This window comes from Cibotium barometz, chromosome 5 (genome assembly GCF_041138505.1).
Source record: "Cibotium barometz isolate CiBa-2024 chromosome 5, ASM4113850v1, whole genome shotgun sequence".
Lineage (NCBI taxonomy): Eukaryota > Viridiplantae > Streptophyta > Polypodiopsida > Cyatheales > Cibotiaceae > Cibotium > Cibotium barometz.
Genome location: NC_141050.1, coordinates 48,656,296 through 48,944,653, shown reverse-complemented (window position 1 = coordinate 48,944,653; position 288,358 = coordinate 48,656,296). Strand labels below are relative to the sequence as shown.

General features: G+C 43.1%; 2 protein-coding genes across 4 annotated transcripts; one reads left to right on the top strand and one right to left on the bottom strand.

Moving 5' to 3' along the window:
- Positions 1–57,939: 57,939 nt before the first annotated feature.
- Positions 57,940–168,337, top strand: LOC147638579 (putative protein phosphatase 2C 11). Of its 3 annotated transcripts, none has more exons than XM_086798498.1 (11): positions 57,940–58,094; positions 58,858–59,004; positions 97,882–97,945; positions 132,422–132,530; positions 142,884–143,058; positions 158,722–158,847; positions 159,024–159,147; positions 159,406–159,482; positions 159,596–159,648; positions 167,760–167,814; positions 167,956–168,337. In XM_086798498.1, exons 2-11 carry the CDS (start codon positions 58,888–58,890, stop codon positions 168,079–168,081), a joined length of 1,026 nt encoding a protein of 341 aa, XP_086654624.1. In that variant the 5' UTR covers positions 57,940–58,094; positions 58,858–58,887; the 3' UTR covers positions 168,082–168,337. The 3 variants fall into 3 exon arrangements, with proteins under 3 accessions (XP_086654624.1, XP_086654625.1, XP_086654626.1); XM_086798499.1 differs by having other exon boundaries at positions 167,760–167,840; XM_086798500.1 differs by lacking the exons at positions 167,760–167,814; positions 167,956–168,337 and having other exon boundaries at positions 159,596–159,652.
- A 23,036-nt stretch (positions 168,338–191,373) lies between these two features.
- Positions 191,374–194,990, bottom strand: LOC147638578 (uncharacterized). The gene is made up of 5 exons (XM_086796013.1): positions 194,635–194,990; positions 194,069–194,487; positions 192,746–192,969; positions 192,217–192,611; positions 191,374–192,114 (listed from the first exon to the last, which is right to left on the bottom strand). The coding sequence occupies exons 1-5, from the start codon at positions 194,749–194,751 to the stop codon at positions 191,608–191,610; spliced, it is 1,662 nt and encodes a 553-aa protein (XP_086652139.1). The 5' UTR covers positions 194,752–194,990; the 3' UTR covers positions 191,374–191,607.
- Between the last annotated feature and the right edge of the window lie 93,368 nt (positions 194,991–288,358).

The following is a 288,358-nucleotide window of genomic DNA, read 5'->3' as shown; positions in this document are numbered from 1 at the left end:
GTTGAAGACTGAATGAATGAATGAGGAATGATGCGACTGCTTTTATATGCCAAAAGGCTACTAGTCGGCCAGTTGATGCTGTCGGCTAGTTCCCTTTTGGACAAAATTTGCCAAATAATAGCATTAAATGCTAACAAATGCTGGCGACTGAATCTGACATGCTATCAGCCTGCTGGCTAATTGTGTAGGTTCACGACATGCTGCTGATGCAACCAGGGTAGCCTCTTCTGCTGGCAGATAGGGACAACAAGGTCCCATATGTTGTCAGCTGGCTCTTCTTAGGGCTTATGGCTAAACATAGCCCCCCAAATCAGGCTATCAACTGGCACACACCCATGGGCTGGCCCATAGGCATGTCATCTTGTCCTACATGCTACTACATGCTTGCCAATGCCTGACTTAATGCTAAGGATGACTCTACATGCACTATCTGATGAATTCTCCAAGTGGGTTAAGAGGACTGACTCTTGACTCACCTCTATGGCTCAGAGATTGACCTACGTAGCTCGTGCCTGACTATCCTTGGACTGAGGGCTCACAATGGGGTCACGGCGTACGACAAATATTCCTATAAAAAGGTACTACTTCTGTACAAATGTTGCAATGATGATAATGCCAGTGTGTCATTGTGTACCCCAGTGCAAGGTGCACGTGACACCCAAACTGGGAGGCAGGTTCGTCACAAAATCCATAGAGATATCCTGAAAAGGTCTTTCAGGAATAGGTAATGGTTGTAACAACCTTATCTTCTTCCTGCGCGAGAAGCTTTCACTTTTTGACAAACCAAACAATGCTGCACATGAGTGAACATGTCTCGCCTCATTTTGGGCCAATAAAACCGCCGCTCTTAACTTCTCCAAAGTCGAGTTCATGCCCCTATGACCGCTAGTAATAGCATCATGGGCATCGTGGAGAAGAGTTTCTTGGAATTGGTTCAATACACAAAGGTGACCTTTGGAGAAAAGCCAACCATCACATATCAAAAAGTGGCATGGTCTTGTGGCGTCCAATGCATGTTCCCACTGAGTACCGAATTCTACGTACTTATGCCTCATCTCATCTAGTTCTGTACCAACAAGATCCATCTGTGTGGATTTGGATGTGGGACACGGTTCCTTTCCTACTCAAGGCGTCGGCCACTGGGTTGGCCTTGCGTGGAAGGTACTCGATCATTCCACCAAACTATTGGAAAATCTGGCTCCACTGGTGTTGATGGTCACTCCAATTCACACTTGGCATCATTTGAAGCCAACGCAAAGCCTAGCTATATGTGCGAACTTCAAAGTCGTGCCCATAAAGAAAATGCTTCCAATGCTTTAGAGCCTGTATCTGTCACGTGCATCCCACACTTCGATGCCATGTAGACATATCTAAGACGTGGAGTGGAAAACTAGTCTCATGTAAGCCCAGTCCGGGACGAGTCAGCCAGGGTTCCACTTTGTGTGTCCAAGGTCAGGTGTGCATTGTCCTACACATGAACCAGTGCCAATCCGCATTGTGAGTCTCCCTCTGGAATGATATCAGTTGCTCTATGTGTTTGGTCTGCGACCAAGCGCCAGACTTTTGTGTAGAACTGGGCCAGCTCATAGGGCTAACCCAAGGATTAGGTTTACTTTCATAGAGTGGGCATGGGGGAGGTGTAGAACCACCCCCAAAGGGGCCAAGAGGGCCCCGGCTTTGCCCCCAGTCGTGTTGTGGGCTGGTAGGGGCTGTCGGCCAGCCATAAGGGGGCTGGACAGCCAGCCAGCTGGGCCCCAAGCCAACACTGGCTGCCCCCAGCCTTTTGGTCCATGCACAGGGCAGCCCAACAGCCCAATAGATAAGCGCATTATGGACAGCACAGGTAGGTGTGAAAGCGCTTGAGATTATTAGCATTAAAATCTATTGGACCTAGTCATGGGAAAATACTGCTGACCGCCTATGTTAAGTGTTGAAATTAGGGTTAGGGTTGCAGCAATGCACACACACAAGATAGAGAAGCTTGAGAGCACACAAACTCACTAGATTAGAATGAACAAATGTGTGCTAGATACAAAAGATAAGTACACACCCCAAAATGAGTAGGTAAGAGGGTGTACATACGCATGGGGGAAAAAACCTCCTAGTGAGGGAAAAAGTGCCCTGGTGATCCTAAGTGTGTTCACACACATCACTACCATATAATGCTACAAATCCCCCCTGGAGTGATAATGTGAACATGTACAGGGTATGGCTGATCAATCCTGAAAAAGCAGTAAGCCCAAAGCTTTACGAAAAGCTTTGAACTTTTCACGAGGAAGAGCCTTCATGAATAAATCTGCCATGTTGTCATGTGTAGGCACATAGACCAAGCTGATCTTTGCTGCAGAGAGTCTTTCCCTGACAAAGTGGTAGTGCATCTCAATGTGCTTAGTGCGAGCATGAAACATTGGGTTCCTCGCAACTACTAATGCACTCTGGCTGTTAGTGAAAATCATAGTGCTAGACAATTGTCCAACACCCAAATCAGCCATAAGACGTCTTAGCCACACACACTCAACTGTAACTATAAAAGCTGCCCTATACTCAGCTTCACAGTTGGAAGTGGCCACTGTAGGCTGCTTCTTGTTGAGCCATGCTATACATGAATCACCAAGGCAAAAGCAAAACCCACTAGTGGACAATCGTGTGTCATAACATCCAGCCCAATCTGAATCACTAAAAGCATGCAGCTGTGACTCACCCCCCTTTGGATAAAACAATCCAAAATACTGAGTGTCTTGCAAATAGCGGGAAACCCGCTTCACAGCCTGCCAATGCTTCGTACCTAAACTATGCATAAATCTGCTCAACTGTGAGACCGCATACTGTATATATGGCCTCGTGTTGCATACATAAAGAAGAGATCCAACAGCCTACTGATACAAACTAGCATCAAAAGAGTCTCCTGTATCTTGAAGACTAAGTCGAGTACCTGTCTCCATAGGTATAGCCACAGGTTTACAGTCTTTAAGATTAAGCCTCTTCAATAGCTTCTGTATATATTTAGACTGTAGCATAACAATGCCATCATTGAGCTGCATAAACTAAATCCCCAAATAATAATGCAAGGGCCCCAAATCTGACATCTCAAGCGATGACTGCAAATCAACCTTAAAGGTTGAAATCTGATCTATATTGGGTTCCGTGAGTAGCATGTCATCAACGTATAGAACGATGACCAAAAATGTGTCCTTACTTCTCTTCACATAGGTACTCTCTGTTGGACTGTTGCAAAAATCATTTACAACCAAGTATGCATGAATCTTCTCATACCATGCTCTAGAAGCCTGCTTAAGGTCATAAAGAGCCTTTTTCAACCTGTATACTTTAGATTCTTCTCCTTTCACATCAAAATCAGGAGGCTGCGATACATACACCTCCTCATGTAAATCACCATTCAAGAATGCAGTCTGAATGTCCAACTGATGTACATTCCACCCATGATGTGCTGCCAAAGCAATGAGACACCTAATGGTAGTCATACGAGATGTGAGTGCAAAGGTCTCATCATAATCAATGCCCTTTTGTTGGGCATACCCCTTTGCAACAAGTCTGGCCTTGTGCTACCATCTGCTTTGCGTTTTAACTTGTAAACCCACTTAGTACCAATGGCCTTCTTGCCATGAGGTAGATCTATCAAATACCAGGTGTCATTCTTGAGTATAGAGTTATACTCATCCTGCATAGCATGCATCCAATGATCATCATCCTGTGCTTCCTCAAAGGAAACAGGTTCCTCCTCATTACATAAAGTATGAGAACATGATCCACATGAGAATAATCTGCATGATGAGAACCTACATGAGTTTTGCTAAGGTAAAGGAGGTGCCAACTTGCTAATCACTCAATGTTTGCACAAGCCATTTTGGCATACGCCTACATTCTTCTATGGCTGCTCTCTCCTCATCCACTACATCCTCAATAATTGCCTCATCAAAAGGCTGATTTGCAGGCTGATTTTGCACCTGCAAAGGCTGAATTTCAGCACTTGGTTAAGCATTCAATTGCTCTACATATGGCTGTCCTCCATTAAAAAAAGATAGGAGCAAATCAAACTTGTCCTGTGAGCATACATTCTGCTATTTTTTGCATGAAAGCATGGGCTGAACTGAGTTTTCACAAAAACAACATCTCTACTTACCAAAATCCGCTTTGAGACCAGATGGTTGAGTCTATATCCCTTGCTTTCTGAACTGTATCCCACAAATATGCATTTAACTACCTTATCATCAAGCTTATTGCGTTGTTGCTCAAGCACAAGAGCATAAGCAAGACAACAAAAAACACGCAAATGAGCCACAAAAGGCTTCCTGCCATGCCAAGCTTCATAAGGAGTTTTAGACTGCAAGGCCTTGGTAGGGCATCAACACATAGTTTGTGCACATAGTTGCCTCTAACCAAAAACCATGAGGTAAATCTTGGGCTTTCACCATACATCGTGTCATCTCCATGAGAAACCTGTTCTTTCTCTCAGCCACACCATTTTGCTGAGGTGTATATAGCATTGTACATTGATGCCTTATGCCTTTTTCAGCCATATATGCATGAAATTCCTTGGAAATATACTCCCTTCCTGGATCTGAACAAAGGGTACCAACTTTACATTCACATGCATTTTCAACCATGGATACAAAGTCCCTAAAGCACATAAAAACCTCTGACTTCTGTTTTAATGGATACACCCAACTATATCTAGAGTAATCATCAATAAAAGTGACAAAGTAGAGATATCCCCCAATAGATGGGTTTACAAGTTAAAACGCACATACATCACATATGTATAAGCTGTAATTTCTTAACAGCTCTCACAGAGCCATCCTTTGGAAATGATGCCTGATGCATTTTACCAAGAATACACCCCTCACATACATGTCTAGTAGGGGTCTCAAGAGTTGGCAACTCAGACACCATATCATGCCTTTGGAGGCGTAACAAACTGCCATAATTCAGCTGACCAAATCATGCATGCCATAATTCTACATCACTCATAGCACGAGTCATTGAGACTGAGCAAGTATCATGTTACAACTTCTCAAATACATCCATCTTCTATAGGCCATGAAACAAGGTACCTGAGGCAATGATAGAATAACCATCATTTCTATCTTGAACTGTACATCTGTTATTCACAAATTTCACCGTCAAGCCTAACAAGGCTAAGGCTGAAACTGACAGCAAGTTCTTCTTAATGCCTGGCACATATAAAACTTTCAAAAGAGTAAATGCGCTCCCATTTGCAGCAGTGAGCACAACTCTATCAACTCCTTTAACAGGATATGAGGAAACATTTGCACACGTGACGGTTCTTGCACTTGGGAAAGATTCCAGAGATGAGAACAAACCTTTTTGTGAAGTGATGTGCTTACTAGCACCACTATCAAAGTACCAAGCATCCGATTCTGCCACTAACATGCATATATCATGAACAGAAGAGTCATAATTGCAATGTACAATCCATGCTCAATCATCTTGAGCAAAACTTGCAGATTCCTTCTTCTCTACACTTGGTGCAGATGCATCAACCATAGCCATGCCCGATTCTTTCTTTTTCTCCTTCTCTAGCCTTTTCTTGCACTCATGTATGTAGTGCCCTGGTTTCCTGCAATAGTGACACTTGCCCTTCTTTTTAGGCTTATCACTTTCTTTCTCTGCATCCTTACCTGAGGATTCTGATTTTGGCTTACAGCCACCATGCGAAGAAGCTTTACCTTTGCCTTTCTAATTGGTAACAAAAGCTTGGTCACCAACTCGCATATTAGATCTGTTTTGCCTAGACTGCTCTTCTTGCAAGAGTATTGAAACCAGCTCATCAAATGTAAGGGCATTTGGATTTCCCTTCATCATGAGTCTAAGGATAGAGGCAAAACTCTCATAAGAATCCGGCAATGCATTGAGAATTGTGGGCACCAATGTACTATCAGGATATATCTCATCCACACTAGCAAGCTGCTCCTTAAAATCTTTGATCTTGGTCAAGAAGCTGTCCATTGAGTCTCCCTCATTCATGTGCTCAGACTCCAACTGTTTGCGCAGATATGCAACACGTGCTTCATTGCGCACTTGGTATAATGCAGCAAGTGCATCCCATGCCTGTTTTGAAGTCTTACATGACCGAATATGAGGAATAATGCTTCGCTTCACAGAAAGTGCAAGCAATGCATGTGCCTGTGCATCTCTTCCATCCCATCTTGTTTGAGCAGCAGTGGGAGGTACTGGTGGTGCATGTGGAGGAGCCACATCTGTATCAGATTCTACTTCAGATGTACCTACAGCACCTGGTTGCACTGGTAGTTGTGAAACAGGACGAGTTTCACTACCACTCACCACATTCCAAATGCCTTTAGCAACCAATACATGCCTCATCATATAGGACCACAATGGGTAGTTGGTCCCATCAAGCTTGTCCTTAGCAGACAACATGTTGAATACATCACTACTGCCAGCCATGACTTTCTACCAAATGCAAAGTCTTTCAACACACTGCAAGTACTCAGTATTCACTGAATGCAACCTTGGATGGCTGCCAACTAATTGAATCACCTGTCTGTAAAGTATATGAAAATTAACACAGAGTAGAGAATAGAGTGTTACTGGCGAAAGTATAATGGTCGATGTTGTTGAAGACACTATAGATGCTGCTGCACACCAAATCTTTGTTGCTACACACAGTCTAAACACCCAAAATCGAGCAGATCCAATCCAAAATGACGCCTCTCCAGAACGTCTGCAGAAACCTTGCGGTGCCAAAACGTGCCCGAATCGCGACGCAGACCTCGAAAATTTTGTATACTTCGTATACAGCACACACCTTCTTGTCCTAAGAGGGTATCTCAATCGGACACAAAAAAATAGGGTCGTGAGCAGGGAGGCAGACTACTAGATCAAGTGTCAAGGAAGCTAGTTCTAATACCAATTGTTGGAATTAGGGTTAGGATTGCAACAATGCACACACACAAGATAGAGAAGCTTGAGAGCACACAAACTCACTAGGTTAGAATGAACAAATGTGTGCCAAATACAAAAGATAAGTATACACCCCAAAATCAGTAGATAAGAGGGTGTACATACGCACGAAGGAAAAAACCTCCTGGTGAGGGAAAAACTGCCCCGGGGGCGGTCCTAACTGTGTTCACACACATCACTACCATATAATGCTACATTAAGCTGGCCGACTGAAGGTTAGAGAGGGTATAAATACCCAGCCATGGACTGCGTTTCAGGCATCTGAATCTTCACAAGGTGCTAAAGCTACTCAAGGGGCCCAGATAGGCCAAGGAGAAGCTAACGCAAGGGTGAAAGCTGAAGGTCAAGGGCAGAAGTTTACCTCAGTCAAGAAGGTTCACGTTTACTCTTTTATTTTTCTGATTTGCATCATTCTAATAGAAGCAAATACACCATTCGTGGTGGGGGCCCTACAGAGAGTATTCGGGACCCAATACTCTCTCTCTCTCTCTCTCTCTCTCTCTCTCTCTCAGAGTATACGGGACCCAATACCCATTCGTGGTGGGGGCCCCCACTCCCCCTCCACTAGGAGCTAGACCGGCTAGCAGCACCTTTTTTACTATGCGAATGGTGCTAGATGCGATAGACAGGTTACAGAGAATGGAAAGGCACAGGATCATGATGGGCTAGTTGGAGAGCACTTCTCATATGCACGAGACACTTTGGCTCCGCTCATCGTACATGTGTTTAATCGTGCCATTTGTGAGGGTTTCCCGACAAGCTGGACAGAGCATATCATTGTACCACTCTTTAAGAGTGGGGACCCCATGGTGCCAGGCAACTACAGGACGATCATGATTGGTCATTACTTGGCCAAATTATATGGCTCTATATTGGAGTCGGAGCTGAGCCGATGGGCAGAGAGGCATGGTCATCGAGCACATGGACAGGCTAGCTTCAGGAGAGGATTTACTACCTTGGATCACATACTGACACTTCGGGCACTTATTGAAGAGGGTAGGGCACATAAGAGAAGGATATACTGTTGCTTTGTGGACTTCCGCAAAGCCTTTGATACCGTACCACGTGCCAGGCTTATGCATAGATTGCATGACATTGAGGTACTCGAGGATATGCAGTGGGGGATATATGCTTTGTATGAGTTTGTGACGGGCAGAGTCCGAGCTCCACGCGGACTATCTGATAGGGTGACCAGCACGATAGGGGTGAAGCAGGGATGCCCGCTATTGCCCACCCTCTTTGAACTGTACATTGATGCGGTCTCTGATTATGTAGACAGATTGGGAGGCCCAGGGGCATGCTTGGCAGGGGTGTTGATACCCATCTTGTTATATGCTGATGATATTGTTCTAATCTCAAACTCTCCAGAGGGATTACAGAGACACCTGGATGCATTACAGGCTTTCTATGCAGATAAAGATCCAACAGTGAACCTTGGGAAAACCAAGGTTATGGTGTTTAACACCACACAGGCATGGGTGATGAGATCAGAGCCTCAGTTCACTTTCCGAGGGGAGCCGGTAGAGTACGTCAGGTCATATGTCTACTTGGGAGTTACTTTCACAGGACCGCATTTCTCCCTGAAGGAGGCAGCAGCAGCTAGATTAGCTGGAGGGCATGCAGCCTTGGGGGCACTTGAGAGGCAGTGTGCACACATACAGTTTCAGGAGCCACGCACCAAATTGTGGCTATTTGATACGCTTGCCACACCGACCCTCCTGTACGGAGCTCCAATTTGGGGGGCCAGTATACATCACAGATGTCAGAGAGGGACAGATGAGGGTTGGAGGCAAATGGAGAGACCACTGATTATAATGATTGCTCATATGATTCGGAGCAAATCATCAGTACCACATAAGATTATTCGGGCTGAGCAGGGTGCCCCACCAGTAGTAACCGAGGCCCTATTCCAGGCAGTTACCTTTTTACAGCGGCTATGGGAGCTCCCTCAGCAAAGGTACTCCCGTTTGGCATTGACCTCATCCATACAGTTGGCAGAGGATGGAGATACTCATTGTTGGTACACTCAGATGAGATCATGGTTTGACCTACATGGTTTGCGGATAGAGGCACTACCACCCTTTTAGTACAGTCTGGATTGCCCATTTTTGGATCTCACCCGCTCAGAGCAAAACCGCGTGATCAGGATGGATATCATCAGAGTGGACAGAGAGAGGACATGGACTAGCCCCCTTGAGCCCTTGGGCACGAAAATGGCTCATTACAAGAGCCATTTTCTACACCTCTCACCGGATGATTTTATCACGTGCCCGGCGTACATGGATGTACACCTATCACATGGGATACGTTGTGCCATTGGACAGATCCGGACCTCATCACACCAACCACGGATTGAGACAGGGCGATATGTGCATCAGATCTTGGATGACCGCATTTGTCAGCTATGCTACCAAGAGGTAGAGACAGAGGAACACTACATTTACCGATGTACAGTCTATTATGAGATCCGAGGGAGATATCACTGCCTCTTCCGAGAGGGTTTTGGGCCGTTACGCAAGGTCATGGAGTTTGAGGATCAAAGATGCCAAGGATTGTTTCTACTTGAGCTCAGGAGACGCAGAGAGACTCTCTTGGCAAACAGGAGGTCGAGCCATGATGTACCTAGACAGAGGACCCTGACAGATTTCTTTGGCACCAACACCAGCAACCCAGCCCACACACCTCCTGATACCTCCTCCATTGGGCCATCAGGGCACCGACCACGCTCCTAGGGAGTCACCACTAATAGAGCAGTTATCTTATGTCATGCTCGTCGGCCACGCCCATCAGGATCCCGACCACGGCATCCTCACCATCGCTAGATCAGAGCCATTATTGCTCGGCATCAGAGGCTCCTACCTCGCTTCTACGACCTCTCCATTCTAGACAGCCCCCATGGCGGAGATACTTGATCTAAGGAGAGGGCAACACTTCAACTAATCAGCATACATGGATCTACCTGATATACATTTTTCAGTATTTTCTACTCAGTATCATCTCGGAGTCTTACAATTATGTTCTTATAACTGTAGGACAATCAATTTATTGTACTTTCTAGTCTCATTTAGTTGTTCTCTTTGATGAGACACGAACTTCAGATATACTCTCAGTTTAGGCCACTATAGCTCTCAGACTCTCCAGAGGGACTACAGAGACACCTGGATGCATTACAGGCTTTCTGTGCGGATAAAGATCTGACAGTGAACCTTGGGAAAACCAAGGTTATGGTGTTTAACACCACACAGGCATGGGTGACGAGATTAGAGCCTCAGTTCACTTTCCGAGGGGAGCCGGTAGAGTACGTCAGGTTATATGTCTACTTGCAAGTAACTTTCACAGGACCGCGTTTCTCCCTGAAGGGGGCAGCAACAGCTAGATTAGCTCGAGGGCATGCAGCCTTGGGGGCACTTGAGACGCAATGTGCACACATACAGTTTCAGGAGCCACGCACCAAATTGTGGCTATTTGATACGCTTGTCACACCGACTCTCCTGTACGGAGCTCCAATTTGGGGGGCCAGTATACATCACAGATGTCAGAGAGGGACAGATGAGGGTTGGAGGCAAATGGAGAGACCACTGATTATAATGATTGCTCATATGATTCGGAGCAAATCATCAGTACCACATAAGATTATTCGGGCTGAGCAGGGTGCCCCACCAGTAGTAACCGAGGCCCTATTCCAGGCAGTTACCTTTTTACAGCGGCTATGGGAGCTCCCTCAGCAAAGGTACTCCCGTTTGGCATTGACCTCATCCATACAGTTGGCAGAGGATGGAGATACTCATTGTTGGTACACTCAGATGAGATCATGGTTTGACCTACATGGTTTGCGGATAGAGGCACTACCACCCTTTTAGTACAGTCTGGATTGCCCATTTTTGGATCTCACCCGCTCAGAGCAAAACCGCGTGATCAGGATGGATATCATCAGAGTGGACAGAGAGAGGACATGGACTAGCCCCCTTGAGCCCTTGGGCACGAAAATGACTCATTACAAGAGCCATTTTCTACACCTCTCACCAGATGATTTTATCACCCGCCCGGCATACATGGATGTACACTTATCACATGGGATACGTTGTGCCATTGGACAGATCCGGACCTCATCACACCAGTTGCGGATTGAGACAGGGCGATATGTGCACTAGATCGTGGATGACCGCATTTGTCAGCGATGCTACCAGGAGGTAGAGACAGAGGAACACTACATTTGCCGATGTACAGTCTATTATGAGATCCGAGGGAGATATCACTGCCTCTTCCGAGAGGGTTTTCGGCCATTACGCAGGGTCATGGAGTTTGAGGATCAGAGATGCCTCGGATAGTTTCTACTTGAGCTCAGTAGACATAGAGAGACCCTCTTGGCAGAGAGGAGGCCGAGCCATGATGTACCTAGACAGAGGACCCTAGCAGATTTCTTTGGCACTAGCACCAGCAACCCAGCCCACACACCTCCTGATACCTCGTCCATTGGGACATCAAGGCACCGACCACGCTCCCAGGGAGTCACCACTGATAGAGCAGTTATCTTATGTCGTGCTCGTCGGCCACGCCCACCAGGATCCCGACCACAGCATCCTCACCATCGCCAGATCAGAGCCATTATTGCTCAGCATCGCAGGCGCCTACCTCGCTTCTACGACCTCTCCATTCTAGACAGCCCCATGGCAGAGATACTTGATCTAAGGAGAGGGCAACAATTCAACTGATCAGCATACATGGATCTACCTGATATACATTTTCCAGTATTTTCTACTCAGTATCATCTCGGAGTCTTGCAGTTTTGTTCTTATAACTGTAGGACAATCAGTTTATTGTACTTTTTAGTCTTGTTCTCTTTGATGAGACACCAACTTCAGATGTACTCTCAGTTTTGGTCTCATAGGCCACTATGGCCTCTTGGAGACGTTAATATATCATTTCATTTCATTTCTCTCTCTCTCTCTCTCTCTCTCTCTCTCTCTCTCTCTCTCTCTCTCTCTCTCTCTCTCTCTCTCTCTCTCTCTCTCTCTCTGTGCCTGCCTACGCCCCCCTTTGCTCTCTCTCCCGCTGCCTGCCCGCGCCCCCCCCCTCACGTTGCCTGCCCTTCGCTCTCTCTCTCTCTGCCCTTCCCCCGTCTCTCTCTCCTGCACATCTGTCCCTCCCCTCCTCCCCACCTGTGCGCCCTCTTGCCCGCCTGCACCCCGCCCTTTGTCCCCCCCCCTCTGTCTCTCTCTCTCTCTCTCTCTCTCTCTCTCTCTCTCTCTCTCTCTCTCTCTCTCTCTCTCTCTCTCGTCTTATGGGTTGTCACTTTGGTCTCATAGGTCACTTTGGCCTTTTGAAGACGTTAATATAACATTTCATTTCATTCTCTCTCTCTCTCTCTCTCTCTCTCTCTCTCTCTCTCTCTCTCTCTCTCTCTCTCTCTCTCTCTCTCTCTCTCTCTCTCTCTTTTCCTTCATCCTCATTTTTCTGCTCCCCCACCCCCCCTCCCTACCTGTGAACCCCGGTCACCATCCCTAGGGCCCTAATGGGGACTTGAACCCCCCACCCTATTTCATCTCACCATTTCTTCTCTTTCTCTCCCACATATTTACCTGCTCCTCTCAAACATTCCCTCCCTCTACAATGGGAGGGTCTGTAGATGACAAAATCAACCAGCTTGATCATATCCTTAGGGATCTTATCAAGGACCAGAAGAAGACATTGGACAGCACCATCACCGCCATCAAGAAGGACTTATTGACGCGCATGGGAAAGCTAGAGGCCGAAGCGGAAATATGGAAGACAGAGAAGCTTACCATGCAAGAGGAGTGGGAGAAGGAAAAGCTCGCCATGCAGGAGGAAATCAACCTTTTGAAGGGCGAAGTGGCATCCTTACGCGATCGTCCACGGGAGGAAGGAGAGACTCTTGAGGTGGACAAAGAGGCAATCAAAGAAGAGATCACCAAAACCCTCACCCACACAATCAAGGGAAAAATGGAGGTGGCCCGCGAAGGATGGGTAGAAGTGATGAAGAAGAACATCAAAAAGGAGGTGCAAGAAGATGTACAAGTGATGAAGAAGAACATCAAGAAGGAGGTACAAGAAGATGTACACATGATGCAGTCTACTACTCTTGATGAAGAGAAGATGCGACGGATCCGGTGCCTAAACATCCAAGTCACAGGGATACCAGAGAGCACTGCCTCCACGCCCGAGATTGATGGGCGGAACGTATGTACCAAGCTGGGACTAAAGGAGGACGAGCCGCTCCCATTCACTAGAGTATGGAGGACAACCCCAAAGGACTCCACCAAAGGCAAGGCCTTAGTGCTACAGTTCCCGGACGAGGAGAGTAAGATGAGCTTTATGAGAAGACGTGCTATCTTGAGGAGCTTGCCAGGGGACCCCATCTACTTCGATGATGACCTCACATGGATGCAGCTGGAGCACAGAAGATTATGTATGCCGAAGATCAAGGCGGCACGCAAAGAAGGGAAGAAGGCACATTATAGGGATGGTCACATCTACATTGATGGAAAGAGGGTCGAATAGCGCCATCTGGCCTATGAGACACGGAGGAAACAACATGAAGACAAAGAGATACACATAGCAGTCTGGAACTATAATGGAGCCCTATGGACACATCCAGGGAGACTTGAAGAGGTGATGGAGGGCCGGGATATCATCTTGATGACAGAGACACATGAGAGCCCGGAGAGGGGCTTACCACGGGTTGAGGGTTATCAGTGGGAGTTAGCTCACCGATAGGGGATGAGACAGGCCACCTCCCGAGGTTCAGGAGGTATTGCAGTGCTTTTCAGACATGGGTTACATGAGCATGTTCGAGTTGTAGCATGAGACTCGAAGGCGAGATACATGTGGATTAGCTTACGCCTCTCGGAGACCAGATGGATTTATATCGCCCTTTGCTACTTTCCTCCGAAGGGGTTGCGGTTTGCCACCACCGAGGAGCCGGGTGGAGGAGAGGCTAGTGAGTCTCCATACTCTGTCTTATCTGAGGAGATCTTACACTATTCGACACTAGGAGAAGTCTTCTTGATGGGGGACTTCAATGCACGGACTCAGAGCAGGCAGTGCGAGATCTATGACTTTGAGGATCCCTTGAGACTAGAGCCACTAGCTACAGAGGATTCAGGGACCACTCGGATCTTCGCTGACGGAGGAGCTGACAGCACTGGATATGGGCAACATTTGCTGGAGCTTGGGGCCCGACACCATCTCGTTATTTATAACGGAATGACTCAGTGGCCAGATTTAGGTGGGTTGACTTGCTTTCCAAGGGTGGCAGCAGTACAGTGGACTATGTGATGGGATCCTGGGAGGCAGCAGATATGGTCTCTCACTTTACCGTACCACCATGCCCCATTGGGGCGGATCATACATACCTATCCCTCACTTTTAGGAGCTTACTGGAGACCCACCCACCTATCATACAGCCACCACGCACTATTTTCCATTTCACTCAGGACCTAGCCGATGTGTATGACTATCATGTTCATGATCAGCTATTTGCCTTAGACCCATCGGCACCCATGGCTATGCTCACCTCCCAGCTCTCACATGTACTACACTCCGTAGCCGCGAGGAGTTTCCCATACCACATACAGACAGGACAGCCACCTACATCTAGGAGCATGCCCCAGAACCGATGGTATGATGATGAGTGCAGAAACCTTTACCGCAGTCTCCGAGTGCAGAGGGCTCGTGCGGAGATCACCCAGAGACAGGCAGGCAGGAGGATGCATACTCTCACCCGCTGTAAGCGGCGAGCTTATGAGGAGGCTCAGTACTGGGACACATATCACATGCTCATGAGCAGAGATGCTACTACTGCTTGGAGGAGACTCAGAGAGCCCCATCCTCCCACACCTATTACCGATCCTCAGACTTGGCAGACATATGTAGAGAGACTCTATGATGTGCCTGCACAGCCCCCTATACCACAGCCCACAGAGCCATGCCCCACAGTCTCCACCTTCTTCACCCTACCTATGGTTAGGAGGGCCATATGCCGACTCCAACAACATGGACGGGCTACAGATCATACAGGATTACAGGAGAGCATCTCATCTATGCTATTGATACATTGACACCATTTCTTGCTCATCTCTTCAACAGAGCTCTGTCAGAGGGGTTTCCGGCTGAGTGGACGATGCACACTATTGTGCCAATCCATAAAGCGGGAGATGTACTAGACCCCGAGAACTACAGGACCATCATGATTGGCCATATATTGGCCAAACTATACGAGGCAGTTTTGGAGGCAGAGCTGAGCACTCATGCAGAGGATGGGGGATTGAGAGCAACAAGCCAGGCAGGCTTCTGACGAGCCTTCTCGACCATCGACCACATTTTTACATTGAGGTGCCTGATTGATCAAGCCAAGGCACGGAGACAATGGCTCTATTGTTGCTTTGTGGATTTCCGCAAGGCATTTGATACTGTGCCCAGAGAGCGCCTCTTTCGGCGACTACAAACACTAGGCATACCCTCAGACATGATGTGGGGCATATACAGGCTATATGAGCAGGTCTTTGGGAGAGTCTGATGCCCAGGAGGCTTGTCCGACACAGTTGCTAGCACCATTGGTGTGAAGCAGGGGTGCCCGCTCTCCCCCACGCTCTTTGGGCTCTATATTGATGAGGTGGTCAACTACATCACACAGTGAGGAGGCTCTGGGGTTGAGCTATCAGGTATTACTGTCCATGTTATGCTTTATGCTGATGACATCGTCTTGGTATCCGACACGCAGGTTGGGCTTCAAAGACACCTTGTGGCTCTTGATAACTTCTGCGCACAGCAGGGTCTCACAGTGAACCTCGGGAAAACCAAGCTTATGATCTTCCACACCTCACCCGCAGTCAGGAGCCACACTACTCTCACATTAGCAGGAGGGTGGGTCGAGGTGGTGAGCTCTTATGTTTACCTTGGCATCACATTTACTAGCTCAGCTGGACGCTTCTCCATGGCTCAGGCAGTCCGAGACAGAGTGACCCGGGGGTATGCAGCTCTTGCTGGCCTTGAGCGTCAGTGTCATCAGGCACATTTTCAGGAACCCCGCACGAAGGGGTGGCTCTTTGATACATTAGTGACACCAGCCTTGATGTATGCAGCAGCGGTTTGGGCACCAGGGCTTGTAGCCTCCACATGGGTACAGCTGGAGAGACCACAGATCTTGATGCTCTCGAGGATGATACGCAGCAAACCATCCGTCCCGCACGACATTGTTCGAGCTGAGTTTGCTGCACCACCTATGGCAGTGGAGGCATTGTTCCAGACGATCTCCTTTATATACAGGATGAGGGAGATGCCCATGGAGAGATTATCCCGCCGAGCTTTTGAGGCATCCAGACAGCTGGCCGAGGCTGGACACACTGGATCTTGGTATGCACAGATGCTACAGTGGTTCTCACATCATGGTATAGACATTGAGCGGTTGCCACCTTTTCAGTATGATCAGTCTGCTCCACGGGGTTACCTCTCTCTCAATGAGAGGAACAGAGTGATGAGACAGGACATATGGCAGTACTACATACAGGAGACATGGACAGCACCAGAGAGCCCACTACCACCGAAGATGCTGTATTACAGAGACCACTTTATGAGCATCTTAGGGGATGGGTTTATACAGCGACCGCGGTATATGGATGTATACATGCCACACAGCTCTCCCGTTGCTATTGGACAGCTACGAGTCTCATCACATCAGCTAGAGATAGAGGCTGGGAGAGCGGCATGGGTTCCCAGAGCTGAGCGGATATGCAGATTGTGCCGCGAGGAGGTGGAGACTAAGGATCACTTTGTATGTAGATGTAGAGCCCACCAGGGGGTCAGAGATAGATATGCAGGATTGTCTGAGGAGCACTCTTCACTACATCATTTGATAGAGGCCTCGGACCAGCGACACCTTGGCAGACTACTACTAGAGCTTCATAGTTCTCTCCAGACACCCGCTCCCACTAGGGGTGGGAGACAGTCCCAGCTCACAGATTTCTTCCAGAGAGCTATGCCAGTGCCAACTGATGTACCACGTGGGGTGACCGCACAGAGAGCAAAGGAATTGAGAACCAGGAGGAGACCTAGACAGACTGGACACAGAGCACCCCGACTCCGTCACCGAGCGATAGCAGCTATCCGGATGAGACACCAGATGGAGACACAAGAGAGGCTAGCTCGCTTTCATTCAGACTCAGGGTACATGTTCACGCCACTCACAGCCTCAGCATCGGCGATGTATGATATCTTATATCCCTCTTATGGCACTGAATGGAGTTAGACATAGATCTGCATAGCATGCTTGTACTACCCCTTCAGCATATAGAGATGCATCTTGCCTTAGCACTCCATCCACATCCCCACCCCCCTTTATATTGTTTGTATATGGGCTCCACCGATCCATGATGATTCACAGTTGTATCCAAACACATGCACACTTTTTCTTTTCTTTCTTTTCCTTTTCTTTCTTTTTCTTTTCTTCTGATGACCGGAAGAACACAGTTGTATTATTTTTTGTTTCATAGGCCAACTTTGGCCTCTCGTAGACGTTAATATATCTTTCTTTCTTTCTCTCTCTCTACAGAGAGGGTTTTGGGCCGTTACGCAGGGTCATGGAGTTTGAGGATCAGAGATGCCTGGGATTGTTTCTACTTGAGCCCAGGAGACACAAAGAGACCCTCTTGGCAGACAGGAGGTCAAGCCATGATGTACCTAGACAGAGGACCTTGACAGATTTCTTCGGCACCAGCACCAGCAACCCAGCCCACACACCTCTTGATACCTCCTCCATTGGGCCATCAGGGCACCGACCACGCTCCCAGGGAGTCACCACTGATAGAGCACTTATCTTATGTTGTGCTCGTCGGCCACGCCCACCAAGATCCCGACCACGGCATCCTCACCATCGCCAGATCAGAGCCATTATTGCTCGGCATCGAAGGTGCCTACCTCGCTTCTACAACCTCTCCATTCTAGACAGCCCCATGGCGGAGATACTTGATCTAAGGAGAGGGCAACACTTCAACTGATCAGCATACATGGATCTACCTGATATACATTTTTCAGTATTTTCCAATATTTTCTACTCAGTATCATCTCAGAGTCCTACAGTTCTGTTCTTATAACTGTAGGACAATCAGTTGGTTGTACTTTTTAGTCTCATTTAGTTGTTCTCTTTGATGAGACACCAACTTCAGATGTACTCTCAGTTTTGGTCTCATAGGCCACTATGGCCTCTTAGAGACGTTAATATATCATTTCATTTCATTTCTATGATGACGAATGCCGAGAGACCCGAGCTCAGCTACAGAGAGATGTCGCCCTTGGGGCACGTACACACAGACAGGCAAGACGCTCTTCCGACGCTTTGTGCGAAAGAAGAAGCGGGATTACCTGGCAAAGCTCAAGGTAGAGTTGTACAAATTATTCTTGAGTCAGGACAGTAAGAGGGCTTGGAAAATGTTCCAGGAGAGGCAGCCACCTACCCCAATCACGACACCTGAGACTTGGCACGAGTATGCGATGTCCCTATATGATGTACCTAGACAGCCTCCCATTCCGCGCCCGCCATCACCTCGACCGGATCATTGCGTTTTCTTCACTTTGCGGATGGTGCTAGATGCGATTGATAGACTACACATAGGGAGGGCACAAGATCATGAAGGTCTAGCAGCTGAACATTTTTCATATGCATGGGATTCTCTGGCACCGATCCTTGTACACATGTTTAATAGAGCTACGTGTGAAGGTTTCCCAGCTAGTTGGATAGATAACACTAGTGTGCCGTTGCTTAAGAGCGGGGATCCCATGATGCCCAGTAACTATTGTACGATCGTGATTGGCCATTATCTGGCTAAGATAAACGGATCCATCTTGGAGCATGAGATGAGCTGGTAGGCAGAGAGGCAGGGACATAGAGCAACTGGACAGGCTGGTTTTAGGAGGGGATACACCACACTGGATCATATACTCACCCTCAGAGCTCTTATTGAGGAGGGACGAGCACGAGGACGGAGGATATATTGTTGTTTTGTGGACTTCGCAAAGCATTTGATACGGTACCAAATGCCAGGCTTATGAGGAGACTAATGCAGATGACATTGTGCTTATCTCAGACACTCCTGGACTACAGAGACACTTGGATGCATTGTAGTCTTTTTGTGTGGACAAAGATCTCACAGTGAACCTTGGTAAAACCAAGGTTATGACATTTAATACCACACAAGCATGGGTGACTAGAACACAGACGCAGTTTACGTTTAGAGGAGAGCCAGTTGAGTATGTCAGATCCTATGTGTACCTGCGGGTGACCTTCAGAGGGCCGCGGTTTTCTATGAGGGAGGCAGCAGAGGCTAGACTAGCACGAGGATTTGCAGCTTTGGGGCCACTTGAGAGACAGTGCGCAGACATACAGTTTCAAGAGCCACGCACGAAACTATGGCTATTTGACACTCTGGTTACATCGACACTTCTCTATGGAGCGGAGATATGGGGGCCTAGTCTTTTCCATAAGAGGAGGGAGCCATTGGCAGGACAAGACGGACCAGAGAGAGACTATTACAATGGATGGCAGCATATGGAGAGGCCATTAGTGATGATGATTGCACGCATGATTCGGAGCAAGTGATCTGTACCACGTGAGATCATCAGGGCAGAGATGGGGGCTGCCCCAGTGGGTTACTGAGGCTTTGTTCCGTGCAGTTACTTTTCTCCATAGAATATGGGAGATCCCTCAGCAGAAATACCCTTGCCTAGCACTCACTTCCTCCAAACAGTTTGCAGATGAGGGAGACACGAGTGTTGGTATGCCCAGATGCGCACATGGCTGGCCTTGCATGGCATGAGTATTGATGCACTCCCGCCTTTTGCTTACAGCCTGGACTGCCCATTCTTAGATCTCAGTCGTTCACAGCTGAATTGGGTGATCAGGATGGACATTGTGAGACTAGATACAGAGAGGACATGGGTCAAGACCCGCAGCTGTTGGGCATGAAAATGACACACACCATAGTCATTTTCTACATCTCTCTTCCGAGGGGTTTATTATACGCCATGCTTATATGGACACACACCTCTCACATGGAATTCGGAGTGCTATTGGACAGATTCGCACCTCTTCACACTGGCTGAGGATAGAGACAGGTCGATATGAGGATATATCACTAGAGGACCGCATATACCAGCTTTGCCATCAGGAGGTGGAGTCGGAGGAACACTATATATGTCCTTGTGATGTCTACTATGAGATCCAAGGGAGGTACCACTGCTTGTTCCATGAAGGCTTTGGACCTTTGCATCGGATCATGGACTTTGAGGACCAAAGGTGCTTAGGGCTCTTCATACTTGAACTTAGACGCCACAGAGAGAGCCTATTGACGGACAGGAGGGCAGTGGGACCAGAGCCGCCTAGACAGAGAGCCCTCATAGATTTTTTCAGAGCCAACACTGTAACCCCACCAGCCTCTACTCCCCCATCTACAGGCCTACTTGGCAGACCACCCTCCAGAGGAGTCACCCTGGACAGAGCCATTGCCATCTATAGAGCAAGACGCCCACGACCATGAGGATTGCATCCACGACTCCCTCACCATCGGCAGATTCGAGCCATCATTGCCCGCTGCCGGAGGAGTTTACCGCGACGATTCAGCGGTTCAGCTTTCAGCTCTTAGCTCTATTAGGATTTTACTATTTTCATTCTTTCTTTCAGATTTGTTATGATGAGACATCATCATCATCAGTTGTACCTTGTTTTGGTCTCATGGGCCATTTCGGCCTTTAGGAGACGTTAATATATCTTTCTCTCTTTCTCTCTATATTTTTTGCACATCTATTTTCAGTTTTATGCGTTATTCTCGTCGTGAATGATTGCTGATTTCTGAGCATTGAAGTTACTGATCTACCCCGAAGCTTCCGCATGTTACAGTATCACCACAAGGAGTTCCTGTTCATAGACTGAGTAGTTCTTTTCTGCAAGGATCAGCTTAGGGACATGTAAGTTGACAACTGGATGCCCAATCTGTTGCAAGACCGCACCAATAGCGATGTTACACGCATCAGTGAGATCACCTAGAATGAGTCATTCCAGGAGGCTAATGCTAAACAATTCACAGGACCCCTCATGGATTACAAGCTTTCAACCTCAAGGTTGCATTATGTAAGGCGTTGCCTCCGAGTCTTGACACCTTTAAGCACATTAGTGAGAGCTATCGAGACGACAGAAAACTTGTCGATGTGGGTGGAATATTCTTGGCAAATGCCCACAAACAACCGAATGTCATAAGCAATTTCCAAAATCTCCCAATTGAAGATTTCTACCACCTTTGCACGGTCTAATCGGATGCCTTTGGCACTAATTATATATCCAAGGTAATGAACCTCATATAGATAAAACTCTATTTTTTTCTCATTGACATAAAGCTCATTGATTTCCAGCAATTTCATCACTTTTTCTATGTCAATGTCATGCTACTCTTCTTTAGCTGGAAAAATCAATCTGTCATCCAAAAAGATGAAGACACACTTGCCTATCAAGTCCCTGAACACTTGTGCACATGGGAAAGGCTTTTAAGTGTTTTTTTTAGTGGAACACACATGGATTTGTGTTTTTTACTTAAAAAGCGCACCTAAAGCAAACTTACCTAACTCGGTGCATGACGAAACTTTGGAGACCGTCTTCGCGTGGATGCACAACAAGGTTTCCAATTCTCGTGCGTGGAGTAAAGGTAGGCAATGCTTTTCTTTGCATATTCTCTCATCTTTTCTTGCATGAACACGTCGGTTTCTCTCTTTAAATGTGAAACACTAGGACTGGTCACATAGGTTATCTTGTAGTAGCATCCTTCATTGTCCAGTTTTTATCTCTTACCCATGACAGAACGGCACCATTTTGGTGAGATTTCTACGACCATGAGGGCTACTCTCCAAGGGTGGCGGGGTGTCATTTCGTTACTTATTTCGTCTAAGCCTGAACCTGGGCCTGAACTCTCATGCGGGCTTTCGCACCCACTTCCATGTGGGCTCTCATCCGTGTCTTCACCCCTAAACTAGGGCCCGTGCTATCACCTCTGGAACTTCTATGTGGGTCTTCACTTCCGGGGCCTGACTATCCTCATGGGTCAAGGGCTCATATGGAGGTTCAGAGATAGTAAATTATAGTCTTCTTTTGCATTTTGGCTATCTATCATGCAACCTATTATATAAATATATTGCTTATGCCTTCCTTAAATTGTATGTTTGATATGTCTCCTCCTACACACTATACAACTATGTTTTAGTTTTCTAGTTGGCTTTGACGAGAAGTAATGTTAGAAAAAATATTGCACAGAGCACAAGATGGGCTTAAAGATTTTGTGAATGTTCCTGATGGTGTTGGGTCTCGGAATATTGCTCCTTGTTGACTACTATGAAAAGGTGAAGGTTGAGAAAAGCAAATACTTGTTTCCACTAGAGGTCCACGGAGAGTTAAAGGAAAAAAAGGGGTGATGAATCAAGTCTCTTAAGAAGTTTGACTTGACCCAAATATGGCGGCTCAAAGTCTATAGAAAATAACTTGTGCGGATATTTGTTTTGTAAGGTGAAGCATAGAATCTTATCGTCTTTTTGTTTACTACATTCATTAGTAAAAATTGGCACCATGGGTATGCCTTGTATATATATGCAGGTTTTTTGTTCATTTAAGAGAAAAGGGTCAAATACCCACTATTCGAGTAAAAGAAAAGTAGTGATGGTTGGTGATGTTAAATTTGCAGAATGTGATGAGCTATGGTGGATCAAATGCTAGAATCAACATCATTAACAAAAAGATTAGATGATGATTAAGATAAGATTAGTGAGCAATTAACTGATAGCTTAATGTAGGCATGGATAATCAAAAACTAGCAAATTCTCATTGGGCCAATGCCTCAATTTATAGAGTTTACATCCAAGCATCTAATCCCACTGATCTCCCCTTGATTCACTCCACCTCTTTTGCTTCTCTCCACCTCTTCCCAGAATATCTCCACACATCCTAAATCTTATCATGCTACCCTTTATTCTCTCCCAGTAGATACTTCTCACCTTTTTACATCTTCTCTCTCATTTACAGATTCTCTTTTACAACCTCTTGCTAAGGGCTTGTTCCTGCACACACCCTATTTCACTTGTATTTCAACACCCTTTATTCTCTCCCAGTAGATACTTCTCACCTTTTTACATCTTCTCTCTCATTTACATATTCTCTTTTACAACCTCTTGCTAAGGGCTTGTTCCCGCACAAACCCTATTCACTTGTATATTTCAACACCTCCCCTCCTCAAGTGAATAATCCTAGCACACCTGGACTCTATACCAAGTTTCCCTCTTACTTGTTGGTAGTCCGCAACCAGTGCCTCAAGTCCCTAAACTCGTAGTCCTTGACACTCTCTCTCTATGTGTCCAAGCTACTACAAGTGCCCATGACCTTGACTAAAGTGCTCACACATACATCTACCACATGGCCTACATCATCAGTGGCTCAAAGGTGGTTTTACTCTCTCTCTCAGAAAAGATGATCTGATTCCACTTCCTTATTAGGAGCCTCCATGAAGTTTGCCGATGTCGTTCCTTCTCCACTATACTGGGTTTGCTGTAGCAGTCTTTTGCCATGTGTCCTGGCTTCCCACAGTTGTGGCAAGTGAAGGTCCTTCCTCCTACACAACCTCTTCTTCGTCCTCATCCTCGTCCTCGTGAGAATCCTCCTCGGGTGAAGAATTTTTTTTCCTCTCCAGTTGTTGAGTCCAGCCATTTCTTCTCTTTGACCTTGGTCTCTTGCCCTAGTAGAGCTCCTTCTATCGTGCAGCTTCAATTCAAGTACATTCTTTAAGGTTGGTACAATGTTTTCATATTCACCTTTGTCCACACTCTTCAGAAGCACTACTAGTGCCTCATCATCTTCTACCTTCTTGGCCAATGGGGCTGCTTCCAGTTGTTGATGCTTTTGTATTTATTCAAGTGTGTGATTAAAGGTTCACTTTCCTTCATATCCAGTTTGTAGAATTGCATTAACAGATTTATCTTTGAATTTTTTGCTTGAGTGCCAAATAATTTATTGAGTTCATCCCATGCATCTTTTGCCCATTGTATCCCTCTGCTGATGTGATGAATGATTTCATCATTTAAATTGAGTGCGATAAGTCCTAATACTTTCTCATTCCTGCTCTTCCACTCATTTTTTCCACTCACCTCTGGGCATTCATCTCTTCCCTCAACTAGTCCCCATAGATTTTTCCTCAGAGTAGATACATGGTCTTTGTTTGCCATGTATAAAACTGCTCCCCATTAAATTTGGCTATCTCTTGTGCCCTGCTCATGATGATGTGAAGGGGGTCTTACCTCTTGATCCAATTTCAAGATTCAAGGGTAATTTCTACCCTTTTACAACTCAATCTGGTGTTTAAGTGATGGTTACAATAGATTTATCTGCATAAATTTGCCAGCAAAGGGTAACAAATCTGTACTGAATGGTTGGAGTATCAAACCATCTGCGAATTGCAATCTGAAGTTATAAGGATCTATATTAGACACCCAATGGTTAGTTTGAACCCTCAATTGTACCAAAATATAGTGATTAGTGCTGATTAATCATTGATTAGCAAAATAATCCTCTCTTTTGTGTGCAAAAAATAGAGTATGCGAGGAGTCCAGATTTGGGACCTTAGAGTTCAAATGAGCTCAACTCCTTTCAAAGCCATCAATAGAAGTTAGTCTAGTAGAGGGTTAAGCTAAAAAACACAAGATTTAACCAAACATTGAATACTTAATCTCTGTTTTACCAAAGTCACCTGTAGATTTGATGCAGAGCTTGGATCTCACTGTAGACATGATGAAATTAAAAACTGTCTTCACCAGCTTGTAGAGCACCCTTGAAAACCCCTGGAGCCAAGAGGAATTACGCAAATTGTATCTTGAGGGGATCTTAGTTTTCCTTCAGAAAAACAACGCTTGAAGAATCGCAAAAATCAGCAGAAGCACAGGGAGTGTAGCTATGTTTGGCTAAAAGGGTTTGGGCCAATGTTATGTCTAAAGCGAGAGAGAGTTCCTCCACCAATTGGGGGTACAGAGGTTAATTGAAAAAGAGCTAAAATTTTGATTTTTTTCTAATCTTAATTAATTATGTGATTAGCAAGATAATGGGCTCATAAATTTGATGGATTCTAAGCTGTGCGCTTTTGCCGCACAGGTTGTAGCTGGGGACTTGCTAGACACCGTATGCGAGCCACGAATGACTGCAAGCATACAACAAGGAAAGCAAGCTCAAACAGAATGCCAAAGGGTGTGTCACTCACCGCTCAACCGCCGCCTTGAAGGATTCCCACGTCGCAGTGAAGAAGAAGCCACCGTCTCGCCGCTCTACCGCCTCTCCGCCGCCGTGCCGCCACACAGTGCTCGATCACTCTCTCTCTCTCTCTCTCTCTCACACACACACACACACACACACGCAGGAGAAGAAAACCAAAGAGATAAGGCAAGAGCACTCTTGTATTCACAACACATGAGAATGAGGATTTTAGGGTTACATTTGACTCTTATAGGTGACTTGGCCGTTCACACTTGGGCGCCCATACATGGCCGACCGACCCTAACCCTTATCCTACTGATATCCAAGGTGCACCTCTCACGGCGATCACCCAATCCCTTCATCCTTAACATATGGTGTCGACAAGCCCGGCCCATGACTCAGAATATTTAAATTAATGACGTAAAATATAGTACGTCGCAATGTCCGCCAAAGCAAGCTCAAACAGAATGCCAAAGGGTGTGTCACTCACCGCTCAACCGTCGCCTTAAAGGATTCCCGCGTCGCAGTGAAGAAGAAGCCGCCGCCGCTCTACCGCCTCTCCGCCCGCCGTGCCGCCACACAGTGCTCGATCACTCTCTCTCTCTCTCTCTCTCTCTCTCTCTCTCACACACACACACACACACACACACACACGTAGGAGAAGGAAACCAAAGAGATAAGGCAAGAGCACTCTTGTATTCACAACACATGAGAATGAGGATTTTAGGGTTACATTTGACTCTTATAGGTGACTTGGCCGTTCACACTTGGACGCCCATACATGGCCGACCGACCCTAACCCTTATCCTACTGATATCCAAGGTGCGCCTCTCATCGGCGATCACCCAATCCCTTCATCCTTAATATATGGTGTCGACAAGCCCGGCCTATGACTCAGAATATTTAAATTAATGACGTAAAATATAGTACGTTGCAATGTCCGCCATGGGTTAACATGCCCCCCTTCCTGATGTAGATTCCGTCCTCGGAAGCTATGGTATGGTAAGCTCGAGAGGGTTGTTGTGGTAGACCGTCTGCAAAACAGGGAAGTAGAGTGAAGGTATGCTGGAATTCAAAAGATATAAAGTGTATAAATTCAAGCATGTTAGACCACAATGGATGTTGCTATGAGAACTTAGTTTAAGGGTCACATGAATGAGCTAGTATAGCAAATTAACAGGAGTTTAAAATTATTGAAAGTAAATCAAGAGTAAGCAAGGTGTCAAAGGTTAATCAAGGTTTATAATTGGCCTAAGTCAAGGAAAATAACCAAGCTTAATAAATAAACAGATGACCACACTGTGTCTACTCTAAGAACAAGTTAATACCACGCGTCTAGGGACACAAGAAACATCAGAGTTACAGGAGCCTTTTGCCTTTATTTCTTCACGCACGTGACAATTTTTATACACAATGGCCACCTTCCTAAGGCAAAACTAACATCGATCTTGGTACCATGTTTAACACAAGGCATTATCCAGGAATCTATTAGCTCACTTTAGGCAAGGCTACCCCCTACCAACCAAGGCATCAGGTCTGGAGTAGAATACTCCTCGCCTACCAAGTATCAATAAGGCGATAGGCCAACATTAAAGCACATCATAGACTTGTAATGCCATTTATTGTAGGCTTTTTTTTTATTATAAAGTTTCTTTTGATCTTCGCTCTTGAACTAAAATGTGTTCTTACATCCTTTCGACAAGGGGTAAAAGCTATGTCCTAGAGGTCAACACACACACAGCCAGGTGTTCAAACATTAAGATGGTTTGACCCTAGACCTAAGGCAATCGTATTCCAAGGTTAACTAAAGACGTCATGCTGCGTAGGAATATTTCCAATAAAGTTAAGCTCATTAATGGTTTACACTAGCACGTCAAGCAACTTCAAAAACTAAGTAGTACATTGACAATTTCCATGTGGTCATGCATTATAGTTCATGCAATTAATTGAACAGTAAAAAATTAAAGAGAGTGGGCATGGAAGAATTACACCTGAAATTGGAGATCTCCTTGATTTGACGAGATAGCTTGCAATGTGATGTAGATATATTTTGATGAACGTTGCGGCAGTCTCAAGACTTGGAAGCGAACCCACCTCAAACTTTTTAACCTGTACAATCAACTAACAAGCACTATACCTCGAGAGGCACATCAGTGTGAAAATTTCAAGACTCGTTTAAGGAATCTAAACTAGAAAAAACTTGAAAACACTAACCTACCTACCAGTCACCACACTACTGAGGATACGGTAAGAGGATGTTGTAGAGTCCTGGCTCTAGCCCTAAGGCTAAGCCTCTATCCGCATCATCCAAACAAATAAAATCAACCTCATTAGTGCCATGAGTTTCATCCGTCCATTCATCATTGTCAGATATTTCCTTTTCATTTTCCCATCCACATAGACTCATCAAGAATGTAACCATGCGAGGATAGTCATCTTGTGGAAAAGGAAAGCATTGGGCTATCGGGGATATGTCCTCTACGGAGTGGGGGTCAGTCATGGTGAATAGGCGAATTAGCCATTCTAATTCCTCAACATTTTCCTCTCTGGCTAGTACATCTATATGATCCCATTCAGTCTCAATAACAGGATAGCACATGTGAAATATCTGAGAAAGGTATAGATGATACCTCTCACCAAGGGTGGGAGTGGATGAAGTGTGATGATCGTGCATCTGCCATATCTACAAACACAGATATAACATCAGTAGGTTTATGACAGGTCAATCTAGTTCCGGATATTTCTCCTCTTTTTGTGCTCTTGCTCTTTTTACTATTTTTTGTTTTTTCTTTTCTTTGCTTTTCTATGTATGAAGCTATATATACATCCCCTTGAATTTGGCAATTTCTATATATATACATCCCCTTGAATTTGGCAATTATATGGTCAGGGGAGAAGGTTAAGGAGGAAGCAATAGAATTTCGAGCGTGAGTACATGCTCCCCCTTTCCTTGGGTAGATCATATCTTCTGCAATGATGTTGCAGCCTCTTGGAACCAATTTGTCCAGCGGGTCATAGGTTGTGATATGGGCAGATAGCTTTTTATGACCCTTGTGGCCACATCCAATTGTAGAGATGGTAGTGTACGCTCCCATTGACGAATGGAGGAAATGGTTTACGATGATACTATTACAAGGGGAGACGTAGACTCATCGGTTTTTTGTTGGGTGTTGACAAGAGTAGGTGTAGAGCATGTAGAAACTTCTATATGAGTGTGTGCCTGGCATGAGGAGCTAGAAGCTTCATGTGGCCCCCCCCTTCCTGAGCTAGGTGGTAATGATCGATATCGTTTGGGAATCCAAACTAACTCTGGAATAAGTGGTGCGGAGCACTCTATTACCTTTCCCTTACCACGGTCTTGAATTGTCATCAGGGTGGCAACAATTGGTTTGCAAGGTTTTACAGGTGATGTAGAGGGATTCAGCTTATGTTTAGGGACCCAAATCTGGTCATTTCCCTCGTAGTACCCTTGGGCTACTAATAATTTTTTAGGGATCCATCACGATGTTACATTGCCCCTTTTTCGGGTGGGTAGCTGCTTTCCTTTTACGAGGCTTCTTGGTGGCTGAACGAGATTGAGCAGGGAAAGTAGCTGTTAACGAAGCTTTTGGGACCCATTTGTATATACTCTTTGGCATAGTAAGCGGAACCTTAGAGACCACCTTGCCTGTTTCCACTCTTGGCATTGAAGCATTAGAGGGATGGCAAACAATCAAAGATGGTTTTGCCACTAGACTTTGTGAATTTTCATTATCTAATATTGGAGTGGATGACTTAGGTGCAGGATTTTGAGCGATCAGACCTAGTGTTGGTTCTTGCGTTGTGACTCGTCTAGTTGCCCAATCGATATTGCACTTGGTGGCCATCATCCATTTATGCCCTAAGTTTACAGTCCCTTCCATGGTACCCGCAGGCATAACCAAAAAGCTTTGAATTACAGTCCCCTTGTCATAGGCCACCGGAGTGCGCAGAATTCCTGAGACAGGGGTTTTCTTCTTGTTGATACCTTTAATTTGGATAGCACTCTTGGATAAAGGTGGTTTTCCAAGTTGACACTACACGCCATATGATAGCAGATTGTGTTGAGCTCCTGTATCCAATAATGCATTATAAGCACCTCCCCGTAAGGACTCTGTAACTCAATTGGGTATCTTAGAGGTGGGTCAGATTCCAGTGCATCCTCCTCTGCTTCCTCGAAAAATACTTGCGTAATTCCCAAGTTGGCTTCTCGTTGTCGCCTAGCACGTTGTTGACGTTCTTTGGCTTCGACTCTCGCTTGTATCTTTTTAAGCTCAGCTTGTTCTTTAGCTGCCTTCTTTTGATGGATTGCATGTAACTCCTCTTGGCTTAGGGAGTCATAGTATCTTTTGAATTTACTCCTATTAAGGAATCCAATGGTTTCAACTCCGTCGAGAGTCTCCACTCTGATGGTACCTTGCGGGGTAATTTCACATACTCTATACGGTCCCTTGCCAGCATATTTGAGCTTCTTCTTTTCGTTTCGCACTCCATACATTAGGACTTTATCCCCAACCTTGATGTCCTTGTCCTTTAGGTGGCGATCAAACCATTTTTTCCTTCTATCCTTCTCCACAAGGGCATTGTACACAGCCAATTGTCTTTCTTCGTTTAGCCACTCAAGGATATACAGACGCTCTGCTAAGGGATTACCATCCCAACCCTCTTGAGTAGCAACACGAAGACTAGGAATGACAAATTCCCACGGCATGACTGCTTCTTGGCCATATACCATTTTGAATGGTGTGCAATTTTAATAGCCACTTTGTACGCAGTACGATAGGCCCATAAAGCTGTCATAAACTTTAGATCCCAATCCGTGCGATGAGCTTCAACTGTCTTTGTCAAAATAGAGATTAAAGTCTTGTTGGTACTCTCGGCTTGGCCATTCGCTCTTGCGGATAGTAAGGAGTAGATTTATGATGGGATATCATGAAATTTGTTGTGAGCTCCTTAATCACTTCATTTATAAAATGCGTACCATTGTCGCTCACAAGTTCAAAAGGACAACCGAATCGTGTGATTATATTTTCAAAGAGGAACTTGGCTGTTGTTCTCGCATCTGCCTTACGTGTCGCTTTTGCTTCAGCCCATTTGGTCATATAGTCAGTGGGCCACAATAATATAGCGAGATTGTGTGTTTCGGGCCACTGGACTAATTAGACCTACAAAGTCTAAACCCCACTTTTCAAATGGTTGGTTTACTTTGATCGGATGTAGGGGCATCTGATCTTTTCGTTGGGGTTTCTTGTATCGTTGGCATTCATCGCAACCCTTCACAAAGAGTGATGCGTCTTGGAACATAGTGGGCCACCAATACCCTGATTGTAAGATCTTTCGCGCAGTTAAGTCTCCTGAGAAGTGACCACCGGCTACACCCATATGTGCCTCTTGCAAAATGTATAGATACTCATCCTCTCGGGCACAACGCCTAAGAACATCATCCTTTCCTCTTTTATAAAGAGTCCCGGCTATCAGGCAATAGGGTTCGCATTCTTTGATTAGCTTTCGAGCTAGATCTTTACGAAGCTCCTTGGGTGAAAAGCCATTAACCAAAAAGTTAACAATCTTCTCACTCCATTCAGGCATTGTCTCCACCATGAACAGGGAAGTGTCCGGTAAGTCATCATCAACCCCCGTAGGAGCCTCACCATTAGGTATGCGAGACAAATGATCAGCCATAACATGTTTTTTGCCAGGTCTCACAACAATAGTGAAATCAAACTCAAGAAGAATCAATAGCCATCGTGTGATTCTTCCTGTGGAGCATGGTTTGGTTACCAGATACAACAATGCTTGATGATCTACATAGAAAACAAACTTGGTGGCAAGGAGGTAATAACGAAATTTCCTTACTGCATATATCATTGCCAACCCTTCTCGCTCCGTAGTGGTGTAGTTCATCTCAGCATCGTTCAACTGGCGCGACTGGCAAAGCTAATGGGGTAGTCTAGCTTGTGTTCTCCAGGTTGAGTTAACACACACCCAATAGCAAAGTTTGATGCATCAATATGCACATGGAAGAGTAAATCCCAGTTAGGCATTCTCAAGATTGGAGCACTCACCAAGGCCTTCTTTAATAGCTCATAGGCACGGTCACATTCTTCGGTCCAAATAAACTTGATGAGAAGCTTATACAATGGTCGAGCTATCTCGGCAAAGAATAGAATAAACCTTTGATAATAACCAACGTGGCCCATAAAGCGTTGGACTCCCTTGTAGTTGGTGGGTGGTGCCAATTCCAGAATAACCTTGATTTTACTCTCGTCCGTGAAAATCCCATTTTTGGACACTATATGCCCTAAGATAACTCCGTGTTTAACCCAGAATTGGCATTTGAAAGGATTCAAGGAGATGCGATATAATCTACACCTTTCAAATATTTTTCGTAAACACATCAAGTGCTCATCCCAAGAGGAATGAACACAAAGATCATCTAAGAAAGCTTCACAGAAGTCCCTTAGATATTCCTTAAAGGCCGTGTTTATCAATCGTTGGAATGTTGCAGGTGCATTGGTCAAGCCAAAAGCCATGACGCGAAAGGCAAACACTCCAAACTCCGTGATGAATGCTATTTTAGCTTGGTCCTCGACTGCAATTGTGATCTGATTGTAACCCGAGTACCCATCTAAAATGCTATATGCCTCCTTGCCTGCCACTCTTTCAAGCACATGTTCAGAATATGGCAAGGGGTAATGATCCCTTCTGGTGGCTGCATTAACCTTTTTGAGATCAACGCACACTCTGAGTTTCCCATTCTTCTTTGGTACGATGACTATTGGAGAAACCCATTCTGAGTGCTCAATTGGGTATATGAATCCACATTTTACCAGCTTTTCAATTTCCTCTTGTACAATCTTTGCGTACTTAGGATTCATTGGGTAGGGACGTTGCTGGACTGGTTTAGCAATGCTAATCATTGGAATCGTGTGTTGCACCACCGAGGGTGGAACACCCTTCATATCATGATATGTCCAAGCAAATATGTCCTTGAATTCCTTAAGAAGCTTCGTAAGTGCAGCTTCTTCCGCCTTGGTGAGGTCTTGAGCAATAAAAATTGGTTTAGACTCCTCACCTGGATCTGCTAAGTCTATCTCCTTGACTACCTCAGGGCCATCGTAGACACCGCTACTCCCATTGGTAGGCGTTCGTTGGGCTTTTGTGTAGACTACTTTACGTTCCCCTGTGGTGAATGATTTGAAATGCTCGGGTGCGGGGTGTAAGTCTACTGGTTCTTGTTGTGCCCGGTTTTTTTCTTTTAATTCCGCCTCCTTTTGTTGTTGAGCCAACTCTTGGTTTTGCCGCCTTCTTGCAGTACGACTTAGTTTTGGCTTCTCTTCGATTTCTAATTGGGCGACGTCATGAGGTTGCGGAATACACCACATGACACTTTGGAGGTATTGTCCCCAATTATCCGCTATCTTCCGATGAGCGTCAATGGCTCCTACATAACTAAGCCATTCTGTAGTGGATCTCTCCTTATTTATTGCAGTTCGTACATTAGCTCGATAGCGTTGGCGCTTATGTCTCGTTTTCTTCTTACCAAGTTTTTGATTTTTGTTTCTATCCGATTCGGACTCACTTGGTCGATCTTCACTTTCGGATGAACTGCAGGAGGCCACTGTCCTAACACTATGTTTGTGACTTCGAGGTGAGGTCTTCCCATAGATTCCCAACAGTTTTTAGTGACAATACTCACGCCAGCACCACCATCAAGGATTCCCTTTAGAGTTAATCCCTTGGTAGTAATGGGGAGGGTTGCATTAGATTCGTCACCTTCAAAGTACTGTCCCAACTTGTTCACGGGTATTTCAACGACCGAGTCTTCCTCTAGGTTGGGTTGTAGATCCCAATAACGGGTCTATCCATATTTGCAAATTGTGGTAGCCCCGCCTTTAGTTCTCCATTGAGAAATGCCCGAAGAGCTAAGAATAGCTCAGGATCTCCGTATAATTTGGATATGATCGTGGTTCTGATTTCTGAGGACATGAAATCCATTAACTTGGACACATTCAACGGTACTTTTCAAGACATCGCCCCTTGACTAGGGACTGGTGAAGATGGAATCGCTTCCTCTTCGATGGGGTCAGGCATTCCCTCACTAAACATTCTTTCAAGCAAAAAGGGTGTTTGCCCACTTCCTGATGTTCTATCCTCACTTTCTTCCCGAATGATACTAGGTATAGCTAACGGTTTATGGTTCCTGTGAGGCTGAACTTGCGTAGGAAACACGGTGTCTGGAATTTTGATTTTTCTCGGGTTTGGCTCCAGTTCTCTTTGTGTTTCTTCCACCAAACCCCTTAGGTGTTGCACTTGTTCAATCTCCTCAATTGGGTTTGGGTAAGTTCTAATCTTTTTCTTGAGGGTTTTTGGCCCACGTGGTTTGTCTTGGGGAGTCTCAGTCAGTTTGGGTGGTCGAGAGGACATTAACTGACTTGGTTGTGGGGCCGAGGAAGTTTCCTTCTGTTTCCCCTTATTTATGTTCTCGCTTGATTCTCCTTCATTGAGCTCCCGAGTGGGTTCCTCCCTTAAGGTAGTGGCTTTGGTCCCCATGGTTTCTATTGAATCGGAATCATCTTCAGGATCATTCATATACACGGGGTCGTCTCCTGTCCCTATGTTAGTCTTTGAACTGGGCTTGGAGCTCGTGGCATTAAGCGATCTCTTTCGTCGTGTTTTCTTTTTCTTTGCCTGAGCGATTGATGCAGTATCCCTCTCTTCAAGAATGTAGTTTTGATTTTGAAGCATTGACCGTGTAACTACATTCACGGGTACAACGGGTGTGGTTCCTCGTGCTTGGTTGGTGACCTCAACCAAATTCAATGGCGTAATCTTAGGTGCATTAGGATTATGTGGACATTGAGCGATCAAATGATCTATGATTATATGTAAGTACCGGCATTCCCGATGTGCTCCCTTGATTTGGTTGCATTTGAGTAGCGATCTTCTGTAGCCTATTAGGGCACTCCGCTACACGATGCGGTCCACCACAATCGTAGCATTGAGAAGAGGTGGTCTCCTCGCCAAGGTATTAAGGTTTTGCCCTCTTGTGGCGAGAGCAACCGCTTGATATACAGGCTTGACTTGCCCAAAATGATCCTCCATGTAGTACTGGGGAATCATTTCAAACGTATCAATCCCGTATGAAGCAGTGGGGTCTATCTCCTCTTCATAATCCCCACACGCACTATGTGACTCACAACCCATCTGGTTTATTGGGGTAATCCTTGGATGTGGAGGTTGTGGTCCTAGCACTGGCGGTGGTAACGGCACAGACTGGACTACATTCGGATTCCTTGGAACTATGTGCTGTGACGGTTGCTCGACAGGTTGTGCAGGCATTAGCGCGGGTACTTGAGGTGTGTTTGACCAGGCTAGTGGTGCCTGATTTGCCAACATTCGCTTAAGTACTAGGCAATCTTTAGATTGATGGCCGTACTTACCATATGCATTGTAATTCCCATTGAATTTGACTCTGAATGTGGGACATTCACTCGTGCTATGTGGTCCTAAGCACACCGAACACCATTGTTGCTCTCTCCTTGGGTACATATGGCTATTCTGGGGAGCTCGATTACCCCTAAAGTATTCTTGGAGAGCCTTAGTAAGGTCGATCACACAGACATTTCAGATATCTTGGGCTCCTTGGCAGCAATAGGTTTCACCGTCATTGGCTCGTGTCCAGATACTTGCGAACTAACGGATTTTGTTTCTGAAGACACCTTTTTACCTGCAATCATCAAGTTGTCTTCTAACTGGATTGCATTGGCAGTGACTGCTTCCCACGTTGTAAGACCTCTAATGACTAGGCCATTGTAAATGTCCTCGTGGCGCAATCCTCGGATGAATCTATCGAGGAGTTGGTTGTTATTGAAGCATTCATCGAGAGTGCAGCGAGAATTTAGATGCTTCAATCGACTTATAAAGTCTCTCACTGACTCCCCTTCCTCGCGTTCAGCTTTTTGGAGTTGAGATGCTACTCCCCAAAGCACACCCTCACGTATGTATTCTTTCAAGAACAATCTCTTGAGAGTGGGGTAGTGAGTGCGCTCTTCAACCCTTAAGGTTCGATACCAATCTCCAGCCTTCCCACTCAAAGTTAAGCCTAAGGCTTTACACTTATGCAGCTCATTGTGCTCTTCCAAGGAATCACACACGTGTTCAAAGACTTCAATGTGCTTCCTAACATTCTCGTTACCACTGAAGTTTTGTGTGAACTTAGCCACTTGTACTGCCTTGCTTCTAGATTCTCGCTCGGGCATACCTCGCATGTTTTCTGCAATAGATCGTCCGATCGTCTGAGCAAACGCTGCGAGATCACCTAGGTGAGCAGGCATAGCTGGTGGAGGCACTTTCGGGATAGCCTAGCTGATAGGAGTTGGCGTTGGTCTGAGTAGGTTGGCAAATGACGTAGGATATGATATGTGACTAGGCCTAGCTCCTCTTGGATAAGGGTTGTGATAAGGCGGTCGTGGAGCATATGCCATTGGCATACCAACAGGCGTAGGAGCTACTTGAGCATGAGTAGCAATAGGTACATAAGGCCGATAGGCACTGCCACGCACTGTTGTAGGTACTGTTCCACTAGGTAGCGGTGTTGTACTAACTATAGTGGTAACAGGTGTGCTTTCTATCATGCTCATCATTGGGGTAGGCATTGTGGATTCCTTAATGGAAAGTTGAGCCAAGGTTGGAAAGCTAAAGTTACTGCTCGTGGGCTCAACCTGCATTGAGACTCCAGGCGAAACAACATACGAAGGGTCTATGGGACTCACCGAGAGGGAGTCTCCAATTGTGATAGGGTTGGTTGTTTGGCCTTGCCCGTATCCAAAAACCTCATAGGGCCAGTGGAAACTAGGTCCACTCCCCTATTTTGCCTCTCAATTTGGATAATTCTATGAATAACCTCACATATCATTTGCTGTTGCTCTTCTAGATTAGTGGCGCTAGATGTAGATCGTAGGACTTCTAACCAACCCACATGGTATGTGTAACCCGTGTATAGGTCCGTTAGAGTCTCTGTGTGTAGATCATATTCCCAATTTTCATTGAGAAATATCCCATCCAGACTTGGTGTGCCAAACGGTTCTCTTGAAATGGATGCAATGTCACTTCTTATGGATTGGCTTCTAGGGACCTCTACTTTAGGAAGAGCATCGGAATGTGGTAGCTCAGTAGGGCCCTCATTAAACGAAGTGGGTAGAATATCCACATGGACACTCTTTGGGAGGGTAGGGTCTACATAAGATGTGAATGGTGAATCTACTACCCCTCCTTCCTCATTTACTTCGCTTGTCGCATGTTCAGAGCGTGTAGCTCTACTAAAGGTCTCTATTAGACGACTAAACATGCTAGATCCGGGTTGTGGGGCCCACACTGGCATGTTTTGGCTTGTCTCCTGAGGGTTCTTGGTAGGGTGCCCTTCCATGGCTTCTGAGTCAGAGGACGAGTCACTATCCACTATTCGTGGATCTTGGGTTGCACTCCCTTGGGTTCCAGCCGAAGGCCAAGATGCCAACGTGGAGGGATGGTGTGAGCCTGCGTAAACTGAAACGCTTTCTAGTGGTTCAGGCTCTAGCACCTGACCAGAATGTAGATGCATGTGAGGTGGGTACCCTACGTGCGTTGGTAACTACCCTTGAAGTCCACACAAGTGGTTTCTTAGGTGTTTCACACCCCGTTTTTACTTGTTTTTGTATTGTTTTTAACTCGTTTTTGACCCCCTTACTCACGGTTGAACTTGGACTAGGACGTGTGATAGCTCGAAACGAGCGTATCGTTCAAAGGGTCCTAATGTGCTTTACAGCACCGTGTTCGCCTATCTAGAGCTCCTGTAGTCCTCAAAACAGTCCGTTTCCCTTGGGAGGAAGGGGCAAAAGCCTATTTGCTTGTGGAGGAAAGGGTGAGGGCTTTATCCCACATGCTCACTTTACTCCTTGGGGAGTGGGCTACATATAGGGCACAACTTCCCATAAGCTCTCACTTGAAAGAAAGCTATGGAGGCTCACTCTCCTATATATATATATCAAAAGACCGAGATGACCGGGGCCGTGGGTCGATTGGGGTTCTTTCTTTTCAAAATTTTTTTCTCCAATTAAAGAACCTTTCCTCTCCACACGTTTGGTTCTTTCTTTAAAAATAAAATTTAATTTTTTATTTTTTATTTTTTATAATTTTTTATAATTTTTTAAATTTTTATTTTTTTTGGGAGATAAGTTTTCTAGGGTTTCTTTAGGGTTCAGCCTTGGCCGCGGTGCAGTTCGCACACAGCACAGGTCTGCTCTGGGGATTCAGAAATCCCCCCTCACACGCAGAAAACCAGATAACGGATCACACGCCCACACGCAGAGCGAAAAAATAACAGCAATGCAGAAGACAAATTACAGAAACAGATTGCAAAACACAGAAACACCTCAACAACAAACACACAGTCGCTTTCCTACAGTGCAGATTAAACTTCACGCAGCAGCCGAGCTGCAAACTGGAGCTTGGTGCAGGGCAACTCCCCGGCAGCACAGCGGCGCCAAAAATGTGCGCTTTTGCCGCACAGGTAGCTGGGGACTTGCCAGACACCGTATGTGAGCCACGAATGGCTGCAAGCATATAACAAGGAAAGAAAGCTCAAACAAAATGCCAAAGGGTGTGTCACTCACCGCTCAACCGCCGCCTTGAAGGATTCCCGCGTCGCAGTGAAGAAGAAGCCGCCGTCGCCGCTCTACCGCCTCTCCGCCGCCATGCCGCCACACAGTGCTCGATCACTCTCTCTCTCTCTCTCTCTCACACACACACACACACACGCAGGAGAAGGAAACCAAAGAGATAAGGCAAGAGCACTCTTGTATGGGCGCCCAAGTGTGAACGGCCAAGTCACCTATAAGAGTCAAATGTAACCCTAAAATCCTCATTCTCGTTATCCTACTGATATCCAAGGTGCGCCTCTCATCGGCGATCACCCAATCCCTTCATCCTTAACATATGGTGTCGACAAGCCCGGCCCATAACTCAGAATATTTAAATTAATGACGTAAAATATAGTACGTCGCAATGTCCGCCATGGATTAACATAAGCTAAGCTCTAATACCATGTTAAATTTGCAGCAATGTGATGAGCTATGGTGGATCAAATGCTAGAATTAACATCATTAACAAAGAGATTAGACGATGACTAAGATGTAATTTTTTAGTGAGCAATTAACTGATAGCTTAATGTAGGCATGGATAATCAAAAACCAACAAATTCTCATTAGGCCAATGCCTCAATTTATAGAGTTTACATCCAAGCATCTAATCCCACTGATCTCTCCTTGATTCACTCCACCTCTTTTGCTTGATTCTCTCCACCTCTTCTCCCAGAATATCTCCACACATCCTAAATCTTCTCATGCTACCCTTTATTCTCTCCCAGTAGATACTTCTCACCTTTTCACATCTTCTCTCTTATTTACAGATTCTCTTTTACAGCCTCTTGCTAACGGCTTGTTCTCGCACACACCCTATTCACTTGTATATTTCAACACCTCCTCTCAAGTGAATAATCCTAGCACACCTGGACCCTATACCAAGTTCCCCTCTGGTAGTAGTCGGTGACCAGTGCCTCAAGTCCCTAAACTCGTAGTCCTTGACACTCTCTCTCTCTATGTGTCCAAGGCTACTACAAGTGCCCGTGACCTTGACTAAAGTGCTCACACATACATCTACCACATGGCCTGCATCATCAGTGGCTAAAAGGTGGTTTTACTCTGTTGAGGTGGCAGGTTACATTGGGTTGTGGGGTTTCTCTCTCTTTCTCTCTCTCAAAAAAGATGATCTGACTCCACTTTCTTATCAGGAGCCTCCATGAAGTTTGCCGATGTCGTTCCTTCTCCACTACTGGGTTTGCTGTGTAGCAGTCTCTTACCATGTGTCTTGGCTTCCCACAGTTGGCAAGTGAAGGTCCTTCCTCCTACACAGCCTCTTCTTTGTCCTCGTCCTTGTCCTCCTGAGAATCCTCCTCGGGTGAAGAATGTTTTTTCCTCTCCAGTTGTTGAGTCCAGCCATATCTTCTCTTTGACCTTGGTCTCTTGCTCTAAAAGAACTCCTTCTATCTCGTGCAGCTTCAATTCAGGTACATTCTTTAAGGTTGCCACAATGTTTTCATATTCACCTTTGTCCACACTCTTCATCAGAAGCACTTCTAGTGCCTCATCATCTTCTACCTTCTTTTGCCGATGTCGTCCCTTCTCCACTACTGGGTTTGCTGTAGCAGTCTCTTGCCATGTGTCCTGGCTTCCCACAGTTGTGGCAAGTGAAGGTCCTTCCTCCTACACAGCCTCTTCTTCGTCCTCGTCCTCGTCCTCGTCCTCGTGAGAATCCTCCTCCTTGGGTGAAGAATGTTTTTTCCTCTCCAGTTATAAACTTCTATCTCGTGCAGCTTCAATTCAGGTATATTCTTTAAGGTTGCTACAATGTTTTCATATTCACCTTTGTCCACATTCTTCATCAGAAGCACTGCTAGTGCCTCATCATCTTCTACCTTCTTGCCGATGTCGTTCCTTCTCCACTACTGGGTTTGTTGTAGTAGCAGTCTCTTGCCATGTGTCCTAGCATCCCATAGTTGTGGCAAGTGAACGTCCTTCCTCCTACACAACCTCTTCTTTGTCCTCATCCTCATCCTTGTGAGAATCCTCCTCGGGAGGAGAATGTTTTTTCCTCTCCAGTTGTTGAGTCCAGCCATTTCTTCTCTTTGACCTTGGTCTCTTGCTCTAGTAGAGCTCCTTCTATCTCGTGCAGCTTCAATTCAGGTACATTCTTTAAGGTTGCTACAATGTTTTCATATTCACCTTTGTCCACACTCTTCAGAAGCACTGCTAGTGTCTCATCATCTTCTACCTTCTTGGCCAATGGCTGCTGCCAGTTGTTTCTTGATGCTTTTGTATTTGTTCAAGTGTGTGATTAAAGGTTCACTTTCCTTGATATCCAGTTTGTAGAATTGCATTAACAAATTTATCTTTGAAGTTTTTGCTTGAGTGCCAAATAATTTATTGAGTTCATCCCATGCATCTTTTGCCCATTGTATCCCTGTGATGTGATGAATGATTTCATCATTTAAACTGAGTGCGATAAGTCCTAATACTTTCTCATTCCTACTCTTCCACTCATTTTCCCCACTCACCTCTGGGCATTCATCTCTTTCCTCAACTAGCCTCCATAGATTTTTCCTTATGAGCAGATACATGGTTTTTTTTGCCATGTATAAAACTGCTTCCCATTAAATTTGGCTATCTCTTGTGTCGTGCTCATGATGATGTGAAGGGGGTATTATCTCTTGATCCAATTTCAAGATTCAAGGGCAATGTCTATCCTTTTACAGCTCAATTTGGTGTTTAAGTGATGATTACAACAGATTTATCAGCATAAATTCACCAAAAATTACATAAAGCAAAGGGTAACAAATCTGTACTGAATGGTTGGAGTATCAAACCATTTTCAAATTGCAATCTGAAGTTATAGGGATCTGTATCAGATACCCAATGGTTGATTTGAACCCTCAATTGTACCAAAATATAGTGATTAGTATTGATGATTAATCACTGATTAGCAAAATAATGCTTTTCTTTTGTGTGCAAAAAGCAAAGTATGCTAGGAGTCCAGATCTGGGGCCTTAGAGTTCAAATGAGCTCAACTCCTTTCAAAGCCATCAATAGCAGTTAGTCTAGTAGAGGATTAAGCTAAGAAATACAAGATTTAACCAAACATTGAATGCTTAATCTCTATTTTACCAAAGTCACCTGTAGATTTGATATGTAGAGCTTGGATCTCACTGTAGGCTTGATGAAATCAAAAACTATCTTCACCAGCTTGTAGAGCACCCTTGAAAACCCCTGGAGCCAAGAGGAATTATGCAAATTGTATCTGGTGGAGAGGGGATCTCAGTTTCCCTTCAAAAAAACGACGCTTGAAGAATCGCAAAAATCAGCAACTACAGAAGGCGGTTTCGCAATTCGAGTTGATGATCGCAGGGAGTGTAGCTATGTTTGGCTAAAAGGGTTTGGACCAAAGTTATGTCTGAAGGGAGAGAGAGCTCCTCCACCAATTGGAGGTACAGAGGTTAGTTGGAAAAGAGCTAAAATTTTGATTTTTTTCTAATCCTAGTTAACTAGGTGATTAGCAAGATAATGGACTCATAAATTTAATGGATTCTAAGCTAGGCTCTAATACCATGTTAAATTTGCAGCAATGTGATGATCTATGGCGGATCAAATGCTAGAATCAACATCATTAACAAAGAGATTAGACGATGATTAAGATGCAATTTTTTAGTGAGCAATTAACTGATAGCTTAATGTAGGCATGGATAATCAAAAACCAACAAATTCTCATTAGGCCAATGCCTCAATTTATAGAGTTTACATCCAAGCATCTAATCCCACTGATCTCTCCTTAATTCACTCCACCTCTCTCGTGCAGCTTCAATTCACGTACATTCTTTAAGGTTGCTATAATGTTTTCATATTCACCTTTGTCCACACTCTTCACATCAGAAGCACTGCTGCTAGTGCCTCATCATCTTCTACCTTCTTGCCAATGTCATTCCTTCTCCACTATTGGGTTTGCTGTAGCAGTCTCTTGCCATGTGTCCTGGCTTCCCCAGTTGTGGCAAGTGAAGGTCCTTCCTCCTATTCTCTTATATAGTTTAACACCTCCCCTCAAGTAAATAACCCTAGCACACCTAGACCCTATACCAAGTTTCCCTCTTACTTGGTAGTCCGCGACCAGTGCCTCAAGTCTCTAAACTCATAATCCTTGATACTCTCTCTCTTTATGTGTCCAAGGCTACTACAAGTGCCCGTAACCTTGACTAAAGTGCTCACACATACATCTACCACATGGCCTACATCATCGGTAGCTCAAAGGTGGTTTTACTCTGTTGGGGTAGGTTACATTGGGTTGTGGGTTTCTCTCTCTCTCTCTCTCTCTCTCTAAAAAGATGATCTGACTCCACTTCCTTAGGAGCCTCCATGAAGTTTGCCGATGTCGTTCCTTCTCCACTACTAGGTTTGCTATAGTAGTCTCTTGCCATGTGTCCTGGCTTCCCACAGTTGTGGCTGGCAAGTGAAGGTCCTTCCTCCTACACAGCCTCTTCTTCGTCCTCGTCCTCGTCCTCGTCCTCGTCCTCGTGAGAATCCTCCTCGGGTGAAGAATGTTTTTTCCTCTCTAGTTGTTGCGTCCAGCCATTTCTTCTCTTTGGCCTTGGTCTCTTGCTCTGATAGAGCTCCTTCTATCTTGTGCAGCTTCAATTCAGGTACATTCTTTAAGGTTGCTACAATGTTTTCATATTCACCTTTGTCTACACTCTTCATCAGAAGCACTGCTAGTGCTTCATCATCTTCTACCTCCTTGCCCCGATGTCGTTCCTTCTCCATTACTGGGTTTGCTGTAGCAGTCTCTTGCCATGTGTCTTGGCTTCCCACAGTTTTGGCAAGTGAAGGTCCTTTCTCCTACACAACCTCTTCTTCGTCCTCGTCCTCATCCACATCCCCTCCTGAGAATCCTCCTCAGATGAAGAATGTCTTTTCTTCTCCAGTTTCTAAGTGCATCCATTTCTTCTCTTTGACCTTGGTCTCTTACTCTAGTAGAGCTTCTTCTATCTCGTACAGCTTCAATTCAGGTACATTCTTTAAGGTTGCTACAATGTTTTCATATTCACCTTTGTCCACACTCTTTAGAAGCACTGCTAGTGCCTCATCATCTTCTACCTTCTTGGCCAATGGCTGCTGCCAGGTTGTTTCTTGATGCTTTTATATTTGTTCAAGTGTGTGATTAAAGGTTCACTTTCCTTCATATCCAGTTTTTAGAATTGCATTAACAGATTTATCTTTGAAGTTTTTGCTTGAGTGCTAAATAATTTATTGAGTTCATCCCATGCATCTTTTGCCCATTGTATCCCTGTGATGTGATGAATGATTTCATCATTTAAACTGAGTGCGATAAGTCCTAATACTTTCTCATTCCTACTCTTCCACTCATTTTCCTCACTTACCTCTGGGCATTCATCTCTTCCCTCAACTAGCCTCCACAGATTTTTCCTTAAGAGCAGATACATGGTTTTTTTTTGCCATGTATAAAACTGCTCCCCATTAAATTTAGCTATCTCTTGTGCCGTGCTCATGAGTGATGATGTGAAGGGGGTCTTACCTCTTGATCCAATTTCAAGATTCAAGGGTAATGTCTACCCTTTTACAATGCAATCTGGTGTTTAAGTGATGATTACAACAGCACAAATTTACCAGAAATTACATAAAGCAAAGGGTAACAAATCTGTACTGAATGGTTGGAGTATCAAACCATCTCCGAATTACAATCTGAAGTTATAGGGATCTGTATCAAATACCCAATGGTTAATTTGAACCCTCAATTGCACAAAAATATAGTGATTAGTGATGAGTAATCATTGATTAGCAAAATAATCTTCTCTTTTGTGTGCAAAAAACAGAGTATTTGAGGAGTCCAGATTTGGGGCCTTAGAGTTCAAATGAGCTCAACTCCTTTCAAAGCCATCAATAGCAGTTAGTCTAGTAGAGGATTAAGCTAAGAAACACAAGATTTAACCAAACATTGAATGCTTATTTTCAGTTTTACCAAAGTCACCTGTAGATTTGATGCAGAGCTTGGATCTCACTGTAGACTTGACGAAATCTAAAACTGTCTTCACCAGCTTGTAGAGCACCCTTAAAAATCCTTAGGGCCAAGAGAAATTAGGCAAATTGTATCTGGTGGAAAGGGGATCTCAGTTTTCCTTCAGAAAAATGACACTTGAAGAATCGCAAAAATCAGCTACTACAGAAGGCAGTTTCGCGATTCGAGTTGATGGGCTGAAGCACAGGGAGTGTAGCTATGTTTGGCTAAAAGGGTTTGGGCCAATGTTATTGGAGAGATGGAAAACTCTCTCACTTGTAGCAAGAGTAGTATGATCCACATGTAGCTCAATCCAATGGGATTTGCATCCATTTCGCGAGCTAGGGATTCAACCCGTACCGGTGCACAAAAGCTTATCCATTTGATGGAGAGAATGCTTATGGCTACCATCACATGACACTAAACTAAGCATACACATAAGCTCAACTTGCCCTCATTCTTACACACCCATTCATTCACAAATACAAGCAAGAGGAACACATTCACTATGCACACAAGCAAAGAGAAAGACCTCACTCCACTATCTTCCTACAAGCATGCACACTCTCAAGCATCAAGCTTCCATGAAAGCTTCAAATCAATCCACATACTCAAAAATGAAATACTAAAAGCATGCATGAGAGTAAAATGATTAGAGAAGAGGATGAGAAAAAACTCATGACATTGCTATTGATTTAATGAAGAGATTTATCTCATACAAAAGATGTAGATGGGGTGAGAGAAGAGTCTTCACCTCTATGGAGAAGAGGGAGAGTAGCTCTCTCAAAGGAGCTCTAGCATGAAATTAGTCCAAAAGTGTCCATAAGCTCTCAAATGAGCCACTTTTTATACAAAAACTCTAAAATTTCCAAAAGTTCCCATGTGGGATTATTGTCAAGCCCACTCCCACACTCATCTACAACTTGGAACTCTTTACAAGAGCCCTAAATAAGAATGTCACTTGTTTTTCTGCTTGCATCTTTTTGTTGCATCCTTGCATTGATCTTCACTCGTCACGCAACACTCCCCCCTTCCTATTTTGCGCACGTCCTCAAGCAGTAGAAGCAAAAGCTGCAAAAACAATGGATACAAGTAAAGCTTTTTATTGAAGAAAAGAAAACCAGCAATGACAATTTCACACGTGAGCATACAAGTGAAAGGCTGATTAGAGTTTTAAAGAATGCTAAAAGAGGTGAGTAAAGACTAGTCAAAGTGAGAGTAAGTGGTAGATAGTGCTATGCAAAGGCAAGTGTGCTTGTACACCGCAGGTTATGATCGCAGTCTCAATGTCCTACAAGTATTTAAGTTATTCCTAAGTGGCAAACCTATAAAAGATGATAAAGAGGAAGGTTCCATCCCAATGAGACCCAAGCAATGGCCAAAAGACCTTCGCCAAGAGAATCTAAAGGCTACTATAGACCCTTTCCTTTTTTGTGACATAAGGAGTATCCCATGAAAATGAGGGCATCGATCTCGAGGGCCCATAATGTACCCCAGAGTCCTACCAACATCTATCAAGGCGATAGAGTCCTTGAAGGTTTTTTTTTGAATCCTTTAGACGTCAGTGTTCACCCCATGGAAACCAAGGCATCGACCCCAAGGTGCTAAGATAACCCCAAGTCCTACCAAGCATTCCACATGGCTGTAGACACGTCATGTCTCGATTCACTTGTATATATTTTTTAGGGCATGATTTTGTAAATTTTTTATTAATCCTAGCACCTAGCCCCCCATACCTAAGAGGTTAGCTACCAGTAGGGATAACTAATATACTTCGAGAGAATAAGATCTTGGCATACTCCGTTGGTATATATCCTACACCATCTTCAAATAGAAATATATTCTACTAAGTCCTCTAAGAATCTAGAAATCACTCACCACATTTTAACAACTAATTTAAAACTTAAACCAGCCATATGTGTGTGAACATGCAAACAATATATCCAAAAGTTAAAAGCACATAAAGAACAAAAGATTATGATTTGAATACACCTGTTGTAGTGCTCGTTGACTTGAGGACTCATCGATTATCCACATCATCTATGTTGGAGCTTCAAAAGCAGATTCTGAAAGTGGGTTGTGTAAGGTAGAAACACCACCCTTTTGACATGATAAAGCTCGTGGAGTAGCAGATCCCAATACACAATCAGAATCAATTTGCAATTTGTATTGTTTATTCTTCCAATCTAATGAACAATTGGTAGCACTTAACCACCATGATCGACCGAGAACAGCCTCTACCACTGCCTTGGACTTACTTGCCACATAAAAGGGAACTGACATTTGGTGATCCTGAATGGACATCATAATGACACATTTTCCTTCTATAGGGTTATCTTCACATGAGAAGCTTCGTAAGTCAATAGGAATGTGCATAAGTGTTGGTTGTCCCAAGACTATCCATGTGTCAAACGAGAGAACATTATAATGTGCACAAGTGTTGGTTGTCCCAAGGCTATCCATGTGTCAAACGAGAGAACATTATAATGTGCACAAGTGTTGGTTGTCCCAAGGCTATCCATGTGTCAAACGAGAGAACATTATAATCTGCACACCAGAGTCAATTTAAGGCAGAGACAAAGTAGGTAGTCTCATGAAGATGAAGACACACTTGAATATTGAAAGGATAGACATATGGTTCATCAGTAGCCAACTGTAAGGCCAACATAGAAGCTTTGCGACGCTCCTTGGCTTTTGCAACTCTAGCTTTAGCCTCTTCTTGAGCCTGACGTTTAAGTAGGTCAAGTGCTTCTTTCTGTGTGTGTGCAGCATGCATTTGTTGAAGCATGGCTTCAGTTAATGGTTCATTGTATTTCTTGAGACGACTTCCATTAATGAAGTTAGATTTGCTCACCTTCTAGGGTCTCTAAACGCACTGTACCACTTGGAGTAAGCTCATTAATCACAAACGGTCCTAGGCCATGTTTCTTGAGCTTTCTCTTATGCTTCTTAAGTGAGTACTGTGAGGTGAAAAAAAGAAGAAAGAACCTGCCTCTATAGCTCTTCCACCTCCCAAACTTGGAAAAACTACCACGAACGGGGCACCACCAGCCACCGGCTGGAACACTCTCTCAACATTCGCCACCCACCCACACCATAAGACAGCTCAGAACCATGAAGGACAGATGATCATTCAACAAAAAACATATACAGCATCAACCATGTACAACTCAGCATAATACACCAAAGACCAGGACTCTGGCCAGGATTTACTGCCAAGGGAATACACCCTTGCGTCTGACGACCAAGCCTCTGATTCCTGGTGCCTGTAATCTCCAGAGGGCGCCCACACCAGCAACCCTTCTTCACTTCCTCTGTAGCCCGGCTACTCTCTGTCTGCTGCTATTTGCCAATTGTCGTAGGCGAGCCCCACTGTCTCCAGCCCACACATCAGCACCACTTCTGCATCCAACACACACAAAAACCCAAGGCTCCCTCTCCGGTCAGCATCCACGCACTGCCTGCAATCATCGCCCACACAAGACCAGCTACTCTCACCAGAAGGCGCCCACACCAGCTAACCTTCACTCAGCAGCTCCCACTCTCTGTATGTCGTGACCAGCAGCTTCACCAACCACGAAAGCCTCGCACAATCCTCAGCACCACGAACCACTGCTCACCGCAGCATCCTCAGATATCTAGCCCAAAGCCACATCTCTCGTACCCTTCCTCACAGCAGCCCTCTCTGCTGCTCCAACCCAAGCCACAATCAACACCACTTCGATCTCGCTGCCAACAGCAGCTCCCACCTCTCTCCAGTCTCTGTCTACCTGTACACATGACAGCCACCTCTCTTCATGCTCTCCTCTCACCGTTTGCGTGGATGACGGCCATCCCTTCCGCAATCACCTCAGGTCCCACCGTGTCCACCAGCCTCTCTGCCCTTGTCATCTTTGTTGCAGCACCCGCAATCACCAGCCCCACGAGCTAACCTGCGTTCCTGGCTGCACACACACCAGAGCCTTCAGCTCTTCACACAACAAGGCGGCTACTCTCTTTTTTATGCCTGTAGCAGTTGCAGCGCCAACCCTCCTTGCGCTTTACACACGGCTCCCTCTCTTCGTTGCTACTCGTCCCAGCTGTTTCACAACACGGCGGCCTGCAGTGTCCTTCCACGCTTCACCTTCTCTGCGACAACTGGCCTTCACGCATAGAGCTGCCCCAGCAGCCCTCAGACGGCACTTCCAGCTCTCCTTCAAACCGTGCTCAACCCGACTGGGCTTACTCCTCTCTGCATAAACGGCGACCCCTGCAGCAACACAGCCCTCGCACAAGGCGGCTTCCACAGAGCCTCTCAAGCTTTCTCTTCACTCTGCCCAGCTCTGCGATCTACAATAGGCCTCCCCTTACTTTTTTTCAGAGCGCCCGTCAGTTCTCCACTACCTTCTCGAAGCAAGCTGGCCGCCACCTTGCTATTCCATGTGGCCTTTTACAAATTGGCCATGTGGATTATACTTTATTTATTTTTTTAAAAAAAAGTCTCCAACCCACAAAGTGATGGCCACCCATAAATGCTAAAAGAGCCCCTTCTCCTTGCACTTTGGATCATCACGCCGCGGCCATAATTTTCCAAAATAAGAGCGAGAGCTGTCCCCTGTCTTCATCAGCATCATTATCATCTCCAAACACAACCATTCCAGTTGTCGGTGCCCTGCATTTAGTATCCATCTGCACACCATACTGATGCAATAAAACTCCAGATCTCCAGCGTCTGCTCCCAAAAAAGCACGTGCATATTCCAGCTCACAACAAAACCACTCGGCCTGTACACTTGCCAGGGCATTCAGGGCAAAATTTATTCGCACACCACACGCACCATATGTACACGGACCAAAAAACCCTCTCAGATTTTAGCCTGACATACTTTGCCCAACCCCTAGCCTGCTGAATCATTTATGATCAGCAGAAAGCATATGACCACGTTTCCCTCCATCAATCCTCTGAGCATCATACAGTGTAACCAACACATCTCTGTTCCAAATGATCCTAGAAACACCGTCATCTTCCCCATGCATACCTAAATTATGGATTTCTTAAAGCTGCGTGTAGGATAGACTGAGCAAATATGGTCATCCCAAATGCACGCACAATCAAGCCAAAATTGAGCTAACAAGGCACACTTTAAAGACATCTATCCACATTGGTATTAAGGTTTGGCAATGCATGCTCTATTAAGATTTACACACTTTTCTTATCTTGCTCTAGTACTATATACATTTATTCCAAATCCTAATAACATTGAGGATTGGAAAACCAGAATATTATTTTAGTTTATTCTAAACCCTAATAACATTAAAGATTAGAACCCTAACAATATTATGGTTTATTCTAAGACCTACTAGGATCAACGTTTACTACTTACCCTACCTAATGATGTTAGGGTTTTGAATAAATTTTATTTTTTAATAGCTTTAGGCTTATTTAATCCGCTATCAAGGTTTAGAATAAACCCTAAATCTCTTAGGGCTTCAAATAAATTGTAAAAATATTAGGTCTTATTGCACGCCTTGATGCTAATAGGGTTTGTAATAAATTGTAAATCTATTAGGGCTTATAGCACACCTTGATGCTGGTGAGGGTAGAGGGAGTGCTCTATTCTTCCTCGATTTATTTCCTTTCAATGAGGGAGTAAATATAGCTATCACACTCTAGTGCTACAAAACTCTGTGTGTGTGTGTGTGTGCATAAAGTGTCTACTAAAGACCCAATGGGCCTATGAGACCAAAGTGATACAATAATGTCCATGGAATATCTCATCATGGAATGGAGAATAAAATAGAAACAAAAATATAGCTATCACACTCTAGTGCTACAAAACTGTCCATGGAAACTGATCATGGAATACTAGGAACATAGAAACAAGAGAGGAGCATCAACCCCTAGTAGATGGTATACCACTCTCCAAAATATCAAGCATGGGGCTAATGAGTATGGCCAAGAGGTTTCCCTTAACTACGTCACGTGGAAAGATAGCTCGATGTGGCTGCTTGTGGAGCATATCCTAGATTTGGAGCTGATGAGGGGATCGTGGTGGCCGACATCCAGGGGATGGGGTCATCGGGCATGTTAGAATGTGCAGGCCCGCCGGTACGAGGTATCTCCCCTCGAGTGAGGTGGGTACGAAGCAGTGCGAGGTGGGTCCACAAGATCCCCTATATGGTTGTCCTCCACCTCCTAGGTTTGGAAGAAACTATGATGGTTGGCTAGTGAGGGAGGGGTTGGGGTGGCTGGGGCCGAAGCTCTCTCAAGAAAGTGTCCATGTGTCTATAGAGCTCAAGAAGGAAGAGCCCTGGGCAACACTGATCGAGAAGTCAATGATACTAGAGAGTGGACCAAATCCCTCACGACAATGAAACCTCTTGCAGATCTCATAGTATATTGGGTAGCGGCATATGTAATGCTCCACTGTCTCAACCTCTATGTAGCATAATCGACAGATCCTCTCCTCTCTAGGTCTCCGTATGAGCTCCCTAGTGTTGAAGATATGCTTAGCTCTACCTGTCTCCACTCTAAAGGCAATCAAATGAACCCTGTATTTGGCCAATCACAATCTCCATGGCATGAGGGACATGTGAAGCCTCAAGTAGCTAGGCTCCTGGATGAATCCATCCTCAATGGGCATGAGGAAGTGATCTCTATATAAGTGCATCTTCGTTCCTAAAGGTGTGATTCATGAGAAATGGGTGTAGCTAGGCTCTTGGATGAATCCATCCTCAATGAGCATGAGGAAGTGATCTCTATATAACTGCATCTTCGTTCCTAAAGGTGTGATTCATGAGAAATGGGTGTAGAGGCTGAGAAGATCTAACCAGATAACATGTGGTGTAGAAAGCCAGAGAAAAGGGGAGTTCAAACTATACTGAAGGGGTGGTAGGCAGTCCATGCAGAGCCCATATACTAAGAAGCCAAGTGGAAACTAAGACATACCATACTCTAAGGTGGCCCTTAAGTGCTAGCTGTCTCAAGGACTCTAGGGAAAGCTTCCGGTACCTATGGGGATATATGTGACTGATGTGATGGAGGTATGTGACTATGTGGAAGAGTGCATTCACTACCATCGGGGCTACAACAAACTCTACTCAGATAATATGGTGTGGGACTGATGGTTTGTTGTGGATCATAGGGGATACCATCATTACCCAGAAGGCTGATCCATACATCAAGGTTGGTGTGACGAGGGTATCAAAATCCAAAACTTTGTCCTAGGCTCCTAGGAAGGTGCTTGGAAGCACTGCCGCTCAAGTAAGCTCAAGGTTGCATATCCCTGTGTCACTGTCATGTGTAGTGAGAAGCATGGTGTAGCATGGGCCACTTAAAGTCACACCAAGGTAGACATAATATGAGATAATATCCACAGGATCCCCTTTGTATGTCAAGCTCAATCTGGATGTGAAGGGATGGGAGGTATTAAAGACCATTACCTTGGTTTTACCAAGGTTAGCAGAGGTCCCATTGAGTGTAGAAGTCCTGTAAGGCATCCAACTGTCTCTGAAGCCCCTTAGCTGAATATGAGAGGAGGGCAATGTCATTTTCATAAAGAAGTATGGGGATCAATATGCATGCCAATGTGGGACCAACCCCGCCTAATCCGTTAATGAAGCTCGATCTCATCAATGTAGAGGCCAGAAAGAGTGGGTGATAGAGGATAGCCATGTTTCATCCTAATAGTGTTGGAAATCTCCTGTGATGTATCTCTTGGGGCTCTCACTCGTCCGGTGATGAACTCATAGAGGGCGGTGATGCTCCGAACCATGTCAGATGGGACTCTTATGATGGGACTCTTATCTCTTGTAGACAATGTAGGAGGTAGGCTCTCGGGGTATAGTAACAAAAGATTTATGGAAAACCACAAAGCAGTAGATCCTCCGATGGTGTGCTCTACCCTCCTCAATGATAGCAAAGGGTGAAGATGTGTTCAACGGTAGAGTAGCTCCCCCAAAAGCCTGCCTGTCTTGAGGCTCTACATCCTTGTCTCTCTATACAAATGAACTGAGCTCCACATCTAACACTGATCTATTGAGTTTGGCCAATGTGTGTGGCCAATCATGATTGTCCTGTAATTATTAAGATCAAGTGAATCTCCGACTTTGAGGATGGGGATGATGGTGTTGGTGGACCAAGAGGGTGGAAATCCTTCACAAAGGGCTCTATTGAACATGTTGGCTAGTAGGGGCATTAGGGTATCATCGGCATGCGAGATTTACTCATCAGCAAAACAATGAGTCCCTCATGATCCTGGGCTTGCCCATCATGTAGTCTAAGAATGGCCTTGAGGACCATGCCCTTTGTGAAGAAGGTGGAGGTGGTGGGGGTAGGGGTGGCTGATCGGGGGATATGATAGAGGGAGTGTGTATAGGAGTGCCATGTGTCCGGGTAGGTGATAGTCTCAGAGTTTCCTCCAGGCCTCTTTATAGTTCAGCCCTAAGAAAAGTCGGTATAACTCATCCTCTTTCCGAGCATAGAACTCCCATTTCTTGCATCGGGTGAGTCGTTGAGAAATTCGTTATGATTGGCACTTCATGATTTTCCCAATCCATACCTCATACTTAATATACACGAGCATGTGGCTCAACATTTCTCATCATACCTACAATTATGGGGCATGGAACCGCAAGGTGGCTGGGCGGTAGACCGCCACGTGTAGATGAAAGAAGTGGTGCAGATGTGTGGAGTATGCAAGGTGGTTTGGCGGTAGATGAAAGAAGTGGTGGCGGATGTGTGGAGTATGGTGGAGTGAGCTGTGATGTGAGGGAGGGTAGGGGGACAATAGATTCCACATCCTAGAGTTAGCAGTAGATGTGGTTGGAGTAAACAAGGTCAAGCTCGTGTGATCAAAATGGACCTGGGTGTAATGTGAGATGGGGGGTGGTGGTGGCACAGGGACATGTGGTGTGCAAGTAAGAGTGAAAGAGAGGTAGGCATGGTTAGCTTCAAAGGGGGGTGGCAAGGTGGAGAAGTCGGTGAGAAGGTGTGCCAAAGCCAAAGATCCCATAAGGTAGTCCACAGTGCTAGTACCTCCTGAGTGAGGTAAGGAGGTGAGGGTGTCGAAGGAGGGCCATCGCGATATCCCGTTATACATAACGAGACCATGTGCAACTCACAGCTCTAAGAAATAACGCCCATACAACGTGACCTTCTCATGGTCTTCTGATGATCTCTATAGCCCCGTGTTAGTAACTCCTGTAGTCCCTAGTTGTGAGAATTCCATAATATCCCCATATAATGGTAAGTACAGTGACTGGCCATGATGCGCAACGTAAGGGGAGTGGTGCGGTGCAAAATAACACACAACAATGTATGCTAAGTTATAGATGCACCCAAAGATACCGTGCATCCTCGTCCTTCCGGGGATGATGCTGAGAATCTGTTAGAGATAGGATCTAAAAAGGATAGCTACCCCTCTCGAGCCACGTACTCCTCCTAATGTGCAGGTCTCACCTTGGAAAGATGACTCCCACTCATACTCGACTATGTATGGTAAGCCCCTCTCAGGGCTTTGATGAATCTCTGTATAGAAAATGACATCCCTGCCTGTGAGAATATCGCTCAAACCTCCTGGATTTGACCACAAGGTGCCATTGCAATTCCATACAGCCAACCTTAGGTGTTTGGTCTCATAGATCCCGTGTCCCTATTTGGGATGGTGTTCAGTGATAATGACCCTACCATCTCTAGATAGCCCACTTGCCTGCTCTACGAGTCTCATGATCTGTCACCACCATCGCCTCACGTTTCCACCTATGTTAGGGTGAGATCATCTCCCATATACACCTGTGTGCCCTTGAAGGCAACCCATCTATCTTAGAAGGCTTGTCTGCTGCTATGTTGGTGGCATCAGAGAATCTGATGATGAGGGGATGCTCTCATGTCATATCCTTGCTTGCCTGCTGCTATGTTGGTGGCATCAGAGAATCTGATGATGAGGGGACGCTCTCATGTCATATCCTTGCTTGCTCTCCATGTATCTGCAACAAGGGGGGGCGATCACATCCACTCATATCATTTGGCAAAGCATCATGGCATCTGCCTTGGAATAATCCCCCACTTGTAGCCCTCCACTCACACATGGAGGGCCCTATCCTTCCTCCGTTTCTCCTCCCTGAGAGTCTCATGTATGATGTGCTATGTGGGGGTTTGTGCTTCTTCACCACCTCCACCCAATCTTTCTTGATGGTGGTCTGCAGTTCTTCCCCCACAACTTATCACTCACAGCCTTCAGCTATACCAAGTCTGTCTTAAGACCCTCCTGAATACTCAGTTCCCCTTCCTCCATTGTATGGTCCTTGACCATAGCCTTTAGGGCTTCCATTTTTGTGCTTAGAGTTTCCCTATCTCACTGGGGTAGCCTCTAGCATTTCCTATTATTGCATATAGGTCTCTTTAAACATCCAAATCTCCTCCTCTTGGTGGTTCACCATTCTTCAATCTTGTTATTCTTGCCTTGTATCTCTTGGAGGCCTTCTAACTCTTTTTCATGTTGGTTCAACAAGTTCCTCTTTCTTTTCCCAACGCCTTCTTGGTGATGTGCTCGATTGTCTTGATGTATGCCTTCTTGTTGTTGTCCTTGATTGTCTTGATGTATGCCTCTAGCTCTTGTAGGTTCATTGTGGCTATTTTTCCCTTAGTTGCTACCTTGGGGGTAGGAGAAAGTTGTGTGGTGGTGGGAGATTATGGCTCTAATCCTCTTGTATAGTGATGCAGGCATGGGCGGGGACCACGAGGTCAAGGGTGTTGAGCTCTGCATAGCTTAATGGCTCTGTCTAGTGTCACTCCTCTCGGTCGAGCTCCCGCATCAGCCTGAAGGTCGGGTGTAGTGGGTTTGCCCTCGTCATTCTAGTTTGGAAGAAGTCGGTGAGAGCTCTCCATACTGGTCCTCTGTAGGGTATTGCTGGTCTAAGCCGCAAAGGGACTCCCTGTGTCCACGAAGCTCTAGGAGGAAAAGTCCCAAGCATTTCTGGTCTGTGAAATCCATGATCATGGAAAGTGGTCCAAATCCATCTCGGAAGAGGCAGTGGAACCTACCCCTAATCTTATAGTATAATGGGCATCTACATACATAACGGGCATCTACATACATAACGGGCCTCTATCTCAGCCTCTATATGTGGTAGAGCTGGCATATCCTGTCCTCTAGTGTAGCTACCCTCGACCCATATCTAGTTGTCTTTGCTCTCAAAAATAGATGGGATGAGTTGCTGATCTGTCCAATTGCACATCACACCCCAAATGACAGATGTGTATCCATGTAGTGTGGGTGTGTAAAGAAGTCGTCCTCTGTCAGGCAAAGAAAATGGTCCGTGTAAAAGGCCATCTTTGTCCTAAGGGGCTGGACGGGGTGACAAGTCCTCTGAGTATCTAGTCTCATGATGATGACCCTGTTTAGCTTTATGCGACTGAGAGCAAAGGAGGGCGCCTCTATAGTATAGCATAGAGGTGTCCTCTGTCAGGCAAAGAAAATGGTCCCTGAAAAAGGCCATCTTTGTCCTAAGGGGCTGGACGGGTGGGTGACAAGTCCTCTGAGTATCTAGTCTCATGATGATGACCCTGTTTAGCTCTATGCGACTGAGAGCAAAGGAGGGCACCTCTACAGTATAGCATAGAGGCGTCCTCTGTCAGGCAAAGAAAATGGTCCCTGTAAAAGGCCATCTTTGTCCTAAGGGGCTGGATGGGTGGGTGACAAGTCCTTTGCTCTCAGCCGCATAGAGCTGAACAAGGTCATCAAGTGCCTCCATCTGCATGCCATGCAGACCAAACCAAGTGCTCACCTACGCATACCAACACTGCATGTCTCCGTGTAGTGCTAGCTATCTTGAGGATTATAGGGTGAGCCCGGAGTATCTATTTGGTGGGAGCTCCCATAGTCTGTGCCAGTATGTCACTATCTGGAAAATAGCCTCTCTATCTTCACCCGCATAATCTTGGGTGGCATGGATGGCTTACTTCTATAATCATGTGTGAGATCATCATCACTAGTGGCCTCTCCATCGGCTTCCACCCATCATATACACTCTCTGTGTCTATCTCAGCTAGCTCCTACCTCCGTCTCCTCATGTGGTATAAACTAGGACCCCATATGGGAGCTCCATATAGTAGTGCGGGTGTGACTAGTGTGTTAAATAGCCAGAGCTTCGTCCTTGGCTCTTGAAACTTTATATGTGAGCATTGCCTCTCAAGTGAGCCCAAGGCTACATAACCGCGCATCAATGTGGTTTCGGCTACCATCCGGATAGAGAAACATGGCCCGATTAAAGTGATCCCAAGGTACACATGAGAGAGAGAGAGAGAGAGAGAGAGAGAGAGAGAGAGAGAGAGAGAGAGAGAGAGAGAGAGAGAGAGAGAGATGAAAGGTATAAGAGGGTCTATGAGATAATGGTAGTTTATTAAAATATATCCATCATGAACAATTTTATGTGATAAAAAATTTGACAGTTACATACTACAAATCGTTTAGAAAAAAATGTATGGCAAAGTGTGTAAATCAAATGTGTCGAGGTTAGGGGACGAAAACAGGGTCTTAGACACGTACAATGCTGCTAGAGACCTAGAATATGCACATAAGAGGTGCCTCCTAGATAACCAACATTAGTATTTAGGATAGGATATAATGTTTTTCTAATGGTTGTAGGAAAATAATGTGTTTGTTTAATGTGATAAGGGGATGAGAGCCATGTCGCACTATGTGATAAGGGGATGAGAGCCATGTCGCACTATGTGTTAAAAGGCCTATCAATATAAGGTGATGAGAGCCATGTTGCACCATGGCTTAAAAGGCCTATCAATATAATATGCTTGGCATTGCCTAATGATTACTGAGGGGGGAATAAGTGTTCCAAGCATATGGCAGAGGAATAAGGGCTAGGGTTCCAGGATTTTCAATTGTAGGGTGTTTCTTTTTCAATATTCTAGGCTTGGTAGGAAAGTGAAACTCTATGACTGCTGCAAGCACCTTCTACACACCTACCCCTCTAGGCTCTTCATTGGGGATTTTGATAAATTATACAATCATTTTTACTTTTCACAAAAAAGTATTGAATTGTTTTCAAGTTTTGTTAACGATAGTCATTGTTCTTTGTTTGGTGTGACATATTCTTAGTAGGAAAAAATCAAAAAGTCTTTTATCCACTATTGTGATTTGGTTCTAAGAGGAGTTCAAAGCAAACTGATACACTATGAAAAAGTGGAAATGTACCATGCATTTTGAATGGCAGCAATTCTTTAATGCTTACCCCTTTCCTATCATGGTAGTTGCACTAGCATAAAATGCATCATTCACTTTGCCTGCCAATGCAATTTCGTGTATAATTTAATGTGGCTTTTTGTTCTCTCTCGTCCCATCAAGCTCATAATCTTTCCTTGCCTATCGCCATCAAGATTGGAATTTCATCACGATTGTGATGGTTATGCATATCCTTGGGTTAGCTTGTTTTTTTGAAAGGGGAGGAGCCATGTGATAAAGGGTGACTAATGGCGCCTTTTCCTACAAAAATTTGTACTTCTAGCAAAACCCATCTGATTTAAAAAGAACAACTTGCAAAAGCTAGCAATAAAATGTAAGGAAAATTCTTATAGAGATGAATTTGGTATTAGCCCTTTTCTTCAAAGCGCTTATTTAGATAGATAGAGAGAGAGAGAGAGAGAGAGAGAGAGAGAGAGAGAGAGAGAGAGAGAGAGAGAGAGAGAGAGCTTCTGTTACTATCTTTCCACTTTGGGGTCCTAAGCTAGTAGTGTTGAGTTCAAATTGGGATGGCTATCACATGATGTGCCTTGGCAAGGGAAAGAGATGTTGGGTGTGCGTAAAATCTCATTTAAAAAACTACCAATTTTTTTTTGAATTGGCTGGAATTAAAAAGAACAACATACACCCATGTGTGCCACTCCTTGGTGAGGGAAGAGTTGAACCTATGACCTCTTGACTCTTAAGTAACCACCTTAACCACTCCACTAAATTGCGGTAGGCCAAACTACCAATTCTCAAATCTTCAAACTCAAAATATGAAGATATTTTAAGCAACACGGTCAATCTTACACTTCGTTTGATGTCGAAATTTCGCCGGCCCTATTTTAGCGAGCACCACCACCTCCTCCATCACCATCATCATCAAACGAAACCCTAGTCCTTCAGACAGGCCGCTCGGTGCCCACTTTCTGTAGATGGCGTGAGGTCGCTCTTCACTTCCAGGTTAGCTTTATGCTTAATCAGGGTTTAAGCGTAAGCGGTCGCACGATCTTTCTAATTAAGTAGGGCTCGAATGAAAGCTGACTGCATGTCATTTGCGCCTTCATTTAAGCTGTAAACTGTGAGATTAGAATGAGGAAGCATCGGTTCCAGCAACAGGCTGCAATGGAACCGTAGCAGCACATAAGAGTGATTATTTCTAACCAACCATTTTCTTCATGTCCAAGTGGCTAAGGTCTTTACCGATGCCCACGCCCACTAGAGGACAAACCCCCCGCCCCCCCCCCCCCCCCCCCCCCCCGGGCCCGGACCAACAAGCTAGGGACAGGTGGCCAGGGGGGACTTTGAATTAGCAATATCCTGCCCATGACGGACAGGCGGTCCTTTTCACAAGGAGGGGGTGTTTCTGTAAAGCCCCTAAGAATTACCGCATGAAAGCATGCCTGTAACTATCACCGTTGCTTCACATGGAAGCTCAAAGTGCTATGCAAGTGTAACTTAGACATGCCAAAACATCTTCCCACATTGAAAGCCTGAAAGGTTTTGATGGAAGAAGTTTAGCGTGCCAGGGCCATTCATCCTATGTTGGAGTTGATGAAGGATGTATTAAATCCCTTTATATATTCGAGGTGTTTGATACACGTGTGAAAGGAATGCCAATTTTCTCTTAGCATTCTGCTTCATGCATGTTTCTTCCCCTCTTGGTGTCATCTTGTACAACCATCTCTATGCTGCCTACTCATTGTCACATGCATGTTTTCTACAGGTATACATCAACTAATAAAGACAATCCATCATGGGAGTCTACCTCAGCACCCCGAAGACAGACAAGTTTTCTGAAGACGGAGACAATGGAAGGCTAAAGTATGGGGTCTCAGCAATGCAAGGCTGGCGCAGCAACATGGAAGATGCAGTAAAGACTTGCTTTTATTTTTAGTTAGTCAAGGATTGTCAGTTTTCTTAGGAACTAAGATGATGAATTCATACTTTTCTTAGTGCTGTCTACGCTGAATGGAAATTTGAATGCATTTGATTGGCTTTGATTTTAATCTTTAGTGCTAGTATTCATCCTGGCTTAGTGTGCCCTTTGCCTGAAGAAATTCTTCATACTTTGGGTTGTGATGATGTGAGTGGGGGCACTTAAGGTAGCTTCTCAAAGGGAAACCCAGTCTTGGCCCAAAGCTCAATCGGTTGTCTATGTGAGGCTGCCCTCCTTTGTGGACAGGCTGTTACCTGTACAATTGTGTGAGTAAAAGGGAGTATGATGTGATTACGACCCTTAGTCACATAATCATCACGTTTATTTTTGTTTCCTAAATTGTGCACGCAATTGTTTGCATGGAGTTATTGACACAGTTTTCGTTTTTCATCACATCATTCCTTTTGCTTCCTAAACTTTGTTCTTACTTGTCTGTATTGAGTTGTTGTGATGATTTGGAGCTTTGTGAGTAGTCTTTCGTGTATTCAAGATCACTTCCACTTCGAACTCACTTGGGACTCTTAGTGCCACTTGGGCACAAAGACAGAGGAGGTCGGGATGATCTTAGGTTGAAAGTGTGAGCCAAAGGGCAAGATGTGTGCCATCCTTCTCCCGTAGAGTCAAGCCACACCCCATAGTTGCATGCAATGAGAACGGATGTAATAGAAATGATGAAAAATGTTGAGAGAAATCGAAAACGGAGAGTGTTTGTTAAGTCTCCACATGATGAAATGGAGAGTGTTTGTAAAGTCTCCAACTCTAGTCACACGTGGTTAGCCCTAATCAAAGGAACATAAGAAAATAGGCACCTAGCTTGTTGCCTAACCATAGAGTCCTTCTAGCTCACTCTCGAGCTAGAGGCTAGAAGCATCCATAGATGTCACCATTGGGCTACCCAAATGGTCTTACTTACCCAAATAGTCTTCTCCAATTTTGCGCCAAGTTATGGGGGCAAGGCAATCTTTGTGCCGCTTGTATTGAGGCTAGTGTGTGGATTTGATTGTCGGGGATCCCAATTCTGCTCTTTTGTTGTGCTAGATTTGTGTCCGGAAATGCCAGTGCTGTACATGTTCCATGATTGAGAGATTGTTCATAACAAAATGCACATGCACACATGTTTGCATGTTTGAAACTCTTTTCGCGTGAACTGTTTTTGTGTGACTGGCTCCTATGAATGTTGAGTTCATGGGCCTGGGGACCTCTACCGTGAACCGTGTGAATGCCTTTTATTCTGATGTGTTTTGTGGCATGTGAATAGGTGGTAAGTGCACTCTAAACCTTTATTTTAATCTATTCGTGTGAATAGGTGGTAAGTGCACTCTAAACCTTTATTTTAATCTATTCATGTGTGAACCTTTGTAGGTCCACACATAAAAGTTTGAGTGGACACCTTATTAAAGTGCCTAGGTTCCAACCTCGTGGGCACCCCATTTGTTCACCCTGGTGTGTGGACGGTGCACGCCATAAGTGAGGGGTGACCACCCATGTGGCAAGAGTTGGTGTAGGAAACCAAAAATCACATGCACGATTTATTCTCCTTTCTCTTTGGAAGCTTCATCGTTATCTTCCTGCACTCCATCCCTCTATCGTTTTTTCTTATAGAGGAGGCTCCACCCATTTGCGACCGGGCGATTGTTGCAGGAATCGCACGGTAGGATCAAGAATCGGCAATTAGTCCAATTGGATGATTGGAGCACTTGGATCGGGCCAATTTCATGAAGAATTGGACGATTGTTCACATGAATCGTTGATTCAAGAAAGAATCGGACGATTGGAGTGACAAATTGGTAATCGTCGAGATCGCCTGTTTGAATCGTATGATTGTTTAACCAAACAGACGATTTGATTGAAGAATCACGCAATTGTTGGAGCAATTGACGATTGGACTCTCCAGTTGGATTGGACATAAATTTTGTGCAATCGGTGTAGTCCGCAATTGGGCGGAGCAGTCGGATGATTGAAGGTGCAGTCGGGCGATTGGAGTTTCCAATTTTAGCAAGGATTTGTAGATTTGACCAAATCTGGATGTTTTCTTGATGAAACTCCCTGAGAATTGAACCATAGCAAGCTTAAAGCATGAATTGAAAGGTGCTATGATCAATTTTACCAAATATGAGCTATTCGACGCAACATTCTTCTCTGTGTTGGATTCGCGCTGCCTAGAGTTATTTGGTTTTCTGCCTGAATTGAGTCAGATGTGGAGCTTGTTGAGGTTGCTTGGAGTGTTGACAAGCTGAGAGAAGTATTTGCCTTTAGTAGAATGGTCCATTGTTGTAGATCTGAGCTGAATGAGTTGAAGGGGCAGAACTATTTGAGCTGCAGAGCGGAGAGATTGGAGTGGATTGGACAGCTAGAGTTGGACTTGCTCTGATACCATGTTGGAGCTCATTGGTTTTTTTTTAAAAATTTCCAGAGAAGAGACTTCTATTAAGTATGAAAAAATATACAAAAGGGAGATTTCAAACCAAACTAGGTGGAGATCTCAACCAATCGGTTGTCTTGTGTTGCCAACAAGGTCCCATATGAGTGGAAATGAAGAATAGACCATGATCCCACTCTCTCATAAACTGGCTGCGCTTTCTATCTGCGGCCCTCGAAGATCCTTGGATTTTGGCCTAGGTTGCCATAAGGTTATGGATAATATCACTCCAAATCCTGTAAAGGCACTGTGTGTCGTCCAAGACAATAGTGCCCTCTATGGCCTTAGTGCATCTAGCCTTCCAGATGTGCCAGGCTGTAATACTAGCAATAATCTCTCCCATGCATTGTCCAATCTCTGTGCCGGCGGGGCATATCCTGAATCTGGCAAATCTTGAAGGCAACCCTGCTGCGCAAATCCTTACCTTATTAAAATGACGTCACTCCTGTCGTCCCCCTCATACCTAAGCCGGAGCCCTACTGAGTCAACCAAATGATAGCACCACAAGATATGTAGGCATCCTTACTAATCTTGCCAAATAGGTGTGCTATCATGGTCTAAATCCTTTGTGCTTCCCTGTCTCTGAAGCTCCTGCACATCTCGGGCAAGTTGGGCTAACACCAACAACTGATCTCCACTTGTTGGTGGCTAGTCCACCATGTAGTGAAATCTAAAAGAATGAGGAGATTTGTGCCTTCTTGTAAGAGTGCCACAGCCTCCGCCAGAAAATCCTCCGAATGTTAAGAGGTAATACCATAGGGCTCCCAATGAGGTCTAAGGGTAGGGACTCTCTAAATCTATCCCAAGACAAGCTGCCTGGCATTCCTCGCAGTGTAGCTATAGAAAGGCAAACTTTTCATCGGATTGGTGGCATCCATCCATTCCCACTCACCGGGATCCCAAGGCAAATGTCTGATAGGGCATCCACCAAACAACCAAAAGCAAGAAGCATCTGTGATCATTTGGGAGGGGGGGGGGTTCAATATAAAAGTGCTTCCTTGCTCTGACAATAACTCTCACGGGCCGAACCATCGGGCCCTCAACCATATCCTGCACCACACATTTCTCCAACTGCCACCCATCGTGAACAGAAAAGAAAAATGGTACCTCACCCTTCCTTGGCGAGGGGAGACCCATAATCTGCAGAGGAACCATGGTCCTTGTAAAAATCCAAAACCACAAGTGAGGAGATCCATCCAGAAAAGCCCATGTAACCTGATGGTTGGGTATGGCTATATCAATTTGCATAATCCTCCGACTAGCTCCCCTCAAGTGCTGAGTATGGCCAACCCTCTGATCCTCCGTGAGGCTCTTAAACCTCTTCCAGTCCAGGATAGAAGGAAAAAACATCTCCCAAGCAGCCCAATGGATATGTGTGGCAGCGCCAAGAGATCTACCATGCTCATCCACGATCAAATCATTCCACAAAATGGGCTGTCTGTAAGCCTCCCCAATTGACCGAGGAGGTATATGAACTAGAAAACTTCTCATGCACTCCTAGGCCCGAAGAAGGGACCTAACCAGAGGGGAGGAGGGCGGGGATCTGCCTCAAAAAAGATGAACCGTGAGCTGTAGAGCCAGTCGCCACCCTTGATTGGAGTGCATCTCATAACTTGTTGCATGAGAAAGCCCTTCGGAGGCTTAGTGCCAGGAAGAAATCCTCGGACAATCAACTTGCAAAGCAACGCCTTACACTGCACCTTTGGGTCAACGATATTCAATCCCCCCTCATGGTTGGGTTTGATGATGGTTTCCCAGGCAACTCTAGCCTGGGTGTGTGCAGTGCCATCCAACCCTGACCCACAAAAAGTTCCTAATGAGGCGGCGAAGTTGGCCAATGCATCCTCTATGAAAAACCCAACACGAGGTGATGAACCAGGTCGTGGCCAGCAGCACTTGGTTAACCACCAACACTCTGGATGCCAGATATCAAGCTTCTTGCTACTCCAACGTTGAAGTTTGCACTTAATGCTCATGAGTACATATGCGCTGGGGAAATGTCAATGCCAACCTGACAGCCAAGGTACCTGGCAGTACATCCTCTCTCAATCCAAGTAAACCCCACATCTAAGCCCCAATCTCTATTTGTGGGGAGTCACTGACCCAAAATCTGACAGACTTGTGCTAGTTAATGTTGGCACGTGCAGCCTGAAAACGGAAGGGGCAACTGAACATGGAAAATCTAATCAATCATGAAATCTGAAAATACACATATGCATACCATATAAAACAAGATGACAAAGCTGCACAGTACACCACACTAGGGGCCAGAAGATGGGCTGACACCCCCCTCCCCCGCCCCCTTTTATGGTTAGATTACCAAAAAGGAGTCTGCTTCCAATACAACTTTGCGGGTGCCCAGGGTTCACCACACTGGCTGCACCTATTTCTTCCAATACAATATGAAAACAAGAAAAAACATCACAATATCTGAATTTGCTGACAATTGCAGCACAAGTGAGCATTCCCGGCATCAAGCACATGCAGGACAACTATGGACAGCCCATAGCACTCCCACATCAGCCCAGGACAACTCAACATCATCATCTTCCTCCTGTTTGGCTCATAAAGCAAGTCGACCAGCCCTCAAAGGCTGTTTTCAGCAGTCCACCAGTCCTCAGTAGCCACAAAAGAAAGCAACCAGCAGTTGTGCACAAGCGTGCAAACCTTCGGTCAGAAGGAAAATTGTCTAGAAGTCCACGACCAGCTCTTCCTCCCTGTTTTTAACCTCTGTCCAGCCTCTATTCAAGCTGTAAATCCCCCGGCCATCAGTGGAGAACATGCAGAAAGAGTCGGCCAGCTTCTCCCATGCATCCGGTGAACTTCAGTCGCGATGGATAGCTGTAGAAAGTTGCCAACAGGCTGAAAACCAGCCGACCAGCCCTCATGCACTCCTAAAAAGCATGCGCCCCACTCCAATCTAGAGTTTTGTCAATAATAGAGGCTTCCCCGCAGAAAATAGCCCACACGTGTGCTTTTTTTTTTTTGGGTCCAGAAAGGGGCGCCTACATGAAGGGAGTCCCACGTGTATTAAATAAGTCATGCTCAATGTGTACTCACTTATAAGTTGTCCGGTTACTTGTAAGTGAGTGTGAACCTGCATCCATAATTATTAACATGTGAACTCATAAAGCTATGAATTGAGTTTTTTTTTGGGAATACTTACCACTTGCAAAACACATGTAAACCACTTGTCAGTCCCAAACAGGTGTGTACATACACGTCCACAGGACAAGTCATCCAAAGATAAAATCAAAGTCATGCACACACATGAGTGCAATTATATTGGAAGAAACACCCATCTACTCAGTTGTATGCGATAAAACGTCCAGGGCTCATGATCCTTCCGGAACCTTCCTAAAACATAAATACACAATATCTCCAAGATAGCTAGTCGCAGAGACTTTCGTCATGTCAGGCTCCATGGCCATACATGTACACCATGTCAGGCCCCACAAGCCACACATGTACTATCATGTCAGGCTACACTAGCCATACATGTACTGTCATGTCAGGCTCCATATGCCACACAGACACACCATGTCAGGCTACACTAGCCATACATGTATGTCATGTCAGGCTCCACATGCCACACATGAATAGTAGAAAAATAGAAGCTGTAAGGAATTTTGTGACACAGTCAAACAAAACATATTTAGGGCTGTCCGAAAAGCACAAAAACAAGCATGTGAAGCCTCTAGAAACATCGTGGTGTCATCTGCTAACTTTGAATCCACAAGCTCATCCTCTCTGCATAAGGCAATTTGAGACCCGTGACCTCGGGGTGGCCCGAGGAAGTCTGCTCATGGCCTTTGCCACAATGAAAAAAGTAGGGGAGCAAGGGGACAACCCTGCCGCACCGAGTGAGAAATCTGAACACCCCGTCCCCCACAGGCCAAAACCGTGCCATGGGCCTCTCTATAAATGCAAGAGACCCCTTTGATCCAATACTGGGAGAATCCCATATGAAACTCGCGGCGGCGGGTGCCCGGGGGACTAGGGCCTTTGACACACTTGTTGATATCATCAATGCATATTAAAACATTTAAACATCCTGGAGTCCACCAGACCCCTTTCAGACTAGGAAATGTCCAGGTTGGTGACATCCTCCCCAACTTCTTAAAAGTTGTCTGCAACTTTAAGCTTCAAGCCATATATTCAAGATATAATCATGTCCCATCGATTGGGCGAGACGAGACAGTCTCAAAAAATCCAATATAGCTGAAGAATCCATGTCCCAAAGAAATGGGCGAGACTAAATAAGTCTCCATAATACCAATATCAAAATCATGTCCCAAGATAAATGGGTGAGACAAAACAGTCCCATAAGTCCAGATATCATAATCATGTCCCAAGATAAATGGGCGAGACAAATCAGTCCCATAAATCTAGATATCATAATCCATGTCCCAAGTAAATGGGCGAGACAAAACAGTCCCATAAGTCCAGATATCATAATCCATGTCCCAAGTAAATGGGCGAGACAAAACAGTCCCATAAGTCCAGATATCATAATCCATGTAGATCACCAAGGAGCTGCCTTGACGCCCGGCCCGACTTCAGTGCCCATATTCTCTACCATTGGCTCTATGTTCTACCAAGCAAGGTAGCAACATCTTGAAGAGCACTTAGGACAAGAGAAATACTACACAGGGCGGCTAAACAAGGAGTCCTGAAAACAATCACTCGCAGGCATAGATAACCTGGTGTTCCATACGCATTTCTGCTACACATAGTTTATAGGCATTTCGGCCACCAATAGTTTGTAGGCATTTCGGCTACCAACTCACACTACCCTCTCAAGTGCCCATGTTCCCTTCCATCTGCTCTCTATTGTTCCACCCACACATGGTAGAAACAATCTTCAAGAGAGCACGTAGGACAAGAGAACACTACACAGGGTATGTTGTGCTCGACACTACCCTTTGAAGTGTCCATGTTCCCTTCCATCTGCTCTCTATTGTTCCACCCTCACATGCTAGAAACAATCTTCAAGAGAGCACGTAGGACAAGAGAACACTACACAGGGTATGTGAATCATGAGTTTCATAAGTCCAATGCATCCCAAATAAAGGGAGCCAAAAAGAATAATCCATCCCAGTAAAAGGGAGCCATAAACATAATCCATAAACCTGAGGATGGATCCAAATCCCTAGAAAAGAAGTCCAGGAATCCATAGACCTGTATACCATAATCTTTGTATACCATAACTCTTACCACATACTCCGTGCTATCCACACACCTTGGAGTAGAGGTGGACTTTATCCATAAAAGCATCATATCCATGAGATATCCAAAGATTTCTTCTCTATAAACTCGGACAGATTCGTCCATAAAAATTGCTTGTGAAGCCCAATATCTATATAAATCTCGTCCAAGAAAGAAATCTCCATAGATATAATCCATCCCAATAAAGAGAGCCATGAAAAGAATTCCTCCCATTAAAGGGAGCCATAAACAATGTTTCCCTGAAACCATCTCAAGGCAAACAACAACACCTTTCTCCTTGCATAGTTATACAAGGGTTAGTGAACATCAAAAACACTTCATAGTAAATAGCCAAAGCACCAACTTTGCAAACTCAAAGTATACTTAGCTTTTCTTTGCGAGGTTGGTCATAAAGCCAAAAGAAATATCTCGTCACCATATCCTTAAGATATCCTAAGATATATCTCCATATAGCTTGCCTGTAAGCTTGATAATATAATCCACAATATCCATATGGAAAGAGTGCTAAACGTGTGCACATAAAGCCAACTCCATACTTCCAAGATAAATTTTGTGAATTCATAAATCCTTAGACCAAGCTGTCTATTGCTCATGCTCTTGCTTCATAGGCTCTGAAGTGGCTGAATAGCAATGATGGTAAGTGTGGTCCCCACTCGAGATCTTTTCTCTTCCTTATTGATAGAAGGAAACCTCCGCTTCCAAGAAAGCCTATGCTCTGATACCAATGAAACTCGCGGCGGCGGGTGCCCGGGGGACTAGGGCCTTTGACACACTTGTTGATACCATCAATGCATATTAAAACATTTAAACATCCTGGAGTCCACCAGACCCCTTTCAGACTAGGAAATGTCCAGGCTGGTGACACCATATGTGCCATTGTGCCTTCCAAAAAACCTCAATCCACTATGTCGTATGTTTTTTCAAAATCCAACAGAAGGATGGCAAGGGGTTGGTGTCTAGCTTTAGCCCACTCAACAGCTTCCCAAAATGAAAAAATGTCATAAAAAATAATCCTTCCTTGGAGAAAGCCATTCTTTGTGTCATGAATGATCCTTTGGAGGACCGGTTGCAGCCTCATGCTCCGAGCCTTAGCTAGGATTTTATATGCAGAACCTAATAACGTAATCGGCCTCCATTGCCTGAGGTTGGTCTTATCCCTACCTTTTGGGATAAGGTGGATAATGCCCTCCGTAAGATGGGGTGGCATCATACCTGTACACCACATCTCTGCAAGGCAAGAGTGATCTCATCCCCAATGTGATCCCAAAACTGAATAAAGAGAGATGGGGAGAGACCATCATCCAGCCAGCCTCAACTCATCCTTCGAGAAAGGAGCATCTAGAGAGGAACACATATCATCTGTAATGAGTTTGGGCATGCACTCCCAAACTTTCTGCTATGCAATATCTCTGTGCGGAGACAACAAAATCCGATAAAAATATGAGGCAATACTCCTCACCGTATCTGGTTCAGTCACTCCCACCAAGTCCTACAAACACCTGACAGATTCCCTGCTTCTATGGGTGGGTCTATGTGAGGAGAAGAATTGTGTGTTGCATCTGCCATCCATCTGTACCCAGAATGCCTTCGTAGCATGAGACAAGAACTCAGAACGCCTATCCAAGACCACCTGCAGCTCTGACTGTAGATAAAAGATCTGAAATCCAAGGAGAATAGGATACTTCTCATGTTCCCTCTGAAGCGCCGCAATCCTCCGTCTGATAGCTCTCTCCTTTTCCAAGATCTCGGGTTTCTTGGCCAACACAACAGACTGATAGTTTTGGCTGGTCCTTTCCAGAGCCATGGTAACCCTGTGGCGAGGGTCAGGATTGTCACATGACCTCCGAATCTCTTTGATCACAAGTGAGGTCTCTGCATCCAGATAAAGAGAATCAGGGATTCTCTTTATCTGGATGCAGAGAATGCCTCCCCTCCGAACACGAGGGGAGGCATTCTGAGTCCCAGGCTCCCTGAGACAAAGAACAACTGGGTAGTGATCTGATCTGGTGGTGCCAGGCATAATAGCGATAGTGCCCCCCCTATTGAGGGCCCAATCATCCACATAGAATCTATCGAGCCGTACAAAAATGCACTCATTACCCCTCTTGCGATTATGCCAAGAGCCTTGGAAGAGAGAGAATTAGGCCTCCTCTGGAAGTTAGGTGCATAGATATTCAGGATGCCTAATTTTTGACCCTCATGCATGATCATAATCCATTGAGCCCTAGCAGGTATAATAACACCAGATCCAACAACATGAGGCAAGAGGGAAGCTGCAACAGAAGTGCAAACAGCTCCTTTGGTTCCAACTGCCCCAGACCAAAAACTAAAGCCCGAAAGAAACTTGCCAGTTTTGCAGCATTGGAGCCTATCCAATTTGTGCTCGTGCATCAAAATTATATCCATATTTCCTCCTGTGATTGCTTGATGGAGCTGGTCCTTCACAAGGTGCTTCCTACTACGGGTGGGAGGCCCCCCTAGGCCTTGCACATTCCATGAGACAATCCTCATGGACAAGATGAAGTTTTGACCTGTGACCGAAGCAAACGCTGGGCTGTGGTCAGAGCCCTCCTCTCATAATGCTGAAGGAGGGGGTAATCTTTGGGACAAAGTCCACTGTCATTCCCATGTATGGGACGCTGCACAGTGGCTGCATAAGTGCGAGACATGATTGCCATGCAAGGCACCGTGACCTGATACATCTTGTTGTGCATTTTGTTGTTTATCTGCATAATCTTTCAAACCCTGTACATCCTGCAAACTGCCCTACCCAAGCAGGGAGGACTCAACAAACTTACAAAGTCATCCTGGCCTGATGCACCATCCTGCTGCACGGATGATCCAGCGGTCTCACCACTGTGATCCAAAGCATCACCATCCTGCTGTGCATGACCTGAGGGAGGGGTCCCGGCATCCCCATGCGGAGGATGGGCACGTGACACGACCCGCCACACTTGGCACGTGACACAACCACTGGACGGGCTGGTGAAACCGATCCCGTCAAGTGGGAAGGACTCCGTTGGACACCCACACGCTTAATAGCACAACTTTAAAACCTCAAATTTGAAATGGACAACTTTAAAACAACTTGAATTTAAATGAACAGAAATGGAAAGATGGACACCAGCACTGGGGCCGGAACGGGCCGACCCCCCCCTCAATATATGATATATTTATTGGGAGTATTTAATGAATACAATGCTCCATGGGTTCTGAGAACCAGATAATGTCCATGTACATATGAAAACAATACCAAACAAATAGGCTCGGATTTCGATGTAGCAAACTCGAAGCAGAATGACCACTAGCGTGGTCCAATCGCTACGGTCCTGTGCTTTCACTGGACTCCGCGGAGAGCGCCACACTGGTGTTCCGAGACCACGCACAGACAGGCGCTCTCGTACTAACGCCTGGCTCTCCCGATCTCAGCACCTTTGGACCGAGGTTCGCCCATATAGCTTGGACAACCCGGCACCGAACGGGTGTAGGCCGAGCGGGACGAATCTTTTACCAGATTTAAACATATAATACTTTACTCAAATCTGAAAATCACTTACTTGAATATGGTTGATAGGAAACCAATACTTGTGGTTTGCTGAGGATGAAACCACCCTTGTTGAAGAAAGAGTAGCCTCGTGAAGACTCACCACGATAAATTCCACCACAAAGGGCACAGCCACCTACTGTGAGAGAGAAACTTCCACTTGCAGGTGGTGGACAATGTCCAAGAAGCAAGAGACCACTCGTTGACGATGCACACGCAGCCTGTAAGGACTGGACCACACAGCCAGTTGCTTTGAAGGGCTGCGTAGAAAGGGAGAAGATGTAGTTGCCTTGTGAAGGTAGCCCACGTCCAAGAGCAGCCACAGCAATTCCTTGTGAAGGGGCAGTTTCAGCAGTCGCCTAGGGTAGTAGGCGCATGCAGGGAAGGTGGAGATGGAAGTCAGCCGCCTGCAGATGGAAGACAGCCGCCTGTGAGCAGTTCGCAGCCACCTGCAGCAGCATGTGTAGAAAGGAAGCGACCGGCTGTAGAGGTGCACTCAGCCGCCTGGTTGCTGTAGGAGCAGCCTGTAGGAGATGACTACGTGGAGTAAGCAGCCAGCCTGTAGCAGGGTTCAGCCGCCTGTAGAGGGGTATGCGCAGCCAGCAACCAAGGATTCTGAAGCAATCGCCTTCATGAAGAGTATGCGCCAAAGGAAGAGATGGTCGCTGGTTGATGATTTCCACGCCAGCGGCCAGATACCATCGTTTGAGAGAGAGAGCCCTTTGTTATTAATAAAATTCATGTGGAGTTTAACTCCACGCTTGCATGAAGGTGGGGGAGTTTGGGTAGGTGCCCTTGCCCACCCCCACACTCACTTAAAGTGGGGCTCCCCACCTTGGCCCCAAAGTGGGTGCCCAAAGGGGGTGCCCACTTTTAAATGAGTGTGAACCCCTAACCTTATAAAGCAAAGGGGTTAGAATTAAATAACATTTAACAACATGTACCATATACTTACCACCTGTTCACATGCACTGAAACTCGTCAGAATACAGAGCACACTTCACGACTCACTGGCAGGCGTCCCCGCTCAGTAAGTAACACGTCAGGCAGGCAAACACACGAATACATGTCATGCGAAAACAGTTTCAAACATGCAAAATATGTGTGCATGTGCAAATAGTAACATGGACATATCTCCCGTTCATGGAACATGTACAAAATATCTGTCGGCACAAAACTGGCTCGACATAAAACATAAAAACCTGGTCTTCCTATGGAGTGACAGTCCCATAGGTAAGACACAGTTCCAGGCACGAGTTTCCCTAGGTGTGACAGTCCCATAGGTAAAACACGGCACGAATACTGGCTCTTCCATGGCGTGACAGTCCCATGGATCGAACACAGTCCAGGTCATACACGGGTGGCACTGATCTGGCTCCCGTCCATACGACACCATCCTGCTAACACACGGGTGGCACCAGTCTGGCTCCCGTCCATGTCAGCAAAAATACTGGCCTCTTCACACGAGACACTGGCCTGGCCTCAAGTGAACGAGACGCAAAAACTAGGAATGGACCAAATGGTCGGCCAATTGGTGACATCCCCCCGGGCTTCTAAAGAGTTGACCTCAACTTAAAAGCCTCAAGATATGCCTGCAACAATTGCGGATAATCTGCAAAATAATCCTCATTTACCCATTTGGCATCAATAGGCAAATAATTCTTAAACTTCACAAGGTATCTCCTGGAAAGCTTTCCTGCAGGTAGCTTTCTCTCCTTGTGAAAAACAATCTGTTCTGGCTGGAGGATCTCCTCAAGCTCGTCAATTTCTGGCGGATCTTCTGTGTCCGTACGGCGCACACCTTCCGGTAAGGGCCTCTACAGTCGCACTCTCTCTCTCTCTCTCTCTCTCTCTCTCTCTCTCTCTCTCTCTCTCTCTCTCTTCGCTACTGTTGCCTCTTTCCCGTCGCCGCCGCCTTCCTTTCGCTTCGCCTCTTTCCCGGTGCGTTCCCCACCTACCCTTGCTCAGGCCCCCAAGGCAGCAACATAACTCTCTCTCTCTCTCTCTCTCTCTCTCTCTCTCATAGCCTTAGCCCACCCTCTGTGGACCGTGCATAGAGCTCTCAGCCTCTCTCTCCTTCAAGTCTCTCTCTCTCTCTCTCTCTCTCTCTCAGAGCTGAGCTGCCCACTAAATATTATGCATTGCATGATTGCTGAATCCTGATTGAAATTGTATGGCATTGTGCATTGAATTTGTCAGAGTAATCATGCATTGACTTGTGATTCTAATTTCTCACTTTTGAATTAGTAGGTTTTTGACCTTGTTGTGTCTCTATTTCGAAAGTTTTATATGTCAATGTGGACATGGATTGAAATTTTATGTAGGTGGCTGAAATTTCTGAGATTTTATGTATTTTTACCAATGGTACGTACTTTTACGTACCTTAAAATTTTTTTCCGTACCAAACAACGTACAGTACGTACGGATCCGTACAGTACATAACGTTTGGAACCACCTTGATGTGAATGACCAGCCATCAAATCAGTCCATATATGGCAAAAATCAGCATCCAAATGATACAAATCTCTCATAGCAGATAGATCTCCATGAGAGGCCACTGAGACTGCAGCAATATAAGGCCTCCTAGATAGTGCATCGGCCACTACATTTTTCTTTCCGGGAGTATGCACAATCTGAAAATGAAACATGGAAAGAAAATTCGCCATTCTCATTTGCTTCTCTGAAAGCTTGGTTTGAGATAGAAAGTATCTCAAGCTTTGATGATCTGTCTTGACTACAAATTCAGCCCCAAGAAGATAGTGTTTCCAAATCTTTAAGGCGTGAATTACAGCCAAGAGCTCTTTCTCATAGATATCCATATGAAGCTCAGCATCATGCAAACGACGGCTCTCGTATGCAACTGCATGCCCTTCTTGATTTAGGACAGCTCCTATGCAATCACCACAAGCATCACATTCAACCACGAATGACTTGTGCAAGTCAGGAACAATCAATACTGGACCACATATGATCGCATGCTTGAGCTGCAAGAAAGCATCCTGTTCCTTTGAAGTCCATTTGAAAACAGTTTTCTTCTTCGTGAGATCATGTAGAGGAGTGGCAATCATAGCAAAATGCCTTATGAAACGCCTGTAATACGAACATAATCCCAGAAAACTACGTACTTGATGTACGTTTTGCAATTCGGGCCAATTCCGAATAGTCTCTATCTTTGCAGGATCCATTGTAACTCCATCCTTGGATACAATATGTCCCAGATAATGAATCTCTGAAAGGAAAAACTCACTTTTCTTGGCATTGACGAAAAGTTTATGCTTCCGCAACTCTTCGAACACTGTGACCAAATGAGTTCTGTGTTCCTGCTCATTCTTGGAGAAAACCAAGATATCATCAAAGAAGACTCCTGTAAACTTGCGATGGGGTCGGAATATCCTATCCATCATACGATTAAAAGTAGCAGGAGCATTGGTGAGACCAAAAGGCATTACCAAGAATTCATATAATCCGAAGGCTGTCCTGAATGCAGTCTTATGGACATCTTGTGGCACCACGCGTATCTGGTGATAACCACTCTTCAAATCAAGTCTGCTAAAGCAAGCTGAACCATCAAGCTTATCCAAGATATCATCAATACGTGGAATTGGGAATCTGTTCTTGATGGTAAGCTTGTTCAAAGCTCTATAGTCTACACACATACGGAATGATCCGTCCTTCTTTTGAACAAGAAGCACAGGAGAGCAGTAAGGTGAGGAACTGGGCTGAACCAAACCTTTCTCTAAAAGCTCGTTTACCTGCTTCATAATTTCTTCTTGTTGTGCAGCATTCACTCGGTATGCGGGTTTGTTAGGTGGAGAACTACCTGGCACAAGATCTATACGGTGATCTTCGGGCCTTTGGGGAGGTAATTCACCTGGCAATGAGTCAGCAAAACAGTCTTTGAATGTATTAAGAAAATTCAGCCTATCATTAGACATAGCATCCACACTTTGATGATTTGGCACAAGACTATCACGCACAAAAATCAAGTACGCTGAAAGACTCTTTTTCATTGCTTTATTAATTTGGATGTGTGATACAACTGGGATGGAATCCCCTTCTTTGCCAGCATCAATAAAGTGCATGCGGCCTTTATGCATAAAAGAAATCATATTGGACTTGTAGTCTTTGCGGGGCTCAAGCCTATGATGCCACGGCTTGCCCAACAATACATCACATCCATTCAGAGGAGCAACTAAGAAATGCTCATTGTCAAGGTAGCCCTGTATATGAATATGCAACTTCCCAATCAAAGGGGTAACCTGCACCTCTTTACCAATAAATGCAGCTTCGGCTTCAATCTGAGGTCCCATGCTTTCAACCTCAATACCCAATGCAGCTGCCATTTGCATAGAGATGAAATTGTTAGTTGCACAGTCATCAAACATGAAAAGTGCGGGCTGATCCTTGATTTGCCCCCAAGCCTTGCAAACCATACGCTCTTTAGCATCATGACCTGTATTACCTTGCACATCAGGAACTGCCTGAACATTTGCTTTGGTGTGCTTGTCCTCGTGCTTTGGTTTGCGATCTGGGCATTGCCGAAACATGTGGTCTTTGCTACCACAAGAAAAGCATTTTCCATCCTTAGCATATTGCTCTCTTTGCTCCGGGGTTAATCCAAATTTGTTCTTTCTTGGGCCCTGTTCTTTATTTTCAGCTTTACTACCCTTGTAAGGCTCCCGGAAGCTCTTTTTAGGTGGCTGTCCACCCTTTTGCTGATTTGGGACAGCCTTGTCCTTCGCCTTGGAACCTCCTTGATCCTGCTTGATCTTGAGCACCAATTGCTCTGTAGCAAGGGCAGAAGCTGTGAGTTGTTGCAACGTATGTTTTGGGTGCAATTCAATACCCGATCTATAAGCAGGTTGCAATCCAGAACGAAATTTCCTCTTTCTTTCATCCTCTGTGATTAGCATAAAGGGAGTCACTTCCAGCAACACTTTCCAAAATTTGTTCACATACTGTTGCACACTCTCATTATCTTTTTGTTCCAGCCTGTCCCACTTTTGAGTGAGAGTTTGCTCTGCATTGGGTGGCAAGAACTGAGCATAAAATCTATCTTTGAATTCCTTCCAAGTAGAGATGGGATCCTTGGTGATCTTTTCGGTGATCCACCAATGGGCAGCAGTGCCTTTCAGAAACATGCTAGCATGGCGCACCTTCGATTTTTCTGTAAAGTCCTCATCGCTAAAAGCAATGTCGAACTGTGCCACAAACGCTAACACCTTAGAAGCATCATGTTCACCATGAAAGACATCAAATTTGACAGATTTATCACCTGCTTTGAACTCCTTGAGCTTCCTGGCATGAGGCTCATGGTCCTCTCTTTTTCTTTTCCCCTTATCCAACGGGGTAGCCCTGTCTGCATGGGCTCCATGGGCCGTCATAGAAGCTTCATGGGGCACGGTGGCATGTGCTCCACGAACTCGAAGCTCAGATGCATGTGACTTACCTGCATATGGCATAGTCTCTCCATGAGACAACTCAGAAGGCAAAATTTTTCTGGAAGCAGACCTGTCACCATGAGATACATATCTTGCATGCATGTGACTTTCGTGCCCTCCATGAGCACTGGCATACATAAATCTGTCAGGCTTAGTGCCTTGGGGAGAGGATGCATGACGAGAGGTGACAGTCACCTCTTCCTTTTGCATAAAAGATTTCAGCCTCTGGGATGCAGGATCTCCATGCTTCAAACGAGGTGGATTTCTGAATTTTAGCTCTCCGTCATCCCCCTCTTTGATATCACCTTTGCGAAGGAGATAGGCAAGTGCCAACTCCCTTGGTTTCTTGCCCACTTCACGAGCCATTGATTCAAAGGTTACATCAACCATAGCATCAGCCTTCCTGGCTTCAATAGCACTTTGCAGATGAGGATCTTCATGCAAAAACTTCAATTCTTGCTCTTGAGCCTGCAAAAGTTTTCTCATATGTTCCATTTCAGCTTTCATAGCATCAGGGTCTTGTTCAAGCATAACTGTCTTCCCTGGAGACAGTTGACCTTTGGATTCACTATCCATAACCCTTTCAAGGGGCTTGTGTCTACCTCGCAGGGCATCAGACCCACGAGAAGCACTAGAGGGACCCCTCGAATTTGGTACTTCCAAAGGGTTGCCTTGGCTGTCCATTGTGTTCAAAGTTTGCTAAAAGCGGGATGTCCAGTACACAGGTTCGTTTCCCCACTAGGAAGAGGGAAACAACCGTGCTCTGATACCAATGAAACCGATCCCGTCAAGTGGGAAGGACTCCGTTGGACACCCACACGCTTAATAGCACAACTTTAAAACCACAAATTTGAAATGGACAACTTTAAAACAACTTGAATTTAAATGAACAGAAATGGAAAGATGGACACCAGCACTGGGGCCGGAACGGGCCGACCCCCCCCTCAATATATGATATATTTATTGGGAGTATTTAATGAATACAATGCTCCATGGGTTTTGAGAACCAGATAATGTCCATGTACATATGAAAACAATACCAAACAAATAGGCTCGGATTTCGATGTAGCAAACTCGAAGCAGAATGACCACTAGCGTGGTCCAATCGCTACGGTCTTGTGCTTTCACTGGACTCCGCGGAGAGCGCCACACTGGTGTTCCGAGACCACGCACAGACAGGCGCTCTCGTACTAACGCCTGGCTCTCCCGATCTCAGCACCTTTGGACCGAGGTTCGCCCATATAGCTTGGACAACCCGGCACCGAACGGGTGTAGGCCGAGCGGGACGAATCTTTTACCAGATTTAAACATATAATACTTTACTCAAATCTGAAAATCACTTACTTGAATATGGTTGATAGGAAACCAATACTTGTGGTTTGCTGAGGATGAAACCACCCTTGTTGAAGAAAGAGTAGCCTCGTGAAGACTCACCACGATAAATTCCACCACAAAGGGCACAGCCACCTACTGTGAGAGAGAAACTTCCACTTGCAGGTGGTGGACAATGTCCAAGAAGCAAGAGACCACTCGTTGACGATGCACACGCAGCCTGTAAGGACTGGACCACACAGCCAGTTGCTTTGAAGGGCTGCGTAGAAAGGGAGAAGATGTAGTTGCCTTGTGAAGGTAGCCCACGTCCAAGAGCAGCCACAGCAATTCCTTGTGAAGGGGCAGTTTCAGCAGTCGCCTAGGGTAGTAGGCGCATGCAGGGAAGGTGGAGATGGAAGTCAGCCGCCTGCAGATGGAAGACAGCCGCCTGTGAGCAGTTCGCAGCCACCTGCAGCAGCATGTGTAGAAAGGAAGCGACCGGCTGTAGAGGTGCACTCAGCCGCCTGGTTGCTGTAGGAGCAGCCTGTAGGAGATGACTACGTGGAGTAAGCAGCCAGCCTGTAGCAGGGTTCAGCCGCCTGTAGAGGGGTATGCGCAGCCAGCAACCAAGGATTCTGAAGCAATCGCCTTCATGAAGAGTATGCGCCAAAGGAAGAGATGGTCGCTGGTTGATGATTTCCACGCCAGCGGCCAGATACCATCGTTTGAGAGAGAGAGCCCTTTGTTATTAATAAAATTCATGTGGAGTTTAACTCCACGCTTGCATGAAGGTGGGGGAGTTTGGGTAGGTGCCCTTGCCCACCCCCACACTCACTTAAAGTGGGGCTCCCCACCTTGGCCCCAAAGTGGGTGCCCAAAGGGGGTGCCCACTTTTAAATGAGTGTGAACCCCTAACCTTATAAAGCAAAGGGGTTAGAATTAAATAACATTTAACAACATGTACCATATACTTACCACCTGTTCACATGCACTGAAACTCGTCAGAATACAGAGCACACTTCACGACTCACTGGCAGGCGTCCCCGCTCAGTAAGTAACACGTCAGGCAGGCAAACACACGAATACATGTCATGCGAAAACAGTTTCAAACATGCAAAATATGTGTGCATGTGCAAATAGTAACATGGACATATCTCCCGTTCATGGAACATGTACAAAATATCTGTCGGCACAAAACTGGCTCGACATAAAACATAAAAACCTGGTCTTCCTATGGAGTGACAGTCCCATAGGTAAGACACAGTTCCAGGCACGAGTTTCCCTAGGTGTGACAGTCCCATAGGTAAAACACGGCACGAATACTGGCTCTTCCATGGCGTGACAGTCCCATGGATCGAACACAGTCCAGGTCATACACGGGTGGCACTGATCTGGCTCCCGTCCATACGACACCATCCTGCTAACACACGGGTGGCACCAGTCTGGCTCCCGTCCATGTCAGCAAAAATACTGGCCTCTTCACACGAGACACTGGCCTGGCCTCAAGTGAACGAGACGCAAAAACTAGGAATGGACCAAATGGTCGGCCAATTGGTGACAGCTGGGGCCACAGGCTGTGTCGAGGGGGAGGCATGTTTGTGCTTCTTATGGCCCCTAGCTCTAGGGCAATCCTGGGCAAAGTGTGTCAAATCCCCATGGATCTTCCCTCGTGATCAATCTTGGTTCGAAACTCGAATCTTGCAAACAAACGAACAACAAACAAGCAAGGGGGTGCAGGCTTAACTCACCTCCCAACCATGACAGCCGTGGGCGAGCCCTTAGTCTTGGCTGTCCCCACCGAGCCACGAGCTGAGCTAACTAGGTTGACGTACCGACCAATCTCCTCCTCGCGACGTCCCATACCGCCACGAAGCTGCCCTCGCGGGCCTCGAGACTGCTGCCGGCCTCGGCTGCATAAAGCAGGTGCACGTCTGCACTAGATCCAGGCTCCAAGACTATAGAGCTCTCACAAACTCGCGAGACTCTCTATATTCCAATAACTAACCTTGGCCACCCTTTTATAGGCTCTTGGCCGGTCATCGGGCGTCCACACTTGGGTGCCCGCCCGTCCATACTTGGGTGCCCGCCCGTTAGTTTATCCCTAACTCAGCTCGTCAATCAGCCTGCCTATTTCCAAGCTTCCCCAAGCCTCGAAACTAGTCTTGCATGCGTATAGCACACGGTAGATACCCACTGTGCACATGACATACTCCCCTTCCTCTAAGAGCTCACTCTTGAGCTCACTAAAAAGCCAGGGCAATCTCTCTGAAGAGTAGTCAATGTCTCCCATGTAGCGTCCTCCTCAACACGATCCTTCCACTTGATCTTGTATTCTGTGATAAGCGTACTACGCAATCTTCGTTCATGAAATCCAAGAATCTTTTCAGGTTCGTGCGGAACAAATGTCATGTCCTTGACATCTATGATTTCTTGAGGAGTAACTAACTGATCTGCTCCACCCAGTACTTCCTTAAGTCTACTGACATGAAATACAGGATGAACTTTCACATGAGAAACCAAATCCAATTCATATGGAACTGACCAATCCGTCGTGTAACACGAAATGGTCCACAGTATCTAGGGGATAATTTCGGAGATCTACCTGTCCGTAAAGTCTCGAAATCTTTCGGAACTCGCAAATACACTATCGTTCCTTCAGAGAACTCTCTAGGTGAACGATGTCTATTAGAATAAAACTTGTCTCGGTCTTGAGCACTTCTAATAGATTCCTTTGCAACTTGTAACGTTTCCTGCATATCTTGCAAAAAATTACGTGTTGCATCATGCTGAAGTCTTGAGAATCCTACTGTAACAGGTGATCTTGGTTGAAAACCATACATAAGCATGAAAGGACTGAAACCGTGTACTCGTATGCTTAGTACTGTTATATGCAAATTCTAACATAGGAAGATAATCCTCCCATGAACTCTGTCTTTTGGATACATATGCTCGAAGCATATCCTCCAAAATCTGATTCACTCTTTCAGTCTGGCCATCAGATTAAGGATGATCTGAGGAACTCAAATTCAAAGTTGTTTCCAACTTCTCCAAAACAAGTTTCCAAAAATCACTCGTAAACTTAGAGTCCCTATCATCACTGACTATGTTTTGCGGTAACCTGTACAGTCTAAACAATTGCTCGATAAACTGCCGAGCTAATTGAGTAGCTGTAATAGTCTTCCGGGTCGGTAAAAATCTAGCCATTTTTTGTCAAGCGATCTACCACAACCCAAACAGAATCGTGGCCTTGATGTGTTCTTGGCAATCCGGTAATAAAATCCATGGAAATACTTTCCCATTTATTACCTGGGATTTGCAAAGGATGCAACAACCCAGCCTGTCTAAAGCATTCAGCTTTATTTGCCTGACAAATCTGACACTTGAGAACATAATCTTCTACATATCCTTTCATCTTCGGCTAATAAAAAGTGTGTTTCACTAAGGATAGCGTCCTATGTACCCCAGGGTGTCCAGCAGAAGGGGCGTCGTGACACTCCTTAAGAATCTTGGACCTAATGTCCGGGATCTGTGGTACACAAATTTTGCCATTACGGAATAGCAAACCATTCCGAATCATCCAGTGGCCTCCTGTAGCCTGAATAGTAGACTGCTCAGTCACCGAGTCTTGGTCAATCAATAAGCTCCCGTCTTGGATCTTCTGTCAAAATGGACCAAAATAACTATCAGTCCTGCAAAGGCCTCTCAATGACTGAAATAAGTCAGTAGAAATCTCGGTGAACGACAAAGTATTCACCTCTCTAATGCGACTAAGCGCATCTGCAATACTATTCATGGACCCTTTCTGATAACGGATCTCAAAATCAAATTCTTGTATTAACTCTGCCCAACGAGCTTTCCTTCCTCTCAAATCATCGGCATCACACACATACTTGATTGACTGATGATCAGTCAATACCACAAACTTGGAGCCATATAAATAATGTCTCTAAACCTTGAGAGCATGAATCACAGCATAAAGCTCCTTCTCAAGGGTTGGCCAACGAGATTGAGTGTCGTCTAGCTTTTTACTTTCAAAAGCAACCGGTCTACAATCTTGAAATAAAGCAGTCCCAATAGCATAGTCACTGGCATCAGTTTCAAGAACATAAGGCCGACTAGGATCAGGCAATGCTAAGATAGGTGCTTCCTTGACTTTATCTTTCAAAAGTCTGAAGGCCATATCCAAATCGTTATTCCAAGTGATAGGCTGTTTTGACTTACGTCCACGACCTTTCAATAAGTCGGTCATCGGTAGTGTGAGCTGAGAGTACTCACGTACAGATTTCCGAAGAAAAACAACAAAACCGAGAAAAGAACGAAGTTGTTTCACTGTTCGTGGTATAGGCCAGTCTAAAACCTTCTGAACTCGGTCATAGTCAATGCTCAATCCATCTCTAGTGATCTTGTGTCCCAAGTAAATGATGTCGGTCATAAAGAACTCACATTTACTCAATTTGGCATATAGTCGATTCTGTCTTAAAATAGATAAGATAATCGTGAGGTGTCTGACATGATCCTCAAGAGTACGACTATAAATCAAAATATCATCGAGGAACACCACCACAAATTTTCCCAAATGTTCACGAAAAAGATCGTTCATCATTTGCTGGAAAGTGGCTGGAGCATTGGTTAACCCAAAAGGTAATACGAGAAACTCGTAATGGCCATACCTAGTCCGAAAGGCGGTTCTTTTGACATGCCTCTCATGAATACGTATCTGGTGATAGCGAGATACGTAAATCTATCTTCGTGAAATATTTCACTCCTGCTAACCGGTCAATCAAGACATCTGATCTAGGGAGAGGATAACGGTTCTTAATGGTCTGCTTGTTCAATCTCTTGTAATCTATACACATTCTCCAAGTATTGTCCTTCTTTCTCCTAAGCAACACAGGTGCACCCAAGGTGTTTACTTGGACGGATCTGGCCCATCCTCAAATAATCTTCGAGTTGTTTAGCCAACTCATCTTCCTCAGCTTGGCTCATCCTATAAGGTGGAATACTCACAGGAAGAGCACCAGGGATCAAGTCAATACGATGATCTACTGCCCGTTCAGGTGGTAAACTTGATGGCAATTCCTTAGGAAATACATCTTGAAACGAATCAAGTATCTTCTGTAATTTTTTGCTTTCAAACACACTTAATTCATTCACATCCATGGAAGGGATGAGAAAAGAAGAAAGTGGAATCAATACACAATGGAAAGCGGTGTACAAAGAAGAATCCATTATATTTCCAAAATCAATTGTATTTACAAGAGGTCCCTGAGAGGGATGGATACAATCACCTAAAATACTATACTTGGTGTCCCTATGCTGAAAAGAAAAAATATGACTAGACCAATCTATCTGGACGTCAAGAGTCTTAAACCACTCAATCCCTAATAATAAGTCTATCTGGACGTCAAGAGTCTTAAACCACTCAATCTCTAATAACAAGTCTACATTTTCCAGATGCATAACATAGCATTCTAGAGTGTCTTTGTAGTCCTGAATCTGGATTGGAAGCATCTCCACCTTGCGATCCCAAACTTATCTTCCCGCAGGTAGACGTACCTCATAGGTATGGTTGCTAAGTGTCGTATCAAGACTCAATTTCTGCACAAGTTTGTAGTTAACAAAGTTATGCGAACTGCCAGGGTCTAAAAGAATGTGAACCTTATGGCCATTCACTTCTCCATAAACTCGGAGAAGATCATGTATGCCAAATACCTTAGAATTGAACAGACAATCAGAACAAGTACTAGGGCGAGAAAGTATAGTAATTGACGTACCTGTCAAAGACAACTGGTTAGCTGCCTTTGGCTTGGGTCCTGTGTTTGACTTGGTACCCTTTTGCTTCGGGCACTCATTACGCATGTGTCCTTTTTCTTCGCAGATAAAACAACGTCCTTCCTTCTTGAGCTTCAAAGCCCGAAGGAGTCATTTCTTCTTCGCTGGTGTCGAACTGGAATTCTTCGAAGGTTGGTCCGAAGACTTGCCTTCAGTCGTGTTAGCCATAGGTGCGGAGAACTTTCTTTTATGCTTGTTCCCCTGCTCGGTAACGGGTTTCGACTTGGAAGAGACCATCGTATCATCATAGATACGAGCTGAATGAATGGCCTCGTCCAAAGTTTTACATTTGTTATTTTTAACCTGTAATCGGTACGACTCGGGTAAACCAGCTACGAAAAACCCCAAAAGAGTAGTGGGATCCATCTTTGTAGCTTTCATCTGCAAGTCACGAAACTTCTGGAGGTAGATCTCATAAGTGAGGTGCTGCGAGGTCATGGTCAAAGCTGAAAACCGGGCAACATCATAATCATCCTCTTTCTTGAGGAATTCTTTCTGGAAGATATCTTCAAATTGTGCCCAAGTCGTTGGCTTAGGGTTCAGTTCCTTCCACCAAAGCAAAGCTTTGCCGGACAGGAAACCTGCTCCTAACTGTATCTTCATTCCATCATCATATGGGTGAAACTGAAAGTGAACTTGCCACTTGTGTAACCACGTGTCCATGATCTCCTTGGTTCGCTGCTTTTGCTCGCCCCCGAACGGTTCCGGAGTAATATTGGGGCCTAAAGCAGAAGCTAAGGTATCCATACCCGAGAAAGTAGAGAGAGTAGTGGTCAATAGAGCGATGGAGTTCTGTAAAGCGTGCATCTGGGCTGCGATTTGTCAGCTCCTCTCTCGCTCTCTCTCTCATGCGCCAAAAAACAACGAAAACTGTTTCTCTCCCTGCTGCAGGTTATGCAACTACACAACAAAACATGCCTCTTCTTTGCAAAAGCAATCAACCCTTACGACACTACCATCTCCCATCAACATGGAGTTCTTTGATGAAGAAAAAACACATACCAAATCTGAAAACTGCAGTATGCACAGAAAAAACGGCAAGCTTTTTTAACACATACCATACTTCGACCTCTTCTTCTCTACCTACTGACTTGCTCGTTCATGAGGTATGCTCTGATACCACTGTCAAATCCCCACGGATCTTCCCTCGTGATCGATCTTGGTTCGAAACTCAAATCCTGCAAACAAACGAACAACAAACAAGCAAGGGGGTGCAGGCTTGACTCACCTCCCAACCATGATAGCCGTGGGCGAGCCCATAGTCTTGGCTGTCCCCACCGAGCCACGAGCTGAGCTAACTAGGTTGACGTACCGACCAATCTCCTCCTTGCGATGTCCCATACCGCCACGAAGCTGCCCTCGCGGGCCTCGAGACTGCTGTCCGCCTCGGCTGCATAAAGCAGGTGTACGTCTGCACTAGATCCAGGCTCCAAGACTATAGAGCTCTCACAAACTCGCGAGACTCTCTATATTCCAATAACTAACCTTGGCCACCCTTTTATAGGCTCTTGGCCGGTCATCGGGCGTCCACACTTGGGTGCCCGCCCGTCCATACTTGGGTGCCCGCCCGTTAGTTTATCCCTAACTCAGCTCGTCAATCAGCCTGCCTAGTTCCAAGCTTCCCCAAGCCTCGAAACTAGTCTTGCATGCGTATAGCACACGGTAGATACCCACTGTGCACATGACAAAGTGCCCCTGCTGGTGACAAACTTGGCACTGGTCAGGTTTACCAGCAACCTCCATACGTTGCTTCAGGAGACCTTTACGTCCGGGAAGCAACACAAAATCATCAAGAGGCTCATCACAACCAGCGAGCACCATAACCTTGGGGACAGCATCCGCTGAGGCAATGACCACGTGGGCTGATGAAGTCGGTAAGGTAGGGTATGGCGGCACCTGAAGGACCTGTCCAAACGATGACCCAATGGCCTCCAGCATAGGCCAATATGCACGAGGAAGACCTGGGAATCTGAGAGTGATGGGGACATTGTTCCGGTCTTCTGCCACCCACGGGATCGAAGTAGCTGGAATAAGGTTGGAAGAACATCTTCCTCGGGCCCAGAGAGAACGGGCTGCCCTCTAGTACCAAAGAGGCTGAATCCTCATCATCAAAGTTGACTTGGAAGAAGCCTCTCCCAAGTAATCTGACATCCTTGAAGTGCAAAGTAAGGTTGGAGGGCAACGCCGCGAGGACCCAGTCTTGGGCTTGGAGATGGGAGGGATGAGACCCAAACACTCTAGCAATTAGGGTCGTCTTTGTGTCTTCTTTAATTTCGGCAAAAAGGGTCACAAGCTCAGCTTCCGAGAAAGTAATGGTTCGCCTGGTTAATGATTATTACAAGGAGGGCATGGAGCACTGTTGCACGTCCAAAGCTCATGGTTTAGAGCTTGAGCAAGAGCAAAGGCTAAAGCTGTGGTGGATCAAGGTAGCACATAAGCTTGATTTGAGACATGATTAATGAGGATTAAAAAGGGATTAAGAGAAGGCTAATCACATACTGATTACACACGAGTAGCATTAAGGAGAATCAAGTGTGTCATTATTCATAAAGCAGATCCCAATTTATAAGTTGAGTACGATAAAAAAGGAAGTCAACTTCTCAATTAGCTCCTAGATTCTCTCCCAAAATCACTCCACACTCCACTATTCACTTTCCCTGATTCTAGCTCCATAAATTATGGTGGGCTGATTGGCATCTTCCTTGCCACTTGCATTTGTAGAGATTTCCAGTGATTTCCATTCTACTGAGCCAGTTACTCTTTGGTGAATACAAATAACCTTCTAGACCTTATGCCTGATTATCCTCTAAGGCTAATACACGAGTATTTTGGTGCATATTTTAACAAAATATACTTGGTTTTGAGGGGGGAGGGGGGGTCGGCCCGGTTCCGGCCCAGTGTGGTATCATTGTGCAAAGCTTCATTTTCCGCATTGTCTTTGTCTTATGCTGTTTCCATTTCATAAGTGTTTTAAGTGTTAACTATTTATCAGATGGTGCCCAATTAGTGCTTACACCCCACTAGGTGAGTTACATTGGTATCAAAGCAAGGTTGTTTCCCTCAAAACGATCTTGTGGGCTTGGACATTGCGTAAATATTGCACCTGACATTATGAACAAGCCAAGCAAGGAGTGGTGGAGTGCCAAATTCAAGAGGAAATTCAAGTCATACACATGCCTCAGAATCTATGCATGACATATATGCATCCACATCATGTGCTTTGGACAGTTGTCCAAAGGCAAAGCGATCATGCAAGAAGATGAGCCTAGTGCCTTAAAGGCTGAAATTCAGCATGTGAGAAGGCAATTGCAGGCAAAAGAAGAGGAATTGAGGCTTCTACATAAGAGTCCTCAGGTTCACAAGCTCATTGGAGTCACGAGCAACAACGGTGACCACAAATCTGCCAACAATCCCTCTCATAAAGAGCTTTCTTGTCATTATTGTGGTCTCAAAAGTTGCACTGTATCATGTGCAGATCATACCACATATCCAGTAAAGGGAATTGGTAATGTCATACTTATTGCAGCCAATGGTGCCAATATATGTATGAAAAATGTATTGTATGTTCCAGGAATAAAGAAAAATCTGCTCTCCGTCTCAGCCATAAACGACCAAGGTTTAAAGGTTGAATTTGAAGATGGGAAGTGTTTGGTGAAAGACCCATCAAAGGGTTATGAAATAGTCACTTCTGGAACACGATACAAAGGCTTGTATAAGCTGGACAGCTATGACAAGCGCACTTATGATGCAAATACAGTGGTTGCCCACACTCCTGCTATGCATGATGCAGAGCTATGGCATGCTCGTTTTGGGCATGTAAATTTTCAGAGTTTGATGCTTTTGCAGAAGCATCATATGGTTGATAATATGCCGCCTCTTGAGTCTCCACCAAGACATGTATGTGAGGGGTGTATTTTGGGAAAGATGCAATGAAAACCATTCCCCAAAGATGGAGCTGTTAGAGCTGAAAGTAAATTACAGCTCATACATAGTGATGTATGTGGTCCAATGCGGACACCATCCATAGGGGGGCATCTTTACTTTGTCACATTCATTGATGACTACTCCAGGTTTGCTTGGGCATACCCTTTGAAAGCAAAAGCAGATGTGTTTACATGCTTTCGACACTTTGTAGCAATGGCTGAAAATATGTGTGCATGTAAAGTCCAAACACTCCGCTCAGATAGAGGTGGAGAATACATGTCAAATGCATTCAAGGATTATATGCTTCAAAAGGGCATCAAACACCAATGTACTGTGCCTTATACACCGCAGCAGAATGGTGTAGCCGAAAGGAAAAATAGATCTCTCATGGAAATGGCAAGATGCATGGTGAAAGCACAAAAGTTGCCTCACAAATTTTGGATGGAAGCTATAATGTGTGCAACTCATGTGTTGAACAGGTGTCCAACAAAAGCTTTGAAAACCATAACACCATTTGAGGCTTGGTATAGCCGAAAGCCAACAGTGGATTATATGCGTACATTTGGGTGTTTGGCATATGCACATGTGCCAGAACAACTCCGAACAAAGCTTGATGACAAAGCAATTAAATGCATTTTTGTGGGCTACAGCAATGAAAGCAAAGGATACCGTCTTTATAATCCAACTACACGAAAGATTTTTGTAAGTAGAGATGTGGTATTTGCTGAAAATTCAAAACAGCCCATGGTCAGCTTGTATAAAAGCAATGATACAGGCTTACAGGACATGTTTGATGGACTTTTACCCATTGCAATTAGGGGGGATTCAGATCAGCCAGCCCCTACACAAGAAAATCCACATGTAGAACATGTGGACCAGCCAACTATTCAGCCCCCTTCTATGGAAGAAGTGGAAGATCTTGTCAGGGAAGAGCAAACAGCCATAGACACAACCAAGATGGTTGCTGAAAACTTTGCAAGAAAGCAAACTTGCAGCTCCACTCACAGGTAGAACAAGGGCTAGTTCCAGCCATGCTTTGAATGTACATCGTGGGGAGTTTGCATTCGCAATGGGTAGTCTCTTTGATTCAGAAGAGCCTTCTTCTTATGAAGAAGCACATGAGAATGAGCATTGGTTGCAAGCTATGCAAGCTGAAATTTCTTCTATCATGAAGAATAATACATGGGATCTTGTGGAATTGCCTAAAGGCAAGCATGTAATTGGCACAAAGTGGGTGTACAAAGTCAAAAGAAAGTCTGATGGTGCTATTGACAGGTACAAAGCAAGACTTGTGGCTAAAGGCTACTCCCAGAAAAGGGAATAGATTATGAAGAGACTTTTGCTCCTACTTCGAGAATGACCACAATAAGATCTATGATTGCATTGGCTGCCCATAAAGGATGGAAAGTGCATCAATTGGATATCAAAACTGCATTCTTAAATGGGGATTTACAGGTGGAAGTATATGTAAATCAGCCCATTCGTTTTGTAGTTCTTGGTGAGGAACATAAAGTATGCAGGTTGCACAAAGCATTGTATGGGTTAAAGCAAGCTCCAAGAGCTTGGTATGATAAGATACATGCTCATCTAACTAGCCAAGGTTATGAGAATAGTCCAGCTGAAAGCACATTGTATGTGAAGAAAACCGATGCCGATATTCTCATAGTCATCTTGTATGTAGATGACATGCTCGTTGTACAAGCAAAGCACAAATTTCAGATTTCAAAGCTGATTTGAAAGCTGAATTTGATATGTCAGATTTGGGGCCTTTACACTACTATCTCGGCATACAATTTATGCATACAGATGATGGCATTGTTATGCAACAAACTAAGTACATAAAAAGTTTGCTAAAAAGGTTTCACATGGATGAATGTAAGCCCATTTCTACTCCGGTAGAACCAGGTGTACGGCTTACTATGCATGATATTGGAGAGCCTTTTGAGGCCGGCATTTACAGCCAGGCAGTGGGATGCCTCATTTACTTGTGTAACACGAGGCCAGACATATCTTTTGGGGTGTCTTTGTTGAGCAAATTCATGCACAGCCTAGGCACAAAGCATTGGCAAGCAGTCAAATGCATTTTTCGATATCTTAAGGGTACCCTGGATCTTGGTTTGTTCTATCCCAGGGGGGCAGCTTGCAGCTTTATGCATTTTGTGATTCAGATTGGGTTGGTGATTATGATACCAGGCAATCCACCAGTGGGAATTGTTTTTTTCTTGGCAGCTCATGCATATCTTGGTTGAGTAAAAAGCAACCCACTGTTGCTACATCTACTTATGAGGCTGAGTACAGGGCAGTCTTTACAGCTACAGTAGATTGTGTATGGTTGAGGAGACTATTGGTTGATCTTCGTGAGTGTGAGCAGACACCCAACACCATTCTCACTGATAGCCAGAGTGCTATGGCCGTGGCACGAAATCCAGTATTTCATGCACGTACCAAGCACATAGAGATTCATTAGCCTTTACACTACTATCTCGGCATACAGTTTATGCATGCAGACGATGGCATTGTTATGCAGCAAACTAAGTACATAAAAAGTTTGCTAAAAAGGTTTCACATGGATGAATGTAAGCCCATTTCTACTCCGGTAGAACCAGGTGTACGGCTTACTATGCATGATATTGGAGAGCCTTTTGAGGCCGGCATTTACAGCCAGGCAGTGGGATGCCTCATTTACTTGTGTAACACGAGGCCAGATATATCTTTTGGGGTGTCTTTGTTGAGCAAATTCATGCACAGCCCAGGCACAAAGCATTGGCAAGCAGTCAAACGCATTTTTCGATATCTTAAGGGTACCCTGGATCTTGGTTTGTTCTATCCCGGGGGGGCAGCTTGCAGCTTTATGCATAGAGTGATTCAGATTGGGCTGGTGATTATGATACTAGGCAATCCACCAGTGGGAATTGTTTTTTTCTTGGCAGCTCATGCATATCTTGGTTGAGTAAAAAGCAACCCACTGTTGCTACATCTACTTGTGAGGCTGAGTACAGGGCAGCCTTTACAGCTACAGTAGATTGTGTATGGTTGAGGAGACTATTGGTTGATCTTCGTGAGTGTCAGCAGACACCCACCACCATTCTCACTGATAGCCAGAGTGCTATGGCCGTGGCACGAAATCCAGTATTTCATGCACGTACCAAGCACATAGAGATTCATTATCACTATGTCAGAGAGAGGCTACATGCAGGGGAGATCACTTTATCTTATTGCCCTACACAGGATAATGTTGCAGATCTATTCACAAAGGCTTTACCTCGAGAAAAGTTTGAAGCTTTCCGCAAAGCTTTGGGCTTACTCTCATACAGAGAGTGATCTGCTACCCTTGTACAGGTTCACACTTCCACTACAGGGGGGATTTGTAGGCATATGCTCACTTATGGTAGTGCTATGTGTGAACAGGGCTTAACCAAGGGCACTTTTTTCCATGTGGTTTTTCCCCTTGGACATCAAGTGTGAAAGGACACTCTAACATATAATATTTTGTACTTTTATATTATATGGATGTGGCACACATGCAAGGGTTGACTTGCATTTTGTGGATACCACACTTTTGGCTGTCTCTCTCTCTCTCTCTCTCTCATTTTCTGTGTGTGAGCTTCTCTACCTTGCACCTAACCCTAATGTGCAGGTTTGTGTGTGTGAGTGTGTGAGTCCAACACCCAACAAGGAGCTGGTAGAGGTTGAGGACTACTGCCGCACGGTCTTCCATTTGTCGAATCTCCAATGCACGCATTTGCACCTCCAGCAAAGAACTTTTGGCTGCGGTCGTGACCCTTCAAAAGGGTCATTTTGTAGAGGATCTGGAATCTGGGAAATGGAAGGAGAGGGAGGAGGAGATGGAAAAAGAGGAGTTGGAGATGGGTGTGCTCTTCCAGGGCCAAGATCTGTGCCTTCTGCTCTTCCAATTTGGTACCTTGTTCTGTGATTGCTCGCATCATTTGTTGGAACATCTTTGCTACGCTCATGCCTGAAGCCCTAGATGGATTGCCTGGTGCACTTTGGTCCCAAGGTTGTCGTTCTCTCTCTTCGTCGTAGCTCAACTCCAGGTGTATGGTCCCACAGACTCCGCGTCCCTATTTGGGACGCCACTCTGTGATGATGATTCGCTCATCCCTGTATACTACCCATTTCCTTGCCTTTCGGGCCTCATGCACCTTGGGCATGTTTGCCCGTTTGTGCTCTACTTGGGTTTTCGTGAGATCGTCCCCTAGGTATATCTTCTCCCCTCGGGGAGCTGTCTGTGTGTCCATGAAGGCATCTTGGCTAACAAGGTCCGAGAATTTCAAGATGAGGGGGTGCTCCTCTGAGGTGTCTCGTCCCCCACACCATGTGTCCACATAAGGGGGTCCCTTCCACTTTGAGTTTCTTGGATAAGTGTAAGCCCAGCGGGGCGTGCTGGGTGATAGATTCAACCACGTGTCGAAAATATAATGATAGAGAGAGAGAGGGCAGAGAGAGAAGAAAATAGGAATCTTGCATAGTTCACCACATTGAACGGGGAACAGGTCCCACCCCCTTTAGGAATTTATTCAGGAACAATCCACGAGCATGCTGGCCAGGATCAATACAATCAATGAATACAAAAGCAAACAAATATGCCGATGTAGAATCCCTAAGTCGCAGTCGGTGTCTAGGTACGAGATCTTTGATGCGAAGCACACCACGGGGATGATCCACAAGAATCTCTCTTCGGGCTAGTACCAGATCCAATATCCAAATCCAGATCCAAATCTAGATTCAAGTCTAAGTTCCAATCCAAAGTCCAAGTCCAGATCCAAGTCCAAGTCCAAGTCCAAGTCCAAGTCCAAGTCCATGTACAGATCCAAGTCCAAGTCCAAGTTCCAGGTCCAAATCCAAATCCAAGTCCAGAATGCTAGTCCAAGTTCAAGTCCAAGAATCACTCGCTCATCCCATGAGTAATCTCCGCAACTCCTACAGCCTTGTCGATGAAGAAAACCATGGAAAAGCTCTTTCTGGCAAGAAAACTAATATAAAACTTGGTTTAATGGTTTTCATGCGATAAAAACCTCCAAAAAGCAGTTTTTAGGGTTTTTAGAGTAGTTTTAGGGTTTTTTGAAATTTTCAGTCCGCTCCGCACATCTCCATACAGCCCAATACACGCGTTCATATTGCCCTTGCATATGGCCATACAAGTCTAGGGCTGACCGTACATCTGAAAAGCAAGTTGGAGAAGGTATTGATGGCGAAGAAGCAGCTCTCCATGATCATAATGATGCCCACACACACACTCCTCAATCTCCTCGATGTTGCTACAAGAGAGGTTCAAGCCTTTTTATACTTGAAGAGGGCTCTTCTTTTTGCCAAAATTTTAACCAAGCTTTTGCTTTTCACTTTATAATAAAATATTACTCACTTTTGTCAAAGTTCTTTAACTTTGCTTTTCTAAATTCAAGGCATTGCTTTTCGGCCCTGGAGTTGCATTTTGAAAAAGCGGCTTTTAGCATTTTGGTCCGGCTCAGTCTTCTCTTGCCAGTGGTGTCCTTGGCTCCCGGTCAACCTAGTTTGACTTTTTGCTTTTTCTTGCTTTTTGATCAAGATTGGTGCTTTTTCTTGAGCAAACCTTACAGTCCTTGTCCCTATACCTTCTTCCACCTGTTTGGTGTCCGGGCAAGGGTTCTATCATATGAAATAGAGCTAGGAGGGCCAAATAGGGCTAGAGTGTCAGCCTTGGGAGATTCCCCCTCCTTTAGGCTTGTCACTCTCACATGAAGAGCGTGGACCTTCCTCCTCTTCTCCTCTTCCAGCATATCATGTATGATGGGTGTGGGCATGGGGTGTTTTCTCACCACTTATGTCCATTCTTTCTCTACTTCTTGCTTAACCGCTGCGGCCCACCCTTTGTCCCTCTCCTTCTTTGTGGCTACTAAACCTTCGTGCACTTTGTTTTTTAGGCTTTCAACCTCCGAGGCAAGGGAGGGATTAATTTCCCCTTCTTCTTTCATCTGTGCTTTGCATACATGTAGCTCCTCCTTGAGATCTTCAACCTGTGCCTTCCACTCTTCCACTTCGGTCGCATGGGCTTCCTTGAGCTCTTTAATTTCCCTATCCTGTGTTTCTTCTTGGCATATCAGGATGTCCCTGATAACTCTCAGCCCATCTTTTGCCCATCTGCCTAAGGGGTGCTTCTCTGGCTTCTCTGAGCTCGTGAGCACGTGTTTCTCCATCTGGTCAATGATTGCATTCAGTTCTGAATGCAGGGCCTCCCATTTCTTCATCTTGGTGCAAGGGAAAGAGAGAAAGAGAGAGAGAGAGAAGATTATGTTGCTGCCTCCTTGGGGGCCTGAGAAGAAAATTATGTTGTTGCCTTGGGGGCCTGAGGAAGGCTGGGTGGGATATCTGAGAAGAGGACACAATATTGGGTTCCGAATACCGTCTGTAGGGCTCCCACCAGGAATGGTGTATTTGCTTTATTAGAATGATGTAAATCTGCAAATAAAGACTGGTTCTTGACCTGCACTCTTCACCTTGGCTGGCTGTCTTGGCCCTTGGAACGCACTAGCCCTTTGTGAATCACGAGATGAGTGAACTGATTTATTGCTGGGGTATCTATAACCCTTTCTGGTCGGTTGGTGAAACAAGGGTGGGCCACGACTTGGTCTTCAAGCAATAAACGCTTTTTATTCATGCGTTTCACACTGTGTGCTGGCTAGCCCTCATGCGCATGCTCCTGACTTCTGTCCAGGCCTGCGCAGGCTGCTGGGCAGCCCCTGGGCTCTGGCCAACTGGCTGGGCAAGGCTCCTAAGCCTATCGGCCAAGCCTCTTGGGCTGGCTCTGACAGCCTGCCCAGCCCCTCCATAGGCTGGTGGGCAAGGCCTAGGGTCTTCTTGGCCCTTTTTGGGTGGCCAAAGCCTACCCAATGCCCATGTCAAAAGTATAATACTCTCTTCTGGGGTAGCCCTGAAACTAGGTGGGGACCCGGAACAATATACAGTCACCTCATATGCCAAACAGAGATGTGAAAACACAACGGAAATAACCATAAACAAAACATATCACTGAGCCGGAACGGCCTGCCCCCCATAGGAATTGCTTTATGCCAATGAATAAACGGGTTACAACCAAACCAAGGTGTGGGTGCAATAGTGCACCGGATTTTCCACGAAGCTTCCTCAGCAAACTCCTGCACAGGAATCAAAGCACAAACCGCACCAGGAACCAATACGAATCATCAGCCCGGTGCAGTTTTAAATCCAACGCCGAACTCTGTGCCAAAACAGCCCCATAAAGGCTCTCAAAAATAGTCCGTGAGCAAGCCTCAATCTCAGCCCGACTGTTCTGTCAGATCTGTGGAGAACTCCAGAAAACAGCTATAGTACGGTTGCATAGGTGGATGAGAGAAGAAGAGTTGCTCTTAGATGCTGTGTACGACCAGCCCAAAGGATACCCGCAGCTGTACCTGCTGTATGACCAGATCATAGAAGAGGGTCTGCTGTTGTACGGCCAGTCAGTCAAGAGGGGAAAAGCAGGGCAAGTCTGGCTGCTGATGCAATCAGCCAGTAGAGAGAGGAAAGGGTTGCTGTACATGTACGGCATCACAAGAGAGAGGATGACTGCATGGCTGTTGTACCTGCTGTACGGCGTTGCTGTACCTGCTGCATGGCCTGTACCATCGCAAGAGAGAGGAGATGAGCTGCTTGGCCTGTTGTCCTCAGTACGACCAGCGCAAGAGAAGGGGAAGTAGCTGCCTGGCCTACTGTTGAGGGACTGTACAGTCAGCGAACAGAAGAGAGAGAGAGAGAGAGAAACTGCCGCCTGCTAACTCCCTTTTTATGCGCCTCCTTCCTCTACATTTTAAAGAAAATGACTAATCAAATATAGTTGTGCTTTATCCCCTTTTCGGCCAAATATAATTGATGTGCCAAAAATATTGGTTTTATGCTTTTCACAAGCTTGTTAGCCAAGTTTTGCTTTAGGCGCATCCTTCTGTCTGCATATGCATGCCCGAAATAATAATAAGCCCGGTCACACTTAGGTGATGTGTGAACCCATTGACTCATAAACCCTTTAAGTCACTTTATAGGGTAAAAATCCCATATTACTCAGGTTCTGTAGCCATCTTTTTAGGCAAAACTTTGCCAGTAAATGTTTCAGCTTTGTTATGTGGAAAATCCCCGTTCACACCTTGGTTCCCAACAGAGTGTCAAACAGTGTTCAAGACGGGTGAGAGGACCAAATTGGTGACAAGCCCTAGGGCTGGTCCCCATCTACATGCAATCCTACATGCTGCTATAGACGCCTGGTGTCCGGTTGCAAACCCAACACTCAGATCATCTGACATCATTCCAGAGGGAGACTCACAGTACGGACTGGCACTGCTTCATGGCACTGCTACATGCTGCTATAGACGCCTGGTGTCCGGTTGCAAACCCAACACTCAGATCATCTGACATCATTCCAGAGGGAGACTCACAGTACGGACTGGCACTGCTTCATGTGCAGGACAATGCACATGTGACCTTGGACGCTTAGAGTGGAACCCTGGCTGGCTCTTCTTGGACCGGGCTCACATGGGACCGGTTTCCACTCCAAGTCCTGTACTTTTTTGTTCAGATATGTCCACGTGGCATCCAAGTGCGGGATGCACGTGACAAGTTTCCAACCCATCATCAAGTTTAGCAAGAGGGAATCATGGAATGTCACGTGCACATGTGGACATGGCTAATCCCTGATTAGGCAACAATTTTCCATGCCCTTTGACATCTTTTATATAGGATAGGATGGAAAGTCGTGTTCAGGTCAATTTTTCCATTTTGACCTACATAATAATATCCCAAAAGTCATATTTAGCCTCCAAATCATGCCTAGAAGTTGTCCCATTCATGGCTGCATGCTTCGTGCACTTTTGGGTGCTTGTAGGGAGGATTAACACATGCACATGACATCCTTGCTTGCTAAGCTTGGAGCAGTAGTGTACTCACATTGTAACTCCTATTTCAAAGCATCGTTGCTCTCCTTTGCGGTGAGGTTTGGTGGAGGGAGTATTAGAAAGAAGTCTTGTCCTACTCAGGTTAGACCTATTCTAAGACTTGGGCATGGAGAATTGGGTTGGAACCCCTAAAAACGAAAACCCTAATTTGTTTTTTCCCATTTCCACATTGAATCCATGGTTGAAAACACTAATGCTAGGATTGAACTCTTGCAAAATACAAAAACCCTAATTTTGGTGTGCAAACCCTAAAACGAAAACCCTAATTTTAGATATTTTAGCGTGAAAAAATGCAACCTAAGGACTATCCTAGGACAACCTAAGCTTTGATGCCAATGGGACTTGCGATGTAGGAGTGTGTCTATGATTAACGCTAAGCACAGAGAAGACAAGGTAGACCTAATCTAGTGTATATTCCAAACATGAATATGTACAATGGTCTTGTATCTTTACCTAGATCCAATTCGTGCATGCTAGTCTATGTGCATACAAAAGCTTGCTGATTCCAGAGCTTGACTGTGCTCTCCTGACGCTTGCCTTGTTGCCTAGAGCTGCCTCGGGTTGCCTCTATGCGGGGGTTCTTGCCAAGACCTGTGAGATGCCTGAGAGATCTATCTAATTTCTGCATTTCCATGCTCTTTGATGTCTTTTATATAGGGTTAGGATGCAAAGTCGTGTTTAGGTTAGTTTACCTTTTTGACCTACATAATAATGTCCAAAAAAGTAATATTTGGCCTCCAAATTGTGCCCAAAAGGTGTCCCATACATGGTTGCATGCTCCGGGCACTTTTGGGCACTTGTAGGGCCTCAAAATCAAGTCCAAATCTGCCTCTAAATTTACCCATATACTTGCTAGGAAAGATAATCATGTCCATGAGCATCAGGATTAACGGATGCAGGTGACCACTGACACCTATAAATAGCAATTCATAATTAATCATTAGATCATTTGACTCCCACTCTTGGGGCAGGTCAAAGTGGGTGGATTCGAGTGCTTGGGATCCTATTTTTCGTGCCCATTTCCACTTGTGGCTAGTGTGTGGATCCGCATGTCGGAGTTCCTAGTTTTGCGCTTCTCGATGTGCTAGACTCGTGCCTAGAAATGCCAGTGCTGAACGTGTTCTGTGACCAGGAGATTTGTTCATAATGAAGTCGTATGTACACATGTTTGCATGCCTACTCGTGAACCGTGTGAATGCCTTGTATTCTGATGTGTTTTGTCGCATATAAACAGGTGGTAAGTGCACTCTAAACCTTTATTTTAATCTATTAAAATGCTTTGTAAGGTTACAATCTTTGCAGGTTCATACTCATTAAAATTTGAGTGGACAACTTATTAAAGTGCCTGGGACCCACCCTGTTTGGGCACCCCGTTTGGGCACTGTGGTGGTCATAGTGTGTGGACTGGGCACCCCATAGGTGAAGGGAGACCACCCATGTGGCAAGAGTTGGTGTAGACAACTAAAAACCACATGTTGGATTCATTCTCCTCTCTCTGTAAGCTTCATTCTCATCTTCCTGCTCCATCGTTTTTGCTCATAGAGGCATCTCCACCCATCCATTTCCAAAACCGAGCACATATCAGACATCTTAGTATATTAGTATTTATAAGACATGATTAGAGATATAACATTGAAAGCGGAAAGCTGTGTGTTGTTGCATTGAGACACAAGGCCTTACTAAATAGGGCCTGAAGAGGTACAAGTGAAGAGTCACATTGCGAATGCAAGGGTGTGGCTCTTGAAAAGAGTAGTGTTAGCCTGGGGTTTAGAAGACACGTGGATGCATGTGCACGAGAAAAGCCTCCTTTGTCTTGATTCTCCTTGTCAAATTGGAAACTAGTAATTTTATCTTTGTTTAAAGGCATTTGCCCTTGCTATCACATGGCCAATAGGAACAAGTGCCTACCCAAAGTATACACACTCATCTATTGAAATGTATAGGATTTTGAGTGGGATGATTTTTGTTAGTGTGTCCAATATAAAGTATTTTAGAGGTGAGAAGCACCATGTTTGTTGCATTTAACGTGTCAAATATAAAGTGTTTTAGAGGTGAGAAGCACCATGCTTGTTGCATTTAACGGTGCCATATTAAATAAAAAATCATTTTGCCATGGTACTGTTTAAAAGTTTTTGCATGCTTGTGTTCTTGCAGCATGCTGCAATTTTGGATCTTGACAAGAATACCTCTTTCTTTGGTGTGTATGATGGTCACGGAGGTGAGCTTAGTCTTTGTGTATGTCTTACTTTTAATTGTCAAACACATGTTTAATTATCTATGGCATTTTTGTAACCTGTGTTATGAGGTGTTTATTTTTGCTCTGAAGAACGGCATACATAGGATTTAAGAGCTCTTACAAGAGCAGTTTGTGTACCGTGGTCAGTACCCGGGGGATTTTAGCTCAAATGAGTCAAGTAAATTACAAGTTTTCATAGTTAATGGCAGAAATAGAAATTCTATTTTTAATCCTGTCATACTTGCGTTTTGGGCAAACTGGATACTATTATACATTCTTTTTGTTACGTACCTAACACTAATCCTTGGGATTAGGAACTAATACAACAGGGTTAGGGGAGCCCTGGGATTAGGAAAAACAGGCGGATTTTGGTGGCTAAGGTTTACATTTAATAAATCCAAGGTTATTGCCTATTTTTTGCCGGGAAAAACGAGAGTCAAGATGTGCAAAAGGGGGAGGATGCTCTTCTCCTCCAACTGGTTGCTCTAGGAGGAGAAGGCTATCTCATACAATGGGGGGAGGGGGAAGCAACGACATAGGTGGTCTATAATGCCAAGTGGGCTGGCCACACCTATCTCTAAGAAAGGGACCGTGCTACTAGATCCTCAGGAAGGCCTCCCAGCACTTCCGCATGCAGTTTGAGCCACCCTGAAGGTGCCCCCATTGACCATGGAGGGTATGAATGATATTGCACCAGATGCTCTGAATAGACGTTGCTGGCGGGGTGAGGATGCCTTCGATGCCTTCGCTGCATCGAGCTCTGCATATATGCCACATTGCTATACTGTTGCAATTATCCCATCTTTCGCTAGAACTTGGCGTTCAGCTGTAGGAGGAGCTAGAACTAGCATTGTAGAAATACGAAGGTGAGAGACCTCAAGGGCTAGTTCCCCACGTGTCTCCTCACATGGCATGATGATCGCGGCCTCAATGGCCCAAGCAATTGTGCCCCAAGTAACAATACGGGCGGGGGTCTTGATTCATAGTGAAAATGCGTAGGATCCTTTGCCAAACCTTTGAGCCTTTGGGCAATCCCAAAGACAATGGCGTTGAAACTCCTCGGGATGGCCACACCTTTGACATAATGCTAGTCTACCCCCAATGGCCAACCAAGTGCGCGAACTACCAAGCTCCTATGTGCTAGTTGCCACAGGAAAAGAGTGATCTTTTGCAGCTGAACCCTATCCCAAAGCCGCCTCCAGAAATTTAAAAGAAAGTGCGGCGAGAGGCTCTGGGACTGCCAATGTCCTGTTGCTTGCTGGAGTGTTCTCCATCTTTGACATCTAAATCCTACGGCCATGCAATGTAAGCAAAAAAGGGGGTGCTCGGCGTCTCCTCATTGTCCTTTGGATCTTGCCATCTCCACTCTCGTGGGTCCCACTGGAGACTCGTGAAAGGCCAGCTCTCCCAAATCCATAACTGCAAGAGTCTCTCTCTGGCCACCTTGGCGGGTGGAGGGTCGATGTGCCACTCATGTGCATGAAAACCAATCACCTTCACACTCTTTAAGGTGCATCCCCTAAAGTCCTCTAAGGGAGTCTTTGCTCTCTCCAATCTGCCATGAAGCCCAATAGAGACGACGAGTAAGGCGGAGCTCTCATCCGCACCAAGAACTGCCAGGGGAATATCGTGCTTGGTGAATACTCCCAGCCTCCACTGTGGGGGGGGAGGGTCCAGTATTGGGGCTAGCCACCACTCCGGAGGGATGGAGAAGACGATGTCGAGGCTAGGTCTATCTCTGCCCTGGATCCCACTAAGGCCCTTTGTGGGTAGATGTATGAATGTAAGCCAATCTCCAACAAGTGACCTAGTGGGGCCGGTGCTCAAAGCTCCCCACGATATGTGCAGGTGAGCGCATGTGACCACTAGGCAGACGGACCATGGGATTCCAGTTCAGGAGTTATTGGAGTTGCTTCTCGGAGGCTATTGGGGCTGCTTGTTGATGGGCCGGTGTAACTTGGTTGAACACAATGCTAATCAATACACTTAAATACACTAAGATTTGATGGACACTTGCTCAAATACAAGAAGTAAATTGCTGAATTGACAAGAGACAGACAATGAGCTGGAACGGCTGACCCCTCCCTCAAATAAAGTATATTGATCTTGGGAGAATCAAGTGCATAGTGTCATGGGCATTTCTGACCAGATTTCCATACCAATGCATATGAATATAGTATTGCAAACAAGTGGTTGTCGATGTAGACTTGTAATCTGCAAGAGAACACTACACAGGGTATGTGATCTTGTAATCCGGATCCTCCCTCTTGCTACTTGCTTCCATATTTAAGGGTAAAAGCTTACCAATAGCAAGTAGAGTTGATGACAGCAAAAGTCTACTTGCTATTGGTAAGCGTAAAAGCTTACCAATAGCAAGTAGAGTAGAGTCGATGGGTGACAGCAAAAGTCTTCGCGATGGAAGTCCTTGGAGTGTTGAGATCTTCGATTTGTCGCCTTTCTTCGCGACAAAAGTCTTCTAGAGGATGAAGGGAACCTTGGGAAAGCTTCCCCTATGGTTCAACTTGACAGAGGAGGGCTGAAATTAGGGTTTTTCAGCAAAAAGACCAGAAATTACAGCAATAAAGAGAGCTGTTTTGCTGAATTCAGTCATTGGGAGTGTGTAGGAGAGTAGTTAGCATCCGGAAACACTCTTGGAAGCTTGAGAAACACCTTAGCAAGCTTGGAAATGGAGTTGGGAAGGAGAAAGTGCAGAAAATGCAGCCCAACAGCCCAGGCGCCAATCTCTAGAGAGAGGAGGAGGAGTGAGGTGGTGAGTTGTCCAGTGTAGGTGGCAGGCAGGTTGTGGAGCAAGCTAGAGTGGACACATGGCTGGTTACTCCCTTTGTACAAAGGGGATAAGGTCTGGGCGGTGGACATTGGGTTATATCCACCTCGGGACATTAGTGTGTGTGAACACCGAACTGGTCATAATTTATAAGTGAGTTTTGGTCGCCCAAAACTTAATGAAGTGTGTACACACTCACTTATAAATTAGTGCTAACTCCTAAGGCTAGGTTTATGACCAATACTTACCACTTGTCACTTGCCACATAACCATGTCAGCAGACAATTTCACACGCACGGTTCACGGGCGGGCGTCTCCTTACCCGGAACTACACATTGGTCAAGCAAGCATGAAAACATCATGCAATTTCAACAAGCACATAAAGATGGTATGCAATGCAGCATTGGTATGGACAATCCCTGTTCACGAGACTATACCAAAGTAGACGTGCTCCAGGCAAGCACACGAGGTACTAGACCCAATGGAACACCAATCCACCAAGCATTTCCGGGCATGTACACGGAGGCAAAAGTCCCAACGGAAAGCCAAGTCCACAGTATAACATGAGTGGCATCAATCCCCGGCATATACAACTGCCATGGACATTGGACTGGTGTCCATGTATGTACATTGGATACCAGTCCAATGTACATACATGATAAGAAAGCACGGGTGGACCAATTGGGTGGCCAAATGGTGACATCCCTCGGCTTCTAAACAGCTGTCCGCAACTGAAAAGCGTCCAAATATGTTTGAAGCACATGCGGGTAATTCAAGGTAACGCCTCATAACTTTGCCTGCAGCACCTCAAGCTCATTCACTTCTGGTGGATCCTCAAAATGACCGTCTCACTGGGCTCTGGCCCTACATACTTGCGAAGGAGACTCACATGAAAAGCATTGTGTATGTGCCAATGACTAGGTAATGCCAATCTAAAAGCCACTTCATTGATCTTGTCGATCACTCGAAATGGCCCATAGTACTTGGGTGCAAGCTGCGGATATGCACCCTCGTTGCCAGGCCTCTTTGCAAGTCTTGCTTTCTCAAATTTGAGCAATAATCAATCATTCTCTTTAACATCCAATTGCCTTCTATGCTTGTCGGCAGCCTTTTTATGCTTGTCTTGTGACCTTGCAATGGCTGTCCGCACTTGAGCAAAAGCAATATCCAAGTCTCTTACATACTCATCAGTTTCAAATATCTTATCCTTTGTGCGAAGGATGGGTGGCAAAACCACCTTACCATAAACAATCTCAAACAAGGCCTTTCCCGCAGATGCATGCACTGTGTTATTGTATGCAAATTCCACAAGCGGTAAGTACTTGTCCCAAGAAGACTTTTGATCCGCCACATAACATTTCAAGAGATCCAACACGGCTGAATTTGCAGCCTCACTTTGCCCATCCGTTTGAGGGTGATAAGCTGATGAAAAGTCCAATTTGGTGCCCATATTATCAAATAAGGCCCACCAAAAGAGACTTGTAGTCTTGGGATCTCTATCCCCCACAATGGACTTCGGCATTCCATGATGCTTGAACACTTGTGCAAGATATATTTTAACCATATACTCAGCTTTGATGGTCTTTTTGACCGGCAAGAAATGAGCTTGCTTGCTAAACCTATCCACAATTGTCCAAATTGCATCATTACCCTGTTGGGTGCGCGGCAAGTCCATAATGAAATCCATTGTAATACTTTCCCGTGGTTGCGTGGGAATAGGCAATGGTTGAAGCAAACCTGGTGCCTTTTGCCTATCAAATTTCACCTTTTGACAGGTGATATATGCACGTATATGTGTCTCTATGTCCTTCCGCATACCTGGCCAAAAGAAATACCGCTCAATCATGTGCGTAGTAGGCATTATGCCTCTATGACCAGCATATGGAAGAGCATGGCACTCATCCAAAACCTTTTGCCTCATGTCAGACACCACACATAATAGGCAATTATCTTTCATGAGATAACCCTCTTTGATCACATATGAGGCATGTGCATGACCAGCCATCAAATCAGCCCAAATAGTGACGAAATCAGCGTCCGTATGATACACATCATGCATGGCAAACAAGTCCCTATGAGAGGCAACCGAGATAGTTGCTACATACGGCTTTCGTGACAATGCATCGGCCACTACATTCTTCTTTCCTAGGATGTGCAAGATCTGAAAATGAAACATAGAGAGGAAATTGGCCATCCTCATATGCTTCTCTGACAACTTAGTTTGGATAAGAAAATACCTCAAACTCTGGTGATCTGTCTTCACAGTGAAATCAGCCCCAAGAAGGTAATGTTTCCAAATAGTACGTGCATGAATTATAGCCAAGAGCTCTTTCTCATAAATGCCAAGAGATAGCTCTCCATCATGCAATCTACGGCTCTCATAAGCCACGGCATGACCCTCTTGATTAAGGATAGCTTCTATGCAATTTCCAGATGCATCACATTCCACACTAAAAAGCTTTTGCAAATCCGGAATGATCAACACTGGACCATGAGTAGTTGCATCTTTCAATTTGAGGAATGCATCCCTCTCTACATTAATCCATTTGAACACGGCCTTCTTCTTTGTCAAATCATGCAAAGGAGAACCAATCCATGCAAAGTGCCGAATGAACCTGCGATAGTAAGAGCATAATCCAAGAAAACTACGATCTCATGCATAGAACTCAATTCGGGCCAATTCCGAATTGCATCAATCTTTGCAGAATCCATCCGCACTCCATCATTGGACACAATATGCCCAAGATAGTGTATCTCTGACAAGAAGAACTCACTATTCTTTGCATTTATGAAGAGTTTATACTTACGGAGTTCTTCAAAAACAATGACCAAATGAGCTTTATACTCTTCTTTGGTCTTTAAGAAGACTAGGATGTCATCAAGGAAGACACCTGCAATCCATCATTCTATTGAATGTTGCCAGGGCATTTGTTAGACCAAAAGGCATAACAAGATACTCATAAAGCCCAAATGCTGTCCTGAAAGCAGTTTTGTGTACATCCTCAGGCACTAAACGCACTAGATGATACCCACTCTTGAGATCAATTCGGCTAAAGCATGCCGATCCATCCAACTTGTCAAGGATGTCATCTATGCGTGGAATCGAAAACCGATTCTTGATGGTAAGCTTATTCAAAGTTCTAAAGGATCCATCTTTCTTTTGAACCAAGAGGACGGGTGAACAATATGGGGAAGAGCTTGGCTGAACCAAACCCTTCTCAAGAAGCTCATTCACCTGCTTCATGATCTCCTCTTTTTGGGATGCACTTACACGATAGGCTGGCCTATTAGGTGGTGAGCTACTCGGCACAAGATCAATGCGATGATTTTTCGTTCGTACAGGCGGCAACTGATTTGGTAACTCATCAGCAAAACAATCATTGTACTCTTGCAAAAATTTCAGTCTATCATTACTAAGAATGTTTACATGTATATTATTTTTCTCAACATGATCTCGTATAAAAATCAAGTACGCAAAAACACTCTTTTTCATTACTTTCATAATTTGTACATGAGATACAAGGGGAATGGTATCACCCCAACAGGCTGCCTTACCTTGCTTGCTCTGTCCACCCTCTGTGGTCCGTTTGGCCCTCCTTGCCCTATGGCTGAGCATCCCTTGCACACACGAGCTATATGATTCAAAATTTTGAAAACGCAACCTTGATATAGAAAATGGAAACCTGAGGTGAAAATGCTGATGATGATGGGGTTCTTCGTGATGGATCTCCACGCCCTTAGATTACCTAACCTTCTAATGTATTCATATGCATGACTTATTTACAGATACTCAATGGTAGCACAACTTCTTAAATCTCAATGACTCAATAATGAATGACCCTCACCCACCATAGCCCTCTATTTTTATTGACTTTTGGGCTAGTTGACTGGAATAGTAATCTAGCGTGCTCACATAATAATAATAATAATAATAATGTTTTCCACACTTGGCTACTCATTGGGTGCCTGGACAAGAATACAATGACTTGGCACAAATGCCCTCACATACACATGAATCTGGCCACACATTCAATCTCTGAGTTGGCCAATGGGTAGAAGCATGTCCACGTCACACCTAGGAAGAGTGCACGTGACATTCGGATGGACTTGTTGAGACTCTACAGGATGCTTCCTCCATCAAACAGAGCTTGCAATGTGAGTAAACAAATTGTGATAAATCTGAAGATTAACACCATGGCATACTAAATTGCTCTTACATTGAGGATTTACACCAATTTATTAGCATGTGTAAAAGTATCAGACATGTCCCTCTAAACAACTCACATCTAAAAAAAAAACTATGTCAAAATCATAGAAAAACCTTAAAAATGCATCTCAAGGCTTTGTGATAGGTCGCCTTGACTACATGCCTCATTGTGCAAAACTTGAGCATGAAGTTGTCTTGCACAGAACCTTCAAGAGTACCCATATATACAATCATATTTATCGCAGTTTGTGTGCTGCCATTGCAACCTCTGTTTGATGGAGCAAACGAGGCATCTCGGAGAGCCTTAATACAAGTCAATTCAGATGTCACATGCACACTGTTTCAAGGTGTGAGGTGGACATGCTTCTTCCCATTGGCCAACTCAGAGGTCGAGTACATTTCCGAATTCATGTGTATGTTAGGGTATTTGTGCCAAGTCGTTGTATTCTTGTCGAGATGCTCATTGAGCAGCCAAGTGTGGATACCATTATTAACCAACTAGGCCAAAAATCACTATAAATAGAGGGCTATGGCTAAGGGTCATTCATTCATCATTGAATCATCGAGAGGAGTTGTGCTACCATTGAGTATCTCTATTCCATTGTAAATAAGTCATGCATGAAACATTGCTATTTGCCATGGATCTTGGATGATGCAGTCTAGGGCTTGGGCCATATTTTGTGTTTACAGTTTTATGTACTTATATGGTGTTTTACCCTGAATTCAGTGCAGGACTTTTAAACATATTTTCATGTTGGTATGCATAGAAAGTGCATTTTTTTGTATATACGAGGCTAAATCATGCATTTTTTGACCCCTTAATTGTATGAAACGTTTTTGAAAGATAAAAAACGTATGAAATGTTTCTGATATGTGTCTCCTACAAGGTGTTTCTGAAACACTTGGCAATACTGGGTGCCACAGATGCAAGCACCAAAGATAGATTTTAGATCTCTCCTCTGGGACAAAAGACCGCCTATGATTTCATGCCATCCAATAACCCTCAGGCCCTCCTGAAGATTAGGTCCTCCTACGTTTTTGTTATTGTGTCGTCGGACACTTGAATGTAACACCACCATTGGCTGTTGATGATCAAGGTTGACAGTTGTTGTATTTTCCACTCCATTTTGTTACGTTTCTTTCAGGATACATGAGCGTTTTGTATCGTCATTGGTCTCATCGGCCATTTTGAAACACACAAACACCCTCCCCCCCCCCCCCCCCCCCCAAAAAAAAAAAAAATGTTTATAGATCTTTTGGAGTGAGGGGTGCGATTGGCCAAATCCGTACATCCTCCCATCAGCTGCGGATAGAGATAGCCAAATATAGACCAGTGAGGATTGCGCCAGCAGATCGGATATGTGAGCTGTGTCACACAGAGGTTGAGACATAGGAGCATTACATATGTAGGTGCCCGGTGTAAGAGGTGCCCAAGGCTCAAAACAAAGGTGGAGTGTGGAAAAAAAAAACAAATGATGATGTGTAATGAATCTTAGGTGGCAGGGACAACATGGCAGCGGGAAGGATAAGAACAGGTGCTGGAGAACCAAAATAGAAGGTGTATGGAGAAGAAAGGGAACCGGTGTGTTTGTTCCAGAAAGGCGGTGAAGCGGCAATGGACAAAAGGAGGAATCGAGACAATTTACATAAGAGAAGATAGACGAGTGGAAAAAAAGAGACAAGAGAGAAGCAAGTGTGAGTAAAGAGGGAGAAGGATCCATAGTGAATAAAACTGTAGCAGACGGGAGGGCTTCCAGTTCTCAAGGGTTACAGAGATTGAAGCGCAATCCAATTGAGGAGGATTTGGGAAAAACAGAGCAGAGGAGGTGTCTTGGTCCAGAGAATCAAACAGGAGATGTGTCCCTAGTTACCTCTGAAAGGCGACTTTGTTGGAGACGTGGTTTAGCCCAAATTATGCTCAATTGTTACTGTTGTAGGTCAGCCGTGTGTTGAATCGAGTCTGTCTAGGAGAAGCTTGCAGTATGAGTCAGTGTATTCACTGTAGTTAGGATAGTTGCAAGAGCATACCTATAAAAACTCTTAAGTTTTCAATATGTTGTCTCAGGGGTGTTGAGACAATTTCTCTTTGTCTTGTGAACAGAGCAATGAGTTTGAAGCTTATACCTATGGCATGGTCAATGTGTGTTTTGTGTTTTGGAGTTAGTTTCAGTTCATCTGTTTGTTCTAGTTGATGTAGAGCACCTGTGAAGAAGTGTCTGACAATCTGGGGAGTCTGAGTTGTCCTTTAATGGAAAAAGTCATCTTTTGTTGAGAGAATGACCTCAGAATAGGATCAAAAGGGTGATAGCTTCAAACAGTTATGTGTCTAGGGGATCAGCTAATGAAGCCAAGATCCACTCTGTCATCCCCAAAGAAACCAAGACTGGAAGAGACCCCTTAAACCACCACATAGGAGGGCCTGTTGTTGGAGCCAAGATTTGAAAGTGAGGAGAGTAGACCTTGTCATGATCTCATAATCTAATACTGACTCAAAGATAACCCTCTCACATCAGGACCACAAAAGGGAAAGTTAAGGAGAAACCACAAATAGAAAAATCACTTAAGCCTGGTAGCAACAAATCACCATGAGCCATCATGAGACAGAGGCAATTGCTGCCATAGAGAATGACCCTCAAACATGATGAAACATGTACTAGTTACAAAGAATTTGTGGGTCTATGTATCAGGGGCTGATGTCAGGCCTATTGTACTTGCACGAGCAGCAAGTACTTCAGAGACTATTGATGCAGGTGATGATGCATCTTCAGGTGGTGCTACATCTTTTGCACCTTTGCCACCCACTCGAGAACAGCTAAGATGGGATGCCAAGGATGCTTAGCCACATGCTTTGATTGCCCTTTCATGCAAAAGGTAGGTTATACCGCACACTCGTTCATGCACTTCTGTGAAGGGTGCATGGGATGTACTTGCTTCTTTGTATTAGGTTCGCAATGAGGCTTGTGTTGCCTATCTTCGCAAGAAGATTGAGTCTTAGCATATGGATGAGGGTGATTCAATGGTTAAGTTTCCTACCCGCATCAAGGATTTGCGAGAGCAGCTCATCAACATTGATGAGGTGAGATGGCTCACTTGTATCTACAGTGCTTTAGGGTTTGCTAGAATTCTATCAGGGTTTTGCTACTACTCTTCGTCTACTCATCATTAAGCATGCATGCACAGAGCTTAATGCATGCATATATTAAGCTCTATGCATGCATTAATCTTTATGCATAGAGCTCTATGCATGCATTAAGCTCCATGCATAGAGCTTAATCTATGCATATATCTCTATGCATTATGAATGCATGCATAGAGCTTAATCTATGCATTAAGGTATATGAATAGAGCTTAATGCATAGATTAAGCTCTATGATTAGAGCTCTATACATGTGCATTAAGCTCTACGCAGAGGACCTACAAAATAAAACTCCTCATTTTGGTAGAGGAAAGAGAGAAAGGAATTTACCTCTTTTTGGTGAAGTTGAAAGAGAGGATTAGAAGACCTACAAAAAAAACAAAAAGTTGAGAAAAGAATTAGTTATACAAAACCCCAAAAGTGTGAATAGCATGGATACATAAGGAGGTTTATCCTTCAACGGTAATCCAAACTTGTATACCTTTGATGAGTTGGTGGCTCTCTTATTGCAAGAAGAGCAGTCTCGTTCTAACAGGACTACTATGCTTTTTGCTGATCAGGCATTTGGTGGTTTTGATCGAAACAAAGGTAAATCTCGGGCTGCATCTAGTGGTAAGCCTAAGGGGAAACCACATGGCCATTCAGATTCCACCTCGTCTGAAGAGGGTGAAACCAAGAAAAAGAAGAGATGCAACTATTGCAAAAAACCTGGCCATCTCATTGAGGAATGCAGGAAGCGCATTGAGAGTGAAAAGAAAAAGAAGCAGTAAGGTTTGGCTGCTACAGTGGACACTAAAGAAGAGGCTAACTTTGCTCATGAGGGCTATGCATTAGTGGTTACATGCAGTTTGCCTGCTTCTTATATGTCATCTCAGCTGGAGATTGGTACTTTGATAGTGGTGCTTCTAAGCACATCACTTCTTGCAGGGATCTATTTGCCACTTTGTAGGATTCACCTCCAAGTGGCATAGTTATGTGTGCCAATGATGCCTCTTACTACATGAAAGACATTGGCAAGGTGGAGCTAACAGCATGTAATGGGGACAGTTTTACTCTTTGTGACACTTTATATGTACCAGGCATTAAGAAGAATCTCATTTCTGTTTCAGCCCTTGCATTATCTGGGTTTAAGGTTCAGTTTTTTGACCATTGTTTCTTAGTGTATGACAGCTGAGATTAGATTCTCGTATGCTTTCTGGGACATTATGTAGTGGCTTGTACAAGCTCGACATGTATGACATGAGTACTCATTCTCATGATGCTATGATTGCATCCACCTCCCGTGTGTTGAGTGACACTGAGTTATGGCATGCTTGGTTTGGTCACTTGAATTTCCCATCTTTTGTACGCTTGTAGAAGCAAGGTAGGGTGCATGAGCTTCCTCCTATGCAGGTTCCATTCAAGCATGTATGTGAGGGATGCATTCTTGGAAAGATGCACATGAATTCCTTTTCTAAAGATGGTGCTATGAGGGCTGTCCGTCCATTACAGCTCATTCATAGTGATCTTTGTGGCCCCATGAGGGCTCCATCTTTTGGAGGACACTTGTACTTCATCACGTTCATTATCATAGAGTACTTTTCCAGCAGCAAGCTCTCCCATGTCTTTGTTCGAGCTCACTGTTTGTGTGCGTGTGTGGTGGTGGTGTACATGCAAGCTCTCCCCAACCCCAACACTAGCAATGAGACGTCAGATTGGACAATAGTAGTTGGTTGTTGACAACAAAATGTCTTTGAAGTCATATCTTCATGAAACTAGGGCAGACCAAGGGCTAGGAGGATACAACGGACATAAAAGAGAGAGTTATTGATCTAGATTGGGATTTTGAGTCGGTTTTTTTTTTGGCCTCCGAGAGCAGAATTGGTAGCAATTAAGACCAGTTAGATCAGTGTCAGTTGGAGACCAGCAAAACATAGGGGGATGTCTAGTATGGCTCTAGAGATGATAGATTGATGCTTGTTGATCGGGAAGGACAATAAGAGATCCAAGAGGATGAATATTGGGTTGAATTTTGCGTCAGGTATTCGAATCAGTTTACTGGCATCTAGGGCAGAATAGAGTCGACATGACGTCAGTAGAAGGGAGCTGATAGGTTTTAAGAAGACTGGGATCAAGTGTTTGTAGTTAGCTGCCATTGAAGGACACTTTGGAGGACTGACAGACGTGTATCTGTCTATAGTCACCTGTTTTAAATATTCTATCAGAATTTGTTCATTTTTGCGACAGACATCTGAGGCAGATTTCTGTCAGTTTTTCTATCAGCTAGGTGTAGCTGGTGTCACCAGAGTGGTAACAAGGCCAGATCCTAGCGTGGTTTGAATGTCTGGTTGGTTTAGAGGTGTGCTGACCCAGAGGAGAGAGTATTTGCATCAGCTAGGTAAGTTTAGCAAGCCTTAAAGAAGACAGACTATTTGGGTAGTTGTGCATCAGCTGTTGTCAGCTGAGAGCTTGTAAAGTGATAACCCTTCAAGTTTGGAGATGCCTGAGGTCTTGTGAATGTTAGAGGACACTTGAGAAAAGTTTCTATTTTAGTGAAGGCTTCTGAGTCAGAATTCTGCGTTAGATTTCTGAGACAGAACTCAGTTTACTCTAGACAGCTGGGGGGTCAGAAGGTGACCAGGCTTCAGCAAAGGATCTGGAGAGGTCTTGGGGATGTAGATGTGAGATCAGCTGAGCTTAGAGGACGTTCTGATATCGGTCAGCTTAGAGTCTCATCACATCGATTGGAGATCGAGACTGGTAGAGCAGCACGGATTCCCCGAGAGGAGAGGGTATGCAGATTGTGCAGAGAGGAGGTGGAGAGTGAGGAGCATTATGTATGCAGATGTAGAGCATATACAGCCATCAGAGAGAGATATCCCATTTTATTCAGAGAGCCACTTTCCCTACCCCAAATCTTTGAGGCAGGAGACCAGCGCATACTGGGGAGATTCATTCTAGATATACAGCATCACAGAGAGAGATCGTTACAGGCTCAGACAGCTCGAGAGGGGGGACGACAGACACAGATCACTACATTTTTTCAGAGATCCATCCCACTCCCATTCCCTACACAGTAGGGAATTACTCTCTAGAGAGCAGAGACACTCAGAGCCTGCAGGAGACAGAGGACACCTGGCTTTCGGACACCACGCCTATTCCAGAGAGAGGTGACAGAGATCAGAGCTCAGTTTCACAGAGAGGGTGTGGAGCGACTGACTCGCTTCAGAGCAAACCCAGGCATGTTCTTCAGGGAGCTGTGGACACCCCCTTCATTGATGTATACCATTTAAAACCCCTAGTATGGTACAGGATGGAGCTAGCTAGGTTGCATATCATGATTGTATACTCTATGCATATAGCTTTGCATTCTCCTAGTAGTAGAGCTCCATCCCCTCCCCCACTCATTGTACTTATTGCACACCCAGATTCAGCTTTTTAGTTCAGTACTTTTTCATTTTGTTGGGATGACAGAGGATACCCCACACAGGTACACTGATTTGTCTCATAGGCCGAGTTCGGTCTTTTGGAAGACGTTAATAAAATCTTGCTCTCTCTCTCTCATCGCTGTTCTGTTCCTCTGCCCGCCTGTTCGCTATCTCTCTCTCATCGTTGTTCCTGCCCGCCTCCCCTTTCCCCCTTTTCGCCCCTGCCTTCCTGTTTCGCTCGCATTGCTCTCTCATCGTTGTTCTGTTCCTCTGCCCGCCTGTTTGCTATCTCTCTCTCATCGCTGTTCCTGTCCGCCTCCCCTTGGGGCCTGAGGAAGGGTGGGTGGGGAAAGGGGGGCAGAGGAACAGAACAAAACGACCCTTTTCCCCTTTTCGCCCCTGCCCGCCTGTTTCGCTCTCATCGCTCTCTCATCGCTGTTCTGTTCCTCTGCCCGCGTGTTTGCTATCTCTCTCTCATCGCTGTTCCTGTCCGCCTCCCCTTTTCGTTCGTTTTGTTCTGTTCCTCTGCCCCCCTTTCCCCACCCACCCTTCCTCAGGCCCCCAAGGCAGCAACATAACTCTCGGCTTGAACCCCTCTCTCTCCCTGCTGCTGCTGTTGTTTCGCGCTTGTGTCATGGATTAATTTTGAATCCATTGGCTGTGAGAAGTTTTGCAAAAAGTCATGGCCAAGACCGGGTTTAAAGAGGAGCTTGTGAAAGTGGAGGACAAGCTCGGCACAATTATCAAAGAAAACAAGAAGATGGTCGACTCTTCCATTACCGCCATCATAAACCGCCTCTCCAAACTCGAGAAGGGATTTGACAAAATCCAAGAGCTCGAGTCGAGAACATCCAAGCAAGAGGCTGAGATTTCCTCCTTAAAGGAGGAACTAGTGGAGGCCAAACTGCATGCTAAAAGTCAAGCGGCTGAAATCTCAGCCCTCAAAAAGGAGTTGGAAGCCACTTCAAAAAGCAAGCTTGAGGATGGAGAATTTCAGCCCTCCTTTATTGAAGAGCTGAATACCATCAAGGAACAAATGAGAATCATTTGAGAGGAGGAGCAACATAAAGAGAAGACATCTTCATGGGTGGAGGTGATCACAAAGACACAAAAGAAGATGGACGAGGCCAAGAAATTGATCGAGGTTGCCAAGAAAGGGAAAGGTAAAGAATCGCCACCCATCCCCACTCCCACCATCATCAACATGACCCTTGAAGAGGAGCAAAGGAGGAAGACCCAGGCCTTACATGTACGAGTATCCGGTCTAAAAGATCGTGATGATGCGGAAGGGGAAACCAAGGAGCTCTTCTCTATGATGGGCATTGAAGCCACGCACACAAAGGCATGGAGAGTGGGAAAGAAGAGAGAAGGTAGTGGTGAATCTTCTTCTAAGGAGAGAGCACTTATCATTCGTTTCCCCTCCATGGAAGCGAAGAAGGACTTCTTGAAGAGACGTCCTACACTCAAGCAAACGGGAATATTTCTTGGAGATGACCTCACACTCTCGCAACTTGCCCACATGAAAGAAGTTATGCCCGAGATGAGGGCAGCCCGAGAGAAAGGGAAAGTGGCCTTCTATAGAGATGGTAGAGTGGTGATTATGGAGAGGCACTCTTCATGACGGCGCGAGACCTATGGGACTACACTCAAAGTTGCTACTTGGAATTGTAATGGATCTCTACGCCTTGATGTAGGGGCTTTTGAGGATAGTTTCATTGGGAGGGACATCATCTTCTACTGTGAGATGCATCAGGCTCCTGGACAGTCCATGCCACATGTTAGTGGATACCGATGGGAGACAGCTTGTAGACAGGAGACTCGTTCAGAGCATAGAGGACGGGGCTCAAGAGGAGTGGCAATATTGTTTAGAGAGGAGCTACAGCCACTGATACATATAGTCCGCAGAGATGAGCATGCTAGGTACATGTAGGTTAGACTGAGGGTAGAGATTGGCAGATATCTCTACATTGCTATATGCTATTTTGCTCCTAGTATATCAGTGTATGCATCACCTAGTGGGCAGTCTCCCTTTTCTATTTTGGATGATGACATTTGGGAGTTCTCCAGGGATGGTGACATCATTCTCTTGGGGGACTTCAATGCTAGGACCGCCCATAACCAGACAATATTTTATGATACCTCAGAGGAGATGTTGAGGGAGCTTGATGTTAGGGATATGGGCCTATCTAGACTCTCACAGGATGAGGAACATAGAGTGTATGGGCGGTATTTGATAGACATGGGGACTGCACATGGATTGGCCATCCTGAATGGCCTACAGAGATTCTCGACATCGGGCGGTTTCACTAGCTTTCCACATCGGCATGGTGCTAGTACACTGGACTATGTTATGGCTCAGCCCAGTCTCATTCCCTCTTTTCAAGATTTTATGGTAGGCACTAGGCCGATTGGAATAGCAGTGGATCATGCTATCTTGTCCTTCACTCTCACATTTCAGTTCAGCACCGCTTTATTGGGACAGGTCTCCACACACACTCGTTATACCTTTACGAGGGAGACTGACACCGTATACACGGATGAGATATACAGTCGCCTATGTGCCGAGGAGCCGGGACGGCCATTAGATGAGCTCACTCAGATATTGATAGAGACGCTTCATGCTGCAGCATCAGAGGCATATCCCCATAGTCAGCCTACACGGAGACGATCTGGGAACATGCCCCAGAACGGTTGGTATGATGAGTGCAGAGAGATAAGGATCAGATTACAGAGAGAGGTGCTCATGGGTGTTACCACTCACAGACAGTCATGGATTACCTTCCGGCACCTAGTGCGACGGAAGAAGAGGGCTTATCTTGCTCAGTTAGAGAGGGATTTGTACCAGTTATTTATGAGTCAGGACTCAGGCGAGGCATGGAGACTATTCCATGAGCATTCACCATCACCAGCCATTACCTGCACAGAGATTTGGGGTGAGTATGCAGCATCCCTGTACACAGCACCAGGACAGCCGCCCCTGCCAGACCCATCGGAGCCATGCCTAGAGACATGTGCTTTCTTTACTGCTGAGATGGTAAGGAAAGCTATTGACAGGATGAGGACTGGGAGAGCATATGATCATGATGGTTTGGTAGCAGAGCACTTTATTCATGCCAGAGATATGCTTGCAGAGCTTATTGCTATGATGTTTAACCGAGCCATGTGTGAGGGTTTTCCTGAGACTTGGAATATGTCCACGATTGTGCCTATCTTCAAGTTAGGGGATCCCATGCTTCTTGGGAATTATCGTACCATCATGATTGGTCACACATTGGCTAGATTATATGCATCTATTCTTGAGCAGGAGTTGAGTAGATGGGCAGAGAGAGAGGGCATACGTGCATCAGGGCAGGCAGGGTTCAGGAGAGGTTTCTCCACTCTTGACCATATCTTGACACTCAGAGCTATTATTGAGGAGGGCAGATTATATGGCAGGAGGATTTATTGTTGCTTTGTGGATTCCCGCAAAGCTTTTGACACAGTACCGAGAGCCAGGCTGATGCACAGACTACAAGAGATGGGAGTGCCCACAGAGCTGATTTGGGGAATCATGGCTTTGTACAGGACAGTTGTGGGGCAGGTACGTACTACCCAGGGTATATCTGAGATGGTTCACTCCACTATTGGGGTGAAACAGGGCTGCCCCCTTTCCCCCACCTTATTTGGGATGTATGTGGATGAGGTTTCGGACTATGTAGAGCGGGAGGGTGACAGAGGAGCACAGCTAGCAGGGACATGGATTCTGCTGTTATTGTATGCTGATGATATTGTGCTGATCTCAGATTCTCCAGAGGGGATGCAGCGTCATTTGGATGCATTGCACATGTTTGCAGAGGACAGTGGATTGTCTGTTAACCCTGGTAAAACCAAGGTGATGGTGTTTAACACCACAGCACAGTGGGTTAGGAGGTCAATGCCCACCTTTACATATGGTCAGGAGACAGTGGAGTATACAGATGCATATACTTACCTTGGTGTGGTTTTTAGTGGCCCACTATTTTCCTTGAGGAGAGCAACCGAGACCAGATTGACCAGAGCTTATGCAGCATTGGGGAGACTAGAGAGGATGTGTTCGCAGGTTCAGTTTCAGGAACCTCGAACAAAGCTGTGGCTCTTTGACACTTTGGTCACTTCAGCCATGCTGTATGGAGTGGAGATATGGGGACCCTCAGTGGATCACCATAGCCGAGCTAGTAGCACTGATGGATGGAGACGTATGGAGAGGTCCTTGGTTTCTATGATTTCCCGGATGATTATGGCCAAGGCCTCCGTACCACATGATATTATCCGTGCAGAGATGGCTGCCTCCTCATTGGTAGTAGAGGCACTCACTCGATCAGTCTCCTTTATACATAGCACTTGGCCTCTCCCTAGAGACAGATATGCTCGCTTAGCCCTGAAGTCTTCACGACAGTTGGCATCACAGGGAGACGGATCATGTTGTTATGCACAGATGACAGCTTGGTTCCAACTGCATGGCTTTAGTATGGACAGGCTAGCTCCATTTCAGTACTCCCTGGATGCACCCTCCCTCTCTCTCTCACGGGCAGAGATTACCAGACTTATCAGGCAGGACTTGACTCAGCTGGACACTAGGAGGACATGGATACAGCCGACACACGAGCTTGGTACGAAGATGGCTTTCTATAGAGATCATCTTCTCCAGCTCACGGAGGATGGGTTTGTGATTAGACCCAGCTACATGGATACTCATCTTTCTCATGGGGTACGGTGTGCTATTGGTCAGATGCGCACATCCTCACACCAGCTAGAGATTGAGACTGGCAGATTCAGAGGAGTACCAGCTGAGGCCAGGATTTGTCAGCTGTGCCAGATGGAGCCAGAGACAGAGTTACATTACATATGTCACTGTCCAGTATATTATGAGATACGAGGCCGTTTTCACTGCCTGTTCAGAGAGGGCTTTGGACCACTTTCTAGAGTCATGAGATACCAGGATCAGAGATGCCTTGGATTGTACTTGCTGGAGCTGCGTAGACATAGAGAGGGTCTCCTGAGAGGGAGGGGATCAGAGAGGGAGAGACACCTACAGAGGCAGATTACAGACTTCTTTCGACCAAAGATTGAGCAGTCAGGTCAGCAGGCATTGCAGCTAGCCCCAGAGTACAGCCGCACCAGAGGTACACTGATTGATCGGGCTATAGAGCTGGGGCGGTCCAGGCGCCCCAAGATGAGAGGCCAATCTCGACACCGGCGGAGACTACAACAGAGGATCAGGACCATACTAGCACGGCATGGGAGACGTCCAGTCAGAGTACTCACCATGGAGGACATTGAGGATATCCGCCATTGACCGATGAGAGACATCTTTGGATAGTGATGTGTATGATGCTTACCTTTGTTGCTGGAGTTTTCTTCCCAGATGTTATCCATTAGGAGCTCCTAGTACCGTACTTTTACTCATAGTTGTTTCAGTTTCAGTTAGTTGTTTAGTTATTTTTAGCTTTCCTTACACAGACATTGTATCAGATCCACCAATTGTTGTAACCTTTTTGGTCTCATAGGTCATTTTGGCCTTTTGAAGACGTTAATATATCATTTCATTTCTCTCTCTTTCTCTCTCTCTCTCTCTCTCTCTACATTGGGTTAGTCTGAGGGCAGAGACCAGGAGATATCTCTACATTGCTATATGCTATTTTGCTCCTAGTACATGAGTGTATGCATCACCTAGCGGGCAGTCTCCCTTTTCTATTTTGGATGATGACATTTGGGAGTTCTCCAAGGATGGTGACATCATTCTCTTGGGAGACTTCAATGCCAGGACCGCTCATAGCCAGACAGTATTTTATGATACCTTAGAGGAGATGTTGAGGGAGCTTGATGTTAGGGATATGGGCCTATCTAGACTCTCACAGGATGAGGAACATAGAGTGTATGGGCGGTATTTGATAGACATGGGGACTGCACATGATTGGCCATCCTGAATGGCCGACAGAGATTCCCGACATCGGGCGGTTTCACTAGCTTTCCACATCGGCATGGTGCTAGTACAGTGGACTATGTTATGGCTCAGCCCAGTCTCATTCCCTCTTTTCAGGATTTTATGGTAGGCACTAGGCCGGTTGGAATAGCAGTGGATCATGCTATCTTGTCCTTCACTCTCACATTTCAGTTCAGCACCGCTCCATTGGGACAGGTCTCCACACACACTCGTTATACCTTTACGAGGGAGACTGACACCGTATACACGGATGAGATATACAGACGCCTATGTGCCGAGGAGCCGGGACGGCCATTAGATCAGCTCACTCAGATATTGATAGAGACGCTTCATGCTGCAGCATCAGAGGCATATCCCCATAGTCAGCCTACACGGAGACGATCTGGGAACATGCCCCAGAACAGTTGGTATGATGAGGAGTGCAGAGAGATGAGGATCAGATTACAGAGAGAGGTGCTCATGGGTGTTACCGCTCACAGACAGTCACGGATAACCTTCCGGCACCTAGTGCGACGGAAGAAGAGGGCTTATCTTGCTCAGTTAGAGAGGGATTTGTACCAGTTGTTTATATGAGTCAGGACTCAGGCGAGGCATGGAGACTGTTCCATGAGCATTCACCATCACCAGCCATTACCTCCACAGAGATTTGGGGTGAGTATGCAGCATCCCTGTACACAGCACCAGGACAGCCGCCCCTGCCAGACCCATCGGAGCCATGCCCAGAGACGTGTGCTTTCTTTACTGCTGAGATGGTAAGGAAAGCTATTGACAGGATGAGGACTGGGAGAGCATATGATCATGATGGTTTGGTAGCAGAGCACTTTTCTCATGCCAGAAATATGCTTGCAGAGCTTATTGCTATGATGTTTAACCGAGCCATGTGTGAGGGTTTTCCTGAGACTTGGAATATGTCCACGATTGTGCCTATCTTCAAGTCAGGGGATTCCATGCTTCCTGGGAATTATCGTACCATCATGATTGGTCACACATTGGCTAGATTATGTGCATCTATTTTTGAGCAGGAGCTGAGTAGATGGGCAGAGAGAGAGGGCATACGTGCATCAGGGCAGGCAGGGTTCAGGAGAGGTTTCTCCACTCTTGACTATTTCTTGACAGTCAGAGCTATTATTGAGGAGGGCAGATTATGTGGCTGGAGGATTTATTGTTGCTTTGTGGATTTCCGCGAAGCTTTTGACACAGTATCGAGAGCCAGACTGATGCGCAGACTACAGGAGATGGGAGTGCCCACAGAGCTGATTTGGGGAATCATGGTTTTATACAGGACAGTTGTGGGGCAGGTACGTACTACCCAGGGTATATCTGAGATGGTTCACTCCACTATTGGGGTGAAACAGGGCTGCCCCCTTTCCCCCACCTTATTTGGGATGTATGTGGATGAGGTTACGGACTCTGTGGAGCGGGAGGGTGACAGAGGAGCACAGCTAGCAGGGACATGGATTCCGCTGTTATTGTATGTTGATGATATTGTGCTGATCTCAGATTCTCCAGAGGGGATGCAGCGTCATTTGGATGCATTGCACATGTTTGCAGAGGACAGTGGATTGTCTGTTAACCTTGGTAAAACCAAGGTGATGGTGTTTAACACCATAGCACAGTGGGTTAGGAGGTCAATGCCCACCTTTACATATGGTCAGGAGACAGTGGAGTATACAGATGCATATACTTACCTTGGTGTGGTTTTTAGTGGCCCACTATTTTCCTTGAGGAGAGCAGCCGAGACCAGATTGACCAGAGCTTATGCAGCATTGGGGAGACTAGAGAGGATGTGTTCGCAGGTTCAGTATCAGGAACCTCGAACAAAGCTGTGGCTCTTTGACACTTTGGTCACTTCAGCCATGCTGTATGGAGTGGAGATATGGGGACCCTCAGTGGATCACCACAGCCGAGCTGGTAGCACTGATGGATGGAGACGTATGGAGAGGTCCTTGGTTTCTATGATTTCTTGGATGATTAGGGCCAAGGCCTCCGTACCACATGATATTATCCGTGCAGAGATGGCTGCCCCCCCATTGGTAGTAGAGGCACTCACTCGATCAGTCTCCTTTATACATAGCACTTGGGCTCTCCCTAGAGACAGATATGCTCGCTTAGCCCTGGAGTCTTCACGACAGGTGGCATCACAGGGAGACGGATCATGTTGTTATGCACAGATGACAGCTTGGTTCCAACTGCATGGCTTTAGTATGGACAGGCTAGCTCCATTTCAGTACTTCCTGGATGCACCCTCCCTCTCTCTCACACGGGCAGAGATTACCAGACTTATCAGGCAAGACTTGACTCAGCTGGACACTAGGAGGACATGGATACAGCCGACACACGAGCTTGGTACGAAGATGGCTTTCTATAGAGATCATCTTCTCCAGCTCACGGAGGATGGGTTTGTGATTAGACCCAGCTACATGGATACTCATCTTTCTCATGGGGTACGGTGTGCTATTGGTCAGATGCGCACATCCTCACACCAGCTAGAGATTGAGACTGGCAGATTCAGAGGAGTACCAGCTGAGGCCAGGATTTGTCAGCTGTGCCAGATGGAGCCAGAGACAGAGTTACATTACATATGTCACTGTCCAGTATATTATGAGATACGAGGCCGTTTTCACTGCCTGTTCAGAGAGGGCTTTGGACCACTTTCTAGAGTCATGAGATACCAGGATCAGAGATGCCTTGGATTGTACTTGCTGGAGCTGCGTAGACATAGAGAGGGTCTCCTGAGAGGGAGGGGATCAGAGAGGGAGAGACACCTACAGAGGCAGATTACAGACTTCTTTCGACCAGAGATTGAGCAGTCAGGTCAGCAGGCATTGCAGCTAGCCCCAGAGTACAGCCGCACCAGAGGTACACTGATTGATCGGGCTATAGAGTTGGGGCGGTCCAGGCGCCCCAAGATGAGAGGCCCATCTCGACACCGGCGGAGACTACAACAGAGGATCAGGACCATACTAGCACGGCATGGGAGACGTCCAGTGAGAGTACTCACCATGGAGGACATTGAGGATATCCGCCATCTAGATGTTTTCCATTAGGAGTTCTTGGTACCGTACTTTTTCTCATAGTTGTTTCAGTTTCAGTTAGTTGTTTAGTTGTTTTTAGCTTTCCTTACACAGACATTGTATCAGATCCACCAATTGTTGTAACCTTTTTGGTCTCATAGGTCATTTTGGCCTTTTAAAGACGTTACTGTGAACCTTGGGAAAACCAAGGTTATGGTCTTTCATACATCGAGACAGGGCAAGAGTCAGCTGACATTCACTCTCGCAGGATGCCAGGGGGAGGTGGTGACATCATACGTGTACCTAGGGGTTACCTTCTCTGCAGCAGCCACACTCTTTACCATGGGTTCAGCAGCCAGAGCTAGATTGACACGGGGATATGCAGCATTGGCTATGCTAGAGAGACAGTGCCACCAGGCGCATTTTCAGGAGCCCCGGACGAAGGGGTGGCTATTTGACACATTAGTCACACCGGCATTGATGTATGGAGCAGCAGTATGGGCGCCAGGCCTTGCTACTCATTGGTGGACACAGATAGAGAGACCACAGGCCCTCATGATGGCACGCATGATACGCAGCAAACCGTCAGTACCTCATGACATTATGCGAGCAGAGTTTGCTGCGCCTCCTATGATGGTAGAGGCCATATTCCAGACTATATGCCTGCTAGACAGATTCAGAGAGATGCCACATGACTGATTATCATACAGAGCTTTTCAGGCATCTAGACAGTTGGCTGAGGCAGGAGACAGAGGATCATGGTATGCACAGGTCACACATTGGTTCTCACAGCATGGCCTAGACATGGATCATCTACCACCATTCCAGTATGACAGGGATGCACCACATATCCGTCTCTCTCATAGTGAGAGGAACAGAGTATTGAGACAGGATCTATGGCAGCTCTATACACGAGAGACATGGATATCGCCTACACAGCCTTTTCCACCGAAGATGCTATACTACAGAGATCACTTCATGAGTATCACTGATGATGGATTTATAGAGAGGCCTAGATACATGGAGGGCTTTTTACCACACGGCTCCCGAGTGGCTATTGGTCAGCTCAGAGTTTCATCACACCGATTGGAGATTGAGACTGGCAGAGCAGCACGGATTCCCCGAGAGGAGAGGGTATGCAGATTGTGCAGAGAGGAGGTGGAGAGTGAGGAGCATTATGTATGCAGATGCAGAGCATATACAGCCATCAGAGAGAGATATCCCATTTTATTCAGAGAGCCACATTCCCTACGCCAGATCTTTGAGACAGCAGACCAGCGCATACTAGGGAGATAAATTCTAGACATACAGCGCCACAGAGAGACATTATTACAGGCTCAGACAGCTCCAGAGGGGGGGCGACAGACACAGATTACTACATTTTTCCAGAGATCCATACCCCTCCCAGCCCCTACACGGCAGGGGATTACTCTCCAGAGAGCAGAGACACTTAGAGCCTGCAGGAGACAGAGGACACCTGGCTTTCGGACACCACGCCTATACCAGAGAGAGATGACAGAGATCAGAGCTCAGTTTCACAGAGAGGGTGCGGAGCGACTGGCTCGCTTCAGAGCACACCCAGGCATGTTCTTCAGGGAGCTGTGGACACCCCCTTCACTGATGTATACCATTTTATACCCCCAGTATGGTACAGGATGGAGCTAGCTAGGTTGCATATCATGATTGTATACTCCATGCATATAGCTTTGCATTCTCCTAGTAATAGAGCTCCATCCCCTGCACACCCAGATTCAGCTTTTTTATTCAGTACTTTTTCATTTTGTTGGGATGACAGAGGATACCCCATACAGGTACTCCGATTTGTCTCATAGGCCGAGTTCGGTCTTTTGGAAGACGTTAATAAAATCTTTCTTTCTTTCTTTCTTTCTCTCTCTCTCTCTCTCTCTCTCTCTCTCTCTCTCTCTCTCTCTCTCTCTCTTCCCCCCCCCCTCTGCGCCCTCTCGCGCCAGCCCCTCGCCCCCCTCTACCGCCCCCTCCTGCCAACAACCCCCTTTGTGCCAGCCCCCTTTGCGGCAACGCTCCCCCCTGCCCTCTCTCCCGCCAGCCCCCCTGCCCTCTCTCTCTCTCTCTCTCTCTCTCTCTCTCTCTCCCACCTCGCTCTCTCCCCACTGCCCACCTCTCTTTCTCTCTCTATCTCTCCTGTCGCCTTCGCATCTCTCTCCCCGTCGCGTCTCTCTCTTTGTCTCCCCGTCGCCCATCGCCTGTGCTTTCCCTCTCCCCGTCGCCTACGCATCCCCTCCCCGTCGCTTCGTTTTGGTCACCGCCTGTGCTGCTCTGCTGCTGCCATGTGAAGCCCCCAGCCCAATCCAGGTTATGTTCGCTACCCTTTCCTCATCCACCCTTGCTCAGGCCTCCAACGCAGCAGCATAAGTGTTAGGGTTCTATCTCTTCGAGGTACATCGACATGGCCAAGGGTGCAAGCAAAGAGGAGATAGTCAAAATGGAGGATAAGCTGAACATCTCCATCAGAGAAAACAAGAAGACGGCGGACTCCGCCATCAACATCATCATCAACTGACTTTCCAAAGTCGAGAAGGAGATCGAAGCTTTACAAAAAGAGAAGGAAGCTTGGAAAAGGGAGAAGGAGACTTGGGAGGAGAGGGAGAAAGAGAAGGAAGGAGGGAAGAAGGAGAAAGAAGCATGGAAAGAGGAGAAAGAAGGATGGAAGAAGGAATGAGACACTATTAAGGAGGAAATCGACATCCTCAAAGTGGAGGTGATCTGTCTACGGGACCGACCACCACGGGAGGAGGGGGAGATTGTGGAAGTTGACAAAGAGGCCATCAAAGAGGAACTCACCTAGGCAATCACCAAGAGCCTAGAAGGTAAGATGGAGGCAACAAGGGAGGGTTGGGTAGAAGTGGTGAAGAGGAACATAAAAAAGGAAGTGAAAGAGGATGTCCAAAAAGAAGGGCTCCAAATCGTCGAGACCACCATTGAGGAGCAGCGGATGCGACATGCTCGTAGACTCAATGCGAGTCACGGGGATTCCCGAGGTAGCCGACTCTACCCCCGAGGGGGGTGGGCGGACACTATGCACACGACTTGGATACTCACATGAGGGAAACCCCCCTTTCTCAAAGCTTGAAGTGTCATGAAGAGAGCTCTCATCATACAGTTTCGGGATGTGGAGGCACGCACCATCTTCATGAGGAAGAGGGTCATACTACGAGGCTTAGAGGGAGCTCCTATTTTCTTGGATGATGATCTCACGAGGATGTAGCTAGAGCATAGGAGAGCTTGCATGCCACGAGTCTTACACGCGAGCACCATCTTCATGAGGAAGAGGGTCATACTACGAGGCTTAGAGGGAGCTCCTATTTTCTTGGATGATGATCTCACGAGGATGTAGCTAGAGCATAGGAGAGCTTGCATGCCACGAGTCTTACACGCGAGGAGAGAAGGCAAGAAGGCCTTCTATCGAGATGGTCGGGTCATCATTGATGCCCGGCCCATGGATTAGCGGTTTGGGGCCTATGGGACACAGACCAGGCCACTGACAGAGCTACACATGGCAGTATGGAACTGTAATGGTTCACTATGGGTGCAGCCTGGAGGACTGGAGCATGTTATGGTGAGGAGAGACATCATACTTCTGACAGAGACACATTAGAGCCCAAAGAGAGGGCTACCTTGAGTAGAGGGATTCCAGTGGGAGTCAGCATATAGGAGGACCACACGCCAGGGTACCTGGAGAGGGTCGGGGGCAGTAGCAGTTCTACTCAGACGGGAGCATGTTATGGTGAGAAGAGACATCATACTTCTGACAGAGACACATCAGAGCCCAAAGAGAGGGCTACCTCGAGTAGAGGGATTCCAGTGGGAGTCAGCATACAGGAGGACCACACGCCAGGGTACCTCGAGAGGGTCGGGGGGAGTAGCAGTTCTATTCAGACGAGAGCTACAGGGGAGACTGAGAGTGGTAGCACAGGATCCAGAGGGGCCAGATACATGTGGATCAGCTTACAACTCTCACAGGACAGGGTTATATACATAGCCCTATGCTACTTTCCTCCATCAGGATCCTCCTATGTCATTACAGAGGACATGCCACAGGAGGAGGAGACAGGAGCCTCGCCATACACTTGTCTGTCAGAGGAGATTATGCATTATTCTACACTAGGGGAGGTATTTCTTACGGGTGACTTCAATGCCCACACACAGAGCAGACAGTGTGAGGTGTATGACTATGATGACATGGAGATCCTCCACTCTGTGGATCCAGAGGAGATAGGGGCTAGTCGGGCATCAGAGGACACTGGACCAGACAGAGGACATTATGGGGACCACTTACTAGAGTTGGGAGCCAGGCATCGTCTCGTTGTTTATAACGAAATGCTACAGTGGCCGGGATTAGGAGGGCTGACATGCTTCCCACATGGGGGTCATACACGGACCGGAGGCACGGTGGTAGACTACATTATGGGGTCTTTGGAGGCATCACAGCTTGTCACCTCATTCTCCATCCCACCTCGTCCTATTGGGGCAGATCATACATACTTGGCATTTTCACTAGCCGGATCACCAGTATCACCAGCCCCCCACATACTGATGCCACACACTACCATCTACTTCACACATGACATGGCAGACATATACACTGGCAGAGTAGAGGATGGGCTCCTACTCATGGATCCCCTGGCACCTATGGATACCATTACAGCCTAGCTGGCATCACTCCTACACACGGCTGCATTACAAAAGTTCCCACATCGTGTCCACTTAGGAGAGCCTGCGAGATATGGGACTATGCCCCAGAACAGATGGTCGAGAGGAGAGATGAGGAGACTTACTCGCCGCAAAAGACGGGCCTTCGTAGAGATACAGGAGCTAGAGATCTTCCATTTCTTCATGAGTAGAGATAGCCCTCTCTCATGGCGGCACTTCATAGAGCTCCGAACACCTACACCCATTGCAGATCCACAGACATGGCACACGTATGAAGAGGGCCTATACCACGCCCCACAGCAGCCACCTATACCTCAACCACAGGAGCCTTGACCTACCACAGCTAGCTTCTTTACCCACTCGATGGTAAAGGAAGCTATCTCCTGCCTACAGCATGGACGGGCCGCCGACCATATGGGCCTATAGGGTGAGCATCTCATATATGCAGTAGATTCTTTGGCTCCTTTTCTTGCAGACTTGTTTAACAGGGCACTAGTAGAGGGTTTGCCTGCGGAGTGGACGATGCACACCATTGTGCCGATCCACAAAACAGGGGATATGCTCGATCAGAGCAACTACAGGACGGTTATGGTTGGCCATGTGTTGGCCAAACTCTATGGTGCAGTGTTTGAGCAAGAGCTTAGCTTATATGCTGAGCGAGTAGGTTTACGCTCATCAAGGCAGGCAGGCTTCAGGAGAGAGCCTGCGAGATATGGGACTATGCCCCAGAACAGATGGTCGAGGAGAGAGATGAGGAGACTTACTCGCCGCAAAAGGCGGGCCTCCGCAGAGATACAGGAGCTAGAGATCTTCCATTTCTTCATGAGTAGAGATAGCCCTCTCTCATGGCGGCACTTCATAGAGCGCCGAACACCTACACCCATTGCAGATCCACAGACATGGCACACGTATGAAGAGGGCCTATACCACGCCCCACAGCAGCCACCTATACCTCAACCACAGGAGCCTTGACCTACCACAGCTAGCTTCTTTACCCACTCGATGGTAAAGGAAGCTATCTCCTGCCTACAGCATGGACGGGCCGCCGACCATATGGGCCTATAGGGTGAGCATCTCATATATGCAGTAGATTCTTTGGCTCCTTTTCTTGCAGACTTGTTTAACAGGGCACTAGTAGAGGGTTTGCCTGCGGAGTGGACGATGCACACCATTGTGCCGATCCACAAAACAGGGGATATGCTCGATCAGAGCAACTACAGGACGGTTATGGTTGGCCATGTGTTGGCCAAACTCTATGGTGCAGTGTTTGAGCAAGAGCTTAGCTTATATGCTGAGCGAGTAGGTTTACGCTCATCAAGGCAGGCAGGCTTCAGGAGAGAGCCTGCGAGATATGGGACTATGCCCCAGAACAGATGGTCGAGGAGAGAGATGAGGAGACTTACTCGCCGCAAAAGGCGGGCCTCCGCAGAGATACAGGAGCTAGAGATCTTCCATTTCTTCATGAGTAGAGATAGCCCTCTCTCATGGCGGCACTTCATAGAGCTCCGAACACCTACACCCATTGCAGATCCACAGACATGGCACACGTATGAAGAGGGCCTATACCACGCCCCACAGCAGCCACCTATACCTCAACCACAAGAGCCTCGACCTACCACAGCTAGCTTCTTTACCCACTCGATGGTAAAGGAAGCTATCTCCTGCCTACAGCATGGACGGGCCGCCGACCATATGGGCCTATAGGGTGAGCATCTCATATATGCAGTAGATTCTTTGGCTCCTTTTCTTGCAGACCTGTTTAACAGGGCACTAGTAGAGGGTTTGCCTGCGGAGTGGACGATGCACACCATTGTGCCGATCCACAAAACAGGGGATATGCTCGATCAGAGCAACTACAGGATGGTTATGGTTGGCCATGTGTTGGCCAAACTCTATGGTGCAGTGTTTGAGCAAGAGCTTAGCTTATATGCTGAGCGAGCAGGTTTACGCTCATCAGGGCAGGTAGGCTTCAGGAGAGGGCCTGCGAGATCTGGGACTATGCTCCAGAACAGATGGTCGAGGAGAGCCTGCGAGATATGGGACTATGCCCCAGAACAGATGGTCGAGGAGAGAGATGAGGAGACTTACTCGCCGCAAAAGGCGGGCCTTCGCAGAGATACATGAGCTAGAGATCTTCCATTTCTTCATGAGTAGAGATAGCCCTCTCTCATGGCGGCACTTCATAGAGCTCCGAACACCTACACCCATTGCAGATCCACAGACATGGCACACGTATGAAGAGGGCCTATACCACGCCCCACAGCAGCCACCTATACCTCAACCACAGGAGCGTCGACCTACCACAGCTAGCTTCTTTACCCACTCGATGGTAAAGGAAGCTATCTCTTGCCTACAGCATGGACGGGCTCCCGACCATATGGGCCTATAGGGTGAGCATCTCATATATGCAGTAGATTCTTTGGCTCCTTTTCTTGCAGACCTGTTTAACAGGGCACTAGTAGAGGGTTTGCCTGCGGAGTGGACGATGCACACCATTGTGCCGATCTACAAAACAGGGGATATGCTCGATCAGAGCAAGTACAGGACGGTTATGGTTGGCCATGTGTTGGCCAAACTCTATGGTGCAGTGTTTGAGCAAGAGCTTAGCTTATATGTTGAGCGAGCAGGTTTACGCTCATCAGGGCAGGCAGGCTTCAGGAGAGCTTTCTCTACCACTGACCATGTATTCACTTTGAGATGTATTATTGATCAGGCTAGAGTGAGGAAGAGAGAGCTCTATTGCTGCTTTGTGGATTTCTGCAAGGCATTTGACACAGTACCACGAGAGAGGCTCTTTCAGTGCCTGCAGTCTCTTGGCATACCAGCAGATATGACATGGGGCATCTATGCATTATATGAGCAGGTTTTTGGGCGAGTCAGATCCCCATGCTATTTGGGTTATACATTGATGAGGTGGCTGACTTCATTACACGGGGAGGCGGAGATGGAGTTGATCTAGCAGGTAGCTCAATACATATTATGCTTTATGTTGATGATATTGTATTAGTGTCTGAGTCTCCAGGAGGTCTACAGTAGCATCTACATGCACTCGATGATTTCTGCACACAGAGGCGTCTTACTGTGAACCTTGGGAAAACCAAGGTTATGGTCTTTCATACATTGAGACAAGGCAAGAGTCAGCTGACATTCGCTCTCGCAGGACGCCAAGTGGAGGTGGTGACATTATACGTGTACCTAGGGGTTACGGTTCAGCAGCCAGAGCTAGATTGACATGGGGATATGCAGCATTGGCTATGCTAGAGAGACAGTGCCACTAGGCACATTTTTAGGAGCCCCGGACGAAGGGGTGGCTATTTGTCACATTAGTCAAACCGGCATTGATGTATGGAGCAGCGGTATGGGCGCCAGGCCTTGCTACCCATTGGTGGACACAGATAGAGAGACCACAGGCCCTCATGATGGCGCACATGATACGCAGCAAACCGTCAGTACCTCATGACATTATCCGAGCAAAGTTTGCTGCGCCTCCTATGATGGTAGAGGCCATATTCTAGACTATATGCTTGCTAGACAGATTCAGAGAGATGCCATAGGACAGATTGTTGTACAGAGCTTTTGAGGCATCTAGATAGCTGGCTGAGGCAGGAGACAGAGGATCATGGTATGCACAGGTCACACATTGGTTCTCACAGCATGGCCTAGACCTGGATCATCTACTACCATTCCAGTATGATAGGGATGCACCACATATCCGTCTCTCTCATAGTGAGAGGAACAGAGTATTGAGACAGGACCTATGGCAGCTCTATACACGAGAGACATGGATATCGCCTACACAGCCTCTTCCACACCGAAGATGCTGTACTACAGAAATCACTTCATGAGTATCATTGATGATGGATTTATAGAGAGGCCTAGATACATGGAGGGCTTTTTACCACACGGCTCCCGAGTAGCTATTGGTTAGCTTAGAGTCTCATCACATCGATTGGAGATCGAGACTCGCAGAGCAGCACGGATCCCCCGAGAGGTGAGGGTATGCAGATTGTGCAGAGAGGAGGTGGAGAGTGAGGAGCATTATGTATGCAGATGCATAGCATATACAGCCATCAAAGAGAGAGATCCCATTTTATTCAGAGAGCCACATTCCCTATGCCAGCTCTTTGAGGCAGCAGACCAGGGCATACTGGGGAGATTCATTCTAGACATACAGCGTCACAGAGAGACATCATTACAGGCTTAGACAGCTCTAGAGGGGGGACCACAGATACAGATTACTACATTTTTTCAGAGATCCACCCCTCCCTGCCCCTACACGGCAGGGAATTACTCTCTAGAGAGCAGAGACACTCAGAGCCCGCAGGAGACAGAGGACACGTGGTTTTCGGACACCACGCCTCTACCAAAGAGAGATGACAGAGATCAAAGCTCAGTTTCACAGAGGATGCGGAGCGACTGGCTCGCTTCAGAGCAGACCTAGGCATGTTCTTCAGGGAGCTGTGGACACCCCCTTCATTGATGTATACCATTTTATACCCCCAGTATGGTACAGGATGGAGCTAGCTAGGTTGCATATCATGACTGTATACTCATGCATATAGCTTTGCATTCTCCTAGTAGTAGAGCTCCATTCCCTCCCCCACTCATTGTACTTATTGCACACCCAGATTCAGCTTTTTAGTTCAGTACTTTTTCATTTTGTTGGGATGACAGAGGATACCCCACACAGGTACACTGATTTGTCTCATAGGCCGAGTTTGGTCTTTTGAAAGACGTTAATAAAATCTTTCTTTGTTTCTTTCTTCTCTCTCTCTCTCTCTCTCTCTCTCTCTCTCTCTCTCTCGCTCTCATGTTCCTATGTTCTTAGTATTCCATGATGAGTTTCCATGGACAGTTTTGTATCACCCCAGTGAGATAGCTATGTTCATGTTTTCTTTTTCTTTTATTTTCTATTCCATGATGAGATATGCCATGGACATTATTGTATCACTTTGGTCTTATAGGCCCATTGGGTCTTTAGTAGACGCTTAATCTCTCTCTCTCTCTATGCTTTATGGAGTGCAGATATGGGGACCTTCAGTGGGCCATCACAGCGCAGGTATGCTTTATGGAGTGCAGATATGGGGACCTTCAGTGGGCCATCACAGCGCAGGCGGGTGGAGAGGTATGGAGAGGCCTTTGGTATCTATGATTGCTAGGATTATTAGAGCCAAGGCCGTGGTACCTCATGAGATTATTCGAGCAGAGCTGGCGGCTGCCCCTCTGGTGATTGAGGCTCTTACGAGATCAGTCTCCTACATACATGGCTTGTGGGATCTCCCCCGAGACAGATATGCACGCCTCGCCCTGGAGTCCTCCCGACAGTTAGCTTTACAGGGAGACACGGCTTGTTGGTATGGACAGATGACATCTTGGTTCCAGGCACATGGTTTTAGCATGGACAGATTGCCTCCCTTCCAGTATTCTCTGGAGGCACCCTCTCTCACTCTCACACGGACAGAGATTACCAGACTCATCCGTCAGGATTTAGTTTAGCTGGACATTAGGAGGACATGGATACAGCCGACTGATAGGCGCGGAAAAACTGCTCAGGTATTCATTTAGCATTTTCGCGAGAGGATGATTTTTGAAGGTAAAAAGATATCTATTATATACAGTACCTGTGCGAGTAGTAGTGGTCTCATGGTCAATAATAGCCTCAGGTTGAAGTTCTTCTACTTGGTCAACAAGACTCATATACAGGATGTGTAGGAATTGGTCCCCTATAAGGCCTCAAATGACTAATATGAAAAGAATTATAAATTCTCCAATGAGAAGGAAGTGAGAGCCTATATACTAGGTCATTAATCTTATGAGTAATTTTAAAAGGACCATAAAAACAAGGAGCTAACTTAACAAACAAGGTTAGTCTCAACACTTTTAAGACATCTCTTTTCAATATACGAAGCAAAACATATTGACTTTCTTGAACTCTCTCTCTCTCTCTCTTAGAATAACGGACCCCGACGCAACTCAAGAAGCCGCCTGCAAAAGTCAAAGTTCGACCAGCTCGCAAAGACGGAAAGTGGGCAGTCTACCACGAGGGTAGAGCCATCATTGAAGATTTTTGCAAAACCAAACCCAAAATGAGTTTGAGTTGAAATCAATGTATTTGATGAGTGGCATCGTAGCTTTATTAGATGATTAGGACTTTTCTTTCTTTTGGAGTTTTTCTCTTGTTGGATCAGATATTCGAGTTAAGACCTTGATGGTCTTAATATTGTGTATTTGGTCTGTGAGGCCCTTTGGGTCTTTTGTAGACATTAATATAATTTCTTTCTTTTAGAAGACATTAATATAATCTTTCTTTCTTTCTGTGTATTTGTTTTCTTTTTTGTTCTTCCCAAGTCACAAGTGGTATATATGATCTTGTGTATGTGTGCTATCACAAGTTATGCTCTGTCACATATTCTTGGAGAGAGTAGTTTTCTTGTACTTGTTTACTTTTACATGACCCTCAACAACTTGGCCTGCTAATGCTTATTTGGGGATGCATATACAGTGTACAATTGTTTGTTTACTGTCCTGCTTTCTCGTGGCTATAAATGTTTTCTAGAAAGGATTTGTGTTTGAAAGTTGGTCCATCTAGTGCCTCTCGTGGGTCCGATGCTCTGCGAGGAAGGCACAAGCCCCTTGAAAGGGTTAATGATAGTGAATTAAAGGATCAACTGTCTCGAGGAAAGACATTCATGCTTGAACAAGAGCCTGATGCAATGAGGGCTGAAATGGAACATATGAGAAAACTTTTGCAGGCACAAGAGCAAGAGTTAAATTTTTTGCATGAAGATCCCCATGTGCAAAGTGCCATTGAAGCTAGAAAAGCTGATGCAATGGTAGATATAACTTTTGAGTCTATGGCACGGGAAGTGGGCAAGAAGCCAAGGGAGTTGGCACTTTCCTACCTCCTTTGCGCATCATTCCAATAATTACTTTGATAGATTGGAACTCATTGCATGGCTTGCAAAATCAGAATGTTGCAAATTTATAACTTAGAATTTTTGTTGGCGAGAATTTCGCCGGTTTAGATGCTTCTAGATAGGATCAAGTTTAAAAACCACATCTATTCATAGCATTTTAGGATCTTTCCAGCTTTGTAAGATTTATTATTATTTTGGAGTTCTCCTTATGGTGTTCTATTGTTTTCAAACATTTATGCACTTAGTCAATCCTTTGGATATCTTGTTGAGCTTTGGTTAACAGTCAACTAGTTTTATGATTGTATATATTTGACACTTCTGTGGTGCTTTTGCTCATGCAGGGAAGGCAGTATCAAGGTTTTGTGCAAAACATCTTCATGCTCAAGTTTTGCGCAATGAGGCATATAGTAAAGGCGACCTATCACAGAGTCTTCAAGATACATTTTTAAGGTTTTTCTATGCCTTGACATACTTTATTTTTAGATGTGAGCTGTTTAGAGGGACATGTCTGATACTTTTACACATGCTGATAAATTGCTGATAAATGTTAGAGCAATTTATTATGCCGTGGTGTTACCTTTTTTCATGCCCTCTTCCTTGCCAAGGTTTTTGATAAGGTTTTTTTTTTGGGACTATGTGTATTCAAGCAAAGCTATTTTTTTTTGAATTTCAATGCCTTGAAAGAGATATGAACCTTTAAAGAATGTCGACTTTCTTTTATCCCCTTGTATGAAAAATGGTTGCACTTCAGAGCTGGATCTAGTTTGGTGCTTGAGCTGGAGCTCCCTCCCCCTGCGAACCTGTGTGCTGCCTGCACCCCTCCCTCCCTTCGCTTCCTCTTCTTGCCTTCTCCCATCCCTCCCCCCGACTTGCGCCGCCCCATCCCCCCCCCCCCCTCCCCCCCTCTGCAAGAAGTGGACCTCTAGCTCCTCACCGCAACAGTTGCCTCCTAGAGGCTTCCATGCTGGTTTGCAAGATTGTTGGTAGCCGCTCGGCGTGCAGACAACTCAGAGATCTTTTACAGTCTACCCTCCTTGGAGCGCTTGCACAAATCACAAACATTCATCCTTTGAGACGCGGCTGCCGGCTACTACCAGGTAGAGTTTGACTCGCCCAGCGGCGTTAGATAGTGTCATGCAGCTGTGCCCCGTCGCACTGCGGATGACCCAGGCCTTCTTTGCGAGGTGGTAGCATAGCTTCGACCCCGCATCCGACCCACTAGCGAGCGTTTTAGGCTTTCTTGTGACATTCTACTTCCCAAGCATAAGGAGGGTATACCTTCCTCTTCTCTCGGTGATTGGTGGAGCCATTGGGATTCCATCCTCTCACATCATATCCCTTCATTGCCTCCGGGGAGACCCCATCGTGCAGAGAGTGGAGTACTTAGGCCTCCTAGGCCAATGTTTCATTTGTAGGCAGATAGTCCCCCCCCGCCCCGCCCTCTTCTTTTGAGCCTGCACTCTGCTCTCCCTCGCCTCGCTTGAGCATTCCCGCAATGCCCGATCCGGAGCGGAGGCAATGGGCGAGCTCCGTCCACCGTTTGATTCGTCGATTCTCGGAGTCGGTAGAGATGACCATCGTTGCCTCCCCAGTGAGGGCTCTCCTGCCAGAGTTGCCAAGTGCTGCCAACCCCCCCACAACCACCCCCCCCCCCCCCCCTCACCCCACAAGATCTTGGGGCTGCTAGCGGATTACAGTTTCTTCGGATGCCTTCGGGTGGAAGGATCTGATATGTTTGAGGATACAGTGGCTCCCATCTGGATCTGTGTGGTGTTTCATTATTCCAAGCCATGCACGCTAGAGAGTGGCGCAATGATCTTCTTTTTCCCTTGAGTGCAGTCCCAAGGACGGAGTGGGATTCGGAGTCGGTGGCTGTCGCCATCCAGGGGGGGCAGGCAATAGAGCTCTCGCACCATCTTCATGATATGCGCATCACCAACATACTCTTCTATATGTGGCTCGTGGCTGGGATGGAGCTAGGAGGCGCATGCTATAGAGACCAAGACGAGGAGGTGGTGTCCTCCAGCCTGGAGGGGTGGTGTTTTTTGTGTTCCTTCATATCTCAGTTGCAGTATCCCTTTCCCCCTCCTACAACTATCTTCATTGTGATCGATGGAGTTCAGAGTATGCACACTCTCGTGCTCGGAGAGAGTGAGAGACATGGAGGATAGGATCCGTGCCCACCTGGTGCACCTTTACTCCAGGACTGACTGTGACTACTTCCCGTCAAAACCCACGCCCAAGACTCTTCTAGTGGAAGGCAGTTTCGATACTTCTGCCTCCCATAGAGATTGATATGCGGATAGCCTCATGGAACATTTAGGGTTTGGAGGGGCCTCAATGCTTTTAGAGGCGAGGCGTCCTAAGAGGAGGGCTCCATAGAGCTACAGTTGGGGGACCTATTGACATTCTCTTTCTCCAGGAGCACCATATTTTGGAGGGGCGTACCCGCCGTGTTAAACCTAACATACTACCTTGCACACAAGAGGGAGAGAGAAGAGAAGAGAGACAACATGCAAGGGTCGAGTCTAGAGAGTTGCACTTAGCCAACCCTAATGAGGGTTAACTCCTCGATGTAAAATCGCTAGGGGCTCACTCCACCTCTTCTTGTGTCACCCAAGTAGAGATTCAATGGCTAGGTAGAGAGCAACGAGGAGGGAGCTATGGAAAACTCAACCTTCACCTCTTGCCACTTGCATGCAAGAGGGATTTGGTAGAGAGCAAAGTGAGGGGAGAGAAGGAGAGAAGCTAGAGCATCACCATCCCTGCAAGCACACACCAACAATCAAGCATGCAAGCACAAGAAGCAAGCATACAACCACAAGGTCATGAGAGAGAGAAAGAAAGAAAGAAAGTTATAGTAACGTCTACAGAAGACCCCAAGGGCCTATGAGACCAAAAGTAATACAATGGTACCATGGATATACTGAGCCATGGAAAATTGAAAGAAAAAGTAAAATGAAAACATTTGACAGTACATGTGATCAGCAGATGATCCTGTGTAGAGTGAGATATGCTGTGATCAGCTAATGATGATACCCGCCTCGTCTAGAACCGATTTGATGGTGGAGTGAATGTCAGGCCTCTGTGATGGGAGCGTGACATGTCGGCTTAGAACCTCACGAATCCGTCTCTGTGTGGTGGAGGGTCTTAATGCTCTGGGTCGGGGACGTCTGGCTCGTGGAATGGATCAAGCTCTCTCACTAAGAACTCCTTTGGGGCGTGGGTACAGGTGGTGGGCTCTGATGTCATAGTAGAGGAATTGTTGTGGGCAGTGGATTCTAATGTGGATGTATGTACCACAGAGAAATTTGGGATGGCTCTCTGTGAGGTGTCCTGTTGGACCTGGGGCTATCTCTCAGCATGTTGCCTCAACACTACATCCCTGTGTCGTCTGAGCTCCATCAAGTACATGTCCAAGCACCTCTGATCCTCAAATTGTATCACCTGTGTGAGTGGTCCGAATCCCTCTCGGAAGAGGCAGTGAAATCTCCCGTGTATCTCATAGTAAACCGGAAACATGAGCATATAATGGGCCTCATTCTCTACTGCTCCTGTGATGCATACTATTCATGTCCTCCCCTAATGTGGGATATCCTCAGCTCTGCCAGTCTCTACTCTGAGGCGGTGGAAGGATACCCTGAGCTTTTTGATCGTGATACGCATGGCATGTGACGTGTATCTGTATGTATCCCAAGATCTCAAAGAATCCATCCTCTGAGAGTCTCAAGAAGTGATCTATGTAGAACTAACACTTCTTACCAATCTTTGACGGCGGAGACACCCATGTCTGGTGTATGTGTAGCCCGAGTAGATCCAACCGGATGATCCGGTTGATCTCCTGATGTGAGAGATCAAGGTATGGGGAATCCAAGCTATATTGAAACACGAGGAGACGGTCCATTTGGATGCTATGTGCATGAAACCTCTCGACTACCTCAGAGTACCATGCATGTGTTGGTAATGGTGGTGGCCGTGTCGCTGAGGAGGAGGGCATCCAGCTCGTCTCAATCGCTCCCTCTCCCTCTCCCTCTCCCTCTCGCCGTATAATTGCATAGAGGACTCTAGTGCTAGTTGTGGAAGTCGATCTCCGTCAAGCGTGTATACTACCCATATCATGTACCAGGACAGACGTGTGGATGTAGTGACTTCATATGTATATTTGGGTGTCACCTTTACTAGCTTGGCGGGAGGTTCTCCATGAAAAAAAAGTTCAGGACAGGGTAGCCAGAGGGTATGCAGCTTTAGCTTTACTTGAGAGGCAATGCCACTAGGCACATTTTCAGGAACCCCGTACAAAGGGATGGCTTTTTGATACCATGGTCAGACCAGCCTTGATGTATGCATCCCCCACCTGGGCTCCAGGACTATCAGCGAGACGATGGCGAGGTTTAGAGCGCCCACACAGATACTTATGTTCTCACGGATGATTCATAGTAAAACCTCGACGCCACATGAGATAGTTTTGGCAGAGTTTGTGTCTGCGCCGATGCTAGTGGAGGCACTCTTTCAGACAGTGATATTTATTCAGCGGGTTAGGCACATGCCCCCAGATAGATTACCGAGACAGGCCCTAGAGTCATCAGAGCGAGTAGAAGCATCATGGCGACAGTCATGGTATCCAGAGTTTTTACAGTGGTTTTCACTACATAGGATGAGTATGGACAGGCTCCCTCCGTTTCAGTACGATGAGGACCATCCAACCATGAGACTCTCTCGTGTGGAGAGGAACCGATTGATATAGATATACACACGTCATACATGAATTGATCCTCCACAGCCTCTTCCTATAAAGAGGCAGCACTACATGGATCCCACTATTGTTATATGCTGATGATATTGTGTTGATCTCTGACTCCCCTGAGGGTATGCAGTGTCATCTGGATGCTTTACATGAGTTTGCACATGATAGTGGATTGTCTGTCAACATTGGCAAAACCAAGGTTATGGTGTTTAACACGACGCCACAGTGGGTTAGGAGATCAGCTCCCACATTTACATATGGGCTGGAGATTGTGGAGTATACAGATGCATATACATATCTTGGGGTAGTATTCAGTGGGCGAGTGTTTTCGATGAGGAGAGCAGTAGAGACTAGATTGACTAGAGCACATGCCACCCTGGGTGGTTTGGAGATGATGTGTTCGTAGGTTCAGTTTTAGGAAACCTCGAACGAAACTTTGGCTTTTTGACACTAATGTGACATCAGCTATGCTTTATGGAGTGCAGATATGGGGACCTTCAGTGGGCCATCACAGCGCAGGCGGGTGGAGAGGTATGGAGAGGCCTTTGGTATCTATGATTGCTAGGATTATTAGAGCCAAGGCCTTGGTACCTCATGAGATTATTCGAGCAGAGCTGGCGGTTGCCCCTCTGGTGATTGAGGCTCTTACGAGATCAGTCTCCTACATACATGGCTTGTGGGATCTCCCCCGAGACAGATATGCACGCCTCGCCCTTGAGTCCTCCCGACAGTTAGCTTTACAGGGAGACACGGCTTGTTGGTATGGACAGATAACATCTTGGTTCCAGGCACATGGTTTTAGCATGGACAGATTGCCTCCCTTCCAGTATTCTCTGGAGGCACCCTCTCTCACTCTCACACAGACAGAGATTACCAGACTCATCCGTCAGGTTTAGTTCCGCTGGACATTAGGAGGACATGGATACAGCCGACTGAGGAGCTGGGCACGAAGATGGCTTTCTACAGAGAGCATTTTCTTCAGCTCACAGCAGATGGTTTTGTGATCAGACCCAGTTACATGGATGTACACTTGTCTCATGCAGTACGATGTGCTATTGGTCAGATTCGCACATCCTCACACCAGCTTGAGATTGAGATTGGCCGATATAGAGGTATACCAGTTGAGGCCAGGATATGTCGAGTATGCCATGGGGAGCCAGAGACAGAGTTGCATTATATATGCCATTGTACTGCATACTATGAGATACGTGGTTGATTCCACTGTTTATTCAGAGAGGGTTTTGGACCACTTTCTAGAGTCATGGGGTACTAGGACCAGAGGCGTTTGGGATTGTTCTTGCTTGAGCTGCGGAGATATAGAGATAGCCTGCTTAGGCGCATAGAGAGCCAGACTCAGAGGCACATTACAAACTTCTTTAGTCCAGCCATCACTGCGCCAGATGGACCACAGCAGCAGCAAGACATGGATACCGCCCACACTAGCTGTACACTAATTGATCGTGCGATTGAGCTTGGGTGGTCCCGATGCCCACGACTATGGAGGAGGGCATCCCAGCATAGACGGAGGTTGCAGCGGCGGATTCGGATTATTCTTGCGAGACATGCGGGACACCCCGTCAGGGTGCTAACCACAGAGGATATTGAGGAGATCCGCCAGCGTCCGATGCGGCACATATTATGAGATGGAGGCACCTCCATAGTGTACCCCCCCGTCCCACATGATATTGTATCCCCTCACTGTACTCCACTCACCTCCATAGCGTACACCCCCCCCCCCCCCCCCCCCCCTTCACTATATTCACACCCTATAAGGGTTTTTGTTTACCTTCCAGTTCCAGTTTCATTTTCTAGGTGCCAGTAGTATCATCTTTATTTTTCATTTTTTGGTTTTATATCCAGACATTGTATCAGATCCACCATGATGTAACTTTTTGGTCTCATAGGTCATTATGGCCTTTTGAAGACGTTAATATAACATTTCATTTCATTTCATTTCTCTCTCTCTTGCACGGACTCATGTTACTCCTCTGCAATTCATGCCATTATGCCCAGGTAGCACCCTTTATACCACATGTTTCCCTTGGTGTACACAAATTTCCCAATATTCCCAATTCCCTAAATTCTCAATTGCCCAATTTCTCATAAATCCCCAATTTCTCACGAGTCACAATTCCGCAACTCCCCAATTGCCCAATTGTGACTACAATTGCTTAAGCTTTTACCATATTTTAGGTGCCTAGCTAGCACTAGGTAGGCCTACAAATAATTCTATGAACTACAAGTTCTAAACCATTTTATTGTATTTATATAAAAGAAATTACGAAACCTGTGCGTTTCTTAGCCGAAAGACCAAACGTTTTGTCCCGAAACCTCAAAAAACCCAAAACGTCGAAAATCCTGAAATGTTTCTGGTGACAATGGGAGATCGGGCTCCAAGGATTGCGTCTCCCCATCCGTACTCAAGAGGAGCTGCTAGACTCAGAGTTTGCAGCATACTTATCCGAAGATGTGGGGAATCTCCAGAGATTTGCGGAGGCGATTGTGATCTTTTGTCGTCCATTAAGAGCGCAGATCAATTTGCACAAGTCCTGTGGTTTTTGGGTAGGTTCCATACCTGCCCCGACTTGCCGTCCGATTGAGGGTTTTCAGTGGATCCCGAGGGGCACTCCATTCCGCTATCTTGGATGCCTGGTGGGCATCGATATCTCCCTGGAGTAGCAGCTCGCCCCTCTTCTTCTGATCATTCGGAAGAAGCTTTTGTACTCTGGAGTTCTGCGAGGCTGTTCCTAGCTCACTACCGAGGACCTCTTGGTCCTAGGCAAACACCTTCACGACTTGAGCTATCATCTCATTGGCTTATGGTGGCCTTTCTTACCAAGAGATGATAATGCAAATCAAGTATATTTAATCCACCATGCATTTTAGGAGTGCAGACCAAAGATCATCTTAGAAGACGTAGCGCTCTTGTATGATGCTTGGTTTTCCACAACAATTCCAAGGAATCAGACATAAAAGTATCCATATCAGTTTTACGCCAAATCCAACAACGGCAAATAAAATTGCACATAGGCCATAATGATCAATTGAACAATTCTTAACATGTAAAGGCCATGTAGAAAGCTTCCAATATGCTAGCTTGGCCTTCAATTTGTTGAATACCCAATGAATGCCCCCCCCTCTCTCTCTCTCTCTCTCTCTCTCTCTCAGGGGATGGGTTTATACATTGACCGCGGTACATGGATGTATACATGCCACACAGCTCTCGCGTTGCTATTGGACAGCTACGTGTCTCATCACATCAGCTAGAGATAGAGGCTGGGAGAGCGGCACGGGTTCCCAGAGCTGAGCGGATATGCAGATTGTGCCGCGAGGAGGTGGAGACTGAGGATCATTTTGTATGTAGATGTAGAGCCCACCAGGGGGTCAGAGATAGATATGCAGGATTGTTTGAGGAGCACTCTTCACTACATCAGTTGATGGAGGCCTCGGACCAGCGACAGCTTGGCAGACTACTACTAGAGCTTCATAGTTCTCGAGAGAGACTCCTCCAGACACCCGCTCCCACTAGGGGTGGGAGACAGTCCCAACTCAGATTTCTTCCGGAGAGCTATGCCAGTGCCAGCTGATGTACCACGTGGGGTGACCGCACAGAGAGCAGAGGAATTGAGAGCCAGGAGGAGACCTAGACAGACTGGACATAGAGCACCCCGACTCCGTCACCGACAGATAGCAGCTATCCGAATGAGACACCAGATGGAGACACAGGAGAGGCTAGCTCGCTTTCATTCAGACTCAGGGTACATGTTCATGCCATTCATAGCCTCAGCATCGGCGATGTATGATATCTTATATCCCTCTTATGGCACTGGATGGAGTTAGACATAGATCAGCATAGCATGCTTGTACTACCCCTTCAGCATATAGAGATGCATCTTGCCTTAGCACTCCATCCACATCCCCACCCCCCTTATATTGTTTGTATATGGGCTCCACCGATTCATGATGATTCACAGTTGTATCCAGACACATGCACACTTTTTCTTTTGTTTCTTTTCTTCCGATGACCGGAAGAACACAGTTGTATTATTTTTTGTCTCATAGGCCGACTTTGGCCTCTCATAGACGTTAATATATCTTTCTATCTTTCTTTCTTTCTCTGTCACACACACACACGTGCGCGCACGCACACACACACACACACACACGTGCGCGCACGCACACACACAGTAGGGACGAAGAGGTAGCGGGAAACAAGACACACACACACACACACACACACACACACACACACATGCAAATGGTGGACTATTGGCGACGGCAGGACATAGGGAATGGTGGATTGAGAGTAGTGCTGAGCTTGGTGAGGGTGCGTGAACAGGTGTAGATAGGGGACAATAGAAAGCAGTGCTTTTTGACGAGGGTGCACGAACAAGTGTAGACAGGGGACTTCTCCACGCAAAGACACGCAACACACGCATGCGTGTGATCGCACAGCGCGCGGCACGGAGGTCTCTCATGCAGTCACTCGACAGGTTCTCTCTCGTTATATCACCCTGGCATATAGTTGTGCATTTACCCCAGTAATGCTCCATCCTTATATATGTACATACATCCTGACCTCACAGTAGCAGTTTTCTTTTAGTTTTCTTCCGGGTGTTGTATTGTGCACTGAGCACCATCTGATATTTAGAGATACCACATACATTGTACGTTGTTTTGTCTCATAGGCCAGTTCTCTTTGGCCTGAGAGAGACGTTAATACAATCTTTCTTTCTTTCTCTCTCTCGACAAGTTCCTCACCTCCCCCCCCCCCCCCCCCTCGCGCGCGACCCACCCACACCTCTACACACACAACAACAACAACAACAACAACAACTCACCCGTTGGCCCACATGGCTCTTGCCTTCCCTCTTGCTTACGGCCACATACACCTCTCCATCTTTTCCTTGTTTTTTTCTAAATTTCTTTGGAAATAAAACAAAATCAGATAGAGAAGTTTCAATTAGAGTTCCAAAGCCTAGTAGGCATGGAGTTGTCCTTTTAGGCCTAGTACCTTCTGTTCCTTATTTTGTGTTCGTCTTTTTCTTTCTTTCTTTTCAATGTGTGTGCTTGATGATTCACCTCCTTGTGTTGTTATGATTGGAGCATAACGACTGATGTTGGCACATGCTGGTCTACCGGCGGTGGGCAGTTCGCTAGTGCAGATGGGCATTCCTGGCACATGCTCAATTTGCTTAGGTGGGATCCTGGGGATTCCTCATCATTGTATTTGGTCTTGCCAATCCTCTCAGATGGTGTGGACAGGTGTTTTTGGGCTTCTCCAATGGCTTTCTCCGGATCTTGGTTACATTACTCGGGGTGCATTTTGCTGGTTGCAGCCAAGTTATCTTGGATACGAGGCTGCTCCGGATGATGTAGATTTCCACGTCGAGCATGCGATCTTTGCTCGCATGCTTTTTTGTGATATCCCGTGTCTTGTTCAGCATTCTCAGGAATCATCTAATAGCTCAGAGACCTTTAGTATCATAGGCGCTAGTATTGGCTGGTGCATTTGGAGGGCCAAATGTCACCACACTCTTGGAGGAGAATCTTCTTCCACTCATCAGATTTTGGCAGATATTTGGTTGGGACTATTTGATGACTCTCTCCTCTCGGTGTGGTGAGTTGTGGAGAGAACATTTCTTGGAGACTTGGAGTCATCACCAGATTTTCTTCCACTTACAGGGCGGTGCCCCACGGTGGAAGTACATTCCTCCACAGTGGTTTGTCACACATCTCTTATCTCCCTCCTTGAGATTTCCTGTAGGTTTTGTTTTTTGGCATAAATTTTGCCTTTGAGTGTGGTTGGTCGCACTTGTATCTTTTGGCGCTTTAGCATGTGTTTGTACGAGATTTTGTGGTAATCTAATCAGCCCTGTTTTACTCGCGAAAAAAAATGGGCTCTGTCATGGAAACACTTTTCTTTTACTGCTAGAGTAATCATCCCTGGGCAGGTTTTCTCTTTTTTTCGACCAACAAATCTGAATTTGTATCTTCTGATCTGCAACAATCAATTGAATATCTTTTTCACATTGCTAAAAACAGTAATGGTTGTGTAGGATGGATGACATGATGCGGGGCCATCGAGGCTGGAGAGAGCTATCAATGCTGAACGGAGATAAGCTTACCAAAATAAACCATTTCATTGAAGGTCTCATGTCTCCAAGGGGCTCTGAGAACAAAGGCTTCACAGAGGCAAAATATGCCAATGATGACCAGTGGGCATTTGAACAGGTGCAATCGCTGAAAGCTTCTTCTTCCTTCTGTTCTCCCAATCACATGGCTGAACTGTTGAACCTCCATGCACAGCTTGGATGTCCACTGAGTTTACTTTTACATTCATGGCAAACTGATGAAGTGTACATAACAATAACAGGCTTTCTCTATGATGATGAAGAAGTTAAGTGATAAGGACACAACATTGGTTTTGCATTACTAGAGGACAATTAAGTAGGGGACTGCCTGTTGAAATAGGAAAACACACGCACTATATTGCTAGTGTGAAGGCTTCATGTATTGGACACAAGAACACACCTTATCCCACTTAGTCTCAATGTAAAAGCATCCTTACCCCACGTGGTTCTCCATAGGTAAAAGTGTCAAATCAATCATTCATTGAGTGTGTGAAAGGGAACCTATCCACAGCTTACATCATAGATGATGTCATGGACACAATGTACCTTTAGCCTATAAAGAGGCATTCTACTCATGAATAAAAGATATCTTCTTTTTCCCTTATCTTGTACGCACTCTCTCTCTTGTTCAACTCGACTTAATCTTAATCATGTCTCTTAAGCTTGTGATTAACTATGAGCCACCATAGCTCATTGCACTCCTACAGTGCACTCTCACACAGTTTGTGTCGATTTCTCTACTTTATCAACATGGTATCAATACAGGCTGCTGAATTCTGAAGGAGCCTTTCTCTGTCGCGACTGATGGCCTGAACCTCCACGTGGATGGACTGCACGTGGGCTGGACAGAGGGACAGAGTTGAGCAGCAGGCAGGCGGACTGTTTACAGGTGGCATATGGGGGCTGAACAGCATGTGGAGGTTCTCCCTCTCTAGCTACAAGTCAGGCCAGCAGGCGGGGGTGCTTCTTCTTTGACGGCTGGTCACCAAGGAGCACAGGTGGGCAGATTGCAGGGCAGCGCACAGCTCAGCAAGCTCACCCACTCTTTATCCCCCTTTTTGGGAAGCTGGCAGACTGCAGCGCTTTCTCTCTCTCTCTCTCTCTCTCTCTTTCTCTCTCTAGCTCTTGGAGGATGTGTTTTCTTTCTCTCTCATCATTCGAGAGGAGGAGGAGCAACATAAACAGAAGACATCTTCATGGGTGGAGGTGATCACAAAGACACAAAAGAAGATGGATGAGGCCGAGAAATGGATCGAGGTCGCCAAGAAAGGGAAAGGTAAAGAATCGCCACCCATCCCACTCCCACCATCATCAACATGACCCTTGAAGAGGAGCAAAGGAGGAAGACCCGGGCCTTACATGTACGAGTGTCCGGTCTAAAAGACCGTGATGACGCGGAAGGGGAAACCAAGGAGCTCTTCTCTATGATGGGCATTGAAGCCACGCACACAAAGGCATGGAGAGTGGGAAAGAAGAGAGAAGGTAGTGGCGAATCTTCTTCTAAGGAGAGAGCACTTATCATTCGTTTGCCCTCCATGGAAGCGAAGGAGGACTTCTTGAAGAGACGTCCTACACTCAAGCAAACGGGAATATTTCTTGGAGATGACCTCACACTCTCGCAACTTGCCCACATGAAAGAAGTTATGCCCGAGATAAGGGCAGCCCGAGAGAAAGGGAAAGTGGCCTTCTATAGAGATGGTAGAGTGGTGATTATGGAGAGGCGCTCTTCATGACGGTGCGAGACCTATGGGACTACACTCAAAGTTGCTACTTGGAATTGTAATGGATCTCTACGCCTTGATGTAGGGGCTTTTGAGGATAGTTTCACTGGGAGGGATATCATCTTCTACTGTGAGACGCATCAGGCTCCTGGACAGTCCATGCCACATGTTAGTGGATACCGATGGGAGACAGCTTGTAGACAGGAGACTCGTTCAGAGCATAGAGGACGGGGCTCAGGAGGAGTGGCAGTATTGTTTAGAGAGGAGCTACAGCCACTGATACATATAGTCCGCAGAGATGAGCAGGCTAGGTACATGTGGGTTAGATTGAGGGCAGAGACCGGCAGATATCTCTACATTGCTATATGCTATTTTGCTCCTAGTACATCAGTGTATGCATCACCTAGCGGGCAGTCTCCCTTTTCTATTTTGGATGATGACATTTGGGAGTTCTCCAGGGATGGTGACATCATTCTCCTGGGGGACTTCAATGCTAGGACCGCCCATAACCAGACAGTATTTTATGATACCTCAGAGGAGATGTTGAGGGAGCTTGATGTTAGGGATATGGGCCTATCTAGACTCTCACAGGATGAGGAACATAGAGTGTATGGGCGGTATTTGATAGACATGGGGACTGCACATGGATTGGCCATCCTGAATGGCCTACAGAGATTCTCGACATCGGGCGGTTTCACTAGCTTTCCACATCGGCATGGTGCTAGTACAGTGGACTATGTTATGGCTCAGCCCAGTCTCATTCCCTCTTTTCAGGATTTTATGGTAGGCACTAGGCCGGTTGGAATAGCAGTGGATCATGCTATCTTGTCCTTCACTCTCACATTTCAGTTCAGCACCGCTACATTGGGACAGGTCTCCACACACACTCGTTATACCTTTACGAGGGAGACGGACACCGTATACACGGATGAGATATACAGACGCCTATGTGCCGAGGAGCCGGGACGGCCATTAGATGAGCTCACTCAGATATTGATAGAGACGCTTCATGCTGCAGCATCAGAGGCATATCCCCATAGTCAGCCTACACGGAGACGATCTGGGAACATGCCCCAGAACAGTTGGTATGATGAGGAGTGCAGAGAGATGAGGATCAGATTACAGAGAGAGGTGCTCATGGGTGTTACCACTCACAGACAGTCACGGATTACCTTCCGGCACCTAGTGCGACGGAAGAAGAGAGCTTATCTTGCTCAGTTAGAGAGGGATTTGTACCAGTTATTTATGAGTCAGGACTCAGGCGAGGCATGGAGACTATTCCATGAGCATTCACCATCACCAGCCATTACCTCCACAGAGATTTGGGGTGAGTATGCAGCATCCCTGTACACAGCACCAGGACAGCCGCCCCTGCCAGACCCATCGGAGCCATGCCCAGAGACATGTGCTTTCTTTACTGCTGAGATGGTAAGGAAAGCTATTGACAGGATGAGGATTGGGAGAGCATATGATCATGATGGTTTGGTAGCAAAGCACTTTATTGATGCCAGAGATATGCTTGCAGAGCTTATTGCTATGATGTTTAATCGAGCCATGTGTGAGGGTTTTCCTGAGACTTGGAATATGTCCACGATTGTGCCTATCTTCAAGTCAGGGGATCCCATGCTTCCTGGGAATTATCGTACCATCATGATTGGTCACACATTGGCTAGATTATATGCATCTGTTCTTGAGCAAGAGTTGAGTAGATGGGCAGAGAGAGAGGGCATACGTGCATCAGGGCAGGCAGGGTTCAGGAGAGGTTTCTCCACTCTTGACCATATCTTGACACTCAGAGCTATTATTGAGGAGGGCAGATTATAGGCAGGAGGATTTATTGTTGCTTTGTGGATTTCTGCAAAGCTTTTGACACAGTACCGAGAGCCAGGCTGATGCGCAGACTACAGGAGATGGGAGTGCCCACAGAGCTGATTTGGGGAATCATGGCTTTATACAGGACAATTGTGGGGCAGGTACGTACTACCCAGGGTATATCTGAGATGGTTCAGTCCACTGTTGGGGTGAAACAAGGCTGCCCCCTTTCCCCCACCTTATTTGGGATGTATGTGGATGAGGTTTCGGACTATGTAGAGCGGGAGGGTGACAAAGGAGCACAGCTAGCAGGGACATGGATTCCGCTGTTATTGTATGCTGATGATATTGTGCTGATTTCAGATTCTCCAGAGGGGATGCAGCGTCATTTGGATGCATTGCACATGTTTGCAGAGGATAGTGGATTGTCTGTTAACCTTGGTAAAACCAAGGTGATGGTGTTTAACACCACAGCACAGTGGGTTAGGAGGTCAATGCCCACCTTTACATATGGTCAGGAGACAGTGGAGTATACAGATGCATATACTTACCTTGGTGTGGTTTTTAGTGGCCCACTATTTTCCTTGAGGAGAGCAGCGGAGACCAGATTGACCAGAGCTTATGCAGCATTGGGGAGACTAGAGAGGATGTGTTCGCAGGTTCAGTTTCAGGAACCTCGAACAAAGCTCTGGCTCTTTGACACTTTGGTCACTTCAGCCATGCTGTATGGAGTGGAGATATGGGGACCCTCAGTGGATCACCACAGCCGAGCTGGTAGCACTGATGGATGGAGACGTATGGAGAGGCCCTTGGTTTCTACGATTTCCCGGATGATTAGGGCCAAGGCCTCCGTACCACATGATATTATCCGTGCAGAGATGGCTGCCCCCCCATTGGTAGTAGAGGCACTCACTCGATCAGTCTCCTTTATACATAGCACTTGGGCTCTCCCTAGAGACAGATATGCTCGCTTAGCCCTGGAGTCTTCACGACAGTTGGCATCACAGGGAGACGGATCATGTTGGTATGCACAGATGACAGATTGGTTCCAACTGCATGGCTTTAGTATGGACAGGCTACCTCCATTTCAGTACTCCCTGGATGCACCCTCCCTCTCTCTCACACGGGCAGAGATTACCAGGCTTATCAGGCAGGACTTGACTCAGCTGGACACTAGGAGGACATGGATACAGCCGACACACGAGCTTGGTACGAAGATGGCTTTCTATAGAGATCATCTTCTCCAGCTCACGGAGGATGGGTTTTTTGATTAGACCCAGCTACATGGATACTCATCTTTCTCATGGGGTACGGTGTGCTATTGGTCAGATGCGCACATCCTCACACCAGCTAGAGATTGAGACTGGCAGATTCAGAGGAGTACCAGCTGAGGCCAAGATTTGTCAGCTGTGCCAGATGGAGCCAGAGACAGAGTTACATTACATATGTCACTGTCCAGTATATTATGAGATACGAGGCCGTTTTCACTGCCTGTTCAGAGAGGGCTTTGGACCACTTTCTAGAGTCATGAGATACCAGGATCAGAGATGCCTTGGATTGTACTTGCTGGAGCTGCGTAGACATAGAGAGGGTCTCCTGAGAGGGAGGGGATCAGAGAGGGAGAGACACCTACAGAGGCAGATTACAGACTTCTTTCGACCAGAGATTGAGCAGTCAGGTCAGCAGGCATTGCAGCTAGCCCCAGAGCACAGCCGCACCAGAGGTACACTGATTGATCGGGCTATAGAGCTGGGGCGGTCCAGGCGCCCCAAGATGAGAGGCCCATCTCGACACTGGCGGAGACTACAACAGAGGATCAGGACCATACTAGCACGGCATGGGAGACGTCCAGTCAGAGTACTCACCATGGAGGATATTGAGGAGATCCGCCAGCGTCCGATGCGGCACATATTATGAGATGGAGGCACCTCCATAGTGTACCCCTCCGTCCCACATGATATTGTATCCCCTCACTATATTCCACTCACCTCCATAGCGTACCCCCCCCCCCCCCCCCCTCACTATATTCACACCCTATAAGGGTTTCTGTTTACCTTCCATTTGGAGTTTTATTTTCTTGGTGCCTGTAGTATCATCTTTATTTTTCATTTTCTGGGTTTTTTTATCCAGACATTGTATCAGATCCACCATGATGTAACTTTTGGTCTCATAGGTCATTATGGCCTTTTGAAGACGTTAATATAACATTTCATTTCATTTCATTTCTCCAGGCGGCTGGCTGGTCTGCAGAAAAGTACAGCCTTGGATTCCATGTGGTCAGTACTGTTGGCCGACAAGATCTCTTCCGGAGGGTGGCAAGTTGCAGGAGAAATAGTAGAAGGGCTGAAGCTGCGGCACATGCTCTCTTTTCTCTCTCTCTCTCCCTCTGCTGAAGAGTAGACAAGGGTTGGTTTCTCTTGATACAAAGGTGGACAGAGACTGGATTTCCATGAACATAGACATCATGTTGATGGCGTTCATCTGATGGAACTTTCAGTTTCTCTTTGCTTTGGATTCGGGACTGTTTTGGGACAGTTTATGGGCTGTTTTTGCTTGGCTGCAAATTCAGTTATGTGTGCTTGGGTTTTTGGCTACAGGCACAAGTCTTTTGGTTATGTTTCTTGGCATGGGAGCGATGCAAGCTCGCATGGCTGCGTGCTCATGGAGCAGATTGTTTTCTTCCTGCTAGAAAGGAACAGTGGGACCTACAGTACGGGAATCTCTATGTTGCCAGATGTTTCATGTGGGAACAGGTAACTAGATGTATGGAAACAGGACATAAGTTTCAAAGGGAAACAGGCCTAAGGGTTTCATGTGGAAACAGGTCGTAGGTTTTCTCGAAGAGACATGTTTTTGGGTTTCTCCAGGAGATAGGTCACATGCAGGCAGAAGGTACAGGAGTGGACACATGTATGGTATAGCCTTGCTACTGATTAGACAGGGGACAGGGAATCCATGACAGAGATGGATAGTACCCTTGGATGGTAGAGAGGGTTTGTACAGGTGTGTCAACTGTATGGTATGCTGTGCTGTGATACTCTCTTGAGAGACAGTTTGGGAGTCTGTGTTGTGATGCAGGAGCACTGGATGTGTCAGGGTGTGATGCTGTTCATAGTGTGAGAGGCTATGGATGGTTGTGGCAGCCTTGATCTTGGGAGAAAGCTTCTGTATGCAGACTCAATGTGAGAAGAGTCTTTCGATGTGAACAATGGCTGGACTTGTTTGTGGATGCCGTGTGGATTAGAAGCCAGATGCAGGTTCTTTGCAGGCTTCAGGAGTTCTACTGGGACGGCTGAGTTGCCAGCCTTATATTGTAATAAAAGCTCTTATAATCAATTAAAGAAATACCGCAAGGGGCGCCACTGCGATTTGGGGCCAATCGGTGTCCGTGTACTATTTGCAGGAGCACTCTAGCTCCCCCTGTTTGTTTTCCTTTTCTAGGTCCTCAATGGTGTTGAAGTGTTTTATGTGCGAGTGTTTGTTCCACCGCCCTTTGCTTTCTGAAGGCCGGTTTACAAGGTTCCGTTGGCCGGGACACATCGTCGACTTTCTCAAGGAGGCGAGTCCGTGGTTGCTTTGGTCGGGACAATCGCCAACTTTCCTAAGGGGACGAGGTCGTGGTTGTCTCATGAGAGTCACATCAAAAGCTTCAACATGAGGAAAGTGAAAAGGAAGTGCAGGACACAGTACAGGATTTTGTGTCTTTGCCTATATGAGGTGAAGAGCAAGAGCTGAAGATGAAGCTCAGGAGAAAAGACACCAAGGACAAGAAGTAGTCGGCCAGGAACAAGAAGCAGTTGAAGTGTTATGGTGCAGGAGATGCGTTGAAGACTATGGCTTTCGACAGTTTGTCACCGGTGGTATCTTCATAGAGGCTTCATGGGTTCGGAAGACATTTTCTTTCTATGTTAGTGGTGATCTACTATGCTTCATCGAGGACTTGTGCTTACCACTTGGGTGGAGTGCAAGCAGGTTTTGGGTGCCTGAGGATGTATCAGATGAGGCTCAGATGGAAGTGGAGGAACTTGACGAGATTCTTATTCGTGAGCATATACTGGCACATAAGGAAAGAAAGGTACAGGGTAAAGTTTCCCGTTGCTATCCTGTGAAGTTCAAGAGCTGTTCACTGATGGATACGAAGTGGATGGAGGAGTTTCACTGATGGATGCGAAGTGGATGGAGGAGGGTGACTTAGCAGATTCACCTCAGGAGTTGCAGCTTTATCTTGATGCCTATGAGTTGGAGTCGACTCTTGTTACGGCTCATTCAGGTTCAGCAGAGCATAGGTCTGGAGCATTGCCTGATGCTCAAGAGGGGGGTAGCACCTCCGCTCCCTTGTTACAGACAGGCTCATTTGTTATCTAGGAGTCGCTTGGTGACATCTTTGTATTCACCCGAAGGTACTGAGGCTGACAGTACATCTGCTTATGGGACTTCTATGATCTTGTGTTCTAGACACATGAGATGGTAAAGTTGGGTTTGGTTCACAGTCGCGCGCACCTGGAACTATAACTGCAACTATGGATAACTCTATGGAGGACATAAGTCTTGCGAGCAGTCCTAGAATTGGTTTGGTTCATGGAAATATGGATCGAACTCTGTTTGTGCATGTATGCATACACTTTTTGACGTAGAGGTATAGAATGGCCATGGGGCTTCCAAGAACGGCCCTTGGGCCATTCTTTTCATATACAACAGGTGGTAGACCCCAGTTTGTATTCTGGTGCCATTGGATCCTGGTACCATTGAGAATACATTGGGAAATACTCTGCATTGTGTCATGTGCTGCATGTATGTTGGTATGATTCATCAAGTGCTTTATTATGTTCATGGGTGTAACTCCTGCGGGATGGCCATGAGACATATGTGGGAAAGTACTTGGTAGATGTAGTGTTTGGATGCATTGAGTGCTTTCATATGCTCATGTTTTACCTTCAGTCATGGGTCCTGCGGGATGCCCATGGGCATAAGGCTTGCGAGCAGCCCGTAGACTGTTACTTTGGAGTAGGTAGAGCATTTTGAGGAGCATATTGTTTGCGAATGCATATATGTGTCATGCATATGTTTTTCATATGTAGAATGATGCATGGTTTTGTTAACACAGTTAACGTGTTTCCATTTGGTTTTAGACTTTTGCTGTAGGTTCGGAAGGAACAAGCAAGAGGACAGTGTGGCTTATTGTGCAGGATGATTGTTTTTATCACCCAGATGCATTGGAAGGCCATTGTTTTTGCCATATGGGGTGTCTTAGCTCATAAGATGCTTTACTGTGCCATTGAGTGCAATCGAGGACGCTTGCCATTTTTCAAGAGGGGGGTATGTCATGACCCTGTGTTTTTCTCTGGACAAGATGCAGATGTGCACGGGGACATGGTAGACAGTGTGAATGGCATCAGGTGGGAGTGAAGATGGAAGCCCATGTGTGGATAACCCCATGTGTGAAAGGGGGCAAAGGAATTTTAACTTAAAAGGTTTTAAAAACCTTTAAAGTAATTTTTAATCCCATTTATGAAGAAAACGTGGCCCATAAGCTATTTTGGGGCCACCTGTGCTTTTTGGGGAAAGAGGAAGGCTGGCAGGCAGCGCATGAGAGAGGAGAGCTTTTCTGGAAACAGGGCGCATACAGGCTGCTGAATTCTGAAGGAGCCTTTCTCTGTCGCGACTGATGGCCTGAACCTCCACGTGGATGGACTGCACGTGGGCTGGACAGAGGGACAGAGTTGAGCAGCAGGCAGGCGGACTGTTTACAGGTGGCATATGGGGGCTGAACAGCATGTGGAGGTTCTCCCTCTCTAGCTACAAGTCGGGCCAGCAGACGGGGGTGCTTCTTCTTTGACGGCTGGTCACCAAGGAGCACAGGTGGGCAGATTGCAGGGCAGCGCACAGCTCAGCAAGCTCACCCACTCTTTATCCCCCTTTTTGGGAAGCTGGCAGACTGCAGCGCTTTCTCTCTCTCTCTCTCTCTTTCTCTCTCTAGCTCTTGGAGGATGTGTTTTCTTTCTCTCTCCAGGCGGCTGGCTGGTCTGCAGAAAAGTACAGCCTTGGATTCCATGTGGTCAGTACTGTTGGCCGACAAGATCTCTTCCGGAGGGTGGCAAGTTGCAGGAGAAATAGTAGAAGGGCTGAAGCTGCGGCACATGCTCTCTTTTCTCTCTCTCTCCCTCTGCTGAAGAGTAGACAAGGGTTGGTTTCTCTTGATACAAAGGTGGACAGAGACTGGATTTCCATGAACATAGACATCATGTTGATGGCGTTCATCTGATGGAACTTTCAGTTTCTCTTTGCTTTGGATTCGGGACTGTTTTGGGACAGTTTATGGGCTGTTTTTGCTTGGCTGCAAATTCAGTTATGTGTGCTTGGGTTTTTGGCTACAGGCACAGGTCTTTTGGTTATTTTTCTTGGCATGGGAGCGATGCAAGCTCGCATGGCTGCGTGCTCATGGAGCAGATTGTTTTCTTCCTGCTAGAAAGGAACAGTGGGACCTACAGTACGGGAATCTCTATGTTGCCAGATGTTTCATGTGGGAACAGGTAACTAGATGTATGGAAACAGGACATAAGTTTCAGAGGGAAACAGGCCTAAGGGTTTCATGTGGAAACAGGTTGTAGGTTTTCTCGAAGAGACATGTTTTTGGGTTTCTCCAGGAGATAGGTCACATGCAGGTAGAAGGTACAGGAGTGGACACATGTATGGTACAGCCTTGCTACTGATTAGACAGGGGACAGGGAATCCATGACAGAGATGGATAGTACCCTTGGATGGTAGAGAGGGTTTGTACAGGTGTGTCAACTGTATGGTATGCTGTGCTGTGATACTCTCTTGAGAGACAGTTTGGGAGTCTGTGTTGTGATGCAGGAGCACTGGATGTGTCAGGGTTTGATGCTGGTCATAGTGTGAGAGGCTATGGATGGTTGTGGCAGCCTTGATCTTGGGAGAAAGCTTCTGTATGCAGACTCAATGTGAGAAGAGTCTTTCGATGTGAACAATGGCTGGACTTGTTTGTGGATGCCGTGTGGATTAGAAGCCAGATGCAGGTTCTTTGCAGGCTTCAGGAGTTCTACTGGGACGGCTGAGTTGCCAGCCTTATATTGTAATAAAAGCTCTTATAATCAATTAAAGAAATACCGCAAGGGGCGCCACTGCGATTTGGGGCCAATCGGTGTCCGTGTACTATTTGCAGGAGCACTCTAGCTCCCCCTGTTTGTTTTCCTTTTCTAGGTCCTCAATGGTGTTGAAGTGTTTTATGTGCGAGTGTTTGTTCCACCGCCCTTTGCTTTCTGAAGGCCGGTTTACATTATCATTGAGCATTGGGTAGATAATTAGACTCATGGGAGTCAGCATGACCAACTGCATCATTGGGTGGGTCCTTTGTGTTTGAGGGGGGGTGTTGAAATAGGCAAACACACATTGCTAGTGTGAAGGCTTCATGTATTGGACACAAGAACACACCTTATCCCACTTAGTCTCAATGTAAAAGCAGCCTTACCCCACGTGGTTCTCCATATGTAAAAGGGTCAAGTCAATCATCCTGTAAAAGGGTCAAATCAATCATCCATTGAGTGTGTGAAAGGGCACCTATCCACAGCTTACATCATAAGTGATGTCATTGACACAATGTACCTTTAGCCTGTAAAGAGGCATTCCACACATGAATAAAAGATATTATCTTTTGCCCTTATCTTGTGCGCACTCTCTCTCTTGTTCAACTCGGCTTAATCTTAATCATGTCTCTTAAGCTTGTGATTAACTATGAGCCACCATAGCTCATTGCACTCCTACAGTGCACTCTCACACAATGTGTGTCAATTTCTCTACTTTCTCAACACAGTGTGTGTCAATTTCTCTACTTTCTCAACACAGCCCTTGTCAAAGGGGCGGCTGTAGCACTTACAGGGCTGCTGTTTCTTCTCTCAGCCGTAGTTGGGGTTTTTAATCATGTCTTTTCCATGAGAATAGTTGCATATGAGGAGTCACTGTGGATTGGAGAGTGAGGGATTGCTTGCCCTAAAGCTTTGGATTTCGACATTGACATTGACAGAAACATGTTTGGTATCTGTTTTCATTGCATATAGTGTCATTGAAAATTTGGCATTCATTGCCTGTGAAGTGTGTATCGCAGGAAATCCTTGAGAATACTTATATTACAAGGGGGGTCGGCCCTTTCCAGCCCTATTGCTAGTGTCGTTTGTATTTTCAGCATTGTTATTTTGTATTGTGTTATGTCATTTCCTATTGTTTATTAGTATTAATAGTTTTAAGTGTGTCAAGATTGTGCTCAACCTTGAGCGGCAGTATTTTATTGGTATTAGAGCCTAGGATCTTTCTTCTTCCTGTGTGGAACCTAATCTTGCATACATGACTGTTATTGGTATTAGGGCCTAGGATCTTTCTTCTTCCTGTGTGGAACCTAATCTTGCATACATGACTGTTAGTGCTTTTAAGCATCATGGTTGTTGGGTATTTCGGAGTCTTTGCGTGTGTATCCACCCATCGTATTCGTGTACCCGCTTGTATCTGTGTGTGAACAACCCTTGTATATTTGTGTGAACTCACTTTTGTGCATAAGTGAGTATGTGTATGTGAACCACCTCTTGTAGCCGTTTTTTGTGTGAAAGTCATAAGCATCGATGTCATAGGCCTAGCCATGTGTCATTTGTCCCTTTAATGTGATGTGTCAAAGATAAGGCTGCTAGCCTATAAAAGCATGTACTTGATGGTTATTAATCAATAAAAAGTATCATTGAGTCGTGCATATACTCTAAGTGTCTCTACTCTCTAGAGAGCAGAGACACCTAGAGCCCGCAGGAGACAGAGGACACCTGGCTTTCGGACACCACGCCTATACCAGAGAGAGATGACAGAGATCAGAGCTCAGTTTCACAGAGAGGGTGCGGAGCGACTGGCTCGCTTCAGAGCACACCCAGGCATGTTCTTCAAGGAGCTGTGGACACCCCCTTCACTGATGTATACCATTTTATACCCCCAGTATGGTACAGGATGGAGCTAGCTAGGTTGCATATCATGATTGTATACTCCATGCATATAGCTTTGCATTCTCCTAGTAGTAGAGCTCCATCCCCTGCACACCCAGATTTAGCTTTTTTGTTCATTACTTTTTCATTTTGTTGGGATGACAGAGGATACCCCATATAGGTACTCCGATTTGTCTCATAGGCCGAGTTCGGTCTTTTGGAAGACGTTAATAAAATCTTTCTTTCTTTCTTTCTTTCTTTCTTTCTTTCTAATCAAGTTCGTCTCTAGCTTTCTCTCTTTGCGCACACTACCAAACACCACGATCTGTTTGATCCTCCATAGCTACTTCTGTGCTAACCCTAATCTCCCACAAATGGCACCGGATCCATGTTCTCATGCTGTTGCCTAGAGTCTGTCTCGCTACCATTCCAGAGCCGGGAGCCACCTGCCTAGAGCCGAGCACCGCTTGTCCAGCTAATTGCTGTCGATTTTGGGTGGCACTAGTGCTGGGTGGCAGTCGCTGAAATCGGGGGGCACTAGTGCCAAGGGATCTGCTCCTCCTCCAACAGTTTGCCACCTCCAAGTGCGACCTTGGAACGCCGCCTTTACGTCGCGGTTCAGCCTCTGATTCTGGGGTTGCTCACCACCACTTGCTGATTTGAGCTTGTCTCTCGCTCTCTGGCCTCAAGTACATACTGGCTGGGATGTCCCTCTTTTGGGGTAGTGGAGTATCTTCTGAGCTAAAGTCTACCACGACGTGTGCTCTCTGAAGCTTGGCACTTGTCTCACTGAAGAGATAGCTCCAGCAACAACCCAAGTCTCCCTCAATGGAAGACTATGATTGGGCATTCTAGTTTACTTGTGTGTTGAATCAATAAAGAGTTCTTTTCCTGGGTTGTCTCCCAAAAAAAAAGATTTGTAATAGCCATTTCCAGCAATGACCTATTCTTTCTCGCAGCAACACCATTTTACTGAGGAGAGTATGGCATCGTGCATTGATGCTTTATGCCCTTTTTTGCCAAAAAAGCTTTGAAAGCAATAGACATATATTCCCCCCCTTGTTCTGTTCGGAGGGAATGCAATTCGCAACTTGTTTGATTTTCAGTCTATACCACATAATGCTGAAAACATGCAAATACGTCAGATTTTGCTTTCAAGGGATATACCCAAGCAAATTTGGAGTCATCAATGATAAAGGTTACAAAGTATAAATGCTTCCCAATCGATGGTGTTCGCATAGGACTACACACATCGCTATGCACAAGCTGTAATTTCTGGATAGCGCTTGTTGATCCATCTTTTGGAAATGCATTTTACCCTATATGCACCCTTCACATACATGCTTTGGTGGTAGCTCTATACGAGGCATGTCTTGATGCTTTTGCAATACGATAGACTGCCATAATTCACATGCCCAAACGTGGTACGCCACAATTTTTCCCAGTGTTAAGAGTGGAAACCATATGAGCATCGTACTCTCTCTTGTCAAACCTATCAGGCGGGTACAATGTGCCGGATGTGAGACTCTCACGGTCTCCGACTTTGCACCTGTCATCTTCAAAGCTCATTGCATAACTTCTTTTAGCAAAAGAGGAGACTAACATTGAATTCTTCTTAATCCCAGGCACATACAATACATCTAGAAGACATATGTCTGCACCATCTGCTGTTGTGAGGATCACCTCACCAACTCCCTTGACTGGATAAGAAGAATTGGTTGCACATGTTACCCGTTTGCCCTCACGGGAATCTTCCTTTGTGAGGTTGTGTTTAGAAGCACCACTGTCAAAGTACCATGTGTCAGGTTGGTCTTTCATTGACATTGAGAGACATATGCTCTAATGATGTATCATAAGTGCAAGCAAGAAAAGTCCACTCATCCTGCACGAGATTTACTGATGCATCATCTTTCATTGTAGATGATGAAGAAGAATCTACAACCATGCCATTTTCCTTTTTCTTTTCCTTTGCAAGCCGCTTTCAACACTCATTTATAGTGACCTGGCTTTTTGCAATAATGATGCTTGCCCTTTTTCTTAGGCTTGCTTGCATCATTGTTAGCCTTTTGTGAAGGCTGTCCCAAATCGGTCTTTGGCTGAAAATTGCTTTTGGCTTTTCCTTTGTCCTTGCCTTGGTCAAGAAAAGCCCTTTCATTGCCACACATGACGGAAGATTTGTTCTTCCAATTCTGCTCCTCCTGTAGCAACAAACCAACCAGCTATTTAAATAAGATTGGTTCCGAGTTTCCCTGCATAGATAGAGTGAGTGGTGTGGAAACGGGTGTGTTAGGTGCTATGTTTGTAGGTCGTAGATCTTTACTTGATACATAATCCCATAAACCTTTGGCCACACGAAGGTTTCGGACCATGAAACTCCATAGGGAGTATTTACTGCCACAATTTGTCCTCTTGGGACAAAACCCCAAATATATCAGTAGCATTTCTAGCCATAATGATGAAATCTCTCTACTAAGAGATATGCAAACACTTGCAACCAAGTGTGCTGTAAAAAACACATGCAGGAAAAATCCCAATGCACCGGAGTGCTATGCCAGGCAATGACAAGTTCCTGAGAAAACTTTTTGCTCCAAATATAGGGCTGCAATGCAAATCCCTACACATTCGATGCACAAACATCCAAACAAGACTTGCAGAGTAAAAAGCCCCTAATTTTTGTGCACCAATGAGCTGTTTGATGTGCTAATGCACACATATGCGAAAAGCCCCAAATTTTAATGCTCCAATGGGCTGCCGCCCCATCAGCTGGCGGTGTACCACCCCGTCAGCCGGTCCATAGGAGTAGGGCCACCCCGTCAGCCGGCAGTGGAAGCACTTTTTTTCTCTCTTGGGTGTGTGGCTGGGGCTTGTTTTTATGGGACGTGGTCAAGTGGTCTTTGTTTTGACTTTCGTTTTCTTGTATGTACTCTTCTCCCTCACTTTTCTCTTCTTCTTGTTGTGTACACTCTGCTCTCTCACTGTTGTTTTCTTTACATGCTGCTAATTCCGACCTACAGGATAGACAAGGTCATGAGCAAATTTTATCTGCTCACTGTGGACAAATGGTTCTTGTGATGATTTGTTTATGCTGTCATAAAAAAATTGTTAATTGTTGTGGACCATTGAGTGGAGATGTTTTGGTTGGCAGGTTTCAGGTTTTAAACTAGACATAAATCTAGCAGTCTAAAGATTCTCATCCAATCTTCATTTATTTTGATCTTTTATGCTTTATTTTAATTGTGAATGTTCTATGTCTGGCAGGGTGCACATTCGGACTTTGCTGGGCCTTCTTGTGGAAGCACAGCTGTGGTGGCACTTTTACAGAATGACAAGATTGTAGTAGCCAATGCTGGGGACTCCCGTTGTGTTCTTGCAAGGGGTGGCAAAGTATGCAAATTTGCAAATGATTTATGATTTTTCATATGCTACCACTGGTGGTCTATGAAACCAACTTGCTGTTACATCGATATCAGAACATTTGTGGTGTGTAAAATCAACTGCCACTTGCAAAGTGCCGTTTTCTAGTTTATTGAAAAGTTTTCTGCAACACATTTTGTGGGCAGGCCTTTGACTTGTCGAGGGATCACAAACCTGATCTCGAAATTGAAAGGGACAGGATAACACAAGCTGGTGGATTTATTTATGGTGGCCGAGTGAATGGCAGCTTAAATTTGGCAAGAGCAATAGGTAAATCATCTTGGATTTCACTTATGAGGGTTTTAAATGTATACCATATCACCTACCCTCTTGTATCATTTCGTACCATACCGCCTACCCTCTTGGATTTATTTATGGTGGCCGAGTGAATGGCAGCTTAAATTTGGCAAGAGCAATAGTTAAATCACCTTGGTTTTCCCTTATGAGGGTTTTAAATGCATACCATACCGCCTACCCTCTTGTATCATTTTGTACTGTTTCAGAATCTTCTGAATTCTCTTTACTCAGGTGATGTGGAGTTCAAGCAAAACAAATACTTGTCCCCTGATAAACAAATAGTGACTGCCTGGCCAGATATACAGATAGTAAGTGCGTTTCTAGCATTTCAATTGCCTTTGTCACTTGATAGTAGCCTTTTTTTTTTGTCTTCAGTGAACATGTTCCTGATGGGCGGAATACCTGCTTAATTAACTTGCAGATTGAGCGAACTGCAGATGATGAATTTCTTATATTGGCATGTGATGGTGTGTGGTAAGAGTTTATTGGTTGATTGATGTACAACAAATTTCCATGTCAGCTGGATTTAAATTGCATGGGAGGAAAGTTATAGATGTTCCTTGTTTAATTGAGATGGCTGGCTTCCCCAAGTTGAGCAAGCAGGCTTGAGCTTAAGTTTATGGATTGGTTTAGATTGGTAGTTTTTAACAATCATGGGCAATAACTCTAGCTCTGAAAAATCAGAAGCGATAATTTGAGTTCTTTACGATCATGGAAAATAACTGCAGTTCTCACAAATAATTGGAAAACAATGGTTCGTCCTGGGCCACTGGCCAGGGAGTCTAAAGGTAGTGTTAATGTGACACACTTCTCCAATCTAGTCCAAATTTAGCCAATTGTTAGCGTCAGAAGGTTCCATTGTCCATCAGGTGGGCAACCTCTGTCAGGGTCAGCCTGGGATGGGCAGATGGGAGCAGGCTGGCAAAGACCAGCATTGATTGCTGCTGGACTGACAGCTTTGGGAAAGTTGGGTGGTTGCTGTGGGCAGTGGACAGGTCCAGATAGGAAGGGGGCTGAAGTGTGGACAGGCCGAACAGGTTCAGGGTAGCAAAGGCCAGCTGTCTGCAGTCATTTGCAGCAGCAGACAGCAGGCCAACCAGATTTCCTGCTGTAGGGGGGCCCATATAAAGTCTCCTGTCGTGTTCCAGTGCAGCCTAAAGCAGCGGCGACCAACAGGATAGCGGGTGTTGCTTAGCAAGTAGAGATCTTCTGAGACTTAGGTTGTTCCTGGGGTTATGTAGCGAATCATTCTGTAGTTCTGTTTCAGCTCAGCCTTGGCCTTAGTTGGCAGGCTTGTACATCGAGGTATTGCTCCCAATTAATGCACTATAGTAGTAAAATTATGTATCCTTTTTTTTTTGTTTTTCTGTCCTTCTAGTAGTTAACAATGAACCAGCCACGAAGGGCTAAATACAACCATGAATTGATTTTGGTGAATTTTGGGGCTTTGCATGATTCCAAATTCAAGATGGGCAGAACCAAAGGCCTCAAATGGGAGCACGTGACTATTGTGAGACCCGCAGGTAAGGGTATGTTTACATGCAGGTGCAAATATATTGAGCGTGAGTGGAATGGTGGCCCTGTTGGGTAGGAGGGCAGCTAGCTTACACACACACACACACACACACACACAAGCTCAAGCATAGAGAAACGTGAGAGTGTTGGTCAAGATGTACTCAATAATGATATAATGAAATTACAAAGGATGAGTACTAAAGTACTCTAGGGCAAAGTGCCCACACACAAAAGTGTGTTCCCACGGGAAAAAAACCCTTGTCCAGTCAGGGAAAAAGTGCCTGGGGATAGAGAGGGTTCACACCATAAACGGCCGGGCAGACATGGACTAAAATGACCAACAGTCCTTTTGCGCATGAGGGCCCATATTTTATGCATTATTGGCCATGTTGTGGGCAAATGCACTAGTGCCCCCAAAATGCGAAAGATGTATGCAAAAGATTGCATGTGGGCTTGTTGCCCAAAGATGGAGCTCATGATATTGAAGCTCAAGTAGCAGATGTGGGAGAAGCAGGTGGCTCTTGCAATGTGAGTGAAGGTGTAGGACATGCAGGTAAGAGAGAGAAAGTCTTTAAAAGTAGTCAAATGCAAGACAATTTGGCAAATGCATGGCAGTTGCAAGCAAGGAAAAATGCCACAATGACCACAAGGAGATTCTTTTATGCAGAGGATATCCCGCTCTATAAGATCAATAGTCCCTACTTTCTTGATATGGTAAGAGCCATTGGGGAAGTGGGGCCTAGCTTCAAGCCACCTTCCTATGACGCTTTGCGTATAAAGGACCTCAAAGAGGAAGTTAAATGTGTGGAAAAAGATTTGCTTGGGGTTAGAAAAAAGTGGAAGAAGTATGGTTGCTCTACTGTATGTGATGGCTGGTCGGACATAATGTTCTTGCCTCTTCTATCCATGGCACAATGTTTCTCAAGCCTGTGGATACGAGTGGCCAATACAAGTTAGGAGAATATATTTTTGGCATCTTGAAAGACGTTATTCTTGAAGTTGGTCGTGCAAATGTGGTTCAAGTATGCATGGACAATGCCTCAAATTGTGTGCAGGAGAGCTCATAGAGGAAGAATGGTCATTTATCTTCTTCACCTGTTGTAATTGCCATTGCTTGGACTTGTTGTTCGAGGATATTGGTAAGTTGGATTGGATTGCTCCAATGTTGGAGAAAGGAAAGAAGATAGTGAAGTTTATTACTGGGAAGCAAAAGCTTTGGCTCTGTTTAGAAAGCATAGCACAAAAGAAACTTTTAAAGCCAGCTGAAACACGATTTGCATACACATTCATAGTGCTTGCAAATTTATTGGATGACAGGGTATACGGCTGGAGAAGATTGGTGGTATGTGATGAGTGGTGTTCATGGAAGACTTTCCGCACAATAGTTGTAGAGGAGGTATCAAGTATCATATTGGGAAGCTCTTTTTGGCAAGATGCCAAGCTGATTGTGAAGCTTTTTGCCCCAATCTTGAAGATTCTTCGCTTGGCTGACAGGGAGGGAGCAACAATGGGGCTGATTTATGAGCTCACAGATCGCATGGTAGAGAGAGACAAAATATAGTGGTGTTGATGCTACCAAGCTTGGAGAAATAAAGGATTTGTGTGTTGAACGGTGGGACATGATGCACTCTCCCTTGAATGCTGCAGGGTTTGTATTGCATCCTATTCGGAGAGGGAGGGAGCAAGAATCAGATAGACAGGTTTATAATGGATGGATGATCCTCATAGAGCACTATTGTGGATATAATGTGGATGAGCAAGGAGTGCTAACATATGAGTTGGATGTGTACAGATCAGAGGGGGGTTCCTTCTCTCGTGCACTTGCGAAAGATGAGAAGAGAACGCATCAAGCAATCAAGTGGTGGGAGGCATTTGATGCAAGTTCTCCCAAATTGCAGCAGCTTGCAATTTGTCCTTGCTCAAGGGAGTACATCTTCTCCATGTAAGAGAAATTGGAGCACTTTCTCTCTCATTCATACAAAAAGAAGAAACAGGTTGAAGGCCACAAACATGGAGAAGCTGGTTTATATACACACAAATCTTTGACTCATACCTAAAATCAAGGCTAGAGGGTATGAGAAGATGGAGGTGACTTTGGAGATGATCAACAAAGAGAAAGATGATGAAAGGCTGATTGCCTTGCAAGAAATTCAAGAGCTTGAGGAGGATGAGGGATTGGGAGGCAGAAATGCAATAGTGAAAGTTGCCACTGCAAAGCAAGGTGATGATGAGACAGATGATGATAAGGATGCTTCATCTCCCTCTCATGTGGAGGAAGAAGATGATGATGAGGAAGGAGAATGATGACAGAGGAGTCATGACTCATGGCGTGATGCATCTATGTAGTGGTGTGAAGTGTAAAGTTGTGTGATTTTTGTCTTTTGGTTTATGATGTGCAATGTTTGCAATCATCTTTGTTAACTTTCAAGTTTAATGAATTTTCCTCTCTTGTGTTTCAAGTATCAACTTTCAAAGTTTCAAGCTTTTAGCCTTCATGTATCTACATAGTACATATACTACAAAGTCTACTGTCCCAACTCCCACAGGCATATATGGCTCCAAAAGGGCCATGTATGAAACTCCACCAGGGGCTGAATCATACCTTTTCATACTTATCATTCTCCCTGAAGAATGACAGTATGAAACGTATGATATGAGCTATGTATGTAGGGCATAGAGGTATTTCTTCTACTATGCAGGAATTGGAATGATACTTCTATTGGCCTAGCGTGAGAAAGGATATTGACAAGTATGTATCCAAGTGTTTGTCAAAAGGTTAAGTATAATCGTCGAAAGACTCCAGGAGTGCTTATGCCTCTACCCGTGCCCGAGAGGCCATGGGAAAGTATAGTGATGGACTTCATTTTTGACTTGCCGAAGTCAAAGTTTGGGAACAATGGTATTTGGACCATTTTGGACAGGTTCAATAAGCGAGCTCATTTCATTCTAGTAAGGCAAACCATCAAGGCAAACCACATGGCAAGGATTTTCTGGCACAAGTGTTCAAACATCATGGAATGCCTAAGTCTATCGTTCGTGTGATGGAGATCCTAGGACCATCAGTCTGTTTTGGAGGGCATTGTTTGATAATATGGGGATGAAATTGGAATTTTTTCCTCATATCATCCACATACGGATTTCTAGAGTGAGAGCAAATTTAGCTGTATTGGGTTTGTTCAAGTGCTATGTGGTAGAACAGAAAACGGAGTGGGAGAAGTATCTTTCACTAGTAGAGTTTGCCTACAACAATACAGTGCATAGTTCCACAGGAAAGGCACGATTTGAGGTTGTTTATGGCAAAGTTGTACTACCACCACTTCTAATGACTAAGGATGAGATCTTTGCAGCAGATGAATATGTCAGAGATTTGGATACGGTTTTTGCACAGGTGCAAACAGCCATAGAGGGTCAAGGGCTAAGTAGAAAAAGGCTGCGGGATAAGCATAGAAGGGCGATGGAGTGCAAGGAAGGTGATTGGGTATTATTGGAGTTTGAGAAAGCAAGGCTTCACAAGAAGAAGAGCAAAGAGAAGGTTTATCCTAAGTTGTCCAATAGGTACTATGGAGCTTTCCAAATATTGAAAAAGATCAACGATGTGGCTTTCAGACTAGCATTACCCAATCATTGGAGGATTCATAATACTTTTCATGCGAGTCTCCTAAGAGCTTATAAGGGTCCCGAACCTTTTGAACCAGTGAATGAGAATCCACCAAAAGTTGAAGAGCTAGAGGAAGCTCTTCAACTAGAGCAGATTGTCTTTCATAAGGACAAAAGGGGATGGCATGGCAAGGTTAATAGAAAGTACCTTGTCAAGTTAAAGAATTATTCAGCTATGGATGCCAAGTGGATGGATGAGGACTTCTTTGCGGAGTATCCACAGGTTTTACAGGCATATTAGGAAGCTTTTCAGTTGACGACAATTGATTAGAAGCCGAGGTGAAGTCACCGGTCTTTGTATTTTCACATCCAAGGATCCAAGAACAAAGGGTAATGCTGAAAGTTTATATTCCACTGAAGGGAATTGAGTATTCTAGAACTCGAGGGTTGTTGTCCAAGTTGTATCCAAACGAGCAATTTTACTAGTCTGCCGGAAAGCCTTGGTGCGGCATCTATTCAGCACATAAGTGATACACATAACTACCTCCAACCAAAAAAACATGAGGTAAATCCTAGCTTTTAACCATGCAACGTGCCATCTCCATGAGAGATATATACTTCCTCTCAGTCACACCATTTTGCTGAGGTGTGTATATGCCTCTTTTAGCCATATATACATGAAACTCTTTTGACATATACTCTCCTCTCAACACTAAATCTTTTGTATAAGAGCCATCAAACTAGCCATCTCATGGAGACATTGTTTATTAGTGAAGGAAATCAGAACTGAGTACATGGATATGAATACTGTTAGTCTACCATAGTTAGACAATGACATGGGTAGTTGGACTACAGTAGGAACTCCTGTAAAAACCAAGAAATGGGTGTCAAAACCAAGGAATTGTTGGTGCATTGATTTGTTTATTTGTTTGTGTGCCAAGGGTCAGGGACTCCCGGTTAAACCCAAGGATGAGCATGTGTGCACGTGTTTGTGTCTTCGAACATATAACGGGTGCATGTTGATCTTGAGAGGAAAAGAATTATGCTGGGAAACTCCTGCCTTAAGGTGACTCTAGAGGTGCAAGTGATGGGAGTATTTGCGAGAGGGGTCAAAACCCAAGATCACTCTATGTGAAGGGTGAAAACCATGAGGGCAAGATGCTCCCCAAAGCCAAGCACAAGAGAAGAGGACGACATTCCGCATGAAGAACCATGTCTCAAGAGCCAGAGAGAAGAGCTAAGCCCACAAAAAAAAGCAGAGAAAAGCAAGACTTAACAGTTGAGAACAACTGTTTAATAAGTTGGAGAGATATCATTGAAGCATCAAATTACAGGTTGTTGATATGCAAAAACACAACATGCTAAATAAATTTAAAAAAAAGTGGCATGGCGTTGATGATGTGGCTTGGTGATGTGGCATTGGCACGTGGTGGGAAAGTAGCACAAGGTCACCTTACATGCTTGGAATGATGCAACTAGCTTTTGGAAAGCAAAAGATTAAAAGCTTTTTAAAAAACCAAAAGAGAAGAGCTTTTATTATTAAAAAGATGCTTCTTGGACTATAAGTGAGTTTAAAGCACTTTTCTCAAGTGCTTTTGGGCAAGAACTCTAAATTCAGTTTTCTCTCATTGTCGAGGCATGTAAAAAGACAAGAGAGCTCTCTAGCTTTAAGAACTTGTACTCAAGACTCCTCCTAGGAGTTTTATCTAATATAACTCGGAAGGGGTTGGACGGGGGGGTGTCGACCCAAGGCTATTTCAACCCCTAGTGTGGTGTCTTTTTTCTCTACTCTCTTTCTTTTGTTTATTTTTAGATTTTCTCAAGGTTTTACGTGTGAAATTGTTGTTTTCTTGAAGATAAGCTAAGCACCCGTGCCACAACCCTTACGAAGGCCTGATTCAGCTTCTAGTACACCTCTTCTGTGCTTGTATCGCTTGGTTGCACCTCCTCAACTTGCTCCTTCTGCCTCTCTTATGTGCAACAACCACCTGCTCCATGCTTTGTTTGAGCAGGTCAAAGTCTTCATGGTGCTCCTCTCCATTAACATCATATGTCAGTACTAAGTGCTCATATCATTAATATTTTGAGATAAAGTATCATGGAGGAGTTCAACCTTTCTCTCGGGTTCTCTTGCTTGGCTTTTATGCCAAAAAGGAATGTACCTAGCAGTAGTGCAAGCACCATCACAAAGCATCTCCTCCTTGCAACTACATATCCCACACGTCACCATCGAGTGTCGGAATCTTGGAAACGCCGCTTTAGAGATTGTTCTTTATCGACATACACTGTGGAAGTCATTAAAACTTCCAAAAGTTTTCCTTTTTGTGCGTATGTGTGAGTCAAGGGTTTTCTGCGTGGGATGTTCCTTGGAATCTGAATTAAATAAACTGTGTGTTTTCTCTCTTATATGCTTGTGACGCGTTATTTTATAAAAGGTTCCATTCCTATGTTATCTTTGTTTTGAGTCAGGGGATAGTTATGGAAGCTTAAGAATCTTATGTGTGGTCAAGCTCCATTTGCAAGCTTGATCGTGATATGTTGTATCATCGCAGGTATGGCCATTGTGATCTTTTGCATCACGTGGTGTTAGTGAGCCCAAATTACCCCAAGTATGAAGGCTATTTGTCATAACACCATCCTAACTCCGAAGGGGTGATTGTTGGGTATTCAAAGTTTCTTGTGTGTGAACACTTCTTAGAGGTGAAAGTGTGTGTGTGTGAACAAGGGCTTATAGCCACGAGAGTGTTTGTTTGTGTAAGGAATGATGTCATTAGTTTAGCCAAGTGTCACTGCCTCATGAGTAGTGTGTTGAGAAGGATAAGGCATTCAACCCCTAAAAAGCATTGTATGGTGCAATTATCTTCTCTCAGTTTGTTACATTTCTCATTCTCACTTTACTACACAAATCACCATGTATCAGTTTGAGCCTCCATAGCTGCTGGTCTGCTAACCCTAAAACCAAGAGGTACATGTTCCTGATCATCCCATTAGTCAGGCCAAATCTTTCTTGAATCAATAATTGTATCCCCTTGCATGGCTAGAGCTCATGGTGATCTTGTATAGCACCTCTGTCCAGGCAGTCGTTGTGTGCAGGTTGTGTGATGATGATTGAGATCATGGCTTGTATAATTACAAATGAAGCCCAATTATTGCAGCATTCTAGATGTGTGTACAGTTAGCTAGCTAGACAGGCCTTGTGGGGGCTAAGCTGCCATCTTGTGAGTAGGGTTGGGCCTGGTTCTGTCTAGTGCACTATTAGGTCAGAAGGCTACAAGCTAGAGGGGGAGACCTGCTTACTTTTTCGAGTACCAACATCGCTGTAGGTAAGAGCTTTTTAACTGCAGTCCACCTTTGAAGGTAGACAAGTCTGTTTCTGTTTTTGAAATTGCATCAGCTTGTTTAAACCTAGTTAAGGATGCTGTCTACTGAATTCCATCTAGGAATCACAATGATATCGTGCTTTCTTATGTCAGGGATGTCATGTCAAGTCAAGGTGTAGTGGACTTCTTTCACGAGCACATTCAAACGGTATGCTATGACGGAAAAGGTTTAATGTAAGCGATTATGCTAAATTTTTGAGCTGTGGTATTTGGTTAAAAGAGTAAGGTTTGTAATGGTCTTTTGGTTGCCAAGGTACTCACATTCTGAAGCTTGCAATGTGCATTACAGGCATCATGTCTATCAGCGGTTTGTGAGAGGCTTCTTGACCATTGCCTGGCTCCAAGTACTGTGCCGGGTGAAGGTTGTGATAACATGAGTATTATTGTTGTACAATTGAGGAATCTGAGTTCTTAGCACAGAGAAGTAGATGGAAGAGCAACAAGACGTAGAACAGGGCTGCAGCTGTAGATCAGGCAAAGGTTATGCTTTTCCTTCTTTGCGTCAATGGCAATGGCACATTTAGGTTGTAAATCTTCTGTATAGAAACAATTTTTAATTACTGGGTAAAATTTTTGGTGAGCACATGATAGGAATAGGGTCCTGAATTAATGAACTTCTGTATGTCTTCCTTTTGTAAACATGTGGCAGGTTGGGTAATGCCCTTTATTCATTGCATGGTAATATTGTAGTATTGAAGCAAAATAATCTGTTTTCTGTACTGCCAGCGGGCTCTAGTCTGAGTGGCAGTGGCCCAGCCTGCCAATGCAGGTGCTGGGTTTGATCCTTGGCTGCACAGCTTTAAGAGTCGTAAAATTTGCCAAAAAAAAAAAACTATTTACTCTGCCAGTAGTCTCTATTATGCATGTGGCTTAGTATCTTCTGTGTCCTCTTGAGTGTATTCTCTTGGTTTGTAGCATCATCTGAGCAGGGTGGTAGCTTTTGATGAATTGTCAGTGATCTTCGGTCTCCTTTTGAAGTCCACAGATTTTGAATTGCTTGGCTGACAACAGGGTAAACAAGCTTGCTTTCCTATAGAACTAAAATTTCTAAGAATTCCTCGCCTGGACCTGATTGCCTTTGCTGTTCCAAGACGAGTGCTACAAGCTTCACAACCTGTGCTGTTCCTAGGTACAGTTATTTTACACTCGCTGATAATAGCAGTTACTGACACAGTGGATGGTTAATCCAAGCAGCATAATAAAAAAATGGTGCTAGTGATACAACCACTCTTCCCTCATTTTAGCACTTTTGTGGTAGTTCCCATCTTTGAGCCCTACGACACTACCCTTAGTAATTGTGAGGTGTTCATGTAAGCACAATTGTAACAAAGGGGAGTAGAGTAGAGTAGATATTGCTTTGAGGAGGCTTATTAAAGATTTCAAGAAGTCAAAGTTGGTGGATCCAAGGCCTTAAGTTGATGAATGTGAGCTCAACAGTATTAAATATGCATACTTTGTGTGTGATCGTTTATTGTTTATGACTTCTCATGGTTTATGCACTGTAGTTTGCTATATATGCCATATGCTAGAAATGTACCCATACATTGTAGTTGGTAGAACCATGGACTCAATTAGTAAGCTTGTTGTTTGTGGGTCTTAACGCTGATATTTAAAACATTCTCACTTCAATTGGGTCAAAAAAAAAAGGGCAAGATTGGGAGATTGCGTATCATGATGTTTCTCCAAAGCTCATTAGTAGTCCTCAAGTGCCACATGATTTCACCCTTGTAAAGTTTGGAGTTTAGCCCCTTGAAGTTGATGTAATCTTTCAAATAATCATTTACCTTCGTATAAGGTGGAGTTATAAAACTAGTAGACAAGTCCTTTGTCGAGGCATTTGAGTAGATAAATTGCCACCTTCAAGTATATAGCCTTGATGCTGTCAACCTCCATCTTAGCAAAAACATGAATTGAATTGGTTCATATGCATGGTCACCCTCTAGCTTTATAGTTGGATTGATCCATCCCCCTTTTTTTAACAAAGTTATAATTTAACAAAGATCATTTTCAACTATTGGCATTCACGATTTTGTTCAAAGATTGAGATTCAAAGACACATGTCACATGTTGCGAGGATTGCCATTAATCACATTAGGGTCCCCATACAACATTTTGAGATGTGAAAAAAGGCCATAGGAGATCCACATTTGTGAAAGGCTTAAAGTGTTTGCTAGCTATTTGAGATGGGGGGAGATTAAGTGGGTGGAGCATGACGTTTTTAAATTTATCATGAGGCTTGAGGTAGCTTGGTAGATAGCATAGCTTATCCTTGCAAGGTTTTAGGCCTCTTATCACAAAACTTATTATCTTGATTTATTCCTTATGAAAGTGAAGTGACTTTTGATATAATTTGATGATTTCTAGAGAATTCACTTATCAATAGTAGACACATATTATCTCTTTCAATTAAAATTAGGAGAGTAACAAAAGAAGACATCAATTTGGGGCGGCAAAGCAAAACAAACCTAGGTCGCTTGCATTTAGAAGATGTTGCTAAAGTGAGTCTTCAAACCCCCACTTGGTTGTAAAGGCAAGCAGAAGCCTAAGCTTGCCTTTTTTTCTAGTATGCAGTAGCCTACCGCCAAACACTAATGGGGGCTATATCTCCATGGTGATAGTCAATGAGCTTCTTTGTAATTGACTTGGAACTAATATACACCTGTAGTATGACCCACAAATTTATTGGAGCCCCACTTTGACACGTAGTTCCTTGTTTTGCCTCTTGGATTTCTTTGGACTCATAGTTGGAGTTTCTGTGGCCGTATGTCTTGAAATGCAACTTTCTTGTTTAGAGAGTCCCGATAGTTCCTTGAACATCATCTAGTAGATCTTGTCCTTTAGGCAAATGCAACCTCCTTGAGTTTAAGTCGGCCAAAAAAATAAAAATGAAAATCCCCCAAAGTAGTAGCATAAGTTTCCCAAAAGCCCTTTTACACTTATATATGGTTATTTAAAGCTACTTGCAAGTTTTTGAAAATCCCTTTTACACTTACATATGGTTATTTAAAGCTACCAGCATTTGCTTTTTGTGCTCCATAATCTTTGTTCAAACTTGTGTGGTCGTGTTTTTTTTTTTTGGCCATTTTGCTTCATATTCTCCATGGAACCAAGCTTTTTTTATTAGCCTCCTATGTCTCTATTTTCTTACCATGACTCTCTCTTGTTTATTCCTATGTTTTTGTTGAGGTGTTTCTTCCCCATTTAGGGGAGAAATGGACTAACAATGGGCCTTTAGTCTTATTTCTTAATCCATCTTCTAATGATAGAATATTTGAGGTGGACCAATGGAAGGGGAAGTGGAGTGCACTTTTTATCCACAAGTTCAAAAGTAGTCTCACAGCTCTTTGATCCAACTTTTAGTTTGTCTCCCGGCTACTCACTCACTCTCTAGTTTCCCTCCGTCCGTTTGTCCGTCCCCCCCCGCCCTCCCTCCCTCCCTCCCTCCCTTTGAAATGCCCTACTTATCCTCTTATCCGATGCTACTAGAAAGACCTTGGCCAAGGCAAGGAAAGATCAAGCATGATTGGCACAAGGATCATATCATGATCGTTTTCTACACAAATTGTCGCAGTGCGGCCAATAACGTGCCAAAAATGTAAAATTAAAAATACTTCAAAAAGCAACATAACTTTTCCGAAAGCCGTCTTACACCAGTTACATATGGTTTTTTAAAGCTACTAGTATCATCATATTATGCTCTATACTCTTCTAGAAAAATAGAGTTAAAAGAAACTAGCAAGAATTGATTAAATCAAATCAAGTAACTTATCAAATACCACATGTTCAACATATTTCAATATTTAAGAGAATACAAATAATACTTCGCTCACAAGCACGACTCCAAGATTGGGTGCAATCTCCTCTCTCATGCGTGTAGCTCCACTTCCACGATATGAGTATTTTGAGAATTATATTCAATAAATAGTTCAAGGAGCTATTTATAGTTGTGTATACAAAATTGGACTTTGCTTTTACACTTTTTACAAAAATAGCTCAAGCACCAGAGCTTGTTTACACACTAAGTGTAAATAATCAAAAATATGTGCTAGAAATATAGTAACACCATGCACAAGCATGCATAAACAAACATTGTATCATTATACACATCATCTAGCATGGAGTAAGTTACCACTTGTTCCACTCCAATGAGCATGGCACATGTAAACCACTTGTTTCACTTTGATCGTATGTAGTTACCTCAACAACATACACGCATCAAGCATGATCTCAAGCTATATCAATACCACTAGGTAATCAGTATTTAATGTGGAGTCACCTACGATACCAATTCACAAGGATGGCACACTAGCATCTGGGTATCCTCGTACAACTATAAAGGGTGGACATTTTGTAACGTCCCTTCTTCTTGGATAAGCAACTGACCTCCAACTGACCTCAAGTGCGTGTTTTCTTATTGCGAGCAAAGGAGAACAACTGTCTTATAATACATAAATTTGAGTATGTTCTCTAATTATAATAAACGATATCATATCAAGTACTTCTATATGTAATTAATTCTAGTGTCCCTTAGCACCAGAAATTATCCCACACAGATCTAGAAATAAGTATGCGTCGGAATCCTTCACACATGATTAATCTTGTGTCTCATACCCCACAAGACTAATACATAGTGAAAAAATTCATAAAGTATAATTCAAGATGGAAGGGTCCGTTATTCCGTCTTTTGAGATAACATATTTATTTCATTTGATTGTTTAATAATTTAATTTTAAGGAGAGTTTTTTTTATGTATCAAAAGTAAAATTCTTTAAGGAGTATTTTTCTTCTTCATCGTCATTGATCATATTGAGTCCTAGTGAAATAAACTTTGACTTTTGTGGAGAATTTGATGTGATATATTCAATCTCGTTACACCTGTAACACTTCTTTGAATCATGTTCACGAGCTTTCAATACTTGTGTTATGGTCATTAAGAGATGTATCAATTGATTTTGGAGAGGGTTTAGGCTTTTAAAATGTTGATGTTGAGGTTTGGTGTGCCATTGGTTTCTTGGAAAAATCATTTTTCTTAAGGCTAATGAAATAGTTGAGCTAAGAGAATGTGGTTGAAACATATTTACCTCTAATCGTTGTAGATTTCAAATCTGCTATGAACTTCTTCTTTTATCCTTGGTGTGAACCTTCTCAATTACCTATATTTGCAATAAAGTTTTTCAAAACCTATCCATATAAGTCGATATATTCTCTTTGTCAAGCTGTCTGATATAGACAATCATTGTCGAGCTTCAGCTTTATATTGTAAAAGTAAAAAATCTTTCTTTATGAGTTTTTGAAATCTCTTCTAAGATTTTGGTTTGTGATTGTTGGTTCTAGTGACATTTCGCCATAATGGTGCATTGTCCACCAAGTGATTTAGTAGCACATTTGATTTTATCTTTCTCAGAGAATTTCTTCCCTGAAAAATAATCATCTAGTTGATTGAGCCAAGCAAGTATGGTATGAGCATCCTTTTTGCGATAAAAATTTTAAAAAAGTAAAAGCTTTGCGACTTATCTTCTTTTCTTTTGTAGACTCTTGAGCTCTGAGAGTAGCTTGTACGGTTCGCTGAATTTGTTCACCATCGAAATCCGAAGATGTAGCACTGACATGTCTATACCTCTTTTTGTGAGATAAGATGTCTTCTAAATGTATCCTCAACTTCTTCTCAGCAAGAATCTTCTTTTGAAGTGACTAAAGTTGTTCTTGAATGGTTGGGGGTAGAGGATAGTTTACGATTGTAGAAGAAGGAAGAAAAATAATATGAGTGCAGGAATAAAATAGGAAAAGTAGCAAACTTATTTCAGTTTCGTATATTCAAATGAAGCTTTGTTGAAGCACTCGAAGTGGTTGGCATCCAACGAGGAATAATAATCAAATAAACCTTTGATGTTGCCCAATAAGAACAATAAATCGAATAATACAACTTGTCGAAGAAGTCGTAAAAAGAGTTGAAAAATTATCAAAGAGGATAACCAGGATAAGAATTTCTTGATATACTGAAATAATACTAAATTTAAAACCAATTGCAATGAAGGTAAGAAAATAAAATCGCTCTTCAATAAATTCGCAGCTATTCGAACATGAGGTATGGATGAACTCTTCTTGTGGGATTGATGATGTAAGAAACCTTCAACTTTCTTGAATGTGATTTGAGTCCATTGAAATTTTCAAGACTTGTGGTCTCTTGGAAATTGAAAGGTTTAAGATTGTAAAAGCTTTAAGGTTAAAATATAGATAAAGACAATGAAATTTAATAATGCAAATAAATAAATGGAGATGAAAAACTTAGCTCTAGAATCATTGAATTCGTTGTCAATTGATTGGTCTAGTCAGCGTGCTCCAAGAATCGTCGAATGTCGATATTCCTTTGATGCTCTTGGATGTCCGAAAACTTTATTGCGCAAGAGGCTCTCTCAATTTTTTGTAAGAAGAGAAGAAATCATTATTTTATTTTTTTTGGTGAATTTTTTGTAATTTGAAAAATTTATTTTTTTTGAATTTTTTGCAATCTAAAATTCTTTAATTTTTTTTTTCTCTCTTTTATGCAGAGCCTCTTCTTCCTCTTGAACCCCCTTCGAAGGCCTTTGAAAATAATCTTTTTAAAGCTAATATAAGCTTATAAAGATTTAGCTTTAAGCTGTAAAGTTTAAATATTAAAGCTTTGCTTTGTAAAGCTTAGAAAACTTTTTTAAAAACAGAAGCAATAACACCTCTAGAAACTATTGCGCGCAACACACAATAGAGAAGGAGGCATAGTAATTTCAATCGCACCGTCGTCGTCATGGAGAAAGACAAGAGAGAGGAATGAAAAATAGCGTTGTTGCTCGTTGGAGAAGAATTTTTGAAGCTTTTCTTTTTAATTCCCAAAAAGAAAATTCAACCCGCAAGTGTATTCTCCATAAATTGATTTGTAGAGGCACAAGCACCCTTCATTATGGACTTTTCTCTCCATTAGTGGTTTAGCAATTGAATTGTGGAACTCAAACCTCCTTTAGAAGCTCATTCAATCCATACACTTGGATCATTGAGAGGGTTTGGATTGAGGAAAACTATTTTTGAAGAAGAAGAAGATGGTTTAATGGTTTTTTGCAGAGTGGTTTACCACCCCCTTTATCCTTTGATCTATGCCCCTTGGATAATAGAGTGCAACCTTCAAAAACCTTTGAATCAAGCCTTCAGGCCTTCAAATCTTGCCTCCATCTTCCTAGATCCTTGCTATACCACTGTTACAGATCTAAACTTCTAGGAAAATAGAGTTAAAAGAAATTAGCAACAATTGATTAAATCAAATCAAATAACTTATCAAATACCACATGTTCAACATATTTTAATATTTGAGAGAATAACAAATAATACAAATTAACAAGCACGACTCCAATATTGGGTGCAATGTCCCTCCTCATGCATGTAGCTCCACTTCCACTTCCATGAGTATTTTGAGAATTGTATTCAATAAATAGCCCAAGGAGCTATTAATAGTTGTGCATACAAAATTGGACTTTTCTTTTACACTTTTCACAAAAATAGCTCAAGTACTAGAGCTTGTTCACACACTAAGTGTAAATATTAAAACTCTTCTAGCATATGTGCTAGGAATATAGCAACGCCATGCAAAAGCGTGCATAAAGAATTTGTTTAAAAATTTAGCACATGGCCAACAAAAATAACTCATACAATAACCTTGTGCTCATTCATAGATAACCTTGCGCACATTCACACATTTCATTAAGCTAATTTTTGCACACATTAAATCAACCATATTTTTCTACAATCGTTATGCATAAAAAATATGATAAAATATATACCTGTAACACTATGCTTTTTTTTAATACCTATTTTTCTCCATATTCTCCATAAAGCCAACCTTTTTTTATTAGCCTTCCACATCTCTATTTTCTTACCACTAGTCTTGCTTGTTTACTCCTCCTATGTTTTTGTTGAGGATTCACTCCCTTCTTTTTTCTATTCCCTCATCTACTTTAAGATTTTCCACTCACTTGTCTAATTTTAGGGTTAGGGGAGATTTAGAGTTTTCCTATTCAAGCTCTTTTCCTATCCCCTCATCATGTTTTATGTAGGTTCCACAAACCGCTATAAGGACTCCATCTCTTTAATATTCTGCATAATGTCAAAGATGGCAATGGACATTGGAAGGGAGAAACATTCAAAAAAGACTATTGGGTTTTCATGTAGTCTACTCTAGTATCATAGATCCCCATGGACGACAACGAGGGATACTTAAAGGTCATTGGAAGGGAAGGCTGATCATTTTGAACGAGTCAAAAGAATGTGGTCTACTTTTGCAAGTGTGCAACGTGTATATACTGCACAATATTTGAATCCTGGCCCAAATGATGAAAACATGGTTTTCTATAGAATGGACAATCCTTGATCAACGGTCTTTCGAAATCTTGAAGGCCAAGGTTTCAAATGATATCCATAGATCTTTAAAGTTCTCTAAAGCTACAAGGCCTATACGACTCTCTTGGTTTGTTCTTGTATAGGTTTTGTTTACCTTTTTGAAAGTAATCAATCCACTTTGCAACCTATCCATGTTCATTTGCAAAACTGTTTTACTGAGAAATTTATGATAAATTCTCTTGGAGAAGGTTGGGATAAGAAGACAAACGTGGTGCTAAAGGAGGGTGATGTGTACTCTTGTGTAGAGTGGTACTTTCAAGTTTCACATTTTGTTACTTGATTATATGCTTCTTATTGTACGCGAGTTTCTATTATCGGGGATGAAGAAATGTGCCACTTGGCTACCCTTAGAGTTAATGAAAAATAGATACACCTATTGAGCAATGCCAGATTGAAATTGCCAAACATGTTTTTGTAAATAAGTCCATGAAGTTTTTCAATGTGAATGAGCATTACGTGATCCTCAAATGCAATAAATTTGTTCAATGTGAATGAGCAACACTTGATCCTGAAATGCAAGTTTTTAAATCACTGCTAGAAATATGGTTAATGTTAGGGACATACTAGTTACTTTATGTTTATTGTTGATTACCTCGATTTATTTCTAATAATTAAAGGGTTGATTTTATAGGTTGGAAAATTAATGGAGAAATTATTAAAGGTATCCAATTAGTGGGTTGGTGGTGGTGGTGTCTTGCAAAGGAATGTGGCTTCTTGAAGATGTATTCGTTGGCTTGCCAAAATTTTTTCCATTTGTTATAAACGCTCAACCTTTTGTAACAAAATGCCAAACTTTATCAATCCTTGCCCCCTCTGCGCCAACGAATTTGGGGGTGCTAGCAGCGGAAGTAGCACTTCTTATATGTAGGGCAGAGCCTCTCACTCGGGGCTTCTCCCACACGGATATTCGGACAAGAGACTAATCCCTCAGTTCTTCCAAAACCAAACCCAGAAAAACTTCCCTCACCCAGAAAGCACGGGGGATTTCTCCGAGATAATTTATTCTTTCGTAGTCAAGAGCTTTAACTAACCAAACTGATCCAACCAAACCTGTAAGTCACATGGTCAGATCAAGGGAAGAGACTTGCACTTGGATCATAGAGACCAACGCTTTTTTCCTCATCAAGAGGCACAGTCATTGATTCTTTTCCATAGAACAAGGGTTATCTAGGATTTACTTCAACTATCGTAACTTAACAGAATTGAGTCTCATTTTAGGAATCCATCAGTCCAACCTAACCCCATCCAATCCCATGGGTTAGCCAACTGCCCAACCATTGTAGTGATAGGATCCATTTAGGAATTCGGTTATGTTTTGTCTTGAGTACCTGGGGAAAAGAGTTCCCAGGCTCCCTAGCCTGTGCTTCAAGCAAACTTCAAGATAGTCACACCACTTACACACCCAATATAAAATTGCCTATTTCACAGATTCAGATGTCTTTAAAACAATCTTTTAATGAAACCATAGTATCACTGATCATAATCCTCCAAAATGTCTAGCTTGAATTCTAATTTATAATCATTACTTCATCGGTGTACCTATGGCATCATTGGCAACAAGAACGCTCACCACCTGTTCTCTCAGGGGCCTTTGTAATAGTTTCTAGCTCATATTACTTGAAAATATAATCACATAAGAAAAATCCAGATGGACTCTCCCCGAGTTCAGAAAAGAACTCTAACTCCTTATTTCATTTTCTTCCTTGATGCACGCGTGGGTATCTTCGGGGCGACCCAGAGCCCGAGCACCGTATGGTTAGCACCCTCTAGGCTCCTTTTGTAGGTCACCTGCTCGCGCTTCACTCATGGGCGGCTTCCTTGGTCCCTCATCCACCGTACCCGAAAGCTCACCATTTAAATCGAACCGAGGCTAGTCACAAGACCTCAGCCGACCTTGCTATGCAAGATGTCCTCCATTGACTCTCCATCAGCTGTTGCAACTTTATCACTTAGGTCTCCACGACCTCATTCACACAAGATGGTCAAAATGCTTCCCCAACATTCTTGACATAAAACAGTCATTTAAAAACAGGTCATAAATACAATTTCTAACAAACTGTCATCTTTTCTCATTGTTCCACATTATTTCTCGTTATTCCACATTCTTCTATTCACATTACTTATTCCACATCCAGTCATTTGTATTCCACATCGAGTCATATGTATTCCCATCGTCCTTCATCCATTCTCATCCAATCACATCATATTACATCTCATCACATCTATCCTCATCACATCACGTTACAACATATCCACATCACATCTCATCCATTCATATCACATCATGTTACAACATATCCACATCACATCTCATCCATTCATATCATATCACATCCATCTACATTCATTTAGATCCATATCACATCCACATATCATCACATCACGTTCACTCATTCATTCATTCACATGCACATTTATCTCACAATATATCTCATTCTCATTCATTTTCATCACACCACATCATTTCACATCTCATCACATTCACATCAGTTGTTGTAGAGAGAGAGAGCTCCAAGCTTCCAAGAGAGAGAAAAATTTAAGGGATAATAAGAAATATGATTATTTTAATATAAAACTGCATGGTATAGCTCTAGTATTTTATTACAAATTACTGAGGGTCTATTTATAGGTGAGGGAGGCCACTAACCAAGTCCAACTAAGTTCTAGAATTTTCCAGGTTCAGTTTGACTCAATTGGCATTTCACGGAATCAGTCCAAATTTGGGACAGGGTATATACATTGACTTTGTATCTAAGGAAATGAGGACTTTCAACTATCTAATGTTTAATCGGAGAATGCAATTATATTCCCAACTTTGCATGTGATGTTCAACAAAAGAAGTTTAAAGAAAATTCCTTCGTTAGCTAGGAGAGATTAGCCACTAAAGGTAAACAAATGCCTATTTTTTAACTGTTTACAGAGGGAGCCTAAGTGGACAAAACTGGGCACCCTGATCCTGCAACCACTCTCTGAACTCGGGGCCTCACCCACGGATATCCAGACAAGAGAGTAATCCCTCGGTTCTTCCAAAGCCAAACCCAGAAAAACTTCCCTCGTGCCCAGAAAGCACAGGTGATTCCTTCGGGATAATTTATTCTTTCGTAGTCAAGAGCTTTAACTAACCAAACTGATCCAACCGAATCTATAAGTCACATGGTCAAATCAAGGGAAGAGACTTACACTTGGATCATAGAGACCAATGCTTTTTTCCTCATCAAGAGGCACAACCGTTGATTCTTTTCCATAGAACAAGGGTTATCCGGGATTTACTTCAACTTTCATAACTTAACAGAATTGAGTCTCATTTGAGGGATCCATCAGTCCAGCCTAACCCCATCCAATCCCATGGGTTAACACTGTAGTGATAGGATCCATTTAGGAATTTGGTTATGTTTTGCCCCGAGTACCAGGGAAAAGAGTTCCCATGTCCCCTAGTCGGCGCTTCAAGCAAACTTCAAGATAGTCACACCAGGGAAAAGAGTTCCCATGCCCCCTAGTCGGCGCTTCAAGCAAACTTCAAGATAGTCACACCACTTACACACCCAATATGAAATTGCATGTTTCACAGATTCAGCTATTTTTAAAACAATCTTTTAATGAAACCATAGTATCACTAATCATAATCCTCCAAAATATCTAGCTTGAATTCTAATTTACAATCATTACTTCATCGGTGTATCTATGGCATCATTGGCAACAAGAACGCTCACCACCTGTTCTCTCAGGGGTCTTTTCAATAGTTCCTATCTCATAGTACCCAGAAATATAATCACATAAGAAAAATCGAGATGGACTCTTCGTTGAAGATTAGCAAGATCAACCAACAGATCCATATAAAAGAGTCATGGACTCTTCGTTGAAGATCAGCAAGATCAACCAATAGATCCATATAAAAGAGTCATGGACTCATCTGTTTGAGAACCAGCAAGGCCAATCAACCGGATCCATACCCGAGTTCAGAAAACAACTCTAACTCCTTATTCCATTTTCTTCCTTGACGCACGTGTGGGTATCTTCCCGGCGACCCACTGCATAGTCAGCACCCTCTAGGCTCCTTTGCAAGTCACCTAGTGCTTCACTCATAGGCCGCTTCCTTGGTCTCTCATCCACTCTACCAGAAGCTGTTATATCTCATATGTATTCCCATCATCCTTCATCTATTCTCATCCAATCAGATCCTATTATATCTCATCATCCTTTATCTATTCTCATCCAATCACATCCTATTATATCTCACCACATCTATCCGCATCTATCCTCATCACATCACGTCACAACATATCCACATCACATCTCATCCATTCATATCACATCACATCCATCTACATTCATTCAGATCCATATCACATCCACATATCATCACATCACGTTCACTTCTATTTACATCACTTCATATCCATTCACATCTACCTAAGTCCACATCACATCACATCTCATCTATCAGCATCATATCTCATCCATTCATATCTAACCAGATCCACATCACATCACATCCATTCACATCTCATTACATCACAGTCACATCTCATTACATCACAGTCACATCTCACCATATCTCTCCACATCCACTCACATCTTATCGCATCCATTCACACCCATTCACATCCCACATTCATTCACATCTCATCACATCCATCCATATCCATTTATTCATTCACATGCACATTTATCACATTATATCTCATTCCCATCCATTTTCATCACATCACATATCATCACATATCATCACATCTCATCACATTCACATCCACATCTCATCACATCTCATCCACATCTCGTCACATTCACATTCACATCCACATCTATTTACATCACATCACATCTCATCCACATCTCCTCACATTCACATCCACATCCATTTACATCACATCACATCTCATCCACATCTCATCACATCTTATCACATCACATTCACATCTTGTCTTATCACATTCATCTCTCATCTAATCACATCGCATCCCATCACATTCATTTACATTCATTCAAATCCACATCACATCTTATCACATCCACTTTTAGTTCCGTTTTCTACTTTCGATACTTGATAGGACTTTTCTAAGTTTTTGCCAATTGCTTTGCCTAGTTAAAGGTACTTTTTCTCGATCCCATTGAATCTACGTATCAGAGTGTTGTTGAAGGTTTAGAAAAGGAAAATAAACCTTATCAGAATTGAATATAGCAGAAAGAGCATTTAAGCATTGTATTTTCATTCCTTAAGTTTCATTAATGAGCATTAATTTTAAACTTCTGTTTACTCATTGGATCCTCGATCCTCCCAGGGATTCCAGATTCTCTTTTCGGAATAAGAATTATCCAAGTTTTCTTGATGGATATTTTCATATTCTTTCTCAAATTTCTTAAGTAAAATATATTCAATATTCTTCTTTTTGAGTAAAAGATTCATGGGATTTACAAAAATCAATTCTACCCATATTTTCCAATAAAATTAATAATGCTCAAAGTTCCGCTTTGATAAATACTTATAATTTGAATTATGCCAAAAATTTATCTTTTACCATTTAATTACTTGGATCTCAAATATCATGGGAATTCCTCTTTTTTTGCATAAAAATAAATTTACCAAAAATTACTCTTTTCTCATAATCAATTAATTATGCATAATTACAAAAGAATTAATTCTCATGAATATGATAAAAATCATTCTTTTTTCATAGGATGTCCAATCCTAGAATATGGTAGGAAGTCCTCTTTTAGCATTATGCATAAAAAATAAGATATGTATTATTTTCTGAAAATTTTGCCATAGCTTCGCTATTACTGATAATTCTTAATTTCTTTTCTAAAAGAATAAAAGCTTGTAATGAAAATATGATAGTAGCTTCTCTTTTATGCTTAAAGTCAAACTATGAATTTAAATCATAATTTTAATCTTAAAATTAAACATAACTATGATTATCCCACTAGATTGATCTAATTTCAACATTCCTCTTTTTCCAATTTGTTAGGATAATCCATTTCTCATTTAGAATGAATTAGAGTAGTTTTTAAAATTCTCTTAATTAAACATTAAGACTTTAAGAAAAATCTTGATTTGGATTAAAACAATCATTTAGAAAGCTTCTCAAGCTTGAGAGGGGTTGAGAAAAAGAAAGTTATTGAGAAAATTAAAAAAAAACCCATAAAAAATGATTTTACCTCCAAGTTTGGCTTGATCGTATTCTGCTTGAAGGAGGTTTGCTTGATATGAGAGCTCTATTCACCCTCTCTTCAATTTCCAATGGCAAAGCTCCCACCAAAAGGAATTTTTCTTTATCCTTGTGCCTTGCTAGTTTTTTTCTACACTCTCGAGTACCATGGGTTTTATTATTTTTGTTTCACAGTAGGAAAAATTTGGGCTTCAAATGGGTCCTTTAAACATTATATTGGGTTTCTCTCTCTTCTTTTCGAATCTAAATTCACATTTTTTCATTAGAGTTTAGTGAGAAGTGACTTTGCATGCTAATATAAGGAGGTTAAGAAAATATTATGAAGTGGGATCCTCTCACATATTAGAGCATACATAGGCTTTATGCATCCATGTATATAGATCATGCATAGATCTTTTTGCATAAATGTGTTAGTAATCATTTCTTTTCATTATATGTTTTGTAGGTTTTGCATTGTTGTCCCCTCCTTTGGCTTGACATTGTCAAGGTAAGCTCTCTTATTCATGTAATTGTTATTGCTGCAAGCTCATTTTTATTGCACCCTTGGGTATTGGGTTTAGAGTTTAGCATAGTGCATAAGGCTTATAGCATATGCATAAGCCTTATGCAATCTTATACAAGATTTACGCATAAGTCATATATGCATAGAGCTTATACATAAGCCTTATGCATAGAGCTTATACATAAAGCCTATGCATAAACCTCTATGCATAGAGCTTTATGCATAAGGCTCTATGCGTAGAGCTTATGCATAAGGCTTATGTATAGAGATATGGGGCATTTTTGTAGACCATCTAGAATGTTGGTTAGGTCAAGTTAAGAGTGGTTATCTGCTGCGAGTGTGTGGCTATAGTGGAGGGTGAGCCCTTGATCTTTTCACTATCCTTCTCCTGTAAAAGATAATTTGCCTTTGGCTTTGTAAGTACCTGTTTTACTAATTATTTTCTTATCCTCTTTCATTTTATTTTGTACTATATTATTTTGTTTAACTAATTATATATTTTCTTGATTATTTTTTGTAGAGGGAGGTTATTGGGCGTGACCCAATAAAGGAGGAGTACAATTATGGATACAGAGCCTCTCGTCCGCAATTGTGGGCGTGGATGCGTACACAAGGCATACGCTTGGACGAGTCTATTTTGGGGACTCAAGCAGATGAGATAAGTAGTGAAACAACCCTTCTCTTATCTGTATCTAATCGTCTTTTATTGTTTTACACTTACCTTGCTCTTGTTTGCATGTATGTAGGATCAAGGAGAAGAGGAAGAGCAAGATCCAGACTACAAGCATGAAGTGGGAGACGGAAGTGAAGAGGAGGATGAAGACAATGATAAGCACTTAGAATCTGATGAGGATTCTGAGTAGACTTCTTTTCTTTGATTTATTTTTTGTATATATGGCCAAAGGCCCAATAATTCGAGAAATATAATACATATTGGGTTCACTGGCATTCGTCTCAATTTATGTCTTTTTCAAGTTTATGTTTGTATCACAAAATTGTGACTTTGTATTAAAAAAAAAGAGCTGGGGAAGACTGGGTAGTCTTGTGCAGACTCCCCAGTCTGCCCCCCAGTTTTTTTTCCATGCAGTTCTTTCGCTGCTGGTGGTGACGAGCAGCGATCTGTCGTTGTAGCGAAAATAGCAGCTTTTTTAGCAGTGAAATGAGCCTGACATCTCTTTACCCTTCTAGTTATAAAAGCATTGCTATTTCCGTTGCTACACCCTCATTTTGTTGTAGTGTTGGAGTATCTAGATCAAGGTGTGCATGTGACTAGTAGGAGGCATGGGTGCAACTGGTAGGAGACATGGATGCGTGTATTAGTGATAGACTGACTGCTTGGTCAGACACACTTCTTGGATCATAAGTTCTTGTTGTGGTGATATGATGTGTGTGAAAAGGGTTGAAAAACATGCAAGAGTCTATTTGTAAGTGGAAGCTGATTTGGGTTTGGACTCAGCGAGACTTGTGGGTTGTTTAGCATTTGGACTATCCAAGCAAAGTACCTGCAAAACAACCAGCACTACTTTGCAAGGGGAGAGGGGTCTACTTTTGTTGAAGCTACCGGTTGGTGCATGGGCTTTTTCTTCTAGCTTCCTTTGCGTTGTCGATTCTTTTCCTCGATCTTCACTTCTTCATCGTGTGGACCCGGCCTTAGTGTCTCTTTTCGGCTGTGCTTGTGGCCGGGTGCTGCTTGCTCATTGGCGATTGGTGTGCTTGTAGCGGCCTTTGTTTTTGTTTCTATTTCTTTTCTCCCCCATTTAACATGCCAGGTTTTTTTTAATCACTGGGTTTTACTTCTTGTTCTTGGCTGCCTTGGTATGGTTCTCGATGTTCGTGACCGTGCGTTGCGGCCTTCTTCTCTTGTGCTTGGCCGCCGCCGATGCTTGGCCTCCTTCTTTGTCTCCTACTTTTCCCTTGGTTCCCAACTCTGCTTTTCTCGCCTTGTGTTTGGGCCTCTAGTGTATACCATGCTGGTGGCGGGACCTCCCCCCCTCTCTCTGTCTCTCTCTCTCTCTCTGTGCGTGCTGCCAATTGGGGATCAGATGGTGACGACTGACGGTGGGCATGGCCTTGTAACACCAATGTAGTAGGCGAGTGAACCAAAAACCCACTAGTGGCATGGCCACTGGTAGGCGTGAACAACTCCTTTAGGCCGCCTCTTTTGCCTTAGCGTCCTCATTTTTTAAATACTTATTTTTAATAATAATTCTTCTATATTTATTTTTGTTTATCTTTTTGAGAAAAATGAAATAGGGCAAAGGACAAATAAAAATAAAAGAAACAAAAAAAAAAGAAAGGAGGGGTGAAAATCAGGGAAAAATAAGGGGAAGGATAGAAACATTCTAGGGAGGGGAGGGAGTGGGTTGTGGAAGTTGAAAAAGTTAGAGGGGAGGGAGTGGGTTGTGGACACAAGTATCTATGGTGTACAATGTGCTGATACATGGGGAGGGTGTATGTATGTGCAGTTAGGGGTGCACATATGGGGGTTTTTAATTTTCAGGGAATGTGAACATACGTGTGTGTGCATGCACATATATAAATGTGTGCATGTGCATGCATACACATGTGCAATGTCAATATGTGTCCATGTGCACGTAAGTATAGGTGCACATGTAGGTGTGCATGTGCATTTATTTTAGTTTTTATTGTTTTTATATGTGTATGTATATTTGGTAAGAGCTACATTACGTAGTACAATAGGGGTGCACTACGTATGTATATTTGGTAAAAGGTACATTATAAGAGGTGCATTACGTATGTATGTACAACGGTGGTTTAAGGTTTCAGCTTGTAGAGTGGCTTATCACTGAGTGAAGGCAAAGAACTGCTTGCCCATGTTATAGGGTCATGGTGATCCCCTTGGGTATGCTCGACGATGCTGCCAAGGGAGTATATGTATAGCTATCTGTGGAGTGTAGCTCTTCTTTGATGGCACTATGCCAAGGGAGTGTATGTGTAGCTATCTTTGCGGTATGGCACTATGTATAGCTCTTCTTTGATGGCACTATGTGTAGCTCTTCTTTGATGGGAAGGTCGCCGGGGTGAAAAGATGTAGGGGAGAAGGGAGCTTGAGCTCTTGCAAATACACACACGCTTTCACAAACCCTAGATGAGAACACACAAGGTGAGAGGCTGAAAATTATTGTTCTTCTTCTTTAACAAAAGAGGTCTACAAAGGAGATAAAGTGACTAACACACATACTAGAGTATATACAAGCAGTCCATAATGTGAACACGCTAAGTAGAGTGGATAGGTATGGACTAGTCGGTGTAGTCTAGCTGTAGAATCTCTGGTGGTGAAGATATGTTGGTGCCAGCTACCAAACCCGCCAGTGATATAAATATTGAATGGTTATACAGGCGCCTCGTAAATGTCAGCTCATGTTGAGCTTAACATCTCAACACTCCCCTGAAGCTCAACTCTAGCTTGTGAACTCCAAGCATATCTTGAAATCTGCGGAGCTTCTTAGCTCCTAAGGCATTCATGAAGATGTCAGTGACCTGATCTTGTGTACTGACGTAGGCCAAGTCGATGTTGCCTGCTAAGACTCTCTCCTTGATAAAGTGGTAATGTACCTCAATGTGTTTCGTTCACACATGGAAAATTGGATTCCTGGCCAACTGTATACTGCTAAGATTGTCACAATATATGACAACCTTTCTCTCCACACATACAACCCCAAATTCATGGCTTCCAAAACCTTCTTTACACTAGGTGTCCTCATTGCTGGAGTCCCAAGCTCCTCATTAAGGCTCATCTCCGAGCCACTAGACTCTCCATCAACAAGGGAACGCCCTACAGAAATATCAGGCATACTAAGGGGCTCAACCACTTTCTCTTTTCCTTTATGTGATGTACTAACTACATTTTCAGGACTGGTATTATGATGCTGCCTGCCACTCCATGGTCTATCAACAGAATTGCTGCATGAGGACTCTCCTGGTCCACTCAATGACTATGATTTGCTAACTTGCATTCTGTGCAACCACATTTTTACTTACATCCGCCCCAATAACATCTTCTTCACAGCAGCATACCAACTACTCGTCTCGTTAAATATGGTATCTCATGTCGTGAAGATAGTGGCGGTTGTACCTCACGTCGTACTAGCACTGACAGTGGAGGTAGAGGAGATAGAGGAGATAGAGGATGCCTAGGGCAGTGCTTTACGGGCGGGGGATAGTTCTTCAGAGTCACCACCACATCATGGTGATATATCATATTATAATATCACAGATGTGGGTGGCATAGTTGATGACTCTTGTGGGAAGGAGGTGGTAAACTACTTGCGCCAAGTAGTTTTTGCACACTATAAAAACTGCTTTATACATTTTAAGCAGCAAAGGGAGAGTCTAGTGGATGATTGCATTAAATTTGTCCACAAGAAGTATCCTAATTCTCACAAACCAAAGGTTTAATAGTAGATGGGCATGACACAAAATCAAAGACATACTTAAGAATAGGAGGTCTCTAATAAGGAGACATGCAAAAGGAGGAGAAAGCCCAAATAGATGCCGGTCAAAATGGACACAGTAAGCCATCTACTACTCATAAGGGCGAGTGGAAGAAAGCCAAGAAGGAGCTTAGGAGTAGTGAACCAGTAACAAAGAGAAGCACAACGAATATAAATGGAGCGATATGGATCCTCGCACTTCGGATCTGGATATCATGGGAGGCCGAGTTTGTATGTATAGTGCAACTTCATGTCTTTTCTTTGTATTCCCTCTATTTGAGTTGTGTTATAACGTTTATCTTGTGATGTAGCGTGACATTGTGGGTAGAGATCCTACCCCAGCAAAAACTGGCTACCATCGTCACCCACCACAGTAGAGGAGATGCATGGGATTACCTTCACGATGAAGGGATCATCTTCGACGAACAATATAATCGAGCAAGGAGAACACCAATGCAGGTAATACTTTTCATTTTTATTTACAAAACATGTTTCTACCTTTATAATACTTTCTATTTTTATTTATATATATCTTCACTTTGTGTAGGCATAAGGTGGACAAGATGACTCGGAGAGTGATGACTTCTCCGAGTAGTCGCCCGCTAGTTTTCTTCATATATAGTTTTGGTTTATTCAACTATGTTTCTTTTTCAAGCCTTATGTGGCTACTATCATGTATGGACAACTTCTTGGATATAAGATGAAATTTTTCATCTTTTTTATGTATCTATGTTTTTATTCCAGCCTTATGTGCCTATACGATCATGTATGACAAATTTTTGGATATAAAATGTAATTTCTCATCTTCTTTAATCAATATTCGACCAAATCTTTTTGTGCATATTTATCTTTAATTTAAGTTTTTATGTTGATATCTTTGCTGATCTTGATTCGTCTATGTACAAGTAAGCAAAACCTTAAACGAGAGAGCTGCCTGTGTAGAAAATGCAACTGCATGTGCAGAAAATACAGTTGTACATCTACACAAGTAGCTCTTTAGAAATTTTTTTAAATTCCTTGAGCGCATCTATAATAGAGGCTATACGTGCATCTATATGCGCATCTATAAGCGCATCTATACGTGTGTCTATACTGATATAGACACGCTTATAGACGCACATATCGACGCCTATCGATAGACGTGCTTATAACCGCACCCGTAACATCTTAAATCACGTTGTCAAAACGCGTCTATAAACGTGCCTACGATCGCTTTTCCTTGTAGTGCATCTTATCATCATCATCAACAGAAACACCAATAGATGCAAGGGATTCCACAATGCCCTTGATCTTCAAGGTGGCATAATCATTCATAGACATACTGTGCTTCTCCACAGTATGAAGCTCATTCTTTATTGAATCTTTTGTGCCTTGGTGTTAGTTTCATATAGCTTCACCAAGGTGTCCCATGCCTCCTTGGGTCACTTGGCATCCTGTATATGCCCAATCATCGTGTCTTGTATGCTAATAGAAAGCCAATAAATGAATTTCCTTACTCCTTGATTCCAATCCTTGTATTCTTTTACATCTGTAGCAGTTGGATTAATCTTTAGTATCTCTGGTGCCTCCTCATGTTCACCTTCAATGTAGACCCAATAGCCTTTTCCCATCAGGAAATTTATAAATCTAAATCTCCAAGCATGAAAGTCTCAAGCTTTTCTGCAAAAATCTGGTCAATTCCATCATTCGACATCTTGTCTACAGCCAAACTCACCAAAAACAACACTCTTGTTTGACCTGCATAAACTGTTGTATTCTTTGTAGCGGTACTATGCTCCACCCAAACTATCATAACAAGTGACCTCAACCTTCATATATGCACCCAATAGCACCTGTAAGACCTCTTTACGGTACACACAATGTTTGCACAACCAATCGCCCTTCCTGCAGTACCAAAAATAAAATTCAGTAGAGAATCGAAACTTACCCACAATGCCCGTGAACAACTGGAAATTGAAAATTGGAGGTCCAGATGCACTCGAAACGTATTTTTCGCTTGAAAAATTATCGTCCAAAGGACAGTATAGTTGCCCCCCTTAAGATCCTCTCCCGAGAAAACTTCTCCATCGGAGTTCGTTTGGTGCCTCTCGAAGAGCTCTCGACAAGGGTGTAGTAGCCAACACAAGAGGGGAATTATAGATGAATCTCTTACCCTCGTACCGTTTCCTATTCTTCTCTTGTTTGCTGCTCAGCTCTTATCATAAACTAGGCTTTGATACTATGAAAATATGCAAGAGAGAAGGGAGCATGACCTCTTGTAATTAAGCACACACACACACACTCGCACAAACCCTAGAGGAGGAGAACACACAAGGTGAGAGGCTGAAAATTGTTCTTCTTCTCTTATTCAACAAAAGAGGTCTACAAAGGAGATAAAATGACTAACACATATATTAGAGTATATACAAGTGATCCATAATGTGAACACACTAAGTGGAGTGGATATAGGTGTGGACTAGTTGGTGTAGTCTAGCTGTAGAATCTCTAGTGAAGATATGTCAGTGCTAGCTACCAAACCCGCGGCACTACACATGGGCCAAGTTTGTCTCTGCTCTACTTGGTGTTCATGGAATCTTTCAACTTCTCTGAAGGTGGTATTAGCTCATGAATCGAGGTGGATGCCACTCTATCCATTCCTGCTTAAGTTTTTGGGTTGGTATCGCAAAGGTCTCTATTCTCTATCTTTGGTTTAGTATTTGTTAGTATGGATATAGAGGCTTGTGGTGTGGGTTTTCTTGACTTTGGAGCCCAAATGTAGGGATTCTCTTCATAGAAGCCGTGCACTTCTTATAGCTTGGTTTGGACCCATCGGAATGTCAGCTACTAGGCTCAAACTAGGTTTCAAGGCTACCTCTTAACTCTCTATGAGTAAATAAGCTCACAGACTACCTCACCATTATCCATCACACAAAGTAAGAATTAGTGCTAACCTGATTTTGAAATTTGAGAATGATAAACTCTCATTTTTCCCTCTTCTATATCTCGTTGAATCTTGGAAGAGAATGGTAAGATTTTCCCTCTTCTATGTCTCGTTGATTTTTGGAAGAGAATGATAAGCTTTTCACTCTTCTATATCTCGTTAAATCTTGGAGGAGCTCTCTACATTTGGTGGAGTGACATGGTTCTACCAAGAATGTTAGTAATTTTCTGAGGTTGTACAATGTATAGCTTGAAATTTGTGAATGTACCAAGCTTAATGGAGTTTTTCTAATAAGGGGACAAGCAACAAGATATGGTGCTACTATTGTATATGTGGCAAATCAAGATACAACCTCAGTAGAATGGTTTAAGAGGAAATTTTAGTTAAATGGAAATGGAGGCAAGGGCCCAACCACTCTATTATAAGTCAAATATTGCTAAACAAAGGGAACAACCATGTATAGTCATTGTTCTTTTTCCTCCAAGTTGGGAAACTTGTTATTGAGAAACAAATGATATCAAAACCCATAACACCATTCTGATGTAGTCACTATAATTGCTCAATTCCATCTAATTAATATATAGCGCCACATAACCAGCAAGTAGTAGCAAATCTAATTAAACCATTACCTGTGTTTGTCAAGGAGTAGAAAAAAGGTGTCATTCCCAAAGTTTTAGAATTTTCAAGACAATCTATGCAAGGTGCACCACTAGATATTGGCATATTGGATGGTTATGTATTTGGAACCACAATCCTTATTGTTAAGTATTTGGAACTTCAACCCTTATGCAATCATCCTTGAATCAAAGTACTAGTATTTCACACTCTATTTTCTATGCTATGGGTTGAAATTACATAGAAGGGTTTTATCTTGTGTTGTATATGTACTCCAATCCATCAATAAACAATAAAATTCTACTTTGTTTCATCTGAAAAGGAGAATCTCTCTATACATGACTTATTAAGAGCACCCTAAACTCTTTAAAATACCAAATAAATGAATCTCTTAACCCCTAAGTGTAAAATTAGTATCTATGCAGCTTATTCAACTCAGCCCTTCAACTTGACCATAGGCTTTTCATTATTTAGAAGCTTATGGAATACCTTTATCCATCACACAAAGTAAGAATTCGTTTACAAGCTGCAATACGTCTTAAGATAAATTATTTATCTAATTAGTTGTAACATTTTGGAAAGCTAATTTTGAAATTTGAGAATGATAAACTCTCATTTTTTCCCCTCTACTAAATCTCATCAGATCTTTCCCTGCATTGGCTGGAGTGGCATGGTTCTACCAGGCATATGTCGGTAATTTTTTGAGATTGTACAATGTATAGCGAGCAATTTGAGAATGTAGCGAGCTCAAGTCAGTTTTTTTATAACAAGGGGACAACAAGCATACATATGGGTGGAAATAAACAAAATACAGGCTGCTCATATTACTACCAACGACCACAAACCTTCTAGTAAAGAATACTCAAGAGGGAAGGCAAAAGGCGAACAAGAAGGTGCCATTGGTGCCACCAATGGCAGCACTTTCTGAGTAGCCATGTCCTACATAGACACAAGAATTGCCTACAGAGAATCCACCATAAACTGTAGCACCGGTGTGATAGCTCCAAAGGACGGCGCCGGTGCGAGCATGAAGTGCATATACATGACCATCCACATCAAATGATGTGGCCCAAAGCACACCATGGCTAGTACTCACAGGACCAAAGGCAGGTGCGCCCCCATCGATAGATGAGTTCATGTTCGGTGCAGGGTTGGCAACCGCCCACAGCAAATCACCTGTCATAGCATCAAGGGCTACCCAACCACCACCCTTTGTGGTGGTGGTGGTGACATGTTTGCCGTCGCCAATATCTAAACTCAATAATGGAAAATCGAGGTTGTAATAGTTCGCTATATTAGTAAATACGTGCTTTCTATCCGTCGCTGATCCCCACGAGGCTCCCCCTAGTGCGCTGCCAGGTCCTGCCTTCTGCAAACACACAACTACTTTGTTAGATGTAACCCCTTTGCTACAAAATTTAAGTAATTGTTGTGCATGGATAGAAATCATATCATAGTTATACGCACGTACCTTCCACCAAACAATCCGCCCTGTTGTGCACTCCAATGCCCACACAATGCCACTCTTTTGTCCTGCAACAACGATGCATTTTTTGCTTGAACTCCCCTCATTAATGTGCAAAACCATGGGTGCTTCTCCAAAATCATAGTCTGGCCCAAGCGTCGATGCGCATTGGGCCGGTTTAGTAGAAGCATTGGCACAAACGGCGCTAAAAACGTCATAACCACCCAAATGCCTGCTCCAAACGATGCGGCCAGATCCCAGCTCCAATGCAACGATAGACTCCGCATTGTTCCCAGGATCAAGGCATGGGTGTTCTGCAGCAGCACGCACATCAGTCGAGCTGTTGTTGCCAGCTTTCTCCTGGCAGCGTACCACGGAGGACGGCACCTGATAGTTGTTACCTTAAACCAACATGAGCAACGACATCAAGCACCTAATTAAAAGCATAATCAAGACCTTACTGTTCAATGAAGCCGTGATTAACATCTTAAGTGCCAAAGCTGGAAATTATTCTTAGCTGCTGCAAGCTGGCCACCTGTGGCGATGAAGACAAGCCCGTGGGCTTTGTCAATAGAAGGGCTGCTGCCCCACACAGCTGCCCCCGCATAGCCTCCCGGGCGCCCCCCATTGTCCGGCAGCATTGACGTCCGCCACATCACTTCTCCCGTGGACACCCTCACCTTCAGGAGGCTTCCTTGGAACGTACAACAATCTGTTGCCAATGTCTCCTCCACCGAAGATGTCCCCACATAATAAAATCTGCAAAATAAACTAGCCCTCCATTTTTAGATCTCCAAATTTTGTTCACAGAAAAGAATGAGACCTCCTTCACCTCTTTAATTCTTAGCGCACTGAAATATTCCAAGGGCAAGTGTGAACCCGGGATCTCTCGATTGGTCCTTTATGATTGAATGGTCTCAACAATGCAATTAAACTTCTTACAACATTACCAAACTTATTGAACTAAGGAAGTAAATAAATGACTTATCTAGCAACATAACAAAACTTGCTGAACTAACAAAACGAGTAAAAAATTTTATAACCGTGCCCTCTATGTGGTGTGCACAGAGAGAGAGAGAGAGAGAGAGAGAGAGAGAGAGAGAGAGGACATCTGTAAGCATGACAAAGGAAGAAATAGCACTTATCTTGCCCATAAAAAGTGGCCAGTGGAGTGTGTGAGTAGGTAGTGAAGGGAAGGGAGGGGTGTGTGTGTCTAAGGGGGTGTGTGTCGAAGGAAAGAGAAGACACCTGTAAGCATGACAACGGAAGAAATAGCACTTATTTTGCCTATAAAAAGTGGCCAGTGGAGCGTGTGAGTAGGTAGTGAAGGAAGGGGGAAACCAGGGTTCGGGAAAAGACGGGTTCACTTTAGTTTAGAACTTGTTCAACTTTGGGGAAATCCTTCTCAAATTCTTATGAGAAGGAAATAAAACCCTTTCAAATTTTACAAGTTTTAGTTATATTTCCTAAGTTCACATAGAAAATACCATCTCAAAAATAGCAATTTCCTTCTCATTTAGTGGTGAAAAAGATTTAGATCCTTTTCCCTAAAATTGTTTTCCTAACCCCGGGGAACTACATATCATATAATTTGATAAAGATAGACCAAAGTCAAGGAAATAGGGACCATATACGAGGACAATACATCATCCATGAAGTTGTGATCCATCGGGAGGGTGCGAATCCTTAAAAGAATTAAAATAAAGGCAATGAAAAAATCTTAGACGTTTGTTTTCATAATTCTGACCGTTCCTTTTGAGAGACAGAGAGAGAGAGAGAGAGAGAGAGAGAGAGAGAGCAACGGATTATGAATCTATGAAAGAGAGACTCGAGAGGACAAGGGGGGACGAGAGCTTACCCGTCATGCACAGTCCCTGACATTGTGATGATGGCAGCGGGGTTTGCATCGAGGCGTGGGGTTGCCCAGATGCGATCCCCGGTCGATCGGTTCAAGGCCATGACAGTGGGCGGGTAGAGGAGGTTGACAAGCAGGACGTGCCCGGCGATGACGGGCGTAGCTCGCGCCAGACCGCCCGGCTCCAGGCTGCTCAGGTTGCGCTGCCACACTACCCGCCCGCTGTGGGCGCTGAGCGCGTACAGCATCCCATTGAAGCTCGGAAAATAGATTACCCCGTCGCGGGCGGATATGGAGGGAGTGGCCGTCACGTCTCCGCCCACGCTGAATTTCCACTTGAGAGCCAGACCGCGCACATTGCCAACTCCTATTTTGGACGCAGAGCTGCGGTGGTTCAAGATGTTGCCGCCATGATTAACCCACTGCAGTCGTCAACAAGATCAAACACAAGGCAAACCTTAAGAGCTACTAGCTAGATTAGCAAATTGGACATAGTTTCTTGAGCTAGCTGATTGAACAAGCTGGCAAAGTAAACCTAATTAAGCCTGGACCAGGGAGGAAGAGTGTACATCGGTAGAGCACGATGCAGTCTCCAGATACAGAAGCAGTACTAGGGCGAGGAGGCATTTTATATACTGCCCAAGAAGCCTTTCCTTATGAGAAGCAACCGGTGTACTTAGCATCATTTGATTTCTTCAAACTTTTATGCAAGCCTAGTCACTTGCAGCAAAGTCACGTAGCGTTGCTCTTGGAGATGAGGAATCCACACTTCTGCCCGCGCCCCACCCCCTTCTGTTTTCCCCGCCACTCCACGGCACTCTCCAAACAACAACTCATTACATGCGCTTTGACCAATTCCAATTGGTGCCTGTAATATATGGTCATCCTTTCAGGTGATATCCATGATCTCAACCTCTCCAGGTCGAAACCCAAATAGAATCAAAACACGTGTTCCACCTCTTCCCAACGCAGCTAGTCTATTATATTTTGGGCACAACCGACCATTAGATGGCTAGTGCAAAGTTGCAACCATTAATAATTGTCATATAACGGAGAGAAAGCTGGCCCGAAATCTTCCTGGTCTACCATAATAATGGCTGCCTTAAGGAAAGATCATCGTTTTGTCCCCTTCGCAAACCGTCCTCAAAACAGTCTTTTTCAGTAGTTTATTGGTTTCTCCTCTCACTCTTGTTTACCTAAGGTACCCAAAGTAGTTATTTTACTCTCCATTATGCTATGTTAGAATTATCTCTCTCTCTCTCTCTCTCTCTCTCTCTCTCTCACACATACACAGCCCATCGGATGACTATCTTGGTTTCCCATGCCAGTCATGTCAAAGTTGTCATCGTAATCCATGGCATCCATGCAACACTCATTGAAGATGACATGCTTCTTTGCGTACAAGTGAGCGTGAAGCGTCTTGTTTCGTAAGCCTTCCAAGAAGATAGAAATTAATCTTCCTTGGCTTGGCTTCTCATCGTCAGGTTGATGTACTGCTTTAGCCTATTTACGCAATCTCGCACAGATTCTTGATCTTTTTGCTTAAAGGCATAAATTTGAGCTACCACATTGTGCTTAATTCCCATTTTTGAAAACGTAGCTATAAAGCTCTTTTCCAGCACATCGAAAGATCGCTTTGCCTCTCAGGCTCTAAAGACTGAAACCATGATAAAGACTTACTCTCTAGTGTCAAGCCAAATCCTTCGATTTGCGTATGCGTATCCGTGACTTGCTCAGCATGTATAGCTTGCTTAAAAGCTGCTATATGGTCATATGGGTCACCGGATCCGTCATACTTCTTGACAAGCTTTTGCAACGTAGATGGTCTCACTTTTCTAGAATATTCATCGTCATGTCTCCTATATGAGTCTCGGCCTCTAACTCTAGGCTCTTCAAAAGTCAGTTCACTTGGTCTATGGGGTTCTCTTGGAGGTACATATCCACTTGCTCGTGGTCTTTCTTCTCCCCTAGATTCTCTAATAGCCCCGGTTCTCCTCATAGGATCAATCGTTGGAAAGACTGGTCCTTTAGCAGTTGTTCGCATGGAAGGTGCTGGTCGAGCCACACTGGGTTCTAGCCCATGGTGGTGCTAGTGTTTCTCCTCGAAAGGCAGATTCATCTGGACGTGCCGTGTCTAAGGTAGACACGGCAGTGAAAAGGGGCCTTCCTTTCCATGTCATTTCCCTAACCTCTGACCATTCAAGGGTTCTAAAGTCGTTCCCCCATCTATCATGAACACGCTTAGTGAAACCTTCTAGATGCTCTATAGTTATTGTATGCATGACTAGAAGCTCTAAACTCGGGTGCTTAGTGGTTGCATAGTAGGTTTCTACCACATCCCTATACACCTCTTTAATTGGGTCATCTTGATAGATTTTAACTACTGGAATTTCTTTTACTATGTCCCATGGGTTTTTCTTGGTCTCTTTTTCTTTTCCAGTTCTTTCTCTATCCTCCCAATTCCTGTCGGAAAACAATTCTTCAAGTAAAGAAATGGGCGTACCAGGTCTGCGCGATGTTCCTGGCACATTTGGGTCCGATGGAAGCTCCTTCTTCTGCTTTGCTTGAGCGGCGCTAGGTTGAAGTACACCCAAAGCATCCACTTGTTCAGGATTTTTGGTGACCTCGTAGCGTACTCCATTTCTACCCATGTACATATCGTCCTGGTAGTTTACCCATGGTGTTGGTTCAAACACAGAATGAATGTCTGCAATTTTAACAACAAACCAGCTCATTGGATCTTTGTAGATCTCACTGCCATGCACGTTGTCGTGCCACGGCACGTCTATGGTGTGAAACCATGCATGTGAGGCCATTAAATACAAATCCAGATGCATGGGATTAAGTGCTTGTGTACATATGGATGTATGGTGTGATAAATAAAGCTTTGTCATGAAAGCCCCTGGCAGATGTACAGGTTTGATGATTTTTCAGGAAGCATGTCAAGTGTTGATGATGTGGATGATGACAGTTGGCAGCATTGTTTGGAAAGCTGATGATGTTCCTGATGACAGGGTATTGGACATGGCACCGTGGGCATCATTATTTTTGAAAGAGGTTCAGCATGTGAACTTGAAATTCAAGTAGGGAAGAGTCATTGTGTTGGATGGTCTATTTTTGAGCTTTTAAATAATTGATATATATCACAAATGGCCATAAAAAGAAACAAGGTGTGGAGCCTTGTATGGGCTGCAGCGCAACGACTAGAAGGTGGCGGGATCATGTTGAAATTATGGCGGCTTCGGTCGAGTGGGCCAAGGGAATTCTAGGAGAAAGGGCGCGGCAGCTGCTGCAGAAAAAGGAAGGTGAGAGCCGGGGTGTTGTTGCAGTGGAGGGGACCGCTTGCTGCAGAGGCGGGAGCCTTGTGACAGAAAAGGGGGGGGGCCGTGTGTTTTTGGAGCTAGCTAGCAGCAGCCACCACTGGTGCTGAAGAGGGCCGCTTCTGGACAAAAACAGTGCCGGGTAGAAGACAGTGGAGGGGTCGCGATAGCAGGCGCTGAAGGGAGCCCCGTGTGTTCTGGTGTGAGAGCTGCAGAGGGGACGTGTAGAGAAGGCGGCCGGGCTGGTAATACTGGGAGGGGAATTCTACTGACTGAGAAGGCCAAAGGGAAGACAACAAGCGTGGTGGAGTAGCCGCCTGAAGGGTTGGTGCAGTAGACAGAGGCGTGAAGAAAGGAGCATAGCCGCCTTGTATGACTGAGAGCCGCCTGGGGGTCATTCTGAAGGAAGCCGCCTGACGGAGATTAGCTTGAACTGTGAGAGAAGGAACCTGCTGCTGTACCATTCAAGAAGAAGCTAATTGTGCATCATGATAGAAATCGGGCTTGGGAAGAGCTGTACATCGCACTGTCGTGTCTGAGAAGAAGTACTGCAACCATTGAAGACTTTGGTGTGATCGCGGGCATGAAAGAGTTGCAGCTGGGAATGAAGAGCTGCACACTGCTGACAGGATACCACATATGTCATAGTTGCACCTTTTCCCATGCGATTGCATAATTAAAAATATCCTTTCAAGCTTGAGGAAGGATTAGAAACGTGTCAAGACCACTGATAGCCTTGAACTCGTGTACACACTACAAGAAACAGCAGTGCCTAACTTATTCAGAGATATGCAGTAGCTAGGTCGACTGGCAGGCCTTCTGAATAAAAAGCAATGTGCAGAGAATATATTATTCCATGGCACTCTTGAGCGTTCTAATATCAATACCACAGGGTTTCAGGAAATTTGATTCCTCAGTTTTGTTGTGCAGACAATCTACTGATTTGGCAATTTTTGCATCAGCTATTGATAATTGGTGTAGGTCTACTACCATCATCATGTCTTTGATATGAGCTATGGTGCCAATGCTTGCCGTGAATCTTGGATGTATATACCTATGAGATGTTTTTCTGGGGTTTGATGTGTTGAGTTTATGAATCAAACTATGTTAATGCCAGTTTTTGGCTTGGATCATGAGGCTTTCGTTTGCTTTGACTACCCATGTATGGCTGAGTCTTAAATTTATGATGATTCTAGCTTTTGCTGGAGATGCCCCTTGAAGTTCAACCACTACTCTCACAGCCAGACACCCAGTGTGTTCCCGGCTAGACCGCACACGTCACGACAGCTTTGGTGAACCCGACGTGAAACCGCTGGGGTGAGAGTACGTAGAGATGGCTAGCAAAATGGAGCATTTATATACAGAGATGAAAGAGCTTGAAGAGCGGTTCAGGAAGATTGAAGAAGAAAAGCAAATGCAGGAAGCAGTGGAAATTGCGGTGCAATTGGTATATGACAGGGTCAATATATTTGATGGTTACGATCCAGAAAGCTATCTAAGGTGTTATGAGACAGAGATGAAGAATCAAGGGGTTCCAGAAAACATGATGATTGCATCTTTTGCATACCTTGTAAGTCCTGATTTAAAAGATGAAGTGCTGGAACTAGCAGAGTATCACTCCAAACGATGGAATGATTTTGCAGATGCACTTATTTATGCGAGTTCCAGGTATAATGTGAGTTGTGATAGTGTTCCAGCAACAATCCGAGCCAATTTAGAAGCGGTTGTTGATGCATGTCTTATGGAGGACAATCAATTGCTATTCAAGGCTGATACAGAGATTGTGGAGGCTGTTTATGCTAAATTGGGACTGCAAAAAGCCATTAGTGAGCAACAAGGCTTTCACAATGCCAAAAGGGATGCTTTGCTACAGCCTCATAAAGATGCAATGGGTGAACTGTGCAAGTATAATCTGTTTTCTGAGGGTGCAGACATACAGGGTCCTATGATCATACCACATGATGTATGTATGCCTATGCTTGAGGAGACACTTGATTCAGAGAGCTTCAGGACAGGTGTTTCGAAGGGTATTCCTCAGGTGTCATATCATATGTGTGAAGAACAGCAGGAACCAATGCTTCTTGCTGAAAGCATGATTGCAGAGTTTGAAGATCTAAGACAAGAAGAAGATGCTATCATTACTGCATTCTTATCTGGTTATGATGCTTATAAGCAGGATGATGTACATGAATATGCAGACGGGCCACAAGTATGTGTGATTGATTTAGAGGGGGTGAGTGATATGGGTGATTCCAACAGTGATGTTGCTTCTGAAGCTGGTTGCCAAGGTTCTTTGGATTTGGGTTATCTTGGAATGCTAACAGGGTGTTCCAACAATAAACAGGGTGATGCTATGTCATCAGTGTCAGGGTTACCTTGCAACCACATTTATGAGCAACAATCTCGAGCTTGGAAGCCTGTTTATGATGATGATTTGGAGAGGGAAATTGAATCTGTCTTTTTGGATCATGCAGGGTTCAATGATATACAGATTCAAGGGTACTTGGGTGAGGGACCCATAGTTCTAAGCCCATCTGCAGACATGTATCAAGAAATACTGGGAGATAACATGCAGGATATGCAAAGTGTGGTCACAGAGCCTCATGAGGCTGCATATGAGCAACCAAATGGATATAGCTATGGGGGTATGAATGTTCATGATAATCAACATGTGGGATTGCAAGATGATAATGGCTTCAATGCGATTGATCCTGGATTGGATGCTATCTTAGATGATGCATTGGAGGATTTCATGGTATATGATAGATCCCCATCAGCTTTGGACTCTTCTATGCTTGATGCTAGTCAACTGTTGGTTGCAAGTGAGGATAAGCAGGTGTTATGTAAGCCAAATGATTGTGATGAGATTGATTCAGATCTAGAGGCTATTCTCCATGATGCCTTGTTGGATTTTGTATGTGTTGATGCTTTCCCGTCTTTGGATGAGAAGAATGAATGTTTGTCAGTGGGTGAGCTGGATCCAGGCAGGGTAGATTTGGATGGGATGTTACCAAATGTGTGTTCCATGCTGTTAATGCAGTTGTTATTTGGTGTGGCCATACAATATGTGGTGCAAAGGCTTCAAACATGGCTTGAGGAAATTTTTGAAGCAAATCATTTTGAAGAGCATCCCACTTTGAATGATGAGGGTAATCATGCATATGCAGAGAATCTAAGTGAGGACAGGGCTTCATATGAGCAAAGGATATGGCACATATGCCAAAAGCGATTGGTATTTGATCCAGGTGGGAAAGCAGAACCATTCAGATGTGATTGCTGATGCTTGTACATATACCAATGTTGGTGTGCAAATAATGCCTGGGCAGTGAGTTCCAGGACCTGTGTGGCACATACCAGAGGATGTGCAGGTTTAGAGGGGGTGGATGTCGTACCACGGCACGTCTATGGTGTGAAACCATGCATGTGAGGCCATTAAATACAAATCCAGATGCATGGGATTAAGTGCTTGTGTACATATGGATGTATGGTGTGATAAATAAAGCTTTGTCATGAAAGCCCCTGGCAGATGTACAGGTTTGATGATTTTTCAGGAAGCATGTCAAGTGTTGATGATGTGGATGATGACAGTTGGCAGCATTGTTTGGAAAGCTGATGATGTTCCTGATGACAGGGTATTGGACATGGCACCGTGGGCATCATTATTTTTGAAAGAGGTTCAGCATGTGAACTTGAAATTCAAGTAGGGAAGAGTCATTGTGTTGGATGGTCTATTTTTGAGCTTTTAAATAATTGATATATATCACAAATGGCCATAAAAAGAAACAAGGTGTGGAGCCTTGTATGGGCTGCAGCGCAACGACTAGAAGGTGGCGGGATCATGTTGAAATTATGGCGGCTTCGGTCGAGTGGGCCAAGGGAATTCTAGGAGAAAGGGCGCGGCAGCTGCTGCAGAAAAAGGAAGGTGAGAGCCGGGGTGTTGTTGCAGTGGAGGGGACCGCTTGCTGCAGAGGCGGGAGCCTTGTGACAGAAAAGGGGGGGGGCCGTGTGTTTTTGGAGCTAGCTAGCAGCAGCCACCACTGGTGCTGAAGAGGGCCGCTTCTGGACAAAAACAGTGCCGGGTAGAAGACAGTGGAGGGGTCGCGATAGCAGGCGCTGAAGGGAGCCCCGTGTGTTCTGGTGTGAGAGCTGCAGAGGGGACGTGTAGAGAAGGCGGCCGGGCTGGTAATACTGGGAGGGGAATTCTACTGACTGAGAAGGCCAAAGGGAAGACAACAAGCGTGGTGGAGTAGCCGCCTGAAGGGTTGGTGCAGTAGACAGAGGCGTGAAGAAAGGAGCATAGCCGCCTTGTATGACTGAGAGCCGCCTGGGGGTCATTCTGAAGGAAGCCGCCTGACGGAGATTAGCTTGAACTGTGAGAGAAGGAACCTGCTGCTGTACCATTCAAGAAGAAGCTAATTGTGCATCATGATAGAAATCGGGCTTGGGAAGAGCTGTACATCGCACTGTCGTGTCTGAGAAGAAGTACTGCAACCATTGAAGACTTTGGTGTGATCGTGGGCATGAAAGAGTTGCAGCTGGGAATGAAGAGCTGCACACTGCTGACAGGATACCACATATGTCATAGTTGCACCTTTTCCCATGCGATTGCATAATTAAAAATATCCTTTCAAGCTTGAGGAAGGATTAGAAACGTGTCAAGACCACTGATAGCCTTGAACTCGTGTACACACTACAAGAAACAGCAGTGCCTAACTTATTCAGAGATATGCAGTAGCTAGGTCGACTGGCAGGCCTTCTGAATAAAAAGCAATGTGCAGAGAATATATTATTCCATGGCACTCTTGAGCGTTCTAATATCAATACCACAGGGTTTCAGGAAATTTGATTCCTCAGTTTTGTTGTGCAGACAATCTACTGATTTGGCAATTTTTGCATCAGCTATTGATAATTGGTGTAGGTCTACTACCATCATCATGTCTTTGATATGAGCTATGGTGCCAATGCTTGCCGTGAATCTTGGATGTATATACCTATGAGATGTTTTTCTGGGGTTTGATGTGTTGAGTTTATGAATCAAACTATGTTAATGCCAGTTTTTGGCTTGGATCATGAGGCTTTCGTTTGCTTTGACTACCCATGTATGGCTGAGTCTTAAATTTATGATGATTCTAGCTTTTGCTGGAGATGCCCCTTGAAGTTCAACCACTACTCTCACAGCCAGACACCCAGTGTGTTCCCGGCTAGACCGCACACGTCACGACAACGTTTGTATACAAGAAATGGAGTCTCATGTTGTCAATCAACTCCCCATCTGGGATTTCAAATGGATTAGCAGAATCTGCCATACCAATGGGTGTGGATGGTCTATTCATGCCAAATGACTCATTTATGTCCATTGAAATATCACTCTTGATTCTTGAGAGGCTCTCTGTTTGAGACTCCGAAGATGTCTCGAGAATGCTCTCCAAGTTGCCAACAATCGATTGAGTGCCGCTCCCTTGAGTGGTTACCCTAGATGGTGCACTAGTGTTACGTCCCCCTAGTATTATTCCCGAGCATAGATGCATACGCTATTTTTAGCACGTTACAGTGTCCAGTTTTTGAATTTTTATTATTATATTTTTATTATTTTTTATTTTTTTAATATATATATATATATATATATATAACATTACCTAACCACTAAATGCAACTAACATGAATATGTGTATAAATACATATTTTATTTTATTTTTATTTTTTACTAATTACACAAAAATACTAATTATGTAGATTACACTAATTATGCAAAAAATTATAAAAATTTAAAAAAATACAAAATATGCAAAAATATGGACTCCTAAGAAAACACATAATTTATCAAAAAAATTAATTATTTTTATTGTTTTATTTTTTTTTACTTTTTATTTTATTTTATTTTTTTAAATACAAAAAACATGAAAATTGGTATGCGAAAATTGTAAATTTTAAAAAATTAAAAATTACAAAAAACATAAAAAATAAAAAATAAAATACTAACCTTATCCTCGCGAATCTGCTGCAGCAGCCGGCACCTTCGCTCTCTCTGCTGCTGTGCAGCCTTATCGCCTCCGAATCTCTCTGCGCTGCGGCCACGTCCGGCGCCTCCTCACCTTCGCCTTCTCCTCCTTCGCCTCCTCTGCTTCGGCCAGCACAGCTGAAGCCTGCTTGCCTTCGCCTTCTTCTCCTTCGCCTCCTCTGCTTCAGGTGAGGCGCCTCGCTCTCTCTGCAGAGCTGAAGCCGACAATGAACTCGCACGCAAGAGAGCCTCCTTGCGGCCACCTTCGCTTCCTTGGCTTCTCTGCTGCCTTCAGCGGCCAGCAGCTAAAGCCAGTCAATTAGCTCGCCCGCAAGAGAGCCTCCTCTGCCTTCGCCTTCTCTTCCGTAGCCAGCAGCTGAAGCTACTCAACGAGCCTCGCCTTCTCCTCCTCTTGGCGACACCGCCATTCGCTTCCTCTGCTTCGCCTTCTCTTCCGTAGCCACCTTTGCTGATGCCACCGCCGCCCTCTCTGCTTCTACGGGTGAGGCAGAGATGGCCGCCTTATCCGCCTCTCCTCCTCTCTCTTTGCTGCGGGTGCCTTCACCTCCTCGCGGCCACCAGCTGAAGCACCTTTTGGCTATGAGAGATGTTGGAAGGCCAGGCACCGTCTACTTTCATGTCCTTGAAAAGGTCGGAGGGGAACGCACAAAGCTGGCGGCGATGGCTGCCTTCACCTGCCCCCTCCAAGGAAAGGGTCTTGGCGGACTACAACTACCACTACGTTTACCATAGCCGGCCATTGATTTGAAGGTTTGGCTATGGAGAAAATGAAACAGTCTTGCTATGCTGAAGCCAAGCCAAGGAAAGCATAAACATGAATGAAAGCATTGCAATAAACAAAAAACATTAGCGGGAGTAGATCTCAACCGCACAAGTAAGTACTAATCTACTTTTTCTCTTCTAATCACTAGCTCCGAGATTCCACACTCCTGCTAACCCTAAACCTAAAAACAAAAAGAATTAGTGGTAGTAATGCAAGCTTCTCAACCGGTTTTGAGTCTTCTCCCCGACAGCAGCGCCAATGGAGAGACGGAAGACTCTTTACACTTGTAGCAAGAGTAGCATGATCCGCGTGTAGCTCAATCCAATGGGATTTGCATCCCTTTCGAAGCTAGGGATTCAACCCGTACTGGTGCACGGAAGCTTATCCCTTTCGAGAGAGAATGCTATGAACACCACTACCTTGACATAGACTTTACACACACAAGCTCAATCTTGCCATAGCTCATTCACTCATCATCCCACTCATTCATACATCCAATACAAGAAGAAGGCTAAGCTAATGCACATACAAGCTCAAGCACACTTCATTCTCAAGCACTTACTTCCCTAGCATGCACACAAACCTTGAAGCTTAAGGGAACTTGAAATAAACATGCATTCTCATTCACTACTCAAGCAATGCCTTGCCCACCATGGATAAGCTACAAGCTATGGAGAAGCTTAAGCTTGAATCCACTATCACACAAAGCCTAATAGAGAATCCACAAGCATCAACAAAGAAGCATGTACACTAGAGAATAGAGATGAGAAGAGAGAAAAACATCATCTCATTGCATTGAATTAGAAGAGCATTGCTCATACAATAGTGTAGATGGGGAGAGAGAAGAGCTTGCACCTCTATGAACAAGAGGGAGAGCTAGTCTCAAGAGAGCTCAAGTATGAGTTTAGCCCAAATGTATCTGTGAGCTCTCAAATGAGCCACTATTTATACTAAAACTCCTAAAACTCCCAAAACTTCCCATGTGGGATTATTCTCAAGCCCACTCCCACACTCACCCACAACTTGGAACTCTCTACAAGAGCCCTAAATAAGAATGTCAAGTCTCTTGTTTTCCTGCTTCCATCTTTGTGTTGCATCCTTGCATTGATCACCACTCGCAACATATGTATTGGAGCAATACATGAGAAAATGCTATGTTTGAGATACAATTTGTACTCAATTATTATCTTGACGAAGGGTTTTTGTCTTCGGATCAATTGTAAACTTGAATGTAACAATCTCATTGAATGTTACAAGTGTTCTTTAGCATTATCATCCCATGTTTTTACTTCAATGTCCCTCAAATTTGAGCATATATATGATGGTTTATAATCTTGATATAGTGTCTAAGATGGGTTTTTATCTGTGGATCAATCGTAAACTTAGCACATTGTTACTATCATTGAGATTTACTTTTTGTTTTGTTGTTTCTAACACCACACCCTTTAGAGATCTCTCATTTCTAAGGTTCCTTTTTATAATGATATTTAGAATTCTTTTGGCAAATTAAATAAACTCCATGTTTTTACTTCAATGTCTCAAAGTGGAGATAGTATTTAACATTATCTTCTTTATATGAAAGGTGTTGTATAATCTCAATTAAGTTTAGTGTTATGTTTCCCTTGTCCTTCCAATATTGTTGCATTGACGTATGTATATATACAACTACAAACAAATATGCCAAATAGTTGTGTCAAGATATAATCTATTGGCACAAAGAGTGCACCAACAAATAGATGTTAGCTCAAACTACACAAAAATACCGAGTTTCCAACCAATCCTATAAGAAATGGGACTCGAATAATTCCCAAAATTCCTAAATTTGTCTTCTTGAATAATCAAAATTTACCGTCATGCTATATATCATTGGAAAGGTCTCGTTGAGTAGATTCCAAATGTGTAATCTTTGCCAACTTTTGATTTGATTTATAAAAATTTTAAAAATTTCACCATGAGCCCATTTCTCTAGAGAGAGGAAGTGTGAAAATCCTTAAGGGGAAAAAACAAGAGTCCATATTTTGCCTAATGGCCATCTTCTGTAATGAAACCGTATGCATAATGTTTGCCTCCCAATAAAATACCTGGTCACAGAAATAACCAATGCTGAAAATTAACGGGTGTCACCCTAACAAAATTTGCCTACAAGAACAAACAAACTTTATGTTCTAATTTCACCTGAATGTAACATCTTGCATTGTTACTTTGCATTCAATGGCATCTTCTATAAAGGTCCTCTTTACACCCCATCCCTCCCCCAAAAACTGGTTCATCCAATCATTATCAAAAGGGACCTCACTTGATATGTAAACTTTGTTTTCTTGACACCCTTACATGATGTAAACATCTGTGCAAAGATGCTAAATAGTATAAACCAACTCAAATAGATGTCCTTAGAACCTGTTGATGATTTCATTGCTACACGCATATCTATTCTTATCTTATTCTTGTATGTTGCAATGATGTCTATGCAAGAACAAACCCATTCAAGTGTATGTTGCAATGATGTCTATGCAAGAACAAACCCATTCTTGGCTAGATAATGGTGGTAGTAGGATAGACTCCACTCTACCCAACATTATCGTTTACATTAGCCAAAACATACATGGAATTATAAAAGAAGATTCTATGTGCTGCTAAATGGCTGGGTGGGTTATCATATAGCAATGTGCCTATCTCTATATAGAAGACATTACTTCTTCCACTGATGCACTCTGCATTCTGCCACTCCTCCACATTCGATTTGCCGAGATAGTATTGAAAAAGATGGGGCAATACTACAGACCTTCCTACCGACCCCAACCATCATACATGCATACTGTACCTACAGGCCCCTACGTCTGTGGAGGATGTGGAGGTAGCCATAAAACCGAGCAGTGCCCAACCTTCTCACCATTGGTTGGCAATCAACCAACAAAGAAGTGGTGCCAGCTTTGTAAATGGAACTACACACATGTGACTTCGGACTGTAATCACATTGCAGTCAACCAACAAAGAAGTGGTGCTAGCTTTGTAAATGGAACTACACACATGTGACTTTGGACTGCAATCACATTGTAAGGATACAAAGGGAACAAGCAGCCAACTCTGCACCTAGACAGCAAGTTGTGAACCATGAGAAAGCCTGCAGATCCGGCAGCACAAAAAGCTAAAGCGCCCGTCAACTATGTTGAAGTGATTCCATCACCCACGACATCTGAGGAGGAGAACAAACTAGTGTCGCTAAGAGTAGTGACTAGAGCCCAAGCACAAAAGAATGTCAAAGAGGTTGTTGAGAAACCCTCTGAGATTAAGGTTCTAACCAAAGATGGAAAAGAGAGAAAGAAATCAACTCGACGTAAACCACGCAGCAAGAGGAGTAAGAAGTCGAAGGAGCAGAAGAGCTCTGATGGAGGAAATTCTATCCCAAAAGAGCTAGAAGGAATGTTGAAAACAAAACAAATAGGAGAGAAAACTCAAACTGAGCAAAAGGGAAAAGCATCTGAGTCTAAGGAAAGCTCAGGAGGATCAGCCCTTGTGGACAAGGTGTACAAGCCTTTAGATGCAGCGCTTCAAGCGTATAATAGTAGGATCACAGCTCTGACCGAGCTGCCTAAGAAGCTGCAAGAATATCCCAACCCTCGTGAAGAGACAATCAACTTAGCTATCCATAAGCAGTTGATTAGGGATACTCAGACTCTAATAGACAGCCCACCACCTATGTATGCAAGAGGACCTGCTTCTCTGAAGCCTAACTTAGAGACGATACCAGAAGCCACGCCAAGCATGGAAAAGGGAAGTGAAGTTGTATCTCTACATTTCCCAGAAATGCCTGAAGGAGATGATTTACCTCATACCAATGCAGACGAGTCAAAACCATTGACTACCGTGGATTTTGGAGATGAAATTCTTGAAATAGAGGAAGCAGTAGCAAGGGAGATGTGGGAAGCGGTGCAAAAACAAGTTGAGGATCTAGCATCTCTTCTGACAAGTCACCACCGTTCTCTATAGTAGAATTCTCGAATCAAAGGGGTCAAGAATTAGATGCTTTATCTATACCAGATGATGCTCAGACTGTTGTCTCAGCTCGAAGCAACAAGCTCACTTGCAAGACACTACCCTCATATTTAGGACAGTACGAAGCACATAGCCAAATCATGCGAGTACCATCAATGACACGACAACCTCATCAGGAACGAGACATAGGGAGTTTGCAAGCTTTAATGTCGGCACCAGTTACGTGCACCATTCCACTCGCAGAGTTCTTAAAGCTTTAATGTCGGCACCAGTTACGTGCACCATTCCACTCGCAGAGTTCTTAAAGCTTAGGCCAAGATTGTGGGGAGAAGTGGCTACACAATTAACTGAGCAAGGATTGTGGAACCAAAACATCCAAGTTAAGGAGTTGTTGAAGGCAAAGGCTTCTGAGCTAATGCTTAAGAAAACAATTCCGGTTCCTGTGAAAAAAGTTGGCAAGCATTGTGAGGACGATGAAGGAAATACTACGCTTCCTGTGGAGATCAACAAGATTGAATCTATAGCTATTCTAGATAGCGGAGCAAGGGTGAGTATAGCAACAAAAACTGTATGGAAAATGTGGAAAAAACCTGCAAATTAGAAGTACAAGGATGAGTTTGCAATTGGCAGACGAAAATCTAGAGAGTCCCATAGGATTGCTTGAGAACGTTATAGTCAAGTCATGTGGCATTGAGTACGGACATACCTTTGCTATCGTAGACTTTGGCAAGAACACAAATTACAAAGTGATCCTAGGAAGGCCATTTATGTGCCAATTCAAAATGATTCAAGACTGGGGTTACAATTACTTGTACCTCAGACATGAAAATGTAACCACGAGGGTGAATCTGAAAAACCATGCTTATCGAGATGTGACACACTCTCCTGTGGATGAGTTTGATTCCGCTTCTTCAGAAGCATCGAGAGCAACTATGTCTGAAGGAAGAGCTAATCTATGGATCTGTGGAGCATCTTGTTGAGACTTGCAACCTGGAAATGTTACCATAGACAGAAGTGTGACGGATGAGGCGTATATCCCTATACCTTTTCCTGAGAACTTGATAGATCCCTTAGAATGGAACCATGTTTTAGCTACCATAGACACTTGTGCATTGCCAAGGCAAACACAGTTCTGTGATCCAGATGGGTATGACATTATTCCCGTAAGAATGCTAAGACCAATCTATGCAGAGGAACCTCAAGAAGCCCCTAGGTATGAAGCAAACAAATCATTATAGGCTAGGAGATATAGTATCTGTAGAGGAAGTATCCCCTCTTGAGTACAGCTCAGTTGACGAAGGAGATGAGGATAGATGCTTAAAATCCTCTGATGGGAAGGATTCTGATGAACAATGCCATAGTCCCTGAATCAGAGTTAGAGAAGATAAGATTGTTGTTAAAGGGCAGAGAGGTCTTGCTGAGTATTCCTAGTGACAAACCGAAACGTAAGTTTTGCAAGTCACCGGAAGTTTTGCAAATAGAAAGTCAAGGAAAAGAGACAACAACAACAAAAAGAAAGAAAAGATGTGGATAAAGAAGACTTTATTCCACCTCCAACCTTTGTAGGTAAGAACGAGTACTTGTACTACTTGGGAGCTGATGATTGCATCAGACGAGATGAAATGGAGATACGGCTTTCAATTAGTGCAAAAGCTAAATGAGAAGGAGAATGACAACCCAAAGAAGAAGAGGAAAAGGAAACCGAAGCTAAAATCTAAGGCTTCAGTAAGACTGGACAAAGTACCATGACGAGAGTGGAGCGTAAAGCTCTAGTGCAAGAAAGGAAGAGAATGCTAAAAGTAGCATCGTCTTCCATGAGTGATGACTCAAAGGAAGAAGAGGATACCACAAATATCCCTTGAAACTTCAAGAAATTCACCATACAATATCGAAAAATAGTCTTGCAACAACTTATTTGACAGAAACCTGAGGAACCAGGAGTTTCCTATGATGGCCCCTGAGGACACCAAGAAAATAGACCTGGCAGAACCAAGCGAAGAGCCACGTAACGTGTGGATTGCCACCACAGACTTAACCCAAGCGGAGGAAGAATCGCTAATCTCTACTCTAAGAGAGAGTATCGAGATATATTTGCTTGGAGTTACAAAGACCTTAAGGGGATAGATCCAAAGATCTGCAAACATACAATTCCCATGCAAGAGGATGCCAAGCCGTCCAAGCAACGTCCTTACACGTATAATGATAATTTTGCCAAAAAGATCAAAGAAGAGATTGACAAGATGTTAGCGGCGGCTGAATTTATTTATGAGATTGAACATACAGAATGGGTTTCACCGATTGTGGTAGTACCTAAGAAGAATGGAAAACTATGAGTATGTGTCAATCTAAAGAAAGTAAATGCTACTACTGTCCGGGACCACTATCCGCTTCCACTCACTAATCATCTATTGGAGAGAGTAGCTGGTAAGAAGGCATACAGTTTTCTTGATGGATTTTCAGGCTACAACCAGGTATCTATTGATCCAAAGGATCAATACAAAACCGCATTTGCTATGGGGAGTGTTTGCATATAGAGTCATGCCTTTTGGTTTGACTAATGCTCCAGCCACCTTTCAGAGGTTGATGAGCCATGCGTTCAAAGAATACCTGCGATTATTTCTTGAAATATTCATGGATGACGTGTGTGCATTCCATAAACAGAGAAGAACACATAGAGCATCTCAAAAAAATCTTTGAGAAATGCAGAGTGTATCGCATATGCCTTAACCCTGATAAATGCAAGTTTATGGTTAGGCAAGGGAAGATTCTAGGCCACATTGTGTCTAGGAATGGTATATCCACGTATGCGGAAAAGATAGCTGTTATTGTTGAGCTACCTAGACCTTACAATGCAAAAGGGGCACAAGTTTTCATGGGTCATTGCGGCTACTATCGTAGATTTATCTACATGTACGCTGAAATAGCACGGCCATTGTACGCACTCCTTGTTGTATTTGAATGGATAGAGGATTGTGAAGAAGCCTTTGAAAAGCTGAAGAAAGCATTAGTGACAGCACCTATTCTCAGGTCGTCGGATTGGGATAATTTATTCCACGTACATATAGATGCTACGGCTTTTGCAATTGGCTGTATTTTAGCTCAACCAGGCGAGAACAAAATGGACTTTCCAGTCTCATATGCTAGCCGCCAGTTGAATAGTGCTGAAAAGAATTACACCACCACGAAAAGAGAAGGCTTAGCTATGATCTATGCTGTGAAGAAGTTTCGGCATTACCTTTTGGCCAACAAATTTACATTCTTCGTAGATCATCAAGCTTTGCTTTACCTTGTAAGCCATGTGCAACCGGAAGGATTGTACGCTGGTTTGTTATTCTACTTGAATTTGAATTTGAAGTAGCAGTAAAGAAGGGAAAAATGCATCAGCGGGCTGATCATCTTTCTAGGATAACTTCAAGAGAAGCACCCATTGGTATAGATGATGATATTCCTAACGCTACTCTATTCTTGGTTGAGACAGCACCAAGATGGGCAGAACCCATCATTCAAGTTTTAACGACAGGATTTGTTAACTCCATTAGTCCCACCAATGAAAAGATAATGACCATAGAGCATTGTGCTCCTTATAAGCTTCTTTTTGGACGATTGTATAAATTAGGAAAAGATGGAATACTTCGTCTATGCCCTGACCCTGATCAATATGATGAGATTATCTCATATGAGATTATCTCATATGTCCACGTGAGCTTAGGAGGCAGACATGTATCTGGAAAGGATACGGTTAAAAGAGTTTTGTGGGAAGGATATTGGTGGCCAACACTTCATGCTGATACAGAAGAGTACGTACGGAATTGTAAAATTTGTCAACAAAGGAAACCCATTCCTCATGTGACTCTATTTTATATTTCAACAACACCCAATTGGAGTTCGTACATTGTGAAGTATTTGACGCAGGGTCATACGGACGATAAGATGCCTAGGCATAGAAAGAGAGCCATAGAGGTAGAAGCAGCGAGTTTTCAGATTATTGAAGGCCAGCTGTATAAAAGGGGCAAAGATGGAAACCTACGGACTTGTGTTTGTGAGAGTGACTACCTTAGCGTATTGACTCATGCACATTCAGGAGTTGGGGGTGGACATTTCTGTGGAGAAACTACTGCCAAACTTATACTATGGTCAGGACTATGGTGGCCTATGCTTTTTCATGATGCAACAGAGTATGTCAAACGATGTGATCAATGTCAAAGAGCCAAACCTCCTACCAAGTATGAGGACATGCCATTGAGACCAATTATGGAGGTTAGAGCTTTTGCCAAATGGGGAATTGATTTTGTGGGACCGATTAAACCACCAGCATGCCATACACATGCTGAGTATATCATTGTAGCCACAGATTATCTTACGAAGTGGGTAGAAGCAAAAGCCACAGTAAAAAACGATGCTAGGACCACTGCAAAGTTTTTATACGAACATGTGTTTACATGCTATGGTTTACCTATTGAGATTGTGAGTGACCAAGGTGTGCATTTTATCAATGAAGTTATTACCTTTCTTTTGGAAGACTTTATGGTCATCCATAAGAGGTCAAGCTGAGAGCACAAACAAGACTCTTTGCACTGCGCTTACAAAGATTGTTGAGGGACATAGAACAAATTGGGAACAGAAACTTCACTCAGTTCTATGGGCTTACCAAATTGCTTACAAAATGTCCATAGGCACGACACCTTTCAATCTAGTTTTTGGATTGGATGCTATCCTTCCGATAGAATTTATTGTACCTACACTTCGAGTTGCAAAACAACTTGAGTGGACGAATCATGAATTCTCTACACGGATCGATGAATTGGAGAGGCTAGATGAAGACAGGCTATTGGCAGTCATTGGCATGTATGCTGAAAAACGACGCCAAAAGCGTTGGCATGATATGCATGTGAAGAAAGGTCGCTTCAGGAGAGGTGATCTAGTGTTGCTTTACACATTGAAGAAACAAAAACGCAAACTGAAAATGCGAGGACTTGGTCCATTTGTGATCAATGAGCTTAGTGCGAGTGGTGCAGTAAGGTTGGAAACCTTAGACGAAGAGCCAATGACTAACTTCATCAATGGTAGCCGCTTGAAGTGCTATGAAGAACCTCTAACAGATGATATACTGATACGCATACATGCTAGTCAGATACGTAAAAAAGCTCAAGCTTTGTTACAAAGTCAAGCAAAAGAAGAAGCTAAGGCTAGAGTAGCACTAGCACGAGAGCGCCGCAAGGCAGCTATCATGGCCATCCACTTGAATGATGATGAAGACTTTATAGATCCCTTTCATATTAAAGTAAGGATCCCTACTCAAAGAGCAATCTTTGCAGCGTCTACACTTATAGGTTCGGGAGCTGACTGCAATGTTTTGTCTTATGAAGCGTGGATATCATTAGGCCAACCTTTGCTCACCAATGCATCATTGAACTTCCAGAGTTTCTCTGGTGATGAAACCCCAGCCGTAGGCAAGTGTTGTATTAATATGTCCATTCAGGATCAATCTATGCACGTGACTTTTTATGTTGCTAACAAGAGCCAAGCAGTGGTGGATGTTGTTCTAGGCAGATCATGGATTAGAACCAGTAGATGTGGTATGGACTGGAACTCATGACAATACACCTTGTTGGTAAATTCTACTCACCTTACAGGATCAAGTGCTTCGGCACTCCCATCTTTTCAAAAGGTGGAAACCATCCCTACTGTGATAGAGACAACCTCAAAAGATCCAATGATTTGGGTGAATAATGACAATGACAATACTCAAGGATGGCATGTGCCAACATCTCTCTTATATGCACAAGGCTACGGAAGGGGGGAAGCACTTAGAATTCAAATCTGGTTACCTAAAGCAGCTCGCAAGCCAAGACCCAATGCTGCCAAGGAACATCCAAGGAATACAAAGCTAAAGAGGAGGTTCACCAAAACCAACAGTTCCACCTCCAACAAGACCACTCAATAACAGCGGATCCCAAAGAAGGTTCTGCAAGCACAAGGCTACTACAAGGGTGCTACTACCTTGTGGCTACCAAAAAAGAATGCAAGGACTACTATAGCAAAACATAATTATGTTCCTGAATCTACTCAAGATCAAAAGCAATCAATACCACCTCACTTATAGAAACCAAATCAATACTGGAAACCACGCCTTACCAAGCCTGAAAGAGTCCAGGTGGAAACACAAGCTGACGCGTCAATCGGACATCATCAGAAGGTCTCAAACAGGAAGGGATACTCCAAACTGACATGGGAAGAAAAAGGCAAGTGGGTACCTTTACTCACTTCTATCTCAAAGAGGCAATAGATCAGAAGGAGGATATTGCAACCGAATCAAGTTCAGAGTCTATTCCTCAAAACACAAGCAATGTCAAAGTTTGTCTTACAAAGCCGATAACTTTCAATCAGGCTCCTACACAAGTAGACTCCCTGACTATCAGGAAAGAGCGTTCTTCCTACAACTCCAACTATTTGAAATGTCGTCGGTATTCTACTCTTTCCCTAATCAAATTACATTACTAGCCACAAGTCTACATGCATAGGTGTTAGAGTTGGGCACTCTGAAGACCCAAGAAAATTTGGAAAGCCCAATGGGATGGCAAGAACACAGCTGCCATATGGTTGCCAAAGCCTAGAAGTGTTCAAACATCTCCATTCACACCTCCTCCTATTTGTCCCAATGCATTCCTATGCCTATCACTAAAATCTCACCTTCGACTAAACTTCAATCTCTTGTACGTACTCTGAAATGGGTACCAAAAAGAGTCCAACAAAAAGGAACCTGTGCCATACGTCAACACCCCACAAACAATTTGCATAATGTTACATCCAAAAACAAACTCATTCTTGAAAGAGCTATCATGCTACAAAAGCTACTTTTTGGCAATTCATCTATCGAATCTATTAGCTCTATTTCCGTCATGCCTGTACATACTAGCATTCTTCGTTCAACTTGCATTAAATAAAAAAATATGAACACTTCCTTATGTGTTGTGTAGAATAACCAAATGGAGACTTGGCTGGACATATGCAGTCTATCTTTGGACCTAGATAGCACTAACCCTAACCATCAAGGGGGCTACAGCATTGCACCTTTTCAGACGCACTCCCGATATTTTTATGCCCCAGTGGGTGAGGATTGCTGTGGAAGACAATTTGTGGAGTTATACTACAAGCAACATCATCCGTTTCCACACTGCTGCGACTGTGCTCGTATGGTATTGGGGAATGCTTCCCATGTATGTTGGCAGTGTCGCACATACTTCTATCGCTATGGCACTGGTATGATGCAGCAGATCATGGGGGTCACACCTCAACGACATAATCTCTGGGCAATTACGATGCCGCAACGTGGACCCAACCAACAAAGACTCTCGGAAGAGGAAAGAGCTCAAACATTGCGCGAAGACACCCTTCGTTTGCTAAACCCTCCCATTTTGTAGGTTCTTCTTTCCCATGAATCTACATGTCAGTTTTGGCTCAATGTGAGTGAGACTTTAGAACGGTTTCAAAACAATAGGTGCCTCTTTAGCCTTCCTACTGTGCCCATACCATATGTTAGTGAAGATGCACTTCTTCCCTTGCCATCTTCTCCATGGGTAGGATTACGTTCTAGGTTATCTTTACATCCTAAAGCTATTGATTTCCACCCACCTGAGAATGCAGATATACATCCACCCCCAGTGCAAGACTAGCACTTGTACTCTCTTAATAAGAACTAGAAGCCAGGGCACTTTTTCCCATTGGGTTTTTTCCCTCGGCCAAATCCGGTGTTTAGCATCAATGTTTCTTATTTTTTGTTTTTTTTAAATTTTCTTTCTCTTTAGTTTGTTTTGTCGGAATAAAACAGATACAAGCACCAAACTACATCTTCTGCTTCAGTTCCACAACTGACAGCAGTCATACAATCAAGTGCAAACAATTCTTCACCAACCAACGCTTTAACAGAAACAGGTGAACTCATGCCAATCTCTAATGTTTTCTGTATTTTTCTTATTGCTTGATTGTTTATAAATTTTACTTTACTAAGCATGGCAATATGCATCTCCTTTGGTCTAGAGTAGGGATAGCATTCTAGTGGCTTTAGACTTGATAGTGTAAGTTTGACCGTAATTGTTTTTACTCGTTTAGCAATACATAGGACCGTCAGTGGATATCTTGCCCTTACTAGGACATTGCTTAGGGACAATCTAATAAACCTTCCATAACAAAAATTGGCATGACAAAAATAAAAGAAAAGTGTATATGTTTGTGGCCTATTGCCTTGTTATTCATGGTAGGCGAGGGAGGTCTATACCTTTCCTAGACCAATGCCTTGTGTAGTAAGGAATAGCCATACCGCGAGTGCGCAAACATACTCTTGAAGAAAGCCCTGTCCAAAAAAAAAAGAAAAAAAAAAGAAAGTAAAAAAGGACAGAAAGGCACCAAGAGAAATGCTTGTCTAATCCAGGATGGTCGCCGTTGTGCTTAAAATATTAAACCAAACACTAAGCAATATCAAGAGTCTGCCACTACATAATTATGCTAGATTTTTTAATGTTGAACCGACATCTTTGACTTAGCATAGGCTCAGTATACTACTTGATAGTCCCTCGATTAACTGTTGTCTTTTGCCTTCTAGGAAAAGAACAATACATTTGGCATAAAACATTCTTTACTTTAGTTAGCTGCAGGTAGTAATTATTAAGACTTGAACTAACCTATTCAATCTCTACACTGCTTCAATGTTTCCTTCCTCTAGCTAATTGGACGTTTATTGCCATGTCTTATTCAATAAAATTGCTTGTTTTGTTATTGTCTGAATACTTTTGCTTTCAAAAAAAAAAAAAAGAGAACACACAAACCACCTATCATTTTGCTTGCAGGTACACACTGGAGATTCTACTCTTCCTTGGCATCTATGCGCTCGAGGACGTGCGCAAAATAGGAAGGGGGGAATGTTGTGTGACGAGTGGTGATCAATGCAAGGATGCAACACAAAGATGGAAGCAGGAAAACAAGAGACTTGACATTCTTATTTAGGGCTCTTCTAGAGTTGTGGGTGAGTGTGGGAGTGCGCTTGAGAATAATCCCACATGGGAAGTTTTGGGAGTTTTAGGAGTTTTAGTATAAATAGTGGCTCATTTGAGAGCTCACAGATACATTTGGGCTAAACTCATACTTGAGCTCTCTTGAGACTAGCTCTCCCTCTTGTTCATAGAGGTGCAAGCTCTTCTCTCTCCCCATCTACACTATTGTATGAGCAATGCTCTTCTAATTCAATGCAATGAGATGATGTTTTTCTCTCTTCTCATCTCTATTCTCTAGTGTGCAGGCTTCTTTGTTGATGCTTGTGGATTCTCTATTAGGCTTTGTGGATTCTCTATTAGGCTTTGTGTGGTAGTGGATTCAAGCTTAAGCTTCTCCATATCTTGTAGCTTATCCATGGTCAAGGCATTGCTTGAGTAGTGAATGAGAATGCATGTTTATTTCAAGTTCCATTAAGCTTCAAGGTTTGTGTGCATGCTAGGGAAGTAAGTGCTTGAGAATGAAGTGTGCTTGAGCTTGTGTGTGCATTAGCTTAGCCTTCTTCTTGTATTGGATGTATGAATGAGTGGGATGATGAGTGAATGAGCTATGGCAAGATTGAGCTTGTGTGTGTAAAGTCTATATCAAGGTAGTGGTGTTCATAGCATTCTCTCCTGAAAGGGATAAGCTTCTATGCACCGGTACGGGTTGAATCCCTAGCTCCGAAAGGGATGCAAATCCCATTGGATTGAGCTACACGCGGATCATGCTACTCTTGCTACAAGTGTAAAGAGTCTTCCGTCTCTCCAACATACAAAGTTTCTCTATCATAAGCTGCTTCATTTACTAAAGTGTTGCAAGTATACTCCCGTTTGTTCTTTGCATAATTCCAACCAAGTAACCATGCACTGATTGTTGTCTCCAAAAAACTTTGAAGCTCCTCTATATTTTGATTCCACATCTTTGGAAAAATCAAGTAGGTTTCGGGCATATTCCACATTATATTGTAGAGGGTATCATAAAAAATTAGCGTGTTATTTCCATCCAGGTCATGAAAAATTCTCCATGCTACATCCAAGTTTTTGTGGTATACAAATCGATATCCAATAAGAAGATCCGTCTTTTGACATGCTGCCTATCCTGCTACGACCTTAAACTTTTGATGGTGCCGAGGAAAGTACAACTCAAGAATGCGTCGAGTCCTTTGTAGTATATTAGTACTCCAAATCCATACCTCAAACCATTGCATACAAAAATCAAGGAAAGTGAATGCATCTTTGCGAATCAAATGCCAAACACTTGTATTCTCTTCCACAAGATGCATATGTTTAGCCCAGTCTGGACATACATCACCATGTTGCATCTCAATGGTCTTAAGTAAAACACCAGAGTTCAAGTATCAATACTCTTCTTTGTTTCCTTATTGTATCTGGGGGTGGTGGAACTCTTTTGCTTCTAGGTACATAAGTCACCAATGATTGGTGCCACCTCAATAGTAAGTTTTCTGTACACTTGAAATCAAAGCTATATGCTTCAACATATCCTGTTGAAAACAAAATGTTTGGTTAATGGACATTCAAAATTTTGAATAAATATATTATGTGCCAACAACATAAATTCATCCATGATACGGATGGCCTTAAGCCTTCATAGACAAACGCTCCAATACCTCATTAGTTCAACCAAAAAAATAAAAGAGCGAGTATATTGTCAATGCTAAATTTCATCAAATTTATTGAATATGATGTATAAAAGATTTTCACTATTGAGATAATTGAGTCTATCCAAATTAAATTATTATGATATTCATAGCCTTACACCTTGACAAGGCAATATCTTCAATAAAAAACAAACACATCTTCATTGCAATCGAATTGCAAATATTGACAAAAGAGATAATCAAATGACAGTAAGTTTGGAGGCATTTAATTTCTTGATACAATAGTGTAAAGATTTGGCTCGTACAATCCAAAAATTAAACCCATCTAAGCACATTGTTTTGGCCAAAGCCTAAGTCTATCTTATGGGCTTTTAGTACAAAATGGCTCCAAACATTCTGCACCCAACAAGTCTTGATATTTGTGCAGATCCCATACTTCAAACTGCACGTTTAGACCTCAAAAATGGTTTCCTTGGACCTGCAGCAACAACTAGTATGGGTTAGGTTGGAATCTGATTATACTATCACTCAATGTTTAATGAAACCAGACATTATCCTACCCATGAGCTCAAGTAAGCCTTTTGTAGCCTTGATATGTATGCTTTTGCTGCAACTCCACTTATGAGATGACCACGATCATATCCCAAGCGAGTAGCATAAGCAATAGCGTGTTGATCACTCAAAATCCTTCTTTTGTAACACACTTTTAACAAGCTTAGCTAGTCTTTGGATAGTAATGGTACTCCAGCTTTAGATGCCAACATTGCTAGATCCTTGCTTATAGATTCTACTTCTCTTTTTTTCCTTCTTGATTGGACATACTTTAGTTTATCACCATACAATGGTAAGTGTGAAGATGCAGAAGATGAGTTTTCCACTTCATCTGAATATTCATTGAGCTCTTCTCGCAAAAATAGGGACGTGAAGTGGAGTCATTCTTCCAGTACATCTTGAAAATCGAAAAATAAATTATGGCTATGTGTGATAGGAGATTAACCTAGCCGATTAAGAAAAATAATAGACCTAATGTCATTTGTATTATTTAGATTTAAAAGGTAGGGTAGAAGGTCATTGCACAGTACGTAGTCGTGCCCTCCTTGAAAACTTTCAGGGAAGAGATAGTTGTCTTTTGGATTAACACATCCCTTGAAAGGGCTATCATCAATAAGTAATGTATTCTTCTTATTGCAAATATCTTGGCACTGATTCCAAACCTTGAGTAAAGGTTTAAACATAGCCTCAACAGTAGGCTTATCTGGCCTATACACTTTTTGAAGATTATGGATATAACATTCTTCTTGTCCCCACACCATAAAGAAATGATATTTCTTATGTGCATACTATTCAAGAGTGTTTACATAGGCACAAACATTCTTGTATAGCATGGTGGACCAAATACCAACGTGAAAGTATTGGCAAATCTCATCCAAAAATTCAAAACACCCGCCGGGGCGAATAACAACTGTGGTGCGACCAATATCAATTCGAATACAATTTGTTTGTGGATGCCTCTTCTCTTCCTTGTTGAGTAAAACTCCATTAAGATCAAGTATAAGTGCATGTTTCTTTATGGTGATTGCACGAGGAATATTTTTTGCATACAATACAGAAGAATGATAACACTTTAATGTGTTTACATACTTAACAATATTAAAACAAGTGATCCTATATTATCAATGAGAGCTCATTACAACAAAACATCCACAAGTTTACTTTTGTTTCATGCTCCCATACTCATCTATGATGATGGCTCCTAGACTTGATTGTGTTTCCCTATTGATTGGTGAAGATTAAAATACTAATCTATCTCCATCTCTCTCAAAAGAATATAAACTTCCTAGAGGCCTACTCTTTTGTGTATCAGAACGTAGCTCCTCAACACGTTGCTCTATTTCTTGCGCACTTAACTTGTGATTGTTAGAAGCAGCTACCTACAAAAACAACTCTCGCTGAGAAACATACTTTTTAACACACAAAATTGCTGAATAAATCATCTTAAATAACATCCTATTGAAAAAGATATACCTTTACTTTTCTTGGCACCCTCTGCCGGGCCACAGAGTCCTTGATTTCAACTATTCTCTCTTTATTCGTAGCATATGTAGCCTCATCAATTTCTTCAACACCCTCTGCCCCAAAGAGTCCTTGATTTCAACTATTTCCCCTTTATTTGTAGCATATGTAGCCTCATCAATTTGTTCAACAATCTCTTCTTGTCTCTCCTTGGTTGCAAAAGTCTCTTGAAGCTCTTCATTAACTTTATCTTTATTCTCACTAACCTCAACATTAACTTGCAAATTAGGAATGTCCTTAGTCTCTTTAGTCCTATCACTTGAAGTTGAAGATGTTTGCAAAGCTGAATCATCGATGTGATCTACCTCCACCATGTTGTCTCTAGCATTTGAATCATGAGAGTTGATATCTCTAGTAGGGCTTTCATGATGATGTTCTAGTTGAGCAATGTTATCTTCGTCTTTCCCTTCTTTGTATATATCTGTAAGATTAAAATAAAATGCTATTACTTTTAGGATTTAAATAATACACCAAGGCTAATACAATACTAGTCATTTTTATATCTACACATATACTTTGTATCCAAACTTAGATTACTCAACTTCGAGTGATGTACTATAATGAATTAGGAACCATAAAATAAGAGTCAAACTTGAGTTTGAGCCTCACTTACAAGGGCAACGTAAAGATCGCTCAACTTGAGATTGTCTTGTGTTGGAAGACATCCCCAAGGTTGGACATAAGTGGAGGTACGGTTGAAACTTAAGTTTGAGCCTCACCGCCGCTACACTAGGATATGGAGTAAGTGTAATTTCTTAATAGAGTAAGTGTGCGTCATCATTTGTATTAGGCTCAAAATTAAGTTTGAGCCTCACCGCCGCTACACTAGGATATGGAGTAAGTGTAATTTCTTAATAGAGTAAGTGTGCGTCATCATTTGTATTAGGCTCAAACTTAATTTTGAGCCTCACTGCTACACTAGGATATGGAGTAATTTCTTAATAGTAAGTGTGCATCATCATTTGTACTAGACGTTGGCATGAAATAAAGGATAAATAGAATAGAAATATTCACTTTAATAGAAAAATGTTAAAAGTGAATCCAAAAAAGTCAATGTATTAATCAAAAGACTAATAATTATTTCAACAAATCCACACTTTGAACAAAACCTATGCTAATATTAGTTGTTGATAAGATCCTTTAAATGATCACCATTCGTTGTACATTCATAATAAGCACTATCAATGCACTTTTCTACCTTTCTTTGGTTGAGAGCTTGATGGGCTATGAGCATGGAAAGCCTTGTTGACATCTGTATCCCCAATCTTCTCAACGGCCATAGAAACCCCAACATTTTTAGCTTCCATGGCTTTTGCAGTATCCAATATATCATCACCATTTCCACCTTTATCATCATTTTCATGCCTTCTAATATCTTCAAAATTGTCTTCGGCATCCTCATTGAATAGAGCATCATTCCCTTGGTCCTCTTCATTCCTTTGCCCTGCATCTTCAAAGTCTATAGCATCCCCAACTTCTTTATCATCATTTGTGTCATTTTTGTTGTCAATATCATCACCTTTGTCTTCGTCCTCTGTACTTGGTGGGTCATCAATGTGAAGATTTTGAAGGTTCTTTTTTTCTGCATCATCTAGTGTTTGCTTTTTTGTGCCGCCACTTGCACCACACCACTCTTGCAAGGATGGGTGACCATCTAAAAGAGCAGAGCACTTTGATTCTAATGCCATCGCTTCCAAATCATCTTTGCATAAAGCAATACATCGTCTCTTCTTTAGCAAGCTCTCCTCTAGCACAACTCCACCACAATATATCTCTACAACATAGCTCTGTTCAGGATAAAACCCTGTGATGAGACCATCAATAAAGCCTTTGTCAATGAATTCTCTATTTTGGCCACTAGAGCCTGAGATGAATACATTTTTTGTGAGAACCTTATCAATGGCCTCAAACTTGTCAACCTTGTTGATGAAAAGAATAACAGTTGCATTCTCAACTGTTCCAGATGTCCAAGCATCGTCTTTTTATGTGTGGATCACGCCAAATTCATAGTGCACCTTTGTTGACTGGCTAGAAATCCCTTCGATAAGCATTCCAATGGTGATGAAATCGACAAAACACACAAGAATATATTCATATTGTGAGTTTAGTGTGTTCAAAGCAAGTGCCAACTTGGAGAAAAATTCTGACGAGAGCTGCTCCTTTGTACCATGTAGGTCCATGATTGCCAGTTAAAATGGTACATGCTCTTCACTACAGAAGGCTATAATCTTTGTCATATCAAAACCCACCCCCCTAATTATCCAAGGAATAGACTCTTGTTGAGATACAATACCCATAGATGCTCTATATAGGTGATTGAGTAAAGTTACTACACTTTTTGGAAGTGAAGGATTTTTTTTGAATGATTGAGAGCATCCCTAACAAAGGACTGGCTGTAGCTCCTCAATTGATTATACTCATACTCCCCTAGCTTATATGTCTCACACACCTATTCCCAAGTCATCTTTTCCCTTGTCAAATCAAAATAGAAGGCAGTTATTGCATCTTTGAGAACTCGATCTGTTTTTAGCTTCCAAGCCATCTCCTCCATATCCATTCTTTGATGGGTTTGCTTTCCCTTTTTAAGCAATATTCTCTTGTCAAGAAGTGCTATTTGAATGTCCAAAACTTCACTCTTTTGAAGGCCTAAAATGCACCTAAACAATGTTGGGCCTAGTGTGACTGTTCTTGGTGCCTGAATTTGCCTACTCTTCAAAGTTGGAAGTTTGGGATTTTGATCGACCTTTAGTTTGAGTTTCGCCCTTTGTATTTGGTAGCAAGCCGCATATAGCCTCATGATCTTAACCCAATTCTGCTATACATCATCATCACATAGAAGCAAGTGTAAATCATTTTTGACAAAATTCTTATGTAGTGTGTACTCCGTGGTCTCCACAAAGGCCTGCAAAGCTGCAAAGCTGCAAAGTAAGAAGTTAGCTCCCTCACTATAGATATCACAAAATATTAGGAGGAATTATGCATCTATGGGTTTTCAATCATTTGGAGCTTATGCTCAAACTTGAGTTTGAGCCTCACTTGCAGTGCTAAGCTAGTATATAATGGTGATGCTTGATCTTAGGTTTGAGCGTCACCTCCGTATGCAAATCTAGCACTTGCAAGTGAGGCTCCAACTTAAGTTCGAGCCACAATTAGATATGCAAGTGCTACACCATCACAGAGAGGTGAGGCTTGAAGTTCAATTTCAAACCAAACTATTAAATTTATGCAGTTTGAGAAGAAGCCTCACATGCATCTTTCTTATGCTACTGCTACACTTAAAACTATAGATCTATGAAGAAGCAAAGAAGAAGTAATGTAGGTCTATGATTTACCAAGATATAGCAAAGAATCAAAAGAGTACCTTCCAAGACTCGTCCATCTTGGGTTGATTGACACCAGGCAAAGGTTTACTAGGACGACCAGACAAAGGTTTACTAGGACGACCGTTTGCATGCCATTGTGCTCGAGCTTGTAGAAGTTGATCGAGGAATGGCTCCTTTTACATTGACTTTGCAATAGATAAATTCGCATCCTTGGAAATGTCACGAGAAATCTTGGGCGGGCAATTTACAATTATCTTTGATCTCCTGAACCTAAACTGCTGACTTGGTGGAGGGGTCACTTTAGCCATATTTAGAGCCTGCAAGCTTTTTGCAGCATTAATGGAGTGTTGACCAGAGATAATCCAATATTTAACTTTATAAATATCTTCTTTTGCGAGTTTATCAAGGGGTTATTTTGTAGCACGATTACTGGGCATCAAAATTGCAAGTATCTTCTCTTGTTTTGGGTCCTCAATAAAGTCTTGGGTCAAAATACGAACCCAATCCTTATTTAACCTTCTATACACATAGTTTGAAGGAGCAGGATAACATTTCATCACATCAATGCTGAAGACCTCATTTAGACCAAAGGGATAATATCCCTTCTTTATTTCTAATGAGATAATTGCTTTGCTGCCCTTGTTTAGAGTCTCAACCTCCATTAGCTCGTCATCGGACGCATCTATCTCCTTTGAACCACTTACTGGTTTTGTCCTTTGCCTCTTTAAAGAGATTTCTTGAACCTTTGTAGAGTACTTTGCCTTTGTCTTCTTTGCAAGTGCTTGCTCCTCTTCTTGCACCTGAGAGCCTGCCATGTCTTTAGTTGCTATTGTGCTTACATCAAGGACTTTTATTTTGTCACCCTCCTTTTTATGTTTTGAAGAAGTTGCACCAGCATTTGTAGATGCTTCAAGTGCACTCTTCACTATGGCCCTACCTTTTTTTTCCACAATTTTCCTAACTTGAGTAGTTGTTGTCTCCTTTTCAGGTATGGACTATTTTTGTGAATCCAAAGCCTTCTTTGCATGCCTCACCGCTGTCCTCCACATTATCCATCCCTGAGTCTTCTTGATTGGAGAAGTCAATGATCTTCAATCCTAGCTTTACAATAGAATTGTCCTTTCCTAGTTTACTGCCAATCATGTCTGCTGGGTGGTGAAAAGTTTCCAATGATAAGCAAAACTTATTTGCTTTTGTAGTTTCTCCTTCTGGCAATACAGTGCATGTGAAGCATGGGTTTGCTCTTGCATCCACATCATCCTTAGTGCCTACCACAATCCCCATATCTCCATATGATGTATCACCTTGAGACAGAAACAAATGGAGGACTCCTTTGAAGTTTGCACTAGCATCGTAGCTATCCACAAACCATTTTACTCCTTCTTTGTTACTCAATTCGAAGGTTTTATCCACCTTAATTCTAGGAGTGACACTTTTAGCTTGAGTTGTTGTTTCGAGAGCATCCAGAGTAAAGATTGGTACACCATGTGGTTGCGAGGTAGCGGGCGCTCTACTAGCTTCCATTCCTGTGAAGCACAAAAAAAGTTTCAAAACCTTAGAAAAAAATGGATTTAAATGCTACATATCAAATCAAAACCTATCAAACTTTAGAAACTTAATGCATGCTACAAAAAGTTTTCTTGAATAGCGGGGGCCTCACTTGCATTTACTTAATCTATACAGAAGCTCAACTTAAGCTGGAGCCTAGATCCAAGTTGTGCACTCATATGCTAGGGGTACGCTAGCATAGAGAGACAAGGCTCGAACTCAAGTTTGAGCCTTAAGGCGAAGTTCCATGTATGGAAGGCTTGAACTTAAGTTGGAGTCTAGATCCAAGTTGTGCACTCATATGCTAGGGGCACACTAGTATATTGGAGCCTTAAGGCCAAGTTCCATATATAGGGGAAACCCGAACTTAAGCTAGAGCCTAGATCCAAGTTGTGCACTCATATGACAAGGGTACACCAGCATATAGAGACAAGGCTCAAGCTCAAGTTCGAGCCTTAAGGCCAAGTTTTATGTAGGAGAGGCTCAAACTTAAGCTGGAGCCTAAATCCAAGTTGTGCACTCATATGCTAGGGATACGCTAGCATAGATAGGCAAGGCTCGAACTCAAGTTGGAGCCTTAAGGCCAAGTTCCATGTAAAGTTAAGCATGGAGAATGAGCCTTAACACATAAGTTCCATGTAGAGGAGGTTCGATCTTAAGGTGGGGTCTATATCCAAGTTGTGCACTCAGATGCTAGGGGTGCACTAGCATGGAGAGAAAAGGCTCAAACTCAAGTTCAAGCCTTGAGCCTAGGGTACACTAGCATGGAGAACAAAGGCTCAATGTGAAGTTTGAGCCTTAAGGCCGGTGTACACTAGCATCGAGAGCCAAGGCTCTAACTCAAGTTCGAGCCTTAAGGCGGGTGTACACTAGCATGGAGAACAAAGGCTCCAACTCAAGTTCGAGCCTTAAGGCCGATGTGTGTACACTAGCATGGAGAACGAAGGCTCAATCTGAAGTTCGAGCCTTAAGGCGGCCGAGGTGCACTAGCATGGAGAGCAAAGGCTCAAACTTAAGTTCGAGCCTTAAGGGGCCGGGGTGCACTAGCATGGAGAGCAAAGGCTCAATCTGAAGTTCAAGCCTTAAGGGGCCGGGGTGCACTAGCATGGAGAGCAAAGGCTCAAACTCAAGTTCGAGCCTTAAGGCCGGTCGGGTACACTAGCATGGAGAACAAAGGCTCAATCTGAAGGTCGAGCCTTAACACCGGGGTGTACTAGCATGGAAAGCCAAGGCTCCAACTCAAGTTTGAGCCTTAAGGCCGGTGTACACTAGCATGGAGAACGAAGGCTCAATCTGAAGTTCGAGCCTTAAGGCCGAGGTGCACTAGCATGGAGAGTAAAGGCTCAAACTTAAGTTCGAGCCTTAAGGGGCCGGGATGCACTAGCATGGAGAGCAAAGGCTCAATCTGAAGTTCGAGTCTTAAATAAGGGACCGAGATGCACTAGCATGGAGAGCAAAGGCTCAAACTGGAGTTCGAGCCTTAAGGGGCCGGGGTGCACTAGCATGGAGAGCAAAGGCTCAAACTTGTTGAAATTTGAGCAAAATGATGAGCTATGGTGGAGAGCAAAGGCTCAAACTGGAGTTCGAGCCTTAAGGGGCCGGGATGCACTAGCATGGAGAGCAAAGGCTCAATCTGAAGTTTGAGCCTTAAATAAGGGACCGAGATGCACTAGCATGGAGAGCAAAGGCTCAAACTGGAGTTCGAGCCTTAAGGGGCCGGGGTGCACTAGCATGGAGAGCAAAGGCTCAAACTCAAGTTCGAGCCTTAAGGCCGGCCGGGTACACTAGCATGGAGAACAAAGGCTCAATCTGAAGGTCGAGCCTTAACATCGGGGTGTACTAGCATGGAAAGCCAAGGCTCCAACTCAAGTTCGAGCCTTAAGGCCGGTGTACACTAGCATGGAGAACGAAGGCTCAATCTGAAGTTCGAGCCTTAAGGCCGAGGTGCACTAGCATGGAGAGTAAAGGCTCAAACTTAAGTTCGAGCCTTAAGGGGCCGGGATGCACTAGCATGGAGAGCAAAGGCTCAATCTGAAGTTTGAGTCTTAAATAAGGGACCGAGATGCACTAGCATGGAGAGCAAAGGCTCAAACTGGAGTTCGAGCCTTAAGGGGCCGGGGTGCACTAGCATGGAGAGCAAAGGCTCAAACTTGTTGAAATTTGAGCAAAATGATGAGCTATGGTGGATCAAACACTAGAATCAACATAATTAACAAAGTGATTAGCAAATGATTAAGATGTAATTAATAATTAGCACATAGATTAATGTAGGCATGGATACTCAAAAACCAGCAAATTCTCATTAGGGCTATGCCTCAATTTATAGAGTTTACATCAAGCATCTAATCCCATTGATTTCTCCATGATTCACTCCCAGAATATCTCCACCTCTTGCCTGATTCTCTCCACCTCTTCTCTTTTCCCTGAATATCTCCCAGAATATCTCCACACTCCTAAATTCCCTCATGCTACCCATTATTCTCTCCCAGTAGATTCTTTTAACCTTTTCACAGGTTCTTCCACAATTACATCTCCTCTTTTACAGCCTCTATCCAAGAGCTTGTTTCCACACACACCCTATTCACTTGTATATTTCAACACCTCCCCTCAAGTGAATAATCCTAGCACACCTGGACCCTGTATCAAGTTTCCCTCTTACTTGATAGCCCGCGACCAGTGCCTCAAGTCCCTAAACTCCATAGTCCTTGACACTCTCTCTCTCTATGTGTCCAAGGCTACTATAAGTGCCCGCGACCTTGACTAAAGTGCTCACACATACATCTACCACGTGGCCTACATCATCGGTGGCTCAGAGGTGGTTTTACTTTATTGGGACAGGTTACATTGGGTTGTGGGGTCTCTCTCTCTCTCTCTCTCTCTCTCAGAAAAGATGATCCGACTCCACTTCCTTTGGAGCCTCCATGAAGTTTGCCGATGTCGTTCCTTCTTCACTGGGTTTGCTGTAGCAGTCTCTCGCCATGTGTCCTGGCTTTCCACATTTGTGGCAAGTGAAGGTCCTCCCTCCTACTCTGCCTCTTCCTCGTCCTCGTCCTCGAGAGAATCCTCCTCGGGTGAAGAATGCTTTTTCTTCTCCTGCTGTTAAGTTGAGCCCTTTCTTCTCTTTGCCTCTACTCTCTTGCTCCAGTAGAGCTACTTCTATCTCATGTATCTTCAATTCAGGTACATTCTTTAGTGTTGCTACAATGTTTTCATAATCTCCTTTGTCCACACTCTTCAAAAGTACAGCTAATGCTTCATCATCTTCTACCTTTTTGCCAATAGCTGCCAGCTGTTGCTTAATGCTTTTATATTTGTTCAAGTGTGTGATTAAAGGTTCACTTTCCTTCATGTCCAATTTGTAAAATTGCATTAATAGATTTATCTTGGAATTTTTTGCTTGTGTACCAAATAATTTATTGAGTTCATCCCATGCATCTTTTGCCCACTGTATCCCTGTGATGTGATGAATGATTTCATCATTTAAACTGAGTGCAATAAGTCCCAATGCTTTTTCATTCCTACTCTTCCACTCATTTTCTCCTCTCTCTGGGCATTCATCTCTCCCTTCAACTAATCCCCACAGATTTTTCCTCATCAGCAAATACATGGTTTTTGTCTGCCATGTATAAAACTGTTCCCCATTAAATTTGGCTATTTCCTGTGCTGAACTCATGGTGATGTGAAGGGGGTCTTACCTCTTGATCCAAATTCAAGATTCAAGGGCAGTGTCTACCCTTTTACAACTCAATCTGGTGTTTAATAGATGATTACAACAATTTTATCAGCATAAAATCACCAGAAATTACATTAAATTGAGGGTAACCAATTTGTACGGGATGGTTGGAGTATCAAACCAACTCCGATTTGAAATATGAAGCTTTAGGGATCTGTATCAGATACCTAATGGTTAATTTGAACCCTCAATTGTACCAAAATACAGTGATTAGTACTGATTAATCATTGATTAGCAAATTAATGCTCTGGTTTGTGTGCAGAAAACATAGTATGCGGGGAGCCCAGATCTGGTGCCTTCCACTTCAAATGAGCTCAAATGCCTTCAAAGGCATCAATAGCAATGAGTCTAGTAGAGGATTAAACCAAGAAACACAAGATTTGACCAAATAATGAAAGCTTAATCTCTGTTTTACCAAAGTCACCTGCAGATTTGATGAAGAGCTTGGATCTCACTGTAGACTTGATGAAATTGATTTCTGTCTTCACCACCTTGTAGAGCATGCTTGATTACCCCTTGTGCTAAGAGGAATTAGAAACCTTTGATCTGTGGAAGTAGAAATCACCAATTCATCTCAAAAAAATGGCGCCTGCTAAAAACGTCATTCCGGCTGCATCCGTCGGCGGTTTGCTGCGTGGAGTAGATGGGCTTGAAGCCAAGTAGGTTAGCTAGCTTGTGTTAGAAGCACTAGGGCTAATTTTGACTGTGCAAGGAGAATGGAGTCCTCCACTGGCTGGGGGTGAAGAGGAAGGTGAAAAACTCACTAAAATTTGATTTTTTGCTAATCTTCTACTAATCCTAATTAATTAACTAATGGGCTCATAAATCTGATAGATTCTAGGCATGGCTCTGATACCATGTTGAAATTTGAGCAAAATGATGAGCTATGGTGGATCAAACACTAGAATCAACATAATTAACAAAGTGATTAGCAAATGATTAAGACATAATTAGTGAATAATTAGCACATAGATTAATGTAGGCATGGATACTCAAAAACCAACAAATTCTCATTAGGGCTATGCCTCAATTTATAGAGTTTACATCAAGCATCTAATCCCATTGATTTCTCCATGATTCACTCCCAGAATATCTCCACCTCTTAAATTCCCTCATGCTACCCATTATTCTCTCCCAGTAGATTCTTCTAACCTTTTCATAGGTTCTTCCACAATTACATCTCCTCTTTTACAGCCTCTATCCAAGAGCTTGTTCCCACACACACCCTATTCACTTGTATATTTCAACAAAACTCAAGTTCGAGCCTTAAGGTCGGGGTGCACTAGCATGGAGAGCAAAGGCTCAAACTCAAGTTCGAGCCTTAAGGCCGGTGCACTAACATGGAGAACAAAGACTCAATCTAGGTCGAGCATTAACACATAAGTTCTATGTAAGGGAGGCTTGAACTTAAGGTGGAGTCTATATCCAAGTTGTGCACTTAGATATGTGACACATATACCATGTTTATATAGGGAACCCTTGTGCACAAAGATCAGCTTTACAGGTTCTCGACATATGTGAAGATACAAAAGAGAGCAGCATGAGGTGCAAACAATCTACGACGAGCAACGATTGACAAATGGCACACTTAGCGTGTAATCAAGTAAGCGTTTATATTGATATAGACAATCAATTAAAGAAGAATTTACTTGCTACGTAAAGTATTCAATTAGATGAGGAAACACACGAAACGCAGATGGATGCATGAAAGGCTCCGATGTCGCACATAGTGTGACGGATGCTTGAAGTATCCGATGGCATGATGGTTCTGCAGGAAACAGAGGTCGGAACCAACGCAGACTGTGGGAGGAAAAGAAACTATTTGAAACGCAGGGTTGCAGAGACACAGAAAACAGAGATGATTATTGCGCACAGAGAATTGCTCCAGGGTTCACAGCCTTTTGTCTGGTTGAAACGCGAGGTCGGCCGTCTTTTTTTTTGTGCGAGGTTTGTCTGGTTGAAACGCAATTTTTCGTTGTGAGGTCGGTGGGGGGAAAGCAAAAATTATTAGGGTCGGTGGGGGGAAGTTCGAATTTCAAATTTCAGGGGGCGGGCGGGGGGAAATTTGAATTTCGAATTTCGGTGGGGGGAAGTTCGAATTTCGAATTTCGGGGGGAGGTTTGAATTTCAGGGGGCGGGCGGGGGGAAATTCGAATTTTGAATTTCAAGGGAAAGTTTGAATTTTCAAATCCCGGGGGCGACGGTGTGGGCGTGCAGGCTGCGCCGCCGGGAGAGAGAGGAGGAGGGGGCGTGCATGGGAGGGCGTAGGGGGCATGCACTGAAGCACGGAGGAGGGGAAGTTTGTACATCGGGAGAGAGAGGAGGAGGGGCATGCGTGCACCGGGAGAGGAGGAGGAGGGCGTAGGGGGCGTGCACCGAAGCACGGAGGAGGGGGTGTGCATGGGAGGGCCGGGCCGAACCCAGTGCGGTGGCAGAAAGCTGGGTTTCGGTTTCATTCCCCAAGCCTAAGCCCAGGCCCAAGGCCCAGGTCCCAGGTCTTTTGATAATAGTTACTTTCACTTTTGGTTATATACCCATCTTCACCTACACCCCACTTGTTCTATGGGATTATCCTAGCTTCCCCCTCTATTCCTACTTACTTATGTAATAGACAAGGCTCAAACTCAAGTTCGAGCCTCGAGCTTGACCTTGAGCTTGAGATTTCTTCTTTTCTTCCCTCTTTCCCCATACACCCAAATATACTTATAAACTATGCGATTAAAAATTCAACTAAAATCTATATAATACACAATGGCTCATTCCCCAAGCCCAAGCCCAGGCCCAGGTCCCAGGTCTTTTGATTATAGTTACTTTCACTTTTGGTTATATACCCATCTTCACCCACACCCCACTTGTTCTATTGGATTATCCTAGCTTCCCTCTCTATTCCTACTTGTGTAATAGACAAGGCTCAAACTCAAGTTCGAGCCTTGAGCTTGACCTTGAGCTTGAGATTTCTTCTTTTCTTCCCTCTTTCCCCATACACACTTATAAACTATGCGATTAAAAATTCAACTAAAATCTATATAATGCACAATGGCTCATTCCCCAAGCCCAAGCCCAGGCCCAGGTCCCAGGTCCCAGGTCTTTTGATTATAGTTACTTTCACTTTTGGTTATATACCCATCTTCACCCACACCCCACTTGTTCTATTGGATTATCCTAGCTTCCCTCTCTATTCCTACTTACTTGTGTAATAGACAAGGCTCAAACTCAAGTTTGAGCCTTGAGCTTGAGATTTCTTCTTTTCTTCCCCCATACAACCAAATATACTTATAAACTATGCGATTAAGAATTCAACTAAAATCTATATAATGTACAATGGCTCAAACTTGAGTTTGAGTCTCACGAAGGAGAAGAGTCTCAAATCCAATGTCCATTTGCTCATTTCCATGTCACATTCTCTTCACTAGCATATTGTTTCTCTCTATTGCTTTCTCTTTGCCTTTGCTGCTGTTGTAACCACTCACCTTTGCCTTTTGTAGCTATGAAACATTGATGGCTAATTGACATCATATCTTGACTCAATATCCCAATGAAACGGTGTGGCCAGATGCAGAGGGTGATGAAGCCTACCTCTTGGGAAACTAGCATATACATGAGGTGAGGATTATCACTTCAATTGGGACCTCTTAATAGCAAACTAGCATATGAAGGTGAGGCTCAAACTTTGGTTGGAGCCTCCAAGCAAACTAGCATTTGTGGGTCAGGTTCAAACTTTACTTTCAGCTTCCTAGAAGCGAACTAGCATCCGCGGGTGAGGCTTAAACTTTTGTTGGAGGAGTCTACCATTCTAGCTATAACATATGCAAACTAATATATAATGCAAGTGAGGATGATAACTTTAACTAGAGGCTCCTAGCAAACTAACATATGATGGTGAGCCTCATGGAGCCTCCTACTAACAAGCTAGCATATGCAGGCAAAGGCTCAAGCTTTAGATGGAGCCTAGCCTCCTAGCAAATTAGCATTGATAGGTGAGATTCAAACTTTGGTTGGAGTCCAAACTCATGTTGAGATTGAATTACATTTATAGTTTTGTGTACTACCAAAAAACAAAACATCGCTTCAATCTTTCTTATTGAGATTTTGATTTTCTCAGGGATTGCAGGGTCTAAAACAAGGTGCTTCACTGTTTCTCATTGATGGTTCTACAAGGAAGGCACGCGGGGTTATTCATTCCATTGATGCATCTCAAACATGTGGTTTTCAATTCATTGGTGAGACATGTGCAGCAATACATGTTCAACAAAGCTTTGATGACACATTTCTCATTCCATTTGCCACAATGGATGCAAGAACAATGTCTCAAGCAGTTGGAAGCATCATCAAATGGCCATTGGTCAACCTTGTTATGGACAGAGACATTACTAATACCAAAGAGGATAATTTTGCGGAACTTCTTGTTGATCAAGAAGATCACTTTATAGATAGGGAGAGCTGGAAAGAGAAAAGTGTCATCCTCTGGGATGACAACAGATCTACAAAACTTGGCAATGGAGTAGTATTGTTGGTCCACCCATACGAGGCTATAAATTGTAGAGAACTAGGGGAGAGTAGCTTGGGTGTCATTATAGAAGGATCTTTGCATCCAAGTTTAACTTGTGTTTCAGGTTTGAATTTGGTTAGTTGGCCGATCAGGCAACTCACATTTGAGAATGGTGAACCATTAGTGAAGGACACAGAATCTTCTTCTATTGATGAGGGTATTCAAGATCACTTCATGCAAAAAAATATTGATAGACTGAACAATTCAAGTGATGAAAAAGAGGATGATGATGTAGAGGGCAATGATGGCGATAGTTCTGATGACAGACACCATGATGCCATGATCACTGACTATGATATCATTGAAGGGACAAATAAGAAAAGGAGCTATGTCCATAGGGTAAGGGTAATAAAAAATTACGATAAAACCCATGGAGCTAGCAAAAAATGTGATGTTGCAAACATTCACAATGTCGCAACCATTGATTGTTGCGAGAACCGATGTTGTCAAATTGGAGATAGATCCAAAATAATGCAAGCTAGGGTACACTTTTGGGGACAGAGCTATAGTACACGATACACATTTGTACTAGATTGCATGGGCATGGCCTATAGACAAGGTCAAGATGATGAGTGCTTTGAGTTCACATTTGATGGGAAGAAGGTTTGTAGTAAAGCATGGTATGTAATGCATGGCATCGGTAAGTCAACATTCTATAGGCTCAGAAAGAAGTTCTTGAATGGTGCATGTAATGTCAGTCATGGCAACAGTGGGATAATACGGAAGGGCATGACACATGTTGAGATGGCAAAATCAATCATACAGGGCTTCATAGATAATAATGCCAATCCAATGCCACATAGGTCAAGGACAACTATGCATGGAGCCCGCGAGACCCAATGTGTTCTACCAACAATGTACAAACAGGTGGACATATTGTGTGAAGTGAATGACACACTGTCACAACCATCATTCTCAAGATTGTGAAACACAGAGTTCAAGACAGTTAGTTTATAAAAAACTAGCACCTTCTCAAAATGCGACATTTGTACGGCAATCAAGGTCAAGTTGGAATCAACAAAAAATCAAGAGGAGCGTGCCAGATACATGGCACAAAGAAGGGCACACATGTTGCAACAAATGAGTTATAGAAATCTATACTATGCTTGGAGGAGCTCTTTCGAAATGAACCCAAACAGGTATTTGTGTATTATACATGATAAGATGGACCAGAGCAAGACTGTCATACCACAAATTAAACCAGTTCCTAAATCTCTCAATGGGGTTAAGAGGCTTCCAGTATCCTTGATAGGAATGCTCACTCATGGACATGGACAAACAGCTTATGGTCACTTTGCCTTGGGGTTATGGCCAAGTGATCCCAACTTCACAATTTCATCTCTCTCAAAATGTTTTAGAAACTTAGAAAGAGGAGAGCAACACATGTATGGTGACTTGAGCTCACAAAACTCAGATGCTGAACCACGAACAGATCTCTTTGATTGTGTTTTGTCTACTATGGCCCTGTATCAGCATATGGAAGTACTGAAGGAGAGAAATGCATATTGCAAGCAGAGCATTGAGGATGTAGATGCAGAGACAGAAACAAATGTGGATATAAAGGGAAATTGTTCTTCACATATGCAGTCAGTCTTTCATACTAACACACATGTGCAGGATAGGGACAATGGAAATGCCTCAAGTTTAATGCCATCAAATTCAAGGACATTTTTTAAGAGATTGCCAAGAATGTTGTTGTTGCAACTTGACAATTGTGGTTCTGAAAATAAGAACCATTATGTATTTGCCTATCTATCCCTATTGGTTGCACGAGGAGTGTTTGACATGGTGCAGCTTGGTTTTCTTATGGTTGGTCATACTCATGAAGATATTGATGCATTGTTTAATCGCTTCTCTGAGAAGTTGAGGAAACAAACCATTTTCACATTTTCACATTTCCACATTTGATGAAGATCTTTAATGAGTGTGCATCCAGCACCCTTTCTCCTACAAAAGGTGGCAAACTTCAAAGGCTTTGTCAAGGGATGCTTACATGATGGAGCCGATAGCTTGATTAGACATTCAAAGCCATTGCAATTCAGGTTTTATATGAGTGATGGAATACCTTTGATGCAATACAAAGTACACCCCAAAAATGTTGATTGGTTACCAGAAAGCGGTATAGAGTTATGGAAGAGAAATGACCAAGGAGGACCCAAGCTTCCTGAAGGTTTTCCAAAAGTATTGCCACCCTTTGAGTATGTTAAGGAAAATGAGAAGGTTGTGGAGGGCTTAAAAAAACATGTCAATTGGTGGAAAGAGCACTTGCAAGAGAAAGGAGACCAAAGTGATTATGCTAAGTGGATCAATCCGGTCCTTGCCTATTGGGAGAATCTTATGCTAAACATGCAAACTCCTAGTGCAAGGGAAGACATTGGATTTCATGACTTTTGGCCAAGGAGTGTATGCGAAAAAGCTGAGCCTCTTAACCTTCAAGTGGAGGATAATGTAGATGAAGGGTTTGATGTAAATGAGGACCATTATTGTGGTCCAATGCGCAACAAACCTGCTGAAGAGTTCAACCTGACTCTTGATGTGTCTAAAGGAGATTTTGTGCTTGTACAACCTTGTGATGCAAATTACCCAATATGGTTGGGAGTGACAACAAGTGATGTTGATCAAAACAACAACTCGATAAACTACCTACAAGTTCAGATACAATATTGGGCACCAATTTCAAAGAAGAAGAATGCAAGTGATGTGGAGGTTTATAAGGATTTCTGGAACAAGTATTGGTGAGACAACAGAAATGATCCTCAGCGCTGGGAAGACACTAGCTGCATCATTTGGGCATGGAAGCCCAAGGGTGGATGACTTCCAGAGAAAATCAAGATTCCAAAGGCTATAATATTGAAGGCCAAACAGAATCAATTGAATCAACATGTCAATGCAGTTGAGCAAGAATGATTTGTTAGCACATGGGCAACTAGCTTCGTAATCTTTTAGCAATGTTGTATGAAGCTACCAAACTCATAGTTCAATCATTATTCAGATTGTAAGGCTTTCTTAAGCTTTTAGATTTATGGTTCACCCATTGTTCAAGAATTTTGATTCAATACAGATGGTGATCTTTTTAATTCTATCATCTAGACTTTCTTACAACTTAAAGTTACATTGAATATCCTTTCTTTGTTAAAGTTTCTGTGTTTGATGGTCAACTAGAGGCTATGTGATATAAACAAGCTTAATTCTTGGTGTGCGTGTGTGTGTGTGTGTGCAGGCAAATTTACATCCCACCAACATCATAGATACTTGTTACAAATGTACAATAGTATATAAATCATATCGCATTATTCAAATGCTTGTTGAGAACATCCAATAATAAATCTTGCATATTGCACAGTAAACATTGTATTGGATCTAACAAAGAATTGTCCCAAAATTGTGTATATTTTCCAAAATTTCTAAATTTGAGTTCAAGAAGTCCCTGAATTGGTGAATGACATGGCATGTAACATGCCACTTCTTGATTACTCAAAATTTCCCATCATGCTATGTATCATTGGAAAAAATCTTCAATCTTCTATAAATTATCTCTTCCAACATAGCTAGGATGGGCTATAGTGATGGAATGTACCTCCAGATCATTACACAACTCCTTCTTTGCTAATGCATCAACAACTTGATTCTACTCTCTCTTCACATGTTGTATATGTGCTTCTTGAAATCTATGCAACATCCTTCTTCTTTGAAAATTCCATTCCTTCAATTTAGGGTTCTTAGCTTTCTAACGAGCTTGAAGCTGTCTAATGACCAACAAGCTATCTCCTTTGATAATCAGTCTTCTGATTCCCCTCTTGATACATTGCTATAGACCATACTCCAAGGTAGCATACTCAGCCTCATTGCTAGTCTGCACCTGCAATTTAATTCCTTCTTTAAATACTTCCTTACCCTCTAGGTCCAATAAAACTTTACCTCCACTAGCCACTCCTGAGCTTCTCTCAAAAGCCCCATCAAAAAACAGAGTGAAAGCATCTGACAGCCCTGTTTTAAGGTCCTTCCACCTAGGCACCTTCTTCTTTACCATTGTTTCCTCCTTCAACACTATTGGATTCTGCATATATGTGAGAATATCATCTAGTGTAACCCTAGTTCAATCCTCCACCATGCAAGTAAACTGGAATTCCTGCAATTCAATCAATGAATTGGACAACATCTTGGAAGAAATATCTAATTGAATCAGATGAGGAATCATAGAATAATGGGTAAGAATAGTAAAAGGCTTTGGGAGTAGATAGGACCTAAATTTCCTCAGAGCAAACACCACAGCTACCATCACCTACTCTGCCTCTCACTTAGAATATGTCCTCTCCCATTGTGTCTTTGTTTGTTTTGCTAACAAAATATACAGGTCACATATAAGAGTGTTCCTTCCCTAACTACAATAGCAGTGCTTCCACAACATCCTCACCCACACACTAGGCATGACTACTGGCAAAGTACCTAGGATCTCCTTTGAGAAGATGCAGGGGAGAAGAGAGCTTGAGCTCTTGCACGCACACACACACTCACACAAACCCTAGAAAAGAACACACAAGGTGAAAGGCTAAAATTTTTTCTTCTTCTTCACACAACAAAAGAAGTCTACAAAGAAGATAAAGTGACTAACACACATAATAGATTATATACGAGTGGTCCATAATGTGAACACGGTAAGAGTAGTGGGTAAATGTGGACTAGTCGGTGTAGTCCAGCTGTAGAATCTCTGGCGAAGATATGTCGGTGCTAGTGATATAAATGTCGAACGGTCATGCAGGCGCCTCATGAATGTCAGCTCATATTGAGTTTGACATCTCAACATCCTTCACTTGCATAAAGGCCTCTTCCTCCCTATCTTTCCAACTGAAAGCATCCCTTTGGGATGCCTGTTGTAGTGGATGTAAAGTGTGAGACAAAAGAAAGATGAACTTGGCAAGATATCTTACCTTGTGAGTAAAGCCAACAACTGCTTCATATCTTGAGGACCTTCCAATAAAAGAAAAGCTTTTACCCTTTTAGGATTTGCTTCAATTCCATTCTCTGAAACCACATGACCAAGCAGCTAGTGTGAACCCAGATTTCCGATGAGACTGGTGTTTTATCCATTGGGCTTCTATCAAGTGTTTTTACTATCCCATTTTCTTTTCTTTTCCAAACATAAATCTTCTTTTGGACTCTAACCTTTTGTGATATCCCATTCTCTCTCTTGTGACTTCCAACATCAACTTGAAATGGTATACTTTGTATGTTTGCTTGCCTATTTTGATTTCTCTCCCCTAGTGTTAAAACCCTAAGATCTCTCTAGATAAAGTTATGCATAAACATGCATAAATCAGGCATAAACTTATCCACTCGACCACCCCCAAGCCCAAGGGATGCACACATGAATAATAATGAAATACATCATACCTTTACCTTGATGTCCCATACCATCAAGAGAGGTATAACTCCAATCCAATAGCATGTAGCTATAGTGTGAAATGGTAGGTGAGTAGTTATGATCCTCTACAGAGGAGAGCATAACATAACCTAGCCTCAAGCTAACATCAAGAGACATAGCCTAAGCCTCAAGATAACATAGCCTTGGCATCCAAGCCCCCCTTGAGTGTGCCCCATGCCCCTATTATATAGGAGGGCCCTCAAGTGACTCTTGACTCTCCGTTTCCCATGTGTGACCCTTGGATGCCTGACCCTAACTTTAACCCTTAAGGTTAGTCCTTCTAACCCATGCTCCACTAGATCTTGTTCCCATGCTCCCATGCTCACAAGCCTAATGTGGGTTAGCCTCCTAGTATATGCACACATAATGTGCATATAACACCTAAGCTAAAATTTGGCATGTTTTTAGGACTTCCAAGCTCATGCTAGATATTTTTTTAAAAAAAACTTTTTGTCCCTGAACCTTATCTTTTCCCTTCTACTTTTTCTCCATTTTTTTAAAACCTCTTTTGATTTTTTCTTTTTACTTTTTTTTTACGATTTCTGGTTTACGGTTTACATTTCCCCACTGGAAAAGAGTATTCCTGGAATCCTTACCTTGGGTCTGCATGCATTAAGTGTGTCCAACCACTCAAAACTTATCCAAAAATGGGTATTGACAAGCTTCTAGACTTTTTTGGCTAGTGGCCTAAACGCTTGTATGCATTAAATGCGGCCAGCCAATCAAGTAGACTAACTTCAGTACAAAGTACTACATACCACACAGGCACCTCCACACATGCAGAATTATGTTTTAGTCTTCATTTGGTCACTCAAGATATTTTCAGCAATTTTGGGAAGTTCTGGTAGAGAACTCTCTCTGGTGGAAATCTAGTTATTACATACAGTGTTTCATGAAGCTACCCGCATGCATGTCAAAAACTACCAAACATACACGGGGAGCTCTCAACACATACCAAGTACTACCTAAGTATTATTGGGATTTATGGCCCCTCTACATGGCTTTAGTAGTGGACCTTAGTAGATTATTTCTCTAAGGTTTAGTAGCTTGGCTTTAGATTTGGACCTTAGCAGATTATTTCTCTAAGGGTTAGTAGCTCCTTTTTGGATGGTCCTATTTTCAGCTTTTTTATATGCCTTAGTGGAGAATCTCTACTTCTTGCTCTCTACTCTAGGCTTTGGGTGCTCACTTCTAGGCAAGTGATAAGCATCTTGATTAGGATTAGATCCTAATCTCCTCCTTAATCCTTTTGTACTTCAGCCTATTTAAAGGCTCCTAATCTAATGAAGAAGATACTTTAGTTTTTGCCTTATTCACATTGTCATTATGCTCATATGATTTCTCTTTAGCTAATATAGCCATGCTTAAACATAGTCTTGCTTCCTAGTTCTTAATCCTTGCTCTAATCATGTGCTCAATCCATCCTTGAGCTCCCATGTTTTCTAACATGGTATCAGAGCTGTGTAAGTCACCCTCAAGCTGTGTGTAGTCCCTAATCTCATTTGCTAATCAGCCCTCATTAATTAAGTCACTATTACCTCTTCTCACCATAGCCCATGTGCACCCACAACTGAACATTGCCTTGCTATGCACGAACCACTTCAACAATGATCAAGCCCTCTTAGGGACTTCAAGATAACCCCTAGGCAACCCTCTATGTGGAGGCCCGAAGCAAAACGATGCTCACAACCAACAGGCGAAATCGCCATCGCCATCCTGAAGGAAAAAATCTAGTTTTTTGCAAAAATTGAGCCAATCACCACGAATTGATCTAATTCCTCTTAGCCTTGGGGGTTCTTGGGCATGGCAAACACGCATGTAGCATCAGATCTAGCTGAAAATGTTTGCTTGTAGCTCCTCTAGCACTGTGGCAACTACAGAAGGCACTTTGGTCAAAACAGAGATTAAGTAATGATTTCTTTGCTTAATCAAGTGTTTAGGGTGATGATTATCATGTGGACACATTGCTATTTAAGCATGTTGAAGATTTTTTTGAAAATGTTTAGTGAAAGGCATTCATTCTTTCACTCCAAGGTGGCCCAATTTTTTGGTTTTTCAAAATAGTGAACTTAATCACTAATGAGTGATTAGTGGATATTAATCACTATTTTTGGAATAATGATGCAAGCTAATGAAAGTTTCTCAACTCACCTCAATAAGGCTAAAAGCCTTCTCTCTCAGCTTGTCGGTGAAGGAGAAGTTTTGAAAGATGAAATAGTCATTACTGTTTTGCTTAAAAGTTTACCTTCCACTTACAGCATTTTGATCACCACTTTAAAAAATGTACCAGATCTAACCTTGAAAAAGGTAGAATCTTCTATCCTGGAAGAAGAAAGAAAGATGGGCAAAGAAAGTCTCTTTCAAGTTGACAATGCAATGGTAGTAGGCAAATCAAAAGTATCCTGCTCCCACTGTGGAAAGTCAGGACACAAAGTTGACACATGCAGGTTGAAGATGATATGCAGTTTTTGTGGTCTTAAAGGTCATTAAGAGAATTTTTGCTTTAAAAAGAAGAATAAAGCACACTTGGTTGAGGAAAAAGAAGTTTTGACGAAGGAAGAAGAAGCAAATTTTGCTTCTATTGATTCTGATTGGGCTTTTTGAAGTCTTTTTGATGTATGTTACCTCTGAGCACCACATGTGATGTAGCTCATGTAACTTTCTTAGTAGTAGTAGTGGGACTTTTGTATGGTTACCTCTGAGCACCACATGATGTAGCTCATGTAACTTTCTTAGTAGTAGTAGTGGGACTTTTGTATGGTTCCCTCTAAGCACCACATGATGATGTAGTGCATGTAACGTTTTAGACATTTGCCTCCTGGGAGGGCAAATCTTTTTGGTTATAGTTAGTGTTTGGAACATGGGAGGGTATTTTGGTATTCCTTCACACTTCTTGGACGCTCTTGCCTTATTTTCAGGCCATGTTGAGGTCCAGGGAGGGTATTGGAATTTATGGCCCCTCTACATGGCTTTAGTAGTGGACCTTTTAGTAGATTATTTCTCTAAGGTTTAGTAGCTTGGCTTTAGATTTGGACCTTAGCAGATTATTTCTCTAAGGGTTAGTAGCTCCTTTTTGGATGGTCCTATTTTCAGCTTTTTTATATGCCTTAGTGGAGAATCTCTACTTCTTGCTCTCTACTCTAGGCTTTGGGTGCTCACTTCTAGGCAAGTGATAAGCATCTTGATTAGGATTAGATCCTAATCTCCTCCTCAATACTTTTGTACTTCAGCCTATTTAAAGGCTCCTCATCTAATGAAGAAGATACTTTAGTTTTTGCCTTATTCACATTTTCATTATGCTCATATGATTTGTCTTTAGCTAATCTGGCCATGCTTAAGCATAGTCTTGCTTCTTAGTTCTCAATCCTTGCTCTAATCATGTGCTTAATCCATCCTTGAGCTCCCATGTTTTCTAACAAGTATGTCAATATCTTCTAATGCATGCTGGTAACTACCGACATACACCAGGAGCTTCCGACATTGATCGAGAGCACCCAATGCATGTCGGGTGCTACCTAGTCATGTTGGTAGCTTCCAATGCATACATAACTACTGACATGTATTGAGAACTACCGGCATGCACTGGGACCACCCATGAGTGCTACTTATATATGTTGGTCGCTTCTAATGCATGTCCGTAAACTAACGTCATGCATCGGGAGCTACCGACATGCACTGGAGCACCCAATGCATGTCCATTGGAAAGATCCTCATGACATACGGTTCACCAGGTAATCTCTTTTTGGATGTGTTTCAAGGAGGGTTAGGGTGAGCCATAACATTTTTGGCGCCGCTGCTGAGGAGCCATCCCTTAGCTTTTTCCATTGTTTTGTCTCTAATCTACGCATAACCCATTGCCCATTATCTTGATTAATGGTTTCCCATGAAAAAGATGTGGATTTGATGGTAATTTGTGTGAGATTTGGTGTAGAATAGCTCTCTTTTTTGTTTTTGAAAAGAATGCTTTTTGCTTAATTTTTAGATTAATTTTTTGTTCTTGTTGTTGTTTTTGTGGTTTTTCATGTTCTTAGGACTTGCACATAGTTTGTATTAGGCTTAGTTTGCATCCATTGCATCAAACAATGCAATAGAATGCATTTCTTATAGTGAATGCTAGCTCTCTTTAGTTTAAACATAGATCTAAGATCATTAATTTTAGTTTAATTGTGAGTTTTTTTATTGAAATTGTTTGGATTAGAGTATTAGCAAGCATTAGGAGTAGGTTAATCTCTGAAAAAATTTCTTAAAACCATAAAAAACTCTTGAATTTGATTAATTTCTCTTAATGGATTGGTTTTTTGTCATTAAGGGTGATTAATGTTGTTCAAGAGGCTAAAAATTTAGAAAATGTGCTAATTGGGGTCTAAATTGATCATATGAGTAGTCGAAATTGGGATTTTTGAGTGTTTTAAGATCATCTAGATGCATCAAAACACATAATCACATCAATTGTTTGATCAATTGGAGAAATTTGACTCTCTTTGCTTAATTTTGTCTTAAAAAGGAGACTATAATTAAGAGTCTAATTAATCTCCTAATTTAGATAAATTTATACAATTGTTGATACTACACATAGATTAGTTTTTCCTTGCTCTATCCAATGATATGCTCAATTGTGTTGTGAATTAATTAAAGATTAGTGGTTAATTAGAGCCCTTGATTAGTATAAAAGAGGAAAAGATTAGTGAAAAGATTAATCATAGATTAATCCTTAATCACCTTTTTACATAACTCATTAAGGCTAATGAGCATTCAATGAGAAGATGCTCATGAGTTGTCAATTTATCCATTTGGGGGGTCATTTAAGAAGAGTATAAGGTGTGTCATTAAAGGGTTGACTTTTTTGATTCCACTTACCTTTTTGGGAAAAATGCCTATATCCCTTTCATTCTAAATTCAGAAAAATATTCCAAAACACTCTTCACGCATGAACCAGACTTCATGTGGAAATTAAATTTAGATATTTTTTTAATTACACGTGAACTTTTGTTTCATGTCGTGAAACACTCTTCACACGTGAACCGAACTTCAAGTGGAAATTAAATTTTGATTTCTTGTACTTTTTTGTCGCGTGAACTTCTGTTTCTCGTCGGGAAACACTCTTCACGCGTGAACGAGACTTCACGTGGAAATTAAATTTTGATTTTTTTTAATTTTTATTTTTTGCCGCATTGAACTTCTATTTCACGCCGTGAAACACTCTTCGTGCGTGAACAGGACTTCACGTGGAAATTATTTTTTTTATTTTTTATTTTTTTTACCGCACAAACTTCTGTTTCACGCCGTGAAACACTCTTCATACGCGAACTGGACTTCACGTGGAAATTAAATTTCAATATATATATATATATATATGTATACTTTTTTTAAAAAAATAAATTTTTTTATTACCGCGTGAACTTATGTTTGACACCAGCCTTGACATGGAAATTAATTTTTGGTTTTTTTATTTTTTATTTTTTACCGCGTGAACTTATGGTTCACGCCGTGAAATACTCTTCACGCGACGTGAACCGAACTTCACGTCCAAATTTAATTTTGATTTCTTTGTTTTTTTTTACCGCGTGAACTTCTATTTCTTCACGCCATGAAACACTCTTCACGCGTGAATCGGATGTCATGTGGAAATTAAATTTTATTTTTTATTATTTTTTTACCGCGTGAACTTCTATTTCACGCCTTGAAACACTCTTCACGCGTGAACTGGACTTCACGTGGAAATTAAATTTAGATTTGTTTTATTTATTTTTTTACCGTATGAACTTCTGTTTCACACCGTGAAACACTGTTCACGCGTGAATCGCACTTCACGTGAAAATATTAAATTTTGATTTTTTAAATTTTTTTTTGCCACGTGAACTTTTGTTTCACGCTATGAAACACTCTTCACGTGTGAACCAGACTTCACGTGGAAATTAAAGTTCGATTTTATTATTATTTTTACTGCATGAACGTTTGTTTCACATCGTGAAACACTCCATGCATGAACCCGACTTCACATGGAAATTAGATTTTAATTTTTTTTAAATTTTTACCACGTGAATTTCTGTTTCACACCATGAAACACTTTCACACGTTAATTGAACTTCACGTGGAAATTAAATTTTGATTTCTTGATTTTTTATTTTTTATTTTTTACTGCATGAACTTCTGTTTCACTCCATGAAACACTCTTCATGCGTGAGCAAGACTTCACATGAAATTAAATTTAAATTTATTTTATTTTTATTTAACCGCATAGTGAACTTCTGTTTCATGTCGTAAAACACTCTTCACACGTGAACCAGACTTCATGTGGAAATTAAATTTTGATTTTTTTTAAATTTATTTTTTGCTTGAACTTTTCTTTCACACCGTGAACAGTCTTGATGCATGAGCCAAGTTCATGTGGAAATTAAATTTTGATTTATTATTATTATTATTTTTTATTGCGTAAACTTCTATTTCACGTCGTGAAATACTCTTCATGCGTGAATAGGAAGGATTTCACACGTGAAAACTTCTGTTTCACGTTGTGAAACACTCTTCATGCGTGAATAGGAAGGACTTCACACGTGAAAATTAAATTAATTTTTTTTATTTTCTTTTTTACCACGTGAACTTTTGTTTCATGTTATGAAACACTCTTCACGCGTGAATCGGACTTTACGTGGAAATTAAATATTGATATATATACATACATATATATATATATATATTTTACCCCGTGAACTTATGTTTGACGCCGTGAAACACTCTTCATGCATAAACCGGACTTCACGTGGAAATTTAATTTTGATTTTTGATTTTTGATTGATTTATTTATTTTTTATTGCATAAACTTATGTTTCACAGTGTGGAACACTCTTCACGCGTGAACCAAACTTCACATGGAAATTAAATTTCGATTACTTTTTTTTGCCACATGAACTTTTGTTTCACACCGTGAAACACTCTTGACCCCGTGAACCAAGCCTCACGTGGAAATTAAATTTGATTTTTTATTTTTTATTTTTTTTTCATTTTTTAATTTTTACCACATGACTTTTTGTTTCACGTCATGAAATACTCTTCATGCGTGAACCGAACTTCACGTGAAAATTAAATTTTGATTTTATTTCATTTTTTTTAAAAACCACGTGAACTTCTGGTTCACGCTGTATGAAACACTCTTCACGCTTGAATCATACTTCATATGGAAATTAAATTTTGAATTTTGTTTTTTTCACTCAATGAACTATTATTTCATGCCGTGAAACACTCTTCACGGGTGAACCAGACTTCACGTGGAAATCAAATTTTAATTTTTTATTTTTATTATTTTTTTGCACGTGAACCATACTTTTTTACCGCATGAACGTATGTTGCACGCCGTGAAACACTCTTCACATGTGAATCGGAATTCACGTCGAAATTATATTTTGATTTTTTTCTTTTTTTTTGGCTACGTGAACTTCTGTTTCACGCCCTGAAACACTCTTCACGCGTGAACCGGACTTCATGTGGAAATTGAATTTCTTTTTTTTTGGCCAAATGAACTTATGTTTCACGCCGTGCAACACTCTTCATGGGCAAACCGGGCGTGGAAATTATACTTTAATTTTTTTTATTTTTATTTTTATTTATTTTTTACCACGTGAACTTTTTATTTCACGCCATGAAACACTCTTCACACGTGAACCGGACTTCATGTGGAAATTAAAACTTGATTTTTTATAAAAAAAATTTCATGTGAATTTTGTTTCACGCTGTGAAACACTCTTAACGTGTAAACCGAACTTCACACATGGAAATTAAATTTTGATTTTTAAAATTTCTTTGTTATTATTATTTTTGCCACATGAACTTCTGTTCCATGCCGTGAAACACTCTTCACGCGTGAACCGGACTTCAGGTGAAAATTAAATTTTAATTTTTTTATATATTTTTTTAAACAACATGAACTTATGTTTCATGCCGTGAAACACTCTTCACTCTCACGGGTGAACCAGAATTCTTGTGGAGATTAAATTTTATTTTTTTAAATTATTTTTTTTGACGCGTGAACTTTAGTTTCACGCCGTGAAACACTCTTCACGCATGAATCGGACTTCTTGTGGAAATTAAATTTTAATTATTTTTTAAAAAAAATAATTTTCTTCTGCGTGAACTTTTGTTTCACTCCATGAAACACTCTTCATTTGTGAACCGGACTTCACGTGGAAATAAATTTTTTTTTTGATGCACTCTTCACGCGTGAACCAGACTTCATGTGGAAATTAAATTTTAATTTTTTTTAAAAAAAATAATTTTTTAGCACATGAACTTTTGTTGCACTCTGTCAAACACTCTTCACACGTGAACCGGACTTCACGTGAAAATTAAAGTTTGATTTTATTATTATTATTTTTTATCACATCGTGAACTTCTGTTTCACGCCATGAAACACTCTTCACACGCGTGAACCGAACTTCACATGGAAATTAAAGTTTGATTTTATTATTATTCTTATTATTTTTGTCGCGGCATGAACTTCTGTTTCACGCCGTGAAACACTCTTCACGCTTGAACCAGACTTCACGTGAAAATTAAATTTTGATTTTATTTTTTTAATTACGTGAACTTCTCTTTCTTGTCGTGTGAAACACTCTTCACACGTGAACCGGACTTCATGTGGAAATTAAATTTCAATTTTTATTTTTTTTGCTGCATGAACTTTTGTTTCATGCCGTGAAACACTCTTCACGCATGAACCGGACTTCACGTCGAAATCAAACACTCTTCACGCGTGAACCGGACTTCAAGTGGAAATAAAATTTTGATTTTTGATTTTTGATTTTTTTCCACATGAACTTATGTTTCACGGCGTGAAACACTCTTCATGCGTGAACCACACACACTTCACGTGGAAATTAAATTTCAAATTTTTTTTCCTTTTTTGCCGCATGAACTTAGGTTGCATGCCATGAAACACTCTTCACGTGTGAATGAGAATTCATGTGGAAATTATATTTGGATTTGTTTTCTTTTTTTTTGCTGCGTGAACTTCTATTTCATGCCGTGAAACACTCTTCGCGCGTGAACCGAACTTCATGTGGAAATTAAATTTTAATTTTGATTTTTTTGCCACGTGAACTTATGTTTCACACCGTGCAACACTCTTCAGGTGTGAACTAGACTACTTTAAGTGGAAATCAAATTTTAATTTTTTAATTACTTAATTTTTTATTGCATGAACTTTTTATTTTACACCATGAAACACTCTTCATGCATGAATCAAACTTCATTTGGAAAAAAAATATTTTTATCGCGTGAGCTTATGTTTCACACCGTGACATACTCTTCACGCGTGAACCAGAATTCATTTGGAAAAAAAATATTTTTATCGCGTGAGCTTATGTTTCACACCGTGACATACTCTTCACGCGTGAACCAGACTTCACGTTGAAATTAAATTTCTATTTTTTTTAATGCGTGAACTTCTGTTTTAAACCGTGAGAAAGACTCTTCATGCAGCATGAACTGGACTTCACATGGAAATTAAATTTTGATTTATTTTATTTTATTATTATTTTTGTCGCGTGAACTTCTCTTTCACAGCATGAAACACTCTACATGCATGAACCTGACTTCACGTGGAAATTAAATTTTAATTATATATTTTTTACAGCATGAACTTTTTATTTCACGCCGTAAAACACTCTTCACGCGTGAACTAGACTTCATGTGGATATTAAATTTTAATTTTTTTAATTTTTTTGCCATATGAACTTTTGTTTCACGCCATGAAACACTTCACGTGGAAATTAAATTTTACTTTTTTTAAATTTCTTTATTATTATTTTTTTAACCGCGCGTGAACTTTTATTCCATGCCATGAACACTCTTCACGCGTGAACTTTGGTTCCTCCATGCCGTGAAACACTCTTCACACGTGAACCGGACTTCAGGTGGAAATTAAATTTTGATTTTTCTAATTTTTATTTTTTGACGCGTGAACTTCTGTTTCACATCGTGAAACACTCTTCACGCGTGAACTGGACTACACGTGGAAAATAAATTTTGATTTTTTTTCAAATAAAGTTTTTCCCCGTGAACTTCTATTTCACTCCGTGAAAGACTCTTCACGTGTGAACCGGACTTCACGTGGAAATTAAAGTTCAATTTTATTATTATTATTATTTTAATCGCGTGAACTTCTGTTTCACGCGGTCGCACGTGGAAATAAAATTTTGATTTTTTTTATTTTTTATTGCTTGAACTTCTGTTTCATGCGATGAAACACTCTTCATGCGTGAACCGGACTTCACATGGAAATTCCACGCGTGATGTAAGAAAGCATTATGGGCCCAAGGCCATGGACAACTAGTAAGTAGGTGTGAACTCTTGGGTGGAGTATAAATACCAATGTAAATGGGATTATGGGTCATTCATGATAATGTTATCTGTTCCAAGAATCAATGGTGAGCTTCTCCCGTGAGATGCTAAGTGGTGACTCCTTCATGAGCCACTCCCTTGGTGAGGGACTAACCCACCCCTGTTACTTTCTTTCATTGGTATCAGAGCCTGGCTTTTGATCCATGATTTTTACTTTTTCTTTTCTTCTTCTCATTTCGTGAAATTTCTGCTTCATTTGATTCATGGGGGAAGGGGATATGGCCAAGGTAGAGTTTGTGGTTCAAATCTGAGCACATGGACCTATTTTTTTTGAATGAGTGGACCAAATTGGGGAAAATTTCTAATCTTGATTAGCAGTTGTTAATCAAAAACGTTTTTTGTTTGGGAGCTTTCTTGCAAACCCTAGCCATGGAATCTCAACATGAGCAAAGGGCATTGAGTCTCTCATGTATCTAGCAATGTTTTATGAAGTATTTCACTTATTTTCCATGAGCAATGGGGCTCCCAATGTGGCTGAAAATCACTACCAAAGCTGCCCACGTTTTTCACCAAAGTGACCCTAATCTTCATCTCCTTCAACAAATTCAAGCATTAAGGCTTCCCGGGTGACATTAGTGAGTTGCTCCATCACTTCCTTACAATTTTGAAGCATTCTTTCAAGCTATGGAGTGAATTAGGGTTTTATTACACATAAAATCCTAATTTTCAGAAATTGGACTTTAATCGTGGCCATTCATGCTGCTCTTTATGCATTATGAATGCTTGAATGCTACACATAGCCATTCAATGCTATGCCTTGCATATTGGCATAAGTGAGCATAGCTTTTGGCACATTTGGGGGATTGAATAAAATGTTTTGGGTTGGTAGTCCACTTTTTGGTGACACCGTTTTCCATTGCTGGTTGCACGTTTTTGGTCATAACTCTCTCATACGAACTCCGTTTTTGGAGTTCTAGTACTCAAAACGACCGGCTCGTCGTCCTCTTCGAGATGAGCTATAGGTCTTGAGGTGCAGGATTCAGCAAGTGCTCTCTGTTTTCACTTTTGTACTGGATTTTCTAGTCCCGAGCAGGAACTCGCGCCCTGAACACGACCCGAGATCACCGCTCCGTGACACTTGGATGTTGTTGATGTATGTGGAAATGTATTGACATTGCCATGAGTGGATGTGATGAAGGAAGCACTATGAACCATGTATTATGATATGAATGAGCATGAGTCATGCTATAAATCAATTGTAAGTCAACTCTACTCATTCATTTGAGCTTGTAACTCACGATTTTATTCCTAGAATTGAAGTGCTTGGCCGGGAGATCGGCAAGCATCGACGCGCTTCATCGACCACTTCATTCGACTTGAGCAAACAAGCAAATCCTCTACATCGACTTCTTATGCAAAAGGACAAAATTGATGCCATAAGGTCACATGCTCAGATGAAAAAATGATTGAGGATTGATTTGCTTACAGTGGTCAAATGCATAAGGATTTTAATACTTGATTGAGATGCTTTGATTTGATTGAGATTTGGTGCAAAAAGAGGGGAGACCATGGCAAAATTTTTGCAAAATTTGTCTACTTGCAGCCAGGACAAATCCTTGAATTTCTAGGGTTTTTCAAAAGCTTTTCAAATCTGTCCTGAAAGCTCTTCAATCTACCCGAAAACCTCTTTCAAACAAGCTAAAGATCACTCAAATCGGAGTAGTATTGAGCAGTCAAAGTTAAGAGTTGACTTTCAGCTAGAACAGTTGACTGGTCAAAGGCTGTTGACTTTTTCAAATCAGTTTTTGGGGATCCTTACTCGTCTCGTCAAGAGCTTCGCATCGATATAAAGATCACCCAAATCGGATAAGAATTGAGCGGTTAACATCAAGAGTTGACTTTCAGCCGATATAGTTGACTGGTCAAAGGCTGTTGACTTTTTCAGATCTGTTTTTGGGGATTCTTATTCGTCTCGTCAAGAGCTTCGCATCGATATAAAGATCACCCAAATCGGATACCGTTTGAATAGAGAAAAAAAAATCAAGTAAGTGGTCTTTGCAAGGAGGGATCAATTACGCGCATGGAAATGACTAGAGGAGGTCAAAACAAGGGAGCCCGGAATGAAAATGATCAAAGACAACCGGAAGCAATGATGGCAACGAGTTCATCAACGAGGAATGAAGAAAGTTCAACCATAAAAGCACCATCTCCAGATGAATCTCAGCCAGTGGAAATGCCTCAATCTTTGGGAACTACTCCGCTAACAGTGGACATGATGTTAATGGCTATGGAGAGTATGTTTCAAAGGATTGAAAATAACCAAACAAATCGGCAACAACAATTTGGTGAACACCTCATGGAACGGTTTGACAAGCGACACCACTACCTGGATGACGTGATGCAAAGAGGGTTAAAAGACTTGGAGAAAGCCATTAGTGCATTGGCTCCTCTCAAGCTCAACCAAGAAGCCGATATGAATGCAATGGATGGTGTACATTATGATGCCAAACATGATGGAAAGCCTTCTATGCCAGAAGAGAACAAAGTAAGACAAATGATGCCACCTCAAATGATGCCACATTCTTCTTACATGGACAAGGGCAAGAGACCTATGGGTGATGCTTCTTATGAGAGATCCAATGCCAGTATTCCAAGAACTTCATTCTTTATGCAAGATGCAAGAAGAGGGTATGAACAGAAGGGATTTAAAGATGCAGGTGATTGGCAATTGGAAGATGAGCAAATGCATAGACACTTGGGTGAAGGAAGAGGATTTGATGATCCAAGAGCACGGCAGAGGGGTTCAAGAATGCATGGTGATTTTGACAATGCTGTGAAGGACAAAATCATATTTAATAAGTTCAAAGGAGAATCAAATTCTATCGAAGACTTTGAAGAGTGGGCAAACAAGATGGATCTCTACTTCGAAATCAGCCCAAGGAGTGAGATTGCCAAAGTCTACTTCGCCTCACTTCATCTTGAAGGTTTTTCTCACACTTGGTGGAGGAGGAAGCAATCTCATGGTTATGTCATCACTACTTGGGAAGAATTCAAGAATGACATGGCAGAAGAGTTTACTTCTCACATGCAAAGGGACAATCACATTGTGGAATGGGACAAGCTAGAGCAAATCACTACCGTGAAGGAATATTCTCATAAGTTTCTAAAGCTTCTATTATACTTGGACGACTTTGATGAGCATTATCTTGTTGTCAAGTATATAAGGGGCTTGAAAGCTCCTATTGGTGGTGATGTCAAGTCTCATGAACCCGCCACTTTGAAGAAGGCAATGATGGTTGCAGAAATTCATGAAGAGAAGTACTTGACAAAGTGGGCTAGCAAAGGGAATATCAAAGGGGAAGTGATCACAAGGACTGACATGGGTTCTCATGCAAACACAAGACCTAATCTTCCAAGATTTCCTACCGTGTATGGTAGAGGGTCTAATAGACTTCCATTTAAACCACCATTTATGTCCAACAAAGCTACATACAATGAGTCCAAGCCAGCAAATGGGGGTTCAAAAAGCAAGGTTATCAAGGAGGACCGTTTGCATGAAATGAGACTCAAAGGTCTATGTTTCAAATGTGGAGAAAAATGGAACTAAGATCACTTCAAAGTATGCAAATCCAAGGATATTTCCATAAGCTACATTATCACTGAGGACAATGCTAATCATGAGGAGGAGGAATTCCTTGAATGCAATGATGCCTTAGGATGGGGAGATCCTCATGAGGGTGGAGGTTCTCATGATGATGGTTTTGATGAAGAAAATCCCGAGTTTCCTTTTGATCCGGGTGGGAAACTTAAGTTTGCTCATGACAAAATGGATGATGGGATGCCTCTATGCATGTGGAATGAAAACAATAGTGCACATACTACCTTGTGTACAATCTCTCATGATGCTTATGCGGGAAGTAAGGGTGCCAACACATTGAGATTGAAGATCAAGGTGAATGGGAGAACAGCATATGCACTCATTGATACTGGAAGCACACATAGTTTTGTCAATAAAAGGTCTTTGAACACTCTCAAAATGCAACCAACTTCTTTACCAAACAAGCACATGGTGCAAGTAGCCAATGGTGATTCAATGGGTTGCAATATGAAGTGTCAAAGTACAGAACTGGAGTTGTCCAAGAGCTACTCTTGCAAAGTTGATCTTTTGGTGATTGAGTTGGGACCAATTGACATAGTACTTGGATGTGATTGGCTGTCCACTTTGAACTCTTTTACCATGAACTTACAGAAAAGTTTCATGAGTTTTGTGCATCATGGAGGGGTTATTACATTGAATGGAATGCAAGGGTCCAAGCTCTTCATGATCAATGCTACTCAAATGAAGAAAGAGTTCAAGAAAGAGGGCTATGTTTATGTACTACAGCTTTGCAAAGAGGAAGATAATAGCAAAAAGGATTGCATCGAAAATGTGGACATGGTTAAGCTACTCAAGGATTATGAAGATGTGTTTACCATGCCAAAATCAATGCCGCCAAAGAGGAGTGTTGATCACGCTATTGATTTGGAACCAAATGCCAAACCAATCAACAAGCCTCCCTATCGTTTGTCAAAGGTTGAAAAGGAAGAGGTGGCAAAGCAAGTCAAAGAACTCATTGACATGGGATGGGTTGAACCAAGTCAATCTCCTTTTGCTTCTCCGGTGCTACTTGTGAAGAAAAAGGATGGTACTTTCCACATGTGCATTGATTACCGTGATTTGAATAAGATCACCATTAAAAATCGTTTTCCAATACCAAGGGTGGATGATCTTTTGGATGAGTTGAAGGGTGCCACATGCTTTTCAAAGATTGATTTGCGTTCTGGATACCATCAAATAAGGATGAAAAGTGGTGATGAGTTCAAAACAGCATTTCGTACAGAAAGGGGTCTTTACCAATTCATGGTTATGCCGTTTGGATTATGCAATGCACCGGCAACTTTTCAAGCATTGATGAACAAAGTGCTTCAACCTTTCCTCTACAAGTTTGTATTGGTCTTTTTCGACGACATACTTATCTATAGCAAACATGAGGAAGTGCATTTGAAGCACGTGAAAGAGGTTTTGGAGGTCTTGAGGAAAAACAAGTTGTATGTTAAGGAGACAAAATGTACCTTCATGGCACATGAGTGTTGGAATTAGGGTTGCAGGAATGCACACACAACTTCAAGAAGATGAGGAAGCTTGAGCACAACACTGTAGTGTATTATGAGTGCCAAAAATGAAAGATCACCAGCCCTAGAAGATAATGGGCGTATATACAATGCACGGGGGAAAAAACCTCCTAGTGAGGGAAAAAGTGCCCCGGCGGTCCTAAGTGTGTTCACACACATCACTACTATAATATGGTAACAAATCCCCCCTGGAGTGATGCGGTGAACAAGAGCTAGCACTCATGTATAGGGAAGTGTCTAGCTATGTGGACGAATCCACAAAAGGGAGTAAGCCCAAAGCTTTGCGAAAAGCTTCGAACTTCTCACGAGGCAGAGCCTTTGTGAAAAGGTCTGCAAGGTTATCCTGTGTTGGCACATAAGCCAAACTGATCTCTCCTGCAGAGAGTCTCTCCCTGACATAATGGTAGTGCACCTCAATGTGCTTCGTACGAGCATGGAACACTGGGTTCCGCGCAACTGCCAATGCGCTCTGACTGTCAGTGAAGAGGGTGGTGGCAGATGGCTGCCCAACACCCAAATCAGCCATAAGGCGTCTGAGCCACACACACTCAACCGTAGCTGTGAAAGCTGCCCTGTACTCAGCTTCACAACTAGAAGTGGCCACAGTAGGCTGCTTCTTGCTCAACCATGATATGCATGAGCTTCCAAGCATGAAGCAAAAACCACTCGTGGACACGCGTGTGTCATAACAACCAGCCCAGTCAGAATCTGAAAAAGCATGTAAATCTGGCGGCAATGATCCCCCCTTGGGATAAAACAACCCAAGATGCCGAGTACCACTCAAATAGCGAAAGATACGCTTCACTGCCTGCCAATGCTTAATGCCTGGGCTATGCATAAATCTGCTCACCTGTGAGACTGCAAACTGAATGTCTGGCCTCGTAATGCATACATAAATGAGGCAACCAACAGCTGTCTGATAGAGTGTGACATCAAAGTGATCTCCAGCATCATGAAGACTCAACTTCAAACCTGTCTCCATTGGAGTAGCAATAGGCTTACAGTCTTCAAGGCCAAATCTCCGCAACAATGTTTCAATATACTTTGTCTGACACAAAGCAATACCTCCATCACACTGCTTAAATTGTATCCCCAAATAATGATGCAAATGCCCCAAATCTGACATCTCAAAAGAGGCATTCAAATCAGCCTTAAAATCAGCAATATGACTCTCATTTGGTCCTGTGAGCAGCATGTCATCGACATAGAGAGCAATGATTAGATGTACACCATCCACACGTTTAACATACAAAGTGCTTTCTGTTGGACTATTCTGAAACCCATGTGCAGTCAAATATGCATGTATTTTTTCATACCAAGCTCGTGGAGCTTGCTTTAAACCATATAAAGCCTTTTTTAACCTGCACACTTTGTTTTCCTGCCCTCTTTGAACAAAACCACGAGGCTGCGATACATACACCTCCTCATGCAAATCTCCATTTAAGAACGCAGTCTTTATGTCCAGCTGATGTACATTCCAACCATTATGAGCTGCTAATGCACAGATGCTACGAACAGTGGTCATACGACATGTGGGAGCAAAAGTCTCATTAAAATCAATGCCCTTCTCTTGAGCATAACCTTTTGCAACAAGCCTAGCCTTATGGCGATCCACTGTGCCATCAGGCTTACGCTTCAATTTGTATACCCACTTAGTGCCAATGGCCTTCTTGCCAGGGGGCAAGTCACATAAAGACCATGTACCATTCTTCATAATAGCATCGTATTCTGCTTACATAGCAGCCATCCAATTTTCTGAACTTTGTGCCTCATCAAATGAAACAGGCTCACTTTCATCGCACATACTAGAAACAGCCAATGCATAACAATCTGACGCATAAGAGGCACCATGAGAGCCAGAACGAGTGCGACTAGACAAAGGGGCATCCAACTTGCTGTCACGCAAAGTCTGCACCAGCCATCTAGGCATATTCCTAGAGCCCTCAATCTCTTGTCTCTCATCCTCAAGTGCATCATGCACATCTGCATCAGATATAGGCTGATCTGTGCCATCATTTAAAACCTGCATAGGCTGAAAAACTGCCTCATGAGGTATTGCACTTGACTGTGCACCACTGAAAAGAGGCAACAATGTATCATAGACATCACGTGAGCTGATATCTGTCTCCTTAGTACATGAAACCAAGGGCTGAACTGCATCTTCCACAAATACAACATCACGGCTAACCAAAATGCGCTTTGTCTGTGGATGATACAAACGATAGCCTTTGCTCTCAGCACTATATCCAACAAAAATACATTTGACAGCTTTGTCATCCAATTTTCTGCGATGTTGCACAGGCACTAATGCATATGCCAGGCAACCAAAAACACGTAAATGGCCAACAGATGGCTTGCGGCCATGCCAAGCCTCATATGGAGTGACAACCTGTAATGCTTTGGTGGGACACCTGTTTAGTACATAAGTGGCACACATGACAGCCTCAAGCCAAAAACCATGTGGTAGACTTTGACTCTTAACCATACATCTTGCCATTTCCATGAGAGACCTGTTTTTTCTCTCAGCCACACCATTTTGCTGTGGTGTATACGGCACTGTACATTGGTGTTTTATCCCACGCTCAGCCAGAAATGCATTAAATTCTGAAGACATATACTCCCCCCCTCGATCTGAACGGAGGGTGCCCAACTTACTTTCTGACACATTTTCAGCCATAACCAAAAACTGTTTGAAGCACAAAAACACTTCGGACTTTGCCTTCAAAGGATATACCCATGCATGCCTGGTAAAATCATCAATGAAAGTCACGAAGTAAAGGTAGTTTCCAAATGATGGAGTTTGCATGGGACCACAAACATCACTGTGAACAAGCTGCAATCTGCGTTCAGCTCTCACTGATCCATCTTTGGGAAAGGAAGCACGCTGCATTTTACCCAATATGCAGCCCTCACAAACATGCTTGACAGGTGCCTCAAGCTTAGGCAAAGAAGACACCATTTCAGATTTCTGCAGGCGCAGCAAACTTGCAAAATTCAGATGACCAAAACGTGCATGCCACAGTTTTGCATCTGAAATAGCCTGCGTATCCATAATAGCACATGCTGAATCCTCTACACATTTGCCATCCATATTGAGCTTATACAGCCCTCGACATAGTGAACCAGATGCTACAATGTTGTCACCACAAGAGAGATCATGAACAGTACATCTGTCATCCACAAATTTTACAACCAAACCTGTTTTGGCAAATGCGGAGACTGACAGCAGATTCTTTTTGATCCTTGGCACATACAATGCATCAAAAAGTGTAACGGTGTTGCCATTTGCAACATTCAGCACAATCTGTCCAACTCCTTCAACGGGATAAGAGGAGTTATTGGCACAAGTGACAGTATTCCCTGTGGGAGCAGACTCAAGGAAAGTGAATAAACTGCGCTGCGAGGTGATATGCTTAGTGGCACCACTGTCAAAGTACCATACATCTGAATCTACTGCAGACATACATGTGTCATGCAAAGATGGGTCATAACTGCACTGCGCATTGAATGCCCATTCTGTATCTAGCACAACATTAGCAGATTCATTGTTAGAAGGAGAGGCATCTGCAAGCCATACCAGCCTCTTTCTTCTTAGCCTCTTTCGCAGCCAGCTTAGGACACGCTTTGATGACATGATCATTTCCCTTACAGTACTTGCAAAATGTCTTCTGTTTGTCACCCTTCTTCTCATCTTTGTCTTCCTTCTTTGGTTGCGCAGCATTTGCAGATTTCTGCTTACTAGAAGAAAAGCCAGCTTTACCTTTCCCGCTTCTCTGACTAGCAACGAAAGCTTGATCTGCGACACGCATAATATTCCTGTTTTGCCTTGACTGGTCTTCTTGCAGCAAAACAGAAACTAACTCCTCAAATGATAAGGCATTGGGATTGCCTTTCATCATCAAGCGAAGAGTGGAAGCAAAACCCTGATAAGAATCTGGTAGACCATTCAAAACAGTCTGCACAAGTGAACTGTCTGACAGGATTTCATCTGCAGAAATGAGCTGCTCTTTGAAATCCTTGATCTTTGTCAAAAAGCTATCCATAGAATCACCTTCGTTCATATGCTCACTCTCCAACTGTTTTCGGAGATAAGCAACACGAGCCTCATTTCTTGCCTGATACAATGTGGCAAGTACATCCCAAGCATCCTTAGAAGTCCTGCAGGAGCGAATATGTGGGATAATGGTACGTTTGACAGACAGCGCAATCAAGGCATGAGCCTGCGCATCTCTACCATCCCATCGAATCTGCTCTGCTGAAAGTGGTGGTTCTCGAACAGCTGCTACAGCACTTGTGCCTGCACCATCATCAACAGTACCTGTTTCTGATGTGTTTGCAGCATTCCCAGCCACAATAGGACGTGCATCAATACCCTGCACAATGTTCCATAACCCCTTTGCTACCAATACATGTCGCATCATATATGCCCACAATGGATAGTTGGTGCCATCCAACTTATCCTCAGCAGCCAACATGCGGAATACATCATTGTTGTCAGCCATGGCCAATGACTGTACTACTAGATGTAAATGCTGTCTGTAAGAGGTAAACCTGTATAAAATCGACCTGTGCTATGTAGCACAGCCCAAAACAGACGAATGGGCACCTGTCCTGCAGATTTTAATCTTGACAGAAAATCTGCACAGTAGGACGATTTTGCCTGCGCATTACTTGGAATGCAAAAACGGAGGGCGAAATGACTTCAGATCAAAATTCTGAAATGACTAGCCCTATGGGCTCTCCCACGGCATATACTAACCTACAAACGCTCGTGAAACCTCGTTGCAATCGGAGGAGATGAAGCGGCAGGTGCCGGTGATGCTGCCCGGGAGGAGGAAGCCTGCTCTGATACCAATTGTTGGAATTAGGGTTGCAGGAATGCACACACAACTTCAAGAAGATGAGGAAGCTTGAGCACAACACTGTAGTGTATTATGAGTGCCAAAAATGAAAGATCACCAGCCCTAGAAGATAATGGGCGTATATACAATGCACGGGGGAAAAAACCTCCTAGTGAGGGAAAAAGTGCCCCGGCGGTCCTAAGTGTGTTCACACACATCACTACTATAATATGGTAACAATGAGGTGGAATATTTGGGTCACATTGTGAGCAAGGATGGCATTTGTGTGGATCCAAAGAAAGTGGAATGTATTAGGAATTGGCCGGTTCCTTCAAACACTACTCAATTGAGGGGATTTTTGGGATTATCTTCATTCTATAGGCGCTTTATTGCCCACTATGCAGAAATTGCAGCCCCAATGATGGACAAATTGAAGAAGGAAACCTTCTTTTGGGATGCCATTGCCAACAAAAGCTTTGAAGATATGAAGAAGATGCTCACATCAGCACCTATTTTGGTATGTCCAGACTTCACCAAACCTTTCACAATAAGGGCGGATGCAAGTGGAAGAGGGATTGGTGCGGTATTTTACCAAGACCATGGAGTCATTGCTTATGAAAGTAGAAAGCTGAATGACAAAGAAAGAGAACTCCATGTGTATGAGCAAGAGATGATTGCTATACTCCATGCTATCAAGAAATGGCACCATTACTTATATGGGAGTCATTTTTATGTGAGAAGTGATCATAGGGTGCTGAAGTATTTCCTCACACAACCCAATTTGTCTCCTAAGCAAAGAAGGTGGGTAGCAACACTACAAAACTATGATTTTGAAATCACATACACAAAGGGCAAAGAAAATGTGGTTGCCGATTCCTTGTCTCGTATGTGGGCCTGCTCATTGTATGCTATTTCTGAGGTGCATAAAGATTGGATCATGGAGATACAAGAAGAGTACTTGTTTGATGAAGAAACCTCACAAATAGTGCAGAAATTACAGCAAGGTGTATGTGAAGAGTTACCCCATTATGAGTTGAAAAATGGTCTCCTCTACTACAAAGGAAAAGTCTACTTGGTTCCTACTTCATCATTTATCAAGAAGATCATGGAAGAGATGCATTGTACTCCTATGGCTGGTCATTTGGGTGTCTACAAAACCTTTGATGCAATAAGGAAAAGTTTCTTTTGGAAGGGGATGTGGAAGAGCATTCATGCTTATGTAAGTGGGTGCCGGTCATGTCAATTGAACAAGGATCCTACACATAAACCGGGAGGTTTGCTTCAGCCATTGCCCATTCCCGAAGGCAAATGGAGTCATATATCAATGGATTTCATTACTAACCTTCCGCGCACAAAGAAAGGGTGGGACAGCTTGTATGTTGTGGTGGATAGATTGACCAAAGTGGCCCATTTCATTCCTTCCAAGGTCACATATTCAGCCCAAAATGTTGCCAAGCAATTTGTTGATGGGGTTTTCAAGTTGCATGGTATGCCGTCACAAATTGTGAGTGATCGTGATGTCAAATTCATGAGCACTTTTTGGAGAACATTGTTAACATTATATTCGTGAGTTTGGGAATTTCCCAACTCCCATTTTTTGAATACTAAAAAGGTGGGACCTGGATAACATGCCTATAAGTTTTTCAAAACCATATCATGTGACCTATTGTTGGAAAGCGCTTGGGAAATGGAATCTAGTGAGCTATAGAGCGCTCAATTTGGAGTAACGGTGTTCGAGTTATGATTAATCCAAAGATTTGACCACATGTCCCAAACTTATGGGAAATTCCCATATTCCCCAATATGGTGTTTGTTTGAATATATGGGAACCAAGCTTACTCCAAGCACCGCCTATCATCCCGAAATCGATGGTCAAACAGAAAGAGTAAACAAATGGGTGGAAACATATCTACGCCACTATTGTCATGATACTCAAAGCACATGGGATGATTGGTTACCTTTGGCTGAGTTTGCTTACAACTCAACATATCATGTGAGCATTGGCATGTCACCCTTTGAGGCTTTATATGGTTACAAGGTCAATTTGCCTATGTTGGTGGGTACATATGAGACTTCTAACCATAATGCCAAGGAGGAAGCTGAAAGGATGCAAGCTTTGTTGCAACAATGCAAAAGTAATTTGAAGGTTGCACAAGAGAAAATGAGACAATATGCCAATGTTCATCGAAGACCATTGGAATTCAAAGTGGGAGATTGGGTTCTTTTGAGAATACCAAAGTCAAGATATGCGTCTTTGAAGGGAAGCACCAACACCAAACTAGCTCATCGCTATTATGGTCCTTATCAAGTGATACGAAGAGTTGGGGAGGTTGCATATCAACTCTTACTTCCATCTACAACAAAGATTCATGATGTGTTTCATGTCTCTCACTTGAAAGGATATGTGGGTATGATCGATCAAATGGTTGATGAGTTACCTCCAATGAATGAAGAGGGAATGATTGAATACATTCGAGAAGCTATCTTGGGTACAAGGAAAAAGGTACTTCGCACTCGTACCTTGGTGGAGTATCTTGTTCAATGGAAAGGTTTACCTAAGGAAGAAGCTTCATGGCAACCTATTTCAGCATTGGAGGGATATGAAGCATTGATAGAGCAATATGGGTTGGTGTAAATTCAGCCACATGGAACATTCTTCTCCGAATTTGGGGTATTCATTTGAGGTTTCGAGGACGAAACCATTGGGGAAGGGATGGTTTGTAAGAAAGCATTATGGGCCCAAGGCCATGGACAACTAGTAAGTAGGTGTGAACTCTTGGGTGGAGTATAAATACCAATGTAAATGGGATTATGGGTCATTCATGATAATGTTATCTAATCCAAGAATCAATGGTGAGCTTCTCCCGTGAGATGCTAAGTGGTGACTCCTTCATGAGCCACTCCCTTGGTGAGGGACTAACCCACCCCTGTTACTTTCTTTCACGTGAACTCTTCACGTGAAAATTAAATTTTATTATTTTTATTTTTTATTTTTTCCGCCTGAATCTTATGCTTCACGCTGTGAAACTTTCTTTACGCATGAACTGGACTTCATGTGGACATTAAATTTTGATTTTTTTAAGGATTATTTTTTTTGACGCGTGAACTTCTGTTTCATGCCATGAAACACTCTTTACGCGTGGAACGGAGTTCACGTGGAAATTAAATTTTATTTTTTTATTTTTTTTACCGTGTTGAACGTCTGTTTCGCATGGTGAAACACTCTTCATGCGTGAACCGGACTTCAAATGGAAATTAAAGTTTGATTTTATTATTATTATTATTATTTTACGTCATGAACTTTTGTTTCACGCTGTGAAACACTCTTCATGTGTGAACCGGACTTCACGTGGAAATTAAATTTTGTTTTTTTTTCCTTTTTTGTCGCGTGAACTTATGTTGCACGTCGTGTAATACTGTTTATGTGTGAACCAAAATTCACGTGGAAATTATATTTTGATTATTTTTATTTTTATTTTTACCTCGAGAACTTATGTTTCACATTGTGAAACACTCTTCACGCATGAACCGGACTTAATATGGAAATTAAATTTTGATTTTTTTTTCGCGTGAACCGGACTTCACGTGGAAATTAAATTTTGATTTTTTATTTTATTTTTATTTTTGGTCGCATGAACTTCTGTTTCACGCGTGAACCTGACTTCACATGAAAATTAAATTTTGATTTTTTAAATTTCTTTTTTAATTCTTTTTTTATTACGTGAACTTCTGTTTTACATCGTAAAACACTCTTCACGCGTGAATCGAACTTTACGTGGAAATTAAATTTTGTTTTTTTTGCCACGTGAACTTCTATTTCACGTCGTGAAACACTCTTCACATGTGAACTAGACTTCACATGGAAATTAAATTTTAATTTTTTTAATTTATTTATTTGACACGTGAACTTGTGTTTCACGGCGTGAACCTGACTTCACATGAAAATTAAATTTTGATTTTTTAAATTTCTTTTTTAATTCTTTTTTTACTACGTGAACTTCTGTTTTACGTCGTAAAACACTCTTCACGCGTGAACCGAACTTTACGTGGAAATTAAATTTTGTTTTTTTTGCCACGTGAACTTCTATTTCACGTCGTGAAACACTCTTCACATGTGAACTAGACTTCACATGGAAATTAAATTTTAATTTTTTTAATTTATTTATTTGACACGTGAACTTGTGTTTCACGGCGTGAAATACTCTTCACGCGTGAACCGGACTTCCCATGGAAATTGAATTTTGATTTTTGTTTTGTTTTTTGCCGCATGAAGAGTGTCTCACACACTCTTTACGCGTGAACCAGACTTCACGTTAAAATTAACTTTTGGTTTTTTAAGTTTTTTTTGGCAGCATGAACTTATGTTTCACACTGTGAAACACTCTTCACACGTGAACTTTTGTATCACGCTATGAAACACTCTTCACGCGTGAACCAGACTTCACGTAGAAATTAATTTTTTTTTACGCGTGAACTTAGTTTTAATGCCGTGAAACTCTTCACGTGTGATCCGGACTTCACGTGGAAATTAAATTTTGTTTGGTTTTGTTTTTTTTGGTCGCGTGAACTTATATTTCACACCTTGAAACACTCTTTACACGTGAGCTGGACTTCACATGAAAATTAAATTTTGATTTTTTTTTGCCATGTGAACTTTTGTCCTATGCCGCCGTGAAACACTCTTCACGCGTGAACTGGACTTCACGTGGAAATTAAATATTGAATTTTTTTTGACACGTGAACTTTTGTTTCATGCCGTGAAATACTCTTCAGGCATGAACCGGACTTCACGTGCAAATTAAATTTTAATTTTATTGTTATTATTATTATTGGAGTTTAGTGGAAAATACAAATTTCTCTTTTTGGGGAAGGCATGCAACCAAAGTTCACGCAATCAAAAATAAATCAAAATCAAAATCAAAATTTAATTTTCATGTTAGGTTCGGTTCACGCGTGAAGAGTGTTTCACGACGTGAAACAGAAGTTCACGCAGTTTTAAAAAAAAGAAATTGAAATTTAATTTCGACGTGAAGTTTGGTTCACGCTGCATGAAGAGTGTTTCATGGCGTGAAACATAAGTTCACGCGATAAAAAATAAAAAATTAATTTCCATATGAAGAACGATTCACGCGCGTGAAGAGTGTTTTGCGGCATCAAACATAAGTTCACGTAGTAATAAAAAAATTTTAATTTTCTTTTAAAAAAGTATACATATATATATGTATTGAAATTTAATTTCCACGTGAAGTCCGGTTCACGTGTGAAAAGTGTTTCATGGCATGAAACAAAAGTTCGCGCAGTTTAAAAAAAATAAAAAAATAAAATTTTAATTTGCACGTGAAGTCCGGTTCACCCGTGAAGAGTGTTTCAAGGCATGAAATAGAAGTTCAACACGGTAAAAAATAAAAATTTAAAAAAAATCAAAATTTAATTTCCACGTGAAGTCCCGTTCTTCACGCTTGAAGAGTGTTTCCTCGCGTGAAACAAAAGTTTATGCAGCAAAAAAGTAAAAGAAATCAAAATTTAATTTTCCACTTGAAGTCTGGTTCACGTGTGAAGAATCTTTCACGGCTTGAAACAGAAATTCGCATGTCAATTTTTCACGTGTGAAGAATCTTTCACGGCCTGAAACAGAAATTTGCATGTCAATTTTTTTTAAAAAAATCTAAATTTAATTTCCACGTGAAGTCTTGTTCACGCGTGAAGAGTGTTTCAAGGCGTAAAACAGAAGTTCACATGGTAAAAATAAATAAAAAATAAAAATCGAAATTTGATTTCCACGTGAGGTGCGGTTCATGTGTGAAGAGTGTTTCACGACGTGAGAAAACAGAATTTCACGTGGTACAAAAAACAAAGAAATCAAAATTTAATTTTGATGTCGTGAAGTTCTCTTCATGCCGCGTGAAGAGTGTTTCACGGCATGAAACATAAGTTCACGCGGTAAAAACTAAAAATTAAAAAATAAATAAAAAATTAATTTTTATATGAAGGCCGGTTCACGCGTGGAGTGTTTTGCAGCGTCAAACATAAGTTCACGCAGTAATAATAATTTTTTTTAAAAGCATACATATTTATATGTATTGAAATTTAATTTTCACGTGAAGTCCGGTTCACGCGTAAAGAGTGTCTCACAACGTGAAATAGAAGTTCACAGGGTAAAAAAATATAAAAATAATTAAAATCTAATTTCCATGTAAAGTCCAGTTCACGCACGAAGAGTGTTTCATGGCGTGAAAGAGAAGTTTAACACGGTAAAAAATAAAAATAAAAAAAATCAAAATTTAATTTCCATGTGAAGTTCGGTTCACGCATGAAGAGTGTTTTTCGGCGTGCAACAGAAGTTCACGCGATAAAAAAATAAAAGAACTCAAAATTTAATTTCCACTTGAAGTCCGGTTCATGTGTGAAGACTGTTTCACAGTGTGAAACAGAAGTTCACGCGTAATTAAAAAAAATCTAAATTTAATTTCCACATGAAGTCTGGTTCACGCGTGAAGAGTGTTTCAAGGCGTGAAACAGAAGTTCACATGGTTTAAAAAAATAAAAATAAAAATCGAAATTTAATTTCCAGGTGAGGTTCGGTTCACACGTGAAGAGTGTTTCACGGCATGAAACAGAAGTTCACGCGACAAAAAAAACAAAGAAATTGAAATTTAATTTCGACGTGAAGTTTGGTTCACGCCGCGTGTGAATAGTGTTTCACGACGTGAAACATAAGTTCACGCGATAAAAAATAAAAAATAAAAATAATAAAAAATAAATTTCCATATGAAGGCCGGTTCACGCGTGAAAAGTGTTTTGCGACGTCGTTCAGGCAGTAATAAAAAAAGTTTAATTTTCTTTTAGAAAAGTATACATATGTATATGTATTGAAATTTAATTTCCACGTGAAGTCCGGTTCACGCGTGAAAAGTGTTTCACGGCGTGAAACACAAGTTCGCGCGGTATAAAAAAAATAAAAAATTATAATTTATTTTGCACGTGAAGTCCAGTTCACGTGTGAAGAGTGTTTCAAGGCATGAAACAGAATTTCAATGCGGCAAAAAAAAAATCAAAATTTAATGTCCCGTTCACGCGTGAAGAGTGTTTCTCGGCATGAAACAAAAGTTTACGCGGCAAAAAAGTAAAAGAAATCAAAATTTATTTTTCACGTGAAGTCCGATTCACGTGTGAAGAATGTTTCACGACGTGAAACAGAAGTTCACATGTAAAAAAAAACTAAATTTAATTTCCACGTGAAGTTCGATTCACGCGTGAAGAGTGTTTCAAGGCGTGAAACAGAAGTTCACTCGGTTTTTTTAAAAAAAATCAAAATTTAATTTCCACATGAGGTCCAGTTCATGTGTGAAGATCACGGCATGAAATAGAAGTTCATGTGAAAAAAAACAAAGAAATCGAAATTTAATTTCGACGTTGTGAAGTTCCGTTCATGCTGCGTGAAGAGTGTTTCAGGACGTGAAACATATGTTGACACGGCAAAAATTAAAAAATTAAAAAAATTAAAAATTAATTTCCATGTGAAGGCCGGTTTACGCATGGAGTGTTTCGTAGCGTCAAACATAAGTTCATGCGGTAATAAAAAAACTTTAATTTTTTTTTTAAAAAAGTATACATATATATATGTATTGAAATTTTATTTCCACGTGAAGTCCGGTTCATGCGTGAAGAGTGTTTCATGGCGTGAAACAGAAGTTCGCGCGGTTTAAAAAAAATTAAAATTAAAATCTAATTTCCACGTGAAGTCCTGTTCACGCACACACGAAGATTGTTTCACGGCGTGAAATAGAAGTTTAACGTAGTAAAAAATAAAAATTAAAAAAAATTATTTCCACGTGAAGTTCGGTTCACATGTGAAGAGTGTTTCTCGGTGTGAAACAGAAGTTCACGCGATAAAAAATTTAAAGAAATCAAAATTTAAAGAAATCAAAATTTAATTTCCACTTGAAGTCTGGTTCAGGTGTGAAGACTGTTTCACGGCGTGAAACAGAAGTTCACATGTGAAAAAACATATACATAAAATCTAAATTTAATTTTCATGTAAAGTTCGGTTCACGCGTGATGATGAGGAGTGTTTCATGGCGTGAAATAGAAGTTCATGTGGCAAAATAAAAATATAAGAAATCAAAGTTTAATTTGTAGATGAAGTCCAGTTCATGCGTGAAGAGTTTCTTGGCGTGAAAAAGAAGTTCACGCGTAAAAAAGAAATAAAAATATAAAAATTAAAATTTAATTTCCACATGAAGTCCGGTTCACACATGAAGAGTATTTCACGACATAAAACAGAAGTTCACATGATAAAAATTTAAAAAAATAAAAAAATTAAAATTTAATTTCCATGTGAAGTCTGGTTCATGGGTGAAGAGTGTTTCACAGCGTGAAACAAAAGTTTATACGGCAAAAAAAAAATCAAAATTTAATTTCCACGTGAAGTTCGGTTCACGCGTGAAGAGTGTTTCACACGACGTGAAACATAAGTTCACAAGATAAAAAATAAAAAAATAAAAGAATATAAAAAATCAAAATAAAATTTCCACGTAAAGTCCAGTTTACGCGTGAAGAGTGTTTCACGGCCTCAAACATAAGTTCACGCGTAATATATATATATATATATATATATATATATATATAAATTTAATTTCCATGTGAAGTCCGATTCACGCGTGAAGAGTGTTTCACAGCATGAAACAAAAGTTCACGTGGTAAAATAATAATAATAATAATAATTTCCACGTGAAGTTTTATTCACACATGAAGAGTGTTTCACGGCTTGAAAAAGAAGTTCACGCAGTAAAAAAAATTTTAAAAAATCAAAATTTAATTTTCACGTGAAGTTCGATTCACGCGTAAAGAGTGTTTCAAGGCGTGAAACAATTCATGCAGTAAAAAAAATAAAATAAAAATAAAAATTTAATTTCCACGTGAAGTCCGATTCACGCATGAAGAGTGTTTCATGGCGTGAAACAGAAGTTCATGACATGCGGTAAAAAAAAATTAAAAAAATAAAATTTAATTTCACATCAAGTCTTGCTCATGCATGAAAAGTGTTTCACAGCGTGAAACAGAAGTTCACGCGGTAAAAAATAAAAAATAAAAAAAATAAAAATTTAATTTCCACGTGAAGTCCAGTTAATGTGTGAAAGTGTTTCACGGTGTGAAACAAAAGTTCACGTGGTAAAAAATAAAAAATAAAAAAAAGAAAATTTAATTTCCATGTGAAGTCCGGTTCACGCATGAAGAGTGTTTCACGGCGTGAAACAAACGTTCATGCAGCAAAAATAAAAATAAAATCGAACTTTAATTTCCACGTGAAGTCTGGTTCACACATGAAGAGTTTTTCACGGTGTGAAACAGAAGTTCACGTGATAAAAAAAGTCTAAATTTAATTTCCACGTGAAGTCCGGTTCATGCGTGAAGAGTGTTTCACACCGTGAAACAGAAGTTCATGCTTGATGAGTGTTTCACGACGTGAAACAGAAGTTCACGCGGTGAAAAAAAATCAAAATTTAATTTCCACATGAAGTCCGGTTCACGTGTGAAGAGTGTTTCACGGCGTGAAACAGAAGTTCACATGGCAAAAAATAAAAAATAAAAAAAATTAAAATTTAATTTTCACGTGAAGTTTGATTCACGCGTGAAATAGAAGTTCACGTGGTAAAAAATAATAATAATAATTTCCTCGTGAAGTCTGGTTCACGCGTGGAGTGTTTCATGCGACGTGAAATAGAAGTTCATGCTGTAAAAAATAAAAAATAAAAAAATAAAATTTAATTTCCACGTGAGGTCCTGGAGTTCACGCCATGAAGAGTGTTTCTAGGCGTGAAACAGAAGTTCACGCGGTACAAAAAAAAAAAAGAAATCAAAATTTAATTTCCACGTGAAGTTCGGTTCACATGTGAAGACTGTTTCACGACGTGAAACATAAGTTCACGTGAAAAAAATAAAAAATAAAAAAAATCAAAAATTAATTTCCACGTGAGGACCAGTTCACATAAGTTCACATGCGATAACAAAATAAAAAAATAAAATTATATATATATCAAAATTTTAATTTCCATGTGAAGTTCAGTTCATGTGTGAAGAGTGTTTCACGGCGTGAAACATAAGTTCACGCGATAAAAATAAAAAATAAAAATCAAAATTTAATTTCCACGTGAAGTCTGGTTCACACATGAAGAGTGTTTCACGGCGTGAAATAGAAGTTCACGCGGCAAAAGAAAATAAAAATAAAAAAGACTCTTGAAACCACCCCTGTTTGAAGGCCCGTATCTCCTAAACTGTATATTCGATGAAGGTGCTCTAGGGCTCATAAAAAATTAGACATCGAGCTCTTTGACTTTGGACTTGGTCATCCAAAGTCAAAATCGATCATTTTGGCCTCCGACCCCCAGCAACCTCAAAATTTGACTTGAAAATCAAGGCAAAAAACAGAAACCACAAAAAATTGCAAAAACAGCGCGAAAACGACAACGAACCATATGCGGGCTACTTTTTGAGGGTCTAAACAACAAAATCACAGACAAATCAGGGAAACAAAGTTGTAGTACTCCAAAAATACTACAGCTCCCTCATACACAGTTTTTCAAAATTCTTTTTGGATCACTTAAAAAACGTGCTGCAAAATAGGAAAAAAATTCTTGAAATTTTTTCCCGTCTTGAGACAATGATGGAAAATAGGTTTAAGGACCTCCTCTTCCATCTAGGAAGTTTCTAGCGTACGCTTTTTTTGGAAAAATATCTCAGGTCATTTCACGTGCATATAGCGCCTAAGCTACTTAGGACAAACGGACACCCATTTGATCCAACGAAGAGTACACCAAGCTTCTTGAGGCTGTAAACGTGCTATGGGAAAGTATAAAAAGCAAAAATAAAATGACATATAGGCACTCTTACATGGCCACAATAGAGGGATTGCCTGCAATTACACAAGGATTGAACCCAATGGCTGACATCTTCAAGCCATTGAGATCCATGCTGCCAATTCACCTCCCCATGCCAACAAACATGGCTTTTCTAGACAAGGTGATCGGTGGAGTGCAACAACAGAACTCCATTCAATTGAGCGTCAACCAACAAATGAATTCATTAGAGATTTTATCCTTGGGATAAAACTCTTGGACTCACATTGTGAGTCATGGGAAAAATTAAACGATGTTCAATTGAGGAGATGTTTCATGATGGGCTTAAAGAATAACAGCTTACACAACTTGATCATTGTATCCAATCCGAAAACATTTGATCAATGTTGCAAAGAAGCAATACGTTGTTTAGATGACAACATGCTAGAAGATGATCATGCTACGAGATGTTACTCATCTAAACCAAATGAAGCAATGGAAAAAGAAAGATCGATCTCGGAATTGACATTTCTCGAATTTTATGCTGCCTTGCTTAAAACCTTACAGCCAACATCTCGAGGAGAGGATGAAAACCTTCAAAAATAGACATCCTTAATGCCTATAAAAGGGACGAGCGAAATGCCTTATGTTGAATGCAATCACTATGACCATCCCAATCCTCATTGTGCATATAAGGCACCTGTTTTTCTATACTGCATCTATTGTAAAACCTTTGACCATGATACTAAAAAGTGTCCTGCTTCATCCACGATGGACTCAAAACCTCTCGTGCACAAAACAGAAATAGTCCAAAGGGTAGAAACTACTTAGGAAGCAGTTAATTGGACACTTCAGTGTTTCTATTATCTTGGACCTCACAAGGTGGTAGACTGCACAGGAGTACTTCCATGCCCATAGTCATTGACACCTTGCGACCAATGTGTGAACGATGTGGCATTGATCACATGTTCCAAGATTGCCCAAGACGAGTTGCTTCAATGCAACTTGTCTCACAAAATACAACTCTTAATATCTTAAGTGTACAAAATAGGCAATTGGCCCCGGTGCCCTTGAATGTGCTTACGCGCTTACAAGCTAAGGCATGACAAACAATCAAGAAGAGTGTAAAAGACAATACCTCAACATGGGTAGAAGAACATGCTTTAAAACAAAACCCAAAAGAGAAAACAAAACCTTCTAAACCCAAGAAAAACAAAGGACAACAAACTGTTGAAACTAAGGTCAAAGTAAAAAACAGGGAAAAGGAGTTGGTAGAAGTAAACCCAAAACAGGACATAAACAAGATAGAGCCAAAATCTATACATGATGCAGAAGCATCCACATCCAAAACTACCACACAAACTTTAACACCCATATGTGCGACATAGGATAGAAAAACCAAAAAGAAAATTTGATCTCGTTGCATGGGTAAACATACTGAAAAACTGATAAACGAAAGGAAGTGAGAGAATGAAACAGGTTCTAGTACATCACTAAAAGTGAGGATGAGACAAGTTCTTACTCTTTGCTCAGTGCACCACCACATAGACCAATCAAGAAACTAGAACCCACCCAACCATCCCAAATGGATAATAATGATCACATGACATATGCAGAATGCAAAGTGAGGATGAGACAAGTTCTTACTCTTTGCTCAGTGCACCACCACATAGACCAATCAAGAAACTAGAACCCACCCAACCATCCCAAATGGATAATAATGATCACATGACATATGCAGAATGAGATCAGGAGTGCATGCTTAGCATGGTTGAATGTCTTACAGGGTCACCAGTTGTGATTGAGCCTCATAATGTCAAACCTAAAACAGCAACCAAGATACAAAACCTAGAGGAGTACCGCTTTCCCTTTCAAGAGGAATACATACTCTCTACAGAAGAGTCATTTGCTGAGATAGATTGTACGAACTATAGGCTTGAGAAAGCACGTACGGAATTCGATAATTCCCTTACAAGATTAAAACAGTCTCTCAAAACCTCATACGGAGGAATGCTCAAACTACATAAACCAGGACTGTGAGAATTCACAAGTTTCCCAATAGCCCTCATTAAGAATTGTTAGAGGGCCAAGTGTGTCATTGTATGCATTGGGTACTCTTAAAAAAGATGAGACCCAAACCGAGGATGAAAGTGAATGGGAATATGAAACAGACACAGGATCTAAAGCTGAAACATTAACTGATAAGACCCATGGTTCCTTTGGAAGACTCTATCATGGTATGGTTGGATTTCCTTACTGAAAATGATGTTCAACGCAAACGCGCATTGATTAGCCCTCGAGCAAGTCATCACATCATGTGACAATAGACACTTGGGTGCCATTGGGACAACCTAAACTCACCCGACAAGCAATAGTCTTGCAAAAGGAACCAATGAACAAAACATTGAAGTTACACTACTCAAACAATCTATGGCGATATGAAATTTACATTTCATTTCACCCTAGATTCCCTTGAGTATGATGTCATCCTTGGTGGACCTTAGATAATTGAATCATTGTATTCACTAGATGAATCCATGCAAATAATCACCTTGACCACTCCTGCATGCAATGTATAATTGCTATTATGGGAGGAAGAAGCCTTGTAGGAGCCAGAACTTCCAACATATCTTACTCAAAAGATCCCTAGGATTTTGGCTGGATTGGAAATTTCAAATGAAATCACCATAGCTCAAGCACAGCTTTATCCAAAATGAGAATACAATCTCATGACCCTCGAGCTATGGGATTTGTTAGGTCAACCAACACTTATGGCACATCCTGAAAGGATTGTAACCTTTACACAAGACTTGAACATGCCATGTTTGGGGTACTTTGAACATACAGTTTGAACATACAGTGTATATTGAAACTAATCCCCTCACTTGCAAGTTTTTTGTGGTTAAGTATGTGTTAGAAGCAGATTTAATCTTGGGGCATAAATGGACTATTGCTGCCCAAGCACCCCACTGTGCTTTGCTAGTGATGATAGAGTCATCGTGATGGTCAACGATAAAAAGTTGACAGTACCATACTGCGAGGAAGAAGATCCAACTTTAATGGATATCTATGATGCTAAACGCAAAAGGATACAAGCCTCTTCCACAAAAGTCCCTCTACACCATGACCTACCATCTGCGTCAACGACTAACTTCGATAAAGCCTCTACTTCTTTAATCCCATCCTCACCTATTAAGTTCGATACCAAGACCTCACAATCGACATCTATTCCTGAAGAAATTCCCACAGCCAAACCATCTATCTCTAATAGGAACCTCAAAGGAAAGGCCCCGAATCCTATGCATCTTCATCGACAAACCTCATCATCAAAGAAGACAACCACATGCTCAAAGGCCTCATCATTGCAAGCCACTCATCAACAAGAGACTCTAACCTCATCATCATCAACAATGCCCATGAGTCTCAAACCTGTAGCCTCCGCGCCAACCAAAGTCAAGGGGAGGGTCCCAAACCTTCCACATCATCCCAAAAGAAAACTACACTACGAAACAACCACAATCAAGATATCTTAATAGTATCAAAATGTGGGTGGAAAAGCAGCTACTTGTAGCTCAAGGCTACTATGAAGGTGCCAATCAAATTTGGGTGCCTCAACAGTCAAAACCTCTTTCTCAACGTAGCACTCAAAAGCCAAAGGAAGAAAAAAAGTACTCCACAACACCGTCCACAAAAACCTATGCAAGTTCCTCAAAGAACTCCACCAATGGAGGCCCAAGAAACAGCAAGCAGATCCCTCAACCATTCTCGTGCATCCAGCATCAACACAAGAGCTTGGAAATCAAAAATTAGTGTTTTGGAGGCCACAAGGAGAGAATGATGGTGGAAAACCTTCGGAGGCATACCCACAATTTAAAGAGGCATGACCTTTTTAAAAGTGTTACTAGAGAGAGATGCGTAGAGGGAGTTGCAAACCAAAAAAACAAAGACGTGGTGGGACAACAAAAAAAAGGGAGGCGGACACATAGCCCAGCTAAGGAATAGCACACAACAATGTAACAACCACAACACCACAACCAATGGATGGAACATAGGTTACAAAACAAAGATTGGATAGCATCCTATCAATACTTATGTTCTCCCTTTAATCATATGAGGAGATGATAGCATCCTATCAATACTTATGTTCTCCCTTTAATCATATGAGGAGATGATAGCATCCAACTAGCCATTGGGTATGGTAAAATCACCATTGCAACCCTTGGAAATCAAACATTAGTGTTTTAGAGGCCACAAGGAGAGAAAGATGGTGGGAAACCTTACATGGCATACCCACGATGTGAAGAGGCATGACCTTTTTGGAAGCGTCACTAGAGAGAGAGATGTGGAGAGAGCTGCAAACAAAAAAAAGCAAAGGTGTGGTGGGACAATAACAAAAAAGGGAGCCGGGCACACAGCCTAGCTAAGGAACAACACACAACAACATAACAACCACAACAATGCCACAACCAATGGATGAAACATAGGTTACAAAATAGCAGCAAGGCCAAAACAACATCGAACACAATCAATAGCCCCAAGAATCGCAGAAATACCAATGCCAATGAATGGTGCAGGTAGGTAGCCGAGGAGAGTAAACTCTCTCTCTCTCTCTCTCTCTCTCTCTCTCTCTCTCTCTCTCTCTTCTTGATGAGAATAAGGTGTGATCAAAGTTATATATATACTCCAAAATACAAATTCTAGACTTGATGTTATATGAGATAAATCCCACAGTGTGTGGTAGTTTCTAGAGAGCCTCTCTTAAAAAAAAAAAAGAACACACACAACCCATACATTGTGATTTTACACACATAAAAGTTCTTGATAAAAACAATTGTCCATTATATATTGATTGATTATATATCTTGAACAATTGAGAGAACACAAACACCCAAGAACGGCTTGAACAATTGAGAGAACACATACACCCAAGAATGGCTCAATAATAAAGCAAGAGAAGAGAGCTCATGTTCAACACCCAACACAACAACAAGAAGAGAGATAAACCAGATAACAAGTTGTTATTATTTGTGATATTAAGATGGTTTTATATGTGATATATAATACTATAAATATGATATACATGTTCAATATCTCTCACTCTCCAGTGTTGCCAATAATATCATTATTTGTGTCTAGCAAGTGACTATAAAAGCTTATACAATGTTAATATTATCTTGTCATTATCTCATATTGTAACATGATTCAAGTTGATCCTTTGTACCACAAATAAAATTCAAGTTTTGATGAACATTGAGAAATCATTGCATCCAAGTGTTAGTGAAAGGGGAGAAGACAAGAATTGATTCATGAGGTTTGCATTTCACATTCTTGACTCACACACCAGCCACTTTAATATTCATGCACTTCTCTTTGCGGGTTTGCCTTGGACTTTGAGGATATAGCCTTGCATACATCTTTATCATCTTTTCTAGGTGTTTCTTGCGTGAGCTTGGCTCCGAAGCTTGTGTGAGAAGTATTTCTTGAAGTTCATCATTCAAGGGAAATATTAAATGGGCCACAAGATTGTATAAGCCAGTAAATGGACAACACATCTAAGGTTAATAAACCAATAGCATGAAATATAACTAGTACTAAGGTTCACCATCAGATAGAGGGCACATGCGATGTAAACCAACAAAGGGCTACTCAATACTCTTGTACAAACCAATGTAGCTATAGGTGATGAAATCGATCCTCTTATATCAGAAGATCCATCTCCCATGCAATTGTTTATGGCTATATTACAACCTAATTGCATAAAATCTACTATATGATATTTCAACATAGGTGCAATCCATCATATGATCTATAACAAAGATTGGATGGCGTAGTATCAGTCCTTATGTTTTCCCTTTAATCATATGAGGAGATGATAGTATCCAACTAGCCATTAGGTATGGTAAAATCACCGTTGCAACCCCATGGAAAAAAAATCAACTTCAAAAGATTTCTACTTGGGAGGTATTGAGAGGAGCTTTTCTTGAACATTTCTCACCTACCCTAAGCCACTTAGATGCCTTAGTTGCCTTGGGAGGTTTCTTTGAAGGGGAAAATGAGATAGTGAAAAGCTATGTGGTATAGAGTGTGAGAGAGAATGGGTAGCTCAAAGGAAAGAGAGAAATGAAGCTCTCTACAAGTACAAAGGAGTTTGTCGTCCTCATTGCAAGTCCATGTGAGGTTAGCAAGGACACTATCACTCAAAGGTGCATTCACCAAAACATATGACGTAGAAAAAGCCATTTTGGATTAAATTTAGCACTATGATTTAGAGCTATGCAAGAGCCAAAGAGAAATGAAATCCAGCATGAGCTTGGAAGTCATAGAACCATGCCAAATTTTAGCCTAGGGTAGAGAAATCAAAATAGGCAAGCAAACATACAAATTATACCATTTCAAGTTGATGTTGGAAGTCACAAGAGAGAGAATGGGATATCACAAAATTGATGGATTCTTCAATCGATAGGCCACTAGCTAGGAAGTGTGCAACTTCCTCTCCCCATTCAGGAATCAAGCAAAGTTGGAATAGGGGGACATCTGGCAAGTTACCATTAACACCCACCGATGGCTCTCCATTAGGAATGTGTGACATATGGTCAGCCAAAACATGTTGGGAGCCTTTACGTACCATAACAGTAAATAAAATTCTAGCAGAACTAGGAGCCATCTGGTGATTCTACCTGTGGTGCAAGGTTTATTCACCAAATAAAGAAGCGTTGGATGGTCTATGAATTAAAAAAAATAGTTACCAAAAGGTAATGATGAAACTTTTTAACTTTATAGACCATGGCCAACCCTTCTCTTTCTGTGGTGGTATAATTTCGTTCCACTTCGTTTAATTGGCAACATGCAAAGCTAACAGGGAAATCCATGTTGTGTTCTCCAGGTTGAGCTAGTAACACAACCAATTTGTGAAGGCAGAGGCATCTATGTGGACATGGAATATGATTTCCCAATCAAGGGATCTTAGAATGGGAGCACTTGCAAATGCTTTTTTGAGGGTGTCATATGCTTTTTTGAGGGTAACATCTTCTTCTCCATGTTATAATGAGGAGAATAATACCTTTTTTCTACTTGAAGTCAAAATTATGCCCATCCAACGGGTCCTGATAGTACTCACGTCTGCATATATGACTTCCACCATAACTTTGTGATGCTTTGGAGTTTACAGAATTGCGATCTTGGCCTTTCCTTCTTCCGAGAGTTTGCGTAGAGCAAAGAAATCCTTGAGTTGTTATAGCCAATATCTAGCTCCTCTCCAATCTTCTTCTTTTGCAATTGAATTCACTGAGTTTGGCCTTCTTGGAGACTTGTTTTAACGCTAATTCCGTAGGGTCGTCATCCACAGGTTATTCCCATCGTTTGTTTGGTGGGTTAGAACCACATGCTCCATTCAAAAATCGATGTAAATAACTGCATCATCAATAGGTGCCTTCTTCGCTCTCTCGTTGGCTCTCAAGTCTGAAGCCAGGAACAATTGTTTCTTATTGTTCCCTGGTTCTTTTTTCAAAATCTTCCATGTTCACCCAATTATGGAGTCGGCTTGCTCTAATACCACTTGTAACGCTCCCACTCACACAATACCTGATAAATAATAATAAGAGAAGATTTGATGGAGTAGAAGAGAGAATAGAGTCTTTGATTATATCCATATTTCATACAATAGATAACAAGAAGACTCTTGTGTATACCTCGAGCCTCCCGACCACCCATGAGCAATATTAAGATATAGGCCTTGGAGCCTTAGTGAACAAGGGTGTAGAAGGCATGTGGGTGTAGAAGGCATGTGGGTGTGAATGGTCCTAAGGGAGCCACCTAACCCTAGGCCACTAGCAAGCCTATTTAAAGGCACATGCCCAAAGGCATTTGTATGAAGCCTAGTTGTATTTTAAGCAACTTAATAAGCAAGAGTCATTCTTGTATTTTGGGTCTCTCTCCTCCACATCTTCTTGATCTAGCATAAGCACCACGTTTTCTCAACATGGTATCTAGAGCTTGGGTAGATTAAGTCTCATCTTGTGTGGTGTAGACTAGGTCATCTTCTATCTCGTTTTTGTGGATCTGAACCCCCTGCCAGTGGAGGAGCTCTAGCATCTTGTGGAGGCCTAATCGTGGGTGGCGAGCTTTTAACAGAGAAAGTGTGAAGGACATCATGGCGCTTTGATTCATACCACTAATTAGTGGGTTTCGTCACTCATTAGCTATGACATTTCAAATCGGCACAATTTTTTGCCTGCCGCCGTCGATTCCGTACATCCGTCCCTCTTGTGCGTGGAAGAATAAGCCCCAAGACCTTAGGGCTTTTGAAGCCCATGGTCTGAAGGCCCTTCTACTCAAGTCTTAGCCCTAATGGTGGCCTGACACGTGCGCAATAGAGGAACAACCAGGTTGCCCCTGTGTTTTTTGCCATGGAAGCTTGTATAAAAGCTTTATAAAAGTGTTTTTAAACACTTTTATAAAAGTGTTTTTAAACACTTTTATAAAAGTGTTTTTAAACACTAGTTAGCTTTCATGATTATCATTAAAGGACTACTAATTAGTTAAGTGCTCTTGTGAGGGTTTTCTTCCATATCCTTTTGAAGTGGTGGGCATACACCATGAGGTGTTCACATAAGCCTCATTGTCATCAAGCTTCATGAACATCTTCAAGTGCACAAAGCTTCTCAAAGTGTTCTTATAAGCACTAATAGTGTTGCTTAACACTAATAGTGGTCATAACCATCAAAGGAGGAGATCTTTAACACTAAGGAGGCTCTTCTTCATCAGTATTATTGGAGGCCGGGCACACACCATAAGTACCACATTATAAGTCTTCATCATCAACCCACTACTTCTATGCTTACCTTGGCAAGCTTCCAACAAGAAATGGTGCAACCATAAGCCATTGTCTTCATCCCATAAGCCAAAGAGGTTGAAGTTTGCTGGTTTTTCATCATCAAACTCAGTTCCTTGAGTGGTTTAAAGTTAGACAGCAAATATGATTAAGTTCCAAGGAGATAGATATTAGTTTAAGTTCAAATGGAAAAAGTTATTAGTTTAAGCTTAAATGTAAAGAAGTTATTAATTTAAGCCTAAATTGAAAAAAGTATAGGACTAGGATTCTCCAATTTATAATAAAAGACCGTATTAGGTAAAGTGGAAAAAATCCTGCATTTAATCTAGAATCTACCTTTTTCAACCTATAAAAAATTTAAAAATGGTTTGCTTTATCAAGTGATGCTAGATCGAACCTAGCTTGATCTTAGAAATAGAAAGGTTTCAAGATTTTTTAGATCCACCACTTGTATATTTTACAATTGAAGAGGATTTTTAGATCCACCACTTGGCCATTCTACAGTCCATAAGAACCCAAGATCAAATTCTACCATTTGGTCAACCTACACCCCCAATTAAAAACAATGGTACAAGAGATTGTATATTGAGAGTCCCCTTAGAGTAGGATGCACTCTTTAATTTAAGACTTCATTTGTAATGAACAAGACTAAATGAACAAGAATTTTAAAAATTGACATGGTGAAGGTATCCTTATATACACAACCACTACAAATTAACATTATTAAGGATAGAAAGAGTCTCCTTGGAGTAGGATGCACTTGTCAAAATTACGATTATAAATTTTCATTTTGATGAAGCTTATTCTACTAAAGAAATAATAAAACTTTTGCAGTCAAAATTACGATTATAAATTTTCATTTTGATGAAGCTTATTCTACTAAAGAAATAATAAAACTTTTGCATTAACAACCAAAAGATAAAAGGATAAAAGGAGTCCCCTTAAAGTAGGATGCACTTTGTGGATGCATAAGAGGAGTCTCCTTAGACTAGGATGCACTCCATCTATGAATTTATTTATTGTGTTAAAAATTGTTCAATGCATTGCAAAGATACACAATTGAACAGTCTGCTCCCAAAGTTGGCCAAATTACAAAGACCCTCTAAATTTTGTTATAATAGAGACCATTTACAAAGACCATTTACATTCAATTATAAAAGGGAGTAACAAAATGTGCTAGTATCATGGGGGTGTAATTTTGATTTTAAGGGGTTCTAGCTTCACCACATGGTAGAGCTAGAATTTTGAGCTAGCTCTACCATGTGGAGCTACAACACATTGAGGAGGATTTAAAGATTTTTAGATCCACCACTTGGCCATTCTACAGTCCATAAGAAACCAAGATATAACATTTGATTGATCTAGACCCCCAATTACAAACATTGATACAAGAGATTGTATATTGAGAGTCCCCTTAGAGTAGGATGCACTCTCCAATTTTAAAGCTTCATTGTAATGAACAAGACAAAATGAACAAGATTTTATAAATTGAGGTGGTGAAGGTATACTTATATATACAATCGCTACAGATTAACATTATTAAAGATAGAAAGAGTCTCCTGGAGATGCACTTTGTCAAAATTACGGTTGAAAGATTTCATTTTGATGAAGCTTATTCTACTGAAGAGTCCCCTTAAAGTATGATGCACTTTGTCAATAGATAAAAGGAGTCTCCTTAGAGTAGGATGCACTCCATCTACGACTCCATTATAATAAAACATTGTAAATGAAAATGAATTTATTTTTTTGTGTTAAAATATGTTCAATGCCTTGCAAAAGGCACACAGTTAAACAGCACGCTCCCGAAGATGGCCAAATTGCAAAGACCCTTTATATTTTATTATAATAGAGACCATTTACAAGACCATTTACATTCAATTACAAAAGGGAGTAACAAAATGTGATAGTGTCATGGGGGTGTATTGGTTGAATGAGGTATTGAGCTTCTTTTTAAGCTTGTTCATTTTGTGTACTCACAAGATCACACACTTAGATTATTCTCTCAATTATTATCTTGATTATCATCTTGATTGTTTAACACATTATAGTAGCTATCATCGAGTTTCAATGTATTCTTGTTGTTGTACAAAACATGGAGACCCCAAAAGAAATGAACTTTTTTGAAGAAAACTTGTGTACTTATTTGTCTGAAATGGACAATGTAGCGAGATATTTGCCTTGTTGCTCATATTGAGGTGTCTAGCATGGCTAGCAGTCCAACGTCAATCACTTTATCTCTTCACTTTAGATCTAGCACTTGTCTATTATAGAGCTGAAAAGGATTTCTTGATCCATGACTTATCCATTCTAGATCCTATTCCACCACTTGGACATTATAGAGCTAGACTTCAGTGGATGCAAGCTCCACCAAACGGTAGATCTAGACTCAAAATTCTAGTCATATTGTATGAATTCCAAAGGTTTAGGTCTACCACACATGGATACTAGCTCCACCATGTGGTAAGGCCAAAATTCCATGAAGAGACCATGGGTGCTACCTCCACCACATGGTGGAGCTAGAGCTGAATAAGATACCACATGGTGGAGCTAGCTAGCTACCACATGGTGGAGCTAGCTAGCTCCATGAAATTATACAGCTAGACTTCAATGGATGGTAGCTCCACCACATGGTAGATATAGACATAGAATTCTAGCTTTACCATCCCATATGGTGGAGCTTGATTTTAAGGGATTCTAGCTCTACCACATGGTAGAGATAGAATTCTGAGCTAGCTCTACCACGTGGAGCAAGAACACATTGAAAGAACCAAGATCTACCATTTGTTCAATCTAGACCCCCAAGTAAAAACATTGATACAGGAGATTGTATATTGAGAGTCCCCTTAGAGTAGAATGCACTCTCCAATTTTAAGACTGCATTGTAATGAACAAAGACTAAATAAACAAGAATTTATAATTTGACATGGTGAAAGTTTCCTTATATACACAACTATTACAAATTAACATTATTAAAGATAGAAAGAGTCTTCTTGCAGTAGGATGCCCTTTGTCAAAATGATAGTTAAAAGTCTTCACCTACTCTACTAAAATAATAATAATTTACAAAGTTTGACCAAAAGATAAAAGGATAAAAGGAGTCCCCTTAGAGAAGGATAAAAGGAGTCCCCTTAGAGAAGGATGCACTCCATTTATGACTCAATTATAATAAGACATTGTAAATGAACATGAATTTATTGCTTATGCTAGAATTTGTTCAATGCTTTGCAAAGGCAAACATTTGAACAGTATGCTCCATAAGAGGCCTAATTACAATATCATATTTCAATATATGGACTTTATTACATTAAAAAAAGTCCAAATTACTTGCATCCTACATTTGATTATATTACGGACAAACAAAATGAGCTTCATGGTGGTGTATTACTTTCATGATGCCTCCTCTTGTTGCTTTGCTTAATTTTCACTCTCTGCTTGCCTCTGTGCCTCAAGTTCAGCCTCCTCTCGTTGCTTTCTTTGAATTTCAAGTTGTTCTTGCCTCTCTGCCGCCTCAGCATCAGCCTCCTGCTGTCGCTTCCACACCTCTACCTTTTTCCTATTCTCTACTTCCAATTTCTCTTCTTCAAGCCATTTCTTCATCACATCATCTGAGAATTGGTTAGGTTTTTCTTCAAAGGCATTATCCCATGTATACTCTTGCTGATCTTCATTCTGTAGCCATAAAAACAACCAATTTCTTAATTCTTCTATCAAAAAACTATACCTTTCCTTGGAAGGTTGATGGTACAATTCTGGGACTATTAACCAGGTTCCTCGCTCAGTCTTAAACACCTTATAGTAGCTATCATCAATTATCAATGTATTTTTCTTGTTGTACAAAGGATGGAGACCCCAAAAGGTCTCAAGCTTTTTAAAGAAAATTGTCTATTTTGCACAACCCATGTGGATTTTGAACAATGCTCTTGTGAGAGAACACCTGCAAACTTGGGCTTTTGTTGTGGAAATACTGTGTCAATTATTCCACAGAGCTTAGTTCTCCTACATGCGCTCCAAATAAAAACATAAAAGAATTGAATACACCAATCTAAGAACTCATGTGCATCCTTGTGACATAGGACATAACGATATTGGTTAATTGGGTATTTTACCAACTCGTTGCTATAAGGAGGATCCTTCTCATCATATTGGGTTTCGACAACATAGCACAACAAACCATTGAGGTTTGAATAATAGCCCTCCTATCATCCTCTTTGCGTAGGGGTATGCATATTGGGTCTGACAAATACCATGTCAGTATGATAACCCCCTCAGAGGGATGCACAAAGCGCAACCTTGCATCAATTTCCCGTAGACAGTCAAGACGGCGCTAAACCAACTGTCTTCATACACTCTGGATTTTCTTAGACATGTGACGTACTAATGCTCTGTGATGACGAAGAAGTCGCCTCTGCCAACTAGAATCAATCACATGACCTGGAAAACAATGAGCATGCTTAATGATAAAGGTGGGCATGTGGGGGAAGGCATGTTATAACTACTCTTATGCAAAGATAGATTTTAAACAATTACAAAACAAATGTGACTATGCACGCTAACATTAAACTATATACTGTTCCAAAATGTGACTTTAGTTGCATTACAAAATGACCCAAGATGCAAAGACTCTTTCCATTTGATTCTAAAAAGATGCGACAAAATGTGCTAGCAGGTATCAGAATGTGGTGAAATTAGAATGCATTGATCTAGATCAACCACGTGGTTGAGCTAGAATGCACTGTTCTAGCTCAACTATGTGGTAGGGCTAGAATATTTTTAAATCTAGTTCTACCATGTGATAGAGCTATGTCAAAGTATTCTAGCTCGATCCCATGGCAAAATTAGAAATAATATTTGAAGTCTAGCTCTAGCACGTGGTAGAGCTGTATCAAAATATTTTAGCTAGACCCCATGGTAGGACTAGAATGGTTTGAAGTCCAACTCAACCATGTGGTGACGTGGAAGAGCTAGAATGCATTGATCTAGCTCTACCATATGGTAGAGCTAGAACGCTTTCAAGTATAGCTCTACCATGTCGTGGAGCTAGAATGCTTTGAAGTCTAGCTCTACCATGAGGTGGAGCTAGAAGGCATTGATCTAGCTCTACTATAGTCCAAATATGTAGGAATTAAAATCATAAGACAAAGATCAAGCTTCCATACATTTTCAAATTAGGAGGCTTATAGTAGAGTGCACTCCAACATTTATAAAATTATCTGAAGAGTAATACATTTGCCACTACTTTAAAAACAGAACAAAATAGAATTGCAGTTGAGGTCTAGCTCTACCATGTGGTAGAGCTAGAATTGCATTTTATCTAACGTGGTAGATCTGTATCCAACTTGGACCACATCGTAGAGCTAGAATGCTTTGAGGTCTAGCTCTACCATGTGGTGGATCTGGAATTGCATTTGAGGTCTAGCTCTACCATATGGTAGAGCTAGAATGCATTGATCTAGCTGTGTACCATGCAAATCAACAAAACCAATTACTCCAAGAAGAGACCATGACGAGAATCAAGGAGCTAGAATTACATTTGATCTAGCTCTACCACACGCGGTAGAGCTGTATTCAACCTAGACCACATTTTAGAGCAAGAATGCTTTTAAGTCTAGCTATACCATGTGGTGGAGCTAGAATTAATTTGAGGTCTAGCTCTATCATGTGGTGAAGCTAGAATGCATCGATCTAGCTCTATCATGTGGTGGAGCTAGAATTAATTTGAGGTCTAGCTCTATCATGTGGTGAAGCTAGAATGCATCGATCTAGCTGTGTACCATGCGGATTAACAAAATCAATTACTCCAAGAAGAGACCTACTTCACATGACAAGAACCAAGAAGCTAGAATTGCATTTGATCTAGCTCTACCACGTGACAGAGCTGTATCCAACCTAGACCATATCGTAGAGCTAGAATGTTTTTAGGTCTCTAGCTCTATCATGTGGTGGAGCTAGAATTGCATTTGAAGTCTAGCTCTACCATGTGGTAGAGCTAGAATGCATCGATCTAGCTGTGTACCATGCAGATCAACAAAACTAATTATTAGAATTGCATTTGATCTAACTATACCATGTGGTAGACCTGTATTCTACCTAGACCACATCGTAGAGCTAGAATGCTTTGAGGTCTAGCTCTACCATGTGGTGGAGCTAGAATTGCATTTTAGGTCTAGCTCTACCATGTGGTGGAGCTAGAATTCATCGATCTAGCTGTGTACCATGCAGATCAACAAAACCAATTACTCTAAGAAGAGACCAACTACACATGACGAGAACCATGTGGTGGAGCTAGAATTCATCGATCTAGCTGTGTACCATGCAGATCAACAAAACCAATTACTCTAAGAAGAGACCAACTACACATGACGAGAACCAAGGAGCTACAATTGCATTCGATGTAGCTCTACCATGTGGTGGAGCTAGAATGCATTGACCTAGACCACATCATAGAACTAGAATGCTTTAAGGTCTAGCTCTACCGCGTGGTAGAGCTAGAATGCATTGATCTAGCTGTGTACCATGCAAATTAACAAAACCAATTACTTCAAGAAGAGACCATGACGAGAACCAAGGAGCTAGAATTACATTTGATCTGGCTCTACCATGCAATAGAGCTGTGTTCTACCTAGACCACATTGTAGAGCAAGAATGCTTTGAGTTCTAGCTTTACCATGTGGTGGAGCTAGAATTCATTTAAGGTCTAGCGTGGCAAATAGTGGAAATTTCCAACCGTGGTCCAAACGGTGCCGAAGAGGCATGAAATTCGAATCATGCATGGACAAATGTGTGGCAAGCAACCAGGATCTTTCTTGTTGTGTTCAGATGCGATTCGGACTCATTTCGGACCCGAAAATCTGTAATGGCGATTTTGCACTATCTTCGCCGGGACCCAACTTTGACACGCTGGGAGAAGTGATTGCAATGCCCAAATCCATGCACGGAGTGATGTGGACATATAGCAACTTCCCTAGCACAAGTCCATGTGGTCTCTTCTCTCTGATGGCGTCCCGGATCCTCAACTTTTAAGTGTCCGAATCCGGGTTCTCAAAAAAGATGCACGAGCGTGCCAAATGGTGGAAATTTCGAACCGTGGCCCAAACGGCACCGAAGAGGCATGAAAATCAAATCATGTATGGAAAAATGTGTGGCAAGCAACCCGGATCTTTCTTGATGTGTTCAGATGCGATTCGGACTCATTACGGACCCGAAACTCTGTTATGGCGATTTTGCACTATCTTCATCAGGACCCAACTTTGACGCACTGGGAGAACTGATTGCGATGCCCAAATCCATGCACGGAGTGATGTGGACATAGAGAAACTTCCCTAGCACAAGTCCAGGTGGTCCGTTCTCTAATGGGGTCCCGGATTCTCAACTTTTAACTGTCTGAATCCGGGTTCTCGAAAAAGATGCACGAGCGTGCCAAATGGCAGAAATTTCCAACCGTGGCCCAAACGGCGCCGAAAAGGCATGAAATTTGAATCATGCATGGACAAATGTGTGGCAAGCAACCCGGATCTTTCTTGTTGTGTTCATATGCGATTCGGACTTATTTCGGACTCGAAACTCTGTTAGGGCGATTTTGCACTATCTTCGTCAGGACCCAACTTTGACGTGCTGGGAGAACTGATTGCGATTCCCAAATCCATGCACCGAGTGATATGGACATCGAGCAACTTTCCTAGCACAAGTCTGTGTGGTCCGTTCTCTCATGGGGTTCCAGATCCTCAACTTCTAACTGTCTGAATCCGAGTTCTCGAAAAAGATGCACGAGCGTGCCAAATGGTGGAAATTTCCAAATGTGGCCCAAACGGCGCCGAAGAGGCATGAAAATCGAATCATGCATGGACAAATGTGTGGCAACCAACCCAGATCTTTCTTGTTATGTTCAGATGCGATTTCGGACTCATTTCGGATCTGAAACTCTGTTATGGCGATTTTGCACTATCTTCACCGGGACCCAACTTTGACGCGCTGGGAGAACTGATTGCGATGCCCAAATCCGTGCACGGAGTGATGTGGACATAGAGAAACTTCCCTAGCACAAGTCCGTGTGGTCCGTTCTCTGATGGGGCCCCAGATCTTCAACTTCTAACTGTCCGAATCCGGGTTCTCGAAAAAGATACACGAGTGTGCCAAATGGTAGAAATTTCCAACCGTGGCCCAAACGGCGCCGAAAAGGCATGAAAATCGAATCATGCATGGACAAATTTGAGGCAAGCAACCCGGGTCTTTCTTGGTGTATTCAGATGCGATTCGGACTCATTTCGGATCCGAAACTAAGTTATAGCGATTTTGCACTATCTTTGCCAGGACCCAACTTTGACGCACCGGGAAAAGTGATTGCGATGCCCAAATCCATGCACGGAGTGATGTGGACATAGAGCAACTTCCCTAGCACAAGTCCGTGTGGTCCGTTCTCTGATGGGGTCCTGGATCCTTAACTTCTACTTGTCCGAATCTGGGTTCTCGAAAAAGATACACGATCGTGCCAAATGGCGAAAATTTCCAAGTGGGGCCCAAACGACGCCGAAGAGGCATGAAATTCGAATCATGCAAGGATAAATGTGTGGCAAGCAACCCGGATCTTTCTTGTTGTGTTCAGATATGATTCGGACTTATTTCGGATCCGAAACTCTGTTATGGCGATTTTGCACTATCTTCGCCCGCGGGACCCAACAACTTTGATGCGCTGGGAGAATTGATTGTGATGTTCAAATTCATGCACGGAGTGATGTGGACATAGAGCAACTTCCCTAGCGCACAAGTTCGTGTGGTCCATTCTCTGATGGGGTCCCGGATCCTGAACTTCTAACTGTCCGAATCCGGGTTCTCGAAAAAGATACACGAGCGTGCCAAATGGCAGAATTTCCAACCGTGGCCCAAACCGCGTCGAAG

Excerpts from the sequence above, each read along its gene's own strand:
- LOC147638579 (XM_086798498.1), top strand. The coding sequence starts at position 58,888 with ATGGGAGTCTACCTCAGCACCCCGAAGACAGACAAGTTTTCTGAAGAC. Across the intron at positions 59,005-97,881 it reads GCAGCAACATGGAAGATGCA|CATGCTGCAATTTTGGATCT; the intron begins GTAAAGACTTGC and ends GTGTTCTTGCAG. Across the intron at positions 159,483-159,595 it reads CCTGGCCAGATATACAGATA|ATTGAGCGAACTGCAGATGA; the intron begins GTAAGTGCGTTT and ends ATTAACTTGCAG.
- LOC147638578 (XM_086796013.1), bottom strand. The coding sequence starts at position 194,751 with ATGATGCTAAGTACACCGGTTGCTTCTCATAAGGAAAGGCTTCTTGGG. Across the intron at positions 192,970-194,068 it reads TCAGGGACTGTGCATGACGG|ATTTTATTATGTGGGGACAT; the intron begins GTAAGCTCTCGT and ends TTTATTTTGCAG. Across the intron at positions 192,115-192,216 it reads GGCGGATTGTTTGGTGGAAG|AAGGCAGGACCTGGCAGCGC; the intron begins GTACGTGCGTAT and ends GTGTGTTTGCAG.